The sequence below is a fragment of the Cryptomeria japonica genome, chromosome 5 (assembly GCF_030272615.1).
Source record: "Cryptomeria japonica chromosome 5, Sugi_1.0, whole genome shotgun sequence".
Taxonomy (NCBI): domain Eukaryota; kingdom Viridiplantae; phylum Streptophyta; class Pinopsida; order Cupressales; family Cupressaceae; genus Cryptomeria; species Cryptomeria japonica.
Window position 1 is genome coordinate 311,198,219 of NC_081409.1, and position 288,358 is coordinate 311,486,576.

At 37.0% G+C, this 288,358-nt stretch overlaps 1 protein-coding gene across 3 annotated transcripts; it reads right to left on the reverse strand.

The window, feature by feature from the left end:
* Positions 1 to 73,254: 73,254 nt before the first annotated feature.
* On the reverse strand, positions 73,255 to 232,271 carry LOC131062837 (DNA-directed RNA polymerase I subunit 1). Of its 3 annotated transcripts, none has more exons than XM_059221439.1 (21): positions 231,977 to 232,271; positions 230,625 to 230,794; positions 204,336 to 204,495; positions 203,797 to 204,117; positions 202,723 to 203,040; positions 202,349 to 202,528; positions 191,420 to 191,594; positions 167,569 to 167,756; positions 166,470 to 166,745; positions 157,418 to 157,506; positions 157,178 to 157,325; positions 156,729 to 156,947; positions 156,332 to 156,598; positions 156,069 to 156,201; positions 126,411 to 126,616; positions 110,161 to 110,363; positions 107,439 to 107,637; positions 107,014 to 107,321; positions 80,362 to 80,502; positions 74,059 to 74,806; positions 73,255 to 73,882 (listed from the first exon to the last, which is right to left on the reverse strand). In XM_059221439.1, the coding sequence occupies exons 1-21, from the start codon at positions 231,998 to 232,000 to the stop codon at positions 73,346 to 73,348; spliced, it is 5,010 nt and encodes a 1,669-aa protein (XP_059077422.1). In that variant the 5' UTR covers positions 232,001 to 232,271; the 3' UTR covers positions 73,255 to 73,345. The 3 variants fall into 3 exon arrangements, with proteins under 3 accessions (XP_059077422.1, XP_057852565.2, XP_059077423.1); XM_057996582.2 differs by having other exon boundaries at positions 74,059 to 74,802; positions 80,358 to 80,502; XM_059221440.1 differs by lacking the exons at positions 204,336 to 204,495; positions 230,625 to 230,794; positions 231,977 to 232,271 and having other exon boundaries at positions 202,723 to 203,036; positions 203,797 to 203,928.
* Positions 232,272 to 288,358: the final 56,087 nt, after the last annotated feature.

The following is a 288,358-nucleotide window of genomic DNA, read 5'->3' on the forward strand; positions in this document are numbered from 1 at the left end:
GCTAATTGCTCCTTTGAACTGATATATTCCAGCACAACTTTCTTCTCTTGAACTTCTTCTCTGAGATAATGATACTTTATAGATATATGCTTTGTCCTAGAGTGCATTACTAGATTCTTTGAAATGTTAATGGCACTAGTATTATCACATAATATAGTTACTGGTTTGGTAACTTTCTCATTTATACCTTCCAACAGTTGTTTGATCCATGCTATATTAGTACAATTCAATGCTGCAGCAACATATTCAGCTTCTATTGTTGACTATGAAATACATCCTTGTTTCTTGCTAAGCCAACTTACTAGTCTTTCTCCTAAAAAGAAAGCTCCACCACTTGTGCTTTTCATGTCATCTATGTTGCCTACCCAATCAGCATCAATATAAACTTTTAAATCAAAAGTATTCCTCCTTTCATATACTAAGCCATAATCTTCAGTGCCTCTCAGGTATCTGAAAATTCTCTGGATTGCTGTCATATGTGTTTCCTTGGGATCTACAGAGAATCTTGCTACAATACCTACTACATGTGCTATATCCGGTCTACTATGCAAAACATATTGCAATTTTCCAATCATAGATCGGTAAAGTGTCTCATCAATAGATGTAGATTCATCATTCTTTGATAATTTACAATTAGTAGTCATAGGAGTACTTACTAGTTTAGAATCCTCCATTCCAAATTTCTTCAAGATTTCCTTTATGTACTTGGATTGAGTAATAAAAATCTCATCTTTCATTTGCAATATCTGTAAACCTATAAAATACTTTATCTCACCGATTAGTGACATCTCAAATTCTTTGCACATTTCATTTCCAAAGTTCTTGCATAAGGAGTCATTACCACAAAATATAATATCATCAACAAATATGGCTGAGATCAGTATTCCATTGTCCTCATCTTTCTTCATGTACATGTTGTTGTTTTCACTTGTCCTTATAAAACCAATCTTGATCAAGTAAGAGTGCAATCTTTCATACCATGCTCTAGGTGCTTGTTTCAGACCATATAAAGCTTTGCTCAGTTTGCATACCTGATCTTTACTCTTGTCTTCAACAAATCCTTCAGGTTGTTCAATGTAAACTTCTTCTTCTAGTATACCATTCAAAAATGCAGATTTAACATCCATTTGATATACCTTGAAATTTTTGAAAGTAGCATATGCCAACAATGTTCTTACTCCCTCAAGTCTAGCCACAGGTGAAAAAGTCTCACCATAATCTATTCCTTCTTCTTGAGCATAACCTTTGCAAACTAGTCTTGCTTTGTTGTGAATGACCTCACCTTTCTCATTTAGTTTATTTCTAAAAATCCACTTAGTACCGATTACATTTTTGTCCTTCAGTCTTGGGATCAGTGTCCATGTGTCATTCTTCTTGATTTGATCAATCTCTTCTGTCATAGCATTTACCCAATCTTCACTGTTAAATGCCTCTTTCACTATTCTCAGTTCAAATTCAGATATTAGACATATGTTCTGTCTCAGTTTGTTCCTTCTCATCACTGCATCATCCTTATCTCCTATAATCTAACTTGATGCATGATGTCTTTTGACATACTTGGCTAATATAGGCTCGGTATGTTCTATATGATCTTCTTCATCACTCGGTAACTGGACATTATCTTCATTTTCTTCAGCAGCTTTCTCGGTAGGACTTCTTGATTGAACATAAACAAATTCTTCATAATCTTCTGGTTCTTTGGAATTTCCTTCATCATTTCTTTCTGCAAATTCATCAGTTTTCACATTTGCACTTTCTACTATTTTGTTAGATGATTTGATCAGACATTTAAATGCTTTGCTTTTAGAAGAATAACCAAGAAATGTTCCTTCTTCACTTTTCTGATCAAACTTTCCATTTCTGTCATCTTTGTGAACATAGCATCTACTTCCAAAGATTTTGAAATAACTTACATTAGGTTTCTTGTCATACCAGATCTCATATGGTGTCTTCATAGTTCCTTTCTTCAATTGAACTCGGTTCAGGGTGTAAACTGCAGTGCTGATTGCTTCTCTCCAAAATGTTTGAGGTACCCTCCTTTCTATCATCAGGGTTCTAGCACAATCCACAATTGATATGTTTCTTCTCTCAGCTATCCCATTTTTCTGAGGTGTTCTCGGTGCAAATACTTGCCTCTTTATACCATGATCATTGCAGAATAAATTAAATTCATCAGAAGTGAATTCTCCTCCTCTATCAGATCTAAGACATTTCAGTTGTCTTCCTGTTTCATTTTCAACTCTTGCCTTGTACCATTTAAACATTTGGAAATCTTCTAATTTTTCTTTTAAAAACATGACTGACATCATCCTTGAGTAATCATCCACAAATAATATGAAATATTTATCACCGTAATAACTTTGAACTTTCATAGGACCACAAAGATCAATATGTACTAGATCTAAAATTCCTTTAGAAGTGTAGGACTTACTTGGAAAGCTTGATCTTGTCATCTTACCCATCTGGCATCCTCAGCACATAGCATTCTCTAGTTTTTCAAGACTCGGTAGACCTCTTACTAGGTGCTTCTTAATTATTTTGATCAGATTATCAAAATTTACATGACAAAACCTTTTATGCCATAACCAGGTATCATCTATATTTGCATAAAAACACTTGTTTCGAGTTGAGTCAAGATGAAATGTATTACCTTTTGTTTGTGTCCCGGTAGCAGCTAACTTTCCATGCTTGTCATGAACTTTGACAATTCCTTTTTGAAATTCTATTCGGTATCCTGTATTGTTTAGTTGTGCTACACTCAACAAATTGTATTTCAATCCTTCAACCCAATATACATCATCACATTTAGAATTCTCAAGAAGTGTTATAGATCATTTACCTTTCATCGGACATGGTGCATCATTACCAAATCTTACATAGCCTCCATCATAGTCTTCTAATTTAACAAACTTGTGTTTATCACCTGTCATATGATGTGAGCATCCACTATCTATGATCCAAGAATCATTATTATTTATGTGAAATATTAGGGCTTTTTCTTCATACCTCTCTTCATCGGATCCATCCTTAATAGCCACATAACCAACTTCCTCAGTACCAGTTTCATCAGATTTGTCATCGTTGGATTCCTCATCAGCTACTAGACATGTCTTTCTATCTCTCCTTCTGAAGTCTCGGTGTCCTCTGTATTCGTAGTCTTTCTGCCTGTTATCTTGGTATTCTCTCTTTTCACTAGATTCTTTGTCAAGGCAGTTAGAAGCCATATGTCCTATTTTATCACAATTGAAATATTTTAAAGGTAGCTTCCCTGTATACTTACCTTTTCCTCTCGATAACCTTCTAGCTAATAATGCTTCAAACTCTTCTTGCTTCTTGATTTCCTCATACAGTTTGTGCACTTCTTCCATGTTCTTACAAAATCTTTCACTTGCTCCACTATGATTCCCTTCAGAGTACTTACTCATTTTATCATTGTAATCATCAGATTCACTAATATAAAAAGAACTAAATGCAGATTCAACTTTATTTACCGAAGACCCATTGTTATCAAAACTACTTAACTCAAATGCATGTAGCTTACCAATAGTAGCATCCGAAGAAACTGGCATGTTAGGTACAAACCTCGATTCATTGATTGCAAAGACTCAAATAGCATAAGCTGGTAGAAGGGTTCTCAACAACTTACTTGTTATATCCTTTTCTTCAATAGTTCCACCTGCTCCTTTAATTTGATTGACAATCTCCTTTAGTCTTGTATTGTATTGGGTTATGTTCTCACCTTCATTCATTCTCATGGATTCAAGTTGTCCTCTTAGACTATCTACTTTTACTCTTTGAGCATGTTCATCACCTCCATACACAGATATGAGCTTAGTCCACATTGCTTTTGCATCATTACAACCTTCTACATCATTAAGCTCTGAGTTGGTCAATGCTGATGTAATTTCAATCATAGCTTGAATATGTTCTTGCTTTTCCGTTATCTCTTCCAAGGTCATAGGATTGGTGCTCGATGCAATATAATCATTCTCCAAATAATATGTTGCATATTCTCCAATTCCTGATAAATGCAACTTCATCCTTTTCTACCATGTGGAGAAACTTGACTTGTTCAGCTTCGGTACATCCCTTTTATACATCTTCGGATCTTTGCCTCAAGTACCTTTAAACTTTTCTTCTGTAGTCCAAAGCTTTGATACCAATTGATAGCTCTAATACCAATTGATAGTTCTGATACTTAATGTAAGTACAGATGTCAATAGCTAACAAGATGAGAGGGGGGGGTGAATCATACAAACTTAATCTTCCATAAAAATAATAGATTCAACCTCGGTAACTTATACTTCAGCAATATAACCAAAACTGCTAAACATGCAAACTCATAAACACATAATCATCATAACACTCATAACACCATATTTAACGTGGAAACCCAAATAGGGAAAAACTACTATGGGATTTCAGACCCACTAAGAAATATACTCTTCTAGAGTATGCCCGATTAAAAGCAAATCTTATTAAAGATTTGTGTAGGGGAAAAAGCGAGACTAGGTTAACATGCCCTAATCCTACCTTTTGACACACATTACAGAATACGAAAGAGCCTAGAGATATCGCACAATTGGCTACTTCTTTTTTTGAAAGAGAGAGCCACGGGATATCTATTAGGATTTCTATTCCTTTGTTGAAATTGAAAGATAAAATGATGCAATTTCAATCCCTAACCTCAAAATGCAAGTAGGAACTAATGACAAGATTGCAGAATTGAACTTAAATGATGGAAAGCTGTAAACACCAGGATAAGACAAGAATGAAAATGCGTACTCGGAGTTAAAATCTGACTGAAAATGTTCGAGACGGGGGCGCGGGCGCCACTGTCCTGATTCTGCCCTTGAAACTGCTCCGGAAACTACTGTTTTGCACTTTGGAAAAAGCTGTCAAAAATGCTGAAAATGTTGTCGGACCAGGGCGCCCAGCGCCCCTGTCCCAGGGACCAGGGTGCCCAGAAGGGACCAGGGCACCTAGTGCCCCTGTCCTGGCAGGACCAGGGCACCCCACGCCCCTGTCCTGGTCTTTTTCTCTGAAATTTGGTAGAAAGGTCTGTCTCAGTCTGCTTCTTCCGGATCTGTATCCTGCGGCGTCGTCCGAATCCCGAAACCTGCAATAATATCTGAAAAAGGGGGAAGGGTGGCTATATAGGGTTTTGCCTTAGTCAAACCCCCACTTCGGTGATTTCCACCTCCACGAATAGCCAATTTGTTTTGTAAAATGTATTGTGTGTGTAGACCTAGTGTGTGTGCAAGGTCCAAAAATGCAAGAAAGCAAACTAGAGCAACCTAGAAAGTAAACCCTAATTGCTTGTAAATGATAATGTAAATGCTCTAAATCAAGATGCAATGTGATCTAAAGCATGAATAAATGATATATCAAAGCTTATGTAAGGACATGAAAACAATATGAAATCATACCCAACCCTCAAGGGAGGAGTACAAGCCAATCTTCAGTCGGTAATCTCCTATTGTTCTTCAATGTCTTCCAAGCCCTAATTGGATGAATGAATGAATTTGATAGATGCTTGATAGAATGATGTTGAGTGTTGTTGAAGTCTTCAAAGATCTGCTCTTTCGCTGCATATGAAGTTCCTGGAAACAAAAATCGGATCCTTTCAAATGAGGAAAGAGAGCTTTTATGTATGAAACCCTAGGTTGTAAATTCGTATTTTGGCCGACCTAGAGATTGAATATCCCGCCAATTTCTTGGGGTTAAGCTTTATTTTATGATTGGATCGTGCTCCCAAAATTTTGGGAAAAATGTCTGGGACCATGTTGCACGGGCGCCATGGTCCCGACAACTTTTCACCAAATTTTCAGGGCCGTCAGATATGATGATTTTAGAGAGAATCCCGAAGTTACAGGTGGTTTCGAGATGTTTTGACCCCCGAAATCAAGCCCCCAAGTTCAAAATAGGACCTAATTAGGGTTTTTGATTAAATGATGTATTGGAAGAATAAAATGAAAAGGGCACACTTTAATGAAAGGGCCCAACTTTATGATATGGGAGATGATAAAATAGGACCTTAGACCTAATTAATTTAATTAATTAAGTGCTAAAGGGGAAATGCAATGCAAAATGCAAAATGCGCCAAGGCGGGTGCTAAACTAGGTGTGAAATTGTACCACCCTAGCAAGTGCGTACAATTTACGACGCTACAAGATTACAAACACATTGCTAGATGTGACCCGGTTAAGGGATTTCCCTCAGATCTGTTAGGATATTCATTTTGTTAGAAGTGACCTTGTCAAAGGATTTCAAACACTCATTTAGAATGTTACCTTGCTAGAGGGTTTACATATAAGACTGTTAAGTCCACTCGGTTAAGAGATTTTCTGTCACTTACAAAATAACAGTAATAAAAATCTATCTGCAACTTCACATCTAAAATGCTAAAGCAGATTCTTATTTGCTCAAAACAATCAAGTCATAAGACTTATCTGTCCCTCTGTTGGTCTTTCTACTCTATTATTCAAACTAGTCTTCAAGCTTCTATGCTCATTAATCACTATGTAGCATCCCTGTGCATACACTTGCCCGCATACATTGTTTATCAGTAATTCCTTATTTATAAACAATTGCTAACCACTTAATCTCCTTGATCACATTTCCCATGATCAATCTTAGCCATCAAATCTTCAAACTTGACTAGGTTCAATGTATCCTTTCGATTTGAAAACATTTTACCTTGCCTTGAGACTTGTAGTCCTTTCTTGGAACTTGCACAAGGTTATAGATCTTCCTGCCGATTTTCCTTTGCCATAGATCCTTAACAAACTTCATGCATGGCATACCAATCATTTATGCATCTCCAGCTAATCATTGTCCTTCATTAAATAATGCTTTTATCCATCCAATGCGCACTGTCATAACTCGGTTGCAACCCGGTAAATACTAAACTTTACTCGGTAGACATTCCACCTTCATTAACCGATATCGATAACCTTAGGGTTTATCGACTAGGTTCCTTAGGGTTTACCGACTAAATTCTTTGCTTGGTGTCATCGTATAGTATTAACCTTATAATCAACAACATATGTAGGATATCAAAACAATCTAAAACATCATGATCTCATCATTGTCTAACTCGGTAATAGTTGCCCATTGAATAACTTATTTCTCCCCTTATTCATCACATTCTTTCTGTGTCTTTTACTGACATCTTAATTTTCTTCTAATCAATCTTATCAAGATATGGCAACATCATACTGAATCAGATAATCAATTTCTTGACATCAATGACAAAATAATGTTATAAAGATAGTTATCATCCTTCTTCAGTTATATCAATAATCTTCAACAACCTTCTCAATATCCTTACCGAATATCAACAATCTCCTGATATTGAAATGCCAACAATCTTTCTTACTGTAATGCCAACAATTTCTCACCTTTAACTTTAATTTGAAAAGGGAAGAGATTGGATATATTGTGGGAAAGATGAGTTTTGTGTTTCTCGCTGATGAATGTTACCATCAATGACAAAGGGGGAGATTGTTGCAAATGTGAAGTTGATGGTGTGTCAATATGGTTTTCATTGATGTCAACGTATTGATTCTATGTTTTAGTGATTGATTTGTGCTCTGTATTTCTGATATGTTGTAGTTGTGGTCATGAGATTTTGGTGTGTTGTTGGAAGACGCTTTGAGATGTCATGCTTATTATTTGGTGCTTTGAAAGTCATGTTTCAAAAGTATGTTTAGTGATGATGATGTTTGAAAATATTTACAAAGTTCCACATTTCTCTACATTTATGGTTTTGATGATGATATTTTGGATTTATGTTGTTCATACCTTTATCTTAGATATTTTGATTTGGTTCATGATGATGTGCTCCAGAGTTGTGGTTGTGGATATGTTCATTTTAGGTCTAGTTGACCTTGAATGTTTCTATTTCTTCTTTGATATTTGTGCCATATGGATAACATGTTGTTTTGATTGATGTAGTGAAAAATGGTGTTGTCCACTTCCCATTCCTTTCCATTGTGGGAATTTTTAGTGAAGACCTATTTCAAATTGTGTTCTAGTGAATTATTTTTTGGCTGACTTGGGAAATTCTCATTTTAGAGATCAGTATAAATAAAGGATGACCATAATGAAGGATATATAAAACCAAGTGGATTGAAAAGGAAGATCTTATTTTTTGCAAATGTGTGCGAGGTTGTGTGAATTTGTTGTTGAGAAGTGACATTGTGTGTTGTTGTTGTTGTTTGGTACCAAAGGCAGTGGGCTTGGAAAGGTTTCTTCTCATATTGTAGCATTGTGCTAGTTGTGCTTTAGTGGTCAATTCTATCTTTTTCTTTCTTCTTATGGTGGTTGTAGTTGGGCAATGAGCTCACCTACAGTGATAATTTTGGTAGTGAGCCAACCTTTGTAAAAATCACCTTACTCAGTCTCACTCTAGCAGGTGTTTCATACTTGAGAATTAGCATTCTCTATGGTTTTTCCCTTATTGGGCATTCCACATAAAATTTGTTGTTCATGGGTATGTTTCATGTGTGCTCTTTCATTCTTATATCTATTTATGATTAAGCAATCAAAATTTTGTTTATCGAATCTATAAGTAAAATATTTCAATTGGTACAACTAATTCACCCCCCCTCTTAGTTGTCTGGGATATTCAACAAAAATAACATCGGTGTTCTATATAAACAACTCCATCCTTATGACCCTGTCATATTTATCTAAAAATATGCCCTAGTAAGATGGGTCTTCAAGCCTCCTCCTGTTCTCAATATTTTGTACTTTAAAGTAAGAGGACATTATCTTTTTCACATGTTCCCAAGATTGGCAGTTTCTCATCAATTCTTCATTCAACAAAAAATCATGAGCATAAGCTCTTAATGTAGCAAATTTCTTAGCAAAATTATAGTATCCCTCTAGATCAAATTGCCTTGCTTTTAGCCCAAATGGTAAACGAAATATTTTTACAACTCAATATAAAGCTCATAACCTTTAACAATGTTAATTGTATAATCACCAATATCTAAGAATACTGGAAGAAATGACCCCTTGGATTGTTCCCTAAAAGGGGCAGACGCCTCAAACATTTTCCAAATAATTTCTAAAGAAACCAATCTATTGGGTACAATAAAAGGCAAAACATGGGGTTGACCACTGAATTCATACACCCTAATGTAAGTGTATTGCTCGACCATATACCAATCTTCCCAATTGTGATCAACACTAGCCTTAATCTCTTGTTCTTTTCCCTTTAGCCTCTAAGGAAATTCATCACTTACTTTTTCAAGCTTGAGAGTTTAAGACCACAAGAATTGTATATTCTCTTAACAAAGGATTGCTTAAACAAAAGAGCTTGAGGATTCTCATAGTCGCAATCCCAAATTGAAGTCCACAATTGGACTAGTTTTTTGTTGTCATTATGGTCGAAAACACTCACATGAAACTTAGGTACCCAAGCCTTGAACTATTGTCCTTGGTATAATAACATATACATTAACAAAGAATAATACTTAAAATTAACTTTGGTGTCATTCTTCTGAATTTCAACCAATGCATTATGAATTGCATCTACTACAAACTGAGGATAATCATATTTCCTATACTCAATTGTTCCCTAAACATCACAAGTTAATACCATTAATTCCTCGGGCATAAGTTGGCTTCCTTCATACCCCGACACTTAACTTACTGCATAGTAGGACATTTCAAAGTATTTGTAGAACAATTCCACTTTGTATGAGGGATTCTTTGTTCTTCCAAATGGTTGTACTTGAAACTCACCCAGAGCTAAGAAATAGCTCATAGAGTAATCAAGTAGCAAACTGTTGGTACTTCATTTCAAGGAAAACACAACCCGAAGCTCAGTGAAATGCTTCATTTCACTGAGTCTTAAGTTATCCCTTTAAGGCACGAATCCACATGAAGTCTTAGAAGCTCAAAAACTCATTGAGACAAAAAAAGAGACCCAAACAAGTTCTGAGAAGCAATAAAGCACAAGCCAACTTAAAATAACTTTTGAGCATGTATGCATATTTTATGTCCCTAGGACATCGTAGGGATGGGGTTTAAGATAAGGCATAAAATCTTGAAATACTAAAAGAGGGGCAAAAGATTAAGGACCGACCAAGGGTATGGTAACCACTTAAAATTAAACATTGGAACATGGGGTGTTGAATATGAACATCCAAGAAACTAAGAGTGGGGGGTGAATCAGTTGAGAAGAAAATAAATAAATTTAACTTTAATGCATGGATCTAGAATATTGAGCAAAAATAATAGAATAAGGAAACACATGCAAAACACAAGAAACACCAGAATTTATGTGAAAAACCCAAGAAGGGAAAAACCACAAAGAATTCTAATTCTCAATATACAAACATTAATTAAGGTGATTTTTACAAAGGGTGTCTCACTGTCACTGGGCTCACTATCAAATTACAGATGAGCTCACTGCAAAAGAAGAAAGAAAGACAAAGAAAATCCACCACAAGAAAAAAAAAATCAGTCTCCACTGTTGATTGTCCTTCTAGTAATTGTCTCACACAATCACTAGATTCCATCAATCTTGCATATCTTCAAAACAAAAATCCATATATAAAATCATCAAATCAAATTCCTATATATGCTATCTCCAAAAATCATAATTCTCAATGTCGGCTGAGAGAGAGATCTAAAATAGGTCTCCACTAAACACTATGGTGGTGGCAAGGAATTAAAAGTAAACCATATCACATTGTTCTACCTCAAACAAATTAACATCCTACATACACCTTCAACTCTAGACCTAAAACACATCCACACACTATACATCTTCAATATTTAGTCTAAGGCCTCGAGCTCCGAATCATGTCGGACCCAAAGATAATATAGAAAAACATCCTTTGAGATATCAATCATATCCAGTGAAGCTGGGAAATCTTCACGCGCACAATATGCCTACTCCTGCTCCCCATATCACATCCAGACTTAATCCAAACCTAAAGGTTGACATCAATGACAACACATAATGCAATACTAGAAATCTCCCCCTTTGTCATTGATGGAAACATCCATCAGCAATAATCAACAAAAGATCATCATTAAGAGCACAACCATTATCATCATCTCTCTCTCTACCTTTGACAGCAATGACAAAGGTAGTCAAAAACTTCCCCTGAGAAACTCACTACTGCTCCCCCTAAGAAGAAGCATATCAGCACCAGTCCAGAAAAAAATGTACATTCCACTCACTGGACCAATGCACATTAGTTGAAACCGGTAGGGGGTAATACCCCTAACTTATGTTGGATATACTCAAAAGTATCTTTGCATAATGCCTTTGTGAAAATATCTGCAATTTTCTCTTTTGTAAGCACATACTCAAGTTTGACCTCATTATCTAGAACTTTCTCCCTCAAGAAGTGATACCTAATAGATATATGTTTTGTTTTGGAATATTGTACCAAATTCTTGGAAATGTTTATTGCACTAGTATTATCACAGATAGTTGGAATGGGATCATCAAACTTCACACCAATTTCCTTCAAATTCTGCTTCATCCATAAAATCTGAGCGCAACAAGAAGATGTTGCAATGTACTTTTCTTTTGTTGTAGCTAAGGATACATAATCTTTCTTTCTTCTTGACCAGGTGACTAATTGGGAGCCAAGAAAGAATGCTCCTTTACTTGTGCTTTTTCTATCATCTACACTTCCATCTCAATTTGCATCTGTGTAAGTTGTGAGGTTAAAACATGAATTTTTGGGGTACCATAGTCCAAACTCTTATGTACCTTTAAGATATCTGAAAATCCTTTTTATTGCCACAACATGTGATTCTTTCGGTTCTTGTTGAAACCTTGCTACCAAACATACTGCATACATGATACCTCGTTTGGTAGTTGTCAAGTATAATAGTCCTCCAATCATTGACCTGTACCAAATTGAATCTTCCTTAGTTGATTTACCATCCTTAGTTAATTTGCATCTAGTAGTCATAGGTGTACATACATATTTAGAACTCTCCAGCCCAAACTTCTTCAATGATTCTTTGACATACTTAGACTAAGAAATGAAAATTTATTTATCATTCTGATTATCTTACAATCCAAGGAAAAAAATCAACTCACCAATCATGGACATCTCAAATTCTTTTTGTATCTCAACAGCAAATTTTTTGCAAATACTTTTATTTCCTCTAAAAATTATATTATCCAGATATACTACCACAATTAGAAATTTACTTGATTATGTTTTGAAGTACGAGTTATTGTTCGTTAAACCCTTCTAAAATCCTTGATTAGTTAGATACTTGTCTAATATCCCATACCAAGCTCTAGGAGCTTGTTTCAGTCCATATAAAGCCTTCCTTAATCTGTAAACAATGTTCAAATCATCCTTCAACCTGAATCCTTCCAATTATTCAATGTAAACTTATTCTTTCAATTCTCAATTTAAAAATGTTGATTTCACATCCATCTAATAAACCTTGAAATCTTTGAATGTTGCAAATGCCAAGAACATCTGGATTGCCTCCATTCTTTCAACTGGGGCATAAGTTTCATCAAAATCAATACCTTCAATCTGAGTGTAACCTTTGCAAACCAACCTTACCTTTGTTGGCCATTTGGAGGAATTGATTGTTTGTTGAATTGATGTTTTGTCATTTATGTCAACACTAGTTGTTTTTGATGCTTTACCGGCACCCTTCTGGTCTTGGTAGGTTGTTTGGTTTTTGGTTTGTTTGGATCCAGTATGATCTAGTATGCTCCAGTATGTTTAGGTTATGGAATTGGCTTATTCATGCTACTCATGTTCATTTTCAGTTAATTGGTTTTGATATGGAGATTGGATGCTATCTTGTTTGCTAGAAAGCTTGATTTGTGGTTCCGGTGAGGGTTTCACCGGCAAAGCTTTGATGAAGATCTTTGATGATATGCATAAGTGGTGTTGGTGTGGCTTTTGGTGGAGTTTTAGGATGCTGATGGTGATCATGTTCGAGACTTGGCAAATTGGGATCATTGCTTTAGCGTGTGGACCTATATTGGGTCCTTGTGTGTCTCGGTTATGGATCGGCTTAATGTAACGTGTGAATTGGACCTCTCTATATATTTCTGAGATGTCTTATGGGTTGGATATTATTTGTTTGGTCTTAAGCCAATGTGTATTGTAATTATGTAATTTTTTTGTTGTCTGGTGGTCGACTTGATTGTTTATGGTCAAGGGTTTGTATATATATGATGCAAGATCTCATTGTAGATCACATCATGGAATGGGATATGGATATGTAAGGAGTGAATAATGTAATAATCATTTAGGCAGAGGATTTGGTTGATCATTGATGATCGAGTTGGGTTTATGTAAGAGGATTTGGTCCTCTGGTATTGAGCTTAACTAGAATTGTACTCAGGAATAGGAGATGCTATCTTTACAGTTCACTCATTTATCTAGATTGTAGTCTAGATTTCTATGTAGTCAGTGAGACTCCTTTTGTGATGAGCAATGCACTCTAGGTTGTTCGTCTTCCTGCAAGTGCATGCCCCTCAATTGTAATTCACATACTTACTATAGAAGTATTATCTGACTGTGGGTAGACTTTGCACCATGGTTTTTCCTGTCATGCCCAACTTTTGGGGCACAAACGGAAAAAAAAATTTTAAAAAAATACTTAACTAATTAACGACTTACTTAATTAATATGATGCAACTTTGTTTGGTCTTAACTACATTTGTGTAATTCAGGTAAATAAATTCAATTTAGAGATAAAGTTAACTAAGCCATCAACGAGTTAATATTTCTCCCAAAAGGGTTATCACTAACCTCCATTAATAAATAATTAAAATCTCAAGCATAACGAATAATCTCAAATTTAAAAGATTCCAAATTTATCTTATCGTTCTTAGCCACCTAGGGTCTAAATTTAATTGTTCTAGTTATTAAACCACCTTATTAAAATAAAATCCCCATGAATTAAAAATACGTTATAATTTACGCTTAAATGGCCCTTTTTGCCCCTACAAATATCATTATGTTTATACCCTTTTTTTTGTTAGTCTAATCCACCAAGTATTAAAATCTTCTTATAAAATTTCTTCTACATTTGCCCAATGTTTTAAAAAAAAATGCAAACTTATTTTTACAACTAACAAATCTAATCCCAAATTAATATTAAAATTATTCTACCTTTATTTTTATATCTTTATTTACTTACTTATAAATTCTATATATAAGTTAATGAATATATCCAAAAAGGGGGGTTTGGGCTTTTATTCTATTGTTCAAATTATCCCTTTTTAAATATTCCCCCCCCCACCACACACATGCTTATTTTAAATTCCATGTGTGTGTTTGCCCTAACCCGAAACTAGGGTTAGGGCAAATATGTTATCTTCTATTTTTGTTTCCCCTTCTTTTCTTGTGCTCTGTGTGTGTGTGTGAAATTTTTTTTTTTAACTTTGTGAGTGTGTGTGTAGGTGAAGGAGTGGCGGCCCAAAACATCTGTCCCATGGCCGAGCCGAAGGGAGAAGGGCGGAGAGAGGGCTGAGTGTAGGAAAAAACAAAACCGAGCGCCATTTTTTATTTATTGTTACCACGCGGGTTGCGGGAGGGAGGCAATACGGGGGTACCGCCGGCTGCGAGCAGCGCCGCCCAGTCTGCGGCTCCCACAGGCCCTGGACGACGCCGCCCATAGGTCTGCGGTCCCCGCAGGCCATGGACGTCGCCGCCCACAGTCTGCGGGTACCGCAGCCTGTGGGCGCCACCGCCTAAGGCTGCAGCCCCCAACACGCAGCGCGTTAACATGTTCAAACTCCGTTTTTCAATATTTTTTTTTTTTTTAAAAATAGAAAACAAGGAAACCCTCCTTTTCTTGCAGGGTTTTTTTAATATGTAATTTTTTTTTTGGTTTATGAAACAATTAAAAAAAAAAAAAAAGTCAATCCACATAAAAATAAATAAATAAATAAATATATATATATATATATATATATATATATCTTTTTTTTTAAAAGGGATTTACATGCAATGATATTCTATAGGGCATGATTCAGTTTTTGTTGTATATATATATATATATATATATATATATATATATATATATATATATATATATATATATATATATATATATATATATATGTGTGTGTGTGTGTGTATATTTATATAAATATATGAGTGAAAAGATTCAGAAAAATACATCCCTGTTTCTTTATTTGTTTTAAAACAGAATACCAAAATAATAGTTAATGAAATAAAATGTTTGAATAAGTATATATATATATATATATATATTTTGCTATTTGCTCTTTTTTTTTTTAACTATAACTCATATAGACTTTTTGTGAGTTTATTATTATTTTGTATAACAACAAAATGCATTTAAGGGATTTCCTAACGTACATTCTTTTTCTTTGTAACAAAAATGCTAAAACTAAATGCTAAATGTTTTTCCTTTTTTTTTTGTAAAGAATAGACTGCTATAGTAAATTTCATTTCTACAATAAATAGGAAGATGAATGACTGTTTTTACTTAAATTTACAGCAGCATAATATCATAAAAAACATGTAGTAATAAATTTCATTTACTTGCAGAATTCATAAAAATGCATTTACTTCTCTTTCTTTTTGTAAAACATGAAAATTTACATACAATCAATTACATTGCTTCTTTCATTTGCAAACTAACTAAAGTAGGAAAGACATTATGTATTTCGTTAGCAAAGTAGATACAAAATAATTATGGATACAAATGGGATGAAAACCCAACAATGTTTTTCTTTGCATGGTAACATGAATGTAATACAACACTTTCTTTTCTTGAAAGTAAATACAACAAAAGCTCGCATTTCTTCTTTACAAAACTTCAATAGTGAATACATTGTCTTTTAACTTTTTCTGCAACATAAAACAGCAACATAGCTCTTTAATCTATCTTTTCCCATCCAATGCAACCTGCAATAAAACACAACTTTGACCATGGAGAGCTCACCTCCCAGCCTAGGCTTACTAGAAGCCACCCCCGAGCTTGAAGAACCAAGCACTAGATGGGTTACAAACAAACAAACTCCACAACAAACATAGGAAGACACTCAACATACAAATTTCCCATCCCAAGCTACACTTTCACCACATTCGTGGTGATTCTTCCATGGGTGGAAGTGGACCAAGTACCAATGGGGAGATTGCAAGCCAAAATACATCCCAAGCCACCTCATGGCAATACAAATGCAAAAAAATATATTTCCACATACCTTATGCCTCCCAAAAGGCTCAAGGCCATATTTACTCCCCTTATGACCCCCAAATGCATACACAAGGCTATGCAACAAGGGTCACAAAGGACACCCTTGAGACCACTCTCCACAAGGAGAGCCTCTCACCCAAGGCTGTCATACTCCTTCCACCCCAAGATCATCCTACCCTCCCAAGAGTAGGAGATCTTGGACACTCCCAAAAATAACATGAACACAAAAGAAAAGACATAGAATTGAAACTACACATTCTTTACTTCAACAAAAAAAAACTTCATAAAACACTTTCTTTACAAGCATCTCTTTCCTTTAACAAAACAACATAAACTAACATAGACAACATAAACAAGAGGAGATATAAAAAAAACCAACCTTATTCTGCCAATAGGTATGCTCAAATTAGTTGGGGATGAGCTGCCCAATTCCACACAAACTTTTCTCCAAATTCCACCAAAAGTTCTATTCTACTACTAATTTTCAAAACAAAGCATAATCTCCAAAAATGGAGAGTGGGTGATTACTCACTAAGTCTCCAATTCTTGCCTAAGAAGGCCTCTCACACACTACCCAACCCCTTGGGTGAGGTGAGAGTTCTCATTGGTTGCCCTTCCCAAACTCTTACACATTACTAAAATTGGAAAGGAAAAAGGTGAGAGAAGATGGGGAAGAGAGTTTGATATCAAAAGGGAAGGTTGTCCATCCTATGAGGAACTTTCTAAGTTGAATTTTCGTTCACCTTGGAAACACCACTTTTTGAAGTGACTAAATAGTCACATGGGAGAAGCCACATGTTTCAAAATACCCCTAACCCATAGGTATACCCTTTGGACCTTTGGAAAAGCCTTAAAACTGACCCTAGGAGTCCATTAAACCCTTTAGAAACCCAATTGAAGTTTACCTACGGGTCAAACTTGAGTTGACCACTCCCAAGACTCCCTACCCAAGGCAAATTTTGGACCACACTCATGTTTTTGAATGGCTTTGGTAGAAACAAAACTCCTTCAAAGAGACAAGTCAAAATCAATGACACTAATCAGCACATGTGTCAAGTGACACAATAAAAATACAATATAAAAAATCACACATGGAATTTGTCTCTTGTAGGATTACACATATACATATAAATTAATTTTAATACTCAAGCATCATACACTTCACAAATAAAATACATTACAAATGGGGTGTTGTCTCTCCAAATAGACAACTCCCGGCTTAACAAACGCATATTGGTCTAGGTTTGGTTCTCCATATAAATTCCATGGTCACATGGATAATTTTCCTGCGCATCTCAATTAACACATTAGTAATTCCAAATAATCACAATTATACATAATCAAATACATGGATTTCATTGCACATCAAACACTTCATACATTGGCAACAATAATTCAATATCTCTTTCAATTAAATTCGATTTCACATAAGCAATTAACGTAATTCTCAAAATTGAACCATTCATACAATAAGCATCATTTTTCTATCATCAAAATGAAGTCCTGCAAATTCCAATAATGACATTCACCATAACAATGTAATTCTATTCTAGCAACATATCTAAAGTTTCATAATCATGCATAAAATAAAGCATCAACATATGTCAGTGTGATCCAAATCATGGAATCATATAAGTTCTAAGTCCATAAAACATAAAATAAAGCATCCATAATAGTCTCAATATGCAAATAACTAAAAATGTCAAACTGAGTCGGGGTAGGGCCTCACACCCTCCCCCTCTAGGCATGAACTTCCTCCTGCAGTTCATCAAAAAGGTGGGGGTACTGTGATCTCATACGTGCTGCATCCTCCCATGAGGCTGTGACCTCATCATAGCAATTCCACTGGACCCTAACCTGGTCTAGCTCTCGACCTCGAAGGCTCAGTGTCCAGTGTGCCAAAATGCGAATGGGCTCCAAAGCTAGCTGTCCGTCCAACTCCACCTGCAAGGCATCCCAATCTAGAATATGAGACTCATCATAGATATACTTCCTCAAAACTGAAACATGAAACACATCGTGGATGCGTGACAGGCTAGGTGGCAATGCTAGGCGGTAGGCAACTGGCCCTATCCTCTCAAGGATCTCAAATGGTCCTACAAATCGGGGTGCGAGCTTAGAACCCTTTCCATATCAGATTGGACTCTTATTCGGTCGCACTCTCAAGAAGACTCTATCTCCAACTGAGTAGCTACGATCAATCCTCTTTGCATTTGCATATTTCTTCTGTCAATCTTGTGCCTCTCTAAGATGCTTCCTAATCAAATCCACCTGCTGCTCCATATCCCGAACTATCTCTGGACCAATAGCAACTCTGTCCTCTATGCGGTCCCAACTCAATGGTGTCCTACAAGGTCTGCCATATAATGCCTGATAGGGTGGCATCCCCAAGGACGTGTGATGCCCATTGTTATAGGCAAACTCCACTAAGGGAAGATACTCTTCCCATCTGGTCTGGTGATCCATGACATACATGCGAAGCATATCCTCTAACACCTGATTAACTCTCTCTGTCTGGCCATCCATTTTCGGATGATAGGCTGTACTGAAATTGAGGTTGGTGCCCATAACTGCCTGTAATGCCTTCCAAAAGGAAGAAGTGAAGAGGGAATCCCTGTCGGAAATGATCTTACGTGGAACACCATGAAGTCTGACAATGTCTCGCAAAAACACCTATGCTACTGCTGGTGCTGTGAAGGTGGTACGAACTGGTGAAAAGTGAGCCACTTTGGTCAACTTGTCAACCATCACCAAGATGGCATCATGGCGGCGAGATGACATAGGGAGACCAATGATGAAATCCATGGATATAGTATCCCACTTCCACTCTGGTATAGCATGAGATTGGAGCAACCCACCTGGATGGCGGTGCTCCGCCTTGACTCTCTAACACGCAAGGCATCGGGCTACCAACTCGACAATAAGCTGTCGCATTCCTGGCCAATGGTATAGTTCTCTCAAGTCTGCATGCAACTTCTTGACCCCGAGATGCGCTGCATAAGGAGCTCTATGAGCCTCTGTGATAATGAACTCCCACAATCCCCTGGAAGAAGGTACATAGATGCGCCCTCTATGGCATAATAAACCATCGGACTCTAAGGAATAATCCACATATTTCCCTTCTAAAGTTTCCTGAGATCGTATAGCCTAGCAAACCTCTAAATACCATCTGTCCTCTGGCAATCGCTGCATGATCCGATCTCTCAAATCCATGCTCATAGACATGGTGTATACCTCGTGACGTCTCCTACTCAAGGCATCTGCAACTACATTTTCTTTCCCTTTGATGTAGTGAACGTCAAAATCATACTCACACAAGAATTCCATCCATCTCCTCTGACGTGCATTAAGATTCGGCTGAGTAAATATGTACTGAAGGCTCTGATGGTCTGAGTGCAACTCAAAATGATGACCCAAAAGGAAATGTCTCCATCTCACAAGTGCATGCACTACGGCTGCAAGCTCAAGGTCATGAGTAGGGTAATTAAGCTCGTGAGTCTTGAGTTTCCTAGACTCAAAAGCTATAGCTCTGCCATTCTGCATAAGTACTGCTCCTAAACCCTCTAGGGAAGCATCTGTGCAAACCATGAAATCAGTTGAAGGATCTGGTACTACAAGGATAGGTGCAGTAGTAAGTGCCTTTTTAAGTTCCGCAGCCTGTGGGCGCCGCCACCCAAGGCTGCGGCCCCCAACACGCAGCGCGTTAACATGTTCAAACTCCGTTTTTCAATATTTTATTTTTATTTTTTTAAAAGAAAACAAGGAAACCCTCCTTTTCTTGCAGGGTTTTTTTAATATGTAATTTTTTTTTTGGTTTACGAAATGATTAAAAATAAATAAATAAATCAATCCACATAAATATATATATATATATATATATATATGTATGTATGTATGTATGTATGTATGTATTTATGTATGTATGTATGTATGTATGTATGTATGTATGTATATGTATATTTATATAAATATATGAGTGAAAAGATTCAGAAAAATACATCCATGTTTCTTTATTTGTTTTAAAACAGAATACCAGAATAATAGTTATTGAAATAAAATGTTTGAATAAGTATTTACATATATATATATATATTGCTATTTGCTCTTCTTTTTTTTAACTATAACTCATATAGACTTTTTGTGAGTTTATTATTATTTTGTATAACAACAAAATGCATTTAAGGGATTTCCTAACGTACATTCTTTTTCTTTGTAACAAAAATGCTAAAACTAAATGCTAAATGTTTTTTCTTTTTTTTTTTGTAAAGAATAGACTGCTATAGTAAATTTCATTTCTACAATAAATAGGAAGATGAATGACTGTTTTTACTTAAATTTACAGCAGCATAATATCATTAAAAACATGTAGTAATAAATTTCATTTACTTGCAGAATTCATAAAAATGTATTTACTTCTCTTTCTTTTTGTAAAACATGAAAATTTACATACAATCAATTACATTGCTTCTTTCATTTGCAAACTAACTAAAGTAGGAAAGACATTATGTATTTGATTAGCAAAGTAGATACAAAATAATTATGGATACAAATGGGATGAAAACCCAACAATGTTTTTCTTTTCATGGTAACATGAATGTAATACAACACTTTCTTTTCTTGAAAGTAAATACAACAAAAGCTTGCATTTCTTCTTTACAAAACTTCAATAGTGAATACATTGTCTTTTAACTTTTTCTGCAACATAAAACAGCAACATAGCTCTTTAATCTCTCTTTTCCCATCCCATGCAACCTGCAATAAAACACAACTTTGACCGTGGAGAGCTCACCTCCCAGCCTAGGCTTACTAGAAGCCACCCCCGAGCTTGGAGAACCAAACACTACACGGGTTACAAACAAGCAAACTCCACAACAAACATAGGAAGACACTCAACATACAAATTTCCCATCCCAAGCTACACTTTCACCACATTCGTGGTGATTCTTCCATGGGTGGAAGTGGACCAAGTACCAATGGGGAGATTGCAAGCCAAAATACATCCCAAGCCACCTCATGGCAATACAAATGCAAAAAAATATATTTCCACATACCTTATGCCCCCCAAAAGGCTCAAGGCCATATTTACTCCCCTTATGACCCCCAAATGCATACACAAGGCTATGCAACAAGGGTCACAAAGGACACCCTTGAGATCACTCTCCACAAGGAGAGCCTCTCACCCAAGGCTGTCATACTCCTTCCACCCCAAGATCATCCTACCCTCCCAAGAGTAGGAGATCTTGGACACTCCCAAAAATAACATGAACACAAAAGAAAAGACATAGAATTGAAACTACACATTCTTTACTTCAACAAAAAAAAAATTCATAAAACACTTTCTTTACAAGCATCTCTTTCCTTTAACAAAACAACATAAACTAACATAGACAACATAAACAAGAGGAGATATAAAAAAAACCAACCTTATTCTGCCAATAGGTATGCTAAAATTAGTTGGGGATGAGCTGCCCAATTCCACACAAACTTTTCTCCAAATTCCACCAAAAGTTCTATTCTACTACTAATTTTCAAAACAAAGCATAATCTCCAAAAATGGAGAGTGGGTGATTACTCACTAAGTCTCCAATTCTTGCCTAAGAAGGCCTCTCACACACTACCCAACCCCTTGGGTGAGGTGAGAGTTCCCATTGGTTTCCCTTCCCAAACTCTTACACATTACTAAAATTGGAAAGGAAAAAGGTGAGAGAAGATGGGGAAGAGAGTTTGATATCAAAAGGGAAGGTTGTCCATCCTATGAGGAACTTTCTAAGTTGAATTTTCGTTCACCTTGTAAACACCACTTTTTGAAGTGACTAAATAGTCACATGGGAGAAGCCACATGTTTCAAAATACCCCTAACCCATAGGTATACCCTTTGGACCTTTGGAAAAGCCTTAAAACTAACCCTAGGAGTCCATTAAACCCTTTAGAAACCCAATTGAAGTTTACCTACGGGTCAAACTTGAGTTGACCACTCCCAAGACTCCCTACCCAAGGCAAATTTTGGACCACACTCATGTTTTTGAATGGTTTTGGTAGAAACAAAACTCCCTGCAAGAGACAAGTCAAAATCAATGACACTAATCAGCACGTGTCAAGTGACACAATAAAAATACAATATAAAAAATCACACATGGAATTTGTCTCTTGTAGGATTACACATATACATATAAATTAATTTTAACACTCAAGCATCATACACTTCACAAATAAAATACATTACAAATGGGGTGTTGTCTCTCCAAATAGACAACTCCCGGCTTAACAAATGCACATTGGTCTAGGTTTGGTTCTCCATATAAATTCCATGGTCACATGGATAATTTTCCTGCACATCTCAATTAACACATTAGTAATTCCAAATAATCACAATTATACATAATCAAATACATGGATTTCATTGCACATCAAACACTTCATACATTGGCAACAATAATTCAATATCTCTTTCAATTAAATTCGATTTCACATAAGCAATTAACGTAATTCTCAAAATTGAACCATTCATACAATAAGCATCATTTTTCTATCATCAAAATGAAGTCCTGCAAATTCCAATAATGATATTCACCATAACAATGTAATTCTATTCTAGCAACATATCTAAAGTTTCATAATCATCATGCATAAAATAAAGCATCAACATATGTCAGTGTGATCCAAATCATGGAATCATATAAGTTCTAAGTCCATAAAACATAAAATAAAGCATCCATAATAGTCTCAATATGCAAATAACTGAAAATGTCAAACTGAGTTGGGGTAGGGCCTCACATTTCCCTTTACCAATTTTTCCACGTATAAAACTTGGTGTCATGTGGATGGTATTTATTCTTTGATTATTTCTTATGCTTAATTAGTTTATCTTCTATTTTGGTATTTGGTTTATGCATTCTAGTATTAAATTTCTAATTGCTTAAGATTCTAGTAATTTGGTGATAACTGATTCCCCCCCCCCCCCCCCCTCTCAATTGTCTTCTGGTTGTTTGAACTATCTAACAATTGGTATCAGAGATTTGGTCCTCTCTGCAAAAAGCTTAACCACTTGAGGAAGATCCTAGGGCGAATAACAGTTCAAGTTCATCTAGTTCATCTGGAGCTATCTTTCAGAGAGATATTCCTAGGCTTGATGGAACAAATTACATAGTATGGAATATTCAGATGGAGACTCATCTGAGAGGTATTGGTAAGGAGATTTGGGAGATCACACAGAATGTTGTTACACCTCATAATCCAGCATCTGACAATTCTCCTCCAACAAACTTGGATAAGGAGCTTGAGAATGATTTTAGAGCAAGAGAAGCCCTGTTGTGTGCACTTTTCGATCAGAAAATAATAAGATTAACTAACAAATCATCTGCAAAGGCTATATGGGACAAGTTGGAGACTCTTAATTAAGGTGACCCTACTGTGAAGATTGCTAAACTTGATGGTTATCAGGTGAGATATGAAAACCTAAATATGGATTCATGGAAAGGGTAAATGAGATTGTAGGAATTCAATGTTGTGGTGGAACTCTGAGTGAAGATGAAATAGTTTCTAAAGTTCTGAGAGCTTTAACACCAGCTTACAAGATGAAAGCTACTACTATTAATGAATTGAGAGCAATGGTTAATACTTTTGTCAACAGATATACCTTGGTTGGGAAATTTTCTCCTTTTGAGCTTGAAGAATTTGGACCCTCTGAAGCTGTGAAGTTTGAACCTTCTTTTCATGCATCTGCATCATCAACTGGCAAGCAAGATTGGAAAGCTTTATATGCAAAGGAATTGGATGATATGAAGAGAGAAGATGAAGAATATGAGCAACTTGAAGCCCTATTTGCTAATAGAGTACCTAAAGGACCGGTACGAAATAAGTATGAAGGAAAATCACCTTTTAAATGTTTTGCATGTAATAAGATTGGTCATTTTGCATTTAGATGTCCTGAAAGGAATTAAAGGTTTAAAGAGAGAGCTAGAAGATCTTTTAAGCCTAACCGATCAGAACAAGTATAAGTATAGGGAAAATAGAGATAAATCATGCTACATAGTGGATGAGGAAGGTGTGACTAATTCTGATGATGAACCAAAAGAAGACTCTGCTAGTGGTTCCGGCAATGGAAAGGAATCGGTGTTCCTGGCTATCAAGGAATATGTTTCGGCATTGGAAGAGAATGTATCTGAAGAGAAGGCACTTGCTGCTAAAATTGAAGATAACGATGAATGGGTAATTGATAGTGGATGTTCACATCATATGACTGGAGATAAAGGGAATTTTCTCTTTGCAATAATTTGATGGTGGTCTAGTTAGGTTTTGAGATGACAAAGCATGTATGATCAAGGGAAAAGGAACTATATCATTGTATGGTAAGCACAATATTGATAACATTTATTATGTTGAAGGTTTAAGGAATAATCTTTTGAGTGTTGGACAATTGGTAGATAAGGGATTTCAATTGAAATTCAAGGATGGAAAATGCAAAATCATTAATAGATCTGGTTTGGAGATTGCAACTGGTACATAGACAAAAGGTAATATATTTTATTTGAATTTTGGTGAGAAGACATGTTTGATTGCACAAATTGATGAGAGTTGGCTATGGCATAAAAGGCTATGTCATGTGAGTTTTGATTGCATTGTAAAGATCATTTCAACTAAGGCAGTTAGAGATATACCTAAGATTATGAAGCCCTATAATCCGATATGTAAAGAATGTCAAATGGGAAAATAGGTCAGAACCTCTTTTAAGAGTATTCAAGACAAATCTAATGATGTTCTTGATCTTATTCATACTGATTTGTGTGGCCCTACTAGAGTTAAAAAATTTCAACGTGACAGATATTTAATGCTAATCATTGATGATTATTCTAGATTGATGTGGGTTACTTTTCTAAAGGAGAATTTTGAGGCTTTTGAAAACTTTAAATTCTTTAAAGCTAAAGTTGAGACAGAGACAAGATTGAAGATTAAATGTTTAAGGTCAGATCATGGTGGAGAATTCACATCCGGTGAGTTTACTAACTTTTGTGAGAAGCATGGTATAAGGAAACAATTTTCTTCTCCTCGGACACCTCAGCAGAATGGAGTTGTGAAAACGAAGAACATAACTATCTTGGATTCTACTAGAACAATGATGATGGAAGCTAGTCTATCTCATATCTACTAGAGAGAAGCAATGAGCACAACAGTCTATACATTCAACAGAGTACATATCAAAGTAGAAATCGGTAAGATACCTTATGAATTATGGTTTGGCAATACACCTACAGTTAAGTATTTCAAAATCTTTGGTAGTAAATGTTATATCAAGAGAGATGATATCATTGGAAAATTTGATCCTAGATGTGATGAAGGATTTTTTCTTGGTTATTCTAATGAAAGAAAAGCATATAGTTGTTATAACAAGAGATTGCAGAGAATTGTAGAGAGTGCTAATGTCAAGGTGAATGAGTTGGATAGAAGTCAAATCAGAGTTTATGAGCAAGATCCAATAGTGGAAATGATTATATCTGAATTGGTAATACCATTACCAGAACAAAATGTTGAACTAGTTACTCCAATAGTATTAGAAAATTCAACAGTAACTGAAGAGCTGGGAAGAGGAACAGAGAGTCAGAAGACCCCTAGATATGTGAGATTGAATCATTAAGAAGATCAGATCATTTAGGATAAGAACAATGGAGTGATGACAAGAAGAAGATTGGCAACTAATGAGGTATGTTTAATTTCTCAGATTGAATTAGTATCAGTAATTGAAGCATGTAAAGATGAATGTTGGATGAAAGCTATGGAAGAAGAATTAGATCAAATTGAGAAAAATGACACATGGACTTTAGTTCCCCGACCTAAAAATAAGAATGTTATTGGAACTAAATGGGTTTTTAGGAATAAATTAAATGAAGATGGACAAGTTGTAAGGAATAAAGATAGATTTGTTTGTTAAGGATATTCTCATAAGGAAGGAATTGATTATGGTGAAACTTTTGCACCTGTAGCTAGGATTGATGCTATAAGATTATTTCTTGCCTATGTTGCACATAAAAACTACAAGGTTTATCAGATGGATGTCAAGTGTGAATTTTTTAATGGGGATCTTGATGAGGAAGTTTATATTGAGCAACCTGATAGTTTTTCACTTTTAGATGATACAAACATGGCTTGCAGGTTAAGGAAAGCTTTATATGGATTGAAACAAGCACCTAGAGCTTGGTATGCAAGGTTAGATAAATGTCTTTTAAATCTTAGATTCACTAAAGGTAATGTTGATAGTAATCTATATTATAAGGTCCCCGATGATGATATGTTGATTATTGAAGTTTTTGTTGATGACATCATTTTTGGAGGTGAAGATAAGTTGTGCATGGAATTTTATAAGAATATGGAGAAAGAATTTGAAATGTCTATGATTGGGCAAATGAAATTTTTCTTAGGTTTGCAGATTACTCAGACTGATAAAGGTATTTTCATCTGTCAAACTAAGTATGCTAGGGAATTGTTGAAAAAATTTGGTATGGTAGATTCTAAACTGGTAAGTACTCTTATAGTTACAAGTGATAAATTGACAAGGAAAGATGTTTCTGTATCGGAAAATCCTACAAGATACAAGTCTATGATTGGAGGTCTACTTTATTTGACTCAGACTAGGCCTAACACAATGAATGTTGTTTGTATTGCATCTATATTTTAGAGTGATCTTAGAGAAAATTGTGAGGGTGCAGTGAAAAGAATTTTTAGATACTTGCAAGGTACATCTGAATATGGTTTGTGGTACCCTAAGGATGATGACTTTACTTTATGTGCATATACAGATGCAGATTGGGCTGGTGATGTTGATGACAGGAAAAGTACTTTTGGTTGAGCTTTATTTCATAGAAAGAAGTTGGTTTCATGGATCAAAAAGAAACAATCATGTAATTCTTTATCTACTGTTGAAGCTGAGTATGTTGTTGTTGGTACTAATTGTACATATGTTTTATGGATGAAGCAAATTTTGAAGGACATTAAAGTGCATTGCACTGGACCGATAGTTATTCACTGTGATAACTCTACTACTATTGTCATATCAAAGAATCTAGTACTTCACTCTAAGACAAAGCACATATCTATCAATTATAACTTTCTGAAGGAGAAGGTTGAAGAAAATGAAGTTAGACAAGTTTATGTGAGCACTAAAGAACAAATTGCAGATATTTTCACTAAAACTTTGCCTAAAGAATCATTTGAGTACCTGAGAGACAGATTAGGGTTTTTTGCCCCTTCGGCAGAGAACTGATTGATGTTATTTGGCATCAATCTGGTATGTATTATCAGAGATATTATTCAATCTGGCATTGATGTGGGGATACTACTGCTCAGGGGGAATAGTTAGCCTTGTGTTTCAGAGTTTTTTTTGGCTTTTGTTTTAATATTTTTGTCAGATTTCTGGCATTGATGTCAAAAAGGGAGAGCTATATGTGAAAAATAGAGCTTTACAGTGATATCATTCACAGGGGGAATTTGGTCTTTGTTTCAAAACTTCATTGCTATATCTTGTGTGGGATATTATTGGTTGTCTTACATTAGGGGAGACTTGTTTGGCATTTCATGGAACTTGGATGTTTTTCACATGTAGTGTTTCTATCAATGCCAAAGGAGGAGATTGTTGGCCATTTTGAGGAATTGATTATGCATTGCATTGATGTTTTGTCATTGATGTCAACACTAGTTGTTTTGGATTCTTTACTGGCATCCTTCTGGTCCTGGTAGGTTGCTTGGTTTCTGGTTGGTTTGGATCCGATATGACCTAGTATGCTCTGGTATGTTTTGATAGTTTTGATACTTAATGTAAGTACAGATGCCAATAGCTAACAAGATGAGAGGGGGGGTGAATCATACAAACTTAATCTTTCATAAAAAAAATAGATTCAACCTCGGTAACTTATACTTCAGCAATATAACCAAAACTGCTAAACATGCAAACTCATAAACACATAATCATCAAAACACTCATAACACCAGATTTAACGTGGAAACCCAAATAGGGAAAAACCACCATGGGATTTCAGACCCACCAAGAAATATACTCTTCTAGAGTATGCTCGGTTAAAAGAAAATTCTATTAAAGATTACAAACACATTGCTAAATGTGACTCGGTTAAGGGATTTCCCTTAGATCTATTAGGATCTTCACTTTGTTAGAAGTGACCTTGTCAAAGGATTTCAAACACTCATTTAGAAAGTTACCTTGCTAGAGGGTTTACATATAAGACTGTTAAGTCCACTCGGTCAAGAGATTTTCTGTCACTTACAAAATAACAGTAATAAAAATATATCTGCAACTTCACATCTAAAATGATGAAGCAGATTCTTATTTGCTCAAAAAAATCAAGTCATAAGACTTATCTATCCCTCTATTGGGCTTTCTACTCTGTTATTCAAATAGGTCTTCAAGCTTCTGTGCTCGGTAATCACTATGTAGTATCCCTGTGCATACACTTTCCCACATACATTGTTTATCAACAATTCCTTATTTATAAACAATTGCTAACTACTTAATCTCCTTGATCACATTTCCCATGATCAATCTTAGCCATCAGATCTTCAAACTTAACTAGTTTTAATGTATCCTTTGATCTGAAAATGTTTTACCCTACCTCAGGACTTCCAGTCCTTTCTTGGAACTTGCAAAAGGTTATTGCGGTTCAATCTGCACTGTAGATCTTCCTGTCGATTTTCCTTTGCCATAGATCCTTAACAAACTTCATGCACGACATACCAGTCATTTATACATCTCCATCTAATCATTATCCTTCATTAAATATTGCTTTTATCCATCCCATGCGCACTATCATAACTCGGTTCCAACCTGGTAAATACTAAACTTTACTTGGTAGACATTCCGCCTTCATTAACTGATATCAGTAACCTTAGGGTTTACCAACTAGGTTATTTGATTGGTGACATGGTATAGTATAAACCTTATAATCAACAATATATGTAGGACATCAAAATAATCTAAACATCATGATCTTATCATTGTCTAACTCGGTAATAGTTGCCCATTGAATAACTTATTTCTCCCTTTATTCATCACATTCTTTTTGTGTCTTTTACTGACATCTTAATTCTCTTCTAATCAATCTTCTCAAGATATGGCAACATCATACTGAATCAGATAATCAATCTCTTGACATCAATGACAAAATAATGTTATAAAGATAGTTATCATCCTTCATCGGTTATTTCAAGAATCTTCAACAACCTTCTCAATATCCTTACTGAATATCAACAATCTCCTGATATTGAAATGCAAACAATCTTTCTTACTGTAATGCCAACAATCTCCCCCTTTGGCATTGATGGCAAAACCAACAATTAAATGGTAGTACCAACAAGATATTCAATTTGATTCGGATTCAGATTGTTGTTAGACTTCTCCTGTTATCCTTGAGCTATTAAAATCTTCTGAAGTCTTCTTCCTTTTCATTAGGCTACTGAGCTATTGACTTGCATTTAGTCTTCTCCATTTTTTAATCTACTCCCCCTGTCATTAGTCTTCTATTATTTCCATCATTCAAGGCATTACCATGCAGTCAACCATTTAACCATATAGCCTTCCAGCCAAACCATTTAGTCTTCTCCCCCTTTGACAACAATGCCAAAAAGCAAAATAACTAAATCATGATTTCTTCCTCTATGAAGTGATTTGCCTTGCTGTGTAACATCTCAGTCTTGATTAGAGTAACTGGTTCTATTAACCTTTCTTCACAACTTTAGGTGACCTCCTAAAATGTGTAAATCAGCATCAATCCACACATAATATTCTGTAGATTCATCGAATTGATGCTTTCACCGAACTCGGTCAATGAGTAGAAGATAGGGGTAGGACCCCTAACTTGCTTCTGAGATACTCAAAAGTGTCCCTTGGCAATGGCTTTGTCAAGATATCTGCTAATTCCTCCTTTGAACTAATATATTCTAGCACAACTTTCTTCTCTTGAACTTCTTCTCTAAGATAATGATACTTTATAGATATATGCTTTGTCTTAGAGTGCATCACTGGATTCTTTGAAATGTTAATGGCACTAGTGTTATCACAGAATATAGTTACTGGCTCGGTAACTTTCTCATTTATACCTTCCAACAGTTGTTTGATCCATGCTATATTGGTACAGTTCAATGTAAACTTCTTCTTCTAGTATACCATTCAAAAATGCAGATTTAACATCCATTTGATATACCTTCAAATTTTTTAAAGAAGCATATGCCAACAATGTTCTTACTCCCTCAAGTCTAGCCACAGGTGCAAAAGTCTCACCATAATCTATTCCTTCTTCCTGAGCATAACCTTTGCAAACTAGTCTTGCTTTGTTGTGAATGAATTCACCTTTCTCATTTACCTTGTTTCTGAAAATCCACTTAGTACCGATTACATTTTTATCCTTTGGTCTTGGGATTAGTGTCCATGTGTCATTCTTCTTGATTTGATCAATCTCTTCTATCATAGCATTTACCCAATCTTCACTGTTAAATGCTCTTTCACTATTCTCGGTTCAAATTCAGATATCAAACATGTGTTCTGTCTCAGTTTATTCCTTGTCATCACTGCATCATCCTTATCTCCTATAATTTGACTTTCTGCATGATGTCTTCTGACATATTTGGCTAATATAGGCTCGGTAGGTTCTGTATGATCTTCCTCATCACTCGGTAACTAGACATTATCTTCATTTTCTTCAGCAGCCTCCTCAATAGGACTTCTCGGTTGAACATAAACGAATTCTTCATAATCTTCTGGTTCTTTGAAATTTCCTTCATCATTTCTTTCTGTAAATTCATCAATTTTCACATTTGCACTTTCTACCATTTTGTTAGATGATTTGATCAGACATTTAAATGCTTTACTTCTAGAAGAATAACCAAGAAATGTTCCTTCTTCACTTTTCTGATCAAACTTTCCATTTCTGTCATCTTTGTGAACATAGCATCTACTTCCAAAGATTTTAAAGTAACTTACATTAGGTTTATTGTCATCCCATATCTCATAAGGTGTCTTCATAGTTCCTTTCTTTAATTGAACTTGGTTTAGGGTGTAAACTGCAGTGTTGATTGCTTCTCTCCAAAATGTTTGAGGTACCCTCTTTTCTATCATCAGGGTTCTGGAACATTCCACAATTGATCTATTTCTTCTCTCGTCTATCTCATTTTGATGAGGTGTTCTCGGTGTAGATACTTTCCCCTTTATACCATGATCATTGTAGTATAAGTTAAATTCATCAAAAGTGAATTCTCCTCCTCTATCAGATCTAAGACATTTCAGTTGTCTTCCTATTTCATTTTCAACTCTTGCCTTGTACCATTTAAACATTTGAAAAGCTTCTGATTTTTCTTTTAAAAACATGACTGACATAATCCTTGAATAATCATCCGAAAATAATATGAAATATTTATCACCATAATAACTTTGAACTTTCATAGGACCACAAAGATTAGTATGAACTAGATCTAAAATTCCTTTTGAAGTGTAGGACTTACTTGTAAAGCTTGATCTTGTCATCTTACCCATCTGGCATCCTCGGCACATAGCATTCTCTAGTTTTTCAAGACTCGGTAGACCTCTTACTCGGTGCTTCTTACTTATTTTGATTAGATTATTAAAATTTTCATGACAAAACCTTTTATGCCATAACCAAGTATCATCTATCTTTGCATAAAAACACTTGTTCCTAGTTGAGTCAAGATGAAATGTATTACCTTTTGTTTGTGTCCCGGTAGCAGCTAACTTTCAATGTTTGTCATGAACTTTGACAATTCCTTTCTGAAATTCTATTCGGTATCCTCTATTGTTTAGTTATGCTACACTCAACAAATTGTATTTCAATCCTTCAACCCAATATACATCATCACATTGAGAATTGTCAAGAAGTGTTATAGATCCTTTACCTTTCACCGAACATGGTGCATCGTTACCAAATCTTACATAGCCTCCATCATAGTCTTCTAATTTAACAAACTTGTGTTTATCACCTGTCATATGATGTGAGCATCCACTATCTATGATCTAAGAATCATTATTATTTATGTGAGATATTAGGGCTTTTTCTTCATACCTCTCTTCATCAGATCCATCCTTAATAGCCACATAACCAACTTCCTCAGTATCAGTTTCATCAAATTTGTCATCATTGGATTCCTCATTAGCTACTAGACATGTCTTTATATCTCTCCTTCTGAAGTCTCGGTGTCCTCTGTATTCATAGTCTTTCTGCCTGTTATCTCGGTATTCTCTCTTTCCACTAGATTCTTTGTCAGGGCAGTTAGAAGCCATATGTCCTATTTTATCACAATTGAAACATTTGAAAGGTAGCTTCCCTTTATACTTACCTTTTCCTCTCGGTAACCTCCTGGCTAAGAATGCTTCAAACTCTTCTTGCTTCTTGATTTCCTCATACAGTTTGTGTACTTCTTCCATCTTCTTACGAAATCTTTCACTTGCTCCACTATGATCTCCTTTAGAGTACTTACTCATTCTATCATCAGATTCACTAATATGAAAAGAACTGAATGCAGATTCTACTTTATTTACCGAAGACCCACTGTTATCAAAATTACTTAACTCAAATGCATGTAGCTTACCAATAGTAGCATCCAAAGAAACTGGCATGTTAGGTACAGACCTTAATTCATTGATTGCAGATACTCGAATAGCATAGACTGGTAGAAGGGTTCTCAACAACTTACTTGTTATATCCTTTTCTTCAATAGTTCCACATGCTCCTTTAATTTGATTGACAATCTCCTTTAGTCTTGTACTATATTGAGTTATGTTCTCACCTTCATTCATCCTCATGGATTCAAGTTGTCCTCTTAGACTATCTACTTTTTCTCTTTGAACATGTTCATCACCTCCATACACAGATATGAGCTTAGTCCACATTGATTTTGCATCATTACAGCCTTCTAGATCATTAAACTCTGAGTCGGTCAATGCTGATGTAATTTCAATCATAGCTTGAATATGTTCTTGCTTTGCCTTTATTTCTTCCAAGGTCATAGGGTTGGTGCTTGGTGCAATGTAATCATTCTCCAGATAATATGTTGCATATTCTCCAATTCCTAATAAATGTAGCTTCATCCTTTTCTGCCATGTAGAGAAACTAGACTTGTTCAACTTCGGTGCATCCCTTTTATACATCTTCAGATCTTTGCCTCAAGTACCTTTAACATTTTCTTCCCGAGTCCAAAGCTCTGATACCAATTGATAGTTCTGATACTTAATGTAAGTACAGATGTCAATAGCTAACAAGATGAGAGGGGGGGGTGAATCATACAAACTTAATCTTCCATAAAAACAACAGATTCAACCTCGGTAACTTATACTTCAGCAATATAACCAAAACTGCTAAACATGCAAACACATAAACACATAATCATCATAACACTCATAACACCAAATTTAACGTGGAAACCCAAATAGGGAAAAACTACTATGGGGTTTCGGACCCACTAAGAAATATACTCTTCTAGAGTATGCCCGATTAAAAGCAAATCCTATTAAAGATTACAAACACATTGCTAGATGTGACCCGGTTAAGGGATTTCCCTCAGATCTGTTAGGATATTCATTTTGTTAGAAGTGACCTTGTCAAAGGATTTCAAACACTCATTTAGAATGTTACCTTGCTAGAGGGTTTACATATAAGACTGTTAAGTCCACTCGGTTAAGAGATTTTCTGTCACTTACAAAATAACAGTAATAAAAATCTATCTGCAACTTCACATCTAAAATGCTAAAGCAGATTCTTATTTGCTCAAAACAATCAAGTCATAAGACTTATCTATCCCTCTGTTGGGCTTTCTACTCTATTATTCAAACTGGTCTTCAAGCTTCTATGCTCATTAATCACTATGTAGCATCCCTGTGCATACACTTGCCCGCATACATTGTTTATCAATAATTCTTTATTTATAAACAATTGCTAACCACTTAATCTCCTTGATCACATTTCCCATGATCAATCTTAGCCATCAGATCTTCAAACTTGACCAAGTTCAATGTATCCTTCGATCTGAAAATGTTTTACCCTACCTCGGGACTTGCAGTCCTTTCTTGGAACTTGCACAAGGTTATTGCAGTTCAATCTGCATTGTAGATCTTCCTGCTGATTTTCCTTTGCCATAGATCCTTAACAAACTTCATGTATGGCATACTAATCATTTATACATCTATAGCTAATCATTGTCCTTCATTAAATAATGCTTTTATCCATCCCATACGCACTGTCATAACTCGATTCCAACCCGGTAAATACTAAACTTTACTCAGTAGACATTCTGCCTTCATTAACCAATATCAATAACCTTAGGGTTTACTGACTAGGTTCCTTAGGGTTTACCAACTAGGTTCTTTGCTCGGTGACATAGTGTAGTATAAACCTTATAATCAACAACATATGTAGTACATCAAAACAATCTAAACATCATGATCTCATCATTGTCTAACTCAATAATAGTTGCCCATTGAATAACTTATTTCTCCCTTTATTCATCACATTCTTTCTGTGTCTTTTACGGACATCTTAATTCTCTTCTAATCAATCTTCTCAAGATATGGCAACATCATACTGAATCAGATAATCAATCTCTTGACATCAATGACAAAATAATGTTATAAAGATAGTTATCATCCTTCTTCAGTTATATCAATAATCTTCAACAACCTTCTCAATATCCTTACTGAATATCAATAATCTCCTGATATTGAAATGAAAACAATCTTTCTTACTAGAATGCCAACATGTTTGGGATATGGAGTTGGCTTAATCATGTTACTCATGTTCATATTCAGTCAGTTGTTTTTTATCTAGTGATTGGATGTTATCATGTTTGCTAGAAAGCTTGGTTTGTGGTTTCGGTGAGGGTTTCACCGGTAGAGCTTTGATGATATGCATAAGTGGTGTTGGTGCAGCTTCTGGTGGAGTTTTAAGATGTCGATGGTGATCATGTTCGAGACTTGGCAGATTGGGATCATCGATTTAGCATGTGGACCTATATTGGGTCTCAGTGTGTCTAGGTTATGGATCAGCTTAATGTAATGTGTGGATTGGACCTCTCAATGTGTTTCTGGGATGTCTTATGGGTTGGATATTATTTTTTTGGTCTTAGGCTGACATGTATTGTAATTATGTAATTTTTTTATTATCTGGTGATTGACCTGATTGTTTATGGTCGAGGGTTTGTATATATATGATGTAAGATCTCATTGTAGATCACATCATGGAATGGGATATGGATATGTAATGAGTGAAAAATGTAATAATCATTCAGGAAGAGGATTTGGTCAATCATTGGTGATCGAGTTGGGTTTATGTAAGAGGATTTAGTCCTCTAGTATTGAGCTTAACCGGAACTATACTCAAGCATAGGAGATGTTATCTTTGCAATACACTCATTTCTCTGAATTATAGTCTGGATTTCTATGTAGTCAGTGAGATTCCTTTTGTGATGAGAAGTGTGCTCTAGGCTATTGGCCTTCTTGCAAGTGTAGGCCCCTCAATTGTAATTCACATACTTATTGTAGAAGTATTATCTAATTGTGGGTAAGCTTCCCATTGTGTTTTTTCCCTTTACCATGTTTTCCACGTATAAATCTTGGTGTCATGTGGATGGTATTTATTCTTTGATTATTGCTTATGCTTAATTGATTTATCTGTTATTTTGGTATTTGGTTTATGCATTCTGGTATTGATGTTTTGGGTTCTGGTATTAAATTTTAATTTCTTAAGCTTCCAGTAATTTGGTGACGACTGATTCACCCCCCCCCCCCCTCTCATTTGTCTTCTGGTTATTTAAACTATCTAACAACCTTATTCCTCACAACATTTCCATCTTCCTCCAGCTTATTCTAGAATAACCATTTAGTATCGATTACATTTTTGTCTTTCAATCTCGTAAATAATTTTCACGTCTATTTTTTCTCAATCTAATCTAGTTCCTCTTTCATTGCCTTCATCTAGTGTTGATCTTTGTAGGCTTCCTCTACTATCTTTGGCTCAGTCTCAAATAGAAAACATAGCAAGAAATGTTCTTGTGTTCCTTTGCTTCTAGTGATAACTTATTTTATTTTGTCTTCAATGATCTAATCTTCTGAGTGATTCTTCTTGACATACCTTGGAGTCTTGGATTCAGATGCCAAAGCATCCTGATCATTCTTTTCTTCACTCTTGGTTTTTTCCTTCCTTTTCTTTTCTACTACTATTTTTGTCTCCTTTGAATAATTCTCATCAATCTTTACACTAGCACTTTCAACAATCTTGTTCAACCATTTGTTAAAACATCGATATGCCTTGCTCTTTGTTGAGTAACCCAAGAATATTCCTTCATCTCCTCTACTGTCTAATTTTTCAAGATTAACTTCATCTCTTCTAATATAGCACTTGCTTCCAAAAACTTTGAAATATTTCACTATGGGAGTTTCATCATACCATAGTTCATAAGATGTCTTACCATACTTCCTCTGATACATAATTCTATTGAGTGTATGTTGTTGTATGAATTTCTTCTTTCCAATAGACTTCAGGTAACTCTACACCTTTTATCATGGTTCTAGGCACTTCTTGTATAGTCCGGTTCATTCTTTCTACTACACTATTCTGTTGAGGTGTCTGGGGAGCTGATAGTTGTCTTTTGATGTCATGTTTTTCACAAAAATCATTGAACTCATCCAAGATGAATTATCTTCCTCTGTCAAACCTTAAACACTTGATATTCCTACACACCTCATTTTCAACTTTTGCCTTGAATATCTTGAACTCTTATAGTGCTTCAGATGTTTCTCTGAGAAATGCAACCCAAGTCATTCTAGAATAATCATCAATCAGTAACATGAAATACCTCTCACCTTGCAGACTTCTTGTCTAGGTTGGACCACAAAGCTCTGTGTGAACTAAATCTAGTAATCTAGTGGATGAGTACTCCTTTCCTATGAATGTGCTTCTCAACTACTTTCCTATTTGACATTCCCTGCAAATGTTGTTCTTCGGTTTAGACAATCTAGGGAAATCTCTTACTACACTTTTTGAATTGATCTATGTCGAATTATCAAAGTTGACATGACACATCCTCTGGTGTCATAGCTATCTATCATCTATTTGAGATATTAAGCAATGCTTTGCAACTCCTTCCAATTGGTATATATTTCCATTTTTCCTCCTACCAGTGGCAATGAGGGTTTCAGAATCCTTCCAAATTTCACATCCTTTTTTCTGAAAGATAACATTGTATCCATTTTTGCACATATGTCCAACACTTAAGAGATTGTGATGCAAACCTTTCACATAATAAGCATTGTCAGTGCTATGTTTTCTATCAAAAGTAATTGAACCAACACCAATAATTTGTGTTTTCTGATCATCTCTAAATCTAACTGAACCTCCATCATAATTTTCAAGTTTTATGAATTTTCTTTTATCACCAATCATATGAGTTGAGAATCCACTATCACCCAACCATTCATTCTTGTCTCTTCTAGCACGAAATGTGTTACCAACAGTCTTAGAGATATCATACTTAGGAACATCCTTTTCTACCAAAAAAAACAATAACCATTCTCATACTCTGATTCATCATCTGAAATGTCAGCATCATCCTTAACACTATATGCCTTCTTATTGAAATTTCTCTTGTTTTCCTTAAACTTTTGTCTATTTCCCTTTTCCAAAAATCTAGTTGCAATATGACCAATCTTACCACATCTAAAACATTTAAAGGGAAACATACCTTTGTATTTGTTGATGCCTTCCTTCAACTTCCTTACAAAGTTTGCTTCTATCTCATCTTGGCTTTCCTCATCATCTGGACCATTTTTAGATGCCTTGAATATGGTTTCTAACTTGTCTTTATCTTTTTTGAATTTCCTTACTTCAAATGCAGTTAAGGTACCAAACAATTTCTCTCTAGTAAACTTCTTTGGATCATAAGTTTCTTTTATTGAAGAGATCGTGTCATGGTAGCTCACTGGTAATGTCATTAGGATCTTGTCAATCACATCTTCATCACTTAAAGTGTGTAATGCCTGCCAAAATACCCTAGAGAAACTAAACATCCAATATACTAATGGAGAAAAAAAGATTATTAACATCTAATAACAACTAATGCAACACATAACATTTCCATTTAACTACGTTCATTAACCAATAACCATTAAGAACATACATCATTACACATTTCATTAATTTACGCAAGCGGAAATAACATAACATCATTAACCTTTCCCTAGGGTACTTCAACGTCATTACTTAATTTAACTTTCATAATGACATACTACTCACACGACAAACATATTCCATCTTGAATTAATGCATCATATTTAATTTCCTAATCATGAGATATGCAATCTACTTGATTATCAATACATCAAGATATGCATAGCATTCTATCATTATACTAGCATATTAAATTTCTTATTTTAAAAATGAAAGACAACCCCTTAATCCTACATTCATTTTATGCACCCAAAGAAAATGTGTTTTAACCCATCATTTCCTATTTACACGCTCTTTATCGTTTTCCATGATAATGCAATCCTAATGCATGGGTATATTCCATCTTTAATAATCCATTTAAACATACTTAAAATGCTTCTAATACTAACATGATCTCATTCCATCTATTATAATTATCTACTAATAATGTATAAACTATAATTCATTCTTCAATCCACATGATAAACTAATCTCCTTATTTCATTACTTAAGCGTGAGCAAGCACAATGTCACACTAATCCTTCAATCATAGAGTTCATTTATTAACTTACAAACATATAACAATATAAATCCATTACTTTCGATATAAGTACATAGCATAAATCTTATACAAATAATTTAATATCTATCTAGCATGATATACATTCTATTACTATGCAAGTCAAGCCATTTCCTATTAGCTTAATGATCTATTCACATTTATAATTCCTTCATAACATCATAGTTTTCATATAGCACCAAAAGCATATCCACAAGTCCAATAGCAATAGTTTCCTTTCCTAATCCAATTACACATGCAACTAATTTCCTAACATGATCATTTCATTTGACAATAACCCCAAAGCATAATGCAAGACTCCTAATATTTTCTTTCAATAACCCTATTTGCATTCTATCCATACTTTTCCTAATTTCCAATGCACACGCATAGAGAAATCATCATCTAAACCTTATCCATATTATCTAACATCCTCAATACTCAAATTTAAAATTATTCCATTTCTCAATGTTCTTTCACATTTTAAATCACAACCTAAAGAATAACTATAAAATTCCTTTCTACCAATAAAAGAAGATCATATTATAAATCACATATATTTCAATTCCAACTCCATTGCCAAATTTGGGTACATGAAATCATTCCCTTAATTTAACAAGAACATATCCATACATCTCATTTCCACATTTAGAAATCATGGCATATCCTAGCTACCATTTATGAACTACTTGTGAATACATTTACATAACAATACATATCATGGACATAGCTCTTCCTTTTACATGATTCCATCTACCACATACAAAATACTACATACATGTATTCCATCATATACAATTACATAAATATGTTGCAAGGAATATCCATAGTCCATCATGAAGAAGAATCCACATCCACGCAAGAAGAATCCAAGATAACATCCCAATGGCTAAAAAGCACCAACCACCCGACCATGTGGAACCAAAGGAACCGCCCCCCATGCTAGGAGATAACACAAGGTCCCAACACACACTCTAAACCTAAGATGGAACCTATAACCAAAGAGACTAACCACACAAGGACTCTCATGCAAGAACTCACACAATACAACAAGAATAAACTCCCAAAGGTGTACACTTCAACAAGACATGAATGCATCCAATAAGTCATAATCATAAATCATTAAGGGAATCACATGTAGGAGTGGAGTGTCATCACATACCATCTTCAAAACATAATAACATTAGGCACTGTCATGATGGACATGTGGAGCCATCTCAACCTATGAGAGACTAAGGAAAATTAGCTTACCATTTTTATGGCCTTCTCATGCTTATCCTAAAACATTCTCCCTAGGATTAAGTCATGAGGCTCAAATAAATTTAAAATCTTATTAATGAATCTAGCTACCCAACCCATCAATTATTAGGTTATCACTTATTTACAAACCAAGGTAAACTCCAATGTGCACTAGTGGTCTATGCTAAATGCATCCTTTCAAGGAACCTCATGCAATCTTATCTCTCGTGACCCCGGACATCACAAGGAAGCCCACTCCCCCTAACATGGATCAAAATAATAATAATCACAAGAGGCTCCAAAACCATAATCAAAACTGAGAACATACATGAATCTGAAATCATAAGCAATCCATATGCAACCAACAATCTCATCTCATAAGCATGAAACATGTGAAAGGTCACACATGAGAACCAGAACCAATGAGCCTCTTGGCCAAAAAAATATCATAAGGGCCATAAGAAAATCCATACAAATCTGAAATGAATCATCAAATAGTCTCGGCAAGGCCAATTCACTTGCTGGTGCAAAATCACAAGAATCCCAATCTCTCTCTTAGCGCATCAACAAGAGAGGAAGTGCAAACAACTCAAATAGCATAGAACGCATACAAAACTCACAAATAAATCATATTAAGACATCACCAATCATAAATAAATATTATAAAACATCATAAATACCCTAAAAAAGTCTATGGTACGGCCCAAAATCCAACTGACATCAAACAAACTTCAAACTAGACAAAACCCTAAAAAATACACAGAATGGTGCATACATTCTCTAAAGTGACACATATGACTTATTGTTTAGCACATATGGGTGATCGTTTAGTGCATATGGTGATTCTTTAGCGCATAGAAAAAACATAGTAAATTTTGCAGAAAACTACTAAAGTGCGGGATCAAAACTGCTTGAAACATAATGAGCCAAATATGATGTATTTACACTCATTGGAATTGGCACGAAATGAAATTTAAGAATATGTGAACAAAAAATAATAATAAAATTCACCCAAGGAACTCCAATTGAAAACATAATGTAGACTTTTGGAGGAAGAACATTTCCAACACAGTCAAAACTAAGACAATACTTAACAATCTTGAATCTAAAACATAGAAAGGATAATATATGACTCAAATAAATTTAAAAATATATTTCACATAACAAATAACAACCATACACAAGAGGATGAGTGAAAATGAGAAGGGAAAAAGTTACGTGGTTCTTCCCTACGGCAGAGCCAGACTAGGGGCTCACAAAGACTCTCCTCTTTCCTAGATTCACAATCTCCATAAGAACTCATCTACCAGAATAAAATATCCTTAATGAAAATAGAAATATATTAATATGATGCATACAAAGACATATACAAAAACATTCACGGCAATGCACAAGAAGCATTATTTGCAAAACTATAAACCAAGCAAAATAATCTAGAATCACATGGCTTCCCATTCCAAATCTAACAAGCCTAAAGAGAATGTGTAAACCAAATCCTTTTTTCCCAAACAAATCAAACACGGAGCAAACAAGTTTCAGAACTTGGAAAGAAAAACAAGAAACCAATGGAGAGGCCTCTAACCTGCAACCTGTGTGATGGTTTGTAGTTGAAGAAGAGCCCACAAGCTTCTACAATTCCACTCTAAGCTAAATTCCCACCAAATCCAAGCCCAAACAAGCCTCCAAGAATTCAAGACAAAAGAACGGAACTCGTGAACAGTCACAGACATTCGATTAAAACATGAAAATCTCTAGAAACCCTAATCCTCCAACCAATAGGATTATTCCTTTTTGGAATATTTTTCCCCTACCCTATAGTTTTCAAAATCATTTTCCCATTCGAAACCCACTAATGGGAGAATAGGGTAGGAGAGGAAAATGAAAATTTAATATAAGATATAAGTGGGATTAATTTATTTTTTATATCCCAAGTATATTATTATTCCACTATATAAATATTAATGCACAAACTATAGTCTACTTAAGGAAATAATATTTAATCCACCATAGGCTATAATTAATTTAATTAAATAATCACAAGGGAAGAACATAATTAAATAAATCAGGCACTAAATAGTTAAATACTCAAACCAATAAAATATTAAATGTTAATTAAATAATCCTTACAAAATTATTAATTAAATGCATACTATAATTCTAAAAAATCATAAATCAAATAATCAAATGCTCAAATAGATAAAATTAAATAATTAAAATAAATATTACTAACTATTAAATCACACATCAAATAATCAAATAGTCAACCATAGCAAAAATAACCACATAGCCAAATAGATCAACCATACTCACAAACTGAAAGAGCCAAGCTGACAACTGACGTGACAAATTATGCCTAGTGACAATCTTAGACCTACAGTATGTGAAGGGAACTTATGTCATCTCCGAACCACATAAGCAATTGGAACTAAAGACACACTCAGACCTGTGAAGCCAGGTGGAGTCAATGTCTGGTACCTACAAAGTCCTGCAACCACAAAACGACAATACAACATATACGTATGTGTGTGTGTGTGTGTGTGTGTGTGTGTGTGTGTGTGTGTGTGTGTATACAAGAGATAGAGAGTCGTGATGATACATCTTTCTCGCAAATGCGTGATGTGGAATCGTCCCTATCACGAAGACAGTCAAACAATAGTCAAACACATCTCATAAGCATATCATCAAATGTAATCATGAAATAGGGTTAGTGTAATCATTATCAACATCAAATCCATGATCAATATAACCTATCAATAATCTATCACATAATAAACATATAGTATCCATCAAATCACATGATCAATAATGATAGTATCAACATCGTATAAATCATCCAAAATAGCATATGCCCAATAATGTCTATCATCACAATTTGTAACTAAAACACATGAATATTCATCATCTAAATCATCATAAATAGTCGAGATAAGTCTATCACGCATGAAATAAAATTAAACTCTAATCAAAACAAATCAAGTCAAGGGTGGACACTACAAAGTGCCTGCAATCTCTCTGATTTCATTTACTATTGTATCAACTTTCTCAAAATAGCTCACAATATTCTCTCCTTCCATTCTCAAGTTTTTATATCTTCTTTTAGTAGTCAATCTCTTTATCATCTTGACTCTCTCATTTCCTTCATGGATGTCTTTGAGATTTTGCTAGACTTCATAAGCAGTATTCAAAGAGATAACCTTAGTTAATTCAGTTTTTGATAATGCACTAAAAAACAACATACCTTTCTTTTTTGTTTTCTTCATAAGATTGAATCTCATCCAGAGTATTAAGTCCATTTGTTGGAGGAACATAGTCTCCACAACCTTCCAAGTATTGTAACCCAGAGAAACCAAGTAACCTCTCATCTTCACTTTCCAAAAACTATAATCAGATCCTTCAAAGATACAGATGGATAATTTGTATGCCATCTGATCAATATTTACCTCAAGTGGTTAAGCTCTATATCAAGGAACCAAAGCTTTGATACCAATTGTTGAATGTGAATATCTGGGCAATTGAGAGAGGGGGTGAATTAGTTGACAACAACAACAAAAATTAATGCATAGATTCAGAATATTGAGCAAAAATAATAGAATTAAGAAACACGTGCAAAACACAATAAACACCTGAATTTACATGAAAACCCCAAGGGAAAAACCATGGAGAATACTAATTCTCAATATATAAACACCATTTAAGGTGGTTTTTACAAAGGGTGGCTCACGATCAGTTTGGCTCACTGCCAATGGGCTCACTAACCTAAAAGGCTCATTATAGAATAAGATGGACAAAGAAAATCCACCACAAGAAAAAAACATAGTCTTCATTGTCGGAACTCCTTCCGGTAAATGTCTCATGTAATCACTAGATTTCTTCAATCCTGCATATCTTCAACACAAAAATCCATATATAAAATCATCAAATCAAACTCTTATATATACTATCTCTAGAAATCATAAATCTGAATGTCAACTAAGACAAAGATCTAAAATAGGTCTCCACTAAACATTCTAGTGGTGGCAAGGAATGAAAAGTAAACAATATCACATTGTTCTACCTCAAACAAATTAACACGCTACATATATCTCCAAGTTTGGACCTAAAATGCATCCACATGGTATACATCTTCAATATTTGGTCTAAGGCCTTGAGCTCTAGATCATGCCAAACCCAAAGATAATAGACAAAAACATCCTTTGAGATATGAATCACATCTAGTGAGGCCGGGAAATCTTCACATGCACAATATGCCTACTACTCCCCATACCACATCTGGACTTGATCTGGACCTAAAGATTGACATCAATGACAACACATAACACAATGCTTGCATGGGGTCAGTTAAGACACAATGTAAAACACATGAGAGGGGCTCTTAAGACATGCCCAACTGGACAAGCGGGTCACTGACCAAAAATAAAACCCTTCAAAGGTAATTATAAAGACATTTAAAAAATAAGGCAAAGATTGAACCATAACCCTAAGACATTTAGAAAATGCATCTCTAACAGTGGCTCTGGTTGGAGACAACTAGTTGCAGACAAGTATGACAACTCAAAAATCTCTGAGGGGCAGATCAAAACTGACCAACACACCTATCTACAGAAAAACAAAATAGAGATATGTACAAAATATACACTAACCCAATGTGCATGGATCAGATGATATCAAGCAAAGCTTTTGAGGAACTGTCCATCCACTAGCAATTCGATGGCTTCTCCATCAACACTTTGCAAAAAGTATGAATCTTCACCATTCTTTTTTGTAACCACGAAAGGACCAAGCAACAGTCATTCAAACTTATCATGCTTGCCTTTCTCTTGATTTATTGTATTCCAAATCAAGACTAGGTCCCCTTCCTAAATTTTTCTTTCCTTGGCTCTCTTATCAAATAGATATTTTCTTCCTATTGCATCTTCATGTTTTACTTTTTTGCTTCATTTCTCATTTCATCCAATTCAACAAGTTGAACTATTCTTTCCTCCATTGGTTCTAGGATATCATATTCTTCTTGAATAAAATTGCACAATGGAAGTGAGGAAATTTGGCATGGGAACCATAAACTAACTCAAAAGAAGATTTACCCATAGCTTTCTCGATAGTCATTATGTCAGCCCATAGTGCAAGCTTGAATTTTGAATCCCATGATCCCTTGTTCTTCTCCAAAATCCTCTTTATGATATTCATCAATATTTTGTTGTTGAATTAAGCCTATCCATTTCCTTCAGGATGATATGGAAATGAGTAAGACATCATAATCCCATAAGATTCACATATCAAACCTAAAGCACATAGCATTATCCATAGCCAATCTAGCATGCACACCAAATCTTGTCAAAATGTTGTTAAGAAAGAAATTGATAAAAACCTTACTTGTGACTTATTTAGTTGGAATTGCCTCTATTCATTTGGTGGAATAATCAATTACCACTAAAATCCACTTGTGACCACCACTATATTTCTCATTTATCTCTCTTATAAAATAAATCCCCCATTGATAGAATGGATCTTCAATCTTATCAAGTCTGATGGGCAATGCTCCAACCTATTTCAGTTTTGCAGAGAACTTTTGGTATGCTTCACATTTCAAGACCAAAGAATAAGCATCAACAAAAAGAGTAGGCCACTAATAACCTTCCCTAAGAATATTATGAGCAGTTGTTTTTGTTTTGAAGTGTCCTCCACAAACTCCTTCATGCATCTCTTCCAACACTTTTTGAGCTTGACACTCATCTAGACAAAACAAAATCACACCATCCCTATTCTTCATTACAACTTGTCCTTGATAAGAACATACTTTTGAGCCTGTAGCTTTAAATTTCTCTTTTTATTGTCTATCATATCCTAAGGAAATTTCAGATGTTTCAAAAAATAGACAATATTTGAATACCAAGGTTGTCTTTCTATACTAGTTACTTGTTTGTCACCTATTTCCAAATTGTTTACTTGAGAAGCATCTAAGTTTTATTCAGCCATGAACTTTTCTAAACCTTGAGCTTTGACCAATTTGGTGACTTGAATCTCAATGTTGAATTCCTACACCTTGTTAATCCATTCGCACCTTCGACCACTTAATTTAGTTTGAACAATTTGTCTTTTACAACAGTATTGGGTACATATGCAATAACCTTAGCACCCACTAGGTATAGCCTAAAAGTCTTCACTGCTTTGACTAGAGCATAGGCCTATTTTTCTATGATATTATACTTTAGCTCTATTGCTTGAAGAGACTTGCTAAAGAAGCAAACAGGCTTCAAAACCCTCTATCATTTTTTTGTAACATAATTACAACAATGGTGTGAAATGAAGCAAAGGAAAAAATTTGGAAGGATTTGTTGAAATCAAGTGACTTGAATACTGGAGCTTCCTTGATCGCTCTCTTAATGTTCACAAAATCTTCTAATGCTTCATTAGTCCAGTCAATTCTAGCTCCTTTCTTCAACATTATAGCAATAGGTTTTACTATTTCTGCAAAGTTAGAAATGAATCTTCTCACAAAGTTAAATTGGTTGAAAAAGGACTGGATAGCTTTTACAGTCTTACAGATTGGGATTTTATCGATGGTAGCTACCCTATCAGGATCAATCCTTACCCCTTCTTTAGATACAATATGACCAAGTAAATTTCCTTCTACTACTGCAGAATGATAATTTTTTGGATTCAATGATATACCATATTCTAAAACTCTAGTAAATACCTTTTCTAAATGTGCACACTAATCTTCAGCCTTTCTAGAATAAACAATCAAGTCATCTTGGTATACTACCATGATCAAGTTGATAAAATCTACAAATGCAACATCCATTGCCCTTTGGAATGTTGCTCCAGCATTGGTTAGTGTGAATGGCATTCTCACATAGACATATGTTACCCATGGGGTTGTGAAGGTTGTCTTGTATTTCTCTAACTCTTTCACCTTCACATGATTGTAACTTGAGAATACATACATCATTGATAATTATTCACACACATTAACTTGTTGAAGCATTGCATCCATATTGGGGAGTAAATAGTTGTCCTTTAATGAGGACACATTGATATTTCTGAAGTCAACACATAGTCTGATATCACCATTTACCTTTCTTACTAGAACTAAGTTTGAAACTGAAAATGAGTGCTTGAATATCTTGATTATTCGACCATCTATAATTTTCATTAGCTCTTGTTAAATCTTTGGAGCCAGTCTTGGGTTGATTAGTCTTTTCTTCTATCTGAAAGGTTTTACATTTGTCTTTAGTGGGATCTCATGCTAGAAGATATGCTATATGTACGCCTTTGAGTCATCATAAGACCATGCCAAAACATGTTTATACTTTCTCAACAATGCAATAAGAATTGTTTAGATCTTAGGACTGATTCTTTTTCCAATATAAACCACCATGGGAGATATCTCAATCCCCAAGTTTACTTCTTCTAAGTCCTCTTTTTGAAAAATGGATGCCTTATCAAGATGATTGTCACTACCATCAAATACCCTCTCCAACACAACCAAGCCTTTGGGTATTTTCTTTGTTTTCAGTTGTACTACTTCATTTCCAAAGACTCTTTCTTTGCCATCCACCACTTCAACAAAGGCATTGAAGTCAATCTATTGAGACTCATACTAGTCTATGCGTTGGATAAACTTAAGGATGTCATTACCAACCTCAATTATTTGCTAGTTATAGATATTATCTAGTATGGATGGTCTTGACTTTACTTCCACTTGTGAAATCCCAGCCAATGTAACGTCATCAAATTTCAAAGCAATATTTGCCAATAAAATTGTCATTATTTTCTTTGATTTGTCTACCCATTCAATGGAAAATGCATCAAAGAGTTCAATTGAACCGTGTACTACATGATTTTACTGCTTAAGTCTTTTGTTCTTTGAAGCATACTTAGATCTAATCTATGAAACCAGTAATTCAACATCTCCAATGACTCATATCACTTTAATCCCATGTTTCACATCTATTTGTAAACCTAAAAGAAAGGCCTCATATTCAGTAGTATTATTTGTGCATTCAAAGTTAACAAAAATGAATACTTGAAATTTTTATCAATGGGAGAAACAAATAACACCCCAACACCAAACCCTTTTTTGGAACATGCACCATCAAAGAACATCTGCCACATTCCATCTTGTTCCTTCTAAATTTCATTGATAATTGGATATGTACCTTTTAGCTGTGGCTCATCTTGTTCAACTATGAAGCTACCCAAATCTACATTACAAAAGATAGTCATTTCATTGGGATGAATCAACTCCACACCTATTGGCACCCTTGTTTCCCTCTATATCTTAACTTCCTTACAATTGACTGAAATTGTTGTATATGACAAGTCTAATTACACATTTCCCCCTATTGCAACTTCACATTGTCTTGATAATAGCATTCCATATCGTGGTGGAATGTCTACAACCATTATGTCCATTTTGTGCACAGCCTCAAGGTATGCAACAATCTTCATTTCAATTGTGCATGGCGTAACATTTACCATAGGAATTGTCTACCCACATACCTAACTCCTTTATTACCCCAAATGGCATCACATTGGTTGCAGCTCCAAAGTCTATCATATAGTTTCCAAGCAATCTATTATTAATAATAATGCAACCCAGAAAGGATCCACCTGCAATGGATTTTTTATAATTGTCTTCCAACATATACCTCTAGAACTTTGATCTCTTCTATTCTAGCTACACTTACTGTATTATTTTGTTCAACCATGGGTACTTTTAGCACATTGTAAAATAAAGAGATGGCTTCATTTTTATGTTGTTCATGAAGGAAAACAATGTCACTGAGAGGTGGGGTGAATCACTGATAATTAAAATTTAAACATTTTCAATCAAATTGTGCCAACACTAATAAGAAAATAGTTAAAGCACATGCACACAAGAGGTTGACCACATAACACAAAGATATACAAGGAAATCCCATGGTGGGGAAAAACCTTTTTGAAATGTTGTTTGAGTCTACTGCTCCATTCTAGCCTCACGATGGAAAAATGATTATAATATGTTTAGGGTACCAACCTAAGGTGCACCAACCCCTGTAGTTTGTGGGCACCAACCCAAAGGAGCACCAACCCCTTCTTTTATGAGCACCTACTCAAAGGAGTACCTACCACTGTTCTGAGCACCCACTCAGAGAATTACAATGACTGAATGATAAACTTAAAGAACAATGAGACACCTTGTCACAAATGAGTTTTGTAACCCTTACAAACTTATGGTATGCACTCACTGCTGCTCTGAAATGATGTCCTCTTTGATGTATCTTTTCTTCCCTTGGAACACTTATATACTCACTATCTCTAAATGCACATACTTCTTTTCAGCTCCTTCACTTTTATCTTTGCAATCTCTTTCTCATTATCACATATGTTTGGCTCTATGGTCTTCTCTATTTCTTATCAACATGCATTCTTTCATTTGGAAGCAACCATTGCTTCTCCAGATGCATTCACCTTTTTGTTCTGTAACACACTCTTATTCTTAGCAACTCTCTATCTTCAACATTCTACCTTATCTACATACACACACCTGTGCGATCTTCTCTCTACCTTATACGTTTCCTTTCTTATGCCTTGTCCTCTTCTCTTCACAAGCACTTCATTCTTTTGCATACACTTCAGCTCTGCAATCTAATTTCTTTTTTTTTGCACATTTTTGCATTATGATATTTCACCTTTCTATCCTATAGCACTTCCCATTATAGTTGCATACCCTATATTTTCTCTTTTGTGCATATCCTTCTTCTATAACCACTCCTCTCTTTTCTACAGTGCACTTTATCTCTATGTCTCTACAACTTACTTCTTCATCTTCATCTTCTATGCACTTCTCTATTTGTTTACAACACACATACTCCACTTGGGACTGCTACTTTATTTTTCACACACATCTATATTTCTCCAAGCTCTCCACCTTAATAGCAGCACTATCAACTCAAGTCACTTGGAATACACACCTTCCTTTTCATTCAAAATTCACCTCATGAAATTGGTCAGCTCAACTCATCCGCCTACCTCACATCACATCTGACTGCCCCACCCTTTCGATCATCTCTTTGTAGAAGAAGTTTCCCTTCAAAAAGAATTCAAAACAATCTTCTCGAACATCCAAGAAATATTTCTCACTGTCTAATTGGCTGCCCTCACTAATTTCATCTCGTTCACATCTTGGAGCAATCTCTCATATTAGATTACTATATTTAGTAATCTTCATCTGCTCTTTGACTTGGATTCATGTCAACTAAAGATATTCAAAAACTTTTATGGTTGTGTGATCATGTGGACAGAAGATTTTCAGGTCATTTTTTAGCCACTCACAGTCTACAACCTTGTCTTCGTTGAATGCATTTGTCCTCGTTAGTTCCTCAACCTGTTTTGATTGGATTTCCAAACTACTAAATTGGGAGCATTTATGTAAGTCATCTATGCAAGCAAGATCTCTTTTCACCCTGAAGGAAAATTATTCGTTTTGTACATTATACATGGTCTACAACTCCTTCCCTATCATTTGATCAACCATAGCCAACCCATCCACATGAACCATTCACCTATCGACTTGCACTGGAGAAGAGAAAATCATGTCAATTTGTCAATTTATGTTGTTTCAAGCATTTCGCCAAGATAGGTAGCATATCATAGCAAAAATGGAGCTCTATCACTATAGCACAAATGGGTCAGCATGGGGTAGAAATTATCTTGTTGAAGTCCAATGTCATGTCGAAAAAGGGAACCTTCATTAGCAAGACAACAAGTTTATCACGTTGAAAAAGACATGTTTTAGTGCAGTTCAAAGGGGTGGTGAACAAGAAGAACTATCTTGTCTAACTCCAAGGTTTGGGTGAAAATCCTTTTACCCTCATTCCAACTTGGGGCCCACACAATTGGAAGAACCAATCCAAACCTACCACAAGATATCACCAAGCATTAAAGAGAAGGGGCCCAAATGATCACAAATCGACATGAAGGGCCCAACAAGAAGCTCACATTTGGACACTCGAACTATGGGCCCAGCAGAGGACCCACCAAGAGAAACCTATCGCTCCCCTTTGTTGATCTGACAACACCAATGTGACATCAAAAAGGGCATATCGCTATAACCCCAACTAGTCAGTGAGAAGAAAAATAATTCTTGCCAAAGTGCCTTCTCACATCGAAATCCGTCACAACACCAAAAGGGCCCCACAAGTACAGCTCACAATCAGAATGGACCAATGAATGATTACCAATTGGATATCAGCAAACACTTGGGCAAAGTAGGCCCAAATGAGGTCATATACCACCACATCGTCAAGGGGCCCCACCATATCGATATAACATATACTGTCCCCCAAGAGGAAGCAAGTGTCATAGCGAAAAGGCAAGTTTTTCCGAAAAAGGTAAGCGGACCCCACATAAACATTGCAGAGACCGTGCACCAATAAACTACCACCAACAAGACAGCAGTGAACACATGAACAAAGAGGGTCCAAAAATTCAACACCACACGAGGAGATATCAGTATAACACGGGGGATCTACACAATCAAAACTCGGTCTCACCAAACAACAGTGTCAACCAACAAGGAAGCCATATTCCCAAGACACGATGACTATCTCACCAAAAGAAGAGGGATATCGATATAATATTTGGAGTCTCTAACCAAAATATGTCACGCTAATAGGCCATGTCTCATCGACAATGGGACATGTTGATGAGACATAATCAATGTCTCACCGAAAAAGATGCCAAACTATAGATTTTTAACATTTCTCATCTAGAACAAAAGAATGATCACTCTATGGTTTAAACACATTATGAATAGTAATTACGCATGAAATTCAAACAAATTTCACCTCTACAACTCAACTTCACTACTCCTCATCTCTTCTGCCATTTGCACTTGACTTAGTTGACATCAATGACAGCATTATGCCAACAATCTCCCCCTTTGGCATTTATGTCAACACATTTAGATCTCCTCTCCCCCTTTGACAACAATGGCAAAGGGTCTGCATGCCTAACATAATTCATTTGATAATCCAACTATAATGTAACGGGACAAACATTTTGTACATGATACCAATTAAAAAATTATCTCATACGCTACCAAAAAACTCCCCCTTAGATGTATCTCTCCGCTACAACCATTTCACTTGTACTCATCTTCTCATAGCATTGTAAAAAGTGTTTAACCTGTGATTATCATGCATTATTAAATTGAATCACTTATGCCCCTTTGATTCAAACCATATCTTTCCTTGTATTCAATTGGTGTTCCAGTGTATATTCTCTTTGTTGACCCAGTGTGTCAATGTTTTCCTCCCCCTAAGAACAAGACTGCTTCAAAGATGTAAAGTATAAATCAGTATGCTCCCCCTAGACCACATACATCTAAATGAACTTTCTTCCAATGCACCACCATGATTGTATACCTCTTCCACCTATATGCTAAATGAACCATTATTACAATATAAAGTATGCAGCTTCTTCTTATCTCTAACTCCTTTGCACCATTCTCTAATATTGGACCAGGATGCATGAATAAGGAATTTGACAGGGGATGGCTTCCTTGTAGGCATAACATGCAGCAATTATTATTGAAATATGGACCTATCTAGATCTTCAAAAGCCATGCATACTAAATAACTAGATCACTTCTACTTACAATAGATGATAAGTTCCTAATGTAGAGGCACCCTGTTTCAACTTCTCTCTCTGAATCAACTGGACCTTCTTCATTTGATAAACGCTTGTCACAACTCTTATGATCCATTTCTTTTGTAGAATATTCTTTGTTGCTTTTGTCTTCATCATCCCCTAAATGTTTAACTTTGCACTTGAAGTACTCCATGTCGGATATATATTGCACTAACTAAACAGCTTGCAGTGCCTATGCATGCAAGCACATGGTACACTATCAGTTATTTCATACAGGCTATCATTGCATCCATGTGCAGAGTCCATCTAGCTTCAATATACATTATCTATTATTCCTTTCCTCTTGGCATCAAGTTGAGAATGACTATGATTCATCACTTCATATCAATGAGGTCAATACAAACAACCTATCATACTATAGTAAATCCTTTGTTTCAACACAAATCCAAGTAATCAATCCATCCTAACACCTGCATCATCTCCTATATTGCAGTTACATAATTTTTCATTATCTTCATGCTTTTGCAATAGTCATTACGCTTATATGTTGCACCATTCTTATCGTCCCATTGAATAAATGAGTTAAATCCTTCCCTGTTGAAATAAGATATTTGACACTAAGATCTATGTGTACAATCTTGCATGCATAATCTCTTCAAGTCTAGACTTTGACCAGTGATATAGATTGGTATTTTCACTAGTGAACTCTATTGTTAAACATTTGTTTACTATGACTCATCTGCAATATTTCAACATGGATAATTTTATGCAACAAGAACTATCAAAAATTTATTGCTCATCAGTTGCAACAATATACATCCTTATATATGTTTGTGTGCAATCATACTCAAATGCCTGTTTGCAGTGATCTTTATGCCAATAATGCCTGAACTTGATATGCAACCAAGGGATAAACTTCTCTACTACAAGTAACCACATAGATATACATAACCCTAACTAAACTCAACATCAATTAATGTGTACACAAACAATCATTTATTCAAATCAGTTTACGTGACATTACTTATTATCTCTTTGAACCACTTATTCTTTCATGAATTAGGGGTAAAATATGTTATCAAGCTCAGCTCCCCCTAAGAATCCACTTCTCCTTAATCTTTGGGAGAGGTCACTTGTACATAAGGTGCACCATACTGGCCCATTGAATCATCCTTCTTATTTTTCCCATTACTTGTGTTCTATTTCATTCTCCAAATTTTCCTCATCTTCATCCTTTTCTCAGTTGCAACATTTTGAACAAAATCAATTACCTTCCTTGGTTTGACAATTTGTCTCCTATAGTATTTTCCAGTGTGGCCAAAATTGTTGCACTTGTAACAAACTATGTTCTTACTAAGTAGAGGAGTAGAAGAGTTTCTATCAAACTAGTTTGTTCTCCTTCTCCAAACCATACTCTTGTGACCGACCGATGGAACAAAAGAATTTTTTAACAATTTAGGGATACTACTATTTTTGTTCCGTGTGCATCCTTGTCTTACATAAAATCTACTCACTCTTTCATGCTGACCACAACTATTGACACTTACATTTTTGTTAAAAGAGAAAGAGTAGGGGCTAAAATATGCCTGAAATTATTTTCTTCTGCACTCATGACTTTTGTAACTAGTCCCATTACAATGATAACATAAGACATTTACACCTCTAAGGGAAGTAAAACAATTCTTTATTACATCATTATTAATACGCCTAAGCATACTTCCACAATCAGAAATCTTTTGTCCATAAGTATGGCATTTATAACAATGATCATGGAATTGAGAAGCATACCCATAATTGTGTTTGAAGGCGTTTCTCGTTTCTCTCCTAGGAGCAACATGTCTTGCTCTACTAGAATTCTTCCTTGTGTCCTTGACCTTTGTGAAACCTTCATCATCCACCTCATCTTTTCCTTTTGTATTAGTATGTTTGATCTTTGTAGAAGCGGGAATAACGTGTGTCCTCAAACTATTAGTAGTAGTAGTCAAATCTATCTTCTTTCTTGGTGCATTCTTAACAATGAAATTTTCTCCTTTACCCTTTTCACATGAAGAAGCAAAGTGTATCTCCTTCTTAGATGAGTACATGTTGGTAGAACATTGACCATTCTCGTATCCAATGTCTATAGTATCTTTTCAATGCTTTTGTTTTCTCAACATTTCATCCAATGCATTGGAGTTGCCCTCATATTTCATTATTGTCTTGAGATCATCTTTGCAACTCTGAAGTTCTTTTCTAAGATTCACCACATCCTGCTCGAACTTTTGACACTCTTTCTCCTTAGCATCCAAATGTGATTTTGTCACTTCATACATCTTCTTGGCTTCTTTCAACTGAATTTTCAAATTAGTAGTACTATATTTTGACACATTCATGAGATTTATATTCTATTTTCTTAAACTCTTAATCTCTTCAAGTGAACATACCAACTCTCCTTCAAGATCTACTTCAACCTCAATTTCATCTTCTTCATCACTATCAAGAGAGCTGTGATTTTTCAGATTTAGACCTGTACTCTCTCCTTCATGTATGTCCTTTATTTAGCTCCTCTTGTGGCATAAAGAGATGATTTTTTTCTTCATCTCTATTGCAACAATTAACCAATCCACTTTTGTCATCTAGACATTTTCTTTCCACTTTCTTCTTCTTCCTTCCACGATCTTATTCAACAATGCTAGGCTCTTCTCCATAGATTTTCTTCAGTTTGTCCCATACATTCCTTACAGACTTACATTTCTTGACCATTGAAGACACTGTATCAGACAGCCTACTAGGAATAACCTTCTTAGCTTTAGAATCACATTCATATCTCCTTTTAGCATCAAGATTAGTAGGAGTGGAAAGGGAAGTATAATCATTCTTGACAAACATCATAGCCTAAGGAGGAAAAATAGACTTCCATTCTTGAACTCCAAATGACATAGTTTATATCATTAAACAAGGGTAAATCAATAGAGGTTGACTCATACACCACCATTGTGTTCACACACACCAAAATCTACCCAAGCTAGAGAAATATTATCTAATCGAGAACCCATGGCTCTGATACCAATTGAAGGAACACAATGAGTCACTGAGAGGAGGGGTGAATCAGTGATAATCAAAATTTAAAGATTTTGAATCAAATTGTACCAACACTAATAGGCAAATAGATTAAAGAACATAAATACAAGAGGTAGACCACATAACACAAATATATACAAGGAAAATCCACGGTGTAGAAAAACGTTGCTAAGAAATGTTACTAGAGTCTACTGCTCCAGTCTAGCCTCACAATGGAAAACTAATTACAATATGTTTTAGGGTACCAACCCAAGGATCACCAACCCCTATAGTTTGTGGGCACCAACCCTGGTTTTTTTGAGCAACTACTCAAAGGAGTACCTACGCCTGCTTTAAGAATCCACTCAGAGAATTACAATGACTGAATGATAAATTTAAAGAACAATGAGACACCTTATTACAAATGATTTTTGTAACCCTTACAAACTTATGGTATACACTCACTACTACTCTAAAATGATGTCCTCTTGGATGTATATTTTATGTCCTTGGATCACTTGTATACTCACTATCTTTGAATGCACATACTTCTTTTTCAGCTCCTTCACTTTTGTCCCTGCAAGCTCTTTCTCATTATCACATATGTTTGGCTCGATGGTCTACTCTTTTTCTTATCAACACTCATTATGTCATTTGGCAGCAACCTTTTCTTCTCAAATTGCATTCACCTTTTTTTCTGCAGCACACTCTTCTTCTCAACAACTCTCTATCTTCAGCATTCTACTTTATTTGCATACACACACCTTTCTAATCTTCTCTCTACCTTCTACCTTTTCTTTCTTATGCCTTGTCCTCTTCTATTCACAACCACTTCATTTTTTTACATACACTTCATCTCTACAATCTAATTTCTTTCTTTTATGCACCTTTTTGCATTCTGAGATTACACCTCTCTTTGTCCTGCAACACTTTCTTTACAATTGCATACCTTGGATTTTCTCTTCTATGCACTTCCTTCTTCTATAACCACTCCTCTCTTTTTTGCACTGCACTTTATCGCTCTGTCTCTGTAACTCACTTCTCTTGTCACACACTTCTCTATTTGACTGCAACACACACACTCCATTTGGGACTTCTACTTTGTTTTTCACACACATCTTGTTGGCAATATAGAATTATAACAAACAATGAAGGATTGTTGACATTTCAATAAGGATATTGAGAAGGTTGTTGATGATTATGGATATAACTGATTAAGGATGTTTACTGTCTTGATATTATTATTTTGTCATTGATGTCAAAAAATTGATTTTCTAATTCAGTATGATGTTACCATATCTTGAGAAGTATGATTTGAAGAATATAAAGATGTCGGTAAAAGACACGGGAAAGATTATGATGAATAAGAGGATGAATAAGGTATTCAATGGGCAACTATTACCGAGCCAGACAATGATGAGATCATGATGTTTAGATTGTTTTAACATCATACGTATGTTATAAATTATAAGGTTAATACTATACTATGTTACCAAGCAAAGAACCTAGTCGGTAAACCCTAAGGAATCTAGTCGGTAAACCCTAAGGTTATCACTATCGGTTAATGAAGGCGGAATGTCTACCGAGTGAATTTTAGTATTTACCGAGTTGTAACCAAGCTATAACAGAATGCATTAAATGGTTACATGCGTTATTTAATGAAGGAAGCTGATGAGCTGGAACTGAATAAATGATTGGTATGTCGTAAATAAAGTTTGTTAATGAATCTATGGCAAAGAAAAGTTGGCATGAAGATCTACAACACAGATTGAACCATAATACCATAGCACAAGTTCCAAGAAATATATGCAAGTTCCTAGGCGGGGTAAAACATTTTCAAATCGAAAGATGCATTGAACCTAGACAAGATTGAAGATCTGATGGCTATGATTGATCATGGGAAATGTGATCAAGGAGATTAAGCGGTTAGCTAATTGTTTATAAATAGGGAATTGTTGATAAACAATGTGCGGGCAAGTGTATGCACAGGGATGCTACATAGTGATTACCAAGCACAGAAGCTTGAAGACCTATTTGAATAACAGAGTATAGAAGCCCAGCAGATGGACAAGATTAGTTCTATGTCTAGATTGTATTGAACAAATAAGAATCTTCTTTAGCATTTTAGATGTGAAGTTGCAGATAGATTTTTATTACTATTATTTTGTGAAAGTGACAGAAAATCTCTTAACCGAGTGGGCTTAACAGTCTTATTTGTAAAACCCTCTAGCAAGGTGACATTCTGATTGAGTGTTTGAAATCCTTTAACAAGGTCACTTCTAACAAGGTGAAGATCCTAACAGATCTGAGGGAAATCCCTTAACCGGATCACATCTAGCAATGTGTTTGTAATCTTTAACAGGATTTGTTTTTAACCGAGCATACTCTAGAAGAGTATATTTCTTAGTGGGTCCGAAATCCCACAATGGTTTTTCTCTATTTGGGTTTCCACGTTAAATCTGGTGTTATGAGTTTTATGATGTTTATATGCTTTTGAGTTTGCATGTTTAACAATTTTGGTTATATTACTGAAGTATATGTTACCAAGGTTGAATCTGATGTTTTTATAGAAGATTAAGTTTGTATGATTCACCCCCCCGCCCCTCTCATCTTGTTGGCTATTGGATCTGTACTTACATTTAGTATCAGAACTATCACATCTATATTTCTCCCAACTCTCCACCTTACCAATAGCACTACCAACTCCACTTACTTGGAATATACACCTTCCTTTTAGTTAAAAATTCACCTCATTAGCATGGCCAGCTCAAATCATCTACCTACCTCACATCACATCTAACTCCCCCACCCTTTTGATCATCTCTATGGAGAAGTTTCCCTCCAAAAAGAATTCAAAAACAATCTTCTCGAACATCCAGGAAATCTTTCTCACTATTTGATTCGTAGCACTCATTAATTTCATCTCCTTCCCAGCTTGGAGCAATCTTTGAGATATTACTATATTTAGTAATCTTCGTCTGCTCTTTGACTCTGAGTCATGTCGACTGAAGATATTCAAAAAGCTTTCATGGTTGTTTGATCATGTAGACAGAAGATTTTCTTGTCATTTTCAAGCCACTCATAGTCTGCGACCTAGTCTTCATTGAGTGCATATATCCTCATTAGTTCATTGACCTATTCTGATTGGATTTCCAAACTACAAAATTGGGAGCATTTATGTAATCCATCTATGCAAGCAAGATCTCTTTTGACCTTAAAAGAAACTTATTCATTTTGTATATTTTGTGTGGTCTACAACTCCTTCCCTATCATCCGATCAACCATGATCAACCCATCCACATGGACCATTCACCTATCACCTTGCACTAGAGAGGAGAAAATCATGTCTATTTGTCAATTTCTATTGTTTGAAGTATATTGCAAAGACAAGTAGCATATCACAACGAAAATGTAGCTATATTGCAATAGCACAAAGGGATCAGCATGGGGTAGAAATAATCTTGTTGAAGTCCAATGTAATGTCAAAAGAGGGAACCTTCATCGGCAAGATGACAAGTTCATCAACCCCAAAAAGATATGTTTTGTTGTCAAAGGGGTGGAAAACAAGAATAATTGTCTTGCCGAACTCCAAGGTCTGGGCAAAAAGACTTTTACCATCATTCCAACTCGGGCCCCACACAACTAGAAGAACCAATCCACCCCTACCACAAGACATCATCAAGCATGAAAGAGAATGGGCCCATGAAATTATAGCTCGACATGAAGGGCCCAACAAGCAACTGACACATGGACACTCAAATTGTGGGTGCACCAGAGGTCCCACCAAGAGGAACCTATCGGTCCCCTTTGTCGATCTAACAACACCGATGTCACATCAAAAAGGGCATATCGCTATAACCCCAACTAGTAGGTGAGAATAAAAATAAATCTTGCTAAAGTTCCTTCTCACACTGAAATCCATCACAACACCAAAAGGGCCCCACAGGTATAGCTCACAACCAGAATGGACCAATGAATGATAGCCAATTGGATATCCGCAAACACTTGGAAGAAGTAGGCCCAACCAAGGTCATATACCACCACATCATGAAGGGGCCACACCATATCAGTATAACATATACCATTTGCCAAGAGGAATCAAGTGTCATAGCAAAAAGGCAAGTCTTGCTGAAAAAGATAAGCAACCCCCACACAAACATCGCACAAATCATGGACCAATAAACTACCGCTAATAGGATAGCAATGAACACATGGACGAAAAGGGCTTGGAAATTCAACACTGCACGAGGAGACATCTGTATAACATGGGGGATATACACAATCAAAACTTAGTCTCACCGAATAGCAGTGTCACACCAACAAGGAAGCCATATCGCCAAGACACAATGACTATCTCACCCAAAAGATGTCACATCAATAGGCCATGTCTCATCAACAATGGGACATGTCGATGAGACACAATCGATGTCTCACCAAAAAAGCTACCAAACTATTGATTTTTAACATTTATCAATCAAACCCAATGGTTCAAGCACATTATGAATAGTAATACCGCATGAAATTCAGACCAATTTCACCTCTGCAACTCAACTTCACTACTCCTCATATCTTCTACCATTTTCACTTGACTTAGTTGACATCAATGACAACATCATGCCAACAGTTCAATCTTCATCATTTCCAACATTGGGACTGAGACCTTCATTTGTGAGTTTGTTTGAGCCATATCAAATACTAGAACACTTGGCGCATTTTGATGGACTATTTTGTTAACCTCAAATATTACATATTTTTCCTTTTCATTGGAGAGTAGAGTCTTGATTGCACAACTCACTTTTAATTCCTTTTTATGATTATCAACTTTAGATTCTAATGTGGTACATTAAATTGCACCTTTTGAGCTTTTGGTGCTTTTGTTTTATCTTTGTTCTTGTTAGTCTTCCTAGAGTCCTTTGGGGCATTTACTTGTTCTTTAACAAACATATTTCTAGGCTTGCTCTTATCTAAATTGACCATTCTATTCCTCAAGTTATAGTTACTATATGCCTAAGTAATTGTAGCAATAGTGAGAGATCTTATCTCTTATTCACGTGGCCTTTTTAAACTGACATTTTTCATTAGCAGAAATGACAACATTAATTTGTGGGACCTCTTCATCCTCAAAATCTGAGAATACTTGTTGACACAACAATTTTTTCTCTAACTTCCAACATTATAATCATTTCCCCTATCTTTAGAGGAATCATAATCTGTTGCTTTAAACCTACTAAAAGAAAACATATTTATCATTTTCTCTTGCTTGTCACTTATGTCATATCCATCATACATTTGTTTAGATTCTAGAATAGATTGAGAAACAACACACTACTTAGGGGAACTAGGCATATTCTAAGACATAAACCATGGGGTATCCTCAACTACATGTGCATTTGGCCTTTTCAAGGGGTCTGGGGTATCTTTGTTGTCTGGGCCTTTTTAATTTTCTTGCATTGGCTTACCATCTTTCCAATTTGTATGATAGGGCATATCATGTAATCTCATTGGCCTATCATGCTTTGATAACCTTCTTTGTCCTTAGGTGTCCCCTTTTCATTTTTTCCAACTTTGTAACTAATGTCCTTGACTGCATTCATAATCTTGTCAAATTTATCTACTTCCTTTGGTTGATTATTTTGATGTCCTCTTGGATTTTGCAAGATTTTCACATCATCTCTTTTTCCAACTTTACCAATAGCTTTTCTATAGTTTTCTATAATGAGTGTTGCCTTAAATCCATCTCCAAGGGTTGGTGGTTCTCTTCATCTAAGATCAAGATGGTGGCTATGAGATCCGGAACTGTTATTGTTGCGGGGAAAAATAATGGTGGAAACATGTAACAATTTGAGCAGCCTGATCATCTCCAAATCTAACAAAACCTCCATCATACTTCTCAAGCTTTAGAAACTTTTTGTCACCAGTTATATGATTTGAACATCCACTATCAATCAACCATTCATTTCTATCTCTCCTAACATGCAATGTTGAAGAAACATTCTCAACAATCTTAGAGTTATTAGATTTAGGTCCATCTTTCTATACCATGAGAAAACAATCACCATCATCATAATCTAACTCATCATCTGAAATACCAGCATCATTTGTAACATAGTAGGCTTTCTTATTGATTTTTTCTTTTTAAATCTTAAACATTTGTTTTGATCCTCTTTCTAGATATCCAAATGCATAATGACCAATCTTTCCACATTTAAAGCGTTTAAGGGGTTACATACCTTTATACTTGTCAGTTCCTCTCTTCATTTTTCTCACAAAGTTTGCTTCCATCTCATCCAGGATCTCCCCATCATCTAAATCTTCATTTGTATCTTTTGATGCTTTAAAACCATTTTTTTTATTTTGCTTTGTCTCTGCCAAACTTCCTCATCTCAAATGCAGTCAAAGTCCGAAACAACTTTCTCTAGTGAATTTTGATGGATCATAGGTCTCCTCAATAGTTGAAATCTTGTCATTGTAACTTTCTGGTAAAGTCCTCATGATCTTCTATATCACATCTTCTTATCCAAGACACTACCAAGTTCTCTAATCTCATTTATAGCACTATCAACCTTCTGAAAATAGTTTGCAACTCCTTCACCTTCTTCCATTCTCAAATTCTCATAGGCATCCTTAGCAATCTGCATCTTAGATAGCTTGAGTCTTTCATTTCCTTCATAAATACTTTTCAATCTTTCCCAAACCTCGTAAGTAGTATATAAAGCAACAACCTTTGCCATTTTGGTTTTAGATAAAGAACTAAAGATAGCATACCTTGCTCACTCATTTTTTTCATTGGCTTCAATCTCATCCAATGTAGTATGTCTATTTGTCGGAGTCGAATACTTAGTCTCCACAGTCTTCTAGGTCTTGTAACTCAAGTAAATCAAATATCCTTGGATCTTTACTTTCCAGAAACTATAGTCACATACTTCAAAAGTAGGAATAGTCAATTTATGTGCCATCGGATCTCCTCAATTGGTTAGTCTCACTTTCTAAGAACCAAAGCTCTGATCCCAATTGTTGAATATTTCAAGCAATTGAGATGGGGGGTGAATCAGTTGTCAATAAAAAATTATATTACTTTTTCATTGAAACAAATCCGACAACTTAAACTTTAGATTAATTAACCATGAATAGATGATAACATGGAAGAACATACACATGAAACACTAGATATGAAGTGGAAAACCTAATAAGGAAAAAACCATGGAAAATGTTAGTTCTCAGAATAAAAACACCTGTCAAGGTGACACCGGTTAAGGTGATTTTTACAAGATGCCTCATTGCTAAAATTGCTCATTGTGAGTGGGCTCATTGCCTAGCTAAAACCACCAAGAAAAGAAGAAGAGCTCACTGCCCAGAGAAAGAAAAACAAAATCCACCATAAAGGCACAACTGCCACTCTGCTGCAATGTCGAATAAAACCTTAGGCTCACTGCCACAAGTACCAAACAACATCAACAAATAACCACACTGATCAACTACTTCGCATAAAGAATAGATCTTCCTTTTACAATCAACTTCCTTCTATGAATCCTTGCTTTCTCATTTGATTTATTACAACTATTCCTTATACTGATCTCCACAATAGATTTTTCCAAGTCGACCAAGGAGATAATAAAACATAACTCAAAATAGGTCTTCACTAAGGATTCCCATGGTGGAAAGGAATGAGAAGTGGACCATACCACAATGCCACAATCACTGGAATAAAAGAACATTTGGGGTTGATTGGACCAAGTAAGAACATGCTCAAAAACATAATTTTGGAGCTCATCAACTGCCAAATTAGAATAACAAAGATATATGCATGAGAAACATAAATATAGAAACACAATGAGATAACTAAAGGTGTGGAGCTCTACAAAATATGTCAAACAACCATTATTACTACTGCACATACTTCTGGAGCACATCTTTTGAACCTCCAAAACATGAAAGAAGACTCTCTAAGAAATATCCAAAAATATGCCAATGTATCAAGAATATATCTGCAATAAGTCGGAACATCCAAAGCACAACCAAACATAGAAACAAAATCAACACGTTTACATCAATGACAACCATACTGATACATCAAACAACTTCACATTCGCAACAACAGTGGGTACATTTATGGGAATAGACAAAAACAAAAATTGACACATTTGTGATTGGATGAGTTAATGTCAAAGGTTGTGTCCAGTCATTACAAGTTAACAAATCAACAAGTGGGACAGTGGTAGTACTTGGATTTGTACTTGGATTTGATTGATAGGTGGATTGTGGTTGAGATGAACTAACAGCCTTATTTGATAAACTTTGCAAATCTTGCAACCTCCTAAGAAATTTGTGTTTCCTTGTTAGCATTTCTTGCCTTGTGTAATAGGATTCTAAGTCTTGAATCTCCACAAGTAATTCTTGATCTGTCAGTTCTTTTATTTTTAACCTTGACACTAAACAAGCATTTGCATCCATTTCAATTTCTTTTCATTTTTCTTGGTATGTGGGGACACTTGTCTTAGGGTCTACAGACTCAAAATATTGTACACCAGAGTTTATAAGCAAACCACTACACAAATCATCCTGCTCTTTTTTGAACTTAGCTTCGACCTCCCTTTTTCAGTTGTTCTTTATGAGTTTCTTCCTCTAACTCAACTAGGAATTATTTTGCCATTTGTTCTAATCTAACATTAAATTCTCTTACCCTTTGCTCTTGGTTATCTTGACCCTTTAGGTGGTTTAGTATGAGAAATGATCTTAATACCCTCTTCTTCATCATAATACACTTGATCTCACTCTTTGTTATAGTAATAATAAGCATATTTATTAGGTATCTCTAATATAATACCTACGGGACCTAGGGGATGGCTCATTTGATGAAGACAACCTTATATGGCCAGACATTAAAGGTGTAATGGATGATTGTTCTACATCATGAACATTTACGTTGAAAGAAGAAGATGGGTCATTAACAAGTGCTTTAGACTTCTTGTATTATTTGGTTGCCATTGTTGATTTTCATCATATGGGGCTGATTTAGATGCCCCTTTTGCAAAGATCTACTCCCCAACATGTTGTCTTTCGAATCTTCAAGCAATATTTGTGTACCAATTTCTCTGCACGCATTTACACAAACAATTCTTTCAAATCTTTAGAGGCACCACCCATTTGAGGGGAAAATCAAAATCTCAAGGCAATTTCTCTCTAAATTTACAAACCCACCAGAAAAATCCACCTAGATGCTCAAAACTGACATAAAATATAAATCCCATCCTACCCAAGTGGAAATAATTGCAGGAAAATGACAATTGGCCACACTTGAACACAAATTGTAACCAAAACTCAAAGCATTTTAAATCTTAAGCCAAACTTAAATGGAAATATCAATTCCCCAAAAGAGTCATCAGTTTGTTGGCTGTTCTAGCATATTTTTATAACACTCCTAAGGATTTTCCAATCTCCCATTATTGGGTATTATAAATCAGTGGCCAACACTTGAGAGTTCTTCAAAATTTGAGAGAATTCTCCTTCTCTATTGGCTCTGCAAAACCAAGGTGGGTACACTTGATAATAGTTAAAGATTTAACAAATTAATCACAAGTATTACTCGTATGCTGATGATTCTCAAAATTTTGACCAAAATAGAAAAGATTTCACTCAAAATTGCCTCAATTCTAGTTACCCATCTTTGATATGCATTTGAGAATGGAAACCTACTCTAGTTCTACTCCTAGTAACATAAACGACATAAAACTTGACTTAATTCTGAATTGGTTATTGAATCATGATGCAAATGGGACCAGTGCTTAAATCCGTTGGAACAGAGTCATACATCAAATGAATTTCATGAAATGCGCTTGTAAATCTAAAAAAACCTATGCCTAACATAAGCATTCTAATTCATCACTCCAAATCATTGTAATGAAATCTCTATCGTGTCACATTAATTGTTGTAATGCACTTAGAGGATTTAATTTCTTCCTTGAAGAAACTAGTAACTACACTACACATTTGTGATATTTTCACAAAGGCAAGATTATCTATCATGAACAAATAAACTCATACAATTGAAGGAACACCAAATAGGAGACTTTTGGGATAATGTTTTCATTGATTTGCATTTAAGTGTTTGATACAATGCACATGGTATAAGACTCTGTAAGGAATCTATAATTATATTATTTGCACAAAAATTTCTTACAAATTTCGCTATACAACCTGTCCCATACAAAAGTAAGATTAGAACCCCTACAAAGTAACCTTGAATTCCCTTTTATAACAAGGTAGCAACAAGCTTCAAGTTAATTTTCCACATGTCAAACTTTAACTTGTTTACAAAAGAATATGCCAAGTGCATTTTATAATCCCAAAAATACGTGACCCAAAAGAAGGATGACAGAAACAACTTGGTTCATTAATCTCTAATGATTAAATTCTGATTTGATTTCTCATGTTAATGCGTCCATGCTGAGTTGGAGAAAAATCCAAACCTAATGGTGAACTAGCGCTTGCAGGTCCTACTAGAAGATGACATGTTATTAAAAGAAAATTTCTATGGTCAGAAATGACCAAGGCACTGAAATCTGCTCTTTCTTTATTATTCATTTTCTTTTAGGCAAAATTGGTTGCAAGTGTCAATGTGAGCATTATAAGCTAGACTTATTATGGCTAAATTTTGTCTATTCAAAATTCTAAAACTGTAATCAAGCTCATACAAGCCATCCAACTGTTTATACAAGCTCTCTTCTAACTTTTCAGCATCATTTGTAACCTTGTCAAGCACATTATGTAAAAGAACATTTCCAAGCTCAACTTTCCATTCTTGTTTTGTTCTATCCTCCCTAATATCCCTAACAAATGGTGGAAGAGTAGTGCCTTGCAATTTGTCGAACCGACTGAGAGCCTTTGATATGTGGCCATGGAACTTATGATGTGCAACCAACATTGCATCCGCTTCAGGCATTGTAATATTCAACTAATCAATCATGTCTTCCCATGCTTCTCAGCTTCACTTTCAATATTCTTAGAAAATTTAAGCAAGCAATGTAGCAATTGTTGCTTTTTAGACAAATATTTTACTACAAGTTTCAAATGAAGTTTCGTCTTTCTTTGCTTGTGAATGACATGGACAATATTCTGATCTATTATCCACATAAGCTACAAGTGTGGTAGTATTTTTTGAAATTTGGCCTTGATAAAGTTTTAAGCTACTTTAAATTTACTTGTCTTTAGCTCTTTCTTCAAAGACACATTTTCCTGTTCAGATCTCAATCATTGTTTTTTAGCTTCCACTTTTTTCCCTTTTTCAAAAGTAGCATCAATTTTCAGTTTTGAAATGGTAGCCTAGGCTTCCAACAAGAGGCCCGTTCCTGGAGATACTCTTAGTGATTCCCTCAAATCATTATTCTCCTTCTTGAGATGTGCAATTATTTTCATCTTGGTCTTCTACTTTTGCTTTGTTTAACAAGGTTGTATTTATATTTAGCTCTACAACTTGTGGCTGAGATTTTTTTGACTCTATAAACCATAAATTGCCCTAGGATTTGTTGTGGGTCAATTATTGGTGTTGTTTTCTTACCTTCTAGATATAGACACCACAACGAAAGAGTCTTATCAAAGCCCCTAAAATATCATTCAAAGCATAGTTTATCTATCCCTTCATTTAACAGCCTACAATCAACCCTTTCATATCTTCTTAAATTGTCAAAAGAAATGCATGATGCAATGTCAAGGCTTGGGATTAGTAGGCAGCTAGCTTTCTTTAGCATCTCTCTTGCTTTTTTAGGTGTCATATTATCTAGTTCTTTTACATCCTCGTTAAACTTCCTAACGCATTCATCACACTACTAAGCGAGAATGTCAACTTGCTTACCAATCAATTATCTTCCCTTTTCTTATAGACAAACAATTTGAACTTCTTGGAGTGAATGAATTCATTGTTTGATAAGAAAGTTTCTAAAGCTTTTCTTCTTACATCTTCTACTAGATAATCAACTATATCCATGATATCATCATTTTGTTCATTGGGAGGCTCATAGGGTTGTAGTCTCACTTCTTGTAACACCTCTTCTTCCTCTTGTTGTCCCATTCCTTCACCAATACCCTATGATACTGCAATACTTGTTGATGGGGTCGGGGACATTTGAGTCAAAGATGCAACCACAACTAGTTCTCCTCATTCAAATATAGAGGGACTTGGCGATGAAGGAGAGGCAATGGACTGATTTGCAAAATAACATTGGCATTATGTATAAACAACTCCATCCTTATGGCCCTATTATCATCATCTAGAGATATGCCCTGTTAGGATGGATCTTCAAGCCTCTCAATCTTTTGTACTTTAAAGTAAGAGGACATTCTCTTTCTCACCTCTTCCTAAGATTGGCAGTTTCTCATCAATTCTTCATTAAACAAAAAACCATGAGCATAAGCTCCCAATGTAGCAAATTGCTTAGTAGAATTTTAGTATCCCTCTAAATCAAATTGTCTTGCATTTAGCCCAATTCATAAATCAAAAGATTTTAACACCTCAATACCCTACTCATAACCTTTGATAGTCTTAATCGTAGAATCACCAATATCTAAGAATACTGAAAGAAATGACCCCTTGGATTGTTCCCTAAAAAAGGTAGATGCCTCAAACATTTGCCAAACAATTTCTAAAGCAACCAATCTATTGCATACAATGAAGGGTAAAACATGGGGTTGACAACTGAATCCATATACCCTAATGTAAGTGTATTGCTTGGTCATATACCAATCTGCCCAATTGTGATCAACACTAGCCTTAATTGGCCCTAGGAAATTCAACTTGCTTTGTCAACCTTGTGAGTTCAACACCACAAGCACTGTATATTCTCTTAACAAAGAATTGCTAAAACACAAGAGCTTGGGAATTCTCATAGCCGCAATCCCAAATTGAAGTCCACATTTGGACTAGTTTTTTCTTGCCAGTATGGCAAAAACACTTACATGAAGCTCAAGTCCCCGAGACTTGAATTGTTGTCCTTAATAAAATAACATGTGTATTAACAAAGAATCCCACTTAAAATTAACTTTGGTGTCATTTGGCTGAATTTAAACCAATGCATTATGAATTGCATCTGCTACAAACTGAGGATAATCATGTCCTATAATCAATTGCACTCTTAACATCACAAGTTAATACCATTAATTCCTCGGGCATAAGTGGGCTTCCTTCATACCCTAGCACTTGACTTACTGCATAGTATGCCATTTCAAAGTATTTATAGAACAATTCTAGTTTGTATTGGGGCTTCTCTGTTTTTCCAAATGGTTGTAGTTGGCTTGTATACCTAGGCCTATGCATGGGTAACCATTTTCTTATGTACAAACCCGCAGTGGCATCATACTCTACCTTCAAACCTGCAAGGTCAATCTTTGCAGTATACTCCCTATAGTCTTCCATTTAAAAAACCTCTAGTACTTTGTTTCTACTAATCTCTAGTAGACACCCATTTGTAGACCTAATGGATCTACCAATAGGGTTATAACATCTTGCCAGAGCCTTGATCAAATCTAAATTGACAAAAGCATTAGGGACAACTAATCTTGCAAGCCCTAACCACCATGGATTACATTCTGGGATTTTTTATTTTGACTTCAAGAAAAAAAAATTGAAAATATTGTGTCCCCTAATCTTGAAATAAGCCTCTCTAATATTGCTTTGTTTATCAAAAAATTTAGGGACACAAGCTCCTATTTTAGGCCTAAAAGATGATCCTAGCAATTAAGTTATTGAATCATCATATATATTATTTTCCTTCTATCTCTTTCCCTTAGGCTCTTATGATTTTAAGGGTTTCAATGAGGTTGACATTCTGTGAACTCTTCAGAAAACCCTATCCAATCTATTTGGATGCCCTAGCCTAAGGTTTGATTTATTACCCTAACTCCTTTCAGAGAAACCACAAACTGGTAGCAGAGAAATGAGAGAAGCAAACTTACTAGTTTAATTCTTTGGTTGAGAGCACTAGAAGTGGTTGGAATCATCCGTAGAAACCCTAGCTTAGCCTTATCTTCGCCTTGAGTTTTGCTTTACTTCTTCACAATGCATCAAAAGACATGACCAATTGTTTTTATTCCACAGTCATTTCCTCCATTAATGCAATTTGTGTGAACTTTGATGGGATTCAAATCCATTTGACCGAGCCCATCTTTATCACTTCAACTCGCTAAGAATCACCTGAGGCTTTACCAAGTTACAGACAATGACCCTTGGTTTAAATTCAACCATCTCCTTAATTCCCTTCTCGAACACTCATTGAAGCCCTTTGAGAAGTCTCAACGAGTCCTAAGTATTCCCTAGTTGTCTACTAATGACTTTCTCGGAAGCTCATTGAAGAAAACGTGAGCTCTCAACATGTTTCAGGCTGATATGTTGGATCCCTTTCATCTGCGGATAGAATGTCCACCACTTCCCTTCTTGGAAACTTACTGAGACAAGAAAAAGCCTCTCAAAGAGCTTCAATTAACCCCTCTCACCACCTTATGATTGACCTTCTCAGACACTCGTTGAGGCAAGGAAAAGGCTTGAGCAAGCTCTGAGTACATTAACCCCTTCGCTCTTTCAATAGAACTTGGGACTCACCAAGAGCTAAGAAACAGCTCATCATGTACCCAAGTAACAAACCATTGGTACTTCATTCAAAGGATAACACAAGTCAAAGCTCGATGAAACGCTTCATAAGGTTTCTCCAAGTCCCGAGTTATTCCTTTAAGGCACAACCCCACATGAAAGCTTGGAAACTCGTTAAGATGGAGAAAGAGACCCTCACGAGTTCCAAGAAGCAATAAAGCACAAGCCAACTTAAAAAAAAATTGAGCACATGCCCATATGTTATGTCCCTAGGACATCGTAGGGATAGGGTTGAACACAAGGCATAAAATCTTAAAATATTAAAAGATAGCCAAAAGACTAAGGACCAACCAAGGGTATGGCAACTGGTTAAAATTAAAACATTGGAACATGGAGCCGATTAATGCACGATACAAAACCCATGAGAGAGACTCTTCAGACATGCCCAATCGAACGAGTAGGTCACTGACCAAAAAGAAACCTGCCAAAGGTAATTATAAAGACATTTTAAAAACAAGACAAAGATTGAACCCTAGCCCAAAGGCATTTAGAAAATGCAGCTCTAACAAGTACCTCAAAAATAATCTTTCAAAATACATCTTTAACATAAATTTATCTAAGATAGATATGCTTTCCTCAATATGATTTGAAATCTCCAATTATGATATCAATGTCAACTTTGTGTGGCCTCTAGAGAATGATTATAAGCCTTTCTCTGCCCACATCCCTTGTGGTAAGCCATCAATTGTCTTTCAAATTTGAAGAATGTATTTGAAATTAGGAGGCCAAGGCAAGAGAATCTTTAAATAAGTATCAACCCATCTCACCTCTTCTTATCATCTCCCCTATTGGCTTGCGTAACCCACAACACACTATACAGGTTCCAACAATGACGTGCATGAAAATGTCAATCATTTTGTTGCTTCATACACAATCAAGTTACATATGCTTAGATTTTTTACAAGTTCACCTTCAGATTGTTAGTCTTTTGTAAAGACTCTTGAATCATCTTGACCAATATTTGTCTCTTGTATACACAACAAAAGAAATAAATGATTAAAATATTCAAATGCAACGCTATAATTTCGACATTGCCAATACACCATCACTTACGAATATATGCAACCTTAGTGAGCATTACGATAAGTACAAAACCCTCTGGAATAGGAAGATGTGAAATTATGGTTGCAATAATGTAATTATTCAAGTATTTTAGATCCAGTTTACTCTTATCAAATATTCATATTTGGGAAAGCACCCTAACCTAATAAAATATAGCACAACATAGAATTCTAAACTAATTTCAGACCAATGAAAATATATCTACATTGGAATTAATTTCACATGTCTAGCATGGAATTAGTTTTGAAGATAGCTTACCGAGTATGCATTTATAAAATGTTATGTAATGTGGAACAAAATCCAAACCATTATCTAATGACTACATTAAAGCTTTGACAATATTCAGAAACTGAAAATGGACATTGACATCACAAAATAATGTAGTGTGGGGAGATAATTGAGCAGAAAAGGGTGGAAAATAACATGGCATAAAAAACAGAGCGAACATGCTTCCTCGTTTCCTTAGGCAATGAGATTGTGAAGACAAAAGTGAAACACCTGTCAATCGTGCCATCTCTAAGGTCACTAATTAGGGATAATATACGGAAAACTTTTTCAATTCACAAACCTTGTAAGCAACTTCTAGTAGCGCTACCAAAATAGTCGGAGAGTTTACATCACAAATAACAGTGTATCAAAGATGTGACCTGAAATTTAAAGGCATAGACCATAAAAAATATAGTGCCCTAAATCAAGGCCACTCAAGAGAAAGTGAAATCTTTTCATGATAAGATACAGTTGAATTATCAAACAAAAGATATTTTGAGGTACGTTTGCACAAGCTGAGCGAGAACCACATTTTCTTACCACTACCACAAACCAAGGAGAGGAAACACTTGTAGAATAAGTCTTTTAATCCAAACTTCAAACATAGTTTTGATGTGTCCCTACACCTACAATTTTCATGTGCCTGCTTCCCATCTCTCTATCAAGCTTACTCGCTACTGAATCACTTGATTAATATGGAAACATTAAATAAAACTAAAGACCTTGTTATAGCATTTTTTTAATCAACCTTAAGACTTATTTTATTAGAGGAAAGGCCATCTCTTTTAAACGCTCCCACTGTCGCTTCAGAAAATATGGTATAACTTTGTCATGGAGGCAAAAGGGCTGATATCACAACACTAGGACTTTAAATAAAGGATGTTTTACCAGTATGTTTAAGCACCTCCTAATGCCCCATAGAATGGTAAACCTTCTTAGGAAAAAGATACTCGTTAAGATCAGTTAGAGAGGGCCCTCCCAAATTCAATTTTGGCCACCAAAGGCAATGGGCATGGATCAACCCTGAAAAAGATAAATTATACTCTGCGATACTTCCTGGTGGGATTTTTAAACTACGTTTCAATAATCTGCAATATTGAACCTCATATTCTATTGAAAGTTTTAGATTCAAATTGTAGCTGCAGCTTTATAAAACTACCATGTCCTTAACAATCTGCAAAAACACTCAAAACTGAAATTAATACAAGGAAAAATAGTGATTTGTTTGCAAAAACTAGAATCTTTTTTCATGGATGGGACAAAAATTCCCTCATATTATGATATTTAACACTGGTATAACTTCACATAAAAGATCAAGGTGCATTCCGACAATCAAACATGATGTCCTAGATAATTAAAATTTGAACCTGCTTCAATGATTACAGGTTCAAAAACTACTAGAATGACAAGATACTCATACATAAAAAAAAAAGCTGAGTTATATTGAGTTGGAGTGGTTACATTAAAAGAATAAGGTGACAAAATGACCAAGAATAATCACATTTGAAAAGATCATGATACTTGCAAGTTCTGTAAAATGTCAAAACATCCAGTTCCAACTTTTGCAACCTGCCCAAGAACGATTCGGGAAGATGGTGATTCCAGGCAGTCTGTCTCCCCCTGCAAACAAGACTCCACAATGAATTTGGTGGCTGTCTCAAAGGTCATTTTAAGAAATGGTGACGTGTTTGAACCTATACCAATTCTGCTCATTGGCCTAAAACCACCATCAAATGTCATGAAGTCTGCTATTAAACTCAAATGACGACTGTTAACAGCTATGCCATAGGAATCAAATACACTTTTCACTTCTGCAACAATAGTCGCACGAGCAGATTCAACACCATAAGTTTCAAGCATGGCATTTATGTTATTTGTTGTTAACCTAGCCAAGTCAAGTTCATCACCAAGCATCAATAGGGCTTTAAAGTTAATTCCATCTGTCTGAAGTGCTGGAATATTGGGATCCCCATTATAATCTATGATGGAGCAACGGTCAATATTTGAGACAGAATGGACGAAAACCTGTTTTGCAACATTTTCTGCAATCTGCAATTTTCGGCACACATTTTTATGAAATTAATTTACGAGTGTAGTAGTAAAACACTTTTAATTAAAATTTCTGTAGAGTGCATTTCTTAACCTAAATCACATACTTCTAAAGTTCTCTATATATTCATCCTTTCCCAGTAACAAAATAGAAAATAGAGAAGAACATTACATACTTGAGCAAGTAAAATATTTGTATTTCCAGGTAAAAGAAAGTCAGCCTCGAAAATTCTCCCTTCTGCATTCTTGCCTGGTTGATGTTTATTCTTGTTTGAAGCCTTTTTCTCAGCTAACATGCTTTCATTTAGATTCTTGCTGAATTCTGAAAAATTTTCCTGCTCAATATCTTCATCTTCAGCTTCTTCATCTTGCACAGTACTGCAATTGTCATCATTATCTTCCCCTTCTAATGGATTATCTTCATTGCAAAGAGATATTTCATTCTCATCAACCTCATCATCGTAATCCATTTCATCTGTTACTTGTGCTTTCCTTTTCTGAGCATCTGCTCCTTCATCATTAGCTTCTTCATCCTGATCATCTTCATCTTCTGCTTGCTCCCCACTTTTTGACTTAACTAGAGAATCATCATCACTGATTCCTGCTGTACTTCCCACAATCTGAGAATCAGAAACGATTCGAATAGCATCATGTCCACCTTTTCTGGCCAATTTTTCAGCTGCCTTTACTTTCTTATTCATGATCTCTAGGAACTGACTATGAAACACATTCTCACACTTCTTAAGTGTTAAACCAGAATAAGGTGGATAATAAGCTGGAGAAAAAAGCTTTATCTTGAGCTTGTACACAGTAAACACTCGCCCATTTTGTACAGAAAAGGGTAATTTAGAAACATCTAAACTTTCTATAAGATCTGCAAATCGAATTCTCCTAAGTTTTGCAGCAATTCTTTCAGCATCCTCCCTGTAAATTGTCAAGCAAAGCAAAGAAATTATCTATAAAATAAACCCAAATATGAAGTCATTAAAAGTTTCCATAAAAAGTTTCTTTTAAGTAGTCATCATCCATTCTTTCAAGCCAGAGCACTTTCCCAGCTATATAATTCAACAAAAAAATTCGCTTTAGTCTTAGGATTTACAACATTTTATGGTCTAACATCTTAGCTTTCAACATGGTATGAAAATTGAAATTCTGATCATCGTATGCAAGTTTTGATTCTTTACAGAAATCACAAAAAAAACAACAACATACACTAATCTACTATCCAAATTTACTGTTAAAAGGAGCTTTACAACGAGAAGACCTTCAATATGGCATTTTACTATTTAAAACAAATATATTAGCTATGTTTGTAAACTGCAGGACATTTTGTGATAAAAAACATATCAAAACATTAGTCATCCTCCAATTAAAATGATTGAGCCTATCATTTTCAATTTCATAATTAAAAGTATTAAACTTAAGTTGCCAGTTCGGGTTCAAGAACCTGGTATGCCGGAATGGCAAAATTTTGAAAAGGGGTTTGGGTTTATTAGTTAGAAAACATGTAAAAATTACATATATATATATATATACACACACACACACACACACATATATACATGTATACATATACATATGTATTTATGTACATGTACATATACATATGTGTATTTATATATATATGTACGTATTTACATTAGTGTGTATATATATACATATATATATATGTACATATATACATTTATATATACACATACACATACACATACACATACACATACATATATATGTATATATATATATATATATATATATATATATATATATATATATATACAGCCTATAACCATGAATAAAGATTAGCATGTCAATAGCATCATATAAACAACAAAACCAACATAAACTTGTAATCATAGCATCAAGTTTAATATCAAGATAAAAGTTACAGGACTCACAAAGTCTTGGCCCAGACTCGGCGAGTCCCAAGGCGGGTCACCTCTGTCGAGCCCAGAGGACCTTGGACTTGGACTTGGTCGAGTCTGGCCGGGTTTGCGCAGACTCACGAGTTTGTCAAACTCGGCAGACTTGCCGAGTCTTGAGCCCCAGACTCTGCCACCCAAAAAGTAAAAAAAAGGCAAAAAAATTTTTTAAAAAGTCAATGTGATCTCCATTACAGACGAACTTCAAGGACGTGAAAAGTGACAAAGCCAATGCAAACCTTGGACTTTGATGGGTATTCTAGAAATATTATTTTCTAAGCAATAGATATCAGCCAATAGAAAAAATAACTCCCGATGTTGTTATAAAATAATAAAAGTCGTTTGAGCTTTCGGGGGTGCTGCCCCCAAACCCCCATTGAATAATTTGGGGGAAAATTGTGTTGATAAAAGGGGGGAAAATTTAACCTTCGAGTTTGATTAGGCTCCATATAACAACATTGGTCAATATTTATATCAAACTCAAATTTATGAAATTCTCTATTAAAGTTATTTCTACAAATCTGTCCAATAATGGTATTTCACAGTGGTATCAGAGATTTGACCCTGCCAACCTGTCGGGTTAAGAGATGCAGTTGTCAAATAAAGATGAAGTCCAATCAAAATCACATTGAGGAATTCAATATAGAGTTTATAAAGTGTTTGCAGGTGTTCCACAAATATCGGGAAGATTTTATGAATTAGATTCATCAGATTTCTACAATCCATGTTGATTTGCATTTATACTTGTGTGATCAATGTAAACTTGTGTATGTGCTTCTATTTGATGAGATTATTGGGTCTTTAATGTTCATTTATTAAAGGATGCATGAAACAGGTTTTAAATCATAAAAAAAAATTGAATTTCTTGGGTTTTTCAATTTGTTGAGTCTTTATCGAGTCTGGGCGCCGAGTCTGAGTTCAAGTATGCATGAAACAGGCTTTAAATCCTCAAAAAAAAATTGGATTTCTTGGGTTTTTCAATTTGTCGAGTCTTTGCCGAGTCTGGGCACAGAGTCCGAGTCAAAAATCAGTTTGCCGAGTCCGAGTCTTGCAACTATGATCAAGATGACAAAATATTCAAGTGTCATTGTTTCAACTTTCAACGATTGGAACTATAGTTTTAATTTTTAAAGTTTAATCATCAAATGGATTCTCTAATTCATCAACATCATCATTCTCATCCTCCTCATTGTTGACATTGACATTAGGTGAACCAATGCCAATGCCACTTGCACTTGCTATCCAAGTCATCAAATGCAGCAAGCTGAGAAGAGGAAGCATCCAAATCAGCATGCTCTCGCTCTATATCCCACATCTTCATTTCCCCTTGTAGTCAAGTTGCTTGTGTGAAAGAAGATGTAAGTTGGAATGCACATATATTAAGTTCTCCGCTCTTTTTGATTGCAATCTATTGTGCTTTACTGAGTGGATGAAAGAGTATGAGCTCCAATTTCTTTCTGATGCAAATGAACTAGCAACCTATGAAGACAAAGTAAACAATTAAAGTTATAAGTTTATAGAATTAAAAATAACTAGCAACCTATGAAGACAAAGTAAACTATAAATAAAACTTATGATATATTTTAATTAATTAAACTTACTTGTGATAAAAACTTTGACAGCGAGAGGTTGTAGGTTTTCGAAGCATGTGTCATGGAAGTACCACCAACTATGAGCATCCTTCTTGAATCTATGACGAAAAGCATAAACACTTAGACTATTTCCATTTGCAAATTCTATGAACTCATTTGTAATAATATCTCGCAAATCATCATCAAGGTAGAGTCTAAGGAATGCTGCCTTGTACCCATCAGACACTTCTAAATCTCTCCATGGTGCAAGTCTTCCTAGTTGATCAAGAAATTGATTGCTATAGTACTTTGGTGTCAAGGCATAGGTAAGAAGATGCAAAGAAGTGGTCATCTTATTCCACCTTTCCACAACAATTGCTTCCACTTGTTGAAGAATTTCTCTATGGGGCTTGCTCTCTTGCATTTATAATGCACTTCATTTTTTCAAGCATTGAGTCAATGCCATCATAAGTCTCACCAATGCAAAGTCTATCCATGTTAGTGTGGCAAATCATGCTCATAATGGCCTCAGTGAAACTAAGGAGATATCTCACAAGATCCCACCATGAGTCATCCAATATCCTAACCCTAATTCTTGTTGCCCTCTCACTGCTGCTCTACTTCCATATAGCCCAATTTTGGCTAATCACCATATTGCAAAGTGCCACTTTAACTTTCACAAGTCGTCTCAAGACAATTGCCATTGATGCAAAATGGGTCTCAGCAACCTATAATACAAATTAATGTCAAAATGATTAAAAAATAAAGCCAAACTTTAAAGAAGAATACACATTATAGCTTACACAATGAAATTATGAACATTGAAAATAAAAATTTAAAAATCAGAAAATGTAAAATTAAATTACTATTTCACTTACCTTCAATAGCTCCAAACTCGAAAAGGATCTAAAAATCCCTTGAGACCTTTGGTGGTTTGTGATGAGCATCTGGATGTCCTTAGCCTTTGCATACACGTATTTGATCCATTCAATTTTATTCCCAATCTTTTGTAGCATAAGATTGAGTGAATGGAACACAAAAGGTGTCCAAAAGATGTGATGATAGCGTTCCTCAACCGGAAAACCAGCAGCTCTACAATTTTTTGCATTGTCTGTTATGACTTAAACAACTTTGTAGGGTCCCACTGTCTCAATGGTAAAGATGAGAATATTTGCAATAAATTGGCCATCTTTTACTTGGCCCTCAAAATCCACATCTTTCAAAAACATTGCACCTTTAGGGGACACCACTATGACAGTGATCAAGGGACGATTTTTAGAATCTTTCCACCCATTTGAAACAATTGATACACCTATCTCAACCCATGAATCCTTTATAGACTTCAATGCATCTTCAACCCCCTTCAACTCTCTTTCCAATAAGGTTTTGCGTACCTTCTCATAACCTGGGCCTTTATACCCTCTTGGAGCTTCATTAACACTTTTCAACATTTTTTCCCGGTATAAGGAGCGACCAACATTGAAAGCCAACCCATTTGCATAAATGCATCTTGCCACATCTTGATCAGCAATGTCTCAACTCTCATTTTGAAATACGGTTTCTAAAGGCCCCTTTGATCTTTTGTGTGTAATGGGTGTTTCACTTTCAAGCTCAACTATGGAAAAGAAGGGGTGGTTTTCTACTACAACATTGGGATTAGATGAGCGTTGCATTCCCTTTGTTTTTTTTCAGAGCAGTTTGATTTAATCTACGGGCTTATCTATCTATTGTTGCTTCGTGCTCCCTAATATATTTCAACACCGTCCCTACTAGTATAGGCACACCATCTATTCCAATGCATTTTTTATGCCTCTTCTTGGCATTCCACACAAATGGTCTACCACCCGAAAATATAAACTATTACATTCTTTACCACATCCTTGGCATTTCCAACGAAATGCCCCACCTCTTAGAAGCGGTCATATAATGTCAACATACTTCCAGAGGGGAGAATTTGGATCATTTCTTTGTTTTGATTGTTCATTTGTGCCTATGGAGGAAGAGGTAGATGCCATTCTAGTACCTATGGCAAGAAATAATATGAACACGTTCAAAAATAAAAACAAAAACAAAATAATGGAAAACAAATAATGTTTCATGTTTGACAATTTGTGAAACAAAAATGGTTGAAAAACATGTTCAAAAACCTACCTCTTTCAGCAAATGGGAGCTTGCAAATTTGTGGAAATGATGCTGCAACACTTGTTGAAACTTCAAAAACCAGTCTTCAACTCCTCATATTTGATGTTGGAAGCCAAACTTTCTTCAACCTTTCTTCAACCTACTAGCAAAAAACTGATGTTTGCAACACAAATAAGGAGAAATGATCCAAGTTTATGTTTTAAAACTCACTCACAAACCAGCCCTCCTAATCACAAACCCTGGCCGGACCCACAGGCGGACCAGACTAGACCAGTAATAGGGGCCCGGCGAGGCGAACCTTGCAACTTAGTATTAAACTATTAACCCTTGCCTCATCTTCCTAGCTGTGAATACCCTATGTATATGCCCTCTAAGGGCACTATACAGCCACTACACGCTCAAAGACATGCATATTGACTTGAATTTTTATGAAAAGGATGGCCCATCTTTGGAATACATGAAAATATTGGTGGCTCTAACTTACCTAGAGCTTCAAGATAATTCAAGAAAAGCTTTATTATGGTTAGGAAAAACTCTTGAAGCTACAAACAATGCTCACTGTCATCTTCAACTTTAAAGAATGGCAGCCATGCAGCACTGAAACTGATTGCTTAGCCCATGCAAAAGGGTTCAAATAACATTTAATAAAGCTCTAACTTACCATTCATTTAATGCTTCTATAAAATTTCCTAAACAGGCATCATAAATGGTGACATGTTATAGATAGTAAGACAAATATTATATATCTCCTTAAGCTTATAAGATTCCAAGATTTGAGACATCTAATGTAAAGGGTTACAAGCTGAAATATGGTAAACTATAAAATAATCAACTTCATACTTGCCTTGTTTTACCCTGGCGAAGTGGGCAAGTCATCACAGGAGTAAGTATTTCCTTTGATGCTGTCATTAAAATTTCACGCAGACGAGGAATACCCAATGTCACATTCATTTCACCTCGACCAGCAAAATGAAATGTGTTCAAACTGCAAAATAGGAGGGATGTGGTTAGAAAGAATATTACTAAAGATAAATCACTAAAACTGCAAAAAGATGTAAAACAGCAATATTATCCAAGCATGGGAATAGAGGAATTTGAAACAGGAAACCAAGAAGGCATGATACAAGAGATTTCTGGTTTTAACCATTGAATATGAGTCTGCAAACATTCCAGTGGTACACTTTATATCGTAACTAATCTAATATAGAAAATTGCAAACTGTGCAGTGTGAGATCTATTCAATCACATGGAAGATTCCATAAATACCATTTTTTGATCTGACACTATATTTTTTCAAGCATTCATATTCCTCTTGCTTGTTGACTCAAATAGTTACTGGCAACACCTACACCATCCCTTGATCAGTCAGGAATACCATCGAGGATCCAAAATTGTTCATTACCTTACACAAATGTATTACAAACAGCGAGTGGATAATGTCAGTTAGTGCTCACTCATTTGAATTAGTGTTATCTTGGAGGGGAGCTTAAAATCAACACCAAGAACCTTGAGAGGCCAAGCTAAGTAAGCATACGAGATCAGTAAAATGTCTAGAAAATGTAACTACTAACAGTTTGCAGGGGAAATCAGTTTTCATAACTTGGTGCCTTTGACAACCTTGAAAGGCTGTGCGGCACAATTTCCAATAGTAATCTTAAATCTCAAGGCCGTATTATCACGACACTCGCAATCATGTCAGCATGTTACGGGAACACTCACAGGTATTGAGACATTGAAATCAAGGAAGTCTGGACAGTGTTCATCCAAAAGAGAAAACATATCTCAATATATACATGTATTTCTACTTGTGACAGGTTTTTTGGCAACTCCCAGTGATAGGATGATTGTAGCACTACATTTGCATGGCATTGACTCAGAAAACTTAAGTGTAACTGGAATTCAATTAGACAGGTTTAAAACAAGAGAAATAAACTGTGAATTAAAATACTCACAAATAAAAAAATACAAAAAAAAAGAGCTTTGTAAAAGTTAAGTGGAGTTTTATTCGAGAAAGTTGTGAAAAATAACCTGCATGCAATTCTCCACTTTGGCAGGTTTGACCAAAAACTAGTATGTAGGCTTGACCTGGCACACCACAACAACTGGGTGCCACGTAAACATGGTTGCCCATGATCTTATAAAGTTTTTGCTTCTACAAGTAGGGAGATAGAAAAAGCAGGTTTTTGTAAGAGCAGGAAATCAGAAAAGATTCCAATTCTCTAGAATGATCTAATCATTACAATTTATCAACTAGTTTGTGTGCAGCAATAAAGCAAGGCCCTCTTATTGTGGAAAACTTTCTATACTCAATGAGAGTCTTCTCCGCACTCAACAGTGTCTTGATTGAGTGAATTTTTCTGTCTTGAATACATTCTTGCAATTTCTTTCCCTTTTTTTCCTTCATATCAGAAGTACTGATCATTCAAACAATTGTAAATAGTTTCAGTTGTGTTTTATGTTGAGGAGATAAGTTTTGTTTCATAATGGATTGTTAAATTATGGATCAAGTTTGGTATCAAAGCATAATATTTGCTTGGGTAAAATTGAGGAAGCAAACTTTAGCCTATTCTTCTTTTTTCCCTTCCTCATGGGGTAGATCTATTCACCTCAAGTTAGTAACTAACACCCAAGACCAAAGACTTATTTAGGCAATAATGATTAAGACAAAAGACAAGACCCTGGTGCAAAGGCAAGCTCACCTTATTGCACCTAACATTGCTGACATCATTTTCAACAAATAACAAGAGATAGAAAAGAAAACTTATCTGTGAATTGTGTCAAAGGTGTCATAATAAAAGAAAAAAGATATGTGCAAATGAATTGAAATTGACCTTGAAGAGTAAAGTACTTGATTAAGTACAAGCACACCTAATTCCTAGCAGGGACAGGGAGAAGGGGGGGAAATCCTCTCTTTTAAAACCATTTTGATGTTCGATAAGTTGTTCATAACCTACGAGTAAAGAATTGATGTAGTCCTTCACTTTGCTCTTGCCCATCCATCTCACCTTCAAACCATCAATGCTCAACCCCATGGCATCTACCATACCTTTCAATAACTTCTAACTCTACACTTCCAATTTTCATCTTTCCCATGATCCAAGTTTGAGAAAATTGAATGGAGAGGGTAGGGTCGAAGCCCCGCATAAAATTAAAGTAAGCCACAACAACCCCCTTACTAAAAATGCCTCAAATCTCATGGTTATGTTTGATATCATCACAAGAAGAGAGCTCAACCCTCACTCTTGTTGTGACGTTTTCACACATCGCCCCATTGCAAATGGAGACCCCCTACTTTTTAGGCCCTTCCGGTCTTTTGGCTTTGTTTTTTTGGGTCTTTTCGTAGCAGTCTTGTCAGTCTCTCTAAGCTTACAAGTGAGTGGGGTCAAATTGGTCAAGTTTTCTTTTCGTTTGGGTGAATTTGATGAAGTCTAGGGCCTATTTTGTCGATTTTAGGGTTTTTGCCTTTAGTCCTAGATTTTAGGGGTTTTGTTAGGGTTTTGGAAAAACTGAACATATAACTGGAATCAAGACCCTTCAAGGAACCTCCCAATAAAATTTGAACCAGAACGGAGCAACTTTCTATTTTTAAAAAATTCCTATTTTTAAGGGATTTCACTAAGGCCCGGAATGTCTGCATTTTGCCAAAAATCAAACTTACTATTTTTAGTAATTTCTATTTTTAGTAAGTTTCTATTTTTAGTAAGTGCTTTTCTGACCTATTTTGCCCAAACCTTGACATTTTGAAACACTTACTATTTGGGAAAATCTATTTTTGGCAGGTTCTTCACAGGAAGACACTAAAAACTGAACATCCCTGAAGACGCTGAAGATTGAATGCTCCTGAAGATCATTTCTAAATCCGGAAGAGTCGGAAGGAAGACAGACAAGTTGGATCAAAAAAATGGTTAAGTATGGAACTCCTATTCTAGAACAGGAAAGCATGCAAAATCATCTAAGTTTGGAAATTCACATCAATCCACCAATGTCATCCTAATCCGAAAATGGCCTGAAAAAATTTGAAAGATCTTCCAAAATCCAGAATTTGCATTATGATTCCTAAGGACCTAAAACCACTCTCAAACATCCTGCCAATATATATGAAATATAACTTAAAGTATAATATAATTAAATGTTATACTTAAAGTATAATATACTTAAATGTTATATTTCATATATATATATATATATATATATATATATATCCTGAATTGGTAGAAAACATCAAATTCCTCCATGGCCAAAATCCGCCCAAAGCCAGGTGAGGGCGCTAAAATGGAGTCCCCTTGGAATGCATGGAAATTTGATGAATTCCTTCCTCAAGCAAAAATGCCGCCCAAACACTAAGCACCAAATTTGAAGTGCCATGGAAGGAGGAAAAAATAGTGAATTCCTTCCTCAAGCAAAAATGTCGCCCAAGCACTCAAGAGAGCACCAAATTTGAAGTGCCATGGAAGGAGGAAAAAATAGTGAATTCCTTCCCTTGGATAGATTTGCGCCCTAGCATGATGGAGGGCGCCAAAGTGGGGGTAGCATGGAAAGCACGAAGAAAGTGAAATTCCTCCTCCACTTGCAAATTGTGCCCTGGAAGGAAGAAAGGCGCTAGGAAGGAGGGGTCATGGAAGAGTCAAATGTTAAAGAATTCCTTGCCTTGAGTGAATTTGCACCTAAAGGTGATGAAGGGCACCAAACAAGGATGATGAAGGAAAAGTTAAAATTCATGAAATTCCATCTACAATGAAGAATGGTGCCCATGCTTTATGAAAGGCGCCCAAAGAAACATTCCATGGAGAGCATGGAAAGTGGAAGATTCTATGATACATGCCAAAATGCGCCCAAGGGTTCATTGGGGCGCCAAAGGAGGGTAGGCTTGGAGAAGGTAGAAAATCCTATATGCCTTCACACAAATGCACGAGTTGGAAAATTACTTGATGAAGTTGAGACAACGCCAAGGAAGAGATAGAAGAAGCCAAGGTAACTACGGCATGGAAATGTGCAAGAATGATCAAAATTCCTTACCAGTACAAAATCATTGTTCGAAACCTAAAGAAAGTGTCTGAATCAAGGTATCAAGGAAGGACATGGGAAAGATGAATTTCCTCCATCAAAGTCAAAATTTCAAGCCCAATCAGAAAGTCAAAAATTTTCTGAAGCATGGAAATAATAAAACTCTTTCACCAAACTGGATTCCACGTTCAAGTCTAAGAATGGAGAGAAATTGTCTAAGGCATGAAAATCCGAGGGTCAAGGAGGAATGAAAAGCAAAAATCCCCTCGAGAAATTTTTTGCAATTTCCAGTTTTAGACACCAAATCTTATCAGAATCTAGAAAGTTTTGCAGATTTGGACTCGTGAGATAATTCTCTCTCCTGGACCTAGGTCCTAGATTTTAGGAAAATTCCTCAAAAATAGGAAATGTGGCAAATTGATCAAAAAAAGCTCCTTGCGGATGTGATGGATTCAAAGAGCACAAAAAATTCCTTCCTCAAGAAAGAAATGCATCCAAGGTGAAGAATTCCAGGAAAGATTAAAATTTGGCTAAGTAATGGAAATTCCCTCCTTCACGACAGAATTCCAGGAAAGTGGAAAAATTGTATAAAAATTTGACTAAGTGATGGAAATTCCTTCCTTCAAGACAGAATTCCAAGAAATGTGAAAATTTGTTTAAGTGTTGGAAATTCCTTCCTTCAGGATGGAATCAAGGATGAACTAAACAAGAAATTTCGCTTGGGGAAAATTTTGAAAAATCCATTCTCACGCATCAAATCACATCCAAATTTCAAATTTTTTACAGATTTGGAATCGTAGGAGAATTCTCTCCTTCCTGGACTTGAAACCCTAATTTGTGAAAAATTCCTTAAAAAATAGGAGATGGTGAAAATTCATGGAAAACCTTCTCCAAACAAGGAAAGTTGAAGAGACTTCAAGAAAATTCTTCCTGAATCAATTTTTCTCTCTCCCAACAATTCCAGATGTGCAGGAGCGGATATACAACAACGGGGTCCACTTGCATAGCAAGGATCTATTGAGCGCATGGCAATAGGGTGGCGCATTCATTACCGAAATATTTGACCAAATGGTGACCTGGTCATCGCATGTTGAATTTATGGTAGATTCCTTTTGCATGCAACCGCCGCATGTGGAAATGATGGAACATTTATGACATAATGGGATGATTTTTGCATGGATAGATATTCAACGCATGTTGGGCAAAATTGAAAGAGGTGGTGCATTTAATGCACAGTGGATGCTATTTTGGATACTTTTGAATTAATTGTATAAGGGCATGATGGGTTATTAATTGCTAATTCCCACCTTGTTGCATCTTGAGTGGGAAATCTTCTAGGGTGAAACCCTAATAAGGGTTTTGCATGTAATCATGGCCGGAGGCCTATATAAAGGGGTGACCCCCATCATTTGTAAGAGAGAGGGAGCTTTGTATGAAATTGTTGCGATAAGTTTTTGAGATAATAACAGTGAAACATTGTTCTCTGATGGTGTCCACTTAAGTTATTTTTTCAAAACTTGCATGGTTTCACCTTCCTCACTTAGAGTAGAATTTTATTTTCTCAGTTGTTAGATAAAGTGCTTTGATTTCAATGGAGAATGTAATGGTGTTTGATGAATTTCCATGGTTCATACTTTTTGCATATCGTTGATTGTAAGTTGCAGTGTAAAGTTGGCCTGAGCCACCAAATTTGTGCCAAGTTCGATTGTGAATAGTCATTTGAATTGCGCCGTGTTGGCTATTCAAATGCACCTTCTCAATATGAAAATCCTTCATCATCCTCAAAAGATTGCATCGGTTCCTGCGGAGTTGTAATTTATCTTAGCGAAGCGGACCTTGGTTTATTTGGAATTTGTCCACCGAAACATTAACTGTTGATATCACTGCCCTTAGGAGTAGATTTAGATCCTTCTAAACTCTTTTCCCCTTTATTTTCAGTTCATTTTAGTCCGTTCGAAGCAGCAGCATCGCAGAATTGCCATATCTGATGATGGAGTTCCAGCCACCACAAAGAAGTGAAAGAATGATGCAAACGTAGGGCCCCTTGGATTACCAGCAATCACATCAGCCAACTGAGTCACATCCGTAGCATAAAGGAACCTTGGAGTCCATTGTTTAAACTTCTTGCAATCTTAGCATGCAATCGCACTTTGATCAAGAGAGAGTGAAGTGACCGTTAGGCAACTTTATTCTGTGTTCGACGTAGTCATAAAAAACACGTCAACAACTCTATCTCCTCCCATGGTAGAAGTGTAGAACACAGGTTTACTACTGACGGGGGGATGAATCAGTAGTAAATAATACTTCAATCCTTATCAAATTAATTCTTAAATAACTTAAACTTATAATATCTTTCAATCTGAAAACTGAAAGGAATGAAAAGTGATACACAATAAAGACAATGCACAAGATTTACGTGGAAACCCAAGATGGGAAACCATGGGGAGAATGCTGCTAGGATCTACTGTCCTAATCCAGCCTCACGATTGAAACTTCAATTACAATGTTTAAGGGCACCAACCCTAAGGAGTCACCAAACTCCTACCTATATGAGCACCAACTCAATCAAAGTTCTTATGAGAGCACCAACCCTCCAAATACACAATACAGTGATTTAAGCACCAACTCTAGAAATAACTCTATTACAAGGTATGTTTATTTTGAGATCAATTATACCAATCGATTCCACCAATCTGAAACATTAAGATAGAAAAATGTACTGAATATAACAAGTCTTAATGTCAACAGACTCTATATAACTGCAAGATGATGCACTGAAACCAATACTGAAAATTAGTGTGTTTCTGTATATCTGAAAACAAATAAAGATCTGCGACTAGAACTTTGTTTACTGTCTTTAACCTCCAAATAATCCAGTTCACACATAACTTGATCACAACTTCAACAAATCAGTACAAATGATATTTGCCACTGTTGACTCTGTTCTCAACCTGGTTCAACAAACACTTATACAGAACTCTGGAATCTGATTTTCAACAATAAAACAGACTATGAATGGCTGCTAAATGATGGACATCATTGCCATTTAATTAGTCAAAAATTGAACAAACACAGTATGCCTCTCTATTTCTTCAGAACTTAAGAAAACCTCCAATATTTGATCACTTCAATATCTTTCCCTTCTACCTACTGTAACTCTCATCTCATTGAACTACCAATATATAACCATCAATCAGGTATAGATGGTTAAGAAACAAGTTATAACTTCTTGTTGTTGTCGGGAATAATCATTATGTTATGTTGTTATGTTTATGTTGTCGTCGGTAATAATGAGTTACGGCGGTCAGTTAGTTAGCCAACGGGTAGGTAGTTGGAGTCGCGACGGTTGTGTCGCACCCCTTTGGCTGTCATATATTGTACCACCTCCGGGTGTTGGAGGACATGGAAGATTGACGACAGATTATAATATGAACATCTTTTGACACTAATGGAAAGCTTATTCTGGTACTTCTTTTGTATTTGCATTGTGCATTGCTGTTCAGTTTTTGTATTCTTCCTGTTTACCCAGTGAGGTAAACATTTGGCGCCGTTGCCTAGGCGAACTCGAGAACGGAAGACACGGATGGCGCACAGACACAATGGGCCTACCCATTGGTGAAGTAAACCCGGAGGCCGATGACGCGCGGACAGAACTGTACACAGGAGAAGACACGGCAACGCGAGAATTTTCAATTTTGCTCCAGGTAGCCATTCAGACATACGTTCGACAGAAGCGGCGGAGGCAGAAATCCCACCAAGTGCCGTGTCGACAGCGCTGGAGGTTAGCCCGGCAATAAACCGGTTGATGAACCACCTCCCCCGGTTGCTTGCACAGGCATCGCTGGCACAACAAGCCCGCCTGGAGGAGATTGCCTAGAAAGAGCGACGACAACAAATCCTGCAACGCTACGAAGAGAACAGCCGACAAGAAACGGAACGAGATGGCGCCAGGCCAAGAGGAAATTGAACCTTTGACTTATGCCCAATAGACTAAATAAGGACAAAAATAAAAAGATACAGAGTGACGAATGGGAAGTGGCACAAACCGCGTTGAATCTCAGACAGCAGATAGAACGAAGGCGTAGGCTAAGGCAGCTTGCCGAGGGACGACCGGCCGAGGGGTTGCCCGAAGGGAACCTAGGAGGTGTCACGGAGGTTGCGGAGGCAGAGATAGATGAAGAGAACTACACTGTCTACACTGTTGTAGGGCTGCCAGACGGAGTCACGGAGGGTGCCGAAGGAGAACTCTACAGTTCGCCAGAATACCACCGTAGGGTAAGAAGCCGCGAAGAGTTGGTGGAACAAACAAGGCGAAGTCTAAACCTGGTCGACGCTACTAGAGACTTGCTAAAGAATTTGTCCATTTCGGAGGACAACCGGAGGGAGACACCGGAAGGTGACGGTACGACCGAAGGTGCCGAGGGAGCACAAGGCTACCGTACGGGAGGCAATTTGTTTGGTTCGGTGTCAGCAACTTTTTCCGGAGGACCCACGAGTGGAGGTTCAGTTGCAGGAGGCGGAGGATCGCTAGGTACAAGCACACAAGGAATTAGAGGAGCGAGACCCAGCGGTGGGATGGTAAGAAAACAAAAATTGCCAAAGTTCACAGGGGAGGGCAAGGAAGACCCCTTACAGCACTGCCGTACATGTGAAACCATTTGGTCCGCCAACGGAGTAACAGACTAGGATGACTGGGTACAACAGTTCCCAGCCATGTTACGAGGAGTTGCCATAGATTGGTACTCCGATGTGGACAAGCAAAAAGTGGCCACGTGGGCCAATCTACAGAAGGAATTCACGAGGGAGTTTCGGTTGCTCCGTGATGACAATGAAATTGTAACGGAGATATACAGTACCAAACAAGGTACCAGGGAGACAATACGGGCATACAATCGGAGGCTGAAAGAACTCTTGGGTAAAATGGAAAGCCAACCCACAGATGGATTGAAGAAACGATGGTTCGTTGAAGGGTTGAAATCCTCCCTACGAAGGAAGATGAAAATTGTACCCCCGACATCATATGACGACGCTTATAATAGGGCGATGGACCTGGAGAGCGAACACAAAACATCAAAGAAGAAGAAAAGTAATAAATCCTCATCTGAGGATGATGACTCTTCATAGGAAAGCAGCAGCGATGACGAGGCTGGCAAACAGGTGCAAGCGCTCCAGAAAGACATGGAGCGAATGGGAAAGGAATTCAAAATAATGAGAAACACTGGTCGGAACGAAGGGGACATATGGTGCACAGAGTGCAAAGAGGAAGGGCACACAAAGGGTACTTGCCAAAAGAAGGCATTCTGCGAGATTTGCCAAGTGATGGGACACTCCACCAGGGAGTGCTCATACAACATGAAAACCCGAAGTGCGCAAATGAACCAAGTGCTGTTCACGGAGCAGGCCACAACATCCGCACCAGCGGGTACCGGCCAACATACTAACACAACGACATCATTTGGAGGATACCGGGACAACAAACGCGGCGGTGGAAGGAATAGCAACAATACCAATAACGGAAGCCGTATCCAATATGACGCCAAGGGTCGGCCAATTATCCAATGTAGGGCCTGTAATCAATGGGGGCACTTCGCCCGTGATTGCACGAAGGAAGCCACCCCTCAGCACCTCTGCCGTTGGTGTGGGCCAGGCGACCATGAGGATGCAAATTGCAAGCAGGCAAGGGTTAATCTCCTCAACATTGAGAAGGCTGAGAAGACTGGTGAGAAAGAAGTACTGGCGATCACCCGCACCCAAACGAAAATAGCCACTTATCCCGACCCCCGTACGGAGAAGGAGAGATTACGGGAGGCAAAGGCCAATATTGAACGTGAGATGACGACCGAACGACAGGACAACGAGGTGGCGAGTACATCATTCCGTACGGAAGCGGAAAATAACATCATTGGGCAAATATTGCAGATGGAGGTGCCGATAAAGGTAAAAGACCTTCTAGACTCTATGCCACAATTGAGGACTGCCATCCTCACCAATGTGCAAAGCACCGCATTATCGAGTACACCACAGGTAGGGGTTCCTGCCACCACATCGTCGAGTGAACCACAGGTAGGGGTTCCTGCCACTGCTTCGAAGAGTACACCACAGGTGGAGGTTTCCGTCAGCCCTTCGACTGACTCGATGTTACTAGCCTTGAGCAGTGGTAGACACCCAACTGTGGTAGAAATGGGTATCCATGGGACCATTCTGAAGGACACCATTGTGGACGGTGGATCTGGGGTGAATGTACTACCAGAAGAAACATGGAAGCGGCTGGGGAAGCCCACCCTGTGGCCACCCACATTCAACCTGGTGGGAGCGGACCAACACGGCATTAAGCCACTCGGCCTGTTGATGGCCCAGCAAGTGACAATTGGTACGCAACCATTCTTGTTAGATTTTGTGGTTATTCCCTCTAAGAAGAAAGGCTATGACGCCATCCTGGGGAGAGCGTGGTTGATCAACGTGAGGGTAAACCACAACTGGAAGAAAAATACACTTTCCATGGAGAAGGGAGGGCGGAAATATACCATTGACCCACACACCCAAAATGTCGGCGAAGAGCTCGCCTCTTCCGACTCGGAGGACTCTAATAAAGGGGAAGGGGGTCCCGATGAAAGCAAGGGCAAGAACGCGATGGAGCCGAACAGTGAAGGGGTGCTCGAATTGGAGGGATGTTCTGAAGATGAGGTATGCTCACTTAACGGGCTCTTCCACTGGCAAATGGGGGATTACGAAATGTTCCAAAGCTACAGGCTAGAAGTAGAGGAACCAGAGCAACCAACAAAGGTGTACCTGCCGGAATACAAAGAATATTCGAAGGGAGACGCCCCAAACCCTAGCGACGTAGATAATCCGAAGAGTGTTGGCAACGATTGGAACCTTGTGTGGAAGATTGCAGTCTTCAAAATATTTATTATTCTTCTTCTTCTTATGTACGGGAAGGAGACCATGGTCCCTGTAGAATTTGTGGTTCCAGGTCTTCGGATGGCCATGGAAAATAAACTTGCCACCAATAGGTTCAAATGGAAACCCTACCACGAGAAGCGTGTAGGGGACCCGAGAGGCCGGAAGGACACCCGGGAGTCCGGAGGGGGACCCGAGAGGATGGAAGGGGACCTAAGAGGCCGGGCAAGCGACTCGAGAGGCACGGGACAAAAGCAGGAGACTTTTGGGCGAGGAAAACCGAGAAGGATGAAGGGCGATCCCAGAGATAGGGGACTCGAGCCGAAGACTCTCTAAACAAAAAAAAAAAAACGTACGGTCGTATGACAGGCGACCGTACGGTCAAAAAAAAAAATTAAAAAAAAAAAAGAAAAGAGAGAGGAAAATAGCCACCGTACGGTGGGACCACCGTGCGGTGAAACCACCAACGGTGACACCACCGTGTGGTGAAACCACCAACGGTGACACCACCGTGCGGTGGAACCACCGACGGTGGCACCACCGTGCAGTGGAATCACCACCGTGCGGTGAAACCACCGACGGTGGCACCACCGTGCGGTGGAATCACCACCGTGCGGTGAAACCACCGACGGTGACACCACCGTGCGGTGGAACCACCGACGTTGGCACCACCGTGCGGTGGAAGCCACCGAAGGCCACGAAAAATATAAAGCGCCGCATGAAGACACCGTCACGCAACGTTAAAACGCCGCACAACACCGAACACCGCCGCACAGCAAGGGATAGAGGAGGAGGAAGACGCACCACACGACCCGACCACGCACCGCACGGCCCGATCAACACGCACGGCAAGGGTTACGCGCAGCAGCCGCAAAAGGAAAAAGAAAAAAAAAAAGAGCCACACAACCACGTAAGGGCAAAACGACCGCCACAGGTAGACCAAGCAGCCGCACGATTGGAGGTGCCAGTGCTGTTGTTGACCGTACAGAGAGGTTGTATGCCCGAGGTGCCATCAGGGACATTACAGTGCTAAAAAAAAAAAAACGACAACACCCAGATTTAAAATGATTTGCTGGAGTTTGAAGCCAGGACACTGGAAATTCGGAGTGGAAAAGAAGGGTTTTGACATCATACAATATCACAGAAATGATGCGCGCCATGGACTTTCGTGGGGTTCTGAAGGTTGTAAATTGGTGTTGGCGACGGGGGCGCTGCCCCTCGACCCCACCCTGTACTACGATGCCCCAGGACCCCACGAGGGGCACTGCCCCAGGACCCTGCTGGGGCGCTGCCCCTCAACCCTGCTGGGGCGCTGCCCCAGACCCCGCGAGGGGCACTGCCCCAGGACCCTGCTGGGGCGCTGCCCCTCAACCCTGCTGGGGCGCTGCCCCAGACCCCGCGAGGGGCGCTGCCCCTCGACCCCGCTGGGGGCGTTGCCCCCAGACCCCAGTTTATTTTGAGCTACAGAAGACCACGGGAAGTGTTGTGGTTGTCCTTCTTGTGAGAAAGAAGCCTGCAGCTAAGCATTGGCGGGGAAGCCATAAGCCGTAGAGGGAGACGGATTTGGAGGTTGCGAACAAACAGAGTTTGAGGGAAGGCATTGCAGGTCCGCGCAGTCGTACGACAACAGGGAGTTATTCAGTTCAGTTTTTAGCCTTTGGGGAGTGTGATGGAGGATTTGAGGTGTCTCCTAGCATTTGTGCCAGTGGATTGTGGCCACCTCCAGGCATGACTGGTACGCTTTGAGGAACTCGGAGGATGTCTCGACTGGACGTGAGGTTGTCGTGGTGGATGCACAAAGGGCTCGGGAGGAGCTGACCACCAAGTTGGAGGCAATAGTCGCATGAGACTTAGTTCAACGTACCCAGGAGAGCAACACGGGTGGCTATCGAGGACAAATTGGCTAGGGAGATAGTATCATTTGAGTAGCAGTTGGTGGAAGCTGAGACTGAAAAACATGTTTTGCAGACAAGTTTGGGTTAGGCACAGGAGGACTGTGATGGCAAAGGAAGCAATATTGGTGAAATCCGCACTTGAGCATCGGATGGTAGCAGAAAAGGGTTTTCAGGCGAGGACGCAACAAGTGTATAAGATCCGGGCCCGACTGGCGTCAGTAGTTCCTGTCGTTCATCTCTATTTTGTATTAAGTCATCGGAGTCGACTTCTTTTCTTGGGGGGGATGATGTTGTCGGGAATAATCATTATGTTATGTTGTCGTCGGTAATAATGAGTTACGGCGGTCAGTTAGTTAGCCGACGGGTAGGTAGTTGGAGTCGCGACGGTTGTGTCGCACCCCTTCGGCTGTCATATATTGTACCACCTCCGGGTGTTGGAGGACATGGAAGATTGACGACAGATTATAATATGAACATCTTTTGACATTAATGGAAAGCTTATTCTGGTACTTCTTTTGTATTTGCATTGTGCATTGCTATTCAGTTTCTGTGTTCTTCCTGTTTACCCAGTGAGGTAAACACTTGTAAGTTATAACTATATCCTTTCTAGTTATAACTGTCCTCAACTAATAACTGCTAACTAATCCCAACCAGTTAAAACAATAAAAATCGTCTTATAACATCGATGCCTTTTATTATTCCTATCAAAAGTGATATTCTTCATTTGTAATATTAATGGCATTCTGATGCAACTAGCAATGGCAGGTGGCAATCAGTTACAAACAAAACTGAATCACAAAACTACACCAACATAATATTCAGATTGGAAGTTTGAACACAAAATTGATAGTTGTAATACATCTGAGTAATTGTCTTTAATCATTCAAGCTGAAATCAGTCTGCTGTCATTTAATGTGTAGATCATGAAAAGGATAATAGAGAATGGTAAGATCTGATTAATGTTGTCTCCTTGTTTGATTAGAATAATCCATTATAAAGTCTGAAACAAAAGATGTACTGCCTTCCTATAATAATAACTTACTGTTGTAATCTTTTCATTCTATCAGATACAAAGCGGAGAAAATCACAAAGACGCAGAATTATATTGTTTCAGATTGTAATGCTGCAAGCAGATAGACTTGGTAAACTTTCAAGAATGTATTGACATCAATGACAAACATAAAGGTTGCTAACAATCTCCCCCTTTGGCATTGATGTCAAAACTCCAAGCTACAATAAAACTCATTCAAATTGAAACCACCAAGTGTGAATGACAACAACTTAGACATTTCACTGCAAATCTGAAACATTATCAACAAAGCATTATTCGTCAACACCAAAGCCAATAAAAAAACATCTACATTTGAAAGCCACTACAAGAAGTACCACAAAAATAACTTCAAAGAACAAAGTCAACCTTGAATCATAACGGAAAATAAAGAACCCAAATGGGAAAATAATGAGTCGAACTGTAAAAATTATTTTGTTTTCCTAGTTTTAATTGTATGTGTATGTGTATGTGTATGTGGATGTGTGTATATATATGTATAAATATGTATGTATATGCCGAAGTTGCATGGACACAGATACGGATACAGATACGGGTACAATATCAGATACGGATACAGCCGTTTTTTAAGACACCCAATATGGATACAGCTGGATACATCATTCATAAAAAACGCATATACATATATTTAACACTATTTTCTAAGTTATTAGAGGAGATTTTCATTACTGAAATAGAAAAAGCTTTCATTTGTCTTTCTCATTTTGTGTAGGTTTTGTTTGTACCAATTTTTTTTTTTAAACGCATGAATGAATTTCTTTTAAATTAAATTTAGGAATATTTGCATCAATTTTTTTAAAAATCAAATCACACAACTTCCAACATGGTTAGAAAATAAAGGTTTTTTGGGCACATGTGGGTACAACATCTGAAACGTATCCAGGCCGTATTGGATACGTATCCGTTTCAAATACAGGGATGTGTGCGCCCAAGGAGGGATACTCGTATGTATGTATGTATGTGTATATGTATATATATGAATATATGTATATGTGTGTATATATGTATATATATTTATATATGTATATCTATGTGTATATCTATATACATGCATACATATACATGTATATATGTATATGTATGTACGTATGTGTCTATGTATACACTATATATATATATGCATGTATGTATGTATGTATGTGCGAAATTGTGATTTCAGCCACAGCATGTAAGTTAAAAATTCTTTTAATTTGAGGGAACGCTCCCCCTTTTCTACTATTACTAACTAAACACTAATTTAACTTGGGTGGGACAACATCCTTTTCTCTTTTTTCAGAAAAGATGATATTATTTTCTCTTCCTAGAAAAGAAATAGCAATTAAGAAAACAAATACAGCAACTTGAAGAACTTTAACAATAACAAGAATGCTTGTACAAAAAGGAAATTAAGTTTCAATGAAAGCTTAGAGTCTTCCATCACTTCCCTAGGAAGAGAAAATAGAAGCAAATCTCAAAGTCTTTCCTTTCCACTATCCTATCTACCTTTCCAAAATGATTAAAATAAGAACAATGTACAACTTATAACAACACAAAGTTTGCTAATATGGTGCACCTTAATTTTATTTTAATAATTTTGGAAAGGTAGATACAATAGTGAAAAGTAAAGACTTTGAGCTTTACTTCTACTTTCTCGTCCTGGGGAAGTGACGGAAGACTTCGAGCTTTCACGGAAACTTCACTTCCTTTTTGCATAAGCATTATTGTTATTGTTAAACATCTTCAAGTTGTTGTATTTGTTTTCTTAACTGCTATTTCTTTTCTAGGAAGAGAAAAGCATATCATCTTTTTTGAAAAAAGAGAAAAGGATGTTGTCCCACCCAAGTTAAATTAGTGTTTAGTTAGTAATAGTAGAAAAGAAATTAGGAGAGTTTTTAACTCACGCTATGGCTAAAATCACAACTTTGCACATCTTCCCAGGTGTACAAAATTTTCAACCAACAGTTTTTGGAGACTCTACTAAGGATACGATGCGCATCCAAAGGCCTCATGCTTTTGGTAGAAGTATACCGGTATCCTATTCATTGTAACTTCTTTTCTTGTAGTTTGTCAAGCTTCAACCAAGGACATGTAAAATGGATGCTCAAGGTCTTTGGGGGAATGCTTTTGGTCCATTGAATCTGACTTTGCCTTTACATGCTCTTCCTGATGGTTCGAGGAAGAACTTTCCCAAGTTCTTTGGAGATGGAAGACAATATCCAGATGAGCACATTGTTGTTTTCTATATTGCATGTGGTGTGCTTGGTGTGGAACGTGAAAATGTTTCAGTGAGACTGTTTATTAAAACACTTCAAGGTGCAGCTGCAGATTGGTTCTACCACCTCAAGCCACAGACCATCACAAATTGGGCTACACTCAAAACAAAGTTTGAGGAAAGGTTCAAGCCCATAGAGGATGTGCATGCATTGTTACCACAACTGACTCAAATGAAAAAGGAGCCACACGAACCCATGCGAGAGTTTCTGGCTAAATTCAACAAGATGTCTAACAGAATTCCAATAGTGGCTCAACCCACTGCTGAAAATCTGAAGTGCTTCTTCATCAACACTCAATCACCTGAGGTGAGTTTCTTGTTGAGATGGGCAGTTCCGAGAGACCTTTCAGCTGCACAAACCTTAGCAATTGACATTGAAGATGATCTTATCCTTACAGGTAAGATAAAGATAGAGCCAAATAGATCTAGAGAAAATTCTCCTTTGGAATCATCGTCTACCAAGAGAACAAATCCCATGGTGCAAAGATTGGCTAATGAGCTGCTTGCCCTCAAAAAGCAAATAGCTCATGGTGTATTCTCTTCCCATTACGAAGACATTCCAAGGAAGTTGTATCCAAATGTAACTAGAAATCAAGACAATCTTCCTTCACCACCAGAGAGGTTTGCTCTTGAGACACCACCAACAAATGCAACAATGGGGAATTCTGAATCTAAACAAAGTGATCTTGCTAATCTCTTCCAAGAGGAGGAAGCAGACATAGCTAGCGACTCATATCTGGTTTATGCAGTACCAGAAAGTTGTTGAACAAAAAGAGAAGACCATGCCAAATACCAAGGGGGATAAACAACAAGAGGTTGAAGGCCACTTTTCCAAGGTGTTGGTAAAGGAGGACAATCATATCATGAGATGTGAAAAGATGAATATGCATGAAGGTAACAGTCAAGTTGAACAAAACAAAAAGACTGCATCTATATTTCAAGGTCATGAACTTGAACATATTGTGCATGAAGATAACAAGGAACTCAATGAAGACCTTTTCACAAACATAATAGAGGAATTTTGTTCAAGTCTTCATGACAATTCTCCCAAATCTGAAGTTTGTGAATAGCATGATGAAGCAAGCTATGCAGCCATCTTTCACTTGGAAACTCATTATATTCAGCATGAGGTTGTGGTTAAGGGGGCAGTTGATAAAGGAGTAATCAACAAAAGGAGTTTTGATTTTGTCCTTTCAAGCGGATGTCCTATAAGACATCTAGCTTGGTTGGAAGCCAACAATTCCTCAAAAGTCACACTTGCTCCTAAGCATGAAGATACAATAGAGGAAGGAATAAAGGATGCATCTATGGTTGAGCACAGGCAACCCAAATTCATTGATCCACTTTGGAGCAGCAATATGTATGATTTATTTGAGTCACGTGAATTTATTCATCTTTTTCAAGGAGCGGTGCATCAAGCTATGGTACAATTGTTCGTGCTTCAATTGGTTGTGGCTGCTTATGATCATGCAAGGCATTGCAAGCTCTTGAGGAAAGGCAGGTTGTTGAGGAAAGGTAGCTACTTTGGTGAGCTCGTGAATGGTTTCATTTAGAAGGGTTTCCATGGTCAGTTAGTTTAGGTTAGGTTAGTTCCTTTTTAAATAAGTGCGGTTGCACAAGTTTGTGTCTTGTTTTAAATTGGTTTGCTTTGCGTCAGTCATATCATCCTCCTTGTCATCTGTCTTTATTACTTGACTCTGTAGCCCAATGGATGATAAACGCACTTAGAGTTCTGGATTCTTCTCCCTTCAATCGTTCCAGTGATCAAAGGAAGTCCCTAGTCAAAGCCAGTTCTTGTCCTAATTTTTGAATTTTCAAAAAATAGACCCCTAGAAATTGAGAAAATTTCTAGTTTTTTTCTCTAAGGCACAATTTACGAGGTTTCCAACTCGTATTTGTTAATGTCATATCATCAATGGGTGTTTTTTGTCATCATTGTCCAAGTTTTGGTTGGTTTTTGCTTTCATTTTCCTAGCTTTTTGTGCAATTTTGGGTTTTGAGTTCCTCACTACAAGTAGGAACTTTTTGCTCACATTACAAATTTACTTGCAATTGGGTCTAAGAAACCCGCTTACAAGTTACTTGCAAAGTAGGGTTTTTGAAGCATCATTATAAGTTGTATTGTTACTTGCAAGTCGAGTCCTAAGACTCGAAATGCAGGTGCAAACCTATGTTACTTGCAGTTGGGTCTTTAGGACCCGATTGCAACTATAGTCCCTTTGGTTGAGCATTCTTGTCAAAGTCAAGTCGGGTTTTAAGTCCAACATTGCAAGTATGTGAGTCTTTGTCTTCTTTTCGCAAGTTGTCATTACTTGCAATCGGGTCTTGTAATATCCCCTGCTCAAAAATGATTGTATAGGCAAGGAATATCGTCAAACAAATTGCTGACAACCTATTGATCTAAGACTCAGTTTGTATAACCTGCATGTTATGCGGTTTCCAGACTACAGGATAACTTGCGTGTTATGCTGATGTGGTTGTCTCAGAAGTTTCAAATTGGTATGGAGGTCATCAAACACATATTTCTCATGAAAGATCAAAGACGATTATAAAAATGCATACGCCACTAAATTATGGAGTTCTATGCCAATCTAGACACACAAACATACATCTACGGTTGCTGTCATTACATCAAACAGTTGGCATAAATACTTTAGACAATTATGAAATATGAATCCAACCTTATTTCCCCCTTTTTATTTCAAAAAGATGATCCAATAAGCCTTTACAATGACAATACCAAGATCAAACACTAACATCTTAATACTCAGAAATTCTGAAGATTATTGGCAGCCATTGTAGTCTGCATACAACTGAAATTACCAAAGCAATGATGTCAAAATGAACCTGATGTAAATCGCCTTGTTGGAGGGTTGATGAAGCAAGCAATATCATATAGATCGAAGCCTTCTAACTACCAAATCTTCCTTATCCAAAAATCGCCCCTGCTGCAACATACATGATCTCATAAAAAATAATGACAGCAGCTAGCTCCAATTTCCTTCCCCATAATAATCGCCTCATCTCCCTAACTGAAACGATGTCTTCTTTGGTGTAGATTGATGCCAAAATGATTAACTATGAGCAATTTCGTGGGGTAAGGGCAGTTTGAACAATTTTATTTCACATTAGTCTTATCTCTGAAGTGTCCTCAAATTCTCCTTCAAGCATCTCCAAAAATCATCGCCCTTCTCCTTCAAAGCTGGCACTGGCCTCTAATGTGTGATTCGATGCCTTAATGAAGAGGAATGAACAAAATCGTGGAATTGGAGGTAGGAGCACAATTTGTCTCAGATCTGAAATACACCTGCAAACACCACAAATCTATCTAAATGCTCCTACAAAAATCGTTTGTCTTCCTCCACAACGCTGAAATCAACTAGTCTTCAAATCTCTACGAATCTGAATGTGTCTTCACATTATTCACCATGGATAATGTTGCAACTTGATGAGCTCCAATGTGAAAGACTGATATGTCCTTCACTCCCAAAGCAACCCCTCCGAGGATCTCTCACCCCATTAGTTATGCGAATCAAAGGGAGGTATCGTTCTCAATGACCAACAATCTGCAGAAACCCTAGGCTCCACAAACTTCACAAAAGCAAATATCAAATCCTACATGCCAAGAAGCTGAGCTAAACCTCCTTTTATACTTTTCTAACCCATCATCTAGAAGCTTCTAGAAATAATATTATTTCACTTAAGTGACATGATATTATTTTAAATTAAGTCACTTAATTAAATTAATTAAATATAAAGTCGTCTTTTAATTTTTAATTTATTTGACAACTTTATAAATAATTAACTTAATATTATTAATTAAAATAATTAATCAAGCTATCCATAAAAAAATATCAATAATTTGGACAACTTAATTAATTTAATTAATTTAATTAATTAATTAATTCTTCTTCAAAATGGGAACATTACATGTCTCTAGATTTTTACATATTGCAAGTGTGTTATCTTATCATGGTTGCCTTACACTTGCAATCGAGGTTTCAAGACCCGATTGCAAGCCAACATTGCATGAACACTTTGACATGCTTCACTTGCAATCGGGTCTTGAAACCCCGATTGCAAGTTTATACTTCCTTGCGATCTTGCTTTATTTTACACTTGTAGTCTGGCCTCAAAGACCCGATCGCAAGCTAATACCTATCTTACATTCATCTTCACTTGCATTCAAGTCTTTCAGACCCGACTGCAAGTGTAAGCATCTTCATTCATTTCCACATTTCAAGTTTGCTATAACCCACTCGCACTCGCATTCCACCTCCCAAGATCCAAAATTCGCCTTGTCTCCACATACTCTCATTCCCACGTCTTTCCTTTGCAAGATCAATACTTGCAGTCAGGTCCTAGAGACCTAATTGCAAGGGGTCTCAATGAATGAACAGATAGTAAGCAAAAACCAACGTTGTCATTGATGACATTAGTGATGTAAAATAAAAAGAGTACGCTGTCATATGAACAGAGAGGGACAAAATATCATGAACTATGAAGCAGAAAATAGTGGCCAAGTCAAACCCTATCTAAAATCAGGAATAATAGTTCTAGTCTCACCATTGGGAATATTTTCTTTACTAAATGTGGAGGTCAATGCCATGATAAGAGAGAACTTGACAAATGAAGGAGTAATGCAGCAGAGGAATATTTTGTTACAATGCATTATAGTTATGCTATGTGGTAAAAAGCAGTGACTTTCATTGCCACAGTGACCAACAAAAATGTTAACTATCTTCAAATTTAGTGGTTGATCTTCATGAGGTCACTACCATTACCATTCATGGTCAAATGATGCAAGTTGATGTTCTTGGACAAATACCATCACCGATCTTGAATACTTCAAGTTCCAGCATCTTGTAGCAACATAAAGACCTCTTAGACAGAGGATGATGTAAATAGAGTCATGTCTCGGACACTTAGATTAGTTTCAATTATGCATTTGTAATTTCCCTTTGACAAATTACATGTAATGTCAAAAGTTGTAATTGCAAGTAGTCCATTACTTGAATTCTTGTAACTTGTAATTACCTGTAAACAAATTACAAGTTGAAAGACAATAGAACTATAAATTGGAATAAGTCAAGGTTAGTTATAGTGGTTGTAGAAAAAGTCTTAGTTAGTTGGACTTCTCCCACTATTTGCTCTTAGCCCCTCTCCTATATATATTGGAGGGTCCTCTATGTAATTTTTATCTTTTTAACAAGCAAGAAAACTCTATAGAAATTTGCAGTCATGAAGACTTTGTGCTTCATACTTGTCAATTGTTTTCTCAAGTAATATCAAGAAGGCTTTGAGTTTCAAACTTTGTGTTGAAGTCTTACAGTTATATCCATTGTGTTCTTGTGTCATAGTGGTATATTTTTCTGCATTTGCTTGAGGTTCTAATGGAGTTGTTGAAAGGAGTTTTGATCTGAATTCTTGTAGACTTTGTGTTACAAGCATTGAGGGTTAAATTATTGTACTTAAGTGTTCAAAATTGAGAAGATATGCAAGACTTTGTGCTTGTAGTTGTTTCCATTTGAAGTAGTTTAGAAGTGCACTATATTAGCAGACTTTGTGCTATTGTAAGTTGTACATTGTTCTTATTTTAATCATTTTGTAAAGGTAGATAGAATAGTGGAAAGTAAAGACCTTGAGCTTTGCTTCTATTCCCTCGTCCTAAGGAAGTGAGGAAGACTTTGAGCTTTCACGAAAAGATCACTTCCTTTTTGTATAAGCAGTCTTGTTATTGTTAAAGTTCTTCAAGTTGTTGTATTTGTTTTCTTAACTGCTATTTCTTTTCTGAAGTAAGAAAAAAGGATATTGTCCCACCCAAGTTAAATTAGCGTTTGGTTAGTAATAGTAGAAAAGGGGGAGTCTTCCCTTAAATTAGGAGAGTTTTTAACTCACACACTATGGCTGAAATCACAATTTTGCACATCTTCCCAACTGTGCCAAATTTTCAACCAACACGATTAGAGGTAAATTACCCAGTCGGTATTCAACTATCATCACTGACATTGTTGCCATTCAAGAATGCACTGAAAATACTGGGCTCCATGAAGCTCATCGATTAATTCATCTATCCTTGGTATAGGGTACCTGTTCTTAATTGTTTTTTGTTGAGGGCTCGATAATCTATGCACATTCTCATAGTGTCATCCTTCTTGACTAGAACAACTAAAGATGCAAAAGGGTTGTAGCTTGGTTGAATGTGTCCCATTTCTAATAGCTCTTTGATAGATTTTTCGATTTCTTCCTTGAATCTCCGAGGATGCCTATAGGGGGTGGTAATCAAAACCTCTCCTTGGTGGAATACCTAGTGGGATATCTTCAAAGACCACCTTATGGATCCTCAAAATGGGTTGAATGTCAATATGGATCATTGGTTTGTGGGGGGGAAGATTTGTCTAAGACTACACATTGTGCAATCCATTCCCCTTGTCCATGTCGAATGATTCTTTCCATTCCTTGGTATAAAACTACTCTTGGAACTCCATTCGGTAGTCCCTTCAATGTTATCTCTCCTCCATCATGCTGGAAGCATATCTCTAAATTTGGAAGATCCATGGTGAAACACCCCAATGAGTGGATCCAAGGTGTCCCGAGTATTACATCATTTCCCAATGTTACTACATTGAAGTTTCCTTGTATTGTATGATCTCCCACCTTAATTTCTAGTTGGGGAATCATTGTGGTACAATGTGTTATGGCTCCATTTGCTAAGACCACCTCGAAGCCCTTGAATTCTTTGGTTTTCAACTTCCTCTTTGCCACAAAATTCTGATTTATGAAATTGTGGGAGGCCCCACTATCCACCAAGGCAATTACATTTTGCCCTTTTAGTGTCCCTTTAAGTCTTAGCATCTATGTTCATGTTCTCATGAGATAATTGCTAGCGTTCCATGCTCTTCCTCTTTGAACCTTGCCCTTTTGTATAGGCTCCCTTTAGTTCCTTCATCTTCGGTTTCTTCTATTTGATGTATTTAACCTCTTTTGCATTGATGGTCAAGCCTCCATGGTTCTTTGCATTTGAAACATAGATTCTTCCTTCTCAAGTCTTCCTTTTGGTCTAGTCCATCTTTTGTTTGGCATCTATGTCCAAGTTTCCATATTTCTTTTCAAAAATAGCATGGTCTCCCTTTCTCTTTATAGTCCTCATCTCTACGGGGGTTCTTTGGATATGCTTTGGATATATATTTTGGTTTTTCTTTGGAGTAGTTGGCTTCAACCTTAATAGCCCTTTGTATTGCTTCACCCAAACTTTGGGAATCCAAGGGTTCACTATTTTCTTAATTGACTCTTTGAGTCCTTCCACAAATAGATAAGTAAGAATTCCTTGAGAGAGGTTAGGTACCATGACTACTAACTGTTGAAATTCATTGGCATAATCTTCTACAGTCCCTTGTTGAGTGAGTAGAGTTAATTCTTTGAAGTACCATCTCAGGTGCCTTTGATCGAACCTTTTGATGAGATTTTGAGTGAATTCGCCATAAGTCGTCATGTTTTGATGCCCTTGAGTGATAAGGCCATGATGCTACCAATCATGTGTTGTCCTGGCTACATGACGAGTAGCAAACTTGATGGCATTTTCCTCCGTCATAGGACTTAGTGATATAGGTATGTGTCTAGTTTCTGGACCCATGACTAGATGGTAGATTTCCCTAAACCATCAAACTAGGATAAGGACATTTTACTTATCCTTGCCCTGAGGTCTTTGTTGGTGTGTTTTCTTCTTCTATTGGAGTTAACTTGTGTCTTGACCTCATAGTACTCCTTAAAGGGAATACGCTCTAGTACTTCGAGATCCAAATTTGCATAGATTTCTGCTAGTTCTTCTACACTATCAATCATTGGTTCTCCTCCTTCAGGCATAGGTTCTTCTCTAGGCAACAATGATGGCATTGTGGGTCTAAGAGTGGATACTTGGGTTGAATGTTCGTTTTCGGAGTGATTGGAAAGTGTGTCTCTTCATTGACTTTGATCACTTCTTGCATTGTTGTTGTTCATGCCTTGGATAGCTTGAAGGATCAGTTGGTTTGTCCTTTCAAATTTTTCATTAGTTGCTCCATGAGTGTCCTTAGTTCATTAGCCATTGGCTTTGCCATAGCGAATTGGCCCCTTCTATGTTGATAAGTTTGCATGAACTGGATTTCCACAAGATGGCAGGATTATGGCTCAGATACCACTATGATGTCCCCTATAGAAATACCTTTTCTTGGTTGATTGAAGTAGCTAATTTGAAGACAATAGTTCCAGTATAAGCCGGTTTAGAAACCGATTTAATCTAATTATATGAAGTCTGAAAATAAATATTTCTTATATGCAAAATAAGTACATATGTATATATGATGATCATCCACCATATCACTGTTCTGAATTTTATTGTTTACTGTGGACAATATATGCAAATTGAATGGGCTATGATTACAATACGACTTCGGTCAGTCCTTGTGTTATCGATGTACCTGCAGAGGCTGCTAATCTTCTATGTTCCTGGGATATGGGCTGAGTTCTGATTCTTGTAATATTGACAGCAAATTCTGATTCAATTTCCTCAGTATTTGGGCCGATAGCATTTCCAGATTTTCTCCTTCCTACCTTTTTTGGAGCGATGTCCGTCCTCTAAATACCTTTGGGGATTCGAATGGTTGCATCTTTCTTTAGCATCTTTTGGTTAAGATTAGTTAATTCTGTTTAGTTCAAGCCCTTTCATGAACACATGTTTGGTTATTTTGTATCTTTGCATCTTTAAACAAATTGTGCCTTCTAGTCTTGATCGTATTTGCAGATTAATCATCACTATCCTGTCTTCTTTGTTCCTGACCACATATTATGACATGAATCACATTTCAATCAAAATCTCTGAACCATCTGTGATTGGATCTTCCTTGGGTCAGCAACTGCACAATTTTGTCTCTTACAGACTTCACAAAATTGGTTTTCTGGTTGCACGTATGCGGAAATCATAATGATCACTCCACTGCATCTTCTTGCGTTTTCATTGAAACCAAAGATTTACAGCACCAATTGCTCTGAATAAACTCCAAAATATTAAAAATAAAGAGGGAGTCTCAGCATCCTATTGGTACATGTCCTTACCCACCACAATACCTTTCCCAAATTTCCAAACCCATGTGCACGACCCCCTTAAAGATGACATCTTATTATTTCTATTTTTTATTGTTTTTTCAAACCTACAGTTGTCTTACATAGACTAAAGTTTCACAGACACCTCCTTCTCAAGGCTCTCAATCGGAACACACTCCCAAATGCCCATGTCCTGCTTCACTGTCCCACATACCCACTTACTGTCAAGACACATCCCCCCTGATGCCCATTCCACCTCTCTACACGCAACAAGCACTATCCCCCTTGCCACGAATCCTTCTTCATTGTTTCAATCAGTCACCAAGTAGAAAGGATGTTTTTTCAACATTTTCTGCTCCATCATTCTCCCCTTATCTTTTTCTATAGCAGCATAACATTCATTCCAGCACACTAAAAGTCATATTTTTATCTACCACTGCACCAGCTGATCAGACAAAGAAGACAGGAAATGCTTTTGTAATTACATCCTATACAACCAACTCAAATTGGAATGCAAACCAATTAAGGAAGGCTCTGATGACATTTATTTGTCAGCAACCAAAGGCAGCTCCATATAGCTAAGCCAAACACACAAGCTCCACCTAAAAGTCAAATTGTTAAAAAACCACAAGGAAGCAAAAATTTAAAAGACCCGAGTTCCTTGTGGTTTCACCCTAGAAGCAAACTCTGGGTCCCAGGTACATCCATGGGCATACCCAACCAAATCCAGGGCCCAAAGGGTGCAGCCTATTCAAATCACATCGTGCTGGACTCCAAATCCAAACCAGGAATGAACCATACCCTGGATCTGGGGTTTTTCCATCTAACCATTAACATAGGATTTTTCAGTCTGTGTGCCAAAATAAAGGGGCATTCATTAAAAAAATCAGAGAATTTTTTATAATATCATCTTTCCGTCAAAAAAAATTGACTTTTAGAAAACCGATACAATTTATTTGCAATTTCTTCTCCAAGAAAAAAAATACCAAAACAGCATGACCTGGATCAGAAGTCACAATTAACAACAACTGCAAGTGTTTCATGAATTCTGCTTCTCTGACTAGGGCATACTAAGAACAAATGGCATGTATCTCTTTCTTGCATTGTACTGACCAAAAGGAATCTTACCTTGGAATTACTAAGTAAAATTGCCAATCAAAATTAAAAAGAAAGTGAGCTTAAAATACATCATATAATGAAGATACGATAAAGAGTTGTCAAATCAGCATATCTAAGCCATCCTTCAAAGACATTTAAATATCCATAGAAAGAATCAAATCATATTTATCGAATACATACGTCATTTGTGTCGATGGTTCCCCAATAGACTGACCAGCAATAACACCTACAGGTTCACCTGGTTGAGCAAGACTTGTAATATACTTGAGCTTCATCAAATTCAGAAAATTCCTTCGATCCTCCAAGTTAAGAGATTGCCTCTTTTCCTTTGAAAGACTATTGATGAAACCTTTTACTTTCCTTTTCAGAGCTTCAGGTAAGTCATTTGTATAGCTGTCTGAAACTAGAGACTTCTCTTTGTTTGAAGACTGGTGGATTAATTCATCAAATTGGTCCTTACCAAGCCTTTGTATGACTAGTTTTTGATTCTAAGATATAAAAAGATAACTATTTAGAATTTTCCCAAATGAACAATGAATTAAATAATTTATCAAAAACCAAAGATATAAGATTAAGAAAACGGTAATATAAATTTTAGAGCTTACAGTGGCAAGAACATCAAATTGAGTCAAGCAGCTAGTTTTCATAACATCCACCCCATCTTCTCCATAATGAAACTGGATGATAGAACCATCTGAATCTCTTACAGTATAATCATAGTACACCTTCAAACATTCAAGATTTTTTATAAGGCACCGCTGCAAATACCCACTTCGAGATGTTTTCACAGCAGTGTCAACAAGCCTGTAACATGCACCTATTTAGTAACTCTCTAAATATACTTTAATAAATATTTATGATAAATCCTAACAAACTAAGCAAAGAGACCAACTGATAAACAGAAAACTATGACAAAGAAACCAAGCAACCCGCAAAGAACTGTATCTATGATTAATTATTCGTTCCTTAGGAGTGTCCAACTATAAGTTATCTCTGCAATAAACAAGAAATTAACTCAAACAAATTCAACTGATTTATAATATTCTATTTATCCTCCAGTTTTGCTCACTTATTAATTTCTAATACACAATTCTTCATTGACGCCAATAATAAGATGCAATAAACCTAAATTCTAGGACTATTATACTTGGAAGAATAGGATCATGCCTTGTAGAAAAATGTACTAAACAACCATGCATAAGAAAAGGCATTTATTGTGATCAACATAAATAGAAAAAAGAAAAGAAAACAAGAAAATGAGACTAAAATTAAAACTGTGTCGTGATGGCCAAAATAGGACAGCCAACTTGCTTGCATAAAATAGAACATTAATGTCAGAATTTATTTTGCATATTCGTAGTAAATATCAGTTTTTGAAATTGTGGAATTAATGTTATAGTCTAAGTCACCGCATTCGGCGAATTTGATCCATGAGATTCGAAATTCAACGAATTTTAAAACAAATAAAAAAATTCGTTTAAGTTCGTCTTAAATTCGTACGACAAATGGGTTAGAGTTTTAATAAAAAATATATTAAAAAACGTGAGCCACAGATGTCCAAATGCTGAAGAAGTGATAGGCGTGAATAGAGGCGACGTCGTTCATTGCAAACGCAACCAAAGCAGAGGCAACACCCCGATGCCAAAAATAAGACACCCTGCAAATCCGACGCGAAAAACCTTTCACCAACAACCCCCTGCAAGTCTGGCGTGACCCAGCAAGTATGTCGTCGCAAGTCTCGCGTAGATTGATTTTCATTTTTTAGTTTTCATTTAGGTTTTATGTTCATTTAAAAATACTTTATCCTTCATGTTTTTCTATTGTTGTTTTAATTGTATTAAAATTTAATAGATACGTTGTCAAAATTTCGATTTTTAATTTAAATATTGACTAGATGTCAATAAAAGTTTTAATATTATATTATTTATTTTAAATTTTTATAAAAACAAATATTTAATTATAATAAATTAAACTTTAACATCTTTCTTCTTTAAAAAGTAATAATTAAACTAATTTAATAGTTTATTAAATATATTATTTATATATAAAAAAATTATATAAGACGAATTTAATGTCGAATTTTTTTTCGAATTTTTTGCTCTTGTTGAACTTCATCCGAATTTTATGGTTGGCGAACTCGAATTCGAATTCGAACGCGGTGACTTAGGTTATAGTAACTGTTTTTCATATTACTTCTGTTTGACCAAATGCCTCTGCAAAATCTCTAAACCCTTGCATGGGTTAATGATGAATATATAACTCAGAGATTTAGTGGCAGCCATTTTAAACATATGCATTCAGAAAATACCTCGTAACATATTCCATGAAAAGTGTCTGGCTTAATAATTGCAAGCCAAAACTCAAAAGATTTGGAAGTTGGAACAAAATATTTTGAGGGTGGTTATAACATAATGGCCCTTGCGAAGCAGGTTCATCTAGCACTAGTATTCCTAGAAATCCTAGGACCTCAATGATGCCAAGTTTCAACACAATCATGATACAAACTACTAAATTGTTATGGATCCATTTGATCATTGAGATTCCCTGGTATGTATTCTGAACACTCAAATATAAGTTCTTAAACTCTCAAAACAATTTTATAAGCATTCTCTACCTCAATGTAATTAGTTTTATCATCAATCATGTTTTACTTTGATTTTAAAAAAACTAAATAAGAATATCTCTTAATCTGATATATGTGGTTTTGTATATTTTTGTCTTTGACATTTCAATCTCTTCATATAAAGCAGTCCCCAAGATTTGTTGTAACACCATTTCAATATCCGAATTTGATTTAAAAAACCAACTAGGAGTATTGCTTAATCTGATATATGTGGTTTTGTACATTTTTGTGACAACATTTCAATGTCATGATATAAAACAGTCCTCAAGATTTGTTGTAATCCCATTTTAATATCTGAATTGGACTCTATTCTGGAGCTCGGTAAATCTCCTTAGAAAAGGCATGCACGTTCAAATTTTCAATAACAGATTAAGATGGATGGTAAGGGGACAATCAATACAATAATCTTTCCAAACATTCTGAACATGAAAGAGAGGTGACCAAGAAAGTATTTTGGACCCCTACAAAGCACCTTCACATAAACTCATTGTTATCCATCACAAAACCCTTTAAAAATAAAAAATCACAGAATAAAAATAAAAAATCACAGAATAAAAATAAAAAATGTGTAATTTTTTAACCAGGATTAAAAAGCCAGCAAGAAATATACCAAAAATTGCACAACAGAAAACAAAAGGAATCTTCAACAAATACGAACTTCGGTAAGTTCCATTATGATTTGCAGAAAGCATTGAGTAACTTACCCATCACGCCCTGCCATACAATGAAAATAGTATTCTTGAGGGCGAAGGCCGGTCAAAAAGCGATCACTAATAAAACCTCCAGCACGAGCTCTACTATCCCAAGGGAGAAAACATGGTAAAGTTTTTCCAGAAACCATACGAGGAACACGCTTTCCTTCCAACTCTTGCTGTCCAAGTAATGATGATATTTGGGTAAAATTTACCTGAAAAGGAATCCAAAATAAGTGCACATACATAATAAGTAAATAAAAAAAATGAGACCAAGCAGATCAAAAACACATCAGTCAAATTACATAAACTGAAGAGGTAGTTCTCCTTGCCATGAATGAAATTTTTAATATATAAAAACTTACTTTTTACAAGGATGCACAGAAATCTCATAACAGGATAAATTGTTGGAATATAGTAATGCTTACTAGTGTCAACAAACAGTCCAATGGCAACCAGTAGACAGCCTAGTGAGAACATAGACAATGGCCAAAATAGCTAGCTTAGTAGTTGACTGCAATTTTTCTCTCTTTCGGACATGCTTGAGACCTCTTTCCAACTTTCTACCCACCTTGTACTAGAATTCTAAATCAATTCTGAAATAATAATTGATTGTTGTATTAACAAAGGAAAGGAATACTCCTTATATAAGCAATTACAGAAGATCTTTCCATAACAGAAACAATTGAGAACTAAAGACAGAATAGAAAGATTCTAAATAGTAACCAGACTACTTAAATGACCATTATAAGCTTCAATATTACTTTAATACCCTCCCTTAATGGTCATTCTACTAACTACCATGCAGAAGACTTGTAATGATCTGCTGAGTGGAGTCACTTGAAGAATCTGCATGAGATGATCTTTCCATTCTGTCTTTAGTTCTCAACAGTTTCTGTTATAGAAAGATCTTCCGTAATTGCTTATAGGAGTATTCCTCTCCTTTGTTAATACAACAATCAATTATTATTTCAAATTCTGGACCTATTTCATATGCATCCCCTGCTTTAGATGATTGCTTTATCACTTAAACATAGCTTGTATAAATGCTATCTGCTTAGTGATGCAGTTGGAAAATAGCAATTTTCTCTCTTTTGGGCATCTTTGAAATCTCTTTCCACATTTCTACCTCACTCATACAACAATTTCAAAGCGATTCCAGACCTATCTCATATGGATCACTTGATCTCTACAATTGTTGTGTCACAAAAAATAATTTTTAATTTATATTAATGTTATAAGAATTTTCATCAGATTCAGGTCAACTTATTTTCATTTTCACATGCAATATCATCCACGTAACAAGTTATAGAAAAAATGGTGATGGTTGGATTAAATTAAACCCAACTGAAATTATCTTACATTTCCCCTTCTTTCTGAAGGTTGACTTATGAGCCATGATAATGAAAGATGCCCTCCATATTTTGTGTTTGGTCATTGTAGTAGGGAACCAAGCTATGTAGCTAGTTTACACCCTGATTAACAATGAAATAAATTGTGTTATGTAGGCAAGTCCTCAAATCAAGATGTGTAGAAACTAACAAATTGCCCCTAGGCAGTTCCTATGGTGATGGTTGAATAACATTAAACCCAAAAGTAATTAACTTTTTTTTCCCCTCCTATGCGAAGGGGATGAGCCATGGTATTGAAAGATGCCCTTAATATTTTGCATTTGTTCATTGTAGAAAGGAACCACTGTTTATCTAAGTTACTGGTTCAGGTTCGGATTTGGGTACGGATTCAGTAAAAAAAAAAACTTCGGTATGAGTACGGGTTTGTCCGTACATATATATATATATATGTTCAAACATCAAAATTATATATGTTCACAGTTCAAACATACAATGTAACTTTCCCATACAATGATACATAAATGATAACAGATAAATCATAAATCATAAATCCATAATTGCCAATGCCAATAACTATTTTGATATTCATATATCATAAATGTAATATCATATTCATAATTTGCAAAAAAGATAATATTCAAGTTTCAAGTTTCAACTGATTCAAGTTAAAAAACCATGTTACATGTTAAAAAACCATTAAAAAAACTGTTTTTTATTTGCTTTTTTTTTTGTTGTATGACCCGTGGACCCCATTTTTGGGAACCCATGGGCTTGGGTTCACCCAGGTCCGCCTGGGTTCGACCTGGGTTCCACCCGGGTCCTGCCCAGGCGGCTGGGTTCCCTGAGGACCCAGAGGGGACCCAGCCGCCTGGGCAGGACCCAGGTGGAACCCAGGTCGAACCAGGCTCGGACCAGGACCGGGCAAGAACCAGGACCCGGACCTGGCCATTTTCCCCAAGAACCAGTATCTGAGCTGTTATTAACTGCTTTTCAATTGTTTGTTTGTTGTTATCAAATCGCAGCATTGTCTTAATGAATTGTAACTTTATCATTAGTTATTTTTTTATTACTTTGCACCTTTTGGAAACCAATTAACATCGCACCTTTTGAAATCCAATTCAAATCACACCTTTAGTTTAGTCGCAACTAAAAATATTAATTATTGTTTCTAATTTAACTGCTGTTTGCTCTTAAATTTTCTTTAAATCGCAGTCATTAAGGGCTAAGTAGTCGTCTTTTCCAGGCAAATCTCTTCCCACCTTACTCGGTCATGGATGAAGAGAACTGCCCATAAAGTTGCTGCATAAAAGGAATATTCATTATGAATCACCGTATGGAGATTAGCTACTGTACATTGCCATGTCATAATGCAAATAAATCGCTGTCTTTCTTGCATACTCATTATAATCTAAGACAATGTGTTTGCCCCTTGCAACTTTTATCTATTGATATCTTGAAGTCAGCCATGCTTCTTTGACAAATCATTGACATATCTTTATTATTAGTCTGCTACCTTGCTGTGCATTATATCACTGCTCAGTCATAACTAAATTGCATCTCTCGAACCATGATCAAGTTGGCTTGTTTCATAACCAAGTCAGTTGTCTTGAACATATGAATTCCTATCTAATCGGTTTGCTGACTTTTGTTATGTCTGTTATAATAAGTCACTTCTAACTCTCCAAGATGTTGATGAGTCACTGCATATTGGATTGGCCTTTAGCAATGGTTAGTTTGTTTTGCAAAGTGAGTCTTTCATCATAATACATTGCCTCAAACTCATGAATCTCTTCTTTCTTATAAATGTATCATTGCACTTTAATCAAGTTAATCAGTATCACTTTGATTTAATTCTGACATGTTAATCACTGTTACTTATTACTTTCATATTAGCCATATTAATCGCTGCCGGTATATTAAGAAGTCTGCCTCAGCACCGCCTTGTCAATAATTCCAAATAGCTTTGTGATATATAACTATCACCTTTGTACTTGCTTAGTCACAATTACTTCTTAATAAGTTAATCGCTGCTACATGCTGCTTCCCTTATTATATGTCTTCAAACATGTTTATCATCTTTAACTTGTTCATAAATAGGTTGGCTAGTATATATGTAACTTTGCCTTAGAACTCAAATCGTGATTGACCAAACATAGATATTTAATTTGTATTGTGAACCTTGTCTTGACTTCAATGAGTGGCCTCTGGCCTTTATTTCCTTCATCAAAAATATCTTCTTCAAACATTCTCTTGACAATGATTTCTTCAACATCAGTGACAACTATTGCCAATCGTATATATATATTAATGAAAACATTTCTATCAACAAATTCCTTTGATATTAATGATAGCAATCTCATTAATATGCCTTTGACATCAATGACAACATTTCCCACACACAACACACGAAGACATCCTATAAGCATCCCCAAGCCCTAACAATTGTAGCCAAAAGCTAAGTCACAAGGTTCGAATTCAAATTCGAGTTTGGAAAGAATAAAATTCGGAAAAAAAATCGACATCAAGTTCACCTTATAATTTTTTTATAATGTGTGTGTGTGTGTGTGTGGTTTAAATATTAATATATAAATAAAAATATTAAATTTTATATGTTAAATAATAAATATATTATAATTAAAAACCTAATTTTACTATTTTATTTAAATTTAAATATTGTTAATAAATAAAGAAAAATATATTAAAATTCATATATTAAATGATTAATGTAGAATAATTAAAAATCAAATTAAATATTTGATAAACTTCCTAAAGAAACATAAACAATAATTCTATTCTACCTCCAACACCATGTATGTATTCCTTCTTCCAAATTCAACCATTTCTATATGCCATCATGTTCTTTGTCTATTCAAAGCATTCACACATAAAAATCTTAAAATTATTATCACGACATAGAGAAGCTTTATTCAACATGGGGCCTCCCTAGAGTCCTCAAAACATTTAAAGCATGCTTGGTCATCCTAGGGTTCCTCGAGACGTTAAAGGGATGCTTGGTCATACTAGTGACATTAGGGGTTTCCCATGATGTGTAGGGGATGCTTGGTCATCTTAAGGACATAAGTGGGTTTCCACAACATCCTATGTAGGATGGACCATAGATGAAAAACTTTGTGGGTTTTCCACAGACTCGCGAGTACTTACGAGTACTCGTGATGGATGCGAGTCACTTGCGGCTAAACTCAGCAGCGAGATTTTCAAAAACGCACAGTGATAAAAAAAAACCCTGAAAAATCGCCAAAACTCACTGAAAAACGCAAAAAAACTTGTCAGTAAAAAAGTAATAAAGTTTTAAGGCATCGAAAACCTAATTTCTATTATGTATTTCGTGTTTTGCCGCCACAACACGGAGTGTATTTGCGACACCGCTGACGCAAATAGGGCACGAGAACAGGAAAAAAATGACACAGAGCTTTCAGGTTTTATTAGATTTTCAATATATTTCAAACACAAATTTATTAATCTATATTAAATTTTGTACTCTTTCCCACTATGTAGCTATCACGATTTATGGGCTCATCGTTTTGTGTACATTTCATATTTGCATATGTTATTTTAGGTGAAATTCACATCATACCGAGAAGAAATAACTTCTACAAGCGATATCAAGATTTCTTCCCAAAAACATTGCAATATCAAATACACACAACAATGAACAATCTACATTTTTTTTTAAATAGTGAACAATGCAATTTTTTGTAATAAATTGGTATATTTTACATTTATATATAAACAACAATCTATTAAAAAAAATTGAGATTAAATGAAAAGAACAATTTATATAAAAAATATGTAGATTAAATTAAATATATATGTTATAGAAATATTAAGAATTTAAGATAATCCTAATTTCTAATAATGGTGTAAATGTGTGTTTTTGAGGAATATTTAAAAAAAAATGTATTTTCAAATGTTTGATAAAGTTGCCGAGTTTTTCCCCAAGTTTTCGCGAGTCCTGAGTTTTTTATAAATTTTGGGCTTGAAGTCATTGGCGAGTCTGAGTTTTTCAACTTTGGGATGGCAACTCCAAGAGGTCCCCTTTGCAAGTGATGGGGAGCCTGAGGTTTGTCCCCATCCTTGATACAACACATTTTTTCAAGTGGGAGGTGATGCATCCCAACATAACACTACTCCCTTCCCATGACAATCAATTCACTATTGGGAAGTAAACTTGCCCCTTGTTGGCACCCAAATTTGATGAGTCTCATCTTTGTTAGGTTATGATCCAAAGATTGAGCACTTAACCTTATGCACCCTTTGTTGATAACCAATTTGAGAAATCCTAAATTGGATTTCTAAGTTCCAAAACATACCAATGGCCCATAAAAGAATCCGCATTCTATACATTGCTTTCCTTGGTATTTCATGTGTTGTCGAAGTTTCAAACATTCGAAGTTGTCCATAACTATATACCCTCCCTACTAACCCCGACAACCAGCTCAAGCCCTTGCTAAATTGTGTTGAAGTGTTGTTTTATTGGAGTGTTGATGTTTCTCATGCCTCAATACCATTCCCTTGCATTCACAAGCCCCAAAGCATGAAGATCCCGCTAAAAGTCTACGTCCTTTCCCCTCTTTTGACTTTCAAACTTCCTCATCCATTCATCCCTTGGTACCAGCTCTCATGCATTTCCACTCCCTAAACTTTGATCTATTGTATCTTGAAGATTGTCTAAGTTTTTTAGGATTCGACTTTTGGCCTTACCCTTTTATGCAAGAGCATCTAGTGGTGTAAGGGCAATCTTGCTTCACCCAAAAATATTGTATTTTACTTTTGTTCTGTAGTTTTCTTTAGTTGTTTTGGAGCCCATGATGGCACATACGAGGTGTAGGACAATCAAAAGCTTGAAACAACCAAAAATGTTCACCTACCATTTTTACTAAGTCAACCTATTTGGAATCATATGGACATGAAAACTAGCCTCAAGGTTCAAAATTGAAAAATAAAATGATTGGCAAAAGAATCATCTCAATATTCTACACCGGTTGGAAGATAATAAAGTTTTTGTCTCAAGAAATTTCTCCAATGAAGTTTTAAACTCAAAATTGAGGACCTTAGAAACCCCAGAAAAGTTTGAAATAGATCTTCAAATGCATTTGGTGTTGTAGATCTATTCACGAAATTTCCAACAATAAGTTATGAGAGCAAATCGGACACCCAAGTCAAAAGTTATGGCTCTTGGAAGTTGTGCCACCAAAACTCAAGTTTCAATGTAAAATCCACCTGGATGGCAAAATGAACTGTTGGACCGTTGGCCGCCAAAAAGATGAAAAGTTATACTTTCTAGAACATTCTAAGGTAGTTATTGGTGCTAGATAAAAAGGTAAACCAAGGTTTACAAAAGACAGCTCCATCAGTATAGATTGTGGCTCGAGATTGTAGGGTTTATTTTAGAGAGTTGATTTTCTTTGTAATGATTTGAGCCCATGTCGCAGTAGCATGTAACTTTTTGAACGTTGTAATTCTCATTTCATTAGATTAATAGAAAGCCTTGGATTTTCTGTTTATTTATCTATTGTTGTTGTGTATGGGTTTATAAGGGGAGTACCCTTCATCACCCTTAGTAAAGTAGCACATTCCACCAAACCCCAAAATTTTGAAATTTCGTCGTTATCCCCTCGATTACTTATCAGACTTGGACTTTCAATTGTTCCCATCCCAATATACTCTTCTCTATGGACGTTCCCTCCAAGTCTAATATGTTACAAAGGATCTGATATATAATTAATAATAATATAATTATATGATATATAATAATAATATATATTTAATATATGTATATATATGTATGTATATACATGTATATATATGTATGTATATACATGTATATATATAGATATATACACATACATATATGTATGTATGTGTGTATCAGAGAAACAAGAATCGCCCAAACTCAGCAAGTCCGGGTCATAGTCATGCCTCCAGAGTCTACAGAGCTTGGACTCGGACTCGGACTCAGCCGAGTCCAGGAGGCAAAATCGCCAGACTCACCGAGTTGACGAGTTTGGCCTAAAATCGCCAAACTCGGCGAGTCCAGTGCCTGAAACTTAGTCGCTGGCTGGGTTAAATTAAATGACAAAAAAAACATTTTAAAAAGTTTTTTTAAAATGAATGATCTCATCTTTGTTCACTACAACCTCTGCCTGAGAATGAGAAAAATTAGGGTTACAACATGTCAACCAATAGAAAAATAACACCCGACACCTTTATTAAATAATAATTCTTTTTGGCATCGCGGGGCACTGCCCCTCGACCCCACCCTGTATCACGATTTCTTTTAAAAAAATTCCATATTGAGATTTCTATTTTCTTAACTTTATTACAACTTTATTGTCTATTCAATGAGAGACACCCGATGTCTAATAATGAGCTTATCAAAACACCCTAGCCACAAAGAAGATCAATAGCTTAGTATTAAAAAACTCCAGCATGCACAAAGAAGGTCCTAGGTTTCATCCCATAATCTGTTTGCCCTCTATGTCTCCTAGCTGGTCCATGAAATTTAACATGGCATCAGAGCCAGCCTAGGACCCTTAAGCACCAAAATGTAGCTGAAGGTGGTTTTGTTGCAGAAATGAACGACACTCAAACTGTAAAAAGTACCACCAAAAAGTCAGGGTCAAAAAGTGCACAGTAGCTCAGTGGTCAAACACCTTAGAATATACATGGGAGGTCCTAAGTTTGTGTCCTAGCTAGTCAAAGGGTGTGTCCTAGCTAGTCAAAGGGTGATAACAAATATCAATGAATCAGATGGGGGAACCAAAAAGAGAAAACATTAAGTAGGAGTTAGTTGGGTGGAAGTTCAATTACAAGAAAAACCAACCCGATGCATCTGGTTAACTCCATGACAATTTCAAATAAGGATAAACTAAAGAGTTCAGGACTAAATACTTCTGATTTTAAAAATTGCTACAGTGGGGTATGTGCTCATCTTTTTGACAAAGGACTTATTTGTCATAAAAATAGGCCCCCTGACGTGGCTGAAATAAATACACCACATGCAATGGTATTTTCACCACCTCCAGGTCTGCAACTTGCCCGTACCATGCTACAGCTAGTGTCCAATATCAAAAGGTTAATGTGGAGAGGCAAGATGGTTCCGCTAAAAGCTAAAAGGAGAAGTGGTCATGGAGCACATAAATTATTTTTCTCCAAATGCCAGCTATTCCATGTTGCTCCTATGTTCCTTTATGAGAATAAAAGATTTAGACACCACTTCTGGTTACAAACTATTTTAAAGTTAGCTTGACAATGGAGGAGTCGAGAGCAATATGGGTGAGGATCAGGTGCTCATTATCATGGATGGATACCCAGACATCAAGTGCCAATCACATTCATTCATTTACATGAAAAACAAGGAAACTTTTTCTGAGTTATTGATTGCTACAGAAATGTTTCAAAAGTTTCAAAATTCATGGTTTGAAAATTTAGTATATGCAGTTAGGCACTTCAATGAGGTCTAGATAGCAACATATGCAGCTCATATGTGCAGATTAGCAGAGCAGTAAAGATGAGATGTGGAAACCTTGGCACAATGAGTCATATTTGATGTGTTCAATGCCAAAAAAATATTGACTCATAGGAGGCTCAAGAGGATAGAATTAATATTGTCGAGAAGAATTCCATTAGATTGTGACAGCTATATGCGGATGGAGCATCAGCTATACAGATCCTTGCCACTCACCTTTCCCTAATGCACTAGACCCTCTATTGTTTCGCAGATCCAATTCACTTCAATATTCGCCCACCATGTCAAGAATGATAAGCTTAGCTGATCCATAATTAGTGTGGATTTTCCATTACAAGAGTCATCAATACAAATCTTACTAAACCAGAATGTCCATTGATCAATTAAGCTCTTGTTTCATATGCAAAATATAAAAAAATCAGTCCCTATATGGAAAGTTTATTGTTTTTATATGCGACACAGTAAATGAAATTTGTACAGTCAAAATAGAGAGCATAGAACACAAAAAATGAGGTAGACAAGCAATTGACATGAAGAATCCCAAAATAGGATAAAACTCCAGAAGAATAAGATATCTCCTCCCCAAGTCAATTAATCATGAGCTCTTGCAATGGTTTACTACCTTTTAGAGTCGTGGACATATATTTTATGAACAACAAAGTTCAAATATCATGCAAACCCTACAACTGCTCTCCCACTTCCCTAATCATACTACAGCTCCTCTATGACTCATTGACTAAAGCAACATGAGTTCGGTTAAACCAACTTGCTAAGAAAATACTAATGTGGTCTCATTACAACAGCCTGTCTTGGAGGTATTCAAAAAAATAAATCATGGTAAATGTTTCTGTGGAGCCCAAGAGTTTTCATTAACTATAACAATTGAATTTGGACCATTTCAGCTTTTTCAATCCTTGTGAGCATTTTGTTTTTGTCCTGTCTATGTGGTTTCAAAAGCTCTTGAAACTATCTCAAATTATTTTGTTTCACAATTATAAATGTCATAGCAGCTGAATCCATATGTTTTCAAATGGGGTCAAAACCATCACTAATGATTGTTTCCAACAAGAACTCAACATAATAAGTGTCCAAATAACTCAAAACACCTTTGTTCTATTCTACATTGAAAAGTTTTCTTCTATAACTCTATCCAAAGGTCCTTTCTTGCAAAACTAGCCCTCAAGAATGTTTACTACAAGGGAGTTTCTCATGAGAACATCCAGCAAGTTAACTGATGTTAATAACTTATTTCATTCACTTTGGATCACACCATGCTGATTAGGAGCCATTTGGTACCAAAATCTTAGGGACTTATTAATGAGGAAACAATCCATCCACCTTGTTTCATGGAAGCTACTTAGTCTTGCATAACTTTGTCTCTTCAGACCAAGCTTTATGTCATCTAAAACTAATGTCACAACCACTCCATTTGCTTAAAATCTCTATTAGTATGTGAACTGGAGTTAAAGCCATTTCAAGTCCTCCTCACTATAATACTAATGGTATTGAAATTATATCAATCAATAACCAACACACTATTGAATGTGATGGAGTGCAAGAAGATATAAAGGCGTAATCTTTCAAAAGAACCTAGTTCCCAACATACCACTGATTGCCTTCTAGCTAAGAACTACAATCAAAGAAAGCCTTTCTTCTTTTTGCATCAACATATCAACTAACAATGACTTCATTAGTAGAAATATCAATGAGTCAATATGTCTTTGATGTTTCACTACAGCAATCAAAGAAAGATATGTAGCTCTTATAATCTACTTTACTCATGTTGTTATTAGGAACTGGAACACATGTAGCTAAACTACAAACACAAGAAAATGTGTTACCATAGGTTTTAACCATAACAAATTATTCAAAGATAAACATCCTAAAATGCTGTGCTGGGCTCCAAGTTAGGAAAGACGTTGTTGCATTCATTGCTTCACCCTAGTATCCATACAACACGCCTCTACTATGACTATGCACTAAACATTCTCTATAGTTGTCTAGATTCACCTTCAACTACCCTATTTTGCTAAAGTCTACAAGTTTGCAAATTGTCTTAGAATGGCTTCCTTCTAGTGTTCCATAGAGTTCCAAAATGGGAGTACAAGTAAACGAGATGATGAGGGAATGCAAGGTCCAATTTCTAGGATGGGGAGATTTTGTGCCAAAATTTGGAGATGGCGATTGGTAACACACAAACACACATTTTTAATATTAAATTCTAATTAAATAAATATAGAGGCTGAGACTGTAGCCATGGCAGAGGAGGAGCGGAGAGCATGAGCAGAGACAGGAGATTCAGAGGCAGATAGTGACACAGATGTTACTGATGTTGGTGAGCATGGCATGGTGTCACGGGGAGTGCCTATGGCTGTCGAATCATCTAGGACCTACCTTGCCTTCGCAAGGGGTCGGGATCGGGGCCGAAGGGTGCATGCTCCTCTAAGCCATAGGCTTGTAGTTGTATTTACCTTTGGTATTTGTATGGAACATTTGATGACGATCATATGATGAAATGGATTTTTTATTACATGAGTTTTGTAATATTGTACACATTTGACAATATTTATATATCTATGTTTGTTATTTCCTTCAGCTACAATTTGCGTTTATGCTTATGTGATTGATGTATATTTGTGCATGTAATCAAATTAGCCAAGTTTGATGATGTTATTGTGTCTTTAAGGTGTATTCAATAAAGGGTGCATGAAACAAGTTTTAAATCTTTAAAAATCTCTAAATTTCTTGAGTTTTTCACTTTCCCGAGTCCAAGTCTAGGTCGGCCTTGCCGAGTCTGAGCCGAATCCGAGTCCCGTTTCTTTGGTGTGTATATATAACCAAGGGAAAAAACATATGTATTACTTGCATAACCGAACCCCAAAACCATACATGTTCTCACACCTAAACCAACAAGTTAGGCTACCTGTTGCATTCAGAAGTTTATGCAATTACATATTTTATTTGTATTCATTATAAGCTCATTTGATACAATTAATGAATGTAGCTTACATAAAATTTGTGTTTTTCTATGGAGTCTAAGTTAATTTTTAAGTTGTTGAGCTTTGGTGGAGTTTGGAATTTTTGGTCTGCCAAGTCCAAGTCGAGTTCAAATTTGTGAACTATGAGCTGAACAACCAAATATTTTCAAGTGTGACATTGTATGCTTTCTCCTATACCAAGCTTCATAAAGTGTGATATTTATTACCACAATAGTTGGGCTTCTATTCATAATGCAAACAACAATCTCATCATTGCTTCTGCCCAAAACATTCCATCCATACTGTTTGCTTCAAGCATGCATCTTGCTGATTTTATTATGGTTTTATTCCCTTTTTCTACCACTCAATTTTGTTGTGGTGTATAAGGGGTTGTTAATAGTCCCTTAATTCCATTCCTCACACAATTCATTAAATTATTCTAAACAAAATTCACCTCCTCTATCTGTTCTTAAATAGTTCACATATCTTGCACATTTTTTTTCTACCCTAACTTTTGTGATGTCCCCTTCTAGTTGACATCTGTCAGCTGAGTAGATTAGCCTATCACTGACCCTCGTAGGCTGATGAGGTTGGGTAGAGGGTCCTCCAGAGTGTGATTCACCATCTTCAGAGCGAGCACTCCAGGTCTGGTTTTCGTTTGAGGTCTCCAGGACTCCGTTTGAGATACTTTCTAGTTTTAGCAGTCCTGCTATTTATAGCCAGTAGGTTGGGCAAGGACAGATTATGGTTTGGCAGTCTCCAATTCAGACGGCAAGCATTTCTAATGAATACTTAGAGAGATATTAATATTTAATTATTTTAATTAAATATTAAATGGCGAACTTTAATGTTTTAATGTTTTAAAAGTCACTTTAAGTTATAACTTAAGTGAGGGTCTATTTCTCATCAGATGGGGCCAATTTTATATTAAAGGGGAAATGATTTATTTTTTGACACTTCAATAGTCAAACTTAAATAATAAAAGTTAAAACATTATTAAAGGCCAAATCGCACCTTTCTTGGGAATCGCGCCAACCCTAAATGGAGATGATTAAAGAAGATTTTAGGTCTTCTTTCATTTATGCTAAGTTTGGATAATTTGATTTGGAGCTCTGAGAGGAGTTTTGGCCAAGGGTTTCAGCAGAAGATTCTTCTGCAGTGATCAGGGGTATCGGTGCAAGAAAACGTGGGATTATTGTGCAACAGCATCAAAGGTTGTGAAATATCAACTGATTTTGCTTTCAGTTGGTTTTATCCAGAAACCAAGATTGGGCAGATTGGAAAAGGGTTTATTAATTTTTATGCAAAAGATTGATTGCAGCTGCAGAGTCAGAATAGAGGTAGGAATAAGTGTGTAACAGATGGGGGTTTTGTGCATGTACAGCTTGCTGATCTGCCGTACCTTTCTTCCTTGAAAGGGTACGATTTTGCTGAGGTGGAGTCCAAAAATTCCAAAACAAATGCCAGAAGGGACGCCTTGCCAATGTCTTTCCATCGAGCTAACATGCGAGTATTTCGCGTCAGTTTAAAATAAATTGCAGATTGCTGTCATAAAATCTGTGTATGACCAGCAATAGGAAAATAAGGGTTTTTACAGAATATACTGGTATTTATCAGTTCTTCTCTAGCTTCTTGTTATTTTCTATTTGAGTATTAATAAATGATGAATGGGTGTAATGAGGGTTTGATCAGTGTTGTTGAATATAAATTGATTTCCAGCAAATACCATTAGTTGCTTTTTTGTGCTTAAGATTGTCAAAATTCTATTTGTTGTCATTATTTGCAAAGAACACACTTGAAACGCAACAGGTTCAGCAAAATGATAGTTGTCTTAGTTGAGGGCCTTTTGAGGTTCTTACAACTTTAAACATTCGGAATGATTCAAAAGAATCCCTATAATTACAACAAATAAACTCATAAGTATCTAGTAAAGTCATCAATAAATGTAATCACATAGTAGTTCATACATATGCCTGCCTTTGACATTCATGCAACCACACAAATTTGAGTGAATAAGCTCCAGAGGCTGATTTGCTCTCAATGCCCTACCCTGAAACTTTTCCTTATGGTGTTTTCCAAGTGTGCAACTGTAATGTCCCCTTTTGAAAATGCCCTAGTTTTTCCCCTAAAATCAACAAATTCCTTTCAAATAAGAGATGTAATATGGTTAGAGGTATAACTTTACCAATTAGATCCTAATTGAGACCCCTCAATCATGTTTGATACAAGATCAATCTTTCCTACTAAGATTAGGAACATCATCTTAATCATCATTGTAGTTTACATAATGTGCATGGGGGTTACCTTAAAGCTTAACCCAATGACCCATCCATGCTATGAAGTCCATGGGAGATCATACAAGGCACCTTGAGTCTATCCATAAAGTTCAAGGGCACGGAATTACATCCGTCATTCGTCCTTCCAACTTAACTCGAATGGACCATCAAGCTACTTGCTTTCCTTATATGCCCACATCTACCCTCCATAATGGAACAATATACTGCTGACTATTCTTAATATCTCTCCAATCAGATCTGTCTTTTACACCTGATTGTCTTTTTATTCTCTGAAGTTCCATTTATGATCCTTCATGCCAACCTGGATCTGCCTTATATACCCTTATATCCCAATGAGGGGGTCATGTCTTTGTCCTAGTACACACCCTCCTTCGAGGCTGCGTCTCTTCACAACCATCTGGTGCCCCTTACTATTGAACTGTGGTTGTTAACTATCGAGTTGCAATCTTAATCATAATAGAGATCACGGCTTCTTTTAGGAGAGATTGTAGTATAAATTAATACAAGATAGCTATCTTATTGGATAATAAGATCACTCCCTAAATAATAATTATATATGCCTTGTAAAGTGACTACTGTGTATATATCAGCCCAGGGAAATTGCTTTGTTCACTGATTTGTTAAGACTCGAGGTTTGTCGGTCAAGGGGAAAGAATATTAAGAATACTTAAGTCCTTAACTGACAACCTACAACCTTAGAAGAAAATCGTGAAGTCATATTAATAAGACGATTTTCTGAATATCTACATCTAAACTCATCCCAAGGACAGTGTGGAGAATTTTATTAAGATGGGGGCATGACAGCAACCCTTGCACACTTCCTTTCCTCTTGCTTGAACCTTTTGTAACCCATGTACCATATATTCTTTGATACAACATATGCAATCGCTGAAAATTAAGATGCCCATATCTCTGGCAGCACAACCGACTTGCAACCTCAATAGTCACATAATGAAAACTAATTCACTTGCTTTGATTCCCAATGGGAGCATATGGTTTCCAACTTTTTGTCATCTCTGCAGTACCCATCATCTGTCAAGTTGTCAGGCGAATTGAGTGATTAAACTTCCCATTGAACTCCTAATTTTATATTCAACTATTGCTCCTACTTTTAACTATTGCTTTAGGTGTCTCGCTTTTTTGTGTTTTGCTATTGTCATTGGTATTCTGCTGTGGCATTTTGCTGCATCTGTTTAGGCTGTGACATTTTTCTGAGGCTGTTTAGTCTGTGCTTTTTTGAAATCAGATTTTCAAATAGTAACAAAGGCAGAATGTTAGAAATATTACATTATATTTAGTCTTATAGGTTAATAAATAATTGTCAGGTAGATAAACTAACACTAGAAATTTTAGAAGATTTAATAAAAAGTTGTCAGGAAGCTTGGGTGATTAAACTTTGCAATGATTTTGTAAAGCCATATTGTAATCAATGTACAACAAATTGCATCGTCTTGAATAATAGCATAATGTTATTGACTCTCTGCAATCATGGTGTACACTGCGATTCCTATGCTCTCACCATTTCAATTCAACATAGATAAATTTGCAGTTGATATCTCTATTGTGCTCTCTTTCTTGTATCTTTCAAATGTCATTGTGAATTTCTACCAAATTTGCCCATAACTCCACAAGATTTCCTCTACATTCCTAGATCTTCTTCAAAACTATCACTATCAAAGTTATCCTCTATGGCTGTTGTATATCTAAAACATATCTCATGTAAGTCCAGCATGAAACCTTTCATTATACCACTGAAAATAAGACCTTTAGAGTGTTGAATTGCACCATTCATTATATTAATAAGAGGTTGCAAATTGCCCATCTGCTAGACCTTGTCTTTTATCCGTAGTAGAAACTTGCAAACATGAAATGATTATGAGCAGTTAAATGATTGAATTAATCATATGATAAATCAACACCACTTACCAATTACGTTAGGAACACCAAGCTAGATCACTAGATGCTTGTTGGTATATTAAGTCACATTCCAGATTTATATTTATTCATTAGAATCAAAACTAGAAGTTCTAATCATAATTTGTAACAATACTCTAGGACAATCATGTCCTTTAGTGTCAGTGATGTCTAGCATGCACATACCATGTGAAAAAGTATGTAGTAGGTCAAGTAACCTCTTTAAACTTACCAAACCACCTTTTGCTCCAGTTGTTGTCATCAACGAAAGACAATTGCTAGGAAAAGGCTTTAATAATCCTTTTGGAAAAAGGCTGTTGTTGACTTCAGATGTTATACGATTCAGAGCACTCGACATTAGCCTGTCCAACCGAGCAGATGCAGTTTCTCCTTTGCTTCGTAGAACTTTCTCGATATCCTCTCCCAAGTGCACCGAATCTACAACAAAGGAAAAAGAAAATGAAATGCAAATTCTCTCAAACTTGAGCAATGACACTGAGAATATTTCACCTGTGAAAGATTCCCTTAAACATTAAAATTATAAGAGGAATACAAAATTGCTTGCAAAAAAATTTACTTCAATAGCACTGTTTTTTAATGAAAAATATTTAATACAAATATATCACTAGGAGGAGAAAAAAAGAGCCTTTGTTTGACCCAGAATTCTATAATAACTTATGACACTGTAGAAAGAAAGCGTTAAATATGGGTATCCCTATAATGCTAATTACACAAGGAAACACCATCAGCAATCTGTTACATGATGGGAGCATGAATTCTAAAGTACATGTAAACAAGATATGCAATTTTAAATAGGAAATGGATAGCATACATACTTAGTTACATAAACCAACTAAAAGAGATGGGCATTGACTTAGAAACCCATAAATTGAGGATTATTAATGTGGGATCTAAAATAATAGAAGAGCATTCATTGACGACAGAATCCATCATTTTAGTGACAAGACTAATGTGGTTAAACATGTATTTCATTTTTGTGTTAAAGCAAAACCGATTTCTGTAAAATGACCCACTGTGAGGTTTACCATTCATTTCAACTGAGTCATTTACACCCAAATCAAGAATGAAATTGTTTTAGTACTAAAGTCATTTCAACATTACACACACACACACACAATATTGAACTGAATCAGAAAGAATAGCAAAAAAAATGGCCCCTCTTGCTTCTGATTTTTATTTCTGATGACCCTGAGAACTTCAAAGTATGGATGTAATGCTCTCCACTTAACTCAGGTAATCCATCCAGAATTTATTTATACTAAATGTAACCATTTCTGAGTAGAGCAATGTTAACAAACCAACATGCAGAACTATTATGCTTGTCCTTCCCACATATTTAGAAAGGAAAAAGATTCCACTTTGATTAGATTTCTCAATGTGCCCAAGATCAAAGTTCCTTTGCCTCACCTTCTCTCTAGAAATTTAAATTACTTTACCGTTTTTGTAAAGTACTCAAACTTTGGCTAATGTATCCATTTTCTTTTGGAACTTGAAACTGATTCTTATGATGTGTTTCTTGAAACTGTCAAATGAATTGGTGTTTACTGCTATATCTGATAAACTGAATACATGAATTAATAATAAATATGACAATGCATAGCAAATACAGGAGTAAAATGTATCCTTATACGCACATGACTTTATTACAGGAGAAAACTAGAGATGATCAGCCAAGGATCGGAGTGGATCCAACAACATCATACTACTTTCCTTGATGTACACAATATATTTAAAGGACCCGACGGTCGCCAAAAAGAACACAACCGTCAACCAACCATCACTTATAACTACCCGAGAGTGACAAACAACTTAATACAAACAATTAATACACTGTCGGATAACCAATATTATCAAACATAGCAATAGACATTGTACACAAACTACAACATCCCCACTAAAAGAATAAGTCTTCTTCTGAACAAGAAGTAAACATCAAGTAACATTTAGGAAAACTAATGACAAGAGCGTAGACAATGACTTGTACTGTGCAAACTCAAACTTGTAGTGTGCATGAAAAATCAAATAGGGTTCTGCAGGCAATGCCCCCAACAGGGTCAAGGGGTCCTAAACAAGCAAGAAAATGATGTGCACCATGGAGTTTTGTGTGGTTCTGAAGATGTTAACTATTGAGGTGTACGAAAGGGAGAGGAAGTTGTCGTATGGTGAGGGTATGGGCATGTCATCGCCAAACTCTAACAATATCGTCCACCAAATGTTGTCATGCCCTCCTTGCCAAGAATGAAGTATAATGATTTTGTCACTCATAAAAAATATACTCTCACCAAAAATGATAATGTAGCCAAGAGCGCAAATAATTTAATCATTTAATTCTTATTGTTGGTGTAATTATGTATTCTTATAGGATATAATTACACTTAAGTTAACTTAGGATAATGCATCTCATCACAGTTTGGATATGAGACACTTAGGGAAGTGTGCACATAGGGATGATGCTCGTAGGATAAATTCCACCTTTTGTGGTCTTATCTTGCTGTTACATTTCACATTCGGTGGGTGATCCACCTCTTGTGGAATATTATATTATTTCTCCTACCTACCCTTACTTTTTCTCACCTACCCTTGTTTTTCATTGAGCCATATGTCATGATTGTGTGCTCACATATCCATTTGGCCTTGCCTATATATGCAAGGCTATATTCATTGTATTGGTTAATCTAGTTGATCATTTGTATATTGATGGGAATACAGTTTGTTCTTGTCATACTTTTGTCTCTCTTTTGTGCTTTTCATTGTGCCCTTGATCTTCACAAAATCTCACATGGTATCAGAGCCATTGGGGCTTCATTGATTGATTTTGGGAGATCTTGGAAGGCTTCTATTTTCGGATCTGAAGTACTACGCGTTTTGGAGGCATCCTAGAGCATTTTCGACCTCGCCATTGCGTCCGGGAGGCCATTCCCATAAAAAATCGAGTATAAACTCGACCTATTTTGGCGAAAGTCGAATTTTGGGTGTTGGAGGAATTTTTGCCCAATTTGGGCGGTACGGTACAGATTTTTCGAAATTTAAAAAAAAAAAATCATTTTGATAGGCAAAAAATTATTTTTTTGGAAAAGTTTTAAAAAAAAAATCGAGGGAGGTACGTTGACCCCACCCCCCATACTAGTAACTTACACACAGGTGTACCGCAGACCCCATACCTGCACAGTCTATCGGCGGCGTCCTCTGCGTCCTCGACGGCGTTGACTTCCGACAGCATCCGTCGGCACCCTGCTCATCGTCGGCCCCGCCCCTCCGCAGTTAGCCACTCACCGCCGGCCCCGCTGCAGCAGCTCCCGACCGGCCACCGGGCTTCAATCATCGGCTCCGGCCACCAACAGCCGTCGGCGACCTCCCGCCGCTGTGACACATCATCTCCCCCGACGAACCCACGTCCACCACATCGCAGGAGGCCAGTTGCCTATGGGAAAACACTCTGACACGTCATCTGCTCAATCAGCCCCCACATCAACATTTCCGTATGGTCAGCCAGGGGGTGCGACGACCATTTTGACAATCATACGGCCGTCAAATTTAACACAGTGATTTGCTAACGTCAACCTGTGTCGACACCTTTTTGAAAATTTTCAACCCCTCTCCGTTGAGCAATTTTGTTTTTTGGTGTAATTTTTTTTTATTTGGGCTAATTTTTCGTCCTCTCCGCAGTGGTGTGGTTATTTTCTGATTTTGGTGCACAGGTTTTTCAGAATTTTCAGATTCACTCAGTTGTCCCTGTCCAATCCTCAATTTTGCAACTTCAAAGGCTTCGTTTGGGCTCATACGACCTCGTTTTCACGTGCCGTTTTTTTTTAAAGTGCATATTTTTTCGTCTACTTTCATAATCTATGATCAGTTTTCAGAGATTTTGAGTGGATCTTGTATTTTCAGATATTGGTCCTTTTTTGCCTACTTGATACTTGTAATTTGCTTGGATCTTAGTTTAGATCTCTTGCATTTTCAATTTGAGTCTCCTTTGGCCTCTCTGAGGTAGTTGTAAAGTTGAAATCAAAAGTCCACTTTGCCATTTTTTGCAAGTGGCCTATTGTACAGGCACTAAGTATAAAGTGCCAAATCATCATTTTCGGGGGGGTTCTTTGATTGAGTGAATTTGGGGGGATCTCTTGTGTGATTGTGCCTCTCTTTCCTTGTGCTCTTTCATTTTTGTTGCTACGAGTCCTCATAAATTTCCACCTTTAACTCCACATAATTATGCATCTTGGAAAATTAAAGCATGGAGCAAACTAATGGAAAAAGGGCTCACGCATTACATAGATGGAACAATAGCAGCACCACCAGATCCTAAGGCTAATCCTAATGCTCAGTTAGAATGGCTCACTAAGAATTGCATGGCTCTTGGAACTTTGCGTAAGTATGTATGAGATGACCTCATTTTTCACATTGAGAAGTGTTCTACAATCAAAGAGGCTTGGGACATCTTGCAGGAATTGTATGGTCAAGTTGATGAAATTAGAGGCTACAAGATTGACAATGAGCTCACCAAATTGGATCCCAAGAGTTTTGGTACAATCCAAGATTATGTCACCAAAACAAATGAGCTAAGAGCAAAGCTTAAGGATTGTGGAATTGACAAAAAGGATGCTCAGTTGATATTCAACTTGTTGGACAAGCTTTCACCTGAATATGCAGCAATTGTTTCTAGGTTCCAAACTCATCGTTTGACAGTGGGGAGTTCCTACACTATGCCTTCATTTGATGTTTTCACAGAAATGTTGATGTTGGAACAATCTAAGTTGTTGAACATGGGGATTCTCAAGTCTTCAAAGTCCAAGGCTTTGGTGGCTAATCAAGGGAGTCAAGGAAAAGATTCCAACAAGAAGAAGCAATCTAAGTCAAAGCCACAACAGGAAAAAGGACAATCATCCTCTCCATCACAAGGCGATTTTTCATCCTCTTCCAAGAAGGGGACTCCACTTAAGAAGGATAAACCAACTCGTGCTTATTGCAAGAAGTATGGTCATGATGACCATCGATGCCACACCAAGCAAGTTGATGAGTGGACACATCTCCTTAAGAAGAACAACATCAATTTGCCATCCGCCTACAACAAGAAGGAATCATCTCCTTCCACTTCCTCACAGCCTAAGGGAAAGGGGCAAGCATTTGTGGCTAAAACAGGTTCTTCACAGTAGTGGATACTTGACTCAGGTGCCTCTTATCACATGGGTTCTACAAACGAGTAATTTTCTTCATTGGAGCCATCAAAGGTACCTCACATTTACATAGGAGATGATACACAAGTTAAGGTTGACGGGAAAGGTTCGGTTGACATGGATGATGGAACATTTGAGAATGTTCTTTATGTTCTGAACTTGTCTACCAATCTTCTCTCTATCTACCAAATCACTCACTATGGGAATGGGTAAAAGGTTGAGTTTACACCTGATTCAGTTGTGGTAAAAGAACTTGATAATGATGCCTTGGTAGCAGTGGGACAAGTCAATGACATCTCAAGGCTTTATTCATTCTCCCACTTTGTGCCAAGTTCTCCTTCTAGGGCCTTGCTTACTCATTCAAATTCAGAAAGTAAGCTATGGCATGAGCAGTTTGGTCACCTCAATTACCCCTATCTTCAGCAACTTAGCACTAAAGACATGGTCACAGATCTACCTCGAATCAGTTTTTCAGAGGGTGTATGTTCAGGATGTTCCATGGGCAAGCATCCCGAGGAGAAGTTTGATAAGAGGAAAGCTTGCAGAGCTTTGGAAGTTCTTCAACTTGTTCACAGTGATGTAGCAAGTCCATTTCCATCACCTTCATTTAGTAGGGCCCGCTATGTCCTCACCTTCATTGATGACTACTCCCGCTTCACTTGGGTCTATTTTCTTGTTCATAAGAGTGAAGTGCTTGACAAATTTCTAGACTTCAAGGCTCATGTGGAGAAGCAATCAAGGAAAGTGGTCAAGATTCTTCGCACAAATAATGGAAGGGAATATGTGAACAAAAGACTTGAGGTTTTTTGTACATTTGAGGAGATTGATCTTCAGCATTCAGTTGCCTACACTCCACAACAGAATGGAGTTGCAGAATGCAAGAATAGAACTCTTAAAGAAATGGCTAGCTGTATGATACATGCACGTTCTCTTGATCCCACCTTTTGGGCAGAGGCTATCAGTTGTGCCACATACATCCAAAATAGGGTTCCTCACAAAGATTTGACATGTATTACTCCTTTTGAGGCTTGGGCTGGTAGGAAACCGATTGTGAAACATTTCAGAGTCTTTGGGTGTCCAGCATGGGCTCGCATTCCTCCGCAGAAACGCAAGGCATTGGAACCTCAGAGTTTGCCTTGTATTTTTGTTGGATATCCCGAGGGTGTTAAGGCATATCGATTGATGCATCCTGAAACACATGAGGTATTTATTGAGAGGAGTGTTCATTTTGAGGAAAGCTCTCCTAGCTTAGCCTCCCTTCCTCCTCTACCTTCCTCCATTGTGGATAGTGATGTGAGTGATTCAAATAATGAGACTCCTTCAACTCCGACTCGCAGGGTTACGCCTCCGCAGGGTCCACTTGCAGTTGAGGAGCCTCGTTCTCCACCTCCACCTAGACCTCGTTGGGCTCGACAGACACTTGAGTCAGCGAGTTCTCTTGTTGGGGATCCTTCAGATACACGGAAGACTCGATCACAGCATCAAGACCTTCCACATGCATACATTGCTACCGCTTCCAATCCTCAAACATTTCAAGAAGCGTCAGCGGTTCCCGAGTGGGACCAAGCTATGGAGGAAGAGTATAGTTCCTTGATGAGGAACAACACATGGGATTTAGTCCCTCTCCCTAAGGAGAGAAAGATGGTTCGATGTAAGTGGATCTATCGGACCAAGTTTGCAGCGGATGGTAGTGTGGATAAGTATAAGGCTCAACTTGTTGTGAAAGGTTTCTCTAAGGTTCCAGGTGTTGACTATACTGAGACCTTTGCGCCTGTAGCAAAGATGAACTCCATTCGCTTGACACTTGCTATTGCTGCAGCTCATGGTTGGGCTGTACATCATATGGATGTGAAGAGTGCTTTTCTTCATGGGGATCTTGATGAGGAGATATATATGGAGCAGCAACAGGGTTTCATCCAAGATTCTTCCTTGATTTGCAGACTAAGGAAAACTCTCTATGGCCTTAAGCAGGCCCCCAGGGCTTGGTACGCCAAGATGGATTCCTTACTTCTCTCAGTAGGGTTCACCAGATGTCATTCTAATCCGAATGTCTACATTTTGCGACAGGATGACTCACACTTGATCCTTGTGCTCTATGTTGATGATTTGATCATTACAGGGAGCACCGCATCCATCATTAGTAGTGTCAAATCTACTTTGCATGACAGATTTGCTATGACTGACTTGGGTCTTTTGCACTACTTTCTCCAAATAGAGATTTCACAGTCATCTTCCGAGATTACTCTTTCGCAGCCCAAGTATGCTCTTGATCTACTTGCACGCTTTCAGATGGCTGATTGTAAGCTTGCATTGACTCCCTTTCTTTTAGGAGTCAAGCTTGAGGCTAGGTGCTCTTCTCCACCTATTGATGCCACATTGTATCGTTGGCTTGTGGGTAGTCTCATCTACTTGACTCACACATGCCCTGGCATTTCATTTGCGGTTGGCATGGTTTTCCACTTCATGCAAGAACCACATGAGCTTCATTGGAAAGCCGCCAAACGCAATCTACACTACATCCAGGGTACACATCATTATGGGATTCACTATGCAGCAGGCACAGGACTTTGCTTGGTTTGTTACACAGACTCCGATTGGGATGGCGATCTTGATGATCGTAAGTCTACTTCTGGTTACAGCTTCCACCTTGGTTTGGGCCCCATTTGTTGGCAGAGCAAGAAAGAGCATGCTATTGCTCTCTCTTCGACTGAGGTTGAGTATCGAGGGGTTGTTAATGCAGCGACTGAGACCATTTGGCTTTAGCATATTCTCACAGAGTTTGGATTCTCCACTCCACAGCCGACAGTTATGCATTGTGACAATCACAGTGCTATTGCAATCTCGAAGAACCCGGTTCAGCATCAGCAGACCAAACACATCGAGATTCATATGCACTACATTCGAGAGCTGCTTCAGGAGCAGGTCATTGATTTGCAATATTGTCCTACAACGAAGCAGGTTGCAGACATATTCACCAAACCCTTCACTGGGAGTAAGTTCCAGCAGTTGCGAGCTCTCTTGGGGGTACTGTTGTGACCTTTTCACACATCGCCCCATCGCAAATGGGGACCCCCTCTTTTTGCTTGTTTTTCGCTCGTTTTCGCTTTCGTTTTTAGGGTTTTGTTAGTCAGTTAGTTGTCTGGATTTAGGGCTAAGCCTTAGGGTTTTAAATTTTGCCTTTTCAAGCCAAAATCCAGTCATTTTTGAGAGCTTCTGAGCTTCTTTTCTAGAATGCAAATTTTGAATGCAATGATTTCGCCAAAATGGTCTAATTTTCAATTGGAATGTTCATGCAGAGCTTAAATTTGTCTAAGTGTTAAAGATGAAATGTGAATTTTTGTCTGGTTGAATATTTTGACCAAATTTTGACCTTTTTGAATTTTGATCCTGGGCATTGGAATTGATTTGTTTTCGCCTCGTGAAGTGTAAAAATGTGAAAAATCTTGTTATTTTGGCCTGTAGGAGCAAAATCGCTCCTGTCCCTCAGTGAAGGACGGGAGCTCAATCTCAAATATCTCATCATCCTTGCAGAGTCCAGACAAATTTTACGTTTGAAGTGATGGAGAACGGCGAGATCTTTCCATTGAATATAAATTGAAGATTTTCATGAGCACAGAAATGCCTCCAGGAGGAAAATCGCTCCTGTCCCTCAGTGAAGGACCGGAGCTACAATTCAAATTTCGTCTTGTCCTTGCAAGATTTTGAAAGCTTAATGATTTGAGGACGTCCGAGGGAAGATACTTTGCCAAATGAATATAATTTGATATGCAAAAACGAAGGAGAATGACCTATATTGACCAAATCGCTCCTGTCCCTCTCCAAGGGACCAGGGCGAAGTACCTTGTAGCTCTCGTCCCTCTCCCAGGGACCAAAGCGATTTCCTTCATTTTGCAAAATCCAGACAAGGGTCAAGGCAAGTTTACGTTCAAAAACAAAGGAGAACATGAGATAAATGCATTGAATATAAATTGAAGATTTTTGGGACGTCCATACCAATGTTAAATGCCTAGTTCGCTCCTGTCCCTCAGGAAGGGACCAGAGCGATTTTTGATATAATTACTTTTCTTGCAAAGTTACAAATGATGTCAAGGCATGGACGAATAGAGTGAAGAAAGACGAGTCCGTTGAATATAAACTTGGAACCTGGCAAAGTGAGATAGTGGCCACAAGGGAAGGATCGCTCCTGTCCCTCTCCAAGGGACCAGGGCGATGATGATGATAATACTCTCTACGCAAGGTTCAAGGCCGATCCAAGTCAAGACGAAGGGTGGCGAAGACATTTTAGAGCATTTCCATCAAGCGCAAGGTTGTAAAGGTCATCACATGGAAGGAACGTGCACTCTAAGACCCAGATCGCTCCTGTCCCTCTCCAAGGGACCAGAGCGATATTTCCATTAAGGCATCGATTTCAAAGGATAAGCAAATATTAAGTTACCAAGAGGACTTAAAGGATGTCATTTCATGCAATGAAGATAATTGCAAGTTGGTAAGAACAAGAACAAGCTCGCAATGATGAACTTCGCTCCTGTCCCTCTCCAAGGGACCAGGGCGATGTTAGATGTATTAACCATTTCAGGCAAAATTTACGTAAGGACAAGATTTCGCAAGGTCTTAGAGGGTCCACGGAAGGGTAGAAAGGTGATGCATGAAGATTTCAAACGTTAGATAATCACCAAAATGGACCTAGGGATCATATCGCTCCTGTCCCTCTCCAAGGGACTAGGGCGATTTGCTTTGGATTCCTTGTTTCGCTTCAAGTTTAAGCTAAGTTAAAGATTCACAAGGTTATGCAAGGTCCATGGCATCGTTTGAAGATAATTTGCAAGGGTTTGAACGTCTAAACATCGCCAAATAGTGTAAAAGCCCCATATCGCTCCTGTCCTTTGGACAAGGACCAAGGCGATACTATCAAAACACCCACGTTCCTTCAAAGATCAAGGCGAAGCAAGGTTAGGAAGTGTAAGGGACATCGTTGGGAAAACGTTGCAAAGGAGATCGAAGTTTAAAAGTTGCCAAGATCAAGGAGAAATAATGGATCGCTCCTGTCCCTCTCCAAGGGACAAGGGCGATGATCCTTATAACATCGAAGGTACCTTGCAAAAGCGAGTGGGACGTGCGTGGAATGGACAAGCGATGATATTATTCGTCTTACAATGGAAGTTTGAAGGTCAAAGATACAAGGTGAACGTGAAGACATGGAGATCGCTCCTGTCCCTCTCCAAGGGACAAGGGCAATGTTAGGCAAAACACACGATATTCTTTGAAAATCACGTTAAGACAAGGACGCACAAGGTTTTAAATAGCATTTGGAAGATGATACAAGGAAAGGATCGTACCAAAATGGAGAATTTCAAGCAAAAAACTTAGGATCGCTCCTGTCCCTCTCCAAGGGACCAGGGCGATAATGGTCATAAGATGCATTTGTTCGCACAAGAAAGAAATTCAAATTCGAAGGACCACCAGATGATCGATTTGGAACGTGAAAATGAAGGAGTTGAACGTTGAAAACACAAGAATCAAGACCAAAATCATGGATCGCTCCTGTCCCTCTCCAAGGGACCAGAGCGATGAGGTACGTCCCTTTATTTTCATATTTTTGGCGCCAAATTAAGCAATTCAAATATCCTTAAATGCTAAATCGATTTAAAAAATTGAAAATCCATTTTTATTTGGCATTTAATATGGCGTTATCTCTTATTAATTATTTTTTTTGCCTTTATTTAAAATCGAAATTCTCATTTAAAAAACGCAAGGCATTAATAGTTAATTATTTAATTAATAAAAAATCGAATTGGAGCGCTCATATATGGAGGTCGGCCTTGTCATTTCATTGCAAATCATTTAAAAAATGGTTTTATATTTTATCAAGTCGGCCTAAGGGATAAATCGATGAGAGCGCTATATAAAGGGGAGTGGAATTATCACTTTCTACATCATTATTTTACCTCTCTACATGCGAATTAAGGAAGACGAAGGAAAGTGTTAAGTGTGTTCGAATATAGTGCGAATATTATCCAAGGGTGGCGCGCTTAGTCATCAAAGGTGGTGCGATTTCAAACTAAAGGGTGGCGCTAATATCATCTTGTGTGGAGTGTGAAAATGCTTGAAGACCAAAGGTGGTGCGAATTTGAAGATCACGCCTAAGGCGAATTTGCTAAAGACTGGGAGATTTATTTGTGCGAACTTGAAGATCCATTTGAGACCACGTCCAAGGCGATAATTGAAGATCACGTCCTGTCCAGAGGTGGCGAAGTCAATTTTGAGGAGATCATATTGAAGATTACTTTATACCTCAAATTTTGCCTAGGCGAATTTTGTTTTTGCATTCTAGAGTTAGCTCTCTATCGAGGTATGGCGATTTATTATTATTGTTTTATTCATTCATCGTCATATTTCAAATTTTGAAATTTTGATCCTTGAATATCTCTTAGCTCAATCGTTGTATTTTAGGAAGTGATAACTCTAGAGACTTATCATGAGGTTTCCTAAAATTTATCTCTCTTATTTACGTTATTTATTGCAAAATCTAGTTCTTATAATGAAATGTTGTGTAGGTATGACGACCCCAAAGGCGGGAGCATCCACCAGTCGCTCGGCTCTCATGAAAGAAGATCAGAAGACCGAAGAAGTGGAGACCAAGATCGTGTCCAAGTGGAGCAACATTGGAGATACAAACTTGGGGAACTTTAGCACGAAGAAGTTCCGAGAGGTCCCTTACATCGGCAAGCCATCACCTGTCGCCCGGAGAATAATAGAGAGTGGCATCATCAAGGCGGCCGGTTTTCCTCCAGCCATTCAGTGCCATGAGTTGATGATCGAGTGTGCCCGTCACTACAATCCACAGTCCAGGACAATTGTGTCCAACGAAGGAAACACTTTGGCGTACCTTTCAGAGGAAGCCATAAGTGAAGCCTTCCATCTTCCAGAGCACAGGGACATGATATACAAGAGCATTGAAGGAGCCAGATCAGTGTATGATGATGATCCAGATGCTTGCCTAAGCATAATCAACAAGAACTGGCTACTTAAGAGTCGTCCCCGTCTGAGCAAAGTACCGAACACACCACACAGGATTGATTTCCAAGAGGAGTACAGAGATTTGATCACCATGCTCAACAGAGTCACAGGAGCACCTCATGCCTTCTATTTTGAGAAATGGATGTTTTACTTCATCCAGGTGATTGTTCAAGGAAAGGGTACAATACATTGGGCTAGGATAATTAGCCATTGCTTAGACGTACAGTTGAGAAGACTCAGGGCTACTAAGTCCTTCCACATGAGTTCATACGTCATCTATGCCTTAATCAGGAGCGTTGAGTACGCAGGACTACCTCACAGAGGAGTGATTGGAAGAGGACCCGGCGAGGTCAGAGTTTGTGAATCCTATACCTACTTGCATCATCCACCAGGGAAGAACTACAAGTTAATCAATGATACTTTCACGATGAACATCACAAGGACGTTGCAAGGAGGGATTCACAACAGATTATCTCAGGATGCCCAGGAATTCATCAAGAGGTACGGTGCTTGGTTCATTCAGTTTCCCAAGTTCACTTACATTAGAGTGTATGGATGTCCTTTACCTCCATACATGTTGCCGAGGTACCCGACAGACAGAATTGTGTTACTTGAAGTAACAAGGCAGTTGGCAGCATATGTGAAGGCATTCAGACACAGACATCAGAATGGAGTTCAGGTACCTATTATTTTGGGTAATTCAGTTGAGGTATGTCCTAATGTCTTAGCCATGGATGACGCAGAGAAGGAGTTAGCCTTGTATCCTTTTTCATCTTTTGCTTGGAGGAATAGTTTTGATCCACATGGACATTTAGAGGAGACGGTCGGTAGAAGATTTAGACATGAGTACCAGATTGAAGATTTTATGATGAATCTCCTAGATGATCTTGAAGTGAAACGTAAGATACATTCTAGATTGCCTCTGGATTTCATCAGGAAATGTAAGATTTACAGAGTAGCCGACCAAGCTCAGGACAACGGCAGGCACATCCAATCTTCATATGATAGAGAAAGTAAAACAATAAGTTTGAATTGGAACGAGCCCGAGGCCGTGGATTTAGATGATTTGATGGCACCAGTCTTGTCTTGTACTCGCAGATGGGTAGACGTTCAGCATCAGAAGTTGAGAGAACAAGGCATAGCTATGTCTTTTACTTTGGAAGAAAAGCCAGCCGAAGGTGGAGCCAGTGTTAGTGAAGGCAATCCTAATCCTAGGAATTCAGGTGAAGGTAACCTTCGATGTGCCAGTGAGGGCAATCTCCATTCGAGAGGTTCGAAGAGAAAGGAAAGATCAGAAAAGAAAGAGTCTTCCAAGAAAAAGCAAGGTGCCAACAAAGATCAAGCACCAGGTACTTCTTCCAGACCAGAAGATAGAGCAGTTCGAGTAGAAGAGTCCATGGAATCGATGGTACAGAATGACAGACAGGAGGAAGAACAGGCACAGCATGTTTCATCCGATGGATCTCTCCAAGACTATGATTTAGATAATGATAATGAAGTAACATCTCCTCCCAGACAAGAAGAAATAGTACATAAAGAGATTCAAGTTCAAGAGACAAGATCAAATATCCCAGATTGGTTGAAGGAAAGATTGACTAAGGTGATAGTAATAGAGGACGAGGACAGTGCAATTGATTTAGAGAGCCTCGTGGGACGTTCACATATGACAACAGAGAAAAAGAAGGCTACAAAGATGTCCAAGATGATTCGAGATGAGACTGGATCTAGAAAACTGCAGATAGCTACACCGGCAGCAGACAAATATGAGGGTGAGATCCTAGCAGAGGACTATCATATACAGACTATTGAGTTAGGACCATCCACAGCAGAGCAGACTTTAGATGATGCCACCGACACATTTGAGGCATTGAAGGACAAGTTTAGAGAAGAAGTAGAAAAGAATAGAAAGCTTGAGAGAGAGGTCGGTGCATGGAGGACTTATTTCAGTCACATCAATGAACCTTTGGGACGTCAGGATCCAGTTAGATCACCATTGCAGGCATTACCCCTTCAATCAATCAATGAAGCAGAAAGATTCAGGAACCTGGTCCAGCGTACATGTATTTGGATGGATAGATCTCACACGGTGGCCATTGAGTTTGTTACAAGGATGTCGAAGATCACCCACCAGGCTATCCAAGTTCTTGAGATTATTCACAGATTGATGGCAACAGTAGCTGCATTTGCCCATACCAAGGACGTTGTCATCCCTGTCTTGAAAGTTATAAGACACACATCTAGAAGAATTTTAGCACAAGAGAGGATCTTAGAAGGTGATTCTCACAGTTTGTTTCAGTGGTCAACCTTACTCCATATAAAGAGTGTTCTCTTTGAGGACATCAGTGTTAGATGTGGTCAAGTTGAGGAGGTGATCAATCCGATCCAGGACAGAGTATTTGAGGTACTTCGTACCATTCTTGGCAGAAGGATCGAGGTCGAGACAGATGTGGATATACAAGAATTTGAGGATAGAATCAAGATCATCTTTCGCAAGGACGCAGATGTTACAGATGAGCAGTATGATCAGATGTATGCCACCATGCTCCTGATTGATAAAACAAAGGAACTTGAACCTACTTGGGACACAGCTCTTCTAGATGCATTTGATCAGGTTATCCACTTAGAAGAGAGTATCAAGAATCTTCCCGAGATTCCAAGCACAGAAATCGAAGGAATCGTGACAAAATTCATTGCATATGCTAAGAAAGAGAATTGGAAAGGGAATAAGATTCTAGATGAAAGGTTGTTACAGATGACATGACATCTTATTTCTCATTGGTTGATACCTCCAAGATTTTTGTGCCAAATTTAATATTTGGCTATGTATTTAATATTGTTCAGTAAAAAGGAGGTCATTTGTAATAAACCCTAATTAGGGTTTAGGTGTCATGATCTTGTCCATTGATTTGCTTTCAATCTGGACCTTTCATTGTAACTGGGGATGCTATTTATACCCCCATTTTTCATTTCATAATATATAGAAAAATAGTGAATAAGTGTGAGAGAAGCAATTTTTTATTTTGTAGCAAGCTTGAGTCTTGAAGAGAGAAATTCAAGCAATTGTTGTATATGATGACTTGGAAATCAATAAAATATTGAAGTTATGGTGTTTTGTTGCAAGTTTCTTGAGTTATCTTCATGGTTGTTGGATGTACTTGAATCACGCTCAATCGAAGTAGTTTGTTAATTTGAAAGACTAAGTGTGAGATTTGATATTTGGTAGGATTCGCAATCCAAACCACTAGCTTCTTGCTGATTGTAGGAACGCCTTGTGTGGTCGACTGGAAAACATTTTGAGTCCTTAACCTTCAAGCATTTTCGCATCTAGGATATGTACCTTCGTAGTAGTGTCCTTGGTCTTTGATGCATTGAATACCATTATTACCTTAGAAGATCGCACTAATTTCAATTGAGTTGTTATCTTATGGCAAAATTGAAGTTGGTTGAGTCTTGCCAAATCTCATTCATGCTAAGTCGTTCATAGGGTTAGGCTAGATTAGACTTCCTTAAGCCCTGTCCCTTTTCCATTTTTTTTGAAAGTTCCTTTTAGATTAGTAAAATCTTCGAGCTTTTGAATCCGTAAGACGCCTTGAAGGAAACAGCAAATCACATCATACCACTAAAAAAGCTTGTCCACACGTGGAGACCCCACTAAAAGAACCTTGGAGTCCATCTAACTGATCCTTTTTGCAGATCTTCAGCAGTTAGAGACTATTTTCTCAAGAGAGGATAAGATGCCTGTCGGTATTTTATTCTGTGTATGATTGTGTACAAAATACACGTCAACAGGTACGGGATGCTTCATTAGGGGGGGAATTTTTCCTCTTTGAGGTTTTGTCCTTCTTCTTTGAAAGTTTTTTGTACATTTTTTCTCTCTTTTGGGGGGGAGTCTTTTCCCACTGGGTTTTCTCCTTTTCTTCGTTTGTGAGAGATTGCATTGCATAGGTTTGATAGCATTTGCCTATTGTACATGGGTACCTATCATGGCCTAGTAGCCGGGACCCATCTTGCATTGTTGACATGAGTCTTCATTCCCCTAAGTTGCATTTAAGGGGGGGTGTTGGTGTAATTATTTATTCTTATAGGATATAATTACACTTTACCTAGGTTAACTTAGGATAATGCATCTCATCGTAGTTTGGATATGAGACACTTAGGGAAGTGTGCAAATAGGGATGATGCTTGTAGGAGAAATTCCACCTTTTGTGGTCTTATCTTGCTGTTACATTCCACATTCGGTGGGTGATCCATCTCTTGTGGAATATGATATTATTTCTCCTACCTACCCCTACTTTTTCTTACATACCCTTGTTTCTCATTGAGCCACATGTCATGATTGTGTGCTCACATATCCATTTGGCCTTGCCTATATATGCAAGCCTATATTCATTGTATTGGTTAATCCAGTTGATCATTTGTATATTTATGAGAATACAATTTGTTCTTGTCATACTTTTGCCTCTCTTTTGTGCTTTTCATTGTGCCCTTGATCTTGGCAAAATCTCACACTTACCCTTATGCTTTTCACATCTATTTTTTTCTCTCTCCTCCATACTTTTTAATATTTTGTAGTTTGGCCTCCACGTTACCTTGAATTTCCGACAAATTAATAACTCCCTTTTAAAAAAAATCTTACTCGTTGGCTCCACTTTAAATTTTTTTTTTTTTTTTTTTTTTCCGACTCCATTATTCTTTGCTTTCCATTTTCCATCCCTCCTAATTTCCTCTTCCTTTTCTTGTAAAATTTCAATAAAGTCACCTCCACAATTTTACATGCTTTCATCAATTGCACTTCACTGAGAGTTGTAGATTCAAGTAAATTACATGTTAATGAAAATACCTAATAGTCCTCCATATACCAATGAGATAGGCCACGAAGAGAATTTGTCTCATCCTCTGAGCATGACTCAACTCCAAAACTCCTTCGTTGTTAAATTCAATCTGACCTTAACTCCATCCTTTCTTCTACAAAATTTGAATCTAACAAATCCAACGAAGCTGCTTCCCAATTGACGGCTTAGTTTTTTAAATCAGTTACATACTTCCAACCTTTGTTCTCAATAGAGATAGTATTCTTTTTCCAATTGTGATTGACTTTGGCAGCTACCAACCATCCTCTCTCGAGTAATGCATTATATGCTTTCTTTTGTAATGGGATGACCACAAATTTAAGAGGAACTATTGGAATTGCCTTTTGTGGCATCAGTGCCCCCAACGGCTTGATTCCATGTTGGTTGGCCCCTACTAGGTGAAATGTTGGTGGCTAGAGGGTTGGTTTCGCGAGGCACTTCCAGGTGTCTTCGAGCAATACGTTTACTTTGGAGCCTCCATCGATGATGGAATTTGTGAGGTTCTTCCCCATGATTTCAATCTGAACGACAGTTGGCTACTTCTCAATGTTCATTATCAATCGCATTGGATTAATCACTTGCTCACCTTCGTGCAATGACTCGAGTGTCATGTCTTAGCTTGAACCTTCCTCTCGCTCAGTTTGGTTGTCACCAACAATGTTTGTGAGTGCCACTCTCAGTTGTGGCATAGTTTGTAGAAGGTCTATCACCTTGATGGGTATAGTTGTTTCCAACATTTATTGTACGATGTTCTTTTTCCATTCCAACCACAATGAAGTACTTGTTGCTTCATTGGGGGTTCTCTCATTCGCCATCACCCATTCTACTTTGGCTTTGACCTCTCAAAGTCTTTCTTTCTCTATACGAAGATTTGGATACTTTGAATTCTTCATTTGTGCTCTAGTAATTGCTAGGACGTCCTCATCTTGTCCCTCCACGTCTAGCATGTTGATACCCTTTTTTAATTGGGCAATCAATGTCTTCATGATCACTTGATCTACATCATTTGCACAATAATTGTACGTTGTCTTACTTATTCTAGCAATCTCTCACAAAGTGTCCTCATTCGCTACATTGTTGACTCTATATGATAGGATGTCCTTTGGAGTCGTATTGTATTTGATTTCACCCTCCTTGTTGATTTCAATAACTGCCTGCTGATGCATTTTGTGGTTTCGATGGAGTGGGCTCTCCCTATGTGAAGAGTACTTGTGTACTTATAGTCTTCAAATTGTATGGGTACTCCTTTATTGAATGATCCATCACATGAAAAATCTCACAAAACATCTTTCTAGGACAATTACCTTTCATGTGCCCCTCAATTTTGCACTCAATACACCATAGTTCATTAGTTTCTTTTTTAGTTCATTTCGCTGCCTTCAATTCTTTCATAATTCTCAACATATCGCACTGTAGGGCCTAAACCATATTGGATTCTTTGTCACTGCTACCTTCAATGCTCTCGTCATCATTTATCTTCCTATTCCCTTGGGAGGATGTTTTCTTTTCACTCTCAATGTTCATTGCCTAATTGTAAGCATCGGTGTATGAGCACGAAGGTAATACTTTCATCTTTTTGTGCAAGGAGGGGATCAATCCCTTGATGAACTACCTCTTCTTCAACACGTTGGCTAGTCGATTCTCCATCTTACTCAACAACTCCTTGAGCATATGATTGTAAGCCTGTACATTCTCATGCTTCGCCTATTTAGTATTGTAGATTTCAGCAACAATTTCATTATCATCTCGTAGGATTTTAAACTCTGCCTGGAATGCCTTCTTTTATCTTTTCCCAAGATTCTATGTGTTCATCTTCTAAATCTAAGAACTAGTCGATGGCTATTCCCCGTAACATTGTGGGAAATGCCCTCAACCAATAGTCTTTATCTAACTAACTGCTTGCCAACAAAATGGTTTTGCACGTCTTCAATGCCTCGTTGGATCCTTTGACCCATTCCCTGTGAACATCGATAGTTTCTGACAATCCACATTCGGACTTGCCGGAGGAGTCACCATCTTTCTCGCCTTCTTACTCCCTTGTGTGTCGAACTTGGGTGAACTATTTCAACCACTACATTCTGGTGCTTTCCCTGTACACTTAGCCACATGCGCATCATCTACACATCCGCCTCCATTGTCCCCAACACTCTTGGCATAATCAAACTCTCACTTGTTCATGTGCTCCCTCCGTTTGGGGATCTACAATTTGGATTCTCCAATTTTGAGTTCCCTTGAGATTGATAGATTCTCAATGCAGTGGAATGTCTATGAGTTCAAGATTTCTCTCTTTGTACTCCTTATCTGGTATTGACTCTATGGGCAAGTTGTCTACCTGATCAACAAGGTCGGGAAAGTGGTAATCACTCCTCGTATGATGTGTGCCTTCCTCGTCGGATGGTTTACTTTCCTTCCAACTACAACTCCTACTGACACTTCATCTTTTACTTCGTTCTCAAGAAAGGCTCCGACTTGGGAATCATCCGACTGGATTTTCCTCAAATGTCTCTCATAATCTTCTTCTTCATTCTATAAAGATCTCCTAATCGCTTGGTGTTGACCACCTTGTGGCCTCTTCCTACCTTTATTGGGATCTAAGGGCATGAATTGCCCAAATCTAACCCGATTACTTTGAAGGCAACAACACCAAAAGTTTATTGCTATATCTAATGAATTAAATACATGAAGTAATAATAAAGATGACAATCCATACCAAATACAAGAGTAAAATATATGTTTATTCGCACATGAAATTATTACAGAGAAGAGGACCAAAGATGGTTGGCCAAGAATTACAATTGATCCCACTACATCATACTACTTTCCTTGGCGTACACAATATATTTAAAGGAGCCAACAATTGCCAAAGCTTTTGCATGTCTTGGTCACTTCTCTCTTTCGCTCAATGTGCTCCTTTGCCAAAATATTTGTGAATTCAAAAAAAATATTTTACAATTTCCATAATTTACTTGTCCATGGAATTAATGTCACTCTAGAAACACTGATTTTCATCCCTTGTGTGTCAATTTTCTTCTATAAGTACAAGCCTCTTCACACTGATGGAAGATAACTTTTATCAAAGCCATCCATTGTGATTTCGAGTGTTTATTTTGCCTTCAAAAATAGGAACATAGATATTCATCCATACCTTAAGGATTTCAGAACCACATGAGTCTACTTGAGGAAGAGGACATTGCAGGGCATAATTTGCAAAACAATATTGGTCATCTCTGTCTACTTCTTCTAGAACTCACCATGCATTTATCGAAAAAATATATATTCCCCTCTTATTATATGAGATCTTTTGAACCAACAAGCAAGATGATCTAGATGGCTACATGTCTTGAGACTGAACTTAATATCCAACTCATTCATTAGAAATTTAGAACACAATGTTGGTGTAAATTAATATTTACTCACATGCTTAAGTTTACTTAGGGAATATGTCATTTCCTAGGTGTTAATTAAGGTTAATATTATTTTATTAGTTACCTGCATTTAGTATTTTGTGCCAATAGTTGGCAGGTAGTTGTACCTACTCTTGCACCTCATTGGTGCTCTCATAACCGCTCTTGCCTTCATAAGCAAAGCTCATGTAAATTTCATTTTATCTTAATCTCAATATCATTCATCTATCGGTGAAATATCATATTCTCTATTGTGAAGGTTTATAGCGGTTTTTAGGTTATGGGAAATTGATAATTCCTAAATGGTATCAGAGTGACCATTTAGCGACTCCTTCCGTAATTGAGAATGTTCATCAGTTTTTGAGATCATTATTTGTCTGCAAGCTGATTCGTTTTCTTTGTGAGTGCTATTTCATTGTCACACAAAGCATCAATTATTATTTTTTGCAACATATTATTTTCCTATAGTGAAAGCTGGCCCTTTTCAGGGACGTAGAAGGTTTATTACGGATTATTTGTTACCAAACCCATGTTTCATTAGATTGGCGGTCTCTTTTGAAGTTTGCATATCTTTTAATCTGCATTGATCATTATTCTGGCTCGATTCGTTTGGTGGCTACGAGTGCATTTGATCTGTTCATATCTGGACCGATTTGTTTTTGTCGTTTATTGGCGGATCCAATATTCATTGCAACACTATTGCCTTTAAACCAAGGCAAAAGTATCGTGTGGCTTTATCTGGCCATTTCTTGCTAATTTTTGGGCATCGTTGAGCCTCTTAATTGTGGTGGTGATATACATTTAAGGCAACAGATTTGTTTGCATTTCCTCCAGCCTGGTATTCCCTCTTTGACTAGGCGACTTGGCTTATATTAGATCGGGAGTTTAGTATCGCTTGGAGCTGCGTTTTTTTGTTGAGTGCCATACCTATTGATGCACTATGAAGTTTTTGGTGTGCATCGTGGCTTCTATATTGGTGTGTCAAGCTATTCTCAGCCCCTATATCCATTGATCTTCTCCCCTTTTTTGGCTGGCTCATGCAAGCCTTACATCCATTTTGGCAGCTGTATTTGAAGACTAGCCACAATTTTTTCACAAGCTATATTATCTTCGATAGATTTGAGTCGTTGTGGATGGATCTCATTTTCTGCAATGATTGATTTTGTGTTTGTGGGTTTATTGTTTGCCTTTAGTGGCGCGGATTAGTGGCTGGTTTCCTTGTAGCTGGGACCCATATTGCATCTTGCTCATATTGCATAATAATCTTCTCCCTAAGTTGCACTTAAGGGGGGGTGTTGGAGTAAATTAATATTTACTCACATGCTTAAGTTTACTTAGGGAATTTATCATTTCCTAGGTGTTAGGTAAGGTTAATATTATTTTATTAGTTACCTGCAATTAGTATTTTGTGCCAATAGTTGGCAGGTAGTTGTACCTACCCTTGCACCTCATTGGTGCTCTCATAACCGCTCTTACATTTATAAGTAGAGCTCAGGTACATTTCATTTTATCTCAATCTCAATATCATTCATCTATTGGTGAAATATCATATTCTCTATTGTGAAGGTTTATGGCTGTTTGCAGGTCTTGGGAAATTGATAATTCCTGCACACACAATTGGAAAAACCAAGTTGATAATATGGTTTTCATTGGAAACACACTCAATTAGGAAACTTATGGTGTCGTTAATGCAATAAACACATGAAACGGCAATGTAAATGAAACTGCTAATGAAAATGAAAGTAAATTTACAATAGGGTAACAATCTCTGTAAAGATGCGTGAAGCTACAACACTCATTTTTACATTAAGATAACTATTTAAAACATATTTTTTACTGAAAAAATAAAATAGAAAGTGAAGTCAATCACCCATAAGTCTGAAAAGCCACATGACAATTGTTGGCCCAAGATGAGGCATCTGTCATTATATAAACATTTAAAAACAGAATTTCTTAATTTTTAGCTCCCAAATTTTTTTGCATATTTGCAATTTACAATTTTGGTACACTTTGGTACATTTTTTGAGGGATCAGACAAATCCAGCCAAAATATATACCTAAGATTTTCCACATATTAAAGATGCTTTGAAATCAGATAAAAAAAGGACTTGCACCAAAGATGACCTAGTTTTCATGGTATTTTCAAAAAAATTGCCCAAATGGCCACTTGAATCATACAATTTGGGCTCAGGTCTTTTAAAAGGCTGTTTGTCTTCAGCAAGCTTGGCTTCTGCCCCATTTATCTCACGCTTCAACAACAAAAGATAAGTAACAACATCAAATGGACGTGTATGCTTGTTGGGAGGGGATCCTAAGAGAAAGAGAAGAAACTAGCAACTTCCTTCAGCTTGACTGAGCAGCCAGTTGCATACAGGATGATTCTAGAAGGAATACCAACACACGGGACTAAACCTGAGAAAAGATGAGGCCCAGAGAGTTTTGAGGAGCAACAAATGAAGAATTGCTTTGATGGACCCCGAAGTATATAGGTTGCCATGATACTCGAGATATGCAACACAATGGATGTGATTACAATCTAATATCACATTACATGTTTGATTGTTTCAGTACTTAGCTTTTTTGGTGTTTAGGCAGCAAGATCTAGGACATTGTAATGCCCCAATTTTGATGCTTAGTTGTACAACAACATTGCATTATTCAAACCAAAGTTGATGAAGAATTAATGTAGAGTCCAAAGGCGAGTCGCCCTCACCAAGGCCCACGGCCTCTGTGTCAAACTCGGCAAACTCGCCAAGTCCCGTGGGTTGAACAATGTCACCCAGTTAAAGAAAAATAAGTCAAAAAAAAATAAAATGTCATAGTTTCTAATGAAATAAAAGGGTAATAAGTTTTCTTCCACACCCTCAAAAGTCATTTTTGTTGTTTGCAAGCACGAGGAGAGAAAAAGAGAGTTTTGAGCAAAAATAGACGCATTGAAGAGTGGACCAGCAGATAGATTGAAGAGGAGATAAGGATTTTTGATTGTTTGTGCAAGTTTGTAGCTTGCATTCAAGCATTTGAAGGTGTTAAAGAAGGATTTGGAAGAGGTTTTCAAGCAAATTTATAGAGGTAAATACCATTTTTTTGTTATATTTTTTATTTTCTTACTTTCAAATTTCCATTTTTTTGTACATTTCTTTTGGTTTTTGTTTATTTTATATTGATGGAAAAATATGAAAGTTGAAACCCTAGTTTTGTTTTTTCTTTCTATTTTTTTTAGGTTTGAATTTATTTAGAATAGGAGACATTATGCTGATTTTTTCCATTTATAATATATTGCAACATAATGTGTTAGCCTAGTGGAAGTGGTGCCTCAAAGGCAGCCCCGGTTAGAAACGATAAAGCTTAGGAACATGGCATCACCAGTTCAAAAAAAGGAGAAGTAACATGTATTCATTGCAAAACAAAATATAATGGCGGAGTTATTAACCGGCTGAAATATCACATTGCACAAATAGAATGCCATGAAGCAAAACCATGCAAAAAAGCAACCCCTGAGGCTATTCTTGAAGTGCAACCTCAATTAGAGGAGTTTGAAGAGAGAAAAGAATTGTAAAGGAAGCAAATGGAAGAAATGGCAGTGATTGGTGGAGAGGCATCTTCAAATCCTCGACCTCCATTCCTTGGATCTGGAAGTAGTGGTAGCCCGAGTGTGAGTATTGGGCCTAACATTCATAAAAATAAATCCACATTAGACTCATTTATTGTTCCACACACGACTCCGGGTGCCCAACCATCGCTTGAGAGCATGGGTTGGAATAAAGAGAAGCATGATGCTACGAAATTTCATTCATTAGTATTTTGATTTCTGTCTTAATTTTATTGCTTTTAAGAAATTGAGAATTTAAGAGTATGCCACATTCATTATTTTAATTTTTAAGTTACAAGTAAAACTCAAGAGTTATTAGTTAATACTTATTCTGTTTATTTAATTTGTTTTAGGTCTCCATACAGGCAAATTATGGTAGTTGCCATTACTGTTTGTGGCCAAGGGTTCAAAGCCCCTAATGATGAAGAGATAAAGGCCCTATCTTGAATCAAAAGGTGGCTGATGTTAAAGCCAAAATTGCCGAGCAGCGTGAGATATGGAGGAAGGAGGGTTGCACCATCATGTCTAATGGTTGGATCGACAAAGAAGTAGAACACTATTGAGTTTTCTTGTCTCCTCATCAGGTAATTGTACTTTGTAGTTTGTAGTTTGTATTTTGTAAAGTATATTTTGTTAAAATAATATTAATATCTTCTATAATGGTCATCTTCTATTTTAAGTTGTCGACTTATTTAGCTTGTTAAGTTAGTTTTTTATTATCTAATTAGCTTTTAAGCTTTATTTAGCTTTTAAGCTTCATTTAGCTTTCACGCTTAATTTAGCGTTTAGCTCTTTTACTTTAACATTATGTTCTAATTATAGAACATTGTCTTGTAACCTCTATATATACGTGTGTATATCGTTCAATGTAATTATCCGATTATTTTGAGCAACCAATTTTTCATGGTATCAGAGCGGGTCGATGGGATTCTTTAAAGTTTGGCAAACTTTTTAATAAAAATTCATGGCCTTCTTTTTGGAATATTTTCCAGATTTTTTTTACTGTTTTTTATTAAAAAAAACGATTTTGCTTTTTTGAAGGCTTTTTGAGGGTTTCGAGGGTTTCTGGTTCGTGAGCGAATTTCTTTGTATTGGGCAGCAGTTCATGTTTTTTTTAGGGTTCTGGAGATTTTCGAGTTGCAACCTGGAGGTTTTTTTTGCAGATTGAAAATTTTTCTAGGGTTTTTGCAATTTTCGACTAGGGGTTTGACCCTTCAGTTCAAGTTGAAATTTTATTCTGGTTGCAGATTCTTGGGGGGTTTTTTGAGGCCTCAACTGGGTCGTCGTCAGATTTTTTTGGGTGCATCGTTTTTCATGCCTCGATTTTTGAGCCATCAAATCTACATTTTGATTTCAAATTCTTGGTGGGTTTTTTAGAGCTTTTTTGGGTTGGTCTCATATTTTTTGGGGTGCCTCGTTTTTCGTGCCTCGAATTTTTTGCCAATGAATTTGCCTTGGAATTTAAAAACAATCAGCGATTTTTGCGAATTCTGTGGAAGTCGGGAATTTTGTTGTCTTCTGGACACCATTTATGCTGTTTTAAGTTTGCAAAAAATTTTAATTTCTGGGTTTCTTCCAAACCTCGAAATTCACGCCTTAGAATTTGTGCTAGAATTCTCCTCCAGGGTTTCAAATTTTTGTGCAACCGCTTCTATTCTGATTTTAAATCAGAAACTTCCGTCTCATTCTTTGTGCCTTCACTAGGTTGACCACGTTCAACCTCAGTTTCTGTGATGGCATCTTTGACCAACAAAAGTTCAACAACTGCCACAACAGTTGGAAACAATCCATGTTCACGATATTTGAATATCGTTGCCTTGATCAGATTATTTTAGGCCAGATCTCGTCTTACAGGTCCCAAGGTTTTCACGATTTTTTCCTGAAAAATTGTCTGTCGGTTTTCTGATTTTTTCCACAAAAAATCATGGGTTGATTTTCACATTTTTTCCTCAAAAATTGTTCGCAGGGTTTCGAATCTTTTTCCTTAAAAGTTATTATCTATCATCTGCCAAGCTTGCATGGGATTTCTAGATTTTCACGATTTTTTCTTCAAAAATTGTTTGCTGGTTTTTATGATTTTTCATCAAAAATCATCTGTAATACGCGAAGTTCGAGTGGGATTTGTGATTCGCGAAGTTTTCTGTTTTGATTCATTTTTCTCCTCAGAAATCGAGCTTTGTTGCAGTCAATTTGGGTCACACCTGCCAAGGCGTACATCTGCAACCGTGGTATATCTTGCAATCAGTTTTGGAGTTGGTACTCTTTTGCAAAAGGGTTTGCTGATTTTTTCCTCAAAGCCATTGTTTCAGGCTTCAGTAATTCGTATATGCCGGATCTCTAATTCGCGTGTGAAGGCTAGATTCGCTTGGATGGCTTTTGGTACTCTTGATCATTTACATTCTATAGATCATTGGAGGGTCTCCATAGCAGCAGAGTGTTCTTTGCATCTGTGATCATAACACCTGCAGTTTTTTCTGTAGGGTATTGAGTATGATGACCATTAGGGAGGGTGTTAAAATAATATTAATATCTTCTATAATGGTCACCTTCTATTTTAAGTTGTCGACTTATTTAGCTTGTTAAGTTAGCTTTTTATTATGTAATTAGCTTTTAAGCTTTATTTAGCTTTTAAGCTTAATTTAGCTTTCACGCTTAATTTAATGTTTAACTCTTTTACTTTAACGTTATGTTCGTCTTGTAACCTCTATATATACGTGTGTATATCGCTCAATGAAATTGTCCGATTATTTTGAGCAAACAATTTTTCATATTTATCATTGGTTTAGTGACTAAGTTTTTTAATTTTTATTTTACTAAATCTCTTTTTTTCTTTCTTAGGTAGCACAGTGTTCTTGAAGTCAATTGATGCTTCCGGGAATGTAAAAAATGTTGAGTATCTTTGTGGATTGTTGGAGGAAGGGTTGGACGATGTGGGTGAGGAGAATGTGGTGCAAATAGTGACTGATAATGCAACAAATTATGTTGTTGCAGGTAAACTTCTTATGGAGAGGCACCCCAACTTGTTTTGGACCCCTTGTACTGCTCATTGCATTGATCTCATATTGGAGGATCTTGGTAAAATTCCATGGATTAAAACATGTGTAGAGATTGGAAGAAATATTTGTAAATACATATATAATCATGCCTGGGTCCTCAACCTTGTGAGAAATTTCACAAATAAGAAAGAGTTGTCTCGTCCAGGAATTACCCGATTTGCAACAAATTTTATCACATTGCAATCCTTGCTTCAATCCAAGGCTGGATTGAAACGCATGTTTGTAAGTGATGAGTGGGCAGCATCATCATATACAACGACCACTGTAGGGATTGAGACGGCTAATCGGGTTTTTGAAGAGCATAGCTTTTGGCAACCGGCCAAGGAGATTGTGCGGGTAATTATCTATTATATTTTTCATTTTTGTTCTCATTTCCATTTCATTTCCTTATTTTATTCATACTTGTTTATGTAAAACTTAAAACTTAAGCTTAATGTTGCAACTTTCAACTTGTGATCACAGTTCATAGAGCCTCTTGTTGTTCTCCTACGAGTTGCTAATGGAGAGATGCCCGCAATGGGCTACATTTATTAGGGCATAGATAGGGTGAATGAGGCCATTAGAGCCATTTATCCAGGGAATCAGGTTAAGTATGGTCCCATATGGGAGGTCATTGATCGACGATGGCACAATCTACTTCACAGGCCTATACATGCAACTGCCTACTACCTTAATCCGGCATTCCACTTTCGCCCGGATTCAAAGGCCGATGACGAGGTGTTGAGTTGGCTCTACGAAGTTGTAGAGAAAATGTCACTTGATTCATCAGTTGGACCACACATAGTCCATGAGGTAGAGATGTTTAGGAATGCACAAGGAGACTTATTCTCACGAGACATATGCAAGTAAAACCAGACACAAATGATGCCAAGTAAAAATCTAATCAAGGCATAATTTAAAATTTAAATCTTAAACTTTTCTATCTATGATTCTATTACCATTATCATAAACTCAAAGTTATAGAATAGAAATGATTTTTATTATTTTTTGTTTTAGATGCTTGGTGGGAGATGTTTGGTAATAAGGTGCCAAATCTACAAAAGATTGCAGTTCGTATCTTGAGCCAGCAATGTAGTGCTTTAGGATGTGAGCACAATTGGAGCATGTTCGAGCATATTCACTCCAAAAGCGCAATAGGTTGGCAGTGCAAAAGTTGAATCATCTTGTGTTTGTTCATTACAACCTACAACCTTCGCCTCCATCAAAAACAGATCTTGGGCACTAACACATCTCCTATCACTTTAGAGGAGGTTGATCCATAGGGAGAGTGGAACACTGAGCTTGGTGATCCTGTCTTCAGTGATGAAGACTTAGAGTGGGTTGATCTGGTGGATCGAGAGGCAAAGGCAGTGGCGATGGCAAAGGAGGAGGCTAGAGCACAAGGAGACCCATTGGAGGACCTTGAGGATGATGTGGATGAGGATATGGATGCCACTGAGCCTGAGCCTCAGACACAGGCAAAGATCATGGCTACAAAACTTTCCAAGTCCTATCTTAGGCGCACACGTAGAATAGTTGCGGGGTCAACTGATATTGGCTCCTCTAAGCCTTAGACTTCTAAGCTCTAGCTTTTATGTTGAACTTGATATATCTTTTGAACTTTTTATGAGATGGATTTCATGTTCTATGAATTTTGTAGACATTTGACACTATCTATATTTCTAATGTGTTATTTAGTTTAGCTTATTTCCTTCAACGCAAGTCTAAAATTTGCATTTATACTTATGTGATCAATGTAAACTTGTGTATGTGCTTCTGTTTGATGAGATTATTGTGTCTTTAATGTTTATTTATTAAAAAATGCATGAAAGAAGTTTAAAATCGTTAAAAATCTTTGAAATTCTTGGGTTTTTCAATTTGCCGAGTCTCGGCTGAGTCTCGGTCGAGTTTAGGCGCCGAGTCCGAGTCCGAGTCCAAGTCAAAAATCAGCTTGCCGAGTCTGAGCCGAGTCCAAGTCTTGTAACTATGATTCAAACCAACGGGTTCCTTTCAATTGATCCACTCTTATTTTTCTGATTTGATCTAGGGTGTGCAAAAAATTATCACCTCCATTATAAAAGTAGTAAAAGTTAAAACGTATATATATAATAATATATAATAATTATGAAATTTACATTGTGTTTAGAGTAGAGATTGAAACTAGGTCAAATGCTCCAAAATTTTGGAAATAGCATACCAATACCAACATACAGACCTGCAACTAGACACCATACAGAGAACGAGATGCTATTAGAAAATACCACACATGAACAATAGTTATAATACAGACAATATTTTTCTCATTAGTCAACTTGTGTAAGTCACAGAGCCTCTTTCAGTCACTGATTTAGAGGGCATTCTACCAAAATAAGAATCGATGCCGAGTCTAAATATATGCAATCTATTACTAGAATTATGGTATCACTTGTACTGTGAATAAAAGAGAAAAGAATGAACAAAAAAATGTCCTGATCACAGAACTGAGTATGGATAAAACATCCTCATCAGAGAACTGGGTATGCATAAAACATAGAAGTCAATCCTGAATAAAGTACCCTTTTCATGAAAAAAAACTCATGGAAATTGTAGTTTACAAAGAGAAATTGCACAATACAGCAACTTGGCAATGCAGCCCAAGGTACAGCAAACAAACTACTTGAAGATTTCCGACAAGAAACTGTAAGAACCATTGAGGATAAAACATAAATTTTAATTTTTGCTAGAACATCTTCATGAAAAAACAATGCAAAATAGGGAAACTTAGCAATGTAGCATAAAATTAAAGTGAAAAAACTAGTTTGACCTTCATTTCCACCCAGAAATTGTAAGTGAACCTTTTCGCCGAGATCTTCACTCTTTTCCAATGTCTTTTCCCTTTGATCCTCTGCTCCAGGTTTGAGAAGAAGATCAGCTATTCCACAAGTAAACCCATGCATCTGAAACAATATTTACCAAACATTATTTATTTGGATAACATTATCAAGAAGACTAAAATTCATATTAACTAATAGACATAAGAAAACATATAGAATACAATTAATATATCTATAGAGAATCTAGGCCAACCTGCAAGTACCCAGTGAATAGACGACTGAAAATTGAGAGTAGATGACCTGCTACATTAGCTCCATAAAGTTCTTGAACAATATGAACTAACCCATATTTTCCAAACTGCGCCTTGTCAATAATCCCACAGATATGTTCATTATTTTGAATTACAACCTCTAGCTCCCCACTAGATTTTCCCCAGTAATCTCCTGGCACCTTCCCAGATTTGTTCATGGTAAAAGATGGTCTCCCCTTAGTGACATGATTTAAGACTGTTGTTATGACCTACATACCACATAGAAAGGATAATGATTGCAAATTCACTCATACAAATATATCTTCAACTCACCAAAAATATGGAATGTGCATTTCTGGAATCAAACTGCTGAACAACAAGATCTACAGAATCAATTACCTGCTTTCCAGTCCACAAAGGTTCTGGCTTCCATATTGTCGGAGCAAGTGATACAAATCCAGAGTCATCTTCAACAATGCCAACTTTTGGCAATGACTTACCACGCTGAAAAACAGGAGCAGAATTTGACACACATGCATTGTATACAAGATGTTGATAGTCCTCCTTGTTCAAGAATGTGTCCCGTTTTGTAAGCAGGGTAGCACTTACTATATGATCCTGCAATATATGCAAGCTTTAACATTTATATCAAAACATACAATCTTGAGTACATTATGATTATAGATGACCTGCATCACATATGGAAATGCTATGCCTATATAGTTTATAAAATAATTAAACTATCTCAAAATGACAGTAATTTAAGATTGTCACAAATCCAAAACAGTTAATGATGATATTATTTAACTTAAAATTACAACAATGCCTGAACAATAACTATTTTGTACCTGAATCAGACCTCGGATTGGATCACCACTTGTTGGAACAATGTATTGTTCATTGGCATTTACAATATTATATGCTTCTGATCTAGATATTTCATCTTGTGGAAAGTGCACATTCATTTCATCACCATCAAAGTCCGCATTGTAGGTGCTACACCAATGTCAACAATTATAAATTAATGATTCATATTGTATTACAATTGGACCAAAAAGCAAGCATCTCACAAGAAGACAACAATGTACCTGCAGTTGGCATAATGCATCCGAAGGGTTTTCTCCCCTTTAAGAACTCGAACAATATGTGCCATCATGCTTGGTTTGTGAAGAGTAGGCTGATGACACATTGAAAGTTAATCCATGTTACACAAGTGACAAGCTTAAAATTGAAATGCACCATATGTGAGGTGTAGGCTGATGAAAAATTGAAGATCAATAAGTTAGGAAATTGACAAGGTCAAAATTGAAATACACCCTTGGATCCAATAAACCATGTCAGCGGAAAAAGTTTTGCTTAGCCCTACAATTTAAAACTGGAAATCTATGGATTGGTTCCTCGAAACTATAATGGAGTACACGGAATATAATAAAGTATATCAACTATTGAGGAATAGCCATTACTTTAGGCTTAAATGTATATCAGCTATTGACAAAAGAAAGGTTTTCAATGCAAGGAACTTGAATGGATCATAAATGTAATTAAAAATATTCATTCCATGAAAAGATTGACAGCAATCGGAACATGTACAACTTATAGGTTCAACCAAAAGAAATGATACCACTGGGAACATGTACAAGTAGTTTTATTCTAGGAAGCTTTCAAGGCCTTGTTCCCTTCGAAAAAAAAAAAGGCATTTCAAAGAAACACCACCAAAATATACTGCCCAAAGCTGATCCACTTAAATGTCATCCCTTTCGTCAATATACAACTCATAAGATGTTTCAACTGTTAAGCATGGTCTGCCATGCAATTAATATTTTCTCCAAAACCTTGACCTTATCTATTACGCCCAAGCATCAATATACACTTCAAAAAGTCACGTAGGGACTAGCCATCATAGCTTATACTAAAATCATGGGCATAGTTAAAGAGTCCAATTCAATCAGTGGAATGAGCTTCCTTTTGAGTAAGGTAGATGATTTGAGAAGGTTGCAACCAACACAGTTAGCTGTTTGGGCTCAATTCTTCCATGGTTTAAGATTAAAAAGACCTGTTTTGCTTTGTTACTTGTTGAGTAATGCAAAAAATGAACTGTTTCATTACATCTGCCAATCTAACAAGATGACATCTCAATCAAGTGTGTCAATCAAAAAATTTTGTAGCAAAAGGCAATACACAAGATCAAGTAACCAAATTCTTGCCTCCCCTTGGTAGAGAACTGAATGCTTAAAATCAATGTCAATTATCTTGATTTTTATTCAACATAATCAGTAATGAAATACATATAACATACAAAATATCAATCAGGAAACACTCTGCACTTAGTTTTACAATTTGCAAGTCTTTTTTCTATGTCAAAGTGTACACAATTTAGCATGTGCTGGCTACAAACAATACATAAGTATATGATAACAATGCCTCTAATGCGCCCACACTCAAGGGGTGAGAACTGAAATATCTAGAAAGTTACTGGGAGACGTGTCCCGGGTACCAGAACGCATCTCTGGTACCAGAAACGTTTCCAGAGATGCCATGAAACTTCTGGGTACTCTGCGTGCAGCCTCCTGCCATCTCCCGCTGAAAGAGGCATCTCCTTCAATGCTTTTCTTGCACAATCTCTTCTCCCTGCACAATCTCTTCTGCCTGGGTGATTTCTTACAAGATTTCTTCTGCCCGTGGAATTTTCATTGTTTACCTGTGCAATTTTTCTCCAGTCTGCCCGATTTTTCACCCACCTGGCATGCGTCTCCATATATATTTTTCTCCTGTAATTTCAGTTTATAGTTTACACTTTATTGTTTTAGGTTAAATTTTATTTTATCATAAATTTTAATATTATTAAATGAATAAAGTGATTTGTAATATTTTACAATATATAATAAAGATTTATTAAAATTAGACGTGAACAAACATTTGTTAAGACATATTTATCTTTTTATTATTATTTTTTATTTTTAATTATAATTTTAAAATAAAGATTTTAAAATTAATTGCAGATATAGTTTTTTAATGTTTAAATCATTATTCATAATTTATATTTAAATTTTAAAGTTTTAATATATTTATATATATATATATATATATATATATATATATGTGGGTTTATTTAATGAATGACATATCTTGCTGTACCCAAATTAGAGGTTTTGAAAAATGGCCACATCCATACAGTAGGTAATATTATTTTACAGCAAATCTATCTAATATTCAAATGCAATCATTTAAAATATTCATATTTAACATATGTTTAATTAATTAATAACTTATTTTCAAAGTTCTATGTCATGATATTTTCAAGGAATAATTAAATTATATTAAAAAAATTGGTGTCTCCAAATACTCCCGTCTCCTATTTTTTTAAAATTAGGGGTACCGGTACCCATCTTCGAAGTCTCCAAGTACCAACGTCTCCTAGTAACTATGGTAAAAAGGATAGTGTAGAAGCTGGAAATGATCATTGAACTTTGATGGGGCTTCTAAAGGAAATCTGGGAATGGTAGGAGCTGGATTGATTATAAGAGATTCGAAAGGTAGTCTCAAAAATGGAAGTTTATTCTTTGGGTGCAGAACTAATAATGCAGCACAATAGGAAGCCTTGATAGCAGAAATAGGAGCAGCAATCTCCCAAAATTTTAAATATTTGATAGTATAAGGAAATTTTGTGGTTGATATAAAAGCTCTCCAAAAATGATTGAGTTCAAATTGGCATCTCAAACCTTTTGTCAATGTTACAGAGTTAAAAGAAAATTTTATAAAATCCATTCCTTCATTGTTAGAGAAATATGAATTCTACTATATTTAGCCAGTACGGGTACAAAGCAGAATCCCATTACTGTTGTTTATAGTCAACTCCCCAATTCTTGGAGAGACCTTGAACGTCATCTAAGATTTTAGCCTCTGTGAGTTTTGAAGCACATGACAATAATGGGAAGATGCACTCCTTGAATACAGGTGTACATTTCTACTTATTTCTTCATTTCCTAGGTGAAACATTTGCCAGCAGAGGCATTTGATTTTCATTTATTAGTTGATGTTGTTAAGATATCAAGCAAGGCAATTTTTCGTGTATAATCATAGCATTCGTTTTGGCCATAAAGAATTGGTATTTACCTCAACTCTTGCAAGATAAAGGTGGGCTACAGTCTCTCATGGGAAGTAATGGCATTAAAAGTTGTCTGTGACAATGAGTCTTTTTTTAGCAATATTAGTCTAATGGTTTGTAAGCAAGGTATTGTGGCTTCTATTGTTTGCAATCCTCCTTTGGTTTCCTTGCACATGCCTTTGTTTCTTTAGTGCTAGTTGGCATGGAAAATAGGCACAGTTAAAGCAAACAGAAGGATCTTAACCATCTAAGTATTGTTATAGATAGGAGAATGAGGCACATTTTCACTTGCAACTTGAATGCAGCCTTAGGGTTTGTTAAAAGAGTACTAGGAGAAATGGGTATGGAGATGGAGAATAGGTCAAAGGCAGCCATTAGAGGAGACTTTATCTCCAATCTTGCATTGTCTATTCAAGATGTCGACTTAGGGTTATGCTTGTTGAAACTGTTACTTCCTAATCAATTTAGAAACATGGAATATGTAAATAATGAAGAAAGGCTTGGAATACTGTTGTCACAAAGTTTGTACCCTTGATGAGCTATCAACCCAGCAACCTTGTGAAACATGGAAACAACTGGGAAGTATGGGACTTTGCGCAAGGGAGTTGAATCTCCGGGGAAGGCCAGCTTCCTTCTCAATCCAAGTGCGGGTGTTGAAACAACTCAACACTCCAAATTCTACTTCTAAACCTATCCTAACAGCTTGCAGAGGTAAAGGGAAGAAGGAAATGCTAAACTGAAACGAGGTGATGCACCAAGATAAGAGATCTTCCTCTCCTCACCCCAAAATGACACCAACCAATCAAAATACCTTGGAGATGCACAAATTTCAGTTGCATGAATGACCCCAAACGCATATATGCAGGTTAAAATTTGTTGAATGTCAAAGGGGAGAAGGTTTCCGAGAAGTTACACTCACAAACAAGTTAACACTGCATATACATGAGAGAAAGCTACAAAACATGCGCTTATATTGAAGGTAAGGAATCATACACAACATGCATAAGTTGAAGAGAGGCAAGAATGGTGATTTCAATTTATTCTCAGGCCAATGGCCAAACTTACAATTGCAGAAATGAAAAAAAATATAAAATTTTTCACAAGAAGTGGAAGAGCAAAGTAGCTCAAGTCAGCAGGGAGAGAACCCTTTACAATGAGGCTTAACAGCCTATATATAGCAAACTAGCCGGAGAGGAGAGACCAATGCTCAAGGAGAGGAAGCCTTGACCCTGGCGTGCATAGAGGAATGTCAGTCAGGGAAGGCAAGGAGGTGCACAAACCTGACATGTTGTGTATGTAAGCAACTTGGCCATACCCTGACAAGGCAATCCCAAGAAGAAAAGTACTTCTAGAGAGTGGATTACTTGACATTCCAAAGTCAGAGCATACAATCATGACATGAAGGCCATCAAGTAACCATAAATAAACATGGCCCTGGGCTCACTTGATGGCAGTCCTACAAAAAAGCATTAAATGCACCCCTATAGCTCCATGAATGAAAGTAGACAAGTCGCAAAGGTTGGTGCAGCATTAAGAGCCTTGAGTGTTGATCACGTCATCTAGAAGTGTTGCAAGTGGTTGGAAGTCGGACGTCGGGCCCTGCTGCAAGGGGAGAGGAAACAAGAACCTCGGAGTTCCAAGATTTCAGGTTCAAGAAGGAAAATGTTTGGAAACTGAGAATTTTGGGATTCCGGGTTCAAAAAGGAGCAGGCTTGGAAACTGGGAATTCCGGGTTCAAGAAGGAAAAGGCTTGGAAACTGGGAATTCCAGGTTCAAGAAAGAAAAGGCTTGAAAACTAGGAATTCCAAGATTCCGGGTTCAAGAAGGAAAAGGCTTGGAAACGGGGAATTCTAGGATTCCGAGTTCAAGAAGGAAAAGGCTTGGAAACTAGGAATTCCAAGATTCCAGGATTTTGGGTTCAAGAAGAAAAAAGCTTGGAAACTCACCTCCTAACAAGACAACACTTAACATTTCATGATTCCACTGGTTTTGTCCTTGATCAACAGGTGCAACGCTCGTCCACGAAACATATCTCCAATTGGTTCTCACCAATGGACCAAGGATGTCGTAAAATGACAATAGATACCAAGAAAGGTAATCGTTAAAGGATTATGGGGCATAATCTATGAACTCATTGATTGCCATCAAGGTACCACAAGTAGAAAATGAGATGTGCCAAGAGATTGGTAAACTGCAGGCATATTGTAGCGATGTTATTGAAGTACTTGTAGGGCTATGCATTCCCCGTCGGAATTGTCACATGGAAGTAGGCGGTGATTACATTATCCCACAATGATTTCATTATCCCACAATGATTTCATTATCCCTATATCTTTTTTGCCAATTCAATTCACAACGCTCATCATCCCACAAATATGTGTTTTAGCATACACTTTCCTTAATTACTTGTTCAATGTTTCAAATCAAGGCAAGATGAAATTTCAAGTTGCTTCCAATTTTGTGGCCTAAGTGGAGGATTTAGTTGAAGGTAGAGCAGAGGTAGCTATATATACGTCATGAATGTTTGGGACTAGAACAAGGGTGGAGCAAGTCTTGGCTTTTAGGTGTTGCCTTTTCTTGGTTATGTTGCATGTTTCCACCATTTTTTTGTTCTTCTAGGATTAGTTAGTAGTAGTATAGTAGCCTTACTTTCAAACTATTAGTTTGTTGTTGTGGGCAATAAAATGTTGTGATTTTGAGAGTTTTATGCTTCTTTGAAGGAGATATTGTAAGCACTAAACTTTGTTTCTTTCAATAATGAAGCCCCAATAGAAACCCAACTAAAAGATCTAAAAAAATACAATACCTCTGAATTAGTTAAGGGTTGTAATATTATAGTTTTGTAAATAATTATACTATACTGATACACCTTGACATGAGAGGTCTTTTGGATCATAGTGGGTGGTCTTTTTGGTCCATCATTTTGTTGTACCCATATGAAATTATTCATATTGTGTCACGGTTTAAGCCAAAATCCTGTCGATCTTCATTTGTAAGACATACATGAATCCTCATTCCCAATGGTTATCAATATTGTCAACATTGTTTTAAGGTAAAACCTTTGTCAACATTGTTTTAAGGTAAAACCTTTGTCAACATTGTTTTAAGGTAAAACCTTTGCAACACCAATGAAAGGAGTTTTCCAATGTATTAGGCAAGATGAAATGATCAAAGACATTTCTAGGAATAAAAATGGTCATCAAAGTTTTGAAAGCACACATAGACAAAGGAGGAGAATTTTTTTATGATTCTAAATAGGAAAAAGGCACATATTTGATGACAAGAAGGCAAAGTGGAGATTACATCATGTTTTCATGAATTTCAACTAGAAAAAGGGCAATGTCATTGACAAATTTAACATGAAATCACGTAAGTGATTCTATAAGGTGCTTTTTCACTCAAATGTCAAGATTCCACAACAAAATATAACAAAAGTGTATCAAAACTTGTAAGGGCATCAAGAGACAAAGCCAATGACAAATTAGGAGGAAAAGTGCATTCGAACCCCTAGGAGTGCAACCAAGCTACTTAAAGACATTTAAAAGATAAAAAAGTGCATGGAGAGCCCAAAAAATGTGTATTTTAAGTACCAAAAATGTGCCCTATAAGTTGGATGTATAAACTCAACATTCTCTACCACTAGCTAAAAATTTATAAATACAGTGGTGCAGGAGCACCCAGGTGTATCCGCAATCAGCCCCAACCAAAAACATGTTTCTAGTTTGTTCTTCTAAATTTTGGTTTGTTTTGATTTTAGCATCTCTCCCTCAGCTTTCCAAAATTTCGTTTTCAGTTGCAACTCTCCTGGCAGATTTGTATGTCAAATGTGGAATTCCATCGGATATGCAAAAAAATGAATTTTTAGAACCATTAAAACGTGTTTCAAATGGGATTAATGTCAGAATGTGGAAGCACAAGGCATATCCACTCATGGAATGCAATGACTGCAGCCGGTGCACAAATTGGATTTGTTGATAAGGCAGGTGTAGAACCAAATTCCAATGCAATTTTTGAGATTTGAAAATACCAATTAAGTCATAACGCATGTCCTAGAGGTGTTGAGTGCGAGTCAAATTCAAAACATAAAAGAAAGTTCTCATTGAAGGTCAAAAACTGTGCCTAGGAGACAAAAGAGGGAAAATGCAAGTTCAAACTAAAGAAAAGCACACTCGTATCTTTACTAAAGTTTTTGCCTCATCTTATTTTCTCATTGTTGAAGCAAGGTTTTAAAGGAGTGCACCATTTGAGAAGGTTTTCTAGCATATAAATAAGTGGTAGCAGTAGATTCTTCAAAAATTCTTTGCAAGATCAAAGAGTAGAACTCCATTTCTGTTCCTCAAATCATACCAGGTATCCTCCTTGTTTTTGCTGATTTCATGAGGGTTATTTCAACAGATTCGTTGCACTTTTCATGGAAGCATTTTAGCATTCATACACATAAGATGGCAGCCTTTGTATATAGCAAAACGTGACAAATACAAAAGATCTAGTGTTTCAAGGATGTCAAGGTAGGATTTAAAACAAAACAGCAGCCAGAATGGATTGATACTGATATCTGAGGGTATTTGTAGAGGTTTTCAAGTAGTTGGCAGTTGTTACAATGGTAAAACAGCAGGTTACAAGCTCCTAAGCTCATTTTGCATACTTTGGTGTTGGGTTTTATCATCCATTACTTTAGGAAGCTCTGTTAGATTCCCAGTAGATTTGCAAGGGTTTAGTGGCAGTTTATGTTCAGTTTTTAATTGCAGCAGTCATCTAACAGCAGATTTCAAGATCCTTGTCTACATTCTTGTGGCTTGATCTTTGTCGTGGCAGTTTGATAACAGTCGTTAATCCATCTTCAAGACACTGAAATACAATTGTTTCTTCACTCCAAGGGTTTCAAAACATCTTAGTTATAATTGTGATTAAAGACAGAACGAGGCTAAAGTGGGAAATCAGCAAAAGAGTGATTTTCAGTCATTAGAAGTTAATTTAGAACAGCAGTCATTTCTTGTACATTCCAATCAACAAATGCAATATCAGTTCCAAATCAGATTCTCCTTCAAACTTAGTTTCTGAACACCCAAAGAATAAGGAAACTAAGATTGGACATGTAAGTGTCCAAGAGATTAAATTGGATAACCACATTACAAAAGGAATAAAGTTGCAAGAAGGCTTTAGAATGGCAGTCTCATTGAAGCAGTCTCCTTTCCAATTTCAATGCAAAGTCAAGAATTTATTGTTAATCGTACTGTGCCTTTAAAGTTTATTACAAGGGTGCATAATAAAAGTTTTTAATCCTTAAAAATCTTTATATTTCATGGTTTTTTCAATTTGCCAAGTCTTGGCAGAGTCTGAGCACCAAGTCCAAGTCCACATCAAAAACCAGCTTGCTGAATCTGAGACAAGTCTGAGTCTTGTAACTATTCTTGATATCCTCATGATGCCGAAAAGTAATTTCATACTGGTATTTTCCAGCAAACAGGACATGAATCAAACTTTTAAAGGAGGTTCCACATTCATGAATAAGTCTGAATCATTCAAGCAGAGGTCCCCAACTTTCAGCAGTGCACTCCTAAAGCATTTTAGAAAATCCCAAGTGACTTACAAGTGTCATATGCATATTTCAAAGTCAGCTAATTATATTGATTCAGAATTTTCCAAATTTTGCATTGCATTTAAATGTACACAGTAATACTTTTTCACATTTCAGCAAGTCTGTAGCAAAGATAGTTCCCTAAAGATGATAAATTTCTCTAACAAACACTTCAACAATTCACAAAGTTATATATAGCACTCGTGAAATTTCTTAGAATTTCCACTATACCTCTATGTAAACAGTCAATATTTGTTCCCATATTGTCATCTCATAGAGATGAGAAGGTATACAAATTAAATTTTGTACTTACAAAACTCCTCCTGAAACATTAAGGCTTATATTCTTAACAATGAATATAAAAAGCTTCTAGTGAACCGATCATGGTTAAAGAAATGGTAGCATGCAATACTAGTCAGACAGATGCATTGAGAAGGGAAATGATGGAATTTCTTACTTGCCGATTAACAAGTACAACATCCCCATCTTGAAGATGACGATAAACTGTCTTTCCTTCAATTTTTGAAGAGTCTATGTTATGTCCAGAGCCACTAGAGGAAACCACCCCAGGTGTTGATAACATTTTTTTAGCTATAGAACTGCGTTGATATGCTGTAAGGCTGGACAAATGAACTATTCCTTGTTCATCTTCAAAATGTGTTGCTCCAGGATAAACATGAGGCCCATTGCGCACAAACTTTCTTGCTTTCTCAACATTCCAATGAGTAACTTTCTGGAAAGAAATTCAAAATATGTAAATGAGCTGCTTCAAAAAGAAAATGAAAACACAATAACTAGAAATTACTCTGACATTAATTTTCAAAACAAGAAACCCAAGAATCTGCGGTCAGCACCTATTTTAACTTCAAATGGAAGTCAAAGAGTTTGGAGTAATCACACAAGTTATAAAAGGACTATAACATCTATACTTCTCAGAATGCCTTCAAAATGCATTTGGAGGAGTTAAAATATAAAAAATTAACCATTAAACATATACAAACAAAAAGACAAAAACAAATGAATATGCTATAACCACTGCAACCCATAGCAAAATATCTTATAGTATTTAATATTTCTTCAGTATATCACAAATAGTAATCATAGATCAAAATTATTAACTAGCATTCTACTCATCAACCTGCTATGACTGGAATACTTTGAAATAGGCACATAACTTTCAGTAATGTAGCCCCTTAGTAATATAAACCCTCAATATTGTCCTAGTCAAAAATTAAAGCCATAAACCACATATAGAAGCATCTCCATGCAGAAAATGTATCTTCAATTAGAGAAAAGGTTCGTTGAATGTTTTGAGTTAATATCGAATTTTAATGGAAAAGGCTCCAATAGAAATAAGAAGGTATGCCATCATGAACATATTCAATATGTATGATTTGAATGGATAGTAAAGGCTCCAATAAAAATAAGAAGCTATACCATCATGAACATATTCAACAAATGCATTACCTTATGGAGAATACATTTATATTATAAAAATGTAGAATACTACTGAACAACAGACTTGTCAACCAAGCAAGAGGAAGTTCAGTGAAGACCTCTGGATATGTAAGCCGAACAGCAAAATATGGGGGAATTCCAATCTCATTTACTTTCAAGTAAGGATCGGGAGAGATCACAGACCGGCATGCATAGTTAACTCTCTTTCCCATCAAATTTTGTCGAAATAAACCTTCTTTCTTTTCCAACAATTGGCGTACTCCTGTTGTTTCTTTACCTCTTATAGCTGAAATGCATAGAGAACAGAAAATTACCAATATAGAAATAGTAGCTGAAATGAAATATGAACTAATGTGAATATAAATTTTAACATATACATGAAAACATATGGACATGATAAAAGAGTACAGTTGTGAATATAATCATTTCCCCTTTACACCAATAAAATACTTGAAGAACAATGGGGTTTATCTACTAAGTACACGTAGTAAATATGAATATATTTACATATTGAATAATAAATTCCAGTACATAATCTTATAGATGAATATGAAAGAATCAAATATAGAGCTTAAATATACCAATCAAGGGGAATGTTTGATACATGTGTTCCTGTGAAATGTAAGGGACCATTAGTAAATGGATATATTAGATGTGCTCCCACACTTCGGAAAAATTTTGACCTCAAAATGCAATTAGAATACCATAACTAGTATGAATTTGACAAAAATCTAAGTAATGGCACATCCAATCGAGATTTATCCATCCAAGAACAGTCTTGGTGTGCATCAACTATCTTTCTGAACTAACATTTGAATTGCAATTACTTAGCGTTGTTGATGTGAATTCCACGAGTTTCTTCTAGAATTGCAATTAGAAGTCAATGTATATTTCCAATAGCCATGACTAAAATCTTTAGAACTTTGTCATCAGAAGTGAGAACTTTTCCAACAAGAAGTCTGTCAATAGGATTCAACATTAGTTTATTTGGATCTTGTTAACCAACAATCTTAACATTTGCAAACATTGTCGAACTTGATGGTGTAAATATTACATGATTTGACAGTTGGAATTGCATTGACATACGATCAATCATTTGACATGAATTGGTTTGTTTGAACTGCTTTGCTAATGTTGAAATCCGATGTCAGAATGCAAGCTTGTTTATCAGTATACCAGTTTTCTTTTTTCTGCAAAATATTTTCCCTTTCAAACTATTAACATCTTTAAAATAAGTTTGATTATAGTTACAAAGAAATAAAAACCTCTGGCTTTTTATCAGATATAGCTTTAGAGGAAATAATAAAAAAAATTATGCTTTTCCTTTGTTTTGGTCTTTCAAATACACTTCAACATCATAATTTCTTGCTTAAATTTTCCTTCCTTTAACCGTCTTTATGAAAGGGTTTTCTCAAGTTGATTCCATATTAAATTAGTTTTAATTTTCAAGTTGATACCATACCACCATTTAAATAAAAAAAATTCCAATTGGTAAAGTATCTTTTTCTTTAAATTTTCTTCACCATGGTTCACCATCTTCATTTCTCATAAAAATAGGTAAAAGGTCAATTGATAAAACATTAAAAATTAAAAAAAGTTCAAATGAAATTGATTCCTTACCGAAATGGTTGATGGAAGATATGTTTTGGTACTTAACACCTTTTTTAAATGATTATCTCAAATTATAAAGTATTTATTTTTCTCGTCATAGGAGAGTATCCTAATCCTATGGTGGAATTATTGTATACCACTTATATAAGACTTCTTATTACACTCTTTGGACTGGTTACTTGATTCTTAAAGGCCTCTCTACATTGGCCTATATATTTTTTTTGTCTTTGTTCCATTACCATATTACACCAAACTTTGTATTTTTCTCTTTTGTCAGACCTTTTAGTTTGTTATTTCAAAAATGTTGAATAACATATTTTAGGTGTCAAGCCAAGAAAACTAGATTATAAAAATTGAAAAATGAAATTAAGAACAAACCCAAAAATTGTGTTCAAGAACTACATACTTAATAACAGAATGTGACTTTTCGATTCATATTTAGGATGACTGTTCAGACTCCACAAAAAAATGTAATGATAATAATATAAGATACTATTATGATCCTTATTTATTATATCTAGGATATTATATATAATATTACATCCACCAGTCAATCCACAGGGGTTATAGTGGGATAAAGTAGGCCATCAGTTTCTCAAAGTTTTCTATTCCAAGCGCTTTTGTCAGGATATCCATCGGTTGCAAGGTAGTTGGACAATTTATCAATTTGACACCACCATCTTCATATACTGCTGAATCAGACAGAATTCAGCATTGATATATTGGCGGAAACCCATGAAAACTTACCAGGTCAGCATTCTAGGTGGCCTCAACTATCAACCTCGCTTCCCTCACTTAAGGAGAGGACTTGCTTGCCTTAGAGAACACCGTGTACCTTCACTTTCTTCTCTGCATATGCCCAGTGAGTTTGGGTAAAATGTTTGTTATCAAAAATTAAAATAACAACAATTTAGGCCCTCTGTATAGCTATTATAAAGGGGGGTGGGAGTTTACTCTCTCACGAGTTGGATCATGGGAAGAAGATTTTAGCAGCTGGCTGCATTGGTTCAATTGTAAATACTAGAATTCTTGCAATTTCAATTACAAAGGTGTTGTTACCATTCATAGTGTTGAAGAGACCCTTTTTTTCTTGCAAATCTTTAAGAATACATCTTAGCCACAATATTTCCCTGCTGCCTTTGAAGCTGCCATATAATCTGCTTCTACAAAAGAAAGCACTCGCACTGACTATTTCTTTGACTTCAAAGTGATGACGGCTGCCCATCAAGAAAACTTGAGTAGACTTCTCGTCTTCAAAATCACAAGCATAGTCTAAATCTAAATATCCAGGTATTTTGAAATTTGTTGCCTTGGAGTATTTGAGCCCAAAATCCTGAGTTACCTTCAGATATCAAAGAACCCTCTTTGTTGCTACTTAATGACTTTCCTCTCGGTATTGCATGAATCTAGAGAGAAGACCTGCAAGAAAATAAATGTGTGGTCTAGTTCTTTTACATAAATCACACTTGTTTTTCTAAGTTTTTGTGATTAATTGCATCTTCAAACTTGATATCAACTTTATATTGTGCTCCATGGGTGGTTTACAGTCTGTCTGTCCAAATCTGCTCACTATTTCACCAATATACTTCTGTTGTGTGATGAAAATATTCTTGCCTGTTTTATTCACTTCAATACACACAGTATTGAAGATGGCCCAAACTTATCATTTCAACAATTTTCATCAGCCCTTCTTTGACTTTTGCAGTGTGCTTTTACTATTTCCTATTATGAGCAGATCATCCACAAATACAATTAGGTATGTAATTGCTTTGTCAACTGTCTTGACAAAAGGAGTTGCATCTTCAAATTCAGAATGCTTGAAGTTATGCTCAAAGGTGCTCAATGAATTTTATAACAAGATCTCAAGGCTTGTTTAACACCATACAGTAAATTTACCAACTTACACCATTGCTATTATTGTTCTTCAAATACAAAGCCTTCTAGCTAAGACATGTGGACCATTTCTTAAAGATCATCATTTAGAGAAATAGTTTTCACATCCGTCTAATGAAGTTTCCATCCATTTTGTGCTGCCAAGGTCAACAAAACCTGAATGGTGGTCCATTTCATTGTTAGCACAAAGGTCTCATTCTATTCCTTCCTTTCTGGGCATATCCTTTTAAAATGTGCCTTGCTTTGTGTCTGTCAAGTGAGCCATATGATTTGCATTTATTCAAACAACCCACTTGAACCAATGGGTTTCAACTGAGTGGAGGACCAACTCTGAAATGCCATTCTTGACCAAGGCATCATATTCAATTTTCATTGCTTTTCTCCGCACATCAAACTTTTCAGATTCTTTGAAGGAAATTGGTTCTAGATTCAAAGTAATATTGATTTCTTCTTCTGAATGCTGTCCCAAGGCAAGCTTTGCTATCTCGAATCTCTTCTAGGCACTTTCCTTCTTCTGAATGCTATCCCAAGGCAAGCTTTGCTAGCTCGAATCTCTTCTATCCGTGCATTTTTCCCCACTTCAACAAGTCTAAAATCTTTCAATGTCTATGTGGCCCAATTTGGCATATTTTTTTGTGTTAGATGCAAAATGTTTGGTGCCTTATTTTCTTTATCTTAAGTTCCTTGATCTTCTAGATGTTGCTCCAAAAGCATGTTTTCATCTTTTGTTGAAATTTCAATTTATTCCTTAGGAGGAATTCCCTTTTTAAATATTTAAGGCAAAACAAATTATAGATTCCAGAACTATAGGTCCCTGCCCCCTGCACCCCCCCTGCCCTTAATGTTTCAAATCTCCATCCTAGTCCCTTTTGAACATCAAATTTTGCAATATTTTTAAGCTGATTCAACAGTCAACCAGTGTTGATTGTGTCCTTTGCAGTTTCATAGAAAACAACATATCTTGCAGTAAGAAATTTCTTGCGATTCAAATGTTGTCATAGTTGGTATGCCACAATATTGCATGCCACAAAAGAATTGCTAACATTCCTCCTTCAACAAGACAAGCAAAGTTCCCTGAAAATGAAGGCTTACCTCTCAGTTTCAACAATTTTCCCTCCTGAAATCCAATCAAGATAGCTATATTTTCACATTTTCTTTGATTATTACATCACCATAGTTCTCAAGAATTTCTCAGCATGCCAAAAGATAAAAAATATTTTCAATTTTTCAAGATATTATGGGGAAAAGACAGGGAAAATGCCGAGTACCCAAAAAATACAATAAAATTCAAAAGAGAAGAGAAATAACTGATGTTTTTCACATTTAAAGCAATTCTAATTGCATACAAAATGAGAGGAAAAGTCAACAAGAGTGTGCAACATGAATTTTGAAACATGAATTTTTCTCATTAATTTTGAGATCACTGACAAAATATAATTGTAACATAACTCTCTTTAAATTTTAATGAATAACTCTACCAAAATGATAAAGAACATTTCATGCAATAAAACACTACCAAGGTAAATATGACCTGTTAACCCTACCGTTCTCCTTAACCATCAAGTCTACAAGACTAATCTATAAACAAAATGGCAACTACAATTAACAGCAATCTCCATAACCTCTTAAAATACCTCTCAACTTTATAGTAGTGGCAACAACCATGCCAAGCATTTCAAAATAACGTCTTATGTTCTTCTTCTTTTTTGGATTTATGATGTGGGATTATTTGATTATTCACACTAGCCCCACAGTAGTGAAGATCGCCAAGGGGCCTCCTCCCTTCTAACATGTTCATTTTTACAACATATTCAACTTTTGATTAACTTGGAAGCCACATATTCACCTAAAATCCACTTAGAAGCAACATTAAGTCCAAATGTCACCACTTGGAATTCCACCTTTAGATGTCACTATAGGGATTCAAATTTGTATCTTCATCTTGAGAACCCTATGACCTTGCTATTTGAGCACAAATACATTAACAAGCAATATCATGTCTTAACAACATCTCAATTGATCATTTTGATCAGCAATATTTCCTGGTCTTGACGGCAGTATTGATGCCCATATTAATTGATCACAGTACTAATAAAGATGCTACTGAACTGGTATGACATTATTAGCAACTTATATAAAAGAATGAAAATCCTCAAACAAGTATCTCAATAATACAAATATGTTTACAAATGATATAATGACAATAATATCAATTGAGAAGTAGAAATAAAGGCAAGTCGATGACAGCACTTACATCTGTAACGTAACACTAATAACAAGTTAAAGGTTAGCATAATCTTTTGACAGTTTTGTGCAGTAATAACTTTTCTCACAAATCATAAATAATGACAGCAGTGTTCTCTTCTATTAAAGGTAACAGTAAGAATCACTAATTGCAATAACAACACTCATGTTCCCTTTACAGAAGATTTCCAAACCCAACTATAACAACTGTCTAAACAAATATAGATAATTATGTTTATTTTTTAAATAATGACAACAACAATTGCTGTTGGCCCTTGGCAACAGATCTAATTACTATTCAATAATGGCAGCTAGAAATCTCAACAGCCACTCACCATTCAACGTGTATAACCCATTTATCAGACTTCCAAAGGAGATAAATCAAAAAATCGCAGGTTTGGCATTTATATAGGGAAAAAACTGATTTATTATGATATTACCAGTCATAGTTGCAAAACTTGCCAGGTATTCACAAAACTTGCAAGTACTCACCAACCAGCTATCTTGGCGAGTTATTCACCATATTACTCTAACAAGTTTTTGAAAAAGTTGAAGCAATTTATCCATGAAAAGCATTAAGTAGAAAATTTTGAGATTTTTTAGTGAAAAACATGTCAAAATTGCTGAAAACACTCTTTTTGCATGCAATTAAAAAAAAAAAAAAAAATTCACTTCATTTCTGCCTCCATCTGGCATGTGACTAGTGATTTAGGGCATGCAACAACTATGCACAAACTCACAGAAAAGAGTATAACTTTGTTTTTTTCAACTGATGTTAAAAAATTTATATGATTTTTAAAACATTTTTATAAATAAAAAAGCGCCAAACACCTACTTTAGCCATTAAGTGATAAAATTGTGAAAATGGTGTGCACTGCCTCTAAACCCCCTTGAGGGTGTTGCCCCTAGAAACCCATAAGGGGCGCTGCCCCTTAGCCACATTGGGGGTGTTGCCCCTAGAAACCCATAAGGGGCACTGCACCTCAGCCACATTGGGGGTGTTGCCCCTAGACCCCCAAGAGATGCACTACCCTCATCACCATTGGGATCTCCACTCCCAAATCCCCACTAGTTATTGGAATCTCATCATATAAAAAACAAGATTACAATGAGTGTCACGAGGAATTGGCATATCACTTGAGTGTGCTGACTTAGATGTTATTATCGCACAACTTCCCAAAAATCTCTTTAGATGTGGCAACTTCTACAAATGGCATGACTAGCGGACATGGCATTGTATTATTTAGAGGTTGAATTCAATTTTTAGCTACGTTACCTGGGGACGCGTTCCCGTTTTTTTTTTCAGGCATCACCGTCCCAAGGACATCTCAAGGACAAGGGACACCTATGGGACGTCTCCAAAAATTCTTCATATTGACAGTGAATTTTGACAACAAATTCTACAAGCAATTTGACTTTGACTCTCAATTTAACACAAATTTGGCATAAGAATTCTGCTAGTTCTTATATGTTAAGGTTCTATAATGAATATGTGCTTGCTTTGTCCATGTTTTCATATAAATATTTTAAATTTCCCTGCATATTTTAGTTTTCACTATTTTTATATAGCCGTCCCCTTTGTGGTCCCCTAGCTGTCCCCAAAATTGGCAAAAAAACCACCATCCCGGAAACGCATGCCCCTGTCCCTTGCTGTCCCCATCCCAAAAACTTGGGGTAACATAGGTATACACATATCATACTTGTAATCAATTCCATTTTGAAAACACATGAGACGATTTATGTGCGCATTTAACATGCAAATTCACAACATAGGAGAGGGACTACAATTTTTCATGAATTTGTGAAAACTTCTAGAGAAAAACTATGAATAGTTTTTTTTGGAAAATTCGCCACACCGAAAACGAAGATGGGCTGGTCACAAAGAGGGCTGGTAACTCAGTGGTAGAGCACCCCAGCAACAAATGGAAGGTCCTAGGTTTGACTCCTAACCAGTCCATAAAAATTTTAACATCGTATCAAAACCCAGGTTAGCAGAACCAGACCAATTTTGATTAATATATGATGGAAACCAATAATATGTTCAATTTTAGTAATATGTGTGTTTTTGAAGAATATTTAAAAAAAAATATGTATTTTTAAATCTTTGATCAGATGTATTGGCACTTCATGGGGGATGATGTTTGGCAGTTGGTGAAAGATATCAGAAAGAAGAGAAAATTTGTAAAGGATATTAATAATACAACTAGTGCTTTGATCCCTAAAAAGAACAAGTGCAGCTCATTTATAGACTATAAACTGATTTTGTTATGTAACACTATCTACAAGATAGTTGCCAAAGCATTAGCAAACCGACTTAAGAAGGTATTGAGCATGATCATCTTAGAAGAACAAAACAGATTCACACCTAGCAGAGAGATCTTTTATAGTATCATCATCACCTCGAAGACACCACACACCATCACAATGGAAAGATTGAAAGGTACGTTAATTAAACTAGATGTGAGTAAAGCATGTGATAGGATACATTGCGATTTATTGATGGCAATAATGAAGAATTTTTGACTTGATCAGACATGGCTCGAAATTATTATCTACTCCTCGTTATTCGGTTTTGGCCAACGGCTCCTTGTGTGGTTTCTTTGGCCCTATTCTATTTGTAATCATGGCAGAGGCAATGGGACGTCATTTCAAACTTTTGAGCAATACAAAACTTTAGAATGGTACGACAGTTGCAGATGGCATCAATCCTATCACTCATGTTTAATTCGCAGATAACACTATGTTATTTGGAGAAGCAACAATCAAGGAGGCTGAAGTAATCAAACATGCTTTGAACAAATATTACTCTTCCTCAAGGCAAACTCTAAACAAGGATAAATCTGAGATCTAATTTTTCAATGCCAAAAAACTAAAAAGTAATTCAAAGAAGAACTGCTAGATTGCTTGGCTTCACAATTTCTAGTCTCCTACCTGGGAGCTACTCGATTCAAGGGAATGTTCAAAACAACACATTGGGAGGAAACAAGCAGCAATTGTAGGAATAAATCGGTTGCATGGAGAAGCAAGTGGCTATCAATAGCTAGCAGGATCCTTATGATAAAATCAGTCCTCTTAACTGTCCCTCTATATGTAATGTCCTCTTCAAAATGACTAGCAAAGCATTGTATAGTTTGGAAGGCTTTTTAAAGAAATTTATGTGGGAGGGTTCTGTTGTGACCTTTTTCACACATCGCCCCATTGCAAATGGGGACCCCCAGTTGTTTTTGCTTTTCAGGGTTTTTTTTTAGTAGCCAATCTTTCCAAGTCTAGAGTTAGGGGTTTTCAAGTTTTTTTTTAAAGTCCTCATGCCAATTTGACCAATCAGGATCAAATGGACATTTTGACTTCATAGAAGTGCTAAGGCAAGCCAAAGGATAAAAAACTCACCTGCTTGAGGTCAATTTTGACAACTTCCTATTCTTGTGGAATTCTGCTTTTTGCTTTTCATTTTTCACTTTTGGCACTTAAGGAACAATCAGGGAAGCAACTTTTCAACCTGCTTTTTGGCTTTTTGGCTTTTGGCTTTTTTCAGCTTTTTTGAAAGTTAACCTAGGATTGAGTCATTCAGGTCAAGACAATGAGGTTCCTGTTTTTGAAATGAAAAGTTTGTATCTCCAGGAAAGAAAAGCAAGAAAATTCTCCAGACAAGAAGTTGATCCAAAAGTTTCAGAATGAACATGCTAGGAATCCATGGTGAAAAGTGAAGGAAATTTACTAGGTGTTTAAGCAAGAATGAGAGGATTTCCAATGGCAAAGTGAAGAGGATTTCTAATTGCAAAGTGAAAAGAATTTCCAATGGCAAAGTGAGGAGAAATTCCTTTAGCCAACACCAAGTCCGCCCAAGGATTCCTTAGCAACAAGCAAACTCCCCCCAAGCTGAATGAAATGTTTCCCAAATGCTAGTGAAGTCCACCCTCTAGCATGGCATAAACTCCTTGGCTTCATCCCAAGTCCGCCTAGGAAAGGTTGGAAAGTTCCTTGGCAACACATGAAGTCCGCCCAACACTTAACATAAGTTCCTTGATACATGTCCAAGTCCTCTCAAGAAAAGAAAATGTAGCGAAGATTCCTTGCCGACACGCTAACCTACATGGACAAGATAAAAATAAAATTGGCTAAGAATAAAATTTTGCCAACGAAGAAGAGAATATTCTTTGTAATGTTCTAGAAGGATAAAGTTGCCATCTTTAAGAGAGAAAAACAAGGAAGAAGATATGTAAAAGGGACTAGGTTCATTGAATCTACAAAAAAAACAAAAGATGCCAAATAAGTTCAAACTTCTAAAGACTTATATTAATTCAACTTGGCATATCATTTCTTCCAACTTCAAAATTGAATAGCTCTCTCTCAGATTTCAAGAGGAAATAAGGCATTTGAAGAGCAACAACAAGAGAATTCCTTGATTTTGTGAAGAAATTGGAGCGACTTTTGGAAAGATTAAGTCTTCTTTTAAAAACAGAAGCAGATTTTCCACCAATTTTCGAAGCTAAAGTACAATTCCCAGTCCAAAGTTCGAGTTGTGGACTGATTTTTTTATTAATTTTCTGTTTCCAAGGCTGATTTTTTGTTTTTTTTACTCAAGTGTTGAGCAGATTAATTTCATTCATAGTCTGATTTCTTCATAGAATTTAAAATTTATGACAAGCTGAAGGTGAAAAGTTGATGCAATGAAGTTTTGAAATCAGGAATAAAATTGCATCAGACATAGAATTCAAATGTTGAAGGAAAGTTAACTTAGTTTCTTTGTATTTTTCAGGCAATAGATGACCACCCAAGGAGGACTTTCAAGGAAAGCTCAAATGAAGTTCACTATTAAAGGAGAAAGGCCAAAATCTAAAATCACTTCCAAGTGGAAGGTTGGAGACACCAACCTTAGTCATGTTGTCTTTAAGGATTTCAAGAAAATAATGTACGGACAAGATGGGTGCATACCTACAGCAAACGCTCGGAGGATTATGAGGAACGGTATTGTTCAAGCAGCTGGATTTCCATTAGCAGTACAATGTAGTGAATTAATTGTAGAATGTGCCATACACTACAATGCCCCAAAAAGACAGATTGTCGCACCTGATGGAAGGATACTAGCTTACCTCGGAGAAGTTGCTATCAAAGAAGTGTTAGGGGTCAATAACACATGTTAGTTTATAGTTGTTTGGAGTGTTTTATGTTTTGTTATGTATGGGTTGCTGAGAGGTTCCCATGGGGTAGTTGGTAGTTTGTGACGGTTGGCAGCCTAGCCAACTGTCGGGTCTATATAATGTACGGATGGAACCTTGACAAGGGAGCATTGTACTGGCATATTTGGAATACAATAAAGATATCATAATTCTGCCATATCTGTTCTGTAATTGTTATCTATGCTTTAGTATACATGAATATTCTTGTTACATGAGTTATTGGTACGTGTGGAATATCTTTGTTATCCATGAGTTTACCAACCTCACTATAGGGACTAAACATTTTGGCCCTGTTGCTTGTACGAACCTAGAGATAACCATGGCTGCAAGCGGAAGGAATTAATGGGCTGGCCATTCAACCAACAATTGACTGTCGTAGACAGTGACACACGAAGAAAGAACCGAGGAAGAGGCACGAGAGGATCAGTGACAACAAACCTGGTAGAATTGTGGGACATGTCAGGGACGCAGTACCTACAGAGGGAGGCTCAGGAGAGAGCCGTCTCTGAAGGCACGGTACGTGGTTAACTCACCGTCAACACTCCCATCTTTGATCTGCACAGGAGCATTCCGAGGTTGCTCGCCAGAATCTAATTGCACTGCAAGACCGAAGGGAGGAAACTGCAAGGGAACTCCGTCGGCAACAAGTACTGCAAGGGTACGAAGAGCGGAACCGTAGGGAGGAAGAGGAAAGGGATACGAGCCGACACTGTACTCCCAGCAATTAATACCCCTACGGCCAAACAAATACAGATGTACCACTACCACCGAAAGAGTAGACAAGGGAACCGTACAAAGATCCCTCCGCATAAAAGAACAGGCCGAGCGGAGACGAGAGCTGAGGGAAGTTGCTGACTCAATGAATTCGGAGAGACATAGTAGGAGCCAGAGCGTAAGTCGGAGTCGTAGTCAGGAGAGACGCAGACCGTGTACGTGGAAGGAGTTGGAGGAGGTCGCTAGGAACGTGCCTCTTCTAGACGTAGCGGAGAAGGACATCACCGACCAGGCCCAACACTCGACGTCGAGTGAAGACTCTGAAACTGAGTCACAGAGCAGTCCCTCGGAGTACACTGAACAAGGAGAGAAGGCAGTACAGAATCTGCATGAAGAGATCGGCAACATCTTTGAAACGACAGTGTTCGGCATCAAGAATTTGTCCTTGACGAAGGAGAACAAAATAGGAGGGTCAAACCCAGAAACTCCGAGAAGGAGGGACAATAGGAGTGAGGGTGACCAAAGCGCGGTGGACAGGGGTGGACGCGTAGAAGGCTCATGGAAGGAGCAATAATATCCAACCCAGTCAAACACGTAAAGTACCTTCCAAGCACATAATACCTTCCAGGCATATAATAACTTCCAAGCGTTGGACAAAACCCTCCAGACGAAGGCAATGGCACACACCCCAGAGAAACAAAAGCTTCCAAAGTTCATGGGCGACAGGTCAGAGGACCCCGTACGACATTGTAATACATACGTAACCATTTGGGAGGCAAATGGCCAACACGACTAGGATTACTAGTTGAAGGCATTTCTTGCCACCCTGCGAGGGATAACAATTGATTGGTATACGGATCTGGATGCCCAGTATAAAACATCATGGAACAACTTAAAGAAGACCTTCCAAGAGGAGTTCAAACTCCTACGTGATGACAATGAAATCATGGCAAAGATCTACAATACCAAGCAGGGAAAAAGTGAAAGTGTACAGGCTTACAACAGAACGTTTGAGGGAACTACTGAACAAAATGGAGAACAAGCTGGCTGATGGCCTGAAGAAGAGATGGTTTGTCAAAGGGCTAGTACCGTCCCTCATACGGAAGATGAAAGTGGTCCCTCCACCCTCATATGACGAAGCATACAACGGTGCGATGGATATTGAAAGTGAAAATAAGACATCTCGAGGGAAGCGCCAGGAGAGTGATGGTGATAGTACAGATGAAGACAGTGACATAGAAACTAAGATCGTACAAGCACTGTGAAGTGATATGATAAGAATAATGAAAGAACTGAAGGCTGACAAAGAAAATGGCAAGTAGGGAAAGGAATTTTGGTGCAGCGACTGTAAGACAAAAGGGCACACTAAGGGGAGTTGCCCTCGAAAAGCCTTCTATGACATCTGCCAAGTAATGGTACATTCCATCAAGGAATGCCCGTAAAACCTAAAAGCACGGAGCACCCAAATGCTCTTCACCCAGCCCAACCAAGTCACACCACCAACGACACCTCCAAAGCCGATAGCAAACTCGGATGCCTCTCCTGGAGGGTACCGAAACAACCTGCAGGGTAACAACAGGTCCAACAATAACACACCGAGGAGTAAAATTCAGTACGACACAAAAGGGTGACCCATGATCCAATGCTAGAAATGCAACGAATGGGGTCACCTTGCGCAAGAATGTCAAAATGGAGATAGTGCGGGGAGTTTGTTGTGCAAATGGTGCGGTCCAAGAAATCACGAGGACACGGAGTGTCCAAAGCAAAAAGGGGTGAATATGTTGGAGGTAAAGGAACTGGAGGGAGATGTACTAGCAATCAAAAGATTGCAAAGTAAGAATGCCACGTACCCTAACCCTCACACGAAGAAGACTCCGGAGGCCAGGGCAAACATTGAACATGCGATGGCAGAAGAACAGAGGGCCTGGCACCAGGCTACCAGTACTCCACTTCAGTCGAGAGCAGATAAAACTATCATTATGCAGATGTTACAAACCACTATACCCATGTGGGTATCCAACGTCCTACAAACCATGTTGAAGTTGAGGATGGCCTTGACAAATGCAGTTATAAACCTCTTAGATAAGAGCTGCCCACAATTATAAACCATGCCGCAGTTGAGGATGGCCTTGACAAATGCAATGATAAGAGTTTTATGCTCCAGGTTGAGGAAATTATGAATTCGCTCAAATCAGAGCTGCCCCCAATTACAAACCTTACCGCACTTGATGTCATTCATCAGTCCTATCATCTAGAAGGCTATATCAGATGCTCGGCTGGCCCCTGTGAGTCTTCTTTTCACCAAGTCCATCAACATCCTCCACTCCCCAGGTGCAATAAAAGCACGCTTCAACCCTCTACTATTACTCGCAAACCAGAAACTTCCATTGTTCTTTCGTCAAAGCATCCCTGCACACCAAGTCCAGGAACCATTTCTTTTTCTCCTTGGTCAGTTTCTTGGCTGGTTTTGTTGTAGATACCCCCTTATCGGGTATACCAAATACCCTCTTGAAGTCCTCAACCTTGAAGGAAACCCTTACTGTGCAGCCCTAAAACTGAATGATGGAAGCTTGCTTGTGGCGGTTGTATCCAGACACCATAGTACGAAGCACAAGTTCGAAATCTTTAATATTGAATGTCGGCCTCTGAATGGTGTAATCCACCTATGCTTGTTGGAGGGAATCTTTTACCACATGGTCTGAAGGGTTTTCCTCCCACCAAGTACAACATTCACTACCGGTCACACTCTCAAAAGCCACACTTTCTGCAGTAATTCCTTTCAGTTCCTTCTGTACTTTTGATCTAATCTTTACCTTCTTGTTGCTGCTGCCAAGCTCCGTAGCTATCATGGTGGCACTATGATTGTCATGCTACTTTTTCCCTTTGTCTTTTTCTGCTTCCTGGCCGTTATTATAAAGGTCCGAATTGGCTGCAAGACAGGGGTCCCCCCAGCTAGTACGGACCATCATACCAATTTCCCTGCCAAGCCTGCACGTGGTACTTTTTGACCATACAACTCCTTCAACTTGTTCAAAATCTGCCCACAGCTTTGTACGGATGGCACGAATTCCTGCACTGATACCTTCGAATTTTTTATGCAACGGGTCCCTGCGTGTACGGACGTCGTGAGATCTTGTCTCTTCCCCTACTGATATTCGTACGTGATTGTATGGATTACTTGTCTTCCTGTTGCACGATGTTGGATCAACTGCTCCGCCGTACAGTATGACCCCCGAACGGATTTCCTCTCTCGTTCGTCGTACATCGTACGGTATGTCCTTTGTACGGTTTTCTCGTCTTGCTCATCGTACATCGTACGGTATGTCTTTCATGCGATTTTCTCGTCTTGTTCGTCGTACACCATTCGGTATGCTTTCCTGGTTTGGTCATCGTACACTGTTCGGTATGCTTTCCTGGTTTGGTCGTCGTACATCGTACGGAATAGATTGTTGTAGATCATACTACGTACGGGCTTCTTCGCTCGTTGGCCATACTCCGTATGGATTAGACTTCTCTACTCCGCCTACCTCATAAGCATGTGACAGTCATGCGAATGTGTTAGATGCTCTTGTTCTTGGTGTTCATATTGTTGTGTACCGTACAACCTCTGGCACGTATTGTACGGATCTGTACGATCCTGTACCTTCACTCGTTCCTGTACTCGATTTTCCTCCTTCGCTAATTTTGCTTCCACAAACTTGATTTTGTCTGTGTTGTGTAAAAATGGGCTCTTCTGGGGTTTTTATAATCATTTTCTCTTTCCAAGGTTAGGCATAAATACTTTATTATTTTTCATAAAATAATCGCCTTTTTATTAAATGTATTTTTCCCTTACTTCCATCACTTTTGCCTTACATTTTAATTTTTCAGTACTTGCTAACCCTGTCCTCTTTATTTTTCCCATATACTTTTCTTTTTCAACTTTTAATACCCCCTTAAAAATTGTTTTAAAATCTTCACCCAGCAATATTTCTTAAATTCAATTTTTCGTACCTTCAACTTACTAGGGTATCCCGGGGCCCGTTTTCATCATTCAGTTCTCCCTTTTTGATCTACAGGATAGCTTATCGCCTTTTCGAACACTTCTAAATAACCTTTTCGCTCCCTTAATTTCCTCTTCGTTGTACGAATACTTGATTTTTTCCTTGCTTTTCCCTTGCCACTCATTCTGATTTTCTTCCACCTTTTATTTGGTCTTTGGTCGGCATCCTCGTCTTCTATGTTCCTCTTCACTCCTAAAGGATCGTCATGAGGCCTTAACTTAATCTTTGAATCGTGCAACCACATACATACGTGCGGCATCCTCCTGTAGCATTCTTCTGCACAACACGTCCCCACGTACTCCAGATCCCATATCTTATCCACCAACGGAGCGTGTCCCACTCCCTTATACCGCCCATCAACGTATCGGCCTCCGTACTGCTGGTACATTGTTACCCTTTCTCCGTTCACCTCCGGAAGTCCTGTGGAGTTAGGTATCACCCAGTGTAATGAATTTTGTCCGGCCTCGAGTTCGCCCAGCTAGGAGGCTATGATGAACAAGTCTTCCATTTTCAGCACCATCTTCAAACAAGGACCTAGTGTTTCCCCATACTCCTCTAGATCAATTTCTTCCTCCAGGTCTACAGGGTCCCCTTCCTTGTTTGCATTCTCGGCTTTCCTATTGGCTTTGGTTTCTTCATCGATATCATATGCTACATACCCCTCTCGAAGACCTTCATATGGAGCCCCCTTCTTCCAATGACCTGAAATTCGTACCCACACAGCCGGGTCCCCAAAATACGCATTCGTCAGGTGTTTAAGGATCCTCAAAACCACAACACCTTCCACCCGCTTCGACACAAGTCATTCTTCCATGAATGTAAGCAATTTGGCCAAATCTTCATCCCATCGATAGGGCTCTACTTTCACCACCAGATCTTCTTCCACTTCCCTACTTTGCCCGATGGTCCAATCTCTTTTTGTAGCATATCCCAACATGTTGATCACTATCACAGGTTTGTTTTGTTCCCTGTAAACTTTCAGTTTCGAACCATTCATTAGGTCCCTGATTGGGTTGTCATCTGAGGTGGATAGCTTTATTGCTCCGTTCTTCCCGACCTCCCTGATCTTATAGGGTCCGAGCCAACGAACTTTAAACTTTCCAAGTCGCAATTCGTTACGGCCGTTATACTTCAAAACCAACTGCCCTAGCCTGAAGTTGACCCGTCGTAGGTGCTTGTCATGCCAGCACCTCCGCCAGCGTTGCACTACCTCCGCTGCCCATTCTACCATTACCCTTTGTTCGTCCAATTTCACCAAGTTGTCAAGCCTTGCACTCAGGCTCTCTTCATCACCAAGTCTATTGTCCACCGCCACCCGCAGGCTTGGTACGGTGTACTCTGCAGGTACCATAGCCTCCTACTCGTACATGAGCTGGAACGAGGTATGCCCTATAGTGACTTTGTAGGTCTTGCAGTAAGCCCACAATACCGCCAACAGCGTTTCTTCCCAATCCTCCTGCTCCACCTCGCACGACTTATAGATTATTGACACCAATACCTTATTGGTCGCCTCGGCTTGTCTGTTCGCTTGGGGGTAGTACAGGCTAGAAAGGTTATGGAAAATTTTCAACTCAACAGTCATGGTACGGATTACTTGGTTGACGAAATGCACTCCCCGATCACTTGTGATTTGAAGGGGTATCCCATACCTGGTGACAATCTGTTCATACAAGAACCGTGTCGTACTGAGAGTAGTGTTATCTCATAGGGCTCTCGCTTCTGCCCACTTAGTGAGGTATTCTGTATACACCACAATATATATGCACCTATGCATACTGCTTGGCTTCAAGGGTGCCACGAAATCCAGATCCCACCTTTCAAATAGCTCCTGCGGTTGGGAGGGAAAGGGGGCCATGAAGTCCTGCTTGAGTGGTTTCCCCGCAAGTTGGCAAGTGTCACACCCAACCACCCACTCCCGAGCATCAGTGTGTAAAGTTGGCCACCACAGACCAGCCAAAAGTACTTTCCGCGCAGTTGCATCCGGTCCCATGTGTCCACCTGCTAATCTGTCATGTGCTTCCTTTAAGACACTAGGGATTTCCTCCTCCATGACACATCTCCTCATGATTTGATCAGGTCCCATTTTATACAAAAGACCATTGATCAGTTCTTATTCTTCAATGCGAGTTTTTGTCGTTCCCCTGATGGCATCTCCTGCGGAAATGAGGAAGTAGAGAGGTACTAGCCGATCTTCTCATACCACAATGGTAGTATTGCAATCTGGAACAAGTGTGCATCCGGAAAGTCATCGTTTACCCCTTCGGCCGGCTCCCATGACCTGATCCGTGACAGTTGATCGGCTATCACATGGGACTTTCCTAGCCGCACAATAATGGTGAAGGTGAATTCTTGCAAAAGCAGCAGCCATCTACTTACCCGACCCTGGATGATTGGTTTATTTACCAAGTACATCAATGCCTAGTGGTCCACATAAAACGTGAACGGTGTAGCCATCAGGTAGTGGTGAAACTTTTGAACGGTGACACCATCCCGAATGCCTCCCTCTCCGTTGTGCTGTAGTTTCGTTCAACCCTCGACAAAAGTCAGCTGGCGAAGAAGACGGGGTGATCCAATCCCTGCATCCCCACTTGTGCGAGGGTGGCACCAATGGCGAAGTTGGAGGCATCCACGTGTATGTGAAACTCTTTATTCCAATCCGGGTACACTAGGATTGGTGCACTCAACAGTCGATCCTTCAATTCCCTGAAGGCTCCTTCCTGCTCTATACCCCATAAAAATGGCTCCCCCTTCCTTGTCAGCTTGTCCAAGGGCCAGGAAACTTGCGCAAAGCCTTTGATGAATCTTCGGTAGTAGCCAACATGGCCTAGGAATGACTTCACCCCTGTTACATCCATCAAACTCTCCATATTGATAATCACCCCTACCTTGTCCGGGTCTGTCTTTAGTCCTTTGCAAACAATATGGCCAAGGAGCTTTCCCTGCAGCACCATGAACCTGCGCTTCTTCGGGTTGAGAGCTAGCCTGGCCCTCCGACACCTCTCCATACATTCTCTGAGTGCCTTCAGATGAGTATCCTGGTCACTGAAAATAGACTAGTCATCCAAGAACGCCCTAAAATTCCCTACTAACATTTTGTCAAAGATGTGTAAAATTATTCTCTAGAAGGTTGCTGGTGCATTACATAGCCCGATGGGCATGCAATTGTAGGCATACACCCCATCCTCCACCACAAAGGTAATCTTTAGCTTATCTTCGTCAGCAATACTTATCTGATTGTACACAAAGAACCCATCTAGAAACGTGTATATCTCGTGCACAGCTACTTCTTCCAAGATGTTGTCCGTGAACGGAATCTTTGATTGTTACTACGTTTAGACACCTGAAATCCACACATATCCTTATCTGGTTGGCCTCCTTGAGGGAAATAATGATTGGGGAGACCCAGTCGCTTGTCTCCACCTTAAATATGATCCCAGCCTCCAACATTTTGTTGATTTCCTCATTCACTTTGGCAGCATAGTTCTTGTTCATCCTGTACGACCTCCTCCGTAAGGGTTGGGCTCTTGGTACGAGGGGTATGCAGTGTACGCACAACTACGGAGGTATCCCCTTCAGATCCTTGTACGTCCAGGAAAAGATGTCCTTGTACTCAAGGAATATCCCGAAAGCCGTCGCCATTAGTACAAGGTCCCAATCATCCCCTACAAGTATCACCTTAGGGTCCTCGTCCTTGCCTAGATTGACTTTTTTCACATTGGTTTCCTCGTACTTGATAATTTTATCCCATTCAAACCGGTGGGTCAATGTGTCATCCACCCGTGCCAACCCTTCCTGGTACCTACTTTACTCTGGAGGGAAGGACAGCTCTTCCATACTAACACTTGATTCCCCAATCTCGCATATCTGCAACATGTGGCACTTTGGATGGAATACCTCATAGTCCTCCATCTGCCAATGGAATAGTTCGGCCAATGAAGTAGTTTCACCTCCAGAGCATCCGTCCAATTCCAGCACTCCCTCCTCCTTGGGTTCCATCCCTCCTCTACCTCCTTCGGAACCCCACTCCCATTTGTTTGAGTCATCCGAGTTGAAGTCAGATGATGCAAGCTCTTCGCTGACGACCCGGTTCCTCAGGTCAATCACATACTGATGGCCCTTGCTCTCCATTCAGAGTGTATTCTTTTTTCAGTTATGATTGGCTTTAGCCATGATCAGCCATCCCCTTTCGAGGAGGGCACCGTATGCTTTCCTTTCCAATAAAATGACCATGAAATCCAAAAAGAATTGTTGCGTTCCAACGACCGCTTTTTTAGCCATGACAATCCCAAGGGGCTTGATGTCGTGTTGATCTGAACCAACCAGGTGGAACATTGGTGGCCAGAGGATAGGCTTGCCAAGACCCCTCCAAGTTTCTTCTGGTAGTACGTTGACGCCAAACCCGCCATCCACAATGTTGTTTGTGAGCTTTTGCCCCATTATCTCCATCTCCAACACGGCAGGTTTCTGTATAATGTTTACTGTGAGCAACATAAAGTCTATGGCATCCTTGCCAGGTTCCACCACTGGAACCGTACCAGACGGTTCTGTTGCTGTTCGTTGTTCCTGGTCGACAGTGGTGTCGCCGACTGCATTTATCAAGGCCATCCTCAAAAGCGGCATGGTTTGTAGGAGGTCGGATACCCGCACGAGTATAGTGGTCTGTAACATCTGCTTAATGATAGTTTTTTCCAGTCTCGACCAAAGTGGAGTACTGGCAGCCTGGTGCAAGGCCCTTTGTTCTTCTTCCATCACACATTCAATGTCTGCCCTGGCCTCCTAGACTCTTTCCTTCTCCATGAGAGGGTCAAGGAACGTGGCTTTCTTACTTTGCAATCTTGCGATTGCCAATACATCTTCCTCTGGTTCCTTTACCTCACGCATATTCACCCATTTTTGCTTTGGACACTCTATGTCCTCGTGATTTCTTGGACCGCACCATTTGCACAGCAAACTCCCCACGCAATCTCCATTTTGACATTCCCGTGCAAAGTGACCCCATTCATTGCATTTTCAGCATTGGATCATGGGTCATCCTTTTGCGTCGTACTAAATTTTACTCCTCGGCATGTTATTGTTGGACTTGTTGTTACCCCGTCATTTGTTTCGGTACCCTCCAAGAGAAGCGTCTGAGTTTGTTGTCGGCTTCGGCAGTGTCACTGGTGGTTTGACTTGCTCGGGCTGGGTGAAGAGCACTTGGGTGCTCTGTGCTTTTAGGTTGTACGGGCATTCCTTGATGGAATGTACCATTACTTGGCAGATGTCACAGAAGGGTTTTCAAGGGCAACTCCCCTTGGTATACCCTTCTGTCTTACAGTCGGTGCACCACAGTTCCTTTCCCTCCTTGCCATTTTCTTTGTCAGCCTTCAGTTCTTTCATTATTCTTATCATATCCCTTCGGAGTGCTTGAACGGTCTAAGTTTCCCCGTCACTGTCTTCATCCGTACTATCACCATCACTCACCCAGCGCTTCCCTCGAGATGTCTTATTTTCACTTTGAATATCCATCGCACGATTGTATGCTTCGTCATATGAGGGCGGAGGTACCACCTTCATCTTCCATCTGAGGGATGGTACCAACCCTTCGACAAGCCATCTCTTCTTCAGGCCATTAGCCAGCTGGTTCTCCATTTTGTTCAGTAGTTCCCTCAGCCTTCTGTTGTAAGCCCGTACACTTACACTTTTTCCCTGCATGGTATTGTAGATCTCCGCCACGATTTCATTGTCATCGCGTAGGAGTTTGAACTCCTCTTGAAAGGCCTTCTTTAAGTTGTTCCATGATGTTTTATACTGGGCATCCAGATCCGTATACCAATCAATTGCTATCCCTCGCAGGGTGGCGGGAAATGCCTTCAACCAGTAATCCTGGTCCTCTTGGTTGTTTGCCTCCCGAATGGTTACGCGTGTCTTACAATGTCATACTGGGTCATCTGACCCGTCGCCCATGAACTTTGGAAGCTTTTGTTTCTCTGGGGTGTGTGCCACTGCCTTCGTCTAGAGGGTTTTGTGCAACACCTGGAAGTTATTATATGCTTGGAAGGTATTATGTGCCTGGAAGGTACCGTACACGTTTGACCGGGTTGGACCGTATTGCTCCATCCACGAGCCTTCTACACATCCACCCCCGTCCTCCACGCTTTGGTCACCCTCACTCCTATAGTCCCTCCTTCCTGGAGTTTCTAGGTTTGACCCTCCTATTTTGTTCGCCTCCGTCAAAGACAAGGTCCTGCTGACGAACACTGCCATTTCAAAGATGTTGGCGATCTCTTCATGCAGATCTCGTATTGCCTCATCTCCTTGTTCAAAGTACTCTGACAAACTACTCTGCGACTCGGCTCCGAAATCTTCACTCCTTCCACGTACACGGTTTGTGTCTCTCCCGACTATGACTCCGACTCACACTTTGACTCCTACTATGTCTCTCCAGACTCCTTGAGTCAGCAACTTCCCTCAGTCGTCGTCTTCACTCGACCTATTCTTTCATGCGGAGGGATCTACGTACAGTTCCCTCGTCTACTCCTTCGGTGGTAGCAGTACGTCTGTCTTTGTTTGGCCGTAGAGGCATTAATTGTCGGGAGTACGGCGTCGGCTCGTATCCCTTTCCTCTTTCTCCCTAGGGTTCCACTCTTCATACCTTTGCAGTACTTGTTGCCGACGGAGTTCTCGTGCAGTTTCCTCCCTTCGGTCTTGCAGTGCAATTAGATTTCTAGCGAGCAACCTCGGAATGCTCCCGAGCAAATCAAAGACGAGAGTGTTGATGGTGAGTTCACCATGTACCGTGCCTTATGAGATGGCTCTCTCCTGAGCCTCCCTCTGCACGTACTACGTGACCGACACGTCCCACAACTCTACCAGGTTTGTTGTCAATTGATCCTCTCATGCCTCTTCCTCGGTTCTTTCTTCGTGTGTCACTGTCTACGACAGTCAATTGTTGGTTGAATGGCCAGCCCATTAATTCCTTCCGCCTACAACCATGGTTATCTCCAGGTTCGTACAGGCAACAGCGCCAAAATGTTTAGTCCCTACGGTGAGGTTGGTAAACTCACGGATAACAAAGATATTCCACACGTACCAATAACTCATGTAACAAGAATATTCATGTATACTAAAGCATAGATAACAATTACAGAACAAATATGGCAGAATTATGATATCTTTATTGTATTCCAAATATGCCAGTGCAATGCTCTCTTGCCGAGGTTCCATCCATATATTATATAGACCCAACAGTTGGCCAGGCTGCCAACCGTCACAAACTACCAACTACCCCATGGAAACCTCTCGGCAACCCATACATAACAAAACATAAAACACCCCAAACAACAAACTAACATGTGTTATTGACCCCTAACACTTACTATACTTCACAATTATGTTGAATACGGATTTGATTCCTTCTCTTTCTCCTCTCATTTCATTCTATTTTGAAATTTCTGACACAGATGATCATCAATTGTGTTGTACACTTTTTATTCAATTCAGTTTATTATAGCTTTAGGTAGAAATTGATCCAAGCACTCTACTATTCTGGTCATCTTTGAATATTACAGCAATTCCTTTCTTTCAATAACAGAAATGACTAACTATTTTAGAATCCATTTGAGGCCTTGCTAAATGTGCCAGAAATAATTATCAGCATATATTTAAGAATGGTTGGGATTGAGGTTTGTTATTTATCTCAAAATTGGATATAATAATTTTCCTTGCAATAATTTTCTAAGTTTGGAACTTCTCACTTTTTTACATAATATTCAGTATGTGTTGTGAACAGGAAACATACAAGCAATTAAAAACACTCATATTACCTAATAGCTAGAAGTTGCCAATCGAGATACAGAAAGCAGGCACCCAAACCAACAATTGAAAACTATAAAGAATATTTTTCCAATAAGAGAAATCTCTGAAATTACAATGAATGACTGGTTACAAGTCGATCAGAATAGTATAATATTTTGTTGTGGATTACTTGTATTAGAAAACCACCTCTGGTTGACATTACCTACTTGGAATTTCCTACCTTGAGGACAACCCATCTTTTCACAAACTGCAATCAGAAACTATCAATGTCCGTGTCTTATTCCAATGAAACTTAGGTAAAAGAGAAATATAGATTCTTAGGAATAGAACACCAATAAAGACTAATAGGAATAGAACGTCAATACAGCCTCTAGTGCAACCCATTTGTTTATGGTATGTGTCACTAATACAGCATAGAATTACAAATAATTAAAAAATATTTTAACAAAAATAAAAAGGGGTGCAGTACATACTATTTGCAGTGCTGCTATCAAGAAGCATATTCACAGCATCCTGGAGACTTATCCATTTATTTGTGACCTGTACAACATTACGTGAACCATCTTTTTCTGCTTTTATTGCCTCTGCTAGACCAATGTTTGACTGTAAGACTGTACCATATAAAATGTTCTGTGGATGCTCTAATAACTGGAAAACAAGGGAAAAATATATCAGAGAAACATAATCATATATATATATATATATATATCAGGATATAATCTTTAAAAAAAATAGACAATACAATTTTTATTTCCTTTCCCTGTCTTAACACAATATGCATCCTTGTACATATTGCTTCCTTTTAGTTTCTATACTAAGATCACACAGGAATTGATTTTAAATTTGCACTGAATGTTAGATTGGTTAGCTCGCAATTTGTTATCGTCACAAATTCAGTCAAAATTAGTTATCAGAACATGAATGCTGTGTGTCTGTGTTTATAATTATACAACTAAAACATTGTCAGCAGGAAACTCAAGTTCACTGTCTGTTATTAATCCCCTGGAAGCTGTATTTAAAATTTAAATGAGATAATTCCACACTTATTAATATACAGTATACACTAGTGTCCTATTTCTAAAAGGCGTTCCCTTCTCCATCCCCAATTCCACTTCCCATGTCTCCCGATGACTACAAAGTACATTTAAGGATTAGTACAATATACTAGAAAGACGAGCAATTAAATATGGAACCTGTCACCAACCACATGAAGCTTCCTCCTTGTTATGACATTTTGAATTATATGCACATTGTTTAGTGCAATCAATAATTATTCTCTAAATCCTGTTTCCTATATTATATTTCATATGTTGGAAATATTATTATCATTGATGTCAAAGGAAGATTAATGTCAAAATGATTTATTTTTTAAGTCAAAGGAGGATCACTGCAGAAAATAAATGCTAAGGAGGTTTAAACAAAAAATATTTAATTTTAAAGGGCTGGCCAACCCATGTATATTTGACTAATCTTGGTGCCCACATCTCAAGTCACCCAAAGTATTTTAAAATTATTATTTCAAATGGGCTGACCTAGAGAGATTTCCTCCCTTGGTGTCGTTGCCCCTCTTGGGGAATTAAAATAAATTTATTCATTTGCAAATATGGCCAACCCTTTTTGAAGGATCGCATCTCTTGGGTGAAGGGGCATATTGGTATAAAATAAAAAGAAGATTGGACGGAGGTTAGAAAACTAGCAATAAATGAAACATCATTCCAATTCAAGGAGATTTTTGAAAAGGAGAATATATGTGACGAAGTTGCAAGCAGATTTTATGAAGGAGATTCAAACGATCATCATCCATTGAAAGAGCAATATTCAAGAAGACGAAAAATTTGTTCACTTGCAGGTTGGTGCCTCTCAATAGAAGAGATTAGTGTCTCTTGTTAAGTTGGTGCTTAGTGGTGAAGATTTGTGTCTTCAATAAGTTGGTGCCTACAAAGATTTGTAAGAGAATATATTTTTGTGGCTGGAATTGGAAAGTAGATCCAAGCAGTCCTTCCTTCTGGTTTTCTCTTGAAAGAGTTTCCAAATAAATCTTGTGTTTCCTAGTTTTTAGATCTTTATGTGGTTGCTTTATTGTGATTGTTGAATTGTAATAAGTAAAAGATTATCTTATACTAATTCAACAACCCCTCCCCCCCCCCACCTCTCAATATAACTGTGTTCTCATCAATTGGTATCAAAGCAGCACACTAAGCTTGTCAAGAAGGTTTCTTCTCAAAAAGAGTTCCATTGTTTGATGGAACATCAACAAACTATGCATTCTGCAGCATAAGAATGCAAACTTATATAATGGTTCTTGGTTTTGATATTTGGCAATTAGTAGTGAGAAGTTATGTACCTCCATCACCTCCACCAACGTGTCATGCCCCACCTAGGGTTTATACAGATTGCAGCATTATATACTCAGACATCCAAATTAGAAACAAGAAAAAACAAATCTTTAGGAGGCTGACCTAGATTTAAAACCATGTTTAGGGCCGACCACAAGAATAAATAGATAAGTGAATAATATATTTCTGTTCAGTATAACTGCTTCTGGATTCGATTGTGTAAGCTAATTGCTTCTGGATGACAAAAATTAGCTTACACAATCGAATCCAGAAGTAATTATACTGAATTTTAATATGGATTGTGGAAATCTGATAGCTCTAATATATTTCTGGCTGAACCCCTCTTGATTCAAGTGACATCTTGGGCAAGGAAAATAAAATAATTAAAAAAATAAGTTTGTTGCTGTCTTGGTCGACCTGATTTGAAGGGTTGCATCTTTTGGTAAAAGGGCAATCTTGAAGGGTATAAAAGAAAGGTTATTGAAATTCATTTGGGCATGGAATCAAGGAAAACGACAGAAAAAGCATGTCTCATAATAGCATTTTAATATTCTTCTCATATTTGTATAGTCCTTAATGTGAATGGAACAAATAATACATTTGATACATAGCATCTCCTAAATTGAATATAAACAATAATGTGATTGATGCAAACAATCATGATAGGGATAGTGAGAGAATACAAGGTGGAGAAACAATTATGAGGTCCTCTTCCAAGCACACCACCTCATGGTGGTGACCAATAGTCCCATAAGGCCAACGGGGTGCAAGGAGTGCCCCGCCCTTGGGCTTATAAGGGAGAGATGTTCCGGACACCCTATTGTAGTTTCCTCCAAACCTCTACCATGTTTGACTATTGGATTAAGGAACCCCAATCTTAGAGAGGAGAATACAAGTGGCATGATGGGGGGGAACGGTTGTAGATGCCTCACTAGGTACACCACCTCATATGAGATGGCAGAAGGCGGCATGAGGCCTAAAGGGATGGGATATCCGCTCTTGGGCCTAGGGTAGAGGATCACTTTAGGCATCCTATAATACCTCCTTATCCTCTCCTATGATTGAATTCCATTAACGAATTAGATATATCTTATGTTTAAGTTATGTTCCTAACCCTAGTAGGAAAGATCTATGCTTTTGGTTCAAAATAATGTTTCTAGTAGGGAAGATCTATTTTATGGATTATGTTTCAATGATTACCTAACATGTTTGCATGATCTCAACCAGGTAAATGATATTGCTAACTCTACACCATTCTTTGTTTTACTTGGAATTGTGATTTAGGGCAAAAACTAGGACATTTACATAAGTGGACATTACACAACGGATCTGGCCGCAAAGAAGGCTAATGAAAACAATGCAAAAGCTATGAATGCTATCATGTGTGGTCTATCAAAATCAAAGTTTGTCAAGGTGGTGATTCATTGTGAATCGGCTAAGGAAATCTGGGACAAGTTTAAGAACATCTATGAAGGTAATGACAAAGTTAAGAAGGCTAAGCTCCAACCCATAAAAAACAATTTGAAAGCCTGAAAATGAAAGACAAAGAAAATATTGCAGCCTCTCTCCTTCGTGTGGATGAAATTGTCAACATCATCAAAGGCTTGGTGAGAAGGTTGAAGATTCAATCATCGTGCAAAAGGTGCTAAGGTCTCTCCCCTTGAGATTTGATGCCAAAGTTTCAACCAATGAAGAAATGAAGGATCTAAATACATTGACAATAGATGAATTGCATGGTATCCTCACAGCGTATGACATGAGGACTGACAAAGAGAAGTCATTAAAACAAGAAACAGCCTTCAAAGCTTCAAAGAAGAAGAATAAAGAGCCCGAATCAAGAGCTAGCTCCAACAATGAATCAAGTGCAAAGGAAGCCCATTTTGTGAGAAAGCTTAAGAATGAATTCAGTAAATACAAAGGTAAGTTACACTTTAAATGCTTTAACTCCGGAAAAGTAGGACCTTTTGTTATTAAATGTCCATATGTAGAAGGTGATAACGGTGACGATGAAGATGACCATAACATAAAGAAAGGAAGCAAACATCATCAACACAAAAAGAGCTATAAGCAAAGCCAACCATGTACTCTTCAATTTCCTTTACTTGTGTTGCCATTCCAGAAAATATTTAATTAAAAGCTTGATAAGAATTTTTATTGTTGTAGTCCACCAAATGCACTGCACAATGAAAACCTATATCTACATCATTACAAAAGTGTTGCAAATATTGCCCTTATGCCTATGACCTTAAGTTTCTCACTTTACAATTACAGAATCAAAATATTCTTGATGAGAAATTTCCAGGCAAGAGTAATTATCTTTATGCTTCCACAGAGAAGCTATTGCAATTTTCTTTAAAAAGGCTCCCATCCTAATTAATAATTATCGTTAGGTAAACAAGTTTAATTTATTAAACCTATTGTTTGTAAGTGATTGTTAGGAGATAATATATCTTAGGAACCTGTTCGCATAGAATAGTAAGTGATTCAGAGAAGTAGGATGTGGTAAGGATATGTCTATAAAAATCCTTCACAGACTTAATAAGAAAGTTGTGAGTTCAGTTCTTAAGTATTCTATTCCTATGTTTGCATCAATTAGTCTTAAACTAAAAACAGCAATGCTTGCAAAGAAGAGAATACATCAAGAAGTAGAGGCCAAATGTCAGGGAAAGCATAACCAATTTGTCTTAACAAAAATTCAAAGAATTTATGAGGACATAGAGGCTATATATCAAGGAAAGAGACACCTATTCCCATTAAAGGGAATTGTCACAGGAAGTAGGGACTAAATTTAATATCAATCAATGAGGTGTTGAGACCTTGGCCCTGCACATCAAAAGAATCTTTAACAATGTCAAGCAAAGCAGCTTTCCAATTGAGTGTACAACTAGTGTCATTATTCCTCTTTAAAAAAGAGGTGACATCAATAATCATTCTAATTATTGTTGTTAAATTTTGGATCAGAAATAAATTTGCAGAAGTACAGAGTAATATTTAACTGATATGTGGGGATCACCTGTTAGTGTAACGGTGAGATGGTTGCATTGTTTATGGTGCAACCAAGGTTCAAATCCCCGCCTGGACCAAAGCAGTATGTTCATATACCGGTTTGGTCCCACCTTGGTAGGCGAAATTGATGGCAGCTGATCTTGGAGGACATACAAGTGATCTTGGCGGACGCATGGACTAATTAACCGTGCTTGACCCCTGCTGGGCTGGTGTACTCGCGGACCCCATTCCTCGCAGGCTTGTGCTGCTCGCGGATCCAATTTCTCGTTGGTGTGTGTTGCCCGTGGACTTCTGTCGGACCCACACGGGTCTTTCATTCCTTGCGATGTTGTATCGGACCCACATGGGTCTTTCACCTCTGCTGGTTCATGGTCCCTGTTGGGCTACCCTGCTCGCGGTTCTACACTGTTGGTCTAGGAGATATAAGGTTGAGGAAGGCATCATGGAGAGATAAGGGTGTATGAACGTCGTAACAATTGAGGATGAGGCCCCTCAAAAATGTGGTCTCACTGGTTCATAGCTCCAGTCAAAAGCGATTTACCGATCAAAAAATATATATATTTAACTGATATGTATCAATTCTGATATAATAAGTTTATTTTTCTAAAGAGATTGATTAATCTGAAGATGTCAATTTATCCCTCAATCGTTGGTTTTCAAAAATATGATTGATTGAATGCTTCAATTTGCTGATTGAATGTAGTGTAGAATTCACAGAGATAATCCATGCAGCATATAATCCCCAGAGATATTCCACACACAGCAATATATTATATGCACTGATATATGTTTATACGCACTGCTATATGTTACCTGCACCGCTCCATATTCTCCAATAACCCCAAACAAGGGATATAAATACAAACCAATGTCAAATGAAATGACATGACTTTCAGTCGGAAAAACATGACCACAAACAAAGGGTTGCGATCGACTTAACAACCCGATAGGAGTATTAACTTAATCGCATGGAAATAATGAATACTTAACAATCAGTTAGTATATAAATAAATTGTATGGTATAAGACAGCGATTAAAACAAAGTGATACTAACACGGAGAATTAATAATAGAGAGAACTAGGAATTAATAATGTAATTATAATAACTAATACAACAGTCAGGGGAAAGATATCTCCTGCTGCTATAACATCAACAATTGTACTGTTGTGATCAATCCTCTTCTTGGAAAATTATTTGGGAGCATGGTAAAACATAGAATCAACAATTGGGTGGAAAAACAAGGGTAAAAGAGCAAAAGAGCAAGCTGGTTTTAGACGAAGGCACTGTTGTCATTTTATGACACCCTTGGTCCATCAGCAAGAGTCGGCCAGAGATATGTTCCATGGGCCAGCCTTGCCCCAATTGATCAAGCACAAAACCAATGGAATCATGAAATGTTGAAGTGTTATCTAGTCAACAAGCAGCTTCAGACCTTCCCGTTTGCTTCTTGCCCTTGTACCTTGGAGTCCATTGGTCCCTTCTCCTTCCCTTTTCTTTCTTAGGAATTCCAAATTCCGGAGTCCGAGAAACCGGTCTACCCCTTCCCTTTCGGGGAGAGGTATCCCGTCTCCCCGGACCCCAGAATCCCAAGCTTCCCTTCCTTCTGGATTCCAAAGTCCAAGGAACCGATCTACCCCTTCCCCTTTGGGGAGAGGTATCCCATCTCCTCGAACCCCAGAATCCTAATCTTCCCCTCCTTCCGAATTCCTAAGTCCGAGGAACCGGTCTACCCCTTCCCTTTTGGGGAGAGGTACCCGTCTCCCCAGACCCCGAAATCTCAGACTTCCTTCCAGATTTCAAAGGCCGAGGAACCAATCTACCCCTTCCCTTTTCGAGAGAGGTATCTCATCTCCCCGAACCCCAAAATCCCAGACTTCCCTTCCAAATTCTGGAATCCGAGGAACCAATCTACCCCTTTCCTTTTGGGGAGAGGTATCTCATCTTCCCCGAACCCTGAAACCCAAAGTCCTCCTCCTCCCTCTCTTTCCTTCGAACTCCGGGGTTCCTGCATTCTCTTCTCTTGCAACGTTTTCCTAAAGGCTTGATGTCTCACCTCCAATGACATCAACACTTCCAAATGTCGTGATCAACATTCAAGGCTCTTAATGCTCTACCAACTCCCACAACTTGTCTACTTTCACTTATGGAGCTACAGGGGCACATTTAATATTTTTTGCAACATTGCCATCAAGTGGAGTCCAAGGCCATGCTTAATTATAGTTACGTGATGGCCTTCATGTCAGGTCTGTGCACTCTGACTTTGGAAGGTTAGGCAATCTACCCTCTAGAAGTTTTTTCTTTCTTGGGATTGCTTTGTCGGGGAATGGGTGTCTTACACACACAACCATGTCAAATCCGTGCACTTCCCTTCCTTCCTGGACTGACATTCTCTTGTGCACGCTAGGGTCAAGGTTTCCCCTCTTTGACCATTGGTCTTTTTCTAGCAACCAATTTGCTATATATAGGTTGTTAAGCCTCATTGTAAAGGGTTCTCTCCCTACTGGCTTGAGCTACTCACTGCTTTTTCACTTCTCTTGAAGATTTGTATATTTTCTTGCATTCTTGCAACTGTAAGCTTGGCCATTGGCCTAAGAGTAGATTGAAATCATCATTCTTGCCTCTCTTCAACTTATGTATGTTGTGTATGTTGTCTTACCTTCATTATAAGCGTATGTTTTGTAGCTTTCTCTCACATATATGTTGTGTTAACTTGTTTTTGAGTGAGACTTGTGGGTTATTTTTCTCCCCTTTTGATATTCAACGAATCCTAACCTCCATACGTACGTTTGGTGTCATTCATGCAGCTGAAGTTTGTGCATCTCCAAGATATTTTGATTGATTCTTTGTGTCATTTCAAGTGGGGAGAGGAAAATCTCTTATCTTGGTGCATCAACTCCTTTCTTTTAGCATTTCCTTCTTCCCTTTTCTTTTGCAAGTTGTTAGAATTGGCCTAGAAGTAGAATTCGAAGTGTTGAGTTGGTTCAACACTTGCACTTGGATTGAGAAGGAAACTATCCTTCTTCGGACATTCAACCACTTTGCACAAGGTCCCACACTTCGGGGTTGTTTCCATGTTTCACGAGGTTGCTGAGTTCATAGCTCAACAAGGGTGCAAACTTTTGTGACAATGAGCACTCTACCATTGACCATTGCATCACTCTTAGACACTTCATCGAAAAGGTTTGGGACACCCGAAGTGGGGAGACCTTTTGTTGCTTCATTGATTTCAAAAAAGCTTTTGACATTGTTCCTAGGGACAAACATTGGAGTAGAATTGAAAAACTTGGGACTCCAAACAAGTATAAAGCAGCCGTCCACAAGCAAGTTAGAGCCAAAATCAGAACTAAAGAAGATTTTCTCAATACTTTAGTAGTGACATTGGAGTCAAACAAGGGTGTCCTCTTTCCCCCATGTGTTTGGTTTATATATTGATAAAGCTAGAAGAATGATTAAACACAATTGGGGAGGGTATTCAGTTAGCGGACTACATAGTGAAGCTACTTTAGTATGTGTATGATCTTATCCTAACTGCAAAATCTGCCCATGGTTTGAGAGAACATTTGAAGGTTTTACAGCACTTTTGTCAAGAGGTCGAGATGCAAGTGAACACTAGCAAAATCAAAGTTATGATCTTTTAAGGTTAACTAAAATCTTCAACGGAAATTCTTTGGAGACAGTGGAAGAATACAATTACCTAGGAACTATGTTATCCGGGACGCGTCCCCAAGTTAAAATCCCCCATCCCCATACCGATAAAGTTTCGATGACTTGGGGACAGCCAAGGGACATCCCCCCACTGTCCCCAAAATTGCAAAATCTGCAGGAAACGTCCTGGAAACTTGGGTGATGGCAGTGATTCTCAAAGGGGACATCCCCTGGTCCCCAATATGATTGGGGACGTCCTACCTATCCCCGGGATGGCCAGCCGTCACCTTTTTCCCAGCACACTTAAAAAAATAAAAAAGACTCAAATGCTCAAAAAAAAAAAAAATTTAATTTAATATAGGTCTGTAAAACTGAATTTTCACTCATATGATGGGTAAACATGTCTGAATCACTTCCAAAAGCATTTAGAAATAATGAACAGCAGCCTGGTAATAAATTTCACAAACAATTAGAACTCGGTAGTGCATAAAAACATGGTTGCAGGTCTGCAATATTGGACTTTTCACTGATATCAAAGGTAAACAGATCTGAATGATAGCCAAAAGCACTCAGAAATATGAATAACAGCTTGGTAATGAATTTCACAAACACCCAAAACTTTGTAGTGCATAAAGAAGCAGTTATTGATCATAATATTAATGGAAGACTATCAAAATATCCTCCAACCAGAAAGAAACAATGAACTACATGCACACAAGTGCTGGCATATTGACAATGAATTTTCAATTATGAATGCATATTGAGTATTGACAAAAAATTCTGAATTATGAATGCATATTGAGTATGGACAATGAATTTTGAATTATGAATGCATATCGAGTATTGACAATGAATTCTGAATTATGAATGAATATCGAGTATTGACCATGAAATTCGGACACAAATGTGGTATGTAAAGGTTCTATAATGTACAAATACATGCTTTATCCATGTTTTCATATGAATATTATGTATATATTATTATATACACGCTTTATCTATTTTTCATACACATTTAAAATTTCCCTATATATTTTAAATTTTCCCTATATTTTATATAGCCATCCCCTTTGCTGTCCCCCCACTGTCCCCAAAATTGACAAAAACAATTCCCTGTCCCAGAAACTTGTCCTGCCATCCCTGTCCCAGAAACTCAGGGTAACATAACCTAGGAATTGATTTCCACAACAAGCTCAGCTGGGAGACATGCAGGACTAAAAGGAATCAGGTAGGATGGAAAGCTTCTTACCTTCTTCAAAATAGGTGCAAGAAAGCAAAACTATGGAATTGTTAGACCACAAAAACTCTTTTTGGTTTGTTTGTCATGTCGGTTGTCCTCTATGGTTGTTAAATTTGGGAGAGTAACATGTCAGCCCACAAGTGGAGACAATTAGAAAGAATTCAAAAACATTTAATCACTAGTAACCTCAAAGTCAAATCAACAATCCCCTATGAGATCCTTTTAGCTGAGGCCAGTACATTCCCGATGGAGACATCAGCGATAATTTGTTAAGTTACTTAAAAAAAAGTTGAAGGGATGGATAAACACTGCTGGCCCAAAACAACTGTTGTGGAGTTTAAACCTAGGAAGAAGGCTTGGGTGAAGCAAAACAAAAAGTGGATGGACAAATGGGGCATTAATTGGCAAGATTGTCCTAACTCTAACTAGGGTGCTAGAAAAATCCAAGACTGCCATGTGGACAAAACAGAATGGCCAAAAAAACACACTATATAAAAGAAGTCAACCCCAGAAGGAAGCATGACGAAAAGGCCTATTTGAGGGCTGCAATTAAGGGAAAGGCTAAAATTTTAATAGCACAACAGAGGACCAGGTCTCACCATCTTAGATGTGAAACGGGTAGATGGACAGCCCCCAAGGAAGAGAGGGAAGAAAGAACTTGCATCTTTTGTAGCAAAGGAGTCGTTGAACCAAATGGCACTTCATCATAGACTGTGCAGCCTATGAGGATATCCGTAATCAGTTTGAATTTGTAAACAATTTGAAGGTGGGCGGTCTGAATGAGCTGTTTAAGGAGGTAAGGCTTCACAAAATAGCAAACTGCTTGGTCAAGATTCATAACAGAGGACCTGACATCGAAAAGAATTTGAAATTGAGTTAATTTTGTGGCTCTTGGTCCCTTATAGACCGCTTGGTCTCGTAGACGTCATTAAAATCCCTTCATTCATTCATTCATTTGACAGCAGAAAGTATGAATGCAAATTCTTGACAAGTTTATTTTAAATATTCCCCACCTCAATAAAATTACAGATATATCATATAAAAAAATAGAAGAATCAAATGCTAAAATAAATAAATGTAACTACTATTAATGTAGATTGATCAGTGTAGCTGGCTGTGAACAATGTTCACAAATAGAATACCGTCCACATTGTGAGCTCAGATAAACACATACCATATTATTCATCCTATTGGGTGGTCGAAACTTGCTAGGTGGCACAAGGAGAGCATGCAAGAAGAACATTGAATAACTCGGAGATTTGCCCCAAGATTTCCTCTTCTCTTGTTGTATATCCCAAATAAGTGAACAGATATGAGATTCATTCTCCCACAATTCCTTAAGATGCTCTTTCACCTGTTAAGAATATATAAATCCAAAGAAAAAAACTCAAATCAAGATACAGCTATGAGAAACCCAAACCCAAGAAAATGTGTCAGCACCCTTCAGAACCTTATTCAAACAAAACCTTAGTCCAGGTCCAAATAGCAAGGCTAAAATATATATTATAAACAATACAAGAACAAATCAAGGCTGTTAAAAAAACACACCTCTAGAGGTGTGAGATATCTTTCTTTATCCTTCTTCAACCCAGAATTTGCATCCTTCTTAGATTTTCTTTGTTTCTCCGAACCTCTGATTCGAGGAGCTTTCTCCAATGTAGTGTCAGACACCTCCGCCTCTGAAGGATCTATAATATCATCACTCATAGTTTGATTTTCAGATGCTCCACTACTAGTGTGAAATTCCTTTGGATCTTTGCCACCTACAACATCAGGTCCTTTTGATTGTTTTCCAAATGAAGGAGTAAGGTCCAACTTCAATTGATTCATGGTATTTGCAGTGTTGCTACTACTTTTTGAAGCTTCCTTCCAATCATGACACAGGTTTGGAATTTAGCACTTCAAAGGGATGGAGAGTACAATCCTAAACTACAAACATCCTTTAATTTGCAGATATGTATATGTTCTATTTAAATAAACAATTATAACTCAAGTGCGAACTTAGGATTGACTCTAGGCAATAAACGTTTTTTAAAATTTCAAGAATACAATATTAAAAAGCAATAGGTAAGGTTTCCTTCAAAATTAAACAATGCATCCTACAAAGATGTAACATAAACTAATACATTATATTCACTCAGATATCAAGTTTTAATCATGATCCAAACACAAGCAAAGCTATGGCAACAGATAAAAAATTGTGTTCATTCTTTCTATAAAATTATAGTGCACTCTCTGTCCAATAAGTTGAAGATCAAAAGAATGAAATCCTGATGCCATGTTTACAATTTCAAAAGAGTTGAATAACTTCCATCACATTTCAAGTCTGCCCACATGTAATTGTACTATCCTAGACACCAAAATACTATCTCAAAAGGTTGAACCTAAAAACTAGAAACAAGTAAATTTCAAGATAAATAAAACCACAGAAAAGCAGTATGTAACACAATATTACAACAGCTGCTAAACTAATAAATATCTTATCCCAAATTGATTCAGGAATGATTGCAAATGTAAAATGTTGAAGAATATTCTATGTTAGGAAATATTTTATGCTATGGCATATGCAACTTTATAGGATAACTACACAAAAGATAATACACCCATGAGGAAATGTAATACCTGATACAAACTTCCAAAACTATGACTCTTAATTTTTGGAACTTTTGCTTTACAGTTACCACATTTACTCCCCTTCAGTTCAGCCATCAAGGCATTCAAGGTTGCTCTAGCCTCTGCGAGTTGAAGTGATGTCCAAGGGCGTCTTTCAGACTGACAGGATGAAGTGTGTGTCTTTTTCTCATCAACAGCATATTGTTTGCTACTGTTTTCAGATAACAAACCCTTATCCAAATCATCTCCCACCATCAGATCATCCAGACACTTAGCCCCAATCACATCCCCATTTACGATGAGCTCCAGCTTTTTGGCATATTTATTAATCTAGGACACAAACATGAAGGTAGGTAATAATAAGCACTAGTTTAGTTGTCATACTTCAGAACTAGATAATACATCAAACAAAGGAAATCAGAAAGTAGATGGATTGTGCAAATTTTCCTTGGAACTTGTTTTGGTCTTTATAAAAAGGTGTTCCATCCAGAAAACCAGAAATCTCAAAAACTTTCAACAAAATTCTGAGATCTGGGTCATAATCGTACCCTTTTTTTCTCCAGCTTGAAATGCTTACAGAAGGTGCACATGTAGTTCATGAACTTTGCAGCGATCCTAAAGAGCAGAGGATTGTACACAGGCAATACAAGCTCGATATGGCCACAATGACCAGGGCAATGTAATGCAGATTCTCCGCATGTGATACAGCTGAAAGTGAAGACATTATTAAATCTATCAGTGTTAGCAGATTGCCCTGTTATAATTCATTTCTTTAATTTTAGTTGTCAATTATTTGCACAAATATGAAATTAAGGGAACAGATGAAGCATGCCAGTTACCAACAAAAAATCAAACTGTAAGACTGTCTCCTAACTAAAAATTTGCAATATAATACAAAACAACACAATCAAAGGTTGTAGAAACTTATTAATGAAACCATTAGAATAAAACTGCTATATTTAATCATCTGTATTGAAAATGAAACACATCTAAGCAACCTCTATATCCATAGCTTCAAGATAATAGAGCCGGTAGGTTCTTAACTGCTCATTATATATGGTATAGCCAAAAACATGCATTTTAATCTCTCTAGCTCCTTCCATTTGCCATCAGTAATATGGAAATATAAAGCAAATCCACAGTGCCTTCTTATACTGCTTTCTACCTCGTGTTGTAACAGGCTTAAATACTTTAGTAGGAGTTTTAATCAATAGACAAGCAAAAAAACTAATATCTTTAGACCAAATTTTCAGTAATATATTTTGCTGTAGATCGTCCATCTAGTCATTTCTATTAGTGCCTTTAGTTATTTTTTCTTTCAACAAAAGCATTCCACTGTGGAGTTTGGGGGACAACAACTTGCCTTTGTATGCCATTCTGTACACGGACAAATCAAAGTCCAACATATTCACCTCCATTATTTCTTATAAGAGTTTTGATCAGAAAACAAGCCACTTTCTTTCTCAAGAAAATCTTTTAACTTAATTTTAATGATGAAATATTTCATCCTTCCTCTTCAAGTAACAAACTCAGAATCTTTTAGAGAGATCATTAATGTGTATCCATGTATATCTTTTGACTAAATAGCACTAATGGAACTACTATAAACCAGCTAAAATGGTTGATGAGCTTTCCGAGATCAGCCATTATCAAATATGACCAAAAATGTTTGCCATAAACAGCTTGTAAACACCCTTAGATTCTCCACAGATTGTAAGCCTTTGACCAAACTCCTATCCATGTATCGTAATTTTCTGAAATTTACTTTCCAAGCAAACTCATGCGACTATTTATTTTTATCGTCAGTGAGAGGAATAAGCACATGCATACAAATGAACCATAACTATGAAGTCAATATACCTTTTACCATGAAATTTTGTGGAAGCCATCCAATGATCATCTAAGTCTCTAATAGTGCCCTTATCAGAAAAGAACTCAAATTTGTTGTTTTTCTAAGTGATTTGGAATACTGACAGAAAGAACATCTTCGAATCAGGAAAACATTTGACATCTTAAAAAAATTCATCATAAACATGCACGATTTGGCACAATAACTGTGTTGTACCAATCAAAGTCGTATTACTTGGCATTGAGATTGACTCAGCAAGCCAAAAGTATGATTGTAATTTAATTGCTCAGGATTTAATCAGAAAATTAGAAGGCACTGAGAATTCATGAAAAAAAAAAAATTATTTTTGTTATTTCACGTAAAAATATAAAAAAACAAAGGTTACTTTTCCATTGGGCGCAGCCCAAAAGATTTTTTAGATTTTGGTTTTTAAGACTAAGCAGGTTCTGGAGATGGTAGCTTCCAACAGGATCTATAAGCAACACCCCCGGTCATCACTTTGTCACAATACAAGTTGAGGTCAATAAGCAGAGCCCCCACCACCAAACCCAAATTAAGACTGTCAGGGCCAAAGGGATCTCCATAGTGCATGCTAATTTGCATAACTTTATCACTTCTAAAAATCATGTGTCAAAGCTGTAAAGCAATAGTTAGGCACTAAGTGAATAAAAATGGAACGTATATTTAAGAAAAAGTGCCCTTAAGTATACCCTGATCAATCCAATGCTTGGTTACTTCAGCAAAATCCAAATCTGCAATATACAACTGAGGTTTCAATTGAAAATTCAAAACGCAATTATTTTATAGCCAAATCTAAAATAACAGATTAATTGCAAATATATCACTGTTTTCCCCCACCACAAATAAAAAAACGGTGTTTTGGAAAAAGGGTGATTTATTTGCATTTGAAGAAGCCTAAGGAATCATATCAGCAATCAGAAGAAAAAACTGGCAATCACATCCAAATTGGATTGCCAGCAGAAGCAGTCAGATTGCAATTTTTTCTTTTGCAATACAAATAAAGAATTCAACAGCATAATAAATACAAGAGAATCTACATAACAGAGATTGCACAAATGAAAATGAAATAATAGAAACTTTAAGGATATAACTTTGTAAGTATTGTACCTCAAGTAGCTATTGTACAGGTAAACTATGACGATATAAGAGCTCCCTTAACTTTTATCATTTACACATTGTTGGGCATCCAAGAGGTGTGTCTATTAGACAAAAATTAATAAGGTACCAACCAAAAATTAATCAGATAAACTACATGTGTTGTGCCAACACATGTAAGCAAACAAAATTGTGTTCAATTATATTTGCAAAACACAAAACATTTGATTACAATTTGACTGATTATAACTATCCCACCTGTCTAAACATGATGGCATCCTTCTCAATACAAACTCTATTACAAGTTAAAAATGATTAATGGGAAGGTGGTTTGTGCAAGGCATCCCTGATTGTGATGGGGTTTTTAGTACATTGTACAGGTGCTACTACAAGACACAGCTTCATTGATCGTACAGAACTCCAGCCAACACAAACCTAAAGTTCCTAGTATAAAATCCATAAGTTTCTTCCCCTCAGACGAAAGTGCTTCTACCCAAACTTTTTTTTATTCAAATGACAATCAGCTTGTAATTCCTGGTGGAAACTGTACCTCATCATCTGTACAGCTTCTTGCATCTTTCCTATAAGCTCTCTATTGGCACCAATGAGCTCATTTCTTTCTACCTCTACCTTCAATAGCTAAACTTACATATTTCTGAAGCTCTTGCTCCAACGAACCTTAATGCATTGTCATGAAAGCTACCTCCCAATCCAAATCAGAGTACTAGATCTCCTCCTATGCAAGTTATGTTTGTAGTTGGAATTATCTTGAAATTTCTTAAATTATTCCACAAATCTAATTTGAAGCTCATCTTTCTCCCTCACAACCCCATGTACATCCTAAGCAATGTTCCCTTGTGTTTACTCCCTACAGTATCGATTTAGATTACAGAGTAGACAAAATGGGAGTATACAGATATTATTCATGAAGTAATTCACTGAACATAAACAGAATTTACAATATGGCCAGAATGATATATCTTTATTGCATTAGGTAAACATGGATGTACAATAGTGACTGTACATCCTTTGTTCCATTACAACTCAGCATAAATACTACTCGGCGGTTGGCAGAGATACCAACCATCGCCAACTGCCAACTAACCCCTATGGAAACATTACCCGGCCATTTATTAACTAAACAAAACAATTGTTATTCTCCAAAGTTACCCAGAGTTTCCGGGACGGGGACGGCAGGGGACAGCAAGACGCGTTTCCGGGATGGCAAATTTTTTTGCCAAATTTGGGGACGGCAGGGGACGGCAAAGGGGACAGCTATATAAAATATAGGAAAAATTTAAAATATATAGGAAAATTTCAAAATTCTAAATGTTCATATGAAAACATGGATAAAGCATGCATACATACATTATTTTCATATGAAAACAATAAAACATGGATATAGCATGTGTATGATACTATGAAAAGTTGAAAACATTTTATTAGAATGTAAATTCTGAACATACAACATTGTTAATACTCAATAGACAATATGCAATTATGCATTCATAAATCAGAATTTCAATTCATTCACATTGTCAATATGCATATCAATAGACTCGGAGGTTAAATTTTCCCTACTTCTATCGACGCAGTTTCCCCACATATTTTTCAACGGGGGTTTGGGGGCAGCGCCCCCAAGGTGGGGTCAAGGGGCATCGCCCCTTGCGGGGTCAAGGGGCAACGCCCCGCGAGGCCAAAAAAAATTATTCTTTAATAAAGGCGTTGGGTGTTATTTTTCTATTGACTCGCCGAGTTTGGCGATTTTCTAATGTGTCAAAATGCCCAAAGGCTACACTGCTGCCATATAGTTTCATTGTCAAAATTATGAATTAAATTAATAAATTTAAAATTTAATTAATATTCTTTTAATTTTTTTTATTTTTAATAACAATTTGAATTAATAAGGGGCCTATATTAGAAAATTTAAATAAAAAATTGAAAATACAACTTTTTTAATTTTTTTAATATTTTTTAAGGGCCTTAGAATGGGGGACGTCTGGCCATCCCCGAGACAGATTGGGGACGTCCCCGCCGTCCCCAGCCGTCCCCGAGACAGATTGGGGACGTCCCCGTCGTCCCCAACCGTCCCCGGGACGTACGGACGTCCCCCAAAGCTAGGGCAGGCATCCCCCCGTTTCGGGGACGTCCCCTCAAAAAACAGGGCAATTTGGGGACGCAGGGAAACGTCCCACTGGCCGACCCAAGTCCCCGAAACATCCTTGGGACGGGGACGGGGGTTTTTAGGTGAGGACGCATCCCCAGGTAACACTGTTATTCTCGTGTTGGCAAATTACCGCCAACATCAGCCCCCCAAAAAAGAAGATGTCTTCTAGATGATGAAAACAAAATGGGAGCTAAGCTACAAGACTACTAATAAGAAGGATTAGAGGGCGTCCCTGGCAAAACAAAAGACTGAGGGAAGCCCGACTGCAGTTGTAGACATTGGAGGCATTGGTTCGCCGCCACTTCATGTTCTCATGCAGTTTTTACCATATAGGTAGCCTCGATGACCATGTTGTGTGCCTTCTGGAGCTCCTCACCTTGCCCCTTCAGTTGATCATCCTTATGTGCCAGGCTTGCCTCCAGATGTGCCACCTTCTCCTCCAACGTGCCCTTCAGTTCGTCCTTCATGTCCAACTCTTACAAGTGCTTGGCCACTATATCTTCAAGAGATACTACCTGTGAATGCTTCTGGGCTAACTATTCTTGGCTTTTTTGAATGTGGTCAACCAATGTCTTCCGCGTTGTTTCTACCTCACGTAATGCCCAGTCCCACTGCGCAGTGATTGACTCCCCCTAATGACTGCCATTCTCTAAAGTTTCAAAACCAAATCGCGTAAGGCAATCTCCATCCCTCGTAAGGAGCCAAAAATGCCATGTTGCTCTTCTAGAACCAACGTGGAGATCCACCCATACAACATATCCTAAGTTTCTGACTTCGGCGATCCCTTTGTTGTGAAGCAACAAAAAAAATTCCCCTTCATACCCCTCCATAAATGACAGAAGCCACTCAACTACACTAGCAATCCAGGGATCATGCCCAATATCAATGTTCGTCACCATGTGGCCTACATCGCCCAAAAATTTGGCCATCCCTTCCAATTGAGAAACACATTACTGTATAGTGTCGAAGGGATCCTCAAGTTGGGCCAACCCAAGTGTAGCACCAACTCTTCTCCTTCAGGAGAGGAAGATTCCTCTCCTCTTGTGGGTCCGCCAAGGCCATGTGATTCCTGTTGTTCGTGCGGTGCCCTTCCTTCAACATGAAGTTCCATTCCGCCAAATGGCGATTCCATTCCCCCATGGAGTTCCATTCCGCTAGGTGGCAATTTCATTCCGCAAGATGGTAGTTCCATTCCGCCATGAAGTTCCATTCTGCCAAATGGCAATTGCATTCCGCCATGGAGTTCCATTCCACCAGATGGCAGTTCCATTCCGCCATGGAGTTCCATTCTGCCAAATGGCAATTCCATTCCGCCATAGAGTTCCATTCTGCTAGATGGCAATTCCATATTGCCAAATAGCGATGACTCCTTTAGTGGGTTTTCTAAAGGAATACCCAACGTCTCTAGCACCAATGAGTCGATTGTCTCCTCCTGGCTCTCTGAACCCGCCATCGGGGTGGAGTGTGCCAATGTCACCCTTGCTTGTGGAGCCACTCTGGCAAGTGGCAGAGATGCATCCACATCTACTACCCCACTCATTCTGGTACCTAAACCCTTCCTTCCGCCAAAGGTGTCACATTCCCTAACTGCCACCACTACTCTGAAGGTACCTTTTGTGCTTTCCCCTTCGGATGATGAGGCATCCAAAGTGTCTTCCTCACACCGATACCCTTCCACTTGGCCTTATAGGAATCTTAAATACAAAATTCCTTCTCCCACTTGGTCGTACAGATTCCTTGGAAATCTTGTGTACGAAATTCTTTCTTCCACTTGGTCGTACAGTTTTGTTCCCTAGGAATCCCTTCGATCCTATTCGTACAAAAATTTTCCTTCGGCCAACATATCCCTTCAATCTTGTCTATACAGAATTTTTCCTTCGGCCAAATAATCCCTTCAATCCTGTTCGTACGGGATTTTTCCTGAGGCCAACTTGTCTAAGTGATGACTGTACGGAAATTCTATGGTGGTGTCTTGGCAACTGATGTTTCCATACGGAATTTCCCCTTGGCAGTTTGGTGTCTGTATGATGGCTTCTTAAGGGTTGTTGTTTCCCTACGAAATATCCCCTAGCAGTTTGGTGTGGTGATATCTGGGCTGCTGGTGTACAAAATATCTCCTGTTCGTAGGATGTTGGCTTGGTTGTTGTCTTGGTTGCCGGCGTACAGAATATCCCCCGCCTACGGATTTTGGTCTCATCCTGTCCACGTGTCTCCTTCCATACGGATTCCTTTGTACGGTTTGAGCCTTACTCCCTTCGCAAGGCTTCCTTCGATTCCGTCAATGTACAGTTAGACTATGTGGCTATTCTCAACATTGCCTCCGTACAGATTCATGGTACGGATTCCTTTGGTCCCTTCCTCATTCCTACAACCACCTTATATAGTTTTTGGCCTATCAACTTCTCTTCTCCTCATATGGCCTCACCCCATACAATTCCCTCAAGCCTGTTCTTGTACATGATGTTTGGACTTGGCTTGTGTACGAACATTGCACTTCCTCACTTTCACCAATCTATAGCATGTTATCAGATTTGGCAGAGCAATTGAATACCTTACTTGCATTATGGAAGATAATTTATACATGAATATGATTGAAACCATGTGCTTTAGCTAGCACTCGCGGGTTCAACAAATTGCAAACAAACTAACCAAAATACTAAGTTTACATACCAATAACAACAAACACAAACAAACATTAAACAACCTATCTACGTGGAAGTAATGATGGAGTAACCAACATTCCCCCCTTATTACATCATTTCTTTAAAGTACTAATAAGAGAACCCTGAAAACTTTCAAATTTCACACGTGCAAGAGGCTTGGTGAAGATATCAGCATGTTGTTCCTGAGTTGAGCAGAATTGGAGCTGGATGTTGTTTTGCTAAACATGTTCTCGGATGAAGTGACAGTCAACTTCAATATGCTTGGTTCGTTTGTGAAACACAGGATTACGAACAAGCTTGAGAACACTCTGATTATCACAATAGAGAACGGAAGGCTGATTTTGAGGTAAGCCCAATCCTTCCAATATGCGATGCAACCAAACTGCTTCACAAACTGCTACACTTGTTGCACAATATTTTGCCTCTGTTGAAGAACGAGCAACTGTAGATTGCTGCTTACTTCCCCAAGAAATAGGTCCTGAACCAAGGAAGAAAACAAATCCAAAAGTGGATTTTCTATCGTCAACTGAACCTGCATAGTCTACATCAGTGTACCCTGTTAAGAATTGATCACTCTTCTTATATTCCAAACCATGATTCATCATACCATGAATATACCTCAAGACCCTTTTTGTTGCATTCCAATGAGACGTTTTTGGTTCTTGCATAAATCTAGATAGGTAATTAACAGCAAGACTAATGTTTGGTCTAGTATAGGTTAGGTAAATCAAACCTCCAATTATCTGACAATAGAGAGTAGAATTCACCTGAGAAAATGTATCAGATGTGGATAGCTGCAAACCGGATTCCATAGGTGTAGACATGGGTTTGGAATCCATCATTCTGAACTTCTCGAGCAGTGTCTTCACATATTTCCTTTGTGACACAAAGATATGGTGATTTATTTGCCATACCTCTAAGACTAGACAATAATGCAGTAGCTCGAGATCTGTCATATCAAAAGCCTTCTTGAGATCATTCTTGGTTGACAACCATTTCCTCTAAGTTGCTTGTGATAACCAAGTCATCAACATATACATTAGTGATCACAATATCCCCCCCTTGATCCTTGAGGTAGAGATTTGGATCATATGGATGCCTAGTGAAACCATGTTTTAGCAAATGCTCATCAATTTTGATATATCAGGCTCTAGGAGCCTGTTTGAGACCATATAGGGACTTGATTAGCTTGCACACCTTTTCTTCTTTACCAGCTGCAACATATCCCTTTGGTTGGGTTATATAGACCTCTTCCTTAAGGTCTCTATTAAGAAAGGCACTTTTTACATCCATTTGGTACAATGTCCATCCAAATTGGGCAGCTAAAGCAAAAATCATTCTAATGGTTTTTATCTTTGCAGTGGGAGCAAATGTTTCCTCATAGTTTATCCCTTCTTTCTGGGCATAACCCTTGGCTACAAGTCTAGCCTTATGTTTATCTATACTACCATCTGCTTTATACTTAGTTTTAAAAATCCATTTACAACCAATTGCTTTCTTACCAAGTGGTAGATCAACAAGCTCCCAAGTGTTGTTTTTCATCAAAGATTGATACACTGCATCCATAGCCTCTTTCCAAGGCTTTGATTCAAGTGCCTACTGAACAGTAAAAAGCTCAAAATTTTCAACAATTGAAGTCATTAGTGCAAAATTCACCTCATTACGAGCCATGTTGCAAGTCCTCATACCTAAAGTTGAAGTGTCTGGAACTCCATCTAGCTTTGCATCTCAAATGGTACTAGTATACCATTTTGGCAATGGTTTTGTGACATTGATGAGTGGTGATTGACTATCAACATTCCCATCATTTTTACCATCCATATTGAATATAGGAGCACTATCTTCAGTAGGTGAAGATGTAGGAGGAGAACTTACATCATTCTTCTCATCAAAGATTACATCCCTACTAATATATATCTTCTTTGTATTAGGATCCATAAGGCAATACGCCTTAGACTCACTACTATAGCCAAGAAGTATACATTTCATAGATTTTTCATCAAGCTTCTTTCTCTTTTGTTTAGGAATGTGCATATAAGCAGTGCATCCAAAAACATGAAGATGTGAGATAGATGGCTTTACCCCAATCCATGCTTCTTTTGGAGTGATGCCATTCAAGGGCTTTGGTTGGAGCACGATTCAGAAGATAAATTGCAGTGTGTACAACTTCAGCTCAATATGCACATTGTAGATGTGAATCTTTTAACATACTGCGAACCATCTCCATGATGATGCGATTTCTCCGTTCTGCAACACCATTTTGCTAGGGGGTGTACGCTGCAACCAGTTGACGTCAAATGCCATTTTCCTTCAGATATGTGGAGAATTTCGTGCTGGTGTATTCCCCCCCTCGATCTAAGTGGAGGGCACGAATAGAGTGATTCGTATTTTCTCCACCTGAGTACGAAACTCTTTGAAATATGAAAGAGCTTTATCTTTATGCAACAAACAAAATACCCACATTTTCCTTGTATGATCATCAACAAAAAGCTGAAAGTACTTGTATCCATTATGACTAGGTGGCATGGAACCACACAGATCGGTATGTACCAGCTGCAAAGGTTGGCTTGCACGATGCTCACTGGGATAGAAAGGTGCTCTGTGGTGTTTTCCAGCAATACAACTAGAACAAATAGCAGTTGACTTATCAAGTGATGGAAGTCCTCTGACCGTGTTATTCTTACAAAGTTTGAGCAAGTAACTAGTGCTCAAGTGACGAAATCTACGATGCCAAAGCAATGAAAGATCAACGTCCTTAGTCACTAAGGCTTGATTATTAGCAAGAGTATCAAGCCTAAACATTCTACCAACCTCAGTAGCACTAGCAACAACCTTATCATTTTTAGACTTATCTTTGATAAAACAAATCTTTTTATCTTGACTACTATCAAACTCAAATCTAAGATTGTGGTCAAAAAATTGAGTAACAGAAAGGAGATTTTTGGTAAGTCCTGGCACATACAAGACATTAGTAACCCTGCACTCATGTATGCCAAACTGTAAAGAGATGTCACCAATACCTTTGATTTCATGGGTGGTATCATCTCCAAGAGTTATTGTACCATGATGGGGTCTCAATGTGAGAAACCACTTCTTTTGTCCTGTCATGTGCTTTGTAGCACCTGAATCCACATACCATATAGAGGTGGATTGTGAACCATCTTTTGAAGTGTGGGTTGACAGCACGTATTCCTTGTGTGGAGAATTATCTGCTTCAGCAACATTGCTTTGTTGCTTCTATTTGTTCTTCTGCTCCCATTGCGATTTGCCGCTTTGAAAGGGCTTCTTTGGATGTGATTTGATGGAAGATCCTTTGTTGAAGGAGTTGTAGCAACAATTCTTCACATCATGTCCAACTCTGTCACAGATTGGACACTTCTTCTGACGTCTAGCTGAATTGCCAAATTTGGGTGGTCCACCAGATTGCTTCATAGGCTTCTTGCCTTTATGATGAGTAGTCATGGCATGATCCTCCTCCTCATGTTCGTGCCTTAGAGATTCTTCTTTTTGAAGTAGATTCACCAACTTCTCAAAAGTGGGTGTTGTCTCAGGGACATTCAAAGTTGTCACAAAGACTTTATATTTGGGAGGCAATGCTCGCAGAACGATAGGCACCAAAAATGGATCTTCAATCTTTTCTCCCAACGCTTGTAATGAAGCTCTCAACTTTGCAATCCTTTCCAACTGTTCTCCACGTTTCATCTTCAGGCTATGTAGTTGACCCTACAAATTCAAGATCTGATTCTGATTCTTTGCCTCATACACCGTCTTGAATTTGTCCCATGCATCTTTGGTTGTGGATGAATCGCAAATGAAGGGCTGGACATCATCAGACACGCTGAATAGGATGATCAATTTGGCCTTTTTGTCGACTTGATCAAATTTTTTCTGCTCATTAGCATCTATCATATGGCGTGATGTGGCACCACTAACCACATCCCAAACTTCTTCAAATTGGAGTTGAGTTTTGAGTTTTGTCTTACAGGTAGAATAATTGTTCCCACGCAACAACTGGGAATCTGGAAGAAGAAATTTGGGAGGACTTCCCGCCATTGTACTTGCTAGATAAAGGTGTTATTTTGTCCTATTTTAGGTTCACTCAAAGCAACAATTCATTGTATAGAAGAAAATATGTTAGGTCAAAAACAGAGTAATAACTCTTTATTATGATATTTTGACCTAATTTTATGCCCCCCCACCCCAAAAAAAAAAAAAATATAGACACCCTTATACTACAACAATTGATTTCATGTGAGATCGTGACTCTCAACAGATCACCTCTCATATACAATCTTCAGGATAAGAACCTCTACATTTACAAGTAAAACTTCAATCTGGAACAGAAAATTCAAACGTTCAAAACAAACATATTGAAGTTAGAAATGCACACTTTACAGTCTGAAGCAAATTCTTCCAAGAAAAGTGTTGTCAAATCTCATCTCCATGGTGGCTTGAGGCTGGTTCCTCTGTTGACTAAGGGCGAACATCACAATTCCTCCGCTCAATCCATATTAAGATTTTGCAATATAAACCCGATCAATGAGATCATTGAGTATAGATCTCCACCTCCTCTGTCCATAGAGATTATGAAATTCACATCCAAGTCATGTCCAAGGCGTTGCAACAGCAGACTGCTAATAGAAAGTCGAAATTACATGAGAACCGATCATCTGAACGCTGCAAGTTCACAGGTAATCGTGCCTCTATCTGCAGATGTTTTCCAGCGAATAAACTAGTGTGAATTCTCTGCCCACCATGATACACTAAGACAAAGATACATATACCAAAATGGCAAAAGATGTTGCTTACACCATCTCCAGCTTACTCCCTTCAAGTGACCTGCTCTCTTGTTGCCTTACATGTCTATGCCAACATTGATAATGATAAAGAAAAGTCCTTTCATAGCTTCCAGAAATTAACGCCAATGTTCTCTCCTCTCAACATATGACTCACTCTGTCACAGCAATATATGGAGATATAGAATACGCCCTTAGTGGAAATAGAATGCGCCAATACTCCCCAACCTCTATTCAAAAACTAGCAATCTCGAGATGGAGAGCCTGTAGATGCAAAGAGACACAATATCTCTAGACTATTGACAGAGAAATATATTCTCTCATCACATAAAAAATAGACACAAGAAACGACCCCACTCTGATACCATATCAGATTTGGCAGAGCAATCGAGTACCTTACTTGCATCATAATAGATAATTTATACATGAATATGATTGCGACCTTGTGCTTTAGCTGGCACTCACGAGTTCAACAAATTGCAAACAAACTAACCAAAATACTAACTTTACATACCAATAACAACAAACACAAACAAACATTAAACAACCTATCTACGTGGAAGTAATGATGGAGTAACCAACATTCCCCCTTATTACATCATTTCTTTAAAGCACTAATAAGAGAACCCTGAAAACTTTCAAATTTCACACATGCAAGAGGTTTGGTGAAGATATCAACACGTTGTTCCTGAGTTGAGCAGAATTGGAGCTAGATCTTGTTTTGCTGAACATATTCTCGGATGAAGTGACAGTCAACTTCAATATGCTCAGTTCGTTCGTGAAACACTAGATTACAAACATGCTTGAGAACAATCTGATTGTCACAATAGAGGATAGAAGGCTGATTTTGAGATATGCCCAATCCTTCCAATATGTGACACAACCAAACTGCTGCACAATATTATGCATCTGTTGAAGAACGAGCAACTGTAGATTGCTTCTTACTTCCCCAAGAAATAGGTCCTGAACCAAGGAAGAAAACAAATCCATAAGTGGATTTTCTATCGTCAACTGAACCTACATAGTCTGCATCAGTGTACCCTATTAAGAAGAATTGATCACTCTTCTTATATTCCAAACCATGAATATACCTTGTGACCCTTTTTGCTACATTCCAATGAGATGTTTTTGGTTCTTGCATAAATCTGGATAGGCAATTAACAGCAAAACTAATGTTTGGTCTATTATAAGTTAGGTAAATCAAACCTCCAATCATCTGACAATAGAGAGTTGCATTCAAGAACCTCGGAAGGCTCTCAAGAAGATCAAATACAGCAGGGTTAACCGTGAGTTTGCCAGATACCCTGCCTTCTAGGACAGCTCTCTCCCAAGCTTCCCTCTGCACGTACTAGGTGACCAAAACCTCCCACAGGTTGATCAACCAAATCTTTTGTCACTTGATCCTCCTGTGCTTCCGTCTGTGTCACCTCTTCGTGTGTATCACTTTCAGTTACTATCAATTGTTGATTGAATGGTCGGCCCATTAGTGCTTACCGCGTGCCGCCATATTGATCTTTGAATTCGTATCAGCAACGGCGCCAAAAAGTTTACTCCCTACGGTATCAATTTAGATTACAAAGTAGACAGAATGGAATTATATAGATATTATTCATGAAGTAATTCACCGAACATATACAGAATTCACAATATGGCCAGAAGGATATATCTTTATTGCATCAGGTAAAAATGGATGTACAATAGTGACCACCCCCTTTGTTACCTTACAACACAGCATAAATACTACTCGGCAGTTGGCAGAGATACCAACCATTGCCAACTACCAACTAACCCCTATGAGAACATTACCTGGCCATTTATTAACTAAACAAAACAAGTGTTATTTTTGTGTTGGCAAATTACTGCCAACACCTTGCTTCACCTAGCCTATTGTTATTGATATGCATCACCTTTGTTGTCACCAACCAACCATAACCCTAACAATTTTTGTCTACAATCAATCAACAACAACCCAACATTGCATTTGTAGCATTGTAAATTGTTGCCGCTCACAATTTCACACTAGGTTTAGAACTCATTTTAGTGTAAGTACTTGATTATGGTTGAATGTGCCCGGTTCGAGTTCTTTTTGGCAAACTTAGTTAAATTCCCTACTGTTAGGCCCTTCAAAGCGCAAATTGTGCCAACCAGCACTAGTGTCCTGAACAAAACAACCCAAATTTTAAGATTCAAATATTGGCCTTGTGATATGGAGGAATATTACCTTGCTTGTTGACCTAACTCCAAATGGTTATTTTGAAAAGGTGTTAGTTGCATATATATGTAACTCCCTTCTCCCTTACAAAACAACTAGATGAATCTTACCAAAAAGGACAACTACAATTATCAAAAGAGTTGTTTACCGCTACAATTGATAAATTAAATACAGGAAATAATAATGTACATGACAATGCATACCAGACACAACAGTATATCTTTATACACACATGCAATGACTACAGAGAAGAGACCAAAGATGGTCGGCCAAGGATTACAATATGCCCAACTATATCGTACTACCTTCCTTGGTGGTACGTAATATATTTAAAGAACCTGACGGCTGCCGAGAGGTACACAATCGTCAACCAACCAACACATAACTACCCAAGAGTGACAACCCACTTAATACAATTAATCAAAACACTGTCAGGTAGCCAAAATTATCAAACATAACAATAAGCATTTTATGCCAACTACAAGAGCAATCATCAAGTGCATTACGATCTGCCATTACAGAAAAACTACATTCAAGATTGTTGATGACTCTTATTTATTGTTATTAGCATGTTATGCACTAACACTTGCAGGACTTCAAAGAGCATTACATCACCACCTTGTGTGGGATCCGAGCAAGGGTTTCACATCTAAGGTAACTTTGTCATTACAACATTTATATTATTTGTTTTGCCTTTGCTTCCCCAAGAATACGCACTCTTTATCATCATCGCCGTTGTTGTTGTGGAGGTGAGAACACCAACACAAGGTTTCACTAAGGCAAGCTCCTATATAGCACAACCTTTTCCCCTCTTTCATGTGTACAAGCATAGATCCGAGAGATTTTGATTGCCAAAAAGTTAAAAAAGGAGAAAGTGGACTATTACAAAGATCATCAAACTTTGAATTGCGTAAACACTAGAGATGCTAGCACCCAATGCTACTATCCTACCACTTTTGCCCCAGTTTTCATTGACAAGTCTCCCAATCCCTACTAATTACATTCTTGTTTATGATTTCAGTCTGCATAACACCTGGACATTAGCACCCGTGCTAGCGTCTTGCATAATTTGCTCTGAATTCCAGCAACATGTTCTTCTTTGTTCACCTTCTCAAATCTGCTTTCCATTTTCATCTTTTTGTTCTATATCATCTACATTCTATTAAGATCATTCAATTCAGTTGCCATTAGCATAGTTCACTACACACACTCAACAAGCCCCATCAGTAACAACCACAAAACGGGAATTAAACCCATGCAACTTGGCTCTTCCTTGAGGAAAGTAATCAAGCCCATTCACATTTCCCCAATGTTGTATGGGTGAAGGATTGATCTAGGTTAATGCATTGATTAGTCTAGGATCTCTTTCCCCAAATAACATTTTGGTGAACACAACATAGCTTACATTTGTAATCATTCTAATTTACTTACATACCTTTTGCATTTAATTAGTTGGTTAAATGATTGCCTAATTTCGTTGAATATATTATTAGATATTGTCATTCGCAAAATGTTTTCTTCATGCTTTTCCTTCCTTAAATCATTGGTAGACGTCTCTTGTTGTACATCTAATGCTTCTTCTAGTGATGATAAAGTGGATGCTTGTCCCTCCCCAAAAATTTGTCCTACTCATGAGGATATTTTGGCACAAGAGGATCATATCATTGACATCTTACCTTCCCTCGATATCAATGCTCTCCCTTATGGAGATGAAGCATCAATGAATGACAAGTTTTGTAACTCTCCTATTTGGCGTAAAAGGCAGATATCATTAACACTCTTCTCAATACTACTTTACATCCCTCTTCTAACACACGTCTCAATGATGATTTGGGTTCTTTAGATTTGACTCCTCATAGATTGGTTAAAACTAAGATTGACCCTCCTCATCTTGACATTTCAACATCCAACAAGGATCTGTATTCTTGCAAAAGTAGCAATCCTCCTCATATCAATCTTACTTATTTTACAAAATGTGATTATACATCTCATTTCAACGAGATTAGTAATGTGGTTCGTCCCCTACATCTGAATTAGAAGAACATTACAATATTGGTTTTAAAATGCTTTCTGAGCATGGATATAATGGAAATGGTCTTGGGTGCATGGAACAAGGAATTAAGGTTCTTGTGAAACTTGCACCCCACTTTTCTAAAGAAGGTTCAGGTTTCCAACCTTCTCCCTTGTCTACATTCCCTCCTCCATTGCCTAATGTCTCCATGCCTTCTTCTATAAAGAAGTCACATCTCCCTTCACACAAGAAAGGATTGCTTCCCACTCCCTATCCTCTATCAAGGCAAGAGAAAACCTTGTTGAGGCTTCTCAAGGCCCACTTGATTACTCTTCTTCCTTTGAAACAATCATTATCTTTGTGCATATCATCAAATGCTTGGTCATTCCACTAGCGAATGTAATGCCTTGAAGAGTAAAATATGAAAAAACTCATTAACTTTGGTATCATTTGCATCAAAAGTGACATCAAGTTTCTCCTTTGTCCTATCCCTCATAATTGATAAACCTTTTTGCCATTATGTTGCTCCACACTATGTAGCATTCATAGTGCGGTATCACCATACATGCAACTAGAAAACCAATTTTGTGAAGTCTCTTAGAGACAAAATTGTGCAGTTGCTGACCCAAGGAAGATCCGATCACAGATGGTTCGAAAATTTTGATTGAAACGTGATTCATGTCATAATACATGGTTAGGAACAAAGAAGATGGGATAGTAATGATTAATCAGCAAATATGATCAAGACTAGAAGGCATGATTTGTTTAAAGATGCAAAGATATGAACTAACCAAACAAGCGTTCATGAAAGGTCATGAACTAAACAGAATTAACTAATCTTAACCAAAAGATACTATGGAAAGATGCAACCATTCGAATCTCCAAAGGTATTTAGAGGAAGGACATCGCTCCAAAAAAGGTAGGAAGGAGAAAATCTGGAAATGCTATTGGCCCGAATACTGAGGAAATTGAATCAGAATTTGCTATCAATATTACATGAATCAGAACTCAGCCCATATTCCAGGAACATAGAAGATTAGCAGCCCCTGTAGGTACAGCGATAACACAAGGACTGAGCGAAGTCATATTGTGATCATGGCCCATTCAATTGGGATATATTGTCCACAGTAAACAAAAAAATTCAGAATAGTGATGTAGTGGATGATCATCATATATACATATGTACTTATTTTGCATATAAGAAACATTTATTTTCAGACTTCATATAATTAGATTATATCATTTTCTAAACCGGCTTATGCTGGAACTATTGTCTTCAAATTATCTTCTTCAATCAACCAAGAAAAGGTATTTCTACAGGGGACATCACACATAGCTCTATGTAGGCTCATCGTTATTCATAATTTCATGGTGGTACAATCTTATGTGCAATCATAATTTGTCTTGGGTAACAACAAACTAGTCTCTACTGTGATTGTCCTTACCTATACATTGGGGGGCAACTGGAGGTGTGCATCCTTCTTAAGGATCCCCTTCTCTTCTATAATCCTTAAATACCAGCATAGTAATATGATAATATTTTAATGGGGGGCATATGGCCTCCTAAGCTTTATATCATTGATGTGCCCCACTTGTGGTGGTGTTTTTCATAGGCCCACCTAAGACATGGTTATCAATGTGTGCCATATGACATCAACAGTTCATGAATCACTCAACATTACATACCTTGCTGGCCAATGGAATTCATATGACTTACCTTGATCACCTAGCATAACACAGCTTGCCAGTTTGTGATCCTTCGTGTTTTATGTTTCTTGTAGCATTGGTGGTCTATGAATCACCCCACACAACGCAGCTTGCTGGCCACTGTAACTCATCACTTACCATGATCACCTAGCATAATGCAGCTTGCTAGTTTGTGATTCATCATGTTTTATACTCCCTGAAGCATTGGTGGTCTATGAATCACCTAGCATAATGCAGCTTGCTAACCAGTGGAATTCATATGACTTACCTTGATAACCTAGCATAAAGCAACTTGCTAGTTTGTGACCATCACATTTGTATGCTCCCTGAAGCACTGGTGGTCTATGAATCACCCAGAATAATGTGACTTGCTAGCCAGTGAAATTCATATGACTTATCCTGATCATCTAGCATAACGAGGTTTGCTATTTTGTGATCCAACATTTTTATTCTCCCAAAGGCATTGGTGATCAATGAATCACCCAACAAAACGCAACTTGCTAACCGGTGAATCCGTGTACCCTATGAGCCACCTAGCATAACACAGCTTGCTAGCCTGTGTGCTTCATAGAGCATGATTTGTCATCCATGGTCACCTAGCATAACACAACTTGCTAGCTTGTGATCCATGGAAGTTTTGTAATGTGCATGACCCCTGGTGACAAAGCAAGCTAGTGCTTAATTCATGAACTCTCATTTGTTTTGTAGGGATTGAGTTCTCGTATGTGTTTGTATTGATTGAGTCCCTGCATATGTTATTGTTTGCGTTATGTATTAATTGAACTCCTCTTTGTGTTTGTAGTATTCTAGGGATGACACTTGGTGTTGAGACAACCTTTTATATTCAGGTCTCCTTACTTAATCGGCTTGGAATTTTTGTTTGCTTTAGCATGTACTCACATTGTCATTGTATGCTTTGTGTCTGCCTCTTGTATCTCTCTCCTTGTTTCGTGTATACTTCATGATAGAGATTGTTAGAATTTAAATTGCATAAACCTAAATAACGCTAGTGCTCAGCACTACTGTTCTGCCACTTTTGTGCTAGCTTTCAATGACAAGTGTCCCAATCTCTACTGATTGTGTTCTTGCTTATGATTCCAGACTGCCCAACACCTAGACATTAGCACCCCGCACTAGCGTCCTACCTAGTCTGCTCCAAATTCTGGCAATAGCTTCTTCTCTCTATCACCTTCTCAAATCTGCTTTTTGTTTTGTATCATGTGCATTCTGTGTAATGTCCCTACTTTGGAAAAGGATTTAATATTAAAATTAAAATATAAATGAAAAAAAATATTAAAATAATTAAAATTTAGTTAAGCTTAATAAATGGCCAAAAGGCATGAAATGAAAAGTTGCGACTCCCTCAAACATAAGGTATAAAAGGGAAAGGAGAATTTCATTTGAAAGAGCATTATTTAATCCATAATCAGAAGTGCAGATCTTATTTGAATAATAAGACAGCAATGAGGAGACATGACCCTTTAAATAGATGTCTCTTTCCAAAGAGATGTGTCTCCTCAATAAAATATGAAGGTTTAAAGGATATGGAATGGAGGAAGGAAGAAAGGGGGGAAAGATAGGAATTAAGGAAGCACTAATGGAAGAAGAAAAGGATGAGAAGAAAATAAGGAGGTGAGTCTTTCAAAGGGCAGAAGTAATGAAGGGTTGTGACTCTTTCGAAAGGTGGTAATTGTGCAAGCGTGTGACCATTGCAAAGGGCAGACATGGTGAAGAGTTGTGACTTTCTATCACATTGGAGGATATAAAAACCAGAAGGTCTCATTTGAGGAGGACATCCTAGGGAAATCAATTTGGAGAATAAATTATCATTCTCAAAGGGCAGCAATGAAGAGCGATGACTCTTTTCTTATGAACCACAATTGAAGATATAAAGAGGAGATCAATTCAATTGACAAGGGGGAATTGGAGGAATCATCCATAAGATCGAAGAGACAAGAAAGTCAATTGATCAAGAGAAATATCTGATTTCAGAGTTAATAAGGGAGAAAGTCAACAGTCATTGATATTTACAAGGGCAAGATTTGGGGCAACCCCAAAAGGGGACATTACATTCTGTTAAGATTGTTCAATTTGGTTACCACAAACAGGGAATTGAACCCAGGAAGCTTGGTTTTGAACTTTTTGGATCCATCTCACGGTGTATTTTTTTGATTTTGGAGTCAGCAACACATGTTAACCATCCATTTATTACAACCAACCTATGTTACCCCAAGTTTCCAGGATGGGGACGGCAGGGGACAGCGGGACGAGTTTCTGGGGATGGCAAAAAAATTTTGCCAATTTTTTGGGGACAGCAGGGGGACAGCAAAAGGGTTGGCTATATAAAATATAGGGAAAATTTACAATATATCGGGAAATTTTAAATGTTCATATGAAAAATAGATAAAACATGCATATATACATTATATTCATATGAAAACATGGCTCGAGCATGTATATGTACATTACAGAACCTTAACATACCACATTTGTGTTCAGAATTCATTGTCAATACTCAAAATGCATTCATAATTCAGAATTCATTGTCAATACTCACTATGCATTCATAATTCAGAATTCACTGTCAATATGCCAGCACTTGTTTGCATGTAGTTCATTGTTTCTTTCTGGTTGGAGGATATTTTGATAGTATTCCATTACTATTATGACCTACAACCACTTCTTTATGCACTACCAAGTTTTGGGTGTTTGTGAAATTCATTACCAAGCTGTTATTCATATTTCTGAGTGCTTTTGGCTATGATTCAGGCCTGTTTACCTTTCATATCAGTAACAAGTCAAAAATTGCAGACCTGCAACCACTTTTTTACGTTCTACCAGGTTCTGAGAGTCTGTGAAATCTATTATAACGCCCCTGCTCATTATTTCTAAGTGCTTTTGGAAGTGATTCAGACATGTTTACCCATCATATTAGTGAAAATCCAGTTTTATAGACCTATAATAAAATTAAAAAATGTTTTTTTAGAGCATTTGAGTCTTTTTTTTTTTTCTAAATGTGCTGGAAAAAGGGGGATGGCTGGCTGTCCCTAGGACAGTTAGGGGACATCACAGACGTCCCCGACCATATTGGGGACAAGGGGACATCCCCTTTCAGAATCACTATCATCCCCAAGTTTCCGAGACATTTCTCTAGATTTTTGCAATTTTGGGGACGGGGGGGGGCATCCCCTGGCCGTCCCCGCATCCCCAAGACAAGGACAGGGGATTTAGGCCCAAGGACGCATCCCCGGGTAACATAAGAACCAACAAATAAATCTTTAAAAAAGTGCAGTTTCAATAGTACCCAACACCCTACTATTGTTGTAGGCTCTAATTTTCTCGGCAAACATTACGAATGTAACATTGTGCTTTCCTACCATTGGTACCATGTAAGACAAACATTAAGTATATTGTGGTGTACAAGTCCCTCAAGATCAACTTGGTTAACAAAATCTAGGGGTCAAAATATAGGGTTGGAGGGCCCATCAAGAGGTTGGAGGGCCCACAAAGAGGTTTGAGAACAGTCCCCTTCTCAGTTAGCTACTTGCTCAAAGCTTGGGTAAAATGTTTAAATACCATTTTTGGTAGAAGTAGATCGTTTTCATTTTCCAATTTTAGTGGTGCGTGTTCTAATTTGGTGTCTAGTGTTGTGGTGTGCAATGTCCGCTTTTCCAATGCCCTAGTTTTTGCCCTAAAATCACAATCCCAAGTAAAGTAAGAAGTGAACTAGAGATATCATTTATCAATTAGATCCTGATTGAGACCCCTCAGTCATGTTAGATATAAAATTGATCTTTCCTACTAGGGTTAGGAACATTATCTTAATCATCATTGTAAATTACATGTGCATGTGGATTCTCTTAAGGCTTTTCCAAACAACCCATCCACATTATAAAGCACCATGGGAGATCATACAAGGTGCCTCAAGCCGTTCCATCAAGCCCAAGAGCATGGAATGACACTTGCCATTCGGCCTCCCAGCTCCACTTGGGGTGTCTCTACCTGAATGGCTTCCTAGCTACTTGCATTCCTCATATGCACTTTCTTCCCTCCATAATGGAACGGCAGATTGGCTGAAACTTTAAAGGAATCTTCATCATCATTATATATATTATAGAAGTAATGGATTATCTGCATACATTCTTACTTCCTATCCAATGGAAGACAAATAACAAATCTGCCAAATCATATTGCAATGCATTATACTTCACACCACAATATTTGATAAGTATATGACCTGCTGTTTAATATATTAATTCTGAGTCTGCAAACTATTCTTTTATTGAATGCTCCTTTTTCCTTCTACCACCGTGGTCCTTTACCTTTATATCTTTGTGTCTGTTAAAGAGAGACAACTCTTGGTGGTTGCTGTCCCAACAGGAGGATCACACCCTTTCTTAATAACATCCCTTCATTCCTCGGACTGTAAATGCCTTTAATTGTTAGTCATCGATTGTTATTAATCAATGCTCCTTCCTGAAAGCAAATCGCTGTCATTATACTATTCCTTCTATCATTCGTTGTCCAATTTATGGTTCCTATTAATTGCTGATCTAAGGAGTGACTTCTGCTCATTCGTGTGTGTAGAGATATTAACCATTTGCTACCTTAAGAAGTTCTTTCTTTATTCACAACAGGTCACTGCCTTTCTAATCATAAACGGATCACTGCTGTGTATACACCCACCTGGGTTCGATTTAAATTAAGAAAATTGTGAAGTCTTAAATTAAGACAATTTTCTTGTGCTATTCATGACAGGGGCATGACAGGGTGTTGCAGTTGGTCTTTTATTTAGATTTGGTTTTCATCATTAAACTTTTATTATTTATACTGAGCAAATTGAGTTGTTTGGATTTGATTTTTGCTACAAGGACTTCTCACCTCTCACCTAATGTGGGGGAAGGGACTATATTGGCCTTCAATCAATTGTCAATGATTGTATGAGTTGGCAAGGTTTACTGGCACAAATAGTGTTCAGCAAAGTGAGTTTAGCATTGTTGGGAATCAAGATAGATGTGCCACACATAGTACCAAATAGTTGTTCAGACATTAAAGTTGGTGTAGTTGAGCAAACCATGATTATACTTATACTACAATATAGGTACAAAATGGTCAGAGAGGATGACCATACCACTAGGATGCTCATCGTTTGTATCAAAATTTGCAAGGTAGAGGACTATTGTGTGAAGCAACATTGGTTAGCACCAGGATGTACAAAGTACCAATTTGTAGGTGCGGCAAAGACTTTTGGTTGACTTCACAGTTATATGCTCCAAATCATTTTCTAGACCTCTTTGGATCAAGGAGATTTGTTGGGTCTAGCGATCCAAATAGTCTTATTTAATTTTATATAAACATTTGAGGGGTGTGCATCTCATGTGTGAGACACTGTTGGGATTAGCCAAAATCAGAATGCACAATACCACCTTCTACAAATGAAACCAAATTAGCACAAATAGCAATGTCTATCATACATAATGAGAGTGTATGTAATGACATAGTGACCTTGCTCATATAGGCAAGGTTGATGAGGTGAGAATGTAGGGGACGATGACTAACTACCCCTCAAATGTGCAACACTTGTGAGATCACTTGACAACTAAGTGAACAAGTGTCAAATATGCGTGCAAGAGGTGTGTCACAAAATGAGGACACATGTCTCAACCACATGAGGCGAGACAAAACTCTAAAAGTCCCTAAGTGGAAACTTAAGCATTGTGAATAGGACTCTCTCTAGGTAGGATAAAAGCTAACTAGTTTAATAAAGCCACTATTTACACCAACAAACACCCCCACCCTCTTTGGTGATAGCAGGTTCACTTTATTACTAGAAAGTAATTAATGTATTGTTTTGGTATTTCCCATAAGGTAGTTGTAATAGGTGGTTCTCCGGAAGCTGAGACATGTGGTTCAAAAGAATGGCTTCCTAAGCCAAATGTAAAAGCATATAAATCAATCCCCTGCATTATATATTTTCAGTATTTTCATTTTATATCATTTACTACGTAGGTTTCTATCCATTTTTGTTCCAATACAAGTTCTTGTTCTCTACCAAGAGGAAGGTTGAGAAAACAATAATGTTATGCCTTCCAACATTCTCTTGTTCTCTACCAAGAGGAAGGTTGAGAAAACAATAATGTAATGCCTTCCAACATTCTATGTAAACATCAATTAATCCTGAATTAATTGTTCCTCTTTCCTGATGAGTTTCTTTCAGTTCATCAACTAGTTGGCCCATTTTCCTAAACATTCAATATTCATGCTATTCAAAAAGGTAAAATATTACATCAAGACCATCCTTAATCTGAGAACTACAAGAAGGTGGTCTTTAAGATGGTTGGAGGGGTGAGATTCTCATATAGGAATAAGTACAACATAAACAACATATCCCAAAGCAAAACTATAACTGGTGCATGATAGAGAATAAGCCTAACATATGAGGAACTTCTAAAACCATGGACTGTTAGAGAATTATGCATACTCAAGAAGTAAACCATTTCCTTTAACAATGTATACAAGCACATTACATTAAACTAAAGATGGTGAATTTAAAGATTGTCAAATTGACTCGATGCTTCCTCTCGGGTACTAGACAGTTCAAATGAGTTATCTTGATGGGGTGCCCTCCTCTTGAGCGGGGTTTGGTCCTCCTTTGCTTTCCTTATTGAGCTTCTTCGCTTCAAGCCATTTGGGGAGGAGAATGTCACAGTGAAGGCATGTGCCCCAAAATGTGTCCAGTTCCAACCCTTACACCTTGCTCATGAAAGGATTGGCATTTCCAATGAACTGCAGCAAAGATGTGCTTCCATATACTCATACACTATATTCTCCAACATTTCAATCATCTCGTTTTGTTCTTCAAAGACAAAACTGAGAAATGAAATGCATCATTCCATGAAATCATGAGCCTTAACCACTATCAAGTTTTGCATCTTCATGTCCCCTTGTTTTATGATTTTGGATCAAAGAGGAAAAATTCATATTCTCTTTACATATAAAAAATAAATTGATTTCTAAACCTAAATTAGATAGATAATAGAGTGCTCAGGTACATCTACTTGTCAGGCAATTTGATAATTAGATGGTTAGAAGGCCTTTTTATATGATTTCTTGGTCTTTGATGAATAAAGAATCACATTTCTGCTCCTATATTAGAGTATTAGAATTACTAATAATAACAGGATGCCCAAAAAACAAAATCATAAAAAGAAATATATGAAAAGCACTTTTGTAAAGATTACACTACAAGTGATTTTTTTTCTATGTTTATCGAGCTTTATCCCCACAATAACTGCTTGCCTCAGTCATTTATAGTTTGTTGAATATCCATGCTCAAACTATGTGCAGAGCTGTTTAAAAACAGCAAGAGATTTCGTGAGACTGAAGACTGGAGTTCCAATCTCTTTCGTGAAAAGCAACCTGCAGATTGGACTAAATTTATTTTCCTTTCTTGCAAAAAAAGATTAGGTGCTCCCAACACCTATTTGTAGAACATTTTGGAAATGAAAATCCTCAAACAAAAACTCCCCAAAATGGAATTAAACTCATCATCTAGACTAGCCACAATTCTCAGATATTTTCCAATATTTTGTATATCAATCTAGATTTAATATTTTGAGTGGGTTGTATGTGACCCAGGAACCACTTTCAATAAAAAAATCAATTTATACATAATACAAATGCTCTGAGACGAAGGGAAAAGAAAAGGAAACAACATTGAAAATAAACAGATTTCCTGATGCACTGATAACTTAGCCAAAATCATTTTTCTAAGCAGTAGCTAAGATAAAAAGTTAAAAAGATACTTTCTTGAATAGCTAGGGAACCCAACACTTGACTAAAAAACTTCATGCCCACCATGGTTGCTCAACTAGGCAATAGTTGTCTGTATGAGTTTCAAATGCGAAACAAAATTCACCAAAACATGCTATGCCTTCCTAGCAATTTTTCCATGTTACTATGGCTGGTAACAACCATGGTTGTTATAGAATGCTGGTTTTGTTATTGTATGGTAATGCTGGCTTATTTGGCTTGATATTCACAATTATATGAAACATCAACAGCTTTTCATCACATGAGCACCATTTTTCAAAGCATGGATTATTCTTTGCTAGCTATGAATTTTGTATTGGGAAAGACATACAATAAGAGTAATCCAACTTTCACAGTAAAATGCTTAAGACTAAGAGTTCAGAATTTTAAACCAAAATCAATCTTCTTTTGTGCACTTTTAAGTGCTGTTCTCACACATAAAACCTCCATTACCATGAACATGCAGCATTTTTAACTGAAAATATCAAGCTCTCTGTTACTCACCTACCATACTGATCAAGAGGACCAAGTGCTGGATCATACAATCCCTCAGGTGCAGGCCTGTTCATGTTATCAAATAAAACAGGACTTGTAATACGCTTTACACTAGAAGAGCGGACCTCATTATCTGTATAAAAGGTGAATTGAACTGATTCAACATCTTTGGTCACCACCTGAAGCAAATCAATTTTCGTGAGGATATAGAAAAAAAAACTTACTTAAAACCAAGAAGACAAAATCATAATCTCTGCAATCTACTAAAGTTATTAACTTACTAAAAATAGTTCGATCAAAAAAATATAGAAAAGAATCAGACTTGAGAAAATATCCCTCGTTCATATAAGACTAAGATGAATTTTGAATGAAAGAGAGAAAGACAAACTAATTTGCATACAAGACCAAAAGCTATCAGTAAAACTGGGTATGCCATGTGACATTACACATTAAGCATTTAAGGCCTCCTTAAGCCAAGCAAGAGGAAAAAAAAAAAAAAAACTACTGGCCTGGTTACACAGAAGGTAGCTAAGCACCCTTCAGCCTTCAGGTACTTTTAATCAAGAGACACATGCCTCTTACATCAACCATTATCAAGTTGCAAAAAATTATCTAAGTATATCACCTTCTGAACAATTTGTATCTATATAAACATCTTGCTCAGCCCTATGTGGTTTTTATTCGTATATATTCAAGAATCTGTCAATTTCCTTCAAATCGCATTCTTAAAATTTGAATCATCTGCAGATTATAGAAAAAGTATACAAGGTCATGTATAAGGCTTGAAGAAATGCTCTACACCTTTCATTAACTGTCTATCCCTTGACTTAGTACAGTCCAGACTCTCCCAGAGAACGTTGCCTAGTAATGAATTTATGGTAATAAGGGTGTGTTGAGAAAATATAGGGAGTTGGCACATATATGTCATAGAGGACGACAAACTGATCTTCCTGTCAAAGATTGAATTTTCTTTCAGGATTTAAAATCTGAAAAGGCAACCCCGTCTAACATGTGCAAAGAGTCGAAATATGTATTCCAGTGACTCGTTATAATCAGCATATCTAAATTTGTCATCAAGTGACTTTAGTTTAAGGAAAGGGAGTTTTAGCTCTTAAGGTATCAACTAAGTGTGTTAAAAAAACTTTCACCTAGCAGCTGCTGCTCACAACTGTGAGAAGGAAGAACATAAATCTAAAATTTTCCACTGTCTATCCTAAGGCAAAAGTAAACATCTACAGAAGATATCTGATTCAATATCAATTAAAGAAAACATATTTGGCAGTTCATTATCCTACTTGATCAGTAAGAAAAGAGAAAACGACAATAACAATCGATTTCAAAAAACAATCTTCAGTGTATACCTGTGAAATGTTTGAAACCGACATTCTGTAACAATAAGAAGTAAAGTTGAAGCCTTATTCTCAATAATTAAAGGATATGCATGTCGTAGAATACACAGGCATTTGATATTGCCTCTACAGCTGATCAATTTTCTCTTCTTTTTCTCTTGCGTATTTTTTATATCGACAACCAAGTAGGGTTTATGGAGGTAAAATTTCCCTCCAGCTTGCATAAACCCCGAGTTTGCTTTGTTTTAGGTCGAACTGGAATACGAGATTTAACTATTTTATTCCTCTGCTCTCTTATATTTTTCTCCTCAACATGACGGAATTTTAACAAAGATTAATGCTGTTCACTCTAACGAATGAACGTGTCATTTTTTATTATTATTAATCAAGTTTACTTTAACACTATATTGTTTAACATTAAAATCTTTATTTTCTAATCTTTATTTTTTATTTTCTTAGAACATATCTTACTTAACAAGGATGCAAAGCGTCAAGTTCCTCTCAATAGTGTTACATATGTATTTAGAGTTAGGAATAGTGTTAGGATATGTATTTAGAGTTAAGATTAGGTGAGATTAGTAGTTTGATATTGCATTGTGAATTGATATATTTTGATATTAAACTAAAATAATAGTTAATTAGTAAAAATTTATAGTAAATTCAATTTTAGAAAATTATAACTAATAGAAAGTTGAACCTAATTAAATAAAATAGTAAAAATAAAATTAAACTATATTAAATATGTTAATGGTAAAATATTAACTCTTACATTAAAACTTACAATAGAATCAAATTTAAAAATAAAATAAAACCTATTAAAAATGTAAAAAATAAATTTTCAATTCTTTTGAAATTTTAAATTTATTAAAAATAAACAAATATTTATATTTATCAAATTTATATTTTCTATTTTAATGATAATTATAAAAAATACTCAATCATTAATATTTTAATATTCATCCAAAAATCATTTGTGATTGTATTGTATTGTATGCATAAATAAAATACTATGAGAGATGAGGTTAGAATCATTGGTCAAATGACATTGATTGAATAATTTTTTCCAAATTTCAACTTCTTAAGAAATATTAGCTTACACTTATATTTCTAAGTTTAAAATAAAAATAATTTAAATTTATTGAACCTGTGATATTAAAAATAAAAAATAATAATTCTACTACTATATAATATACATTAAATTTGATTTTACATTAACTTTACTTTCACCTAAAATTTATTTCTAATTATTTTTATATTTTTTCAATATTAAAACTATTGTATAAATTTTCTTCATTTTTCATATAATAAAATAAATAAATTCTCTTCGCTAATATAATTAATTAAATTTTAATCAAATTAAAATTATCAACATTTTCATGGAACATATTGTTCAATTTGTCTATTTTTAATTTAAAAATAATAATGTTTGAAATGGTTAAGATATTAAAAATTTATTTAATTAATATTTGAATTTTATTATCTCTTATTACGCATAATAGAAAATATCATAGAACAATGAGGAAATTAAGAGAACATTATCAAAATTTTGAATCGACAACATATATTGACTCTTAAATTCAAAAATGGGTTCTCCTTAAATTCTTAAAGTAAAACTAGTTTAGTTCCTTATGTTTAATTTCCTTCTCACTTTCTTACACATAAAAACTACTATTAGTACTGTTAGGTTATTAAAAAAAATTAATTAGACCAATTGTAAACAAGTATTTTTTATTTTTTTTAAACTTCGTTACTTTTCTTAAAGTCTACATGCATATTTTTTAAGTTTACAAATTAGAAAAAATATTTTTCTTATCAACCATTGGACAATATTGTTTTACTTGTTATAGACGGATTTTTCGGAGGCTGCTAATTTTGTGGACACTTCCATTTTTTATGCTGCCACTAATATTTTATTAAGGTTTATTGTTGTTTAAGGTACATTGTTATGTGACAATTAATTTGAGAACTGCATACTTCAATGATTTACCCATAACTAAGAGTGTCTATATTTTTTATTTTTTTAATTAAAAATACCATCCTCTATTTTATAAAGACCCACGGTTCCAATCTTCTAGTACTTGCAAATAAAACTAGTTCAAACCCATTTTGGTAAATAATTTTTTAATTATATTTCAATTATTATAATAATATCATCATAAGATTAATATCAATATTTGCATTATATTGTTAAATAATAAATATATTAATAATTATATTTATTTAAAAAATATTATTAATTGTTATAAATATTAAAATAATATGTTAATTAAATTATAATCTACATTACATATTAATTATTATGAAATTTAAAAAAATTAGTTATTTGATATAGTGAACAATAATTAATTTTTCAACACAAATTTATTAAAATAATATAATATTTTTTTTATCTCTATATTTATGACAATTCAAATTATATAAATAAAATTAATTATAAATTATAAATTTTCAACTCTTTTTCATTATTCTCTATAAATACTAACATGGAAATATTGTAAAAAATATTTCTTATTAATACTATGTAATTATAATTGATAATTTCATATATATATTAATTTGTTAATAATCAATTGAAATTGACATATTTGTTATTTATATAATATATATTATATGTTAATAAATTTATTATATAATTATATTTATTATTTATTATTGAGATATATTCTTAATTATTAAATATTAAATTAATTAATAATTAATTAGATTTATTTATTTTATTATTAATGCTAAATTATTATTTTTAAATATTAATGTTAATAATTATCATATTATATCAATTTTATATCATAATATTAAATCAATTCTATAATAATTAACTAGATTTATTTAGTTATGATTAATGCTAATTTTTTTATATTTTTATATTAATATATAAAATTTATATTCACAATTATTCTACTATATCAATAGTATAAGGCAAGTACTCGCCACTACGTGGCACTTATTTTCTTAGCTTTTTCTTTTTAAGCAAGCATATTCTAAGCTCCTTAATTATCTCCTAAGGAAGAGCGCCTTCATAAAAATAACTTTTTTATTTCCTTTTCAAGACAAGAATTTAATCCACCAACTATTAAGTAAATGTTAGTTCTTTAAGAAAAAATATCAATGACACGTAAGAGGGCCTCCTTTAACATGAAATAAATGGAAAATAAATCTAAGTCTCTGGTAATTAAAGTATGAATGGGAAATGCGAGTATGGAATAGTACGTCCAGCTTGGACATGAATGGGAAATGTGAGTATGGAATAGTACGTCCAACTTGGACATAAGTCTTTTAACCCTAGGTGTAGTTGTTTTTCTCACATGGCCCACCAGATGGGGCATTAAAACTGAATAGATTTTTGCATCCATTTTGAAAAGAAAATCCAAAACCTTAATCGCTCTGAGTTGGGTCGGAGAGCACGGAAGAGAATGGCTCTCTAATCTGCAAGTAAATCCACTGATACGATTGACAACTATTCAGAAATACAAACATCGCATTAATATATCTAGTACAGATGACATTGCGGTTTAATTTTTCCGTACGAATGATAGTTGTTGTGGTTTAATTTTTTCGTACGAATGACAATTGCAATAAAACTTATTTTTTGTTTTAAGAAAATTATTTTTCTACTTACACAAATTGATATTGACCAATCCCATAATAAATAAATCTTATTTAAAAATTGTGCATGTTAACTTTTGAAAAAACAAAAATTTATTTTAGTTTCAAAAATTTGAAACACTCATTGGTTGTCAAGGGCAATAACTAATAACCATTTAACACCATGGTGGATGCATAAGTATTCCTGCCATGGGCAAGAACTAATAATAGTATTTATGTTAGGCTAATTATGCGGAGAGGCATTACAATGACATCAAAATGTCAGTAAACAAAATTCATTTTTGAAACAATTTGACATGAAATTACAATGACATCAAAATGTCAATAAACAAAATTCATTTTTGAAACAATTTGACATGAAATATGTCATGTTTGAGCTTTTGTGGAGGTGTTATTTTATTACTCCAAATAAAATAGAACCCTTGCCACTTGTCTCAAGCTAGAATCACAGTTTTTTGCATGCAGGTATTCTTGGTGTTTTTTGCATGATTTTTTGTTAACTTGTTATTATTGAATTGATAATTTTATTTTTATTTTTTAAGTTAAGATCTACGATTTTTAAGTTTTTAAATTATAGAAATAATTTTTCTAGAATGGAGTTGTATAAAAAAAAATTACATCTTATTGTGGAATATCACAAATCTGCTATCTAAATACAATTTTTGAGATGATTTTTTAAGTTGGTTAAGACAATATTTAGTATGTTTAACTTTTCTTGTAAAATTTATCTTCCCCTTCCTAATTTTCCCTAAAATCACAATTGCAATAATTTAGGGTTAAGGTTAAAACTTATCAAATAAATATTCCTTCAATAATGTAATCCTAAATTTGAATCCTGCAATCACAACATGATAACTAAAAGGAATAATAAGAGCAAGGAAATAAATAAATGCAAGTAGTTTATTGATTGAAGAAATATTACCAAGAATGAAAAGCAACATAAATTGAGCAATCGCCAAATAAGAGAAGATACACATGAGCTTTTGAAAAGGAAAAAATAAAGAAAAAACCCCTTATTGATTATGAATGAATGACAATAGCCTAAGGAGAGAGAGAGAGAGAGAGAGAGAGAGAGAGAGAGAGAGAGAGAGAGAGGCTAATTACAATTATATGAATGAAGAATGAAAGGAGAAGCATCTCTTAAAAAGAGATGAGGAGAGGAGTTACAAAGTAACTTCCAACTCTATGAATGCCACCATTTATGCTATGTGTGTGCAATGTGGGAAAATCCTCACAAGGAGGAGAAAACTAATATTCCTTAATAAAGGAATCAAAAGAAATTAGTCATCCTCACACATGTGTGAGATGACACGAAAGACAAATAACATGTAGGGATTCCAAAGGAATAATACAAATAAATATTTAACCTTTACCAAGTAAAGATTAATATTCTAACACCCCTCATTAATCTTTACTTGGGGAGTGTACATCAAACCCTTCAATGGGTTGCAAACCAAGATTTTTACAATGAAGTTGGAATTCGTCTTTACATAGAGGCTTAGTGAGAATATCAGCAACTTGATCTTGTTCTTTGCAATAGAGAAGAGAATATTGCTTGTCTTCAATTTGCTCTCGAATGAAGTAATGTTGAAGAGAAAAGTGTTTGGTCCTTGCATGGAAGATAGGATTCTTTGCTAAAGCAATGGCACTTTGATTGTCACAATACAAAGGTGTTGGATCTTGTTGAGGTAGCCCTGAGTCTTAAAGCAATATTCTTAGCCCTAGAGCTTCTTTAGATGCATTAGTACAAGCTTTATATTCAGCTTCTATAGAACCAAGAGAAGTAGATTATTGTTTTTTACTATTCCAAGAAATTGCACCTAAACCAAAAAAAAAAAATCCACAAGTAAATTTCCAATCATTGGGATCTACCACTAGATCTGAATCAGTACATCATTTTAAAAGAAAATCATAATTTGCATCATAAAATAAACCAACATTAATAGTACCTTTAATATATCTCAAAATTCTTTTTGCAACTTTGAAATGAGTTTGTTGAGGTTTAGATATAAATCTGGAAACTAAACCAACACTATAAGAAATATCAAGCCTAGTAAGAGTTAAATAATTTAAACTTCCAACCAATTCGCTATATTAAGTAGCATCAACAAAAATAGTTTGCATATGACTCATAAGTTTAGTGCCTAACTCACAAGGAGTAGAAACCGGATTAGCATCATTCATTTTAAATTTGTCTAAAATATCTTGAGCATATTTACTTTGAGATAAAAAGATACCTTGAGATGTTTGCCAAATTTTCATACCCTAAAAATAATGTAAGAGTCCTAAATTTGTCATTTGAAATTTCTAATTGAGTTGAGACTTAACTTCAGAAATCAAATTCTTGGAACTTGATATTAGACTTAAATCATCTACATATAAAATAATAATCACAATATCATCAACACTATGCTTAATATATAAGTTAGGATCATTTTTGTTTCTAATAAAACCTTGAGAAATAAAGAAGGCTTTGATTTTAGAGTACCACTCTCTAGGAGATTGTTTCAATCCATAGAGAGATTTCTTTAACTTACATGCTAAACGTTCATTACCTTCCTTAACAAAGCTTGGAGGTTGAGATATAAATTTATTCATGCAAATCACCATTTAGAGAAGCACTTTTAACATCCATTTGATGAATGGGCCAATGCTTATTAGAAGCTAAAGCAAGAACAAGTTTAATAGTAGTCATTTTAGCAACAAGAGCAAAGGTTTCATTATAATCAAGACCTTCTATTTGAGAAAAAACTCTAGCAACTAATCTAGCTTTAAATTTACTAACTTCATTATTAGCATTGAACTTAGTTTTATATAACCATTTACAAGAAACAAGATTTTTACCTAGAGGTAAAGGAACTAAATCCCAAATTTGATTAGCAATCAAAGTATCATATTCCTTTTGCATAGATTTTTCCCAATGAGGTTGATTTTTAGCTTGCTCAAAGGATTTAAGATCATTTGTATTCATAATAGTAGACATCAAAGCATAATTGCAATAATGGGTTTTTCTAGCCTTAAGTCTATCCATTATAACTAAATAATCATCACTTTCTTGAAGCAAAGTTTTAAACCATTTAGGGTTTCTTTTAGAAATAATAGAATGGTCATTAGAAGAAGAATCATTAGAAGTATAATTATCATGATCATCATTGCTATCACTATCGATTACGAAGAGATGCATTAAGAGGGTTTAGACAAGGAGGATTTTCCTCCACAACCACTACATTACTTGGAGAAAATTCATATCATTCACTTTAGAGAAATCATGAATACCATTTTTAGCAATGCATGCATCTCTAGCAACTTTAACTTTGTTAGAAATAGGATCATAAACTCGTTATGCTTTAGTATGCTCATCATAACCAATAAAAATACAAGGAGAAGATTTAGAATCTAATTTTTGTCTCTTTTGTTTAGGTTCATGAACATAAGCAATTGAACCAAAAATACTTAAATGCTTAAGATTGGGTTTTCTACCAGACCAAGCCTCTTTGGGAGTTATATCCTCTTTGGTAGGAATCCTAGATTAATGTAATAAGTAGCACAAGTCATAGCTTCAACCCAAAATTTATAATGAACATGATTAGCATGCAATAAACATCTAGCCATTTCAACAATAGTTCTATGCTTCCTTTCTGCTACACCATTTTGTTGGGATGTATAGGGAATAGTAAGCTCATGTTTAATACCACATAGATTTTAAATAACTAGAAAATGCATTTTTCACATATTCATTACCATTATTGATTCTAAGAATTTTAATCTTAAATCCATATTGTCTTTCAACAAACTTATGAAATTTAGCAAAAATATCAATAACTTGATCCTTACTATGAAAAAAAAAGATCCAAGTTCTTCTTGAATAATCATCAACAAAAGTAAGTGCATTCCTTGATCCTTGGATGGAGTTGGGTTCTAAAAGGTCACTATGAATGAGTTGCAACTTACGATTTGCCCTCCATGCTTGACCTTGTGGAAAGGGCTCCCTATGCATCTTACCACTCATGCATCCTATGCATACAATTTTAGAAGTAACACTACTAGGCAACCCTTCTACAATATTAACTTTTTGCATCAAAGAAATATTGTTAGCATTGATATGACCAAGTATTTCATGCCAAACATTTAAATCAATGGTAACTAGTAAGGAATATTGTGGATGACAAAACTCATAAAACTTGAACAAGTTATCATTATCCTACTTAGCATTATCAATAACTTTCTTATGCTTTGGATCAACAATGTAACGCATATCCTTATACAATTCAATCTTGTAATCTTGTCAAAGCTTAGCAACGGAAAGCAAATTTGTTTTTAATTGGGGAACATAGAGAACATCATGCAATTTACCATTAGGTACACTCACATTACCAATTGTCTCTACTTTGCAACTATAATTATTAGCAAGTTGAAGAGAAATATTAGAATTATCAGGTTCCAAAGAATCAAAAATTTATTTACGTGAAGTAACATGTTGAGAAGCACCCGAATCAAAAACTCATTCAAGAAGTTGAGAAACATTATAACTACAAGTAAAAGCACAACGAGATTGATTGTCATCATTGTTAAAAAAATCCAACATAAGAATGAGTGGAATGATTAGAGTTATTTCATGTCATTGGCTTTTTATCATTTTTCTTCTTAAAACAAGCATTAGACCAATGCCTATCTTTACCACAAAAAGTATAATGAGGTCTCCGAGAAGAATTATTCTTTTGATGACCATTAGTAGTATTGTTAGAATTATTCTATTTAGAACGATTGCTAGATTATTATTATTATTATTATTATTATTATTACGAGACTTGAAGTGAGGAATATTCTTAGACATAAAACCATGTTCACTACCTTTAAGAGTACCAATTGAAGTAATTTAGCTTCTTCTCGACATAATAAATTACAAAAGATATCATAAGTAAGTTGAGTAGATAAAGAAGGAATAGCTAATTGAACATGAATATTGGTAATAAATTGTTGAAATTGAAGAGGAAGACACTTTCTAAGAATAATATGAATTAAACAAGAAGCATCAAACTTAACTCCTAAATGAATTAACTGACTATTAAGAGAATCAAACTTTAATAAAAAAATCATCAATAGTTTTAAAATCAATATACCTAAGGTATTCGAGTTGATCCTAAATTTGGATCTTTTGCCATTCATTAGAACTAGACTTAGAATTTGTAGCTACATCCAAGACATGTTCGAAACGAAAAATAAAAAAAATATGCATTTTCTATGAATGATAATTGAAACTATTTAATTTAATTTTTGAAGTTAAAGTAAACATGAAAAAAAGAAAAAAGAAAAAAAAAAGTTCGCTAAAAAAAAACTTCCCTTAAACAAGATTAAACTAACACCCTTATTTTATAAAAAAAATTAATAGTCAAAACTTGAGAATATATAAAAAAAAAATTGAAAATAAAACTTTAATAACAAACCATGTAAAAACAAATTAAATTAGTTGAAATAATTAAAATCTTTAATTTATAACAAACTCTAAATTAACTTTGTTTTAAAAAAAACTTTAAAAGTATTGTTTTTATTTTAAAAACTAGATAACTTATTTTAAGATGTAAATAACATAAGCAAAAATGAGTATTAGGTGAAAAAGTTAAAAAGACTTTTTTTTTTTTAAAACCTGGATATAAGACTTTAAAAAGACTTTTTTTAAAAATTATTGAATTGAATAAAGAACAACATAAGGAGGAAAGAATTAACTAAGCTTTTAATAAGAAAGCACTAAAAGCTTGGGACCAACTTTTGCCACTTTTGGTAGATCTTGTTCTGCTCATATCTTCAAGTTGATCATTCTAAAAATAATTTAACTAACCTTTTTATGGGATGAGTACCTCTTTTTCATCCTTCAAGCACATCCATGGTTGTGCACTCGTCTCTTCTACTTATTGACCATTTTCCTATAATCCTTGATCAATTTGTTTATTACCTTAAACTCTTATGGCAATAGGTTACCATTCTTAGGCCCAATCACATCCATTGGATCCCACTATGAAATGTCTCAATAGTTGCCTTGATTATATACATGAAGAAATCTAAGCAAATTCAATAATCTTGAAAATGTTATATCTTAACTCTCAAAACAAATGAACAGGCTTCTCTCTAGTCCAGAGAAAGGCCAACCTTTTTAATCCTATAGGAGGTTCACACCCCCCACAATTTGGGTGGCCCCCTATGCTCTCCTAAGCTAGACTTTCCAAAATTTGATCTTACAAACCTTTCTAGTTGTTTGTACAAAAGTACATGAGAAATACGAAGAGGCTTATAACAAACAATTACGTTACAATTTTTTCAGAAGTTCTATTTTAGAAAGAGAAGAACAGGAATATTGAAAGAGACCAACGTAGAAGTTGGCAGAGATGATATGGAAGAATAGACAAAAGTTGCTACAGGTGAGAAAAGACAGAGAAGATAAACTGAAAGACGTTACCAACTGCACCAAACAGAGACATTATAGAAGAAAGAAACACAGGGAAACGCAAAAAAAAATCTAGATTAATCAACGAAAATAACTACTACAAGGAAGAACATCAAAAAAGTATGGAAGAGAATAATTAAACTCAACTAGCATAGAGCACTCGACAAAAGAAATATAATATCAAGAGAAAAAAAAAACGTATAACTTTCTTATGCAATGCATTATCAGCAGAAGATAACCAATAATAAGAGTTATATAAAACGTATGAAAAAGTGAAACAACTATATTAACAACAGTTGAATCACAATATGAAACGTACATATTAAAAGCTCCCACCATAAATCCTTCTAACAATAATACTAATAAGATTTAGTATGAAACGAATGAAATGAGTTATGAAAGGAATTAAAGAAATGTTAGAAACGTCTGTAATGAATATATTTTTTGTTAGAATGGGAAGGAAGAACAACTCTAAGAAAGACGGGTAAAGAAAACAATGCTATAGATAGAAATATGCACAGGAAATATATAATCGATATAGATTAATATATAACAAAAGGTGATTGAGTTAGTAAGCTGTAAGTGAAATCAGAGAAGTGAAAACCTGCACAAGAAATAGTTAGAAAAAGAATATAGGTTCTAATAACTAAATTAAGAAAAAAAAAGATTGCAAACAAAATAGATTAAGTATAACACTCTTCTCCTAAAGAGTGCCTCTAAGTAAGGTGAGCTCATTAGACAAGGCAACTTTCATCAACTTCAATTATAACAAGGATAAGATACCATGAAGGAATACTAAGAGCAAGGAAAAAAATCAATCCAAGTAGTTTTTTGATTGAAGAACTATTACCAGGAATGAAGAGCAACATAAATTGAGCAATCACCAAATAAGAGAGGAGATACAAAATATTTTGAAAGGGGAAAAAGCAAAGAAAAAACCCCTTATTGATTATGAATGAATGCCAATAACCTAATAAGCGAGAGAGAGAGAGGCTTATTACAATGATATGAGTGAAGAATGAGAGGAGAAACATCTCTTAAATAGAGATGAGAAGAGGAGTTACAAAGTAACTCCCAACTCTATGAATACCACCATTCATGCTATGTGTGTGCAATGTGGCAAAATCCTCATAAGGATGAGAAAACTAATATTATTTAATAAAGAAATTAAAAGAAATGAGTCATCGTCACACATGTGTGAGATGACACAAAAACAAATAACATGTAGGGATTCCAAATGAATATCCCAAACATAATACAAATAAATATTTAACCTTTACCATGTAAAGATTAATATGCTAACAACATATGCAAATATACATATACATACTTAATTGTTAGGGTTAGACAAATCAATCATAATCATAGACCACTAAAAATATTAGAATTTGGAGGAAGAGACATGATGAGTCCACCCAAAGCCGTTTCTACACAAAGCCCAAGGGGATGTCAACCACAACAATCTTGCTTGCTTGGTGGCTTGTACCTGCTCTCCCCATTCATGTCTCATCTTCTTGAAGACACATCACTTCTTGCAAGATCGGGGGGAGGTTTCAAGGGGGTTACTAGACTCTATAAGTGCCCTCTTTCTCCTAGGCCATGATGGTCCTACTAGGATGGCCTCCTTATAAGCCCACTCACCACCCATCTCTTACTCCTCAAACCTTCTCCCACAAGAGGGATTTCAAACAAGTATATCTACCATATATTCTTTCATAGGAATAGATACTTATAAGCAACATGTATAGCATATATATAGGTAATTAATTGACTAATATATATAAACATTATTTATACCCTAAGAATACAGGGAGATAATGATAATCTAATGGAGTTAGAGGATTGTTGCAATCTAATTTAGTCTAAAGTCTCTTCCTTCCGAGGGTTGTTTTCGAATCTATTGCTTTGCAATTTTCCTCTAGTTTGATTTGATGATATTACATAATTTTATATTGTTGTTTATGTGAAATTATTAGTTATTGATCCTTCCATGGTGCATAGGTATTATTCTCTTGTACTCCTTCATTAGTTTTGGAAGGTTATGTCATTTCCCAAGGTCACAACCCTCTCAAAAGTGGTGTCTCCTCGTACTGTCTTTTGCCCCTTAAAAACTTGTTGTTGTTTGGGTGTGATTGTATCCCCATCAATAATTAATAGCATGTATTAATTTAAACATGAACCTTTTACATGCCCCTTAATCTTATCATTGCATTATGATCTTCTATAGAGAGTTGTTGTTTGGGTGTGATTGTATCCCCATCAATAATTAATAACATGTATTAATTTAAACATGGACCTTTTGCATACCCCTTAATCTTATCATTGAATTATTATCTTATATAGGAACTATTGCATAGACTCAAGATATAGGGATCATTGTTTGTTAATTGACAATGTAAATGTTGCCTTAATTAGAATCACTCCTTAATAATAATTATATGTGCCTTCATAAAGTGAGTGTTGTGTATCTATCAACCTATCTACCGATATTGGGTTAGATTTCTTTCTCCCAATAGGATACAATCATTACTTGCCCTTTGTTATTGGTCTTGATCTGGTCTGGATTGCAAAAAATTGTAAAGTCTTATGCATAAGACAATTTTTTGCATATTTAATTTTATCATTCTTATGTTAGATTTATTTCTATGTTTGAGGAGTGTTATTTTGGTCTATTAACCAACCCTTAATAGTATTTTTGTTTTATTCTTTCAAGTTTGAAGGGTTGCAATCTATCTGAGATAAAGGTTGTGATTTAATTGTTATACAAGCTACAATCTATTTTGATGGAGCCATGATAGTTCGCCCATTTTGAAATTGCTTGTCCTCAAGCAATAGTTAAATGATCACAAGGTCTAACTCATAATCCACCTTTCACTATGCTACTAAGATATTATCATAAATGGTAGATATGAATTAAGACCTATATGTTCCCTCCTTCAACTTGAATGTGTGTTATAATCGATAGTTCAAAATTGGCAAGATTTAAGTTAAGGCAAGTTTTCTATCATCTTTAGAGAAAGGGATTGAGGTCATCCAATTGCATTTGCAAAAATTGATTAGGTTGACTATATGTTTGCACATTGGATATCATGGTGAGTCTTTCCATATTTTAAGATGACACACATCTATGACCTTAAATGCAATTTGATCCTTTCCAGATAAGTTCATATACCTTTGGTTCGCCCTCATATTCAAAATTAACCAAAATTAGAAATTTCATGATGATAGAAATATGTTTATAGTAATCATGGATACTCATGGAGTAGATATATTGAAATTTCATCAAGTATGAATCAAACGCAAAGCATACACATGAAAATATGAATCATACACACATGTGATTATATGCAAACACAAAGCATAAATGTGAATACACATATTCTTAGATTATTTCTTATTAACTAGAGTAATTCATTGATTCATCTTTACCCTGAAGGATGGCAAGATCATGCTCTGATACCATTTGTAATGTCCTCCTAATTTGCCCTAAAATCACAATTGCAACAAATTTGGGTTAGGCTTACATCTTATCAAATAAATATTTCTTTAATAATACGATCTTGCATAAATTGATTCCTTCAATCATAACATGACAACATATGCAAATATAAATATATACTTAATCATTAGAGAGGCAAATAAATCATAATCATAGACCACTAAGCACATTAGAGTTTGCAAAAAAGAGACATGATGGGTTTGTTAATTGACAATAAAATTAATGTCTTTATCAAAATTGCTCCTTAATAATAATTATACATGTCTTTGTAAAGTAATTGTTGTGTAGATATTAACCTATCTACTGGTGTTGAGTTAGATTACTTCCTCCCAATGGGATACAAATCATTACCTAACATTTGCTATTTGTCTTGGTCTGGTCTGGATCACATAAAATTGTGAAGTCTTATGAATAAGACAAATTTTTGCATGTCTAAATTTATCGTTCATATTTCAGATTTATTTCTATGTTTGACCAATGTTATTTTGGTTTGTTAATCAATATTTGTTTTATTCTATTGAGTCTGAAGAGTTGCAATATGTCTAAGATAAAGGTTGTGATGTAATTGTTATACAAGCTACAATCAATTTTGATGGGACCATGACATCTATAAATTTTCTTTTGAAATTAATCGTTCACTATCTCATTAAAATGAAAGGGGTGTTCACTAGATTTAAATTAATATGGCTTTATTTTTTACTAGATTATTCCCTAATATTTTTGTCTTTTATATCTTGCAAGTTTCCATAAGACTAAAGTTAAAATGATATAATATTATATAATTATAATTAAATATAATATAACATGATAATATTATTAATAATATATTAATTAAATTTAAAGGATTAATTCCTAAATAATTGAGACTAAGATGGCGGAGTGGAGCAAGAGGTCCAGTTTTAGGAAGCACGAGGGCTTCCTTTACAGAGGAAGAAATAGTCATAGATGGTCGTTCGAAAGGAATATTAACAACGACTAGAATAACAGCTATTAGAAGTAGAAGTTTCAGAAAAATTGGACATGGAAGGCTCTGGGGATTTAAAAGGGGCGGAATAGATCATAGAGATTGGATAATAGAGAATGGGCCATTTTTTATGGAAGGGAAAGGACTAAATATCTCGGCCTGGAAACCTAACTTTAACCCCTTTGAAGCTTTGGTTGAAACTATCATCTAGATAAAACTGCCTGGTCTCCCTCAAGAATATAACTATCGGGAAACATTGAAGCAAATAGGAGATAAACTGGGGGAGTTTGTAATGGCTGAAGAATATGTTGACCCCTTTGATTTTAGTCTGGTCTCTAGGTTGTGCATCAACTGGCAACCGATCCATAATCTCCCTGACACTTTAGAGATCAAAACAGGGTCGGGATTTTGGAAACAAAAAGTAATTTTGGAAGAAGACATGGAGTCATGCTCAAATTTCTCTATCAAAATTCATCCACCAGGTTTCTATAAAAATGATGAAAAAGGTAAAGTTGCAATGCAACATCACTTAGAGGAGGAAATAATCAAGTTGTCAGAAGGCTACCATGGGGAAAAAAATTGGAATGAAAAGGACTGGGCAATTCAATTTTCTTCAAAATGTAGCAAAGATTCGACAAAGCTACTCAAGGTGGACAATTTTGATTCACAGAAAACTATTGTTGATGAGTCTTTTGTTGATGAAACACATTCTTTCGGTCTTTACAAAAGAAAATTTTGGACGATGAACAAAGGAGAATCCCTTCCTTTGAATATATCAGGGTGTGTTGATGCCACCCATGGAAGATGCGTGCAGGATGCTGGGTGGAGTTTGGAGAATGCCTGTATTGAAGAAAGAAGGTCTCTTCAAATGGGGGATAGGGGGATTCTAGAAGAGGAAAAAATCCCTGCAATTCAGGAAAGCGATAGCACTGGTCAAGAAGAACCCCAAGTGGAGAGAATGGATGCATCCTCAACAAAACCTGTGAAACAGGTGGCGAATCCAATTGTTCAGAAATACTAGGAGATTACCATAGTCCTAGAACTTGAAAGTTTACCAATTGTATTAGAAAGGTTGTTTGAAAATCCAGACCCACTTATGGAGGATCCATTTTTTAAAGACTTTCAAATATCATTGATAAGAAATCTGGAAAGCTCTTTTGAAGGAGTAAAAGATAGTGGAGGGGATCTTCTAGATTCAGAATATGAGAATGAGTCATCATATTCACAGGATGGAGGTGATGAACTAGGTTTTTCAGCCCTAGCAGGAACCCATGAGAAGCGAACTCTGGCGATGACTCTAACTCTTCAATCAAAAGCTAAAGTGGGAGAGAAAAAGAAAAGGGGAGCCAAATCTAATAAAGCTAAGTTGGAATTGGCGGGTAATGTTGCAGGCCAAAGAAAATTGAGATCAAGAAAAGGCTATGCCTTTTCTCAGGGGCAATGAGGACGTTATCGTGGAATGTCAGGGGCTACAATGCCCCTAACAAGATTCGCTTGATCAAACGGTGCCTTGATCAAGTGAGACCAGACATTGTTTTTTTGCAGGAAACAAAGATCAAAGAAGAAGATTTTAGTGTTTTTTCTAGGAAGTTTCAATCATGGAAATGTAATCTGGTGGGAGCTCAAGGTGCCTCTGGAGGCCTTGCTTCTCTTTGGAAGGAGTCGGTGATAGATGTGGTCATAATTAGAACCACCCGCTGGTGGCAGTGGTTGAAAATTAAATCAAAGTAGTTTCAAACATGTTTTTTCCTTATTCACATCTATGGGCCTAATAACTCTAATATGAAATTGCAGTTATGGGATGAGTTGTTAGATATCATGAGGAATGACAGGGAAAATTTGTTCATGCTTGGTGGAGACTTTAATGCTCTACTTCGCCCTTTAGATAAAATGAGTGGAGTGGGCTGGAATAGGCAGAGTCAGAGAGACTTCAGTGCTTTTGTCATGAATTTAGGGATGCTTGAGATTCCCTTCAGAATGGGGGAGTTCCCTTGGACTAATAGGAGGAGTGGTTTTCTAAATATAGTAGAGCGTTTAGATAAGTTTTTTATTGCTGGGGATTGGACGGAGAGCCGATGGAATTGTGTTGCTGAAATTCTACCTATAACAAGCTCATATCATTATCCTATTTGCCTTAGAATTCAAGAAGACAATGCTCCAAAGAGATGCCCTTCTAAATTTGAAGCAATGTGGCTACAGGATAGCAATATCATAAATCTTGTCAAACAGTGGTGGAGGCATATTTTGGAAAGATCAGGTAACAAAGCCTTTATTTTTTTCAGAAAACTTCAGTTTTTAAAGGAGCAATTCAAGAAATGGAATAGAGAATCTTTTAGGAATATTTTCAATGAAAAGATAGAACTAGAGGAAGAGTTAAAAGCACTTCATGAACAAATAAATAGCCAGAGAATGGATGAAGAAGCTTTCAGAAAAGAGAAACTTTTGAACAAAGGATACTCGGAGGTGTTAGCTAGATTGGAAATATTTTGGAGATAAAATTCTAGAGAAACATGGTTGAAAGATGGAGATAGAAATACAAAAAAAATCCATACTTCAATCAAAGTCCGGAGATCTCAGAACAAGATTTTTTCCATAAAGAACAATGAAGGGGTGACTTTTACATATTTAAATCAAATTAATTTGGAGGCAGTTAAACATTTTTGAGATATCTTCAATGGGGAGTGGAACCATGGAGGAGATATGATTCATATTTTGGGGGTTATTCCTTCAAGTGTGAAGGAAGAACACAACAAAATGTTAATGGACCCGGTGTCAATGGAGGAGGTCGGACAAATCTCCAGAGTCGGATGGCTTCCCAACCCTTTTTTTAAAAAAAAATTTGGGACATCTTAGCAAATGACATAGTGGGAGTGGTGGAGGAGTCCAGGACAGGGTTTTTTTTTTTTAAAGGATTTCAACAACACTTTTATAGCCTTGATTCCAAAGAAGGTAGAGTACACATCTTTTGATGACTTCTGCCCGATCTCTTTATGCAATACCATATACAAGATAATATCCAAAGTCATGGCGAATAGATTAAAACTAGTCCTGGATTTGGTCATTTCTAGTGAACAAAGTGGATTTGGTCATTTCTAGTGATCAAAGTGGATTTGTCCCGGGTAGATCTATTTATGAAGGTATCATCCTTGCACATGAAGCTATTCATTCCATTCGGACAGCAAGGACATAAAAGATGATGGTTAAGGTGGATATAAGGAAATCTTATCATGAGGTGAATAGGGACTTTCTTATGCAAGTCCTTTGGAGATTTGGTTTCAATAAGGAATGGATTGCGTGGGTACAAAGTTGTATCAGCTCCCCTCGATTTTCAATCATTATAAATGGAAGCACTCAAGGTTTTTTTGAGTCTAAGAAAGGTATTCGACAAGGTGATCCTCTCTCCCCCTTTCTGTTTATTATTATGGTAGAGGTTATTAGGCAGTTCATTTTTAAGAAGTGGGAAGAAGGGCATTGGAAAGGTGTGCAAATTGTAGCAGGAGTGAATACTTTAACACACCTACAATTTGCGGATGACACTTTTCTAGCAGGGGATGCATCAACAAGGGAAGCTCGAGTTATTAAGGAGATGTTGGATGTGTATGAAAATGCTTCTGGTTAGAAAGTAAATTGGTTCAAATATGAAATTTTCTTTTTTAACACCAAACCATGTAAGTAGAGGGAGATTTGCAGTATTTTGGGTGTGAAAGTGGGGTCTCTTCTAGGTAAATATTTAGGAATCCCTTTTTTCAAGGGTGCAAATAAGTCTGATATGTGGAAAAATCTTATTGATAGCTGCATAAATAGAATGGATGGGTGGAAAAGCAGATGGCTTACTTCAGCTAGAAGAATCTTAATGCTAAGATCTGTTGTGTCTGCTATACCTATTTACTCAATGATGTGTTTAAAGATCTTGAAAAAGGTTATTAATGCAATTCAACAAAGGATGAAAAAATTCTTTTGGAATGGAGCAAATGATCATGACAAAATCCCCTTATTGGCATGGGACAAAATCTATCAAGCGAAAATAAAGGGCGGTGCTGGGTTGAGAGACTGGCATAAAATGAACATTGTTTTAGGGGCTAAACTGGTGTGGACCAATCCAGATCAAATGTGGGTCAAAGTGTTGTGAGCAAAATATCTAGATTCTCCAGAAGATCAAAGAATTTTCACAATTCGTAACCCCCCTAAAGGGTTAGCCATATGGAATTTCATAGTGGATTGTCGAGGTGTGGTCACTGATCATCTCACTTAGCAAATTGGTAAAGGGTCAAAAGCTAAATTTTCGGAAGACTCTTGGGTAGGTTTTTCAGCCATTAGAGATATAGGGGACTTCTCAGAGATAAAGGATCACCTAGTGCAACTTTGGGGTGATCAAGTAAAAGATTATATGAGGGTTGTCGAGGGAGATTTTGGAAAGGAATGGGTATGAAAGGATCTCGCTACAACCGGTTTGTCTGCTCAGTCTCAACGATGACTTATGTATGTTTTGGAACAAAGGAAGATCTTTCTTACAGGCACAGAGGATAGGGTGATTTGGTGTGGTGCTCGGGATGGGAACTCCAATTAAATTGGGTTATCAATTTCTGAAAGGCAGGGAGGAGAGTCACTCAATGATCTGGGACCTATTTTGGAGTAAAGAGTGCCTTCTGAAAGCTGGTGTTTTTGCATGGTTAGCTGTCAAAGATACAATTCTAACAGGGGATAGAAGGAAAAGGCTTGGTTTTATGGGGCCTTCTAAATGTGTGATGTGTAGCAAGTCAGAAAAGTCAGTAGATCATTTACTTTTGAGATGTGAGGTTGCACAGAGGTGTTGGTATGATCTTCAAGAGAAACTAAATTGGCAGGGCCCTCTTCAAGAGTCCCTTAAAGAAGTCTTTGAAAGTTGGCCAAGGCAGCCAAGTAAGTTGACCCTCTGAAGTGTATGGTGAATTAACCCCTCTCTAGTCATATGGGAGATTTGGAAAGAGTGCAACCATAGAATATTTCAAGATAAGGTTGAGGATGTAAGTAGACTACTGCTTAGAATTAATAGGGCTATTGAAGAGGTTGTAGGTGCAGTAGCTTCCCAATCTTTTTCAGTGACTTCTCCCTTCACCTTAATGGATAGGAATTTACAGAGAGCTTGGTCAGGAATCAAAATTAGGCATGGCTCAGTGGAAAATGACAAGGTGTAGAATAAGAAAGGTTTGGAAGCTCAATGGAAACCTCTAGAAAAGGGTCGGTTTAAAGTAAACTTTGATGGGGCGGCTCAATCTAGCAGAAATGTGGCAAGAGTAGGGTTTGTCTTATGGAATGATACTAGAGACTTAATTAAGTGTGGAGCTAAAAGACTAAGGAGATGCACGAATAATGAGGCTGAAGTGCAAGTTGCTCTACTAGCAGTTGGATTGGCCAGAATCCAAGGTGTTCGAAACCTCCATCTGGAAGGAGGCTCCCTGATTATAATTCAGGTCATAATGAATGGGGAGATCAAAGCATGGCATTTACAAGGATTTATTGCTCTAATTAAAGAGGAGTTAAAAAAATTGAAAATTTTAAATTAGCCACATTCGAAGAGAAGGTAACTAGACTGCTGCAGACTTTCCAAATGGGTTGTGTCCTTTGAATTAGAAGGCGAAGTAAGACTCGAATATTTCCAAGGGATCTCAACACTGGATGATGCGACAGTGCAATGAGTGGATTTCAGATGGGGGGTGAGTGACATTAGGCTAGTAATGTCATCTTGCACTAAAATATGTGTAGCTCCCTCTCTGGGAAAGTTGATACGATGTCTCACACATGGATTGAAATGATGATCCACTTAGGAGTGGTAATAACAGTTGGAATCAGCGATGGTTATGAGGTGTCCAATCTTTTAATGATAGGGATTTCTTGGACATCACATTCAAAATCTTACACAAAGATTGGAGAGCATGTTAAGATGGGTGGCAAATGATGTGAATTCTCCAAGGACAATGGAAAGTGTGATGGCATGATTAGTATGGTGGCATGTCAAATCAATTATTCAGGACTGTGGATGGCTTATAAGAAGGCAAAGTTCACCAGGTTAATATTAACAAAGAGCGAAGTGGTAGCATTCATGAGAATAATAGATTAGGGAGGTGGTGAATTGGCAGAGTGTAGGAGTTCTTATAAATAGAAACATGGAGGCAAATTTCACAGTAACCACAAAAAAATAGCAGAAGGGTTTCAAGGGAGCTGTGAGCAAAGATAGAATATTGGGGTTATTACGATTCAAGGATGCAAAAGTGGTTAACACGACAATGGAGGTCGTAGGGCCTTATTTCATGGAGAATTAATCAAGGTGGAAGGTGAATTTGGATATTATATCAATGGTTATAGCTTGGGCTCTGGAAATTGGTGAAGACACAGAAATGGTAAAGTGGGCTGCTACATCCATTTTTTATGATGCTTTTCTCGATGGTTTGGACTCCATTTTGGAGTGGGTTGTTCCTGGAGTGGGATTGGACTACTCAGAAGGATTTGAAGAGGCAAAGGATGCTGATGAATTTAGCATAGTGTCATTTGTTCAGTGGATTGGGAAGGTGGACAAGGAGGCTTATGTGTTGGACAGAGCACAGGCCTAGGAAAAACTCAAAGGAATAACTTAGCATCATGAGAGGGAAGATAATGAGCTGACACGAGAATGGCCGAAGGTGATTCCCAAAGGTAGGTGATCAGGGGTAAGGAAAAGAAGAGCGGTTGATGCAAGCTTCACAAATGACAATGGTTTTGTTTCTGTTTAGACTAAGCTGAAGGTTTAAAGACTATAGACATTATATATAAAATGTCATAAGATAGTTTTAGTTGTTTTTACAGTGCTTAGAATACATGGCATCTTTTAGATGGGTAAACCCTTTTCTGCAAGATGCAATAGGGTTAGGGTGGTGTTAGTTGTAGGAGGTAAGAGATGGTGGTTCACCTTGTGTGAAGGAGTGACAAAGCTTAACAAAGTGGGAAGGGTCTGATGTTAATGGTGTGTTTTATTTTTTGTCTAAGGGTTTTGGAATTTTAGTGATAAAGATTGTAAGGATAATATCCATAGTAGGGCTATTTTGCAGTCTAGAAGCCCGAATTTTTGTTTTAATCTTTACATTTTATAATGCAATAAAATATAAATTATTACCGACCAAAAAAAATAAAAATAAATTAAAGGATTAAATTTAATCTAAATCCCATCATCATCATCATCATCATCATCATCATCATAACCACACACAATCTAATTAAAAGGAATGGGGAATTCACCAGATTTAAATTAATATGCTTTTATTTTTAAATAATTACTTTGGTCTTTTGGTCTTTTTATCTTGTAATTTTCCATTAGACTAAAGTAAAATAATATAATATAATATGATAATATTGTATGCAAAAAATTGTGAATGTAAAACTAAAGAGATTGAAAAGATAAACTTAAAAAAACAGAAAAAACACATATTTCAAACACACTCAAGATTAATATTCCAAGAAGGAAGAAAACTAGATAAACAAAATTAAACTAATTAAAGTGCAAACTCTAGATTTATCCTTCATTTTGATAGTCCCCTGATTTGATGTGTGCTTGCTATATTGTAGATGCTCGATTTGGCTCCATGATAGTGAATGCAAGATGGATTAAGCTAAAATGAGATGCAAGATGGATGTGAAAAATGGTGAGTAAACGAATTATGCATTACGAGGGTATGAAAATAAGGGGTTTAAATAGGATTGAATGAGAGATGGAGAGGGACGAGAAAGAGGCACATGTATCTGAAAAGGGCATGTGTCATGGATGACAATGACATGTGTCCTTGAGAAGGATATGTGTCATTGGAAGGAATGACATGTGTCTTTGAGGACACATGCCCCTTTGGGAATGAGACACCCAAATTGGAAGGTTCTATTCCAAAAGAGATTACAAAATAGTGATATTCCCATGTTTTATAGGATATTTGGGATTTTTTCCCAAATTTAAGGAAACTTCCCCCAAATTCAAAGGCATTTCCCAAATTTTAAGAAATTTGAGATATTTTGTGGACGTGCACACATATGGTGAAGGCTAAAGAATAGGGTTGACTAAAACCCTTAATTAGCTAGGCAGGCTAGGTTAGAGGAAGGGTTGGATGGGGGGTTAAGATTCAGAGACATGTGAGGGAATTATATTAATTAATTCAATGAGAGAATTTGAGAGAAAAAAGTCCAAATGAATTAAATAATCAAATTGCAAAATTTGACATATTTACTAGAGGAAGCGTCAAATTCAATTATTGATTGATTTTGATTACCATTTAATTAATTAAAAGCGGACTATAACATAATTAATAAGATTTAATTAGCTAGAGTGAAAGATCACCAATTAATTAAATAATGTGTAATTATTTAATAAACACTGTTCGAGAGAACTAAATTCAGTTAATTAAATTAATCAAATTTAGGTGTCTACATTTTCTCCCTCTTTGGGGTGGCACTAGCATAGCGTCAGTGTGAAGACAATAAGACACCAGTGACTTAGGAAGAGGGAGCAATAAAATGCCCCAAGTAGGCGAAGGAATAGAGGAGTGAATGCAAATGCAACGAATTATATGCATGAAATGATCATGGAGTGCAAGCACCCTTAGAAACTAGTTAGTGCACAACAAGCACTTATTTTGTTTTAGCATTGTATATGATGCACTAGGTGTTGGAATCAAGGGAACACTGAGAGGGGGGTGAATCAATGTTCAACAAAATTAACTTTAATAACTTGATCTTACAACCACTTAATGCAAATAAAGAAAAGTAAGTGCAGAAACACAAAGCCAAGATCAACAACACCATAACATCAAGAATTTTACGTGGAAACCCGGTTAAGGGAAAATTCAAACCCACAATATTAATATACTTTGTTAGAAGTATAAAAATATTACATAAGGGGAATGCACATGCATTCAGGCACACTGCCTAGAGCTCACTGCTCAATTACAAATAAGGGCTACAACCCGAAAGGCTCACTGTCTTACAAAATAATTATAAGAGATACAAGAGAGTTTGAAATATTTAATAGCATCAACAAAATGCCTGTGTATAGTTTCGGTTAAGCACAAAACACATGATCACACTTTGCTCAGCTACTCTGCTCTATTTTGATATTCTACATTATACTGAAGCATAAATTTGTCAACTGTGCACATGAAACTGTGCACAATCGCTCATACATGCTTCTTACATCACCATTAACATCTCAATGATCATATCAACTAGTCTAATATATCTGCACCATCAAATTAAATGAATTCCATGTCAGCCCAAAAACCGCATAACACGCAACATGAAACATGTTACCCAAGTCGGCTCAATCCGATCCAAAAACAACTAAACAAACCAAAAAAAGATGTCCACATATTTTCCATATGTTAGCTCATTGACCTCGAATAGAAAAACAACCATCAAAATTACTTTGCATGATCTACACAACGAATCTTCACATGATACTACACCAAAACACTATTCAACCAGAAAAATTGTCCACTAGATCTTCCAACCAATACCAAACTTAACATCGGATGCCACAATCCTGGAATAAGGTAAATTGCATATTCATAATATATCTCCCAAGTTCGCAAAGCAAAATACTCAACCAAAATAATTCATTGACCACCAAACTGTACACTCAGTCGAATACATTTTTCTTCTTACCGAACCTCACTAAACCTCAATCAATCTTCCGAAGTGAATGAATCATGAATTACGGATTGGATATCTGACTCAAGTTTCCATCATTTACAACACTTAGTGAAAAATTACTAAGTGTTGGACCAAAAGAAAAATCAAACTGTCGAACTCAAAATAATCAAAGAATCAAGAATCTCCCCCTAATATCAACATTTTTCACTCATCTATTCTCCCCCTTTGATATCAATGGAAAAGGTATAGTTTCAAAAATCAAAAGGGTTATGCACACACAATCCTTATATACTCACAAAAAATTGAAGATATCATCATAAGAATTATTCAATGAGTCCAAGTGGTTGTCCTAGTCTTTCTGTAGATTCTCCTATAATGTTATGAACCCACTAAGCAAATAAGCGTGTGCCTCTACTGTCATAACATCATTTGGATCACCACTAGCCAGAGCATCTTGAGTATCTTTGAAGGCACTTTGCATAATGTCCATCTTAGGAGTAATAAGACTCCTAACCTCACTAACTCTCCCAATTATTTTCTCCCAATCATGGTTCAGACTTTTGATTTTCTCAAGTATAGATATTACCTGATTCTCATGACTACTTAATGATGTTACCAGGGAATCAACTGACCATGATATGCGTTCAAGCTCATTCTCATGCACCTTAGACTTCTTCTCAAAATTTCCAGTGAACTTGTTCAATGATAGACATGACTTGTACAAGTTCCCGCTGTTATCACTGTTTTAAAACAGGGTTCTTCTTTCCCATAATTGGCTGTGGTATTTTAAAAATTTTCGGATAGGGTGTAGTCCCAAGTGCTTCAGCTTTGTTCTAAACCTGGAGGGTTTAAGGGTTTTTTAAGTTTAGACCTTATCTTTTTGTGTTAAACCCTCTGGTTTCTATTTTGCCGTTACTTTATTTCACTTAGGTCATGGGTCGTGGGGTCGTAGGAAGTGTCCCCCCCTTTGTTATTTACCTAGGCGGTTACGTTGATTATTTGAAAAATCTTCGCCTTGTATTATTTCATTCTAAAGTGTCAGGCCCAGTAAACGCCGATCAACTTGAGAAAGGATCCGACGATTGGCGCTATTTTGCAAGGGTAAAATGCTTCCCCTTTAAGGCCGTGAAATAGCGAGAATGAATGTCAGCCGTCCATGTGTCATGACGGAGGAAGTAAAGGATGTAGTTGTCAAAGAAAGTGGGGCCCCCGTGGTTTTCTTCTGGCATATTAAAAGGTGGCATGTGGCACGAGTCATTACAGTCAGAAGGTTAGGATTAAAGGTTCGAAGTGGGCCCCAGAGATGACCTGGCCGGGACAGCTCTTAACAATTTGTTGAGACCCCGTGGCTCCTTCCAGCAAATGAGAAATTGACAGGTCAGCTCCGAAAATGACAAGGCGCCAGGTGTCCATTGCGTGTCCGTGGGCCCACCACTTCTGAGAGCCTTTAAAAGGGTTAAAAGCTGAGCAACTTGAAACATGATCTAACGGCCCGCGCTATTTCGCAAGGGTGAGATGCTCACTTCTTAAGGCCGCGAAATAGCGAAAATGAACAAGGACCATCCACGTGTCTTGATGACACGTGGTCTAAAAGGAAACTGTGGGTCCCTATGGTTCCTGCTTGACAAATGAGAAATTGACAAGTTAGCTCCGAAAGTGACAAGGTGCCAGGTGTCCATGACGTGTCCATGGGCCCACCATCTCTGAGAGCCTTCTCAAGGGGTTAAATGTCGATCGACTGTAGAGATGATCCGACGGTCAGCACTATTTCGCAAGGGTAAAGTGCTCACCCTTTAAACCCATGAAATAGCGAGAATGAATATCAGCCGTCCACGTGTCTTGATGATGACGTGAGAGACAGACCTGTTGAGATGAAAGTGGGACCCCCCATGGTTCTTCTTCTGGCAAGTGACAGAGCGACAAATCAGCACAGCAGGTGACTAGGTGCCAGGTGTTAGTGACGACTCAGCGGGCCCACCATTCCTGAGGACCTCTTCGAAGGATTAAAAGGTGATCAACTTGAAGGATGATCCAACGGCCCGTGCTATTTCGCAAGGGTGAGGTGCTCACTTCTTAAGGCCGCGAAATAGTGAGAGTTAACGAGGGCCGTCCACGTGTCTTGATGATGACATGGCAAAAAGGGAAAAATATGGGCCCGCCACAGTATAAAGGGAGACATTCGGCCAGTATCAAAACAGAATGCGAAGGGATTTTCTAAGCCAATGGTTGGATGCCGCGTGGTATTATGTAGCCAATAGAAAGACGGGACCCAGACTAAAGACAAAGCTGTCAAAAATGAAATTAACAGTGAGACACTTGCAGGAAGGCTGCGACCCGTTGGAGCTAAAATATGAATTCTCGTATGAATTTGATTTTGAAGGGACGGCCGAAGCATGCAGAATCAATGTTATAGTTAAGGCTCAGAGTACAAGCATTTGATTTCCTAACAACCAAGTAAGGATATCTTTTAAAAGGATTTTTGCAGAAGAAGCAGACGTAGAGTTATCCTTTTCCGAAAACAGAGCAAGCGGTTCAGTTGCAGAGCAATTTCCTTCAAGCAAGCATCAGGTTCTCTCATGTTTTGAAGCAATTTTTGTGTGTTTTTTAGATAAAATCATTCGCGTATTGCAGGATTGTTTAAGAGTGTATTCATTTTCTTGCATCTTCCAAATGGCTCCTAAAAGGGAATTTTCTGGCAAGGTTGATTATTTAGAAAGAAGTGTATGTGATGACTTTTTAGAACAGTTGACGTTGTCAACTAACCAGGCATCGAAGGCCAAAGAGTTAGTGCCCAGGGCTCCCCGTCTGAAGATAGGAGAAGGATTATATGACAAAGGTAATTGGTTAAGAGACCCACAGGTTGGACTGTCTGGGTTGGGGCTATTTAGAGTCAGATTTGGGATGAGGAATTCTCCTGCTCCTCAAAATAGCATTTGGGAACTAGATGTCGGGAAGTTGGTAGTCCCAGGGGTGTTCATGGATATAGATTTGTTAACCCAAATGGCATTGAACTATGATTCAGTTACAAGATGCATCCGGGATGTTAATGGGAAAACCCTTGTGGAAATTAATGCAGAGGAATTGAGAACAGCGTTTGGGCTCAATGAGTTCACGAACTTCCTGGAACCCATAAATTTCACACAATTAGCCCAAGTGTACAGTGCACAGAGGAGTCATCTTAGGAATGGGCCTCTTAAAGAACTTTTCCTAAAAATAGGAGGGTTAGCAGTTGTAGGGCCCAACACACAAGAGCCCTTTTCATTGAGTATGTTTACCTTAAGGGCTAAAGGAATGTATTGGGCACTTTGCCAAGTTCTAGGAGAGGATGCTGAGTCAAATATGCCAAACCATTACTTGTTAATGATTGTTCAAATTTTGAATCCTTCTCTTGCTATCACATTTGATTATGCTTCTTATATTGCCGATGCTATCCATGGAGGGTTGATAGGAATAAAAAATGGGAAGGTGGATAGGCCATTCGGATGGTACTCACTCTTGATGCACCTTTTTCTCTTCAAAGGTGGTGATTATTTCGCCAGTGGAATGGACTTGGTAAAAGAGAAGGAAGGAGAGAAGATGCCAGTACAACTATGGAGCACTGTGTTGTCATGGGACAGAGAGGATGCTAGTTTTCTAAAGTTTGATAAATATTTTGCATCCAAAATAAGGACTCTCCTTTGCTCTGACAACCCAAGAGTCCCCAAGGTTCTTCTGGAATTCTTAAGGCCAAAAGAATTCGCAGAGAACATCAAGATAGTTCATAACTGGGGTGATATGTACTTATATCCAGTCTCCATAGTTTTCAGAGTTTTTGGTTTCAGAGGCACCCCATTTTTGTTACCCTACCAGGTCCCTCTCAAAGTGGGAATAGCTGAGATCCTTAGACAAATTGGTGGCCTACAAGAGGCAGAGCTAACAGGCAGAGGTAAAGGGACTATTTTCCCTGCAGCTACAATAGCCCACCAATTTGTAATTACAAAGGGAGGTTGGAATTGTTTTGAGGATTTCCTCAAACCCTACCATTTATCCACATCAGTGTCCAGATGTGCTGATCTAGAGGACTTCTACAATGGTGTGTTCTGGAAGAAGGTAGCATGCAGAGGTAGGCCTCATCAATTCCACTTTCCTGAAGACCTCATCAGGAATGAATTTGATTTAGATGAACAGGAGTTGAGGAAAGAAAAATGGGTGGCTTACAAGAAAGCCTTGGATTTTGTGCATCAGTTTGATGCTAGCTATGACCCATTGTCTAGCTTCTTCCCATTGGAAGAAAAAATAAAATTTTTGATTGTTTGCTTTGAAGATGTGATGCAAACATTAAAGGAGAAGAGGGAAGCTGTAATTAAGAGTAACCCTGAAAAGGCAAGGATGATTTTAGGCAAGTCAACTTCCACTAAAGCAATCCCTCCTGGTGACTACACCCTGCATAAGAAAGCAGGTTACAGTGTACTGGTGCCTACAACAGGGGAGCCCTCTTCATCCAAAGGAAAGAGGAAGGTACAAGATGTCATTGACATCCAGGATAGCCCAAAGAAGCAAAGGGTGGGGAAGGAAGTGCAATCAGATACACCCTTGTATTCCCCATCCCAATCCCCTCTCCACATAGGAGATGAACAAGCAGCAACTGGATACCTCTCGCAGTTGGGTAGCTTGGGAGAGATTGCATACACTTATAATGAAGTGGAAGAAGGGATGCCAGAAGAGCCCACTGAAGCACAAATGGACATCACTTCTACTGAACTTAAAGGCCAGGAGTGGGATCTTGAGATAAAGAAGGCCACTAGTGCCTTTTTAGCTGATGATAACTTTGTCACATCTAAAGCATTCATGCAATTTGTCTGGAAACAACATATAGATAAATATAATGCTAGATGTGAAATAAGAAAGGTAGAGCAGCCCAACAAAGATCCAGCCTCAGTGGAGGAAGAAATAAAATAGGAGATGATGGAAGAATTCAAAACCATCACTCCTGAACAGGGAAGGGATCTAGTAGCACAAGCTGGAGTGCTCATTTTACCATAATGGAATATTGCTGATGCTCTGATGCTAGATGTAGTAAGAAAAGAGACTAAACCCATGGAAGGGGTTACATTTAGTAAGGACAATGCTGCACTAGTCATGTGGTCCCTCAAAAGAAATGAGGACAGGAAAGGTAAAGACACCTCAGGGACAAGTCACCTTGGTGGATTGATGATTAAAAGAGTAGAGAGCACAGGGGTAGTAGAGGCTACTAGCACTGTGTTAGAGACTGCCAAATTCAGTGTTGCAGTGGCTGAAAAGGAAGCCAAAGAAAAGGAGGCCCTCCAGATTAAATTGGAAACAGTTTTGAAAGCCTATGACAGTGCCAAGCAGGAGATAAGAGGCAAAGATAGCATCATTGCCAAATTGCAGAGCCAGCTGGTGGGACAACACCAACAAGGTGAGTCTTCAACATTGATGATCGCCTCTTCTCCTACAAGACCTCCACCTACTAGCCCCATTATTGAGCTCCCACCATCTCCTGCGCCTTCCAGCTCCCAAATGATTGAGATAACTCCTCAAGAATTGGAGAACTTAAAACAAGCTCAGGCCTTTTATGCAGGGAAGTATGAGGAGAAAATAAAAGCCACAATCTCCAGTTTTGCAGACACTATAAATACCTCACTGCTTCACAATAGTGTAGGAAAGGTCATGGAGATATGGAATGAATTAAGGAGAGATAAGGCCATTTTGACACCCATTTTTGACAGATGGAGGCCTAGGGAGCAAGATTTAGAGTTCATGTGTGTTTCCTGTGATGAAGCAAGGGCCAATCCCATTATAAAATCTACCTCTGATGTTGCTAAAGTTTTAATGCAATTGGCTGCAGATGTAGACAATGTGGATAGGAAGGTCAATCTATGCAAGAAGGAATACACTGATCAGGTTTTTGAGTTGCTCCCAGGAATTTTTGCCAATCCAGATCAATTAAAAGATAAGCAAATATGGCTCAATGAGATAGAAGCCAAGTTGTCAGCAAGGGTCAAGGGAATCATTGATCTGGATGATACCTCTTTCTTTGTTATAACCATACAGGAAATAGAAAGAATTAAATCACATTATAGTTTTCTTAACTCAGAAGTCAACAAACTAAGAAATTCTTGGAAAAGGTTGACTAAAGTTAAAAATGATGTGATTAGTTTTTCATGGCCGACAGAAGAGACATATAATGAGTGGGGAGTTAAATATTCCACCCATGATCCGGAGCAGTTGGAGAGCATCCCTGAAGAGCCAGAAGAGGTTGCAACCGAACAACCTGTTGAACAAACTGCAGAGGCTGAAAAGAGCACATAACTGGTTTATGCAAAAATTGTAACCACATCAATTTTGGAAATAATTGTAACAAACTCTCCTCGAGAAGTCCGAAGCTTTGTGCATCCATATTGTTATAAATGGATACCAGGACTAGAGGGGAGGTGATCACAAATTTTTTTAAGAAAACTCTGCAGAAATGTTATCTGAGCTTTTCCGAAGTTTAATGGAGAATCAGAATTTTTGTAAAATTTCTTCAAATGAATATCAATATACAGGCCGTCAGTTTTGAGTAAAACTTTGTGTTGTCTTCAAGTTTGTCCACAAGTTTATTTACTGTTTTCATTCTGAACAATCCAGGATTTTTCTGTTTGATTGAAATTGCAAGGCAATCTCAGTATGGGTGATTTTAGCTTTTCTCTTTAGGAGGGAAATTAAATATGCAGGATCACTCTTACCAGTAAATTCTTTGGGAGAAACTTTGAATTTTGAGGACCATAGTTTAGCTTGAAGTGATCAAATTCTTGTAAGTGTTAGGCATATGCAGGGATTAGTAGAAACCAAGCTGATGGGAAGCATAAAGATATCTTGTTTCAGGAGTTTTATTTGAGTTTAGGTGACTTTGTAACCTTGGATAAAGCACTGGTATTAATCGAAACTGTTTATTGCATGCTTTGTTGATCAAATACGCTGAAGTTAAGCATCGTTTCATTCTTTATTTTCAGTTGATTTCAAGGTGAATAAATCCACTGGTTTTCTAGACTGGTTTGTTGTGGGTTTATTGTTTAAAAGTGTGAAGTTACTTCACAAAGGTATACCCGCCTGGGCTCCAAGGAAGCCCAAAGTGTAGAAGGTTTAATCAAACCTTGTCATATGTTGTCTTTGAGATTTCCTTATCTTTCGATGTCTCTTCTGCACCCAGTTTGAATCATAATACTCTAAAGACATCGAAGGGAATCAGATTTTGAGAACAACACCCACCTTCACACAATGCATCTTGCATACTCTTCACATATTCTCCTAATGAGGCTTTATCTTTGGCAATCATCCTTTTCAAATTTCAAAGCCTTTTTGCATTAAATTCATTTTGGACTTTTTCTTTAGCTGGCCTTTTGAAAGACTCAAAATGTTTGTCTTCTAGCATCGAAAATGTCATACAAGCTCTTGGGTATGACTATCATTAGTTCAATCAATGCTTTACTATACACATTTAGGTATTCTACAATAGCATCTTCTAGTGTTCTCTTACTAGATTGATCAAAATTGTCATACCACTCAGATAGTGGTTTCAAGTTACAATTCTTAACAACGTCATTAACAATCTGTTCTAATGTTATAGGATGAACAATAGTATTTTTTCCTTGTTTCAAAGCTTCATCAAACTCAGATGCCTTAGATTTATTACCAGATCTTTTTCTACTGGAAGGCTTCTCCTTTGTGATCTTGGTGACTTTTGGAGTATGGGCCTTCACTTCCTTCATGGCTTCATCAGATTCAATCTCTTCTTCATCCACAGTCACAAATCTGACACTCTTCCTCTTCTTTTCACCACCCAATGGCTTGATTGAATATTTATGTTTGCTTGTTGGCTTTGTAGGACTAGAGGAGGGAGATGCGCTTCTGACTGGCCTTGGCTAAGGCTTAGGCACTTCTAGTTTTGCTTCCTTCTTCATAGACTTCTCCTCGAAGAGAATATTTTCTTCTCTAGATTTTCAGACAACTTCCTTTGTTATCCCCATGCTTTTTGCAAGAGCCTCTACTTCTTTTTGAACCGTCTTCTGAATCACCGATTTCTTAAACTATTAATGAAGTTTTAAACATTTCTCCTTGTATGTTCCTAATCTTTCCTCATTGGGGTCCACTATTTTTCTAAACATGTGTCGTGCATACAGTTCCAAAATTTCTTCTTTGACCTCATAGCCCATAGCCATGATCCATATGATTTGGGGCTCTACAACTTCTATAAAACACTTATCAATATCTACCATGAAGCAAATGGTGTCTTGATATTTATCTACAATAGACTTAGGTATCCTTTCCCTATCATGCATTTCCTTCTAGAAATTCTTTAAATAACCCCATAGATTCTTTCTTTGGACCTTGGAGTCACTCTAATTGTATAGGTGTTCCTGGATTCAAACTCCTACAGGTTTATCAAATGCCCATTGCATTGGACCAACACCCAGAACCTCTTTCATAAGTAGAAAAATAGACATAGAAGTAGTGTTCCAAATTTGAAAGGACGTTTCTTATTTTCTTTGATCTTCTTAATATTCTTGATAAGCTCACTCCAGAGCAATTCACAAATATCATATTTCTTGTTCTCTCTCATCATCTCATATGCAGCATAAATGGCAATATCAGAAACAAAATTTTCTCAGCTGGAAAAATAGATTTTGTACCCAATGATTATTGATGCAAACTTGATATCGTGTTTTAGAATATCGTTAATTTTCATCGCCCATTTGTCAAATTTTGATCCTTTCGCATTGGTCACAATGTCATTCTTCACAGCTTTTAGGGATGACAGTTTTCTTCTTGCACATAATCTTGTTACGACCTGAATGTTTGTCTTGGTGATTTTGTGGGGCTTATCCAACAAGATAAATTTGTCATGAACTCGACACAAGATGAATCAGATCCATTCCTAGTCACATGATATCAGAAATCTAACAAACTATGCAAAAACATTTTTCTCCAATTCTTGAAAGGTTTCAATACCAAACTCTCGTCTGCTACTTGATTGTTATATAGATTCAATATTTGTGAGATACCCAATTCCTCAATGGGGTAGTGTGTATGTATTCTAATATCTTCAATATGTAGTACTCGATAGGGCACCGATGAAAATGCACTCTTAGCATCATCTTCTATTGAAATGAATGGATGATTCTTGAAGCTCAGGCATGCATGCTCAGTGATTTCAACAACCAAAGGAGTTGCAATACCAACACAACCATCTTATCAAATTCAAATTTCAAACTTCAACCAAAAAGGGGTTTTACTATTAAATACCTTTCAACCAGACGCAAGACCGCATACCAAATCTGGATATCGCTTCGGAATCTCTGCAAATTCTCCTTTACCAATTCTCTTCTTCTCTTCCACTTCAAATGCAAGGTGAAAAATTAATGGTTAATTTTCCTTTTATCCTTTGCATACCTAACTTTTCACTGCAATAAAAGCACTTAACACTAATACTTCCAGATACTCTTCATTTCACAAAGATCTTTTGCGGACCTTCAGATTCTTCCAGAAATCCATCATAAATATCTACAATCATCCTATACACCTTTGTAACTTGTCATAATCAAGCACAAATCTCAGACATGGGGTTTGAAATATTTTCATGAAAGCTTCCCCCAAGGTCGAGTGCCTTAGTTACCGGATGAGGTTCCAACAATGGAATCAGGTGCAGACTCATTCATTGTATATGAATCACCCTTTTTGATCCATTTCTTCCTGTACTGCTCTCTGATTTCTTCAACCTTAACTTTGACCTTATCATCGAATTTGTTCTTATCTGTCAGAGCATTCATGTTCACATTCTTGCTTTTGCAGAATTTAGCAATGTGACAAGATTTGTTGCAAGCATAGCAAATAATTGTTTTTTTGTGAGTAGGCTTGGAATTACTTTGATTTCCCTTTGATCTGCATTGGTTAGCAATATGTCTAAATATTCCACTCGCATAACATCTTATATTTCTCCTGTTTACCATACTTTTGCATTCAATTGACTTATGACCATATTTATTGCAATTGAAACATTGTCTGGAGAATGATGAATTATTTTGATTTGCTCTATTTTTGCATTGATTAGCCATATGACCAAATTTGTTGCAAACAAAGCATTCACCATTGAATTTATAAGTATTATATTGTCTTATTGGAGATCTCTTGTTCTTCTAAGGTTTAGTATTGCTTTGCCCAGATCCAAAGTTGTCTCCTTGCTCAAATCCAAGTCCTCCCATATCACCTTAATTCTTCCGACTTTGTAGCATTTCATCTAGCTTAGTTGAGATAGAATTGAAATTTTCTTTGTACTCATTAGTAGTGGTAAGTTCATCTCTCATAATTATGATCTGTCTTTCAAGCTCTTGCTCATTATTTCTGGATTGTATCAATTCAAGCTTCAGCAGGTCATTTTCATGATTTAGTCTGCAACATTCATTAACTCTCCTCATTCTTCTTCCTATCTTCAATCTCCTTTGTCAATTTCATCACAGTGGCTTCCATCTCATTATTCTAAAGTGCATTACCTCTAGCAAGTCTGTCACATTCTTCTGTATTTTCTTTCAGGGCTTCTTCACCAATGCTTTGGCTTTATTTCTCCTGAAGTTGATCAACAAGATCCTTTCTCTTTTCCTTGGACTTATTTAGTTGCTACTTTAATGTCCGAACAAAATTTTTAGCATCCTTGAGATTGTTTTCAATTCCCAGTCTTTGGATTTGGACTGATCAAGATCATCAAGTGCAACAAGTAGTTGTTGTCTAAGACCACTGGAATCCATTAAGACACCTTCCTAGATCTCCCTCATGTTGTTAAGCTCCTTCTGGGGAACTAGGTTTTTATACCAATTATTGGAATCAAAGGAACATCGAGAGGGGGGCTGAATAAGTGTTCAACAAAATTAACTTTAATAACCCGATCTTAGAACCACTTTATGCAAATGGAGAAAAGTAAGTGCAAAAACACAAATCCAAGATCAAGAACACCATAACACAAAGATTTTTACATGGAAACATGATTAAGGGAAAAACCACGATGGGATTCAAACCCACAATATTAATATACTTTGTTAGAAGTATATTGCATAAGGGGAATGCACATGCATTTAGGCACACTACCTAGAGCTCACTGCTCAATCACAAATAAGGGCTACAGCTTGGATTGCTCGTTGCCTTACAAAATAATTATAAGAGATACAAGAGAGTTTGAACTATTTAATAGCATTAATAAAATGCCTGAGTATACTTTTGGTTAAGCACAAAACATATGATCACACTCTACTCAGCTACTCTTCTCTATTTTAATATTTTGCATTATACTGGAGCACAAATCTCTTAATCATGCATGTGAAACTGCGGATAATTGTTCATACACGCTTCTTACATCACCATTAACATCCCAAATGATCATATCAATCAGACTAATATATCTACACCATCAAATTAAATGAATTCCATGTCGGCCCAAAAACCGCATAACACGTAACATGAAACGTGTTACCCAAGTCGGCTCAATCCGATCCAAAAATAACTAAGTGAACCAAAGCAAGATGTCCACATGCTTCCCATATGTCAACTCATTGACCTCGAACACACAAATAACCATCAAAATCACTCCGTATGATCCGCACAATGAATCTTCACATGCTACTATACCAAAACATTGTTCTAACAGATCTTCCAACCAATGCCAAACTTAACACCAAAGGCCGCAATCCTAGAATAAGGTAAATTTAATATTCACAATACATCTCCCAGATTCGCAAAGAAAAATACTCAACCAAAATAATTCGCTGACCACCAAATTGTACACTCAACCTGATACACTATTCTTCTTACCGGACCTTATTGGACCTCAATCAATCTTCCGGAATGAATGAATCATGAACTATGGATTGGATATTTGACTCAAGTTGCCATCAATGACAACATATGATCATCAATTTAGTGTCTCTTGCTAACACTAGGGTACAAGGAACCAAGGTGATTTTCACAACCAATGCATGGACTAACTCAACAAATAAATACAAAAAAGGTTAGTCTAGCACCACACAAAGTCACAAAGAACTTTGCGGGAAATGATGCTAGAAAAACCACAAGTAGAAGATATGCCCCAATGTAGCATGAGATAACCAAGACCTCATGAGGGTACAACAAGGGACACATTAGGAACAAACATGCCAAGCAAAACAAAAACAGACAAGATCACACCCCTGATTTTGTAATTCCTAGCACACCATGATATAAAGGATCATGGGGACCAAGAGGAAACAAAAAGGAGCTCAAAAATATAAACAAAGATAAAAAAGAATCAAAGCCAACATGAGTACCTCAAATATATTTTGCAAAAAAGGTTGACTAACAGATGGGATTTGATATTTTTCTGACTAGAGGAAGGATACATCCTATGCAAACTAATGATTGGATGAGGGACCAACAAGACTAGATCATAGAAGGGAACTTCGTATGATCATGATGATAGAGATTCTTTCAAATAATTTTTGAAGATCTAGCTGATGGGAAACGATATTGACGACACAGAACTGAATAATGCAAAGCACGAGACCTAAGCTCACATATGCACAAGTGAACCTAGATGGAAACACAATACCAACACTATGTATAAGACACTATTTACATGGTGCATAAGAGTTATGGATGATGGATGAAGACCCAGGGACAAAAATGATGTTGCCCTAGTCAATATGAAAAGCCATGAGAGATTGATGATTCATTGAGTGTTGTTGATGTGAGAATGATATATCACAAAACAACGTCAAGTTGGATTGATGGTGGATGGAGTGTTGTTGATGTTGGTATGACATATCGCAAAACAATACAAGGATTGGGAAGGATGCATCCTGATGATGATGATTAGATTGTGATCAAGTCTTGCAGCAAGGTTGGGAACAATACCAAGGATGTGAGTGGATTATTTAAATTGGTGCTTGCTTTTTGATAGCTAAAGGAGATGGATAGGTTTTGCATGCAATGGTGGATTGCAAGGAGCAAATGGACTGATTGGATGGATGGCATTGGATTGCATGGAGGTAGCCTAGAGCTAGATACTAATGACCAGGAATGTAAGAGTCGATAGAATGATATGATGGGAAGGATTGATAAATGAAGGATAGGATGAAAAGGCTTTAGAGATGGAAGCATTATGGATGTGGCTAGGGGATTAAAGGATGAGGGACAAAGGGAAGGAGGTAGATGAGGATTGGGTTATGGATGAAGGGATGGAGGAATTGGGAGATAAGGATTGATGGATGGATGGATTAGTGCATGAACAATGGGTGTGATAGGGTGTCCAAGGACTATGTCACAAAGGGATAAGATGCCCCTTTTAGGATATTTCATGTGTAACGAGGCACTAGTAGGGATATGATAGGAGGAATGATAAGATGATAGGAAGTTGAGGGAATTGAATGGAACATAGGGTGATGGGTGGATAAAGACTATGAAGGTATGCGAAAGGATTATATGGATGGGAGGAAGGAATGGTGGATAGAAAGGATAATGGAGGGAAAATTGTGATAGGGAAATGGATGCCAGGAGGTGTCCAAAGCATGTATGCATGATGGCCTTTTCTTTTTATCGAGATCCAAACGAGGATGGAGGAAGTGAAATGGATAGGATATGTTGGGTATGGTGGGTAGATGGGATGTAGGAGGTGATGGCTAGGTACTTAGAAAAACTTGCCACCAAGCGTGGAGAGAAAAAGGATGGAGGGAATTACACATGATGCCTAATTTCATCATGGTACTTGTCCAAGGCATCTATTTGCCAAGTTTGCACCATTGGATGAATTTTTCTCTTTACTTTTTTTTTCATTTTTTTCTTTTTTCTTTTTTATTTTTTCTATTTTTCTGTTTTATTTTTATTTTTGGGAGGAAATTTATCGATGGAGATGGGTGAGGATAAATGGATTTGGAGGATAGGTGACAAGGGAGATGGATGGAGGACTCGAGTATCAAGTTTCATATCATGGTAATAGGAGGCCATTTGAAGTGATCACAAGATGTTGGTACAACTATATTAGGAATGAGTGGATTATGCAAAGGCTTGGATTGGATGGTTTTGATGGGGGATCTAGATAGGATAAGGGATATGGTAGTGGCAAATGTTTGGATGGAATGAGGGAAAGTGAGTGTGATGGGGGGATGTTGTCAAGACCAAAATTGACACATTGTGGGGGATGCGGTGTGAGTGGAGGAGGAATGGAGGAAGCATGTGGATATGATAGAGGAGTAATGCTAGGTAGCTTTGGGACACAGGGACCCAAAATAGATTTAGGAGATGGAGGGAAAGGATGTTTAGCTTGTGATGGTCTGTAAAATGACCCAGTAAAAATTTCATGCCTTAGGTGAAAAAATGGTTCATCTCTCTCTCTCTCTCTCTCTCTCTCTCTCTCTCTCTCTTGCTTTAGGCTTAGGGTTTAGGGTTTTATGGATTTCATCTATCTTGGTAAGATCCCCTAAACTTGTTATAAACTCGCATTACCTTTTCGCTTGAGCTTGAGGGTTTTAGTACGTTGGTGGGGTCTTTTCTCTATGTCCGAGGAGTTTATTCGTTGAGCGGGTCTCACTTTTCTTAAAGTAATCATTTTACTTTCCTAGGCAAGTCCTTTTTAATATTCTAGCCAGTATATTTGTGATAACTCTCAAGCTACTAATGTTCTCCATTATTTGCACATGCTTTAATGAATAAAGATCTTTTAATCATAATCAAGAAACATGCTCAGTCGTTAAACAATTGAAGAGGGCGCATGCTGGGGCTAGCTATGTAAAGTTCAGACAAATCTAATAGTTCTCTCTACCCCGCAATAGAAAATGCTCGGAAGTTAATGATCGCGGCATCACAAGATGATGCCACATCTCTTGGGCGAGTTGAGAGAAGTCGGATGGTGGGGCCGCTAACAACAATGAGAAGGATGATGAGTTGGAACTGTTGTGTCATGCTTTTGATGTCTCCATATGCTACAAAGAATGATCAATGTAGGATTGGCTAGTATAGATCGTGTGATGTGCCACCATGCAATAAATCAATTGTCCAGTTTCAAATATGAATTCGAGCCATTTCCCACTCGCGCGAGCAGTAATGGTGAACGATACGGTGACGCCTAATTCAAGAATATAAATAAATAACTTTTCAGAATCATTTTGGTTCATGAAGCAATTCATCGAAAGAAAAAAGTGATTTCACAGCTGAAGAAGATTTGAGCGAGCTATCTCAGTGCAAAATTAAAGCCTTCCCAGTTGATGCAGAGGTCTTGTGCCTAACTCTCCAATTCACCCTTACTCACCCCAAATCCTCAACTCACCCTTCTATTCAAACTCCTCCAAGGTAACTTGTTATGGTACACTCCTTAGACCTCCAAGGCCTAAAATTTATTGGCTTGCCTCCTAGGTATAGCCTCTTCAGGTTTCTTGTTGGTTCTGACCCAAATCTTTGATTTTGAGATGGTCTCCTACTAGGTTCCCAAAGCTCCAACTAGGCTCCAAAGACCTCCACTAAGGATCTTCACTCTAACAACATGTTTAAAGGTTGTGTTTATGTTGTGCAGGTATGTTCAAGGTAATTTTATGCATTGACAAGGTTTGAACCTTCCTCCCAAGCCCTAGGCTTTCAACTTGCTTCTACCGGCTGCTATTAGGCCTGATTAACTAGCCCTTCTTTGACTTTTTTTTGGTTTTGTCCCAAAAATTTACTAACAACCCCCAGATATTTCTACATATTCAGATATCCATTTGGAAGTTAAACAAGATCACTCAGTTTCCCATCTGGGTTGGTTGTACAACTAGGGTTACTGTAAAAGAGTTATTTTTAAGGGGTTTAGGGCTTCCAGGCAGATTTGGAAGATGTGCTCCAAACTCTTCACTAGTCACAATCATCAACCCAAAAAAACTTGGATTATTTTTGTACACTCATAGTTATTTCCAAAAAACTATGGGTTGTTGGGGTACCACTTCTCCATGGCACTAAAAATGAGCAATCTTTGCTGCCCCCACACACTAGCTACAAGCTTGTGTGTTATTCATCTCACCCATTCTCCTCCTTGTGGCCTGCAAAAACACAAAACACCTACCCTAAAAATATTTACAGAGCCTACCCAAGCCATCAACTGAATTGCAACTTGTTCCATTCGTAGATGCTCAGGTAAAATGCATTTTTACAATCAAAACCCCAAGTTTCAAGGGTTTGTGAGCAACTTTTATAAAAATAGTGATAACTTTTGATCCAAGGCAATTCAAACCTTCATATTATACTTGTTGGAAAGATAAAACAAATTCCTAACAACCTCTGCTATTGTGAGCACTGTACCAGACTATACAGGTTGTACAAAAGCATAAAATAAAAGCAAAAACAATCCAAACGTGAGGAAAAGCATAGGAAACCCTTGGCAAATGAATTGAATGCAAACCAAAAGTTGATTAACCTGTTATTGGAGATGGTTAGAAGGTTTTATACACCATTTTAAGTTGGTTCCAACCAGATTCCAACGCCATTTCTTTCATGGATAACTTTTGCCTAAAAATGCAAAAGTTGTCATGACCAATTTTTGACAACTTTTACCTATGAGTGCAAAAACACACTCCAAGGCTCTCAAGGCCTAAAAAATCACTCAGATGACATCCCACAATGTATTTCAACCATTTCCAAACATTCTAGCAAGTTTCCAGGCATCCACCTGGTACAAACCAAAAATTGACATTTTGACAACATTTCAAGATAATGACAATTTTGGATCTTGAGCACAACAAAAGTGTGGACAACCAAAATATGGCTTCAAAAAGAATCATAGGATTTATTCCACCTTATTACAACATAAAATAATTTGAAATCACACAAAAACTCTAAAATGCAAGAAAAGACAACTTTGAGCTAGGTGCTCTGCACCATACTCTCCTGGGGCAAGGAACTCAAGTCCCTTGAGTTATCAGATCTTCTAGTTGCACTCCATGATGAATTATGTCAGATTATTAAATCCACATAGCCTCTGAATCAGGTAGACCTGCCCATTTCACAAGATAATGTTTGTAGATGCCCTTTCTTGTCTTCTTGATCACCTTGGTATCCTAGATGCTTTCCAACTGAACCGGTTGACTAACTAGTAAATCCTTCACCCAATCCTCTTTAGATTACAATGTGGTATCCATTTGAGAGGTCTTATATTCTCCTTTATAGGGATACAAGTCATAAATATTGAAAGTAGGAGATATGGCCAAAGAAGGAGGTAGTTCAACCTCATAGGCATTTTGGCCAAACTTATGGACAATCTTGAGTGGCCCCATCTTCTTCATCATCAACTTGGTTAGTTGTCCTTTTGGAAGTTTTTCCTTTTTGAGATAAGACAAAACTAAGTCTCCAACCTTAAATTGCAAGTTCCTTCTTGATTGATGAGCTTGTTCCTTATATTTTTCTAATTTTTGTTGCAAGGACTATCGTACTTTGTCATGAATTTCCTTAATACCTTCAGCAAAACTATCTCCTTGAGCACTCTTGTGGGTCATTGTATTGATATCACTAAGTTCTAAGACATCTCTAGGATGCATTCCATAAACAATTTCAAAAGGACTTTTACCTGTGCTCCTGTTGACTGAATCATTGTATGCATATTCTGCTTGGCTGATCACCAAGTCCCAAGTCTGACCATGCTGCTTAGTGAGACACCTTAGGAGATTACCCAAGGACCTATTGACCACCTCAGTTTGAGCATCTGATTGGGGATGGTAGGCAGATAAAAATGAGAGTCTAGTACCCAGGCAGATGAAAATGAGAGTCTACTACCCAACTTCTTCCATAAGGTTCTCCGGAAGTGACTCAAAAACTTAACATCCCTATCACTCACAATGCTAACTAGAAGTCCATGGATTCTCACTATTTCTTTGAAGAAAAGACCTGCAATATAGGTGGCATCATTGGTACTCTTACAAGGTATGAAGTGATACATTTTGTTGAACCTATCTACCACCACATAAACACTATCAAATCCTCTTAGTGTTCTTGGTAATCCCAACACAAAGTCCATGCTCAAACATTCCCAAGGCCGTTGGGGTATGACTAAGGGCTGATATAAACCTGCATTACTTGTTAATCCTTTTGCTCTCTGACACATGGCACATTGTTCAACAAATCTCCTTACTTCTGATTGCAACTAGGGCTAATAGTAGAACCAACTAACCTACTCCATTGTTTTATCATTGCCAAAATGACCTCCTAGACCCCCTTGATGTTTCTCTTGAATGATGTTTTGTCTCATAGAGCATTGGGGTATACAAAGGAGATGTCCTTTAAATAACAAACCTTCCCATATCATATACTCTAAGTAGAAAACATGAGAAGTGTTAGAAAAATCAGAACATGTAGCATATATATCAACAAAATCTTTGTCTTGTTTGTAGAGGTCTCTCAACTCCTCCAACCCCACACTATGCAATTTAACCTCTTGTATGGTCATGACTCTCCTACTGAGTGCATCAAAAACTTTATTTGAGGTTCCTTTTGTTGAAATGTGGCGACTGATCAGCAAAGTACTATACACTCAGCACGTATCCTCGCCGAGGTCCGGGGCCAAGTCGGGTCCCGAGTAGGGGTTTGGGGGTGGGAGCCCCTGAGAAAAAAAAATTTGGGTTTTTTTTTGGATGAAAATCGACATTGTAATAAAACCCTAAAAAAGCCAACTTTGTTTTTGCCCTAAAAACGCATTTTATAAGCGGTTTGGATGCTTAAGGCATTGTAAGGTTGATGTACTATTTTTGCTGGATAATAAGAAAGATTGGACGGTTGTGTATGGTGGACGTAACCCATTATGGGTGAACCACGTTAAATCTCTGTGTTATCTGTGTCCTATTTTATTCCTTTATCTTTTGTATTTAAATCTGCATATAATTGTTAGTTCATATTTGCTTCGGATCTACTTGAAACCCTGACACCCTTCTTATGCTTGATAGTGAAGGTATAAGATTGTAGGTATTCTACCCACTTGAGGTGCTTCTGATTCAACTTCTCTTGTCCATTGAGAAAACTAAGGGCATGGTTGTCAGTATAGACCACAAATTCTTTGGGCATAAAGTAATGATGCCACTTCTTCAAGGCTTGCACCATGGCATACAACTCCAAGTCATACACAACGTACTTTTGTTTTTCTTTATTCAACTTGTCAGAGAAAAAGGCTATGGGAAGACCCTCTTGACTCAAAACAACCCCTATTGCTCTTTGACTAGAATCACACTCAAATTTAAATAACTGATTGAAATCAGGTAACCTAAGGGTAGGTAACTGATCTATCTTCTTTTTCAACAACTCAAATCCCTTTTGGGCCTCCTCTGTCCACCTAAACTGACACTTGACTCCCCCTTTGACAGTATTGAGTACAAGAGTACACACATGACTAAAGTTTCTTACAAACTTCCTATAAAAGGATGCTAACACATGAAAGCTCCTAAAATCACTAATATTCTTAGGTGAAGGCCAACTAAGGATTGCCTCAACCTTACTAGGATCAATTTTTAGACAACCTTGTAAAATGACAAAACCAAGATATACAAGTTCAGTCTTGAGAAACTCACACTTTTCAAGGTTGATTTTGAGTTGTACCTTTTTCAGCTTCTTGAAGACCATCTCCATATCCTTGAGATGTTCTTCTTTGGACCTGCTAAAGATTAGAATGCCATCAATATATACAATCCCAATTTTACTTATGAACTCAACCAGGACTTCATTCATGAGCCTTTGAAAGGTGTTAGGTGCATTGGTAAGGTCAAATGGCATGACCAACCACTCATAGAGGCCAACATTGGTCCTAAAGGCTATCTTCCATTCATCCCCTGGTCTGATTCTTATCCAATGATAACCTAATTTTAAATCCACCTTTGTGAAGTAGCTTGCACCCCCAAGATTGTCCAACATGTCTTCTATCATTGGCATAGGGAACCGATACCTTATAGTGATCTTATTGATTGCTTTGGAATTTGTACATAATATCCATTTCCCCCCTTTATTTGGTGCTAAGACAGTAGGTACAACACATTGACTCAAACTCTTTTTGATGAATCCTTTGTCCAAGAGCTCCTGCACTTGTTTGGCAATTTCTTCATTTTGACTAGGTGTCATTTTGTAGGAAGCCTTGTTAGGCAAACTTGCCCCTGGAATTAGGTCTATTTGGTGATTTACATCCCTCATTGGTGGCAAAGAATTAGTTAGATCTTCTCCTATTACTTTTTCATATTGTTTGAGTAGACCCTTCACCTCTTTTGGTACTTCTTCCAATGGATCTGCCTTACCTTCTTCACTAGGTTTGAGCATAATAGCATACCCTTTATCTCCTTCTTGTTTCATCACCTTAAGAAACTCTTTCCCACTCATCATCATCACACTTGATCCCACTTGTTTTTCCTCTTTTGGATCAGGTAATGGATCCATTTGCTACCTCTTACCATTCTTGATAATGACATAGCTATTCTTCTCTCCATCATGTTGAGCCTTTACATCAAATTGCCATGGACGTCCCAACAACAAATGGAAAGCATCCATAGGCAATATATCACATAAAATCTTGTCCTTATACTCACCAATCTCATAGTCTACCCATGCTTTCTCATCAACTAAGACATGTTGGCCCTGATTGAGCCATGTCACCTTGTAGGGAGTGAGATGTGGCAACCTCTTTAACTTGAGTTTATCCACCATTTCAGTTGAAACTATATTCTCAGTTGAACCTGAGCCTACAATCACTTTTCAAATATTGCCTTGAGACTTACAAGTTGTTCTAAACAAACTCTTCCTTTGTGGTGGCTCTTAAGCTTGAGGAATCTTCAACAAAGACCTTCTTAGCATTAGGCTTCCACCATCTGTCATTGGGCCTACCTTGCTAAGAGGGGAAGACACACTTTTATTGTCTTCTTCCTACATTAATTGTATTCTTCTCTCACCCATGTATGAGTGTGAAGAGCTGGTTGCTTTCTCCGGACACCTTCCCATTGTGTGGCCAACTTGATTACAATTGTAACATCTACCGGTGAAAACTAAATTTTCTCTTCCTAAGCTTCCAAATCTATCCCTAGAATTGTTTCTTCCTCTAAAGGATACTCTAAATGGCCCCCTTGAAGAGTCTCCACCACCTTCTTGCCTTGATTTTTCTTCATTCCATGATGTTTGTTGTCCTCTACTAAAAGTGCCCCTTCCTCTAAAGGATCTGCCACCTCTAAAGTTTTGATTTTGTTCACTCCTCCTCTTGATTTTGTCTTATGCCCTTAATGCTAACTAAAAATACTTATGAACGGTATCGGGAGTAAGGATACCGATTTCATCTTGTATATTTTGTCTCAATCCATTCATGTATCTAGCCAATTTCTCTACCTCATTCTCATGCTTCTTAGCTCTGAGGCTTAGTTTATAGAATTCCTCTGTGTAAGCATTGACATCTAGCTCCCTTTTTTTTAGATTTTGTAGTCTCTTATGATTTTGAACTTCATAATCTCCTGGAAGGAATTGTGCCTTAAGTCTGATCTTCATACACTCCCATGAAGTTATCTTCTTTTTGCATTCTTGTATCCTTTCTTCTTGCATCATATTCCACCAAACCAATGCAGATCCCCACATTCTTGATTTTGCCACATTAACTCTTTTCCCTTCTGCTACCTCTTTGTAATCAAAATGATTATTGAGAGCTTCTATCCAATCTAGCAACTCTTCTTCATTGAGGTTTCCTCCATATGTGGGTAATCCATCTAGATTGTCCTTAGAAATGGATTTGACTGCATCTAGGAATAACTTTTGGTCTTGAGGCATAGCTACTGCTATTAGTTCCTCTCCATCTTCCACTTCTTCATCAATCTCTTCACCCCATTCTGTCTTAACCTTTCCCTTCTCCTTCTTTGCCTCTCTGGTTCCTCTGCTACCTTATGTATCCTTCAATCCTTCTATCATCTCTGCCACCATCTTCCAGATGGCTTCTGGAGTCATTGCCTTCGGAGGCATTGAACTTGCTTTTGATTCTTCACAATTTGACATACACCAAATCTTTCAAAGAATGTCTCTGATACCACTCTGATGCAGAGGTCTTGTGCCTAGCTCTCCAATTCACCCTTACTCACCCCAACTCTTCAACTCACCCTTCTACTCAAGCTCCTCCAAGGTAACTTGTTAGGGTACACTCCTTAGACCTCCAAGGCCTAAACTATATTGTATTTCCTCCTAGGTATAGCCTCTTGAGGTTTCTTGTTGGTTCTCACCCAAATCTCTGATTTTGAGATGGTATCCTATCAGGTTCCCAAAGCTCCAACTAGGCTCCAAAGACCTCCACGAAGGATCTTCACTCTAACAACATGTTTAAAGGTTGTGGTTATGTTGTGCAGGTATTTTCAAGGTAATTTTATGCATTTACAATGTCTACACCTTCCTTCCAAGCCCTAGGCTTTCAACTTGCTTCTATCGGCTGCTATTAGGCCTAATTGACTAGCCCTTCTTTGACTATTTTTTGGTATTTTAACCAAAATTTTCCTAAAAAACCCCAAATATTTTTACATATTCAGATACCCATTTGGAATTTAAACAAGATCACTCAATTTTGCATCCGGTTTTGATGTACAACAAGGGTTACTAGAAAAGAGCTATTTTTAAGGGGTTTAGGGCTTCCAAGCAGTTTTGGAAGATGTGCTCCAAATTATTCACTAGTCACAATCACCAACCCAAAAAAACTTGGATTATTTTAGTAAACTCATAGACCTTTCCAAAACACTATGGGTTTCTCGGGTGTCACTTCTCCATGGCACTAAAAATGAGCAATCTCTGCTGCCCTCACACACTTGTTACAAGCTAGTGTGTTATTCATCTCACCCATTCTCCTCCTTGAGGCCTGCAAAACTACAAAAAAAATAGTCTAAAACTATTTACATATCCCACCCAAGCTATACACTAGATTTCAACTTGTGCCATTCGTGGATGCTCAGGTAAAATGCATTTTTACAATCAAAACCCCAAGTTTCAAGGGTTTGTGAGCAACTTTTACAAAAACAGTGATAACTTTTTATCCAAGGCACTTAAAACCTTCATATTATACTTGTTGGAAAGATAAAACAAATTCCTAACTTTCTCTTCTATTGTGAGCACTGTACCAGACCGTACAGGTCGTACAAAATCATAAAATCAAAGCAAAAATAGTCCAAACGTAAGGAAAAGCATATGAAACTCTTGGCAAATGAATTGAATGCAAACCAAAAGCTGATTAACCTATTATTGGAGATGCTTAGAAGGTTTTATAAACCATTTTAAGTTGGTTCCAACTAACTTCCAATGCCATTTGCTTCATGGACAAATTTTGCCTAAAAATGCAAAAGTTGTCATGACCAATTTTTGACAACTTTTACCTATGAGTGCAAAAACATACTCCAAGGCTATCAAGGCCTGAAACATCACTCAAATGGCATCCCACAATGGATTTCAACCATTTCCAAACATTCTATCAATTTTCCAGGCATCCACCTGGTACAAACCAAAAATTGACATTTTGACAACATTTTAGGATAATGACAATTTTGGATCCTGAGCACAACAAAAGTGTGGACAACCAAACTATGGATTCAAAAAGCATCATAGGATTTGTTACACCTTATTGCAACATAAAATAACTTGAAATCACACAAAAACTCTAAAATGCAAGAAAAGACAACTTTGAGCTAGGTGCTCTACACCACCAGTGTTTTTGAAGTCGTAAGTTGATTATCTTCCCTTCTGTGTTTTTAAGGCTAGATAGTGTAGATTGTGTGAAATTCTGGTAAAAGATTAAGGAGTGATGTCAGGTTTTCAATCTTTGCTCAAGGAGTTTCTAAATTTTTTGTTCTTCTGCTAGAATTGTTAGTTCTTCTGTTGATCCCCGGTTTCCCTTCCCTATTTGTTGATAATTATTGAGAAAGCCCTAGTTTGATAAAATGGCTCCGTCACAAAACCACTTAGGACAGACATAATATTTGAAGAGAAATTTGTATGATGATTTTTTGGACCAATTGAAACCATCAACAAATGACAAGTATCAGGGGATAAATCTTATTAAAAGGAAAACCCTAGGAGAAGGGTTTGTAAATAAAGCATACACAATTTCAGATTCTAGGGTACTTATGACTAGGGTAAAAATGTTCGAGTTATGGTATGGACAGAGAAATTTGCATTCCCCGTTCTCGAGTGCATGGTAGTATGACTTAGGCAAGCTGGTGGTGCCTAATGTCTTCATGGATGTTGACCTTCTCAGGGTAGTTGCAGATAGATATGAACCTGTTTCTAGGGTGATAAGGGGAAATTATGGAGAGGTCTTATTGACAATCAGAAGAGAGGAATTCCAAGAAGTTTTTGACTGATATGAACCCTCTGCTGCCCTAATTCAAGTAAATCTAGATGAAATAAAGGAAAAATATCACAGAACAAAGAGTTTTGTCAGATGAAACCTTCTCCCAACCCATTTGGCAAAAGCAGGAAGCGCATCATACCATACTGGCCCAAGTTCAGTGAGCCTTTTCCAATTGGTGTCTTTACCAAGTATTTACAAGCTACTTTTTTTTCTCTCTGTGTCAGGTTTTAGGTTTTAACCCATCTATGGTTATGCCACCAGATTACATTTTTATGGATATTCAGATTCGGCAGCCTGATTTTTTCAGTGGTTTTAGATTTTGCACCATATCTTGATGATAAGATTCATGAGGGATTATTGGATATTAAGAACAATGTATCGAGCACTATTTTTTATTGGTACTCATTGCTAATTCATATGTTCTTATTTAAGAATTCAGACTATTTTGAAGATACCATGGATCTCAGAAAGACGATTGATAATGTTGAAATACCAGTGCAGTTATGGAGTATGGACATGTCATGGGACAAACTGAAGGCTATTTTTGTAAGATTTGATAATGGTTTTACTTCCAAATTAAGGTAGTGATTGACTATTAATCCGCCTACAATTCTTACACAGTTGCATGACTTTTTGAGACCAAAAGAAAGGCTGCCCATCATGAGAATTGAGCATAATTGGGGCCATATTATCCCTTACTAGGTCATCACTGTCATCAAAGTTTATGGTTTCCCAGGGCAACCTAATGTATTACCATTTAATGTCCCATTGAGACTTGGATTTGTTGAAGTAATTTGGCAAATAGGTTGTATTCATGATAAGGATTTGAAGGGAAAGGGCAAAGGAACTATCATCCCTGACTACACTGTCATCCCATACTTTGGAATTATGAAAGGAGGGTATGTGCATTTTGACAAGCTCTTTGTACCATATCATTTGGGAGTTAGTGTAGCTGGACACAATGATCCAAAGGGATTCTATAATATTTTTAGATAAAGAATAAAAGGAACTGCACTACCCCATGAACACCACTTCCCTGAAGACGTAATAAAAAATGAGTTTGATTTTTCTGCTCAAGATTGGAAGGAGAAGTGGATAGCTTTCAGGAAGCTATGGGGAATTACATAAAAAATGGATCCAAGTTACGATCCATTGAGAGCCTTCAATCCTTTCTCTTCCAAAGTTGATTTTGTTATGAATAATTTTGATGAGTTAATTCTTTCTTTTAAAGAGAAGAGAGCAAAGCTTGAGAAAATTCATGGCAGGTAGATTGAGAAGAAGAGTGTACAATAGTCTATACCCACTTCACCTATAGATGCAACTATGATTCAATGAATGAGGATGAAACAGCCCGACCCTCCTCCTCCTCTACCTCACAGGATAGATGGGTTAGAGGAGGCTCAACCTAGTTATGATCCCTCTCTAAGGGGTATTATTATAATAAAAAGAGCGAGGGATGAGGAAAGTAGTGATGAGGATAGTGGTAGTGATAGTGGAAAGTTGGTGAGTAGGAAAGGAAAGAAAATAATTAGGGAAGAGTCAGCCTCAGAGATGCAAGTTAGACTTTTGAAAGGATTCCAAATCATTAATCTAGAGGACTCAGATGGAAGTCCATCACCACCACATATACCCTCTTCACCTCTTAGACAATTTGAAGAACATGGAGGAGACCAGAAAATGGAGGAAGCACAATATATAGACACCATTAAGATTAAAAGGGCAGAAATACAAATTGGTGTTCCTCCTATGCCACCCGCTCTGGAATTTGACATCACTTCCCTAGATATTTAGGGATGCTAGAAAGGAGGCATGTGAGAAATTTCTTGAAGATGAAGCTTTTGTGAAGAGCCCAGCCCTCCTTCAAATGATGTGAAAAGTAAAAATTGATGAATACAGGAAGAGAAGTGCTGAGAGATTGGCCTAGAGGCCAAATAGGTCTAACCACAAAAATCAGGAAGAGGTCAAGACTAAGATGATGGAAGAGTTTAAAGCAATCCTGGAATATGAGGGCAGAAATATTGTAAATTAGGTTGGTAACTTAATTCCGCCTAAATGGGACATAGATGATGCAATGGTATTTGATAAAATTAGAAAATCAAGAGACCAACAATACAACTCAGAAGATGAAGCAAGGTTGGCACTCAAAGGATCAAATTTTATAGATGATCATGCAATCTTGGCAATATGGTCACTAGGGAAAGAGCCTAGGAGGCCTGATATCAACGATATAAATCCAAACTTGAAAGGAGGTCTTATTATCACAAGAGCTTCTGATACATCAAGTGTCGAAGCTACAAATTCGAATGTTGATACAGCCGAATTGGCCCATGAGACCGCGAAGAGAGAGGCTAATGAGAAGCAAGAGTTAATGAAGAAGTTCGAGAAACTTTTTGATGATTATAATTTAGTTCAATAGAAATATGTGGAGCCGCAGACAAAAGTTCAGCTTCTTGAGCAGAGATAGTTAGGAGCACCTTCTTCAGCCCTTGCCATTGCTTCGGTCCCATCAACATCTAGGTCTTCACCAGTCTCGCATATAAATATATCAGTTCAGTTAGATAGTGAGACAGATGCTCCTATAATGCCACTAGTACCATATATTGATGATGAACCTGAACCCACTCGATCTACTGACCCAACCAGAGCTCAAATTTTAGAAAAGACTAGTGAGTTGGAGAAAAAGCTAAAGGAGTTAAAAGATCAATCTGCCAGCAAGCAGAGGGAGATAGTCAACTCTATATTAATTCACTTAAATGAGAAAGTAGATAGTAGACTAAATAGTGTGCATTATTTATATTCTTTATTGTTTAATGTTATTCAAAGTTTTTATAGAGATAAAGAGGTAGCAATCCCATTGTGTACAAAGTAGTTACAAAGAGGAAATAAGCTCAGAATAATGTCCATGACTTCAAAATATCATGCTGAGAGGCCACCAACACTTCATCCAACTTATTTGTTGGTAAAATCAATGCACGAGGCCCAAATGCTACCGTATAATATAGAAAGGAAAATAAGAGAGTTGATGAGAACTTTCAGTGAAATGAATGAGACATTTCTGCCTAGCATAGAGAATGAAAATGGGGAAATTAAACCTTTGCAACTATGGAAGGAAGAGGCAGAAAGAGCTATAAATATACAGGTTAATATGATCTGTGATAATTTGGATTCTGACATGCTGGAGGACAATATGGATAAAATAATACATACTAGATCATTTTTTGAAACTTGAGAAAGGGAGGCGAATCAAGTGGCTGTCAAGTACATTCCCTATAGGACAAAGGCTGACAAGGTTATGATTTTCAAGTGGTCGTCAGATGAGGAATATACTGAGTGGGGAAATATGTATTTGAAGGAATGAATGAGGACATCAACTTGTTAGTTAACTAACTATATGATGTGGAAGCCTAGCAAGTGGTTTTAGTTCTATGCAGTGGTCACTTTTTGGACGTGAGTAGTAGAAGAAGTGGGCCCTCCTCAAATCTTCATCGACAGTAGCAAAGGGAAAAATAAATTCATAAAGTGATATGATGAACTAGTTGCAAGATATTTTGGTCTTGGTTATGGCATTCCTTAAATAGAATCTTTTGTAACAAATTTGTAGGTAACTGGTCAATTTCTGAATGACAGGTGCCTTTTTTGGCATGTAGCTTGTTTTTCTCCCTTGTTTATATAAAAGGGAATTCAAGGCCAGGAGAAAGGGTTCTAAATTTGGTCTTTGTACTTAGTATTTTTTTAAATTCTCAGAGTCAGAAGGTTCTTGTAGCAAATTTTAGATGAAAGTGAGCAAGTGTAAGGATTTTGGACAGAAATAGATAAAGAGTCATGGGTCTATGTTTTCTTGCAGGTACTTGAAAGAGTGATGTGTAAATGATCATTGTGACAGAGATAGCATATTAAGTTAATAGGAAATATAATTTTGAATTATTTCTCCCCATCGTGAAATTTTGTCGCCTTTTGAATGAAATATGGTTAAGGATTTCTTTCATTCAATGCACTGTTGTGGTGTATGTGTTTTCTATTCCTGCTTTGATCTAAGGGGCCAATTAAAGCGCTCAAATAGGATTATAGAGTGATAGGACTTGTTTATGGATTTGATAAGTAGTTTAAATCAGGGTTGTAGATGGAAAATATTGTAAGGCAATGTTTTCTCAAGATTCACATGCTATTAGATTAATTTTGTTGTAGTTCATTTACGTATATCAAAATCATTCACACAAATGGAAGGAGGCACTGGTCATAGTTTGTTATGAGACCTTACAATCATTTATGTGCTTTGTTCTTCTATGTTTATTGCATAATTGATTACAATCAAATAGCACATTATCTTATATGCATTGTTGTGTGTTCCACCTATCTCAAGCTCCATTTAGGTTGAGGATCACTGGAGGACTAGCCATCCTTGAGAATTCTCCCTGTTGTTGAGCATATATTTGAGATTTTCTGCTTAATTTTGGTGAAGGTATAAGTATGGCACAAAGATTATAAGTTAATCAAAGGATCGCCCTCCAAGGTTTTGCGAAGCCCGAAGTGTAGAAGGATTTGCAAAAATCCTTGTTATATGTTGGTCCAAGTCCTTGGAGATTTTAAATAGTCAGGGTTGGCTTCTCCTTTGATAAATCTGAAGAATTATCTTGGTTTCTACCTACTTGTAGTGTAAACCCCATTCTGGGGCATCAACAATTTGTGGACTAGCAACTTTGGATGCCATTGGAGATTTTTTTTTATGCATTGCTTCTTTTTTCTTCGAGATCCACATTTTTTTCACTTTTGATTTAGTAGTCCTTGGCCTTTGGGATTTATTGCATTGTTTTAACATATCTTTCTTTGTTTGAGCATGTCTTTTGGAGTGGCCATGGTCATATTTATATAGTTGTGGATGCTAAGCTTAATGCATTTGTGATTTGGCATCCAAATTGCTACTAGTAGCCTTGGAAGGAGTGTGTAAAGGTATAGGAAACAGAGGGAATATGGATGGAATGATGGATGCAGGATGTTGGATGGAATGTGGGGATATGTGCCTTTATTGATCTTGATTACGAATGAAAGGAGTAGGATGTTTATGATGGGTGATGGAGATATGGGATCTATGTACGAGGGATGTGCAGGGCAAGATGTAGGATGGGGTTTTGGAATATAAGGGCCCAAAATGGATTTAGTATGTGGGGGATATGTGATTATGGAATTTGGGATATAGGGACCCTAAATGGATTTAAAGGATGAAGTAGGGAGACAGATGGTTGATCTATCTTTATATGATGGAGGAGGGGGGATGAAAATAAATGGTTTGAAGGAATGATGGGATGATGTGATGGTAGGTTTGGAAATACACTTGGATTTTGCATTAATTATACCAACATGTTTGGATGAATTTCCTTGGGATATATAACCAAGACCACGAGACTCTGGATGTGCTTTAACATGGATGGGCTTCAAAGTACCTTGCTCATGTAGGCCTAATATTTCACCTTGATAATTCATTTTTTGGGCATTTTATCGGAAACGCGATACTTGTTCTTTGGGTAACAAAATGCGAGTCCTTTATTAGATGGAGGAGAATGGGTGGTGAACATGAGGTGTTCTTCTACTACAAGTGAACCACCATGGATGAATATACGCGAACTAAGGGGATAGATTGATGGTGATGGGATGGTTTGGATGCGAGGAAATAAGGGATCAATAAGTGAAGTATACGGGATAGGAGGCTTTTAACTTGGATGAGAGGATAATAAGGGCTCTTGAGATGGAGGAGACAAAATGACATGATCTTAATTTGGATCAATAAATATGTTAACGTACTCTGGAACAAGATCTTGGCATGATGGGATTGGTGTGGATGAAAGGATGCAAGGTCCTTCAACTAGGGTAGACAAAGTGGATAGAAGGATGGAAGGTTCTTCAACTGGGGTAGATGAAGTGAATGGAAGGATGAGAGGTTCTTCGACTAGGGTTGTTCTTTGGAAAAAGATAGTGATACAAAAAACATGCAAGCATAAAAAACAAAGTGTTTGACTCAATTGAGATGATGGGGTCCTAAGTTAGCCCAAGTGTTTACAATTACTGATATGAACAAAACAAAACACAGTTGCAAACATGTACTTCCTAGGTTGGAAGTGTGATACTACTTGTTGAATCCCCACTTGGATTTCTCCAAATACTAAAACACAACATACACGTAGAGATTTTAGTGGCATTGGCTCCCACACCACAAAACACACTTCTTAGGCATGTCGAAATATCATACCTTGAAGATCTAAAGATATTCTGAATTGGGGGACATCTGTCTCAACTATGAACAATACAAATTGGAGTGGCTTCGAAGGTCCAACCTCCTGCACCAGCAAGAAGAAAAGAATTAGAGCTACTAAAAAACTTTGGTTCGTAGTGGAGGACCTTTCGGGGTAATCTGGTGGTTATACATGTGGTGGCTAGCTCATTTAAGAGATATCCCAGCCTGTACAACACAATTTTTTACACATCTACCACACAAGCACCAAAGGATTTTCATTTTCATCAAGATCACGAAGATATTTGCATGTAGATACTGAGGGAAACCATCAGTACAACACAATGACACCAGTTGATTATGGCCTTCGCCATGATCACAAATATTTATATAGTGGACTAATAGAGTACCTCTTGGGTCGTTCCCTCTCACTCGACCTTATCAACTACTCAAGAGGCAGGCCAAAAACTAGAAAACAACAACATATTTGTGATTTAACAATAATTTGAGAAAATTTTAATTCGGAAAAATGACAAAAAATAAGACATAGAGCAATCCCACTATTTCACAAAGCAATCCCACTATATAATTGGTGAAAATATTTGTTTGCAGAACATAGAAAAACTAGTAAAAGCAATCCCGCTACTTTTTCAAGCAATCATGTCGTTTCTACCCACAATCCCGCTATTTTTTAAAATTATTTTTTTTGTTGCTTTTAGTGCAAGCCCATCGTTTCTACCCACATTCCCTCTGTTTCTACCCATAATCCCGCTGTTTTTACCCACAATCCTGCCATTTCTTACATTTTTAAATTTTTTTTTTTAATGCAAACCCACTGTTTCTACCCACGTTCTCGTTGTTTCTACATGCAATCCCGTTGTTTTACTAGTAAAATGAAATTGATGAAAACATAAAAAAACCCAAAACATAAAATTTGAAAATTATACCTACCCAGGATGGTCGGAACACATTCCCGTTGTTTCTCCAATCAATCTTGTTGTTTTTGTAAATCAAAATTTCATTAAAATAGAGCTCCACCAAGATGGAAATCCACCTGAATTCTCACATTTTTGCTTGCAAATAGGTGAGATTGGACCCATGAAGCAAGGTCCCACCAGGTGTGCCAGAAATGTATGCAAAAAATTTTGAAAGTAAAACTAAAGATATTGAAAAGACAAACTTAAACAATTAGACAAACACATATTTCAACCACACTCAAGTTTAGGACGCTAAGAAGGAAGAAAACTAGATTAAAAAAATAAAATCAATTAAAGTGCAAACTCTAGATTTACCCTTCGATTTGATGGTCCCTTGATTTTATGTGTGCTTGCTATATTGTAAATGCTTGATTTCACTCCATAGTGAATACAAGACGGATTAAGCTAAAATGAGATGCAATATGGATGTGAGATGCTTAATGGATGTGAAAAAAGGTGAGTAAACAATTATGCATTACGAGCGTATTAAAATGAAAGTTGATTGATTTTTTAAGGAAAATGAGGGGTTTAAATAAGCTTGAATGAGAGATGGAGAGGGATGAGAAAGAGATGCATGTCCTCGAAAAGGGCATGTGTCATGGATGTGAATGACATGTGTCCTTGAGAAGGACATGTGTCATTGGAAGGAATGGCATGTATCTTTGAGGACACATGCCCCTTTGGGAATGAGACACCCAAATTGG

What these genes read in the sequence shown, in the direction of transcription:
- LOC131062837 (XM_059221439.1), bottom strand. Translation starts at nt 232,000, where the DNA reads ATGTCGGTTTCAAACATTTCACAG. An exon ending in CTGGAGCAAAAGGTGGTTTG is followed by an intron (nt 110,364 to 126,410) that starts GTAAGTTTAAAG and finishes ATTCCTTTTCAG; the next exon opens with GTAAATTTTACCCAAATATC. An exon ending in GAACCATCGACACAAATGAC is followed by an intron (nt 80,503 to 107,013) that starts GTATGTATTCGA and finishes CCTATTTTGCAG; the next exon opens with TTTGAACACATTTCATTTTG.